The sequence below is a fragment of the Castor canadensis genome, chromosome 8 (assembly GCF_047511655.1).
Source record: "Castor canadensis chromosome 8, mCasCan1.hap1v2, whole genome shotgun sequence".
NCBI classification, from domain to species: domain Eukaryota; kingdom Metazoa; phylum Chordata; class Mammalia; order Rodentia; family Castoridae; genus Castor; species Castor canadensis.
In genome coordinates, this window is record NC_133393.1 from 133,309,369 (window position 1) to 133,597,726 (window position 288,358).

At 40.2% G+C, this 288,358-nt stretch overlaps 5 protein-coding genes, 2 non-coding genes and 1 pseudogene across 9 annotated transcripts; 3 read left to right on the forward strand and 5 right to left on the reverse strand.

The window, feature by feature from the left end:
* Positions 1–15,449: 15,449 nt before the first annotated feature.
* Trnav-aac (transfer RNA valine (anticodon AAC)) lies at positions 15,450–15,522 on the reverse strand. Its single transcript has one exon. It is a non-coding gene; the product is annotated as a tRNA-Val (tRNA).
* A 20,213-nt stretch (positions 15,523–35,735) lies between these two features.
* Positions 35,736–42,024, forward strand: Snrpf (small nuclear ribonucleoprotein polypeptide F). Its single transcript, XM_020163994.2, has 4 exons — positions 35,736–35,879; positions 37,757–37,882; positions 41,146–41,210; positions 41,775–42,024. Exons 1-4 carry the CDS (start codon positions 35,877–35,879, stop codon positions 41,839–41,841), a joined length of 261 nt encoding a protein of 86 aa, XP_020019583.1. The 5' UTR covers positions 35,736–35,876; the 3' UTR covers positions 41,842–42,024.
* A 63-nt stretch (positions 42,025–42,087) lies between these two features.
* Ccdc38 (coiled-coil domain containing 38) lies at positions 42,088–102,685 on the reverse strand. The gene is made up of 16 exons (XM_074084165.1): positions 102,336–102,685; positions 96,040–96,092; positions 93,233–93,333; positions 91,974–92,142; positions 88,864–88,928; positions 77,065–77,228; positions 76,871–76,951; positions 74,819–74,970; positions 72,922–73,017; positions 70,428–70,485; positions 62,238–62,304; positions 60,267–60,418; positions 59,530–59,665; positions 54,176–54,381; positions 45,016–45,109; positions 42,088–43,070 (listed from the first exon to the last, which is right to left on the reverse strand). The coding sequence occupies exons 2-16, from the start codon at positions 96,050–96,052 to the stop codon at positions 42,957–42,959; spliced, it is 1,668 nt and encodes a 555-aa protein (XP_073940266.1). The 5' UTR covers positions 96,053–96,092; positions 102,336–102,685; the 3' UTR covers positions 42,088–42,956.
* A 573-nt stretch (positions 102,686–103,258) lies between these two features.
* Amdhd1 (amidohydrolase domain containing 1) lies at positions 103,259–124,146 on the forward strand. Its single transcript, XM_020186705.2, has 9 exons — positions 103,259–103,471; positions 109,343–109,449; positions 110,804–110,868; positions 112,620–112,897; positions 114,810–115,035; positions 117,123–117,247; positions 121,510–121,603; positions 122,269–122,429; positions 123,293–124,146. Exons 1-9 carry the CDS (start codon positions 103,335–103,337, stop codon positions 123,378–123,380), a joined length of 1,281 nt encoding a protein of 426 aa, XP_020042294.1. The 5' UTR covers positions 103,259–103,334; the 3' UTR covers positions 123,381–124,146.
* A 5,376-nt stretch (positions 124,147–129,522) lies between these two features.
* Hal (histidine ammonia-lyase) lies at positions 129,523–160,863 on the reverse strand. Of its 2 annotated transcripts, XM_074084163.1 has the most exons (21): positions 160,464–160,863; positions 160,225–160,301; positions 159,502–159,562; positions 159,386–159,413; positions 158,988–159,062; positions 158,823–158,895; positions 158,661–158,727; positions 158,384–158,421; positions 157,613–157,738; positions 149,015–149,154; positions 147,727–147,774; positions 146,820–146,967; positions 146,038–146,133; positions 145,890–145,948; positions 144,141–144,221; positions 141,114–141,179; positions 140,874–141,039; positions 138,109–138,243; positions 133,482–133,590; positions 133,314–133,383; positions 129,523–131,316 (listed from the first exon to the last, which is right to left on the reverse strand). In XM_074084163.1, exons 1-21 carry the CDS (start codon positions 160,469–160,471, stop codon positions 131,176–131,178), a joined length of 1,812 nt encoding a protein of 603 aa, XP_073940264.1. In that variant the 5' UTR covers positions 160,472–160,863; the 3' UTR covers positions 129,523–131,175. The 2 variants fall into 2 exon arrangements, with proteins under 2 accessions (XP_073940264.1, XP_020042292.1); XM_020186703.2 differs by having other exon boundaries at positions 160,225–160,863.
* A 3,520-nt stretch (positions 160,864–164,383) lies between these two features.
* Lta4h (leukotriene A4 hydrolase) lies at positions 164,384–196,937 on the reverse strand. 2 transcript variants are annotated; one of them, XM_020186704.2, is made up of 19 exons: positions 196,679–196,937; positions 190,552–190,682; positions 189,240–189,360; positions 187,750–187,818; positions 186,009–186,113; positions 184,913–184,965; positions 182,061–182,133; positions 181,654–181,794; positions 180,420–180,443; positions 179,905–179,975; positions 179,194–179,305; positions 178,432–178,576; positions 177,073–177,176; positions 176,412–176,482; positions 172,306–172,360; positions 169,353–169,448; positions 167,051–167,133; positions 166,254–166,358; positions 164,384–164,702 (listed from the first exon to the last, which is right to left on the reverse strand). In XM_020186704.2, the coding sequence occupies exons 1-19, from the start codon at positions 196,835–196,837 to the stop codon at positions 164,585–164,587; spliced, it is 1,836 nt and encodes a 611-aa protein (XP_020042293.2). In that variant the 5' UTR covers positions 196,838–196,937; the 3' UTR covers positions 164,384–164,584. The 2 variants fall into 2 exon arrangements, with proteins under 2 accessions (XP_020042293.2, XP_073940267.1); XM_074084166.1 differs by lacking the exon at positions 167,051–167,133.
* A 378-nt stretch (positions 196,938–197,315) lies between these two features.
* Positions 197,316–197,387, forward strand: Trnad-guc (transfer RNA aspartic acid (anticodon GUC)). Its single transcript has one exon. It is a non-coding gene; the product is annotated as a tRNA-Asp (tRNA).
* An 83,898-nt stretch (positions 197,388–281,285) lies between these two features.
* On the reverse strand, positions 281,286–281,981 carry LOC109701234 (dnaJ homolog subfamily B member 6-like; annotated as a pseudogene).
* Positions 281,982–288,358: the final 6,377 nt, after the last annotated feature.

A 288,358-nucleotide genomic window follows, 5' to 3' on the forward strand; every position in this document is an offset into this window, starting at 1 on the left:
CTATTATAACCAGACATTCTAATTGCTTCAACAAAAGTGGATTTACAAGGTCATTGATCCTGTGGCCCAAGCAGAATGCCCTGACTTTAGGTTGGAATCCCACTCAATAACACAGTGACTTTGAGCCAATTATCTACCTCCTGTTTCCTTATCTATAAACTGAGATAGTAATGGTATCTACCTCATAGATTATGAGGATTAAATTTACCTGGAAAGTTCCAGGAATAGTACCTTGCATATGATATGCACTTATGTGAGCTATTTGCTTTACACTTTTTTCCATTTTGAAAAAAATACTTGTCAATTGACTTTTACACATTTGTTACTAGAATGTTCCTAGAGAAAAATTTGAATTTCCCCACTCTAAAAGCTCAAAATATATTTGATACATAGTTGAAATTCAAGCTTTTCTAGCCATCTGTCTAATTTTAATATATTGTAATTATTGCTTTAATTCTATTTTAATCCTCAGATACTTTAGTTATCTTTTCATTGTCCCAGGCTAATCCTTTTCCCAAAATCCAGGCAAAGGTTTAAATGACAATGTTTATATAATTTAGTAGCATATCCACTGACTAACAAAGTAAACTATTAGGCTATAACAAGTGTGATTCATTCTTAGAATATCTTTTTATACAGACACTGCTAACCATCATAAATCACAGGGCTTAAAGATTTTAAAAAGTACATGTATGTGTTTTTAATCTTTATGCTTAACTACTGTTTATGAAGTATTGAAATTAATAACAGGCTCAAATCAAGCAGTGAAATATGCCAGTGACTCATCACATTGTAATGCCGCTTAATTTGTGGACTTCCTGTGTGAATTAGCTAAGTGATACAGCAATTTAAAGATAATGACTAAAACCTTCTCTATTTCCTGCTTGAATTTTCTTTTAAAGAGTAGTGTTTTTAAAAAATGTTACTCAGACACACTTTTTGTAAAAAAACTAGGGAATTAGAATGCTCTTTAGCAAGCCTCTCTCCTGGAGCTAAGGATTTCCTCTAAAGGGACAAGTGACTTGAATGAAAGCACTGTTAGAACTAAAGAAGGATGGGTTCCCCTTTTGGCTAGAGTCACTATTTTCCAGTAATTTTCCAAAGTGATGTACATAAAAGAATGCGCTATATGTTCTCTAGGTCTTTTAGAAAATATGGAGTCATTCTTTTGGCCATATAACATGTGAATCTACAGGAACTATGATATTGTAGACCTCAAGGGAATGGTGCTGTTCAAAAAGAAATACCACACCAGTGTTACCATGGCAAAGCAGGAAGAGTCTACAGTGTTACCCAGCATGCAGTTGGCATTGTCATAAACAAGCAAGTTAAGGGCAAAGATCTTGCCAAGAGAATTAATGTGCGTGTTGAGCATATGGAGCATTCTAAAAGCCAAGACAGCTTCCTGGAATGCATGAAGGAAAAATGATCAGTAAAAAGAAGGAAGCCAAAAAGAAAGGTACCTAAGTTCAATTAAGACACCGCCGTGCTCTTTCCAGAGAAGCACACTTTGTGAGAAGCAATGGGAAGGAAGCCTGCGCTGCTGGAACTTACTTCCTATGACTCCAGAGTGTAATGGGTGTAAAATAAATAAGTGAATAAATAACTTCTGGATTGTAAAAAAAAAAAAAAAAAATTTAAAAAGCAAAAAGAAAAGAAAGGATATGCCTATGTAGATTTACCTAGGAAAAACAAAATTTAATCAAATATTGTCTGTGTTGAGAGATAATAATATTGTGTTGACTCTTCCAATCTTATACCAACGTCTGGCACCAAACACATACCTGCACACCAGGTGTAGGTGGCATCAGGACTACACATAATGATAACACCACATTAGGAAATACAATAAAGGATGTTTGCCATTTGGGTCACTTCCAGGAAAATTTCAGAGGCGTAATAGAAAAAAAAAGAACTAAAAACTTCAAAGGCATTAAAAAAAAAAAAAAGATTAGCTTATTAAAAAAAAAAGCCAAAGCGCCCAGTGTTTTGATGCATTCCTGTAATCCCAGTGCTCAGGTGGTGGAAGCAGAAAGATCACAAGTTCATGGCCAGCCTGGACTATATAGGGAGACCCTGTCTCAAAAACAAAACAAACAAACAAACAAACAAAAACAAAAATGAAGTCAAAATGGTCAGCTTTCTTATTTACACTTATGGAAAACATTAAACTCACATTATTAAGGATGTAGATAAGACTTTCTTTGACGTCAACTATGTCTTCTCAGCAAACTGAGTGCTTTCTAATTTTTATGCAAAATTTTAAAGCGCTACTTGTTTAAAAGCAACTGACCATCCAAAAATGTGTCCATTCTGTGATTTATAAAGAATTAGCTTTAGGACTGTTTTTAGCACTGTCTTCTCAGCAAACTGAATCTTTTCTAATTTTTCACATGAAAATTGTAAGCTCCACTTGTTTAAAATCAACTGACTATCCAAAAATGTGTCCTGCTCAGTTTCCATGCTGTGATTTATAAGGAATTAGCTTTTAGCACTGTTTTTAGAGTGTAAGTTGAAAAAAGCATTTTACTTTCTATCTCAGAGTAATTTTTAAACCACATCAATTATTTTTCATGTGCAGCTGGTTTTTATCCATAAATTATTGCTTGAGGCATTTTTGCTTTAGCACACATTTCAGGAGAGAAGGAATGAAGGGGAACCAGCTAATCTACAAATGTTTCTCCAACAATAGATCAGACCAATAAAAAGGGAGGCTATAACCCAAAACGTCTTTAGAAATAGGGACTGCTTCATAACAGTGTAAAAACATGGACTATGTAGTCTACTTTAGTTGCATTTATTACCACTGAAGAGTTGATTCCCAATTTAATTTTCCCTATACCATTTATTTATTCAAAATAATACTTACTTACATGATGGGAAACATATGAAGCATAAAGCTGTTCTCAAAAGGCTGACTACTTAGGCATATAATAATTTGCACAGAAATGGGGTGTGGTGCCTGTAATCCCAGCACTCAGGAGGCTCAGGTAGGAGGATTAGAGATTGAGGCCAGACTAAACTACATAGTAAGGCTGTCTCAAAATAATAATAATAATAATTTGTACATAAAACAATGAGAGAATACTACAAAGTGTTAAAACACACCACAGACTGAGATGCCCAGAAAAACCCAAGAAGTTGGATGGACCAGGATGAGATTTGGACAGGTTTAAGAGTGGTAAGAAAGCTTTTCTATAAAGACACGTGAAGGCTGAAAGAAAAAGGAATTTTTAGGACACATTAAGTAGCTCTGTCTTTATTAGAACAAGGTGGAACGACAGACTTTAGCACTGCAAAGTAGCTTAAAGTTCTTCTAGGCCAATCTTTCTGAACATACAAAAACTTTATAACTGGACAATTGCTATTTAACATCTATCATCATTTGGTTTTTGTTGTTTTGTTTAGCTTTACACTATGTTGCAGGTACTGAGCTAAAGACTTAAAAATAACCCAGGAAGTCTCGTAACAAGCCTGTGGAACAAATATTATCATTGTCCCCACTGTGCAGGTATGGAAATTAAACAAGGATAAGCTAGTAATTTGCCTCAGGTCACAGAGCTGGTACGTGGCTGAGCCAGGAGCCTCATGCAGATAGTCTGGTGGTTAAGCCCACGCTCTGTCCAGGTGTTTACCCCTTCCCTGGGTAGATGGCTTTGCCACTGTTTGCCAGATCAAATGATTAGATATGAAATGGAAAAGCTTCTAAAATTTTTTTTTACTTTTCAGCATCACTTGTGATGTAGATTTGCCTTCTACAAGTTCAGATTTCAAGCAAAGAATGAGGTGGAACTTTAATGATTTGGGTATAAGAAAGTTAAAATGGTCACAAGCTGCAGTTACTTAGTACTTGCTTAATACAAAAACCTGCGATGCCTGGCTCTTAAAAATTCAGTACGTCTGCCTAACAAGTGTGAGGTACTAAGTTCAAACCACAGTACCGCCAAAAATAAAATTGTTTTAAAGCCAGGTATGGTGGAATATATCTGTAGTTCCAGCTAAGGCAGGAGGATAGCAAGTTTGAGGTCAGTCTGGACTATATAGTGAGACGCTGTCTCAAGACAAAAGCAAAAATGAAAACAAACAGATTCTCTTAAAATATATAAAGTGAATCAATTTGACAAATTTGGTGATTCTGTATGTAAAAACAAATAAACTCAATCTATTCATTTCTGAAAGTCTTTAAACATCACGGTGGTTAAGATTAGTATAAAATATATGTAGACCGGGGGTTACTTTAGAGACCAAATTTTCTCCATAAATTTTAAGAATGTTTGTAATTAAGCGTCCCTCTTGGTGTTCTTTAAAAATCATGATGCTTCTTTTTTATTATAAATTTTTATTAGGATATATTCATTATACGGAGGGCATTTGTAGTAACAATTCTGATTAGACTTATATTGTATATTATTTACATTGCCCCCATCGTCTCTCCTCCTCAGTCCCCTCCCTACCATGATGCTTCTTGGGCAGTGAAGACTGCAAGGTGTGCAATAAACTTTTTATCCCAAAACCAAGTTCACAGATTCCCAAATATTGGATTTGCTCATTCATTCACTTAGTAAATATTGACCAAACATCTCCCATTGCACCTCGGAGACATCATTTCAGACTGTTGCCTAGTAAGTATTAGGTCCTGAATTCTAACCCCAGTACTGCCAAAAAAAAAAAAAAAAAAAATCCTACAGACATTGTCATTTTCAAACGAAGTTGGGTCAGTATTCAGCTTTTTTCCTCAAGGAAACATAATTCTGAATTTTTTTCAATTACCTACACAAAACTGTGGCTTGAAGTTCTTTATACCTCCTTATGTTCTTCTCTATCTATTAGAAAGGGTTGTTTTCGGTGGTTGAATTGTTGACCCTGAGTTAGAGCTGTCCTCTGAAAGCAAGATTCATTGGACCTCACAATGGGTGCTATGACCAGCTAGGCCTATAAGTGGTCACTGTACAAAGTCTGGACTCTAAGACACAGTTGGTTTACTTTGTCATGGCCTAACACATAGAGCAACATTGCAAAACGGAGAAAAATAAGCCCTGGTTATACAATTCTCGTGGTGTTAACATGATGTCTACTGAGTAAAATAACACTTTAAACAAACTGGCTCAATTTATCTGTTGTAACTATGGCTTGAGTAGTGTAAATAAAACAGTAGTTATGAAAAGAAGAATCCTAGTTGGCCTTCAACATCCAATTTTGGTCAAATGATAATGTGGCTAACAGAACTGTCAGATCTCTGTCAGAGATAGAGAAGGTCTTTTTAATAAAGAATCTAGAGCAAAGACATTTTAAGTTCATTTTATTTCTGGTATCTTTTCACTAGGTAGTGAAATTTCATTGATTTTTGTTCATAAAATCAACCAGGTCCACCTAAGGATTACTTTTGTAATTTTTACAGTGCAAGAAAACCTGTAATAAAATTATAGAGTACAGTGGCTCACACCTGTAATCCTAGCTACTTGGGAGGCTGAGATCAGGAGGATCATGGTTTGAAGCCAGCCTGGGCAAATAGTTCTCGAGAGGCCATCTCCAAAATAATCAGAGAAAAATGGAATGAAGTTGTGGCTCAAATGGTAGAGAGCCTGCTTTGCAAGCAAAAGTGCAAACCCCAGGTCAGTCCCCCCCAAAAAAGTTATAAAAAGTTCTTTCCAGTTAGGAGATGTAAAATGAAAACACTTGGACAAATACTCAGGCACTAGGAAATACTTTTAATTTGTGGAGCAATTTCTGGGACTTAGTTTGCTCCTTACACATGAACAAGATTCCAAATAAATATTTTTACAAATAAATATATTCTAATTTTTTCTTTTCTTAAGTATTCTGATAGAAAAAATATACATAAACACTTTGGTATTTATAAGTCAAATATTTCCAAAATATGTACTGCTCAGGTTTGATTAGTACCTCAATTTACAGAGTTATTTTCTATACTATTCCTGTTCAAGACCCTGTTGTTTATGTTGTCCTCATTTTCTTTTCTTGAGTCAGGGTTTCATTTTATAGTCCAGGCTGGCTTGGAATTCACTATGTAGCCCAGTCTGGCTTGAATTTTTTTTTTTTTTTGCAGTACTGGGGTTTGAACTCAGAGCCTCATATTTGCTAGGCTGGTGCTCTACCGCTTGAGCCATTCCAGCAGCCAGTCCTCATGACATTTGTCAGGGCCTTAGCTGAAATTCTATTGTCAGAGTGAAAGCAGAGCTGAACGAGGGGTGGGGGCGAAGCTCATTGGCAGAGCGTTTGCTTAGCATGCTCAAGACTCTGGATCAGATCACCAGTGCTGAGGAGGCAAACAAAGAAGAAGGCTCAGGAAGGACACCTGGCCATGCTTTTATCCATTACAGGAGGGAACCCTAATGTGTGAGTTTAAGAAGGTCTGCAAATCTGCAGAATATACATGTAACAATTTTCATGTATTTATATAGAAATTTCCACAGTCCACAGTTTTTGTGATTATCAAAGGCACTTATCTCCCTAAAAAAGTTAGAATTGTTGACTTAAGGAGTCTTTACTTGTCAAAGATCCAATGTTCAATAAATTGAGACACAATTTGGGGTTACAAGATCTGAAACTGCATCTCTTCTCCATTGACTACAGGTTAGAGCCATGCCTGCTTTTGTGGGGTCTACTTCAAACACCTACCTGCCATTGGGAAGAAAACTGTTCCAATGAAAGTTTAAACATTTTGAAACTATCAAGCATGTCTCTTGTTAAAGTCTCTTGTATCCTTTGTCTGCTCAGTTTCTAACGTTTTTGCAACCCTATTATAAGTGGTAGATATTGATGACAAAAGGATGAACCCAATAGACTGTCCCTCATCTTTCTGGAGGGACTCTCAGTCTTCTTCATTTCTGTATCTAGTGGAGAACAAAATTAATAAAACATACTTCAACTCATCTCATCTCAGCCAGAAAAATCTCATATTAGATTTAATGCATGAAGTAGTGAACATCTAGTGTTGATTAAGTGCCTGAGAACTCTGAAGCATTTCTCTTTTATTTTCTTCTAAAATATTTAAAATTTTCCTTCCTTATTTAGGCTTCTAAGTTGTTAATTTTTGTGTCCTGTGCAAGGTAGAAGATTCATTTTCTTTTATCAATAATAATTTTCCTAGCCTTATCCATTGAAGAGACCATTCCTTTCTTGAGTCATTTCAGTTCGATCAAGGAATTTAAGAAACAGATTGTGTAAAAATTTCTCATTTAGCACTAGCTGCCTCCTTAATGACTCTTCAGGTAAGTCAGGTGTGCCCACTGACCTCCACCTCTAGGCTTAACCCTACTCACTCCTGACCCTGTTTTGCCATTTGATCAGGAAATCCCTGCCTGAAAAATATTGGTCAATATCAGGACCATTCTACCTGATGTTCCATATTCTTGTTATTTACATTCCATTTTGGGTTCTGAGCTACAGTGACCAACTATCCCTGTTCACCTGTGACTGTGGGGTTTCCACAGATGATTTTGTAAGACTAATTCCCCAAACTGACAGCCATGGTTGGTCACATTTTGTCCTCCAGTTTCAGCTGCCTCCAGTGTTGCCTCTTGACTTTTTATTTTGATGCTTTGTGCTCACCAATCATATTTACACTGGTTTGTTTTGTTGAGTACCTATGATATGTCAGAGGCTGTGCGAAGTATTTTCACAAACAGTATCTTGATGAATAGTTACAACAGTTTTCCTTGCCCAGTGTTCCTTTCACAGATACGAGAAATTTACTTAATTGGCCAGGACCATAAAATTAGTGGCACAAAAGAATTAAACCTAAGTCAGGTATGGTGGTGTATACCTGCAATCCCAGCTACCAGGAGGATCATGGTTTGAGACCAGCCTGGACAAATCATAAGCTGGGTGTGGTGGAATGCACCTGTCATTACAGATACATGGGAGGCCATAGGTAGGAGGATCACAGTCTGAGGCTGGCCCCAGGCAAAAATGTGACACCATACCTGAAAAATAACTAAAGCAAAAAAAAGGGAGGGGGGAGTTGGGGGAGTGGCTGGTAGATACAGTACAAACTCGAGGTCCTGAGTTCAAACCCTAGCACCACACACACACTCACACACACACACACACACACACACACACACACACACACACACATACACCCATAGAATTGAACCCAAGCCTCCTAACTACAAATATTTTAATTTTTATGAAACTTGTGATCCTACCACAGCTGTAATTGCATACATGGGGCCTATGCTCTGTACTAACTGAACTTCTGAGCCCCATTGTGTCTGGCCTCTCACTGTCCTTCAAGCATTTTTGTCCCAGTATAATTCCTGCAATATGCCACAGTATACAATGTCAAATTCATATGACTTAAAGCACAACTCATAATTCACTATGAACATATCGGATATCTCATTAGGATAAAAATGAGTAAGAAAGCTATGCATGAATAGTACAGCATGGCACGTCACACTTCCACATCAGAGAACCTCCCCGTACTCAGTATTTCACTGCATGGTCAGGAGGGCTTTGAAATACATCCATTTCATCAATCTGGCCTTGTTTGTAGCTTATTAAAGAAATCCCTATTGAGGGGGTGGGGGGGAGAGGGAGGGGGTGGAGTGGCTGGTAAGGGAGGGGTTGGGAGCAGGGGGGAGAAATGACCCAAACCTTGTACGCACATATGAACAATAAAACAATTTAAAAAAAAATCCTTTATTTAGTTGTCCTCCTTTATTTTCTCCAAAACCCAAATGTTATTTGTCTATTATGCATATAAAATATTATTCATAGAGTAATAGTTCCCTAAATATTGACAGGAAGTAAGTGTGGGGAGAAAAGGGGAAGAATGGTCCTATTAGTTTGGTATATAAATTCCTTTGTTATGGAATGTCTCAATCTCTATTTTGCCTCTTTGCATTATGACTTTCTTGCACAGACATAATGTGTAGCATTTCTTAGATGTTACGGATTTTCCAAATGACCATGAAACCTTTTTTTGTTTGGTTTATTGCCTTCTCACATACCTCAGAATATACAGCACAGTTCCCGCCAGAGGGCAGCAGATGCCCTTGGTCTCTGGCCAATCACTTGTTCCTTGAACAGACTGATGAGGTCTTGCAGCATGTTCCATTATTATTTCTTTAGAGATATAAACTTTCTGGTTCTTGTGGCAGAGATAGGCATTAAAATTTAACATAACAATGATAATAAAACAAATGTCTAGTGCTGATATGTAATACTAAAAATAAAGAAATCGAGCTCTGATTGAATTTGTGAGACAGGCAAAATGACCCAATATTCCCAAGAGTATTTGTCTATGAATAAAGCATTGTTAAATACTGCTAAAGACTGTTAAAGATAGACCTTTTAATGTTTATTTTTCACTAAAATAAGCTCGGACCCTGGGGACCTGGACAATTGGACTCCCTAACTGACAGTCATTAGCTCTTTACCTGGTGCCCACCTGTCTGAAGTGGAGGACTGAGACTCAAGATGCCCTCTTTAGCAGCTGGCTGGACTGGCTTCATGGCAGCCCAGTTGCTCCGAACACTCCCTGACGCCTTAAGAAAGCTACACTGTGATCACAGCTACCAAAGCACAATAGTGCTCCAGAATGTGCTGCCCAGATTACACTGGTATTTTTTGCCATCATAAGCCTCATTTTCACCCAGGTCAGAGGGCAAGCACTTATTCTGGTGGTCCAGCAGAAAACCTGTGATTGGTGCAGATCACAATCCTTCATTTGCATGAACTATGCCTTGATTGGTGCAACTAGCCTTGTCCTAACCCTCCTTTCTGGCTGTATCAGCAGGTTGTTCAGCTCACTTTTGAATTAGCCTGGAGACACCTGCCTGTACTGCCCCCTGGTGTTGCAACATTAAGCCCACTTAAAAGGCTTCTCTTTTCTTGCCTACTTTTCACCTTTCTTATTAGTAGAGGACTCTGAGCTGGTAACATGAAGTGGAGATGGTGGAAGTGTTAACAGAGTAGTAGCAGCAGCAAAAGTGACAGTAATGATAGTGGCAGTTGAAGAGTTCCAGAGGTCAGCAGGGGACAGAATTGATGGGGAGAAAGGCAACAGAAACACTGAGGAACAGTGGAGTATAAAAAAGGCAAGAGAGGGCAGAAAACCAAGGTTGAAGAATGACAGAAAACTGTAAAGAGCTAGAACTGAGAAACTCCAGGTCCTGGTCACCAGAAGAGTTCTAGGGAGCTGTCAAGCCTTAAGGGCCAAAGGTCCTGACACCCTAGGCCCAAGAGTTATAACACTAGCCACTGCAGGAGCTGAGGGTTCCAACACCAAGATCCACCCTAGAGCTGTAACACTAGCAGGTGCTATCTGCTGCTGCCCGTTGCTGCTGGAAGCCCAATATTGCAATAACTGTCAAGTGTCAAGATCGATAAGCAATAAGCTTCCAACCTGAGTACCTAGAACCATAGGTCACTGACTTCTAAAGCCAGGAGCAATAAGCCCCTGGCTCTCAGGACTTGGAGTTATAAGTTTTTGTGTCTGTCAGTCCAGCATCCGGGCCTTGGGCACTCAAGGGTCTGGGATTGTCAATGCTGGAAAAGCTTCTCCTTACCTACTCATGATTTCTGTCCAAGTAGAGCAAAAGGATGCCAGCCAGCTGACAGGTAATAATTTAGTGTACTATATTGTATTGTGAAGTCCAGATCATGTCTTCTAGCTTTCTTCTGATTATCAAACAAAAATATTAATCACTAGTCCCTAAGAAATAAAATGAAGCATTAGAATAAGGTCCTTTCCCAAGGAGCTTACTAAGAGATTGGGGAACTATTTAGATAAGACAACACATCAGCTCATTTCATTCACTTCAGGTTTCAAACTAGACTCCCCTGAGGGAGTTTTTAAACACTAATAATACTCAAGTCTCACTTGAGAACAGTAAACTTGATTTTTTTTTTAAAATTTGGTCTACTCATGGCATGTTTTAAAGATTGTTTTCAGGTGATTTTAAGGAACATCCATGGTTTAGATCACTGTATTAAGATGATCAAATAGTGTTTTCAGTAAGTGGTTTCTGACCTTTTCAATGAGGAGGAGGAATTTAGACTTCTTTTCCTAGGTGAAATGTTTTCAGTGTGGAAGAGTACAAAAAAGAAAACAGTTATGCTTACACTCTCTGTCCAAATGTAACCTTTTATTAACATCTTTGTTCTTTAGCCTTCAGGGTTGCATATAACAAAATCAAACAAAACAAAACTCATATCTTAGGATTCTTAAACCACTTGAGAAAACATTTTGTGGACTTAGAGCAAAAGAAATTTCTTTCTTTTTGCCTCTTGTATTTCATTCTACATATAGTCTATTCTAAATAGATCCATTGGGCCCACAGGCCTAATCTGACAAAAAATGAATTCTGCCTGCTACAAGAATAGAGCTAATTAACCCAAACACTGTATGTACACATGAATAAAAGAAAAAAAAAAAGAATAGAGCTAAGAGGCTTCTTTGTGCATTTCCTAACTGATTAGGTGGAAGAAGAGAGAGCAAGAGGGCAAGAAAATATTAATGAGAATTTCTCCTCCAATTGCAAGGAGATATGAAACAAGCACCTGCCTAGGAGGTTGGAATGAGAAGTACAGGCTAACGCTATGGATTGTGGGTTTTCCTTCTGCAAATGTAACTGGGTTATAGTGGGAAGTGAATGAGTGGAAATGTGTGTCTCCTTAACATTGTGTTGTATCTCTGAGCTCAGCAAGTGTCAATATGATGATAAGATGGCTGTTTTTAGGACGTCCTAGGGCTGAAGACTTCCATATGTGTCTCTGGATTAAAAAACAGACTTTGAAAACAAAATACCAGCAAAAGTATGTGTTATTTATCTAAATAGCTCCTCAGTCTCTTGGCTGTTCTCTGACAGCTGATTTTTTTTTGTCTCTTTTTTTCAGTGCTAGGGATCAAACCCAAGGCCTTGTACATGCTAAGCAAGTACTCTGCTACTGAATACTTGCTATCTAGCATCAGCTAGACATTTTAAACAATTGATATCACCCACTGTTTCCAACACTGTAGAAACTGAACTAAAAATACATAGTTAGTTCTAATGAAGCACCCCTTAAATGATCCAGATGAAGATACTACTATCATCCCCACCTTATAGATGAGATATCTACAGCAGAGAAATTAAGTAATTTCTCCATGGATACAAGTTACTTGGTAGCAGACTGGATTTGAAACAGGCAAACTGACTCTCGCTCTGTGTGCCCAACCACTCCATTGCACTGCCTCGGAACTTGTAGAAGAAAAATTCATGTTGTAATACTGAAAACCTATGTGTTCACATGTTACATATGTTACTTATTCTAAGGCACACATCTTAATGCCTTGAAATTTGAGATATTACTAACACCCAATGGTGTCTACAATCAACATATAATTGCCCATAAAATAATGGTGCTTTTTTTGAAATAGAGAAAAATGAATCTCATAGGCATTTGCAATTGAAAGAACAATTGGAATTGTTCTCTTAGGAAAATGTTTGTAAACTCAGAAATCCTTTTTTCTTCCCTAAAAAAAGTGATAAAACAAATACAAATTTCTACAAATTAAATTTCATTCATTTGGTCAACCGACAAACATTATTTGAGTCTGGAGATCAATGTAATAAAGAGACCAAACTCTGGAGTCACACAGACTTGGGTCAAATTCTGGCCAAACCATTTTCAAGCTACGTGTCCTTGAATAAATTCCATAATCTCTCCAAAACCCAAGGAAGTAGAGATGTTAACAGTATCTATAGGGTTATTGTGATTATTAAATGTGAATATTCATATAAAGGATAGCTCAGTGTTTGGCATGCTATTATCATATAGTTAATTTAAAAACCTAATAAACACCTCTATTTTGTCATATAGTGTGCTATGACTTACTAATGACTTTAGAAAATGAAATAAGGAAAATACTTTGTTCTCATAAAGCTTTTATCCTAGCAGGAGGAGATAAAATTATTATTACATTTACATATTAATATTACAGGCAAATCCCTTTGAGTTTAAAGATGAATAAGATACCTTACCCATCCTTGAGTGACATATAGTGTGGGATACCAGTTATCTAATAGCTAGCATCGAACTGTAGACGGTCCTTTTGAAAGTAGCTTTATGTTCTTAACCAGGCAAGTAAAGCATTCCTACCCGTAGTCTAGTAAAAGATTTAAAGTAGGTACTCCAAAAAGATTTGTTGAATCAAATTGGATTGCATATGTCTTCTTTCTAAATTGGCTGAGGGTTTAGAGCCCCCAAGGAGACTTCTAGGTTGTTTTGTTTTTTTTAAATAGTTTTTGGGGTAGGGAGTGTAGCTCAGTGAGAGAATACCTGCCTAGCATGTGTAAGACCCTAGGTTTGATCCCCAATATCACACAATGTTTTTTCCTTTTTGAAGTTTATCATAGAATCACAGGAAATTTAAAAGTATCAAGTATAGAGCTCCCACCTTCCAATTGCACATTCAGATATTTCACTCATTGCTATCTGTATTATCCTCACATTGGTTAATGTGGTGCTCTTTCTCTAAGATGAGAGCCAGAGGAAGTGAAGCGTGTAGAGGTTCAGTTTCTTTCTATCAGATGAGAACCTGGGGAATCATGGTGGTTTCTTGGCCCTGACCTCACAGCTTAAAACTGGTTGAGCCAGTACAGGTTTTCTGGTTCTAATCTAAGGCCATAATCTACACATGAAATGATCCTGACTTTAACTTCCTTATTTAAAAATAAAGACACAAAAAGATTTTTTCAAGTATATTTTGTGAATACATACATAATATAGTCTGATTTCTGAACACTTGGAATATATAAAAAATATAAAAATAAAATAGCCCATAATTTTAGCCCTGAAAGAGAGCCACATTTTGACATATTTCCCTCTAGAAAGAAGAAAACAGAAAAAGCAGAAAAATGCATATATATATCCAAATTAGGGATGTGATATAACCAGGTGCACAGATGAAAGCAGCAAATGGGAGATATTTATTACTTTGCAAAAATAAATCAAGATTAGATGTACATGATTTTGAGGAAAATACAAATTATCACAATCAGCTCAAGAATAAACAGGAGAAACCTTGAACAGCTTTGTAATTATAAAAAAAAAAAAAAACCTAAATGGAGACATTTACAAAAACCTACTTCCATGAGCTCTCATTTTCCAGAATGAAGAAATTTAAACTGATACACAACAAGCAATTGGCAGAGCTGGGACTTGTCAATAATTTCTGTGACAGTAACCACCATACTCTAAGGAGGTCTGGTCCCCAGCAAGAACAATCTCATACAGTGACAGAGACATCACTTCACAAGCAGCAACCCAGCACATGCTCTGAGCTTGGCGCTGTCCTGGGTGAGAGAATGTGACCATGAATAAGGTAAGGTCCTTGTGTTCAAGGAGCCTCTAGCTGAGTCAAGACTGAGCAATAATTACACAAACTCTACTGCAACATGCTCACTGTTCTAGCAGAGTAGAAGAAAGTGTTGTTGGAGCCCAGAGGAAGAAGCGATGCCTGGGAAGACAAAGCAAGATGTGTACTAGATGTACCATTTGGGTCAGCTCTGTAAAGGCAGGTAGAGAAGGGAGAGGGTGGCATATTCTATACAGAAGAACAGCATTGCAAAAGCTCTGTGCTGTGGGTAATCTGTACATCGGTGTCTTCGCAAAGTTCCTTTATGACAGTGCAGAGATGTTATGCTACTTTTGACAGAAAGCTACAGGTGTCAGCAGCATCCTTTCCTTCGTCACAACAGAAACTGCTATTAAGTCATGCTAAAAGGCAGTGATATCTGGCAGAAACCTACTGTATCCTTCCTTAATGAGTTATCAGAGGTTCTGCCTTTCCATTTGTCTTCTGAACAAGTTTTTATGAAAGCTGTCAGTAAAGAGCAAAGATGGGGATAAGCAGTATATTCACGAGTCAGCAGGAGGCTAAGAATCTGTTCATTCAGAGTCAGCAGGGGACCGTGGGAAAAAGTCTGTTCTTGAGGCATGCCAGTGAAGGATTCTCATTCAAAGGAGGGGGCAGGTTTGTCAAAAGCTAAGAAAGTCTTGCTCTAATTTAACTCCAAGGAGCTTCTGTGTGCCCTCTGTCTTCTTATGGAGAATGAAATAAAGCATAGCAGACATTCTAACTTGAATGATCTTAATTTTGACCAATCACCAAACCAAATTCAAATATGGACAAATGGATGTGACACTTTGCAGAAGATCGTGTGTACTCAATTAAGTCAACAGCTATGAATCTCAAAATAATTCCCACTCGGGAGGCCACATAGGAATGCCATTGTCTTAATGAGACTATAAACATGTAAGATTAAGGACTAAGGTGTTTGTTGGTGTTATTTTTAAACTCAAGTCCTTACAGTTTGAGTTAAAGGATCTAAGGAACAAAGTTTGGAGGCAGACAGATCCTGGTTCTGTAGCTTATTTCTTGTGGGACATTGAGCAAGTTACTCAGCAATTTTATTCTTTTTTTTTTTTTTTTTTGGTAGAACTGGGGCTTGAACTCAGGACCTCAAGCTTGTTAAGCAGGCGCTCTACCGCTTGAGCCACTCTGCCAGCCTAGTAATTTTAGCTAATAACACCTACTTCACAGAATTTCTCTAAGGATGAAATGAGACAGTGTGTTAAAGTGTTAGCATGGGAGTGCTCAATAAAGTATAACCATAGTGATGCGTGTGGTGAATATCATTATTACACTGCAGTCTAGACTTTCCCCAAATAGAATACAGGGAGATGAAAACTTTCACAAAATCTAAACAATTATGAATAAATGAATTGTACATAAAAACCTTTATACCAATACTTTATCTTTTGTACTGACAACAATACAACTAGCTTGTTTTTTATCATTAGATGTTTATTGCATTACCAGTTATTAAACTATATTAACGAGACGTGTTATCATGACTGCAAAAATCTTATTTTACAGTGCATGGTTTAGAAAATTATATTTAACTAACTAACCTCCTTAACTATACATGGAAAACTAAAAATTTTACCTATAAAAAAACCTTGTTATTTAAAGTAAAAAACTAAAAACTAGCTTGTCCTTTATTTTAGGACTATTTGTATAAACTATTTGGGTAACTAAAAGCATATGTTCTGTATTTTAATCTTCATTTTTTGAAGTTATTAAACTATCAGAAAATAATATTATATTAAAGCCAGAAAGATTATCTGCTTCAGTCCTTTCATTTCATTAAGACAAAACTAAGGCCTGGAAGGGCTGACAGAGTGGCTCAAGTGGTAGAGCACCTGCTGAGCAAATGTGAGCCTTGAGTTCAAACCCCAGTACCCAATCAAAGGATTTAATCAAACAGCAATGTTACCAATCTTAATATTAAAAATTTCTCTTCTCAGAATTCAGTAACTATAAATAACATAGTCTGATAATTATTAAAAATGAATAACAGAATTAAAATTTTGTGTGAGATAATACTGAATTTTTCTATCTTAATTGTTCCTCCATACCAAAGGACAGTATCGGCTATTTGGAATTATGAATAATGTTAAATGCCTCATTTCTATAGTTCCTTAAGTCAGGGTCCACATCATGTCTATAACACATGGAAAACTGTTCTCTTGTGCCTTAAAAGTTAAAGTAGTACACAAGGTCCCTCACTTTATGCATCATTTAGAATTAGATGCAGAATTGCATCTGGCTTAGGGAAGGTTCACATTTCCTGGAATACAGTTAATATAGTCCTCAGACATTTGTATATTGTCTTATTCACTGTTATACAGTATATGTAGGTCAAGGTGAGATACAATTATAATTCTTGACAGAAGATTCTCTTTCTGTATGACAATAATGCAGAATCACTACTTTCCTGCAAATCAGTTGATGTCACTTGATATAGACATGTAGTGATTATGATAAAGTGAAATAAGTAAGTTTCCTAAAATCTTACACTTCAACAATTTTTCAGTGGTATACATTCAGTCATGCATGTAAGGCTGACATTTCCTAGCTAGACTCTTTCTAATTAGTCAGTATTCTGACACAATGCCCATCAGAGTAATTATGTTATCACTATTCTGGCAATTACATGTTTATTACTGAAAGCACAATTGATCTGATACACAGTCAAGTTACAAAGAGTTCTGAGTCTAATATTAGTGATTGTTCATAATGCATTATTTCTAATTTATTTCTTCAAAGTTAAAAAAAACTTCAATGAAAATTTTGATCAATTGAGCAATTTGTTTCTCAGATGTACTCAGTCAAAGAACCTGTTTCAGGATATTTGTAATAAAACTTACTAAAACAAAAGTCACAGGAAATTTTCTGATACATGCAGTAAAAGGAAACCTCATATTAGTTAATAGGAAATTATTCTGATATATGACATAAAAGGGAATTTAAGTAATTACTGACAAATTGACCAAACTAAAACCAAAAGTCAAAGCATCATATTAGTTAACAGTTTCAGGGAAATATTAGATTTTGTGAAAAAATTCCTTTTAGAGAGAGACCCATGACAATTGCCACTGTGTTGGACACATTTCAATGAATAGCCATCTTTGCATTTGCATCGTGCCACCTACCATAAGGGCTGGTGACCTGAGCAACATTCAAGAGCCACAGAAGTCTGTGGGCTGGAGGTGTGACTTGAGTGGTAGAGTACCTCCCTAGCAAGTATGAAGCCCTAAATTCAAATCCCCATAATGCCAAACAAATAAACAAACAAACAAAAAAGCCAATGGCTGGTAGGTTTGCTGTGTTGAAAATAATAGGCAACAGCGTATCTTAAAATAAATGTCTCTCCATTGGGAGAAGTGAATTTTCTCAAAATCAAACCATTGTACAAATAAAATTTAGATTTAACCCATAGGCACAAATTATTCCACTAATCTGAAACTCTTCCCTTTTAAATCAGTGATTCCCAAATAATTCCCAAATAGGGGTGACTTCATTTCCCAGAGGACATTTTGCAACATTTAGAGACATTTTTAATGCTCAGGACTGATGAAAGCCGGGAGGGATGCTATCAGGTTCTAATGGCAGTGGCATGGATGCTACTGAATATCCTACAGTGCCCAGGACAGAGACACAATCACCCTAGCAAAGAATTATCCAATCCAAAATGTCAACAGTTAAGACGTTCTAGAGGGATTGTGGCGAGGGTTGCAAAATACTGTGAATCTACTTAATGCCATTGAGCTACACACTTAAAATGGTTAAAATGATAAATGTTATGATATGTATATTTTACTATAATAAAAAAGAATCAATAGGGCTGAGATCATGAATTTTAAATCATTGCGAGTCCTTCTGTAAGCAAGGTGCTTTGGTACTGTTAGCAAGACCAAAAGTTACTCTGTACCTTGCAAAATGACATTTAAACAAAACAGACAACTTTACTTATAAACCATATTTAATTCTCTCTTGACTTGCTTCCAAATTTCTTTCGGCCACTACTGAATGATCCTGAACAATAGTTTCCCCACCTGCATGTATACTGCTGTCATAAAGATGGAGACAAAGATAGAACTGGGTTTGGGGCTCAAACTAGTTTAACTTGTCTCCATTACGTGCAATCAAAAATCTGGATGAATAGAAGAGGCAGCAAAGAAGTTTGGATAAACACAGAAGGTAAGAAAACTTAGTCATGTGGGTTGCAAAACAGTAAGAAGCAATGTGCTCCCAACACTTAAGATAGTTGTAAAGGTTTATTTATTTTTTTTAGTATTAGTCACAAAGAAAGGGTACTATAGATATTCACTCAGCAGTGCTCCACCAAGCAAATTTTCAAGTGTGGCCTTGGCAGAGATTTCTTCAGCTACACAATCTCACTACTTTTATAAACCTGAGTTCAGAGTTGGACCCAGGAATATTAATTCACTTTGATACAATTTAACTTCCAAAAGACTATTTGTTTTTTTGAGATAGGGTCTCTCTCTGTCACCCAAGCTGGCCTCAGACTTGAGATTCTTCTGTCTCTGCCTCTGAGTGCTGGAATTATAGAGTACACCACCATGCATGGCTCCAAAGTATTTTACCAGTAGCACTTCCTCCCCACGTTAGTCAATGGTATTTAAAATATTTCTACTGGAATAATACGTATTATTAATAGCTCTTCCTGAAGTGGAACTAGAGAGATCAGCAAAGCCACAGCATTTTGATATTAATGCAAATGAAGCCACGGCATTAGAACACAATGACTAGAGTCAAAAGTTCATTCTCACTGATACCATAGCCATATCATAAAGATGAGTAGCCCTATTTGATTACTCTCTCGGTTCTATTGTAACAAATTGGAAAAAATCATAACACTAAGAACTTCAATCCACAGAAGAGGAGAGAAGGATATTTAGGAAAATACTCAAATGACATCAGGTGAAGAAAAAATTCCAAGGAAACACTAAAGAAAAATGTTAACGCATCAGAAACACTAAAATTAAGTTTTTCTGTATGTCAGAGACACTAAGCAAAATCAAAGGTCAAGCTATAGTCTGGGAGAGTGTTTCTCAGAAGCATACTGGCAGCACCAGCGAGCTTTAAACAGTACTGATTCCTAGGTCCTTATTTGATTACACATGTGCTCTGATTAGATAATCTTATTTTTAAGACTTTAGCCTAAGTAAACAATCAGAGAAGTACATACAAAAAGCATGTATAATACACAGTATTGTTACTATTATAAAATGAAAAAGTCATGACCAACCCCAATGTCCAATAATAGGTAAGTTATGGTAAAATACAGAATGGAATTTTGTGGTGCAGCTATTAAAAGTCTTGGAGTAGCATAATGTATATTGGCATATGAAAATGTCATAATATATTACAGAGAAGTTTAGGTTAATATCTATGTTAACCATATGTATATATGTGTGTGTGTATGTGCTTGAAGGACAATCATTCAATATATTAAGTTATTATCTTTAAGCTTCGATTTGGGGTAGGGTTTTTTTCCTGTGTGATTTATTTATTTTTTTTATTTTCTAAATTCTTTGAATTAACTGTGTACTGTTTTTATGGATAAAAAGAAAGCCATAAAAACAAGTTTCATGTTTTACAAATGAAATAATAAAAACTTGGCCTAATAGAGTGTTGCTCTAGGAATAGAAAAGAGTGGTAATGGTAAGTTTTATCAGTTGACGTAACTAGAACTTGTGGGCCTTATTGTACCTTTTGGTGATATCAGGTTGACATTTAAAACTTAGGGAATCATCTTTGTAACCTGCTGTATCCTTGTTTACACAACTAACTTTCTTAGCAAGTTTTTCTTTTCAGAGAACAATGATAAATTCAGCTCCAATGGAATTCTCATAAATTCCAAATTAGTCACATTAAATTAATGTGGATTTATTATAACCCAGGACAAATGAATTAGAACACTGTACTCCCTTTTCCCCACAAATACATGAAATCTTCTTATAAAGAAATTATCTTCTTTGATCTCACATAAATTCCTATTATTTGTCATGGATTAAGGCCTCAATATTTGCTCATATGTTAAAATTTAAGTCAGTTACTCAAAAGACAAGAGTGTGACTGTGCCCGCTTATATATCATCCATATTCATATATTTGAGCGTATCCTTATTTTTTGCCTGGAGATGGCAGATACTGCCTTGGGCCCTGTTAATCTAAGCAGCAAACAGGCTTTGAACCGGGAAACAACCTTTAATTCTTCCCATGAGACTACTTCAGTGTCATGTCCAAGGAAGAAGATCCTTATTACCTTCTTCATTCCATTTAATAAGGGAAGGATGGATATCCGTCCTGTTCCCATAAATTGGGTAGGTGAAGCACATACATTTCCTCTTCCCATCTCCTCTCACTTCCACCTTCTTACACAGCAGAAGAGAATTAACTCAGCAAGGAATGTGGGTAAAGTGGAAGCGTTTGCAGATACAGAGGAGAGAGACTGTGACTCAAGATGTTATTATAACGTTCAGAAAGCAGGCAATTTGTCAGCTTGAGTTAGTGCCAGTTCCCTTGTTTACTGTCCAAGTCTTTTTAAGTCTGAGTATATGTATATGCAACTCATGTGTGAGTGTAAATGAGAAGGAGAGAAAGAGAGAGAGAGATGGGCTGAGAAGGAGACTACATCCCATATGTGGTGAATTTTTACAATGTTCTGAAGTTCTGATCAATGATTTTGACTTTAGCAAAATGACTAATATTAATTATTTAGATAGCCCAAGATATTACTTGAATTATAATTGTTCTAATACTACCAATGCTAACTTTAAGAAGGAATACATTTCTACAACCTCTCATTGGAGGGTCCCAGTGGTTAAGCTCCTTGATGGACACATTCTTGGGTTTAAGTTTGGTGTATATGCAAATGAATTAAGAGTCACAGTGGTCATATTCCCCTGTAAATCCTTGTATGGAATATAATTTCGAAAAAAATAGTATGGGCATGAACATCAATAAATGTTAAAAAAAAAAAAGCTTTTAAAACTGAGTTAAAAAAAACCCCTATTATTAATGCATCACTTTCTAATGGTGAAATTTTTATGAAGGAAAAACTAAGGAAATAATAAAGAAGAAAATTTAATGCATCCTTAATCCCATAACCTAAAGATAAAAACTGATAACATTTTGATTTTTTTTATACTTAAGTTTCTTTTTTTATTGTTGTACTGGGGGTACATTATGGCATTTACAAAAGTTCTTAAAATATATCATAGTTGAATTCACTCCCTCCATCATTCTCCTTTATCCCCCTCCCCCTCCATCCTGGAATAGTTTCAACAGGTCTTATTTGTCATTTGGTGTTTCTTTTCAATATTTTTTCCTAAACACATATGTACAAGTATCCATATTTTATCTAATATAAATAAGATCTATTAACATATTTTGGTGTTATATTTTTTCATATTACTAGAATTATTTGTGCTGGGTGCTGGTGGCTCACTCCTGTAATCCTAGCTACTCAGGAGGCAGAGATCAGGAGGATTGAGGTTTGAAGCCAGCCTGGGCAAATAGTTTTTGAGACCCTATCTCGAAAAAAATACCCATCACAAAACGGGCTGGTGGAGTGGCTCGAGGTGAAGGCCCTAAGTTCAAGCTTCGGTATCAAAAAAAAGAAGAAAAAAGAATTATTTGTAAATACTATTTTAAAGTGTTGTATTATATTTTGTCATATAAAAGCACTATTTCTGGGGTTGGAGTGTGGTTCAGTGGCAAGAACACACTTCACATGCACATGGTCCCAGGTTTGAGCTGGGAAAAAGAAAGTATTATTTCATACATAAGTATTATTTAGTCACTTCACTACTCTTGACCATGAACATCTTCTTACACATGTAGTTTGAAAATAGAAGAAACTAAGATACAGGAGGGTTAAGTACCTCCCACAAGCAGTAAAGTGTAATTTTGGGGGCCTTTTACTAATACAGTCATGTGTTGTAAAATGACTTTTAGGTAAACAATGGACCACATATATGACAGTGGTCCTGTAAGATTCTAATGGAACCAAAAATTACCATAGTTTAGCACTTTTACTGTGTCTTTTCTACATTTACATATGCAAATACTCACCATTGTGCTACAATTGTCAGCAGTATTTAGTAGCATGTAGCAAATTGAGGAGCAATAGACCATACCAGATAACCTAGGTGGGGAGTAAACTCTACCATCTAGGTTTGTGTAAGGAAACTCTATATTTGCACAATGCAAAGATACTTGGGGATGCATTTCCCATAACATATCCCATTATTGAACAATGCATGACTGTATGTAAAATAACAGATGCTAACGATGAAAGAGATCACCAGGTTCAACCTTTGCATTTTTTCATCTGAGGAAACAAGACCCAATGTGGTAAAGGTAACCTGTTGAAGGACTCAAAGAGTTTGGCAACCAAATCAAAACTAGAACTTCAGTCTCTTGGGTGCTATTACACTTATTTTATATTACATACCTGACATTATTTTAATTATTCACTTACTTCCACCTCCGACTTCCTACTGTCTTGCACCAGAGTTTTCCATACTTAGCCTCTTCACTTCTCTCTCCATGCTGTCTTAAATGCACACAGGTCAAGTTTTCAACCCCACAGTCTCACTGGAATTACCAATGACTTTCTCATTGGCAAATCCAATGGATAGGATGAGTCTTCATCTGTCTTGATTTAACAGTAGCATCTCATATAGCTAATCACTTTTTCTTCTTGAGGAACTGTCATTGTTTGGTTCCCAGAAAACCACTCTTTCAGTTTCCTCATACCTGGTGGATCATCCTCATATACTCAACCCCTTCACATTGAAGTATCTCTGGGTTCAGTCCTTGGCCATTTACCCTTTTTAAATTAGTGATTCTTGGTACTATCAGACCTAATGCCTACTTTCTATTGCAAATATTTTTTCATGCTGCCTTTACTAGGACTGTCTAGTGCAGGTGGCAGGCGGAGGTTACATTCTAGGTGCACAATGCTAGCCTAGTCATATTCTCTAAAGAAGGATTACCTTTTCCTAATTCTTCCACTTGGAGGGGACACCCTTTTCCTTTTTGTACTGAGGCAGCTTACATGCTAGTAACAGTCCTGCCCTTTAATGACATAAAGTGAAATTCATACGTAACATAGCCTACCTATACATATAATTTTAAAATAAATCTGATGCCTAAACTGTAATGTGTAATGCAATAAGTAGAAAATAATTTATAATGAAAGTCACATGATTTTGATAGACAAATGTTCATATTTTTCTATACTATAATGCATCATGAAATAGTCAACTGCTAAACCTGCATGCAAACAGGTTCTTTATGGACGTTGCACCAACCATTCTTATTCTGGTACAACTTGCAGTGTTGTCATTAGTTTCCAAAGCACTGAAAATGTCAGCAAAGTTCCAAACAAGTACAGTTTTCTCTGAATTTACATGATAATTGTATTTTTGGAAAATTAGAGTTAACAGCAAAACGTATTTTTCTGTACAAAAGTATAGGATAATTATAAACAGTTTCACTTGAAATCCCTAGAATATATCACGTGAATATTTGCTATTATTATCTTATTTAATCCTGTGAAATATTTAACCCATTTTATGATAAGGAAATAGACAATACCTAGTAAACTCTCAAATGACAGAGATTCCTGATTGTTGTCCCAAATATTTGACCTGTGCTAACACCCCTTATTCTTAGCTGGGCACAGGGCTTCCTGGACTGTAGGAATCTTTTTTCCAACCTCCCTTGCTGCTGGAGTGGCCATGTGACTAGGTTCTAGTTAACGTGCTGTAAGCAGAGGAACTGTGCAGCAGCTATCAGGAAATTTCTTTTAAAGACAGTGGTGCTTACTCTTCTGCCACCACTTCCTTCCTGCATTTGTCTTTGGAATATGTATGTTGTTGTTAGAGCTCCATTTTAAATGATGAAGATGAGGGCCAAGGCCTGCAGAATGGCAGGTCAAAAGTTGGAAACAGCCAGGGCCTCTGAAGATTCCACTGACACCAGTGCTGGACTAATTCTTTTTATAGAAGAGATTAGTAAAGCTCCACCTGGTTTAAGTCATCCTTAATTTGGTTCTTTGTTAATCAGAGTTAAACCTAATCCCAACCTAATTATCATCTATAAATTATAACTCCTTTCCTCCATTCTAACTAATTCTCCTTCTACAAGTAACAGTTCTCTCCCTCACTCTCTATCTTCTTGTTTTAATTTGCAATAAAAATCTATCTGCCTATCCTTTTCACTTTTTTTCATTAAGATTTTAATATTCTGACAAATACAGGCTGAGCATCCCTAATCTGAACATGGAAAATCCAAAATGCTCCAAAACCCAAAATATTTTTAGTGTTGACATGATGCCTGGAAACTTATTTGACAGGCTGCAGGTGAAATGTAGCCACAGTTAAAATGTATAAAGGCCTATAAGGTGAATATATGAAATATAAGTGAATTTTGTGTCTATACTGGGTCCCACTCCCAAGATATCCCATCATGTATATGCACATATTCCAAAATCAATAATAATAATAATAAATCCAAATTCTGAAACACTTGTGGTTCCAAGCGTTTTGGACAAGGGATACTCAACCAGTTATAAGTTCTTTCCTAAAAGTTAATAAACATGAACTTCTAACTCATATTTATGAACTTCTAACTCTTAAAACATCTAATGCATAAATGTTTTCTTAAGGCAGGGCCTCAAACTTGCAATCTTCCTGCCTCAGCCTTCAAAGTACTGGACTACAGGCATGCACCACCATGCCTAGCTTCATAATTTTTTTGGTAAGAAATTTTTACTTTGAGACAAGCATTCTTACTTGACTTTTCTGATGTTTTCTATCTTGTTAGATCAATTTGTGATATCATCTCTTTGCTCTCTTTTCAGTCACCCATGAAATAGAAAAGATAGAATAGAAACTGAAAAAGAATAGAAATAGGTCATCCTCCCAATTTTCACATTAATAGAATTACAGAAGCAATATTTTACTTACTTGAAATGTACTGAAACAATTGGATGTCTAGAAAAAAATTAAAATTCTTTCCCTGCACATTAGCTCTTAGTATAATGTCAATGAAAAAGAAACTTATAGTTTGCTTCCATTCATCCTTCCTTTCAGAATATATCCATCTAAAGTCACTGGGTAGGGGGTGAGCAAAGTAGGAATGAGAGGCCAAGAGGATTTAAGGAAGTGAAGGCCCAGCATTCACTGCTGGTGTTCAGCAGGTAAGAATATCATCCACATAGGGAGGGATGAGGGATGGGTGTAGTGGTTACATGGAAGGGACTGATCAAATAAGTAAATATATTGAGGGTGAAGGCAAACAGTTTTCTCATTGTGGGAGAAGGGCATACAAATGGAAAGTTAAAAAGTCAAGTTAGCTCTGTGGTATTGGAATGTAATTTTCAATAGGGATATTGAAATGAATATATTATGTATATATGTGCATATATTCTCTAGTTTATCCAGAACACCTCAATTAAGGCTCAGAGTTAGTATCCAGATCAACCTTGGTTTCAAAATGCCATTCTTCACTACAAGGAACCAGGACTCCTTAGAGAAATCAACTGATTTCAGGGCTGGGGCAGGAAATGACTTACTAGATCCCCCCCTTCCACGAAATAAGGAATGATAGTTACATAACAAAAGAACACGGAAGAGAGAACAAAAAGAGGGCTCCCCTGTCCAAGTATGGAACATCTAAAGTTCAAAAACAAATAGTAACAGATTATATAGCCATGTACTGAAATAGGGATCCATGAGTGTTTAAAATAAAAAATAAGCATCAGAATAAATATTCATAACATTATAACCCACTAAATAAAAGATGATCTATGAGTCCATATCTAGTAAAAAAAAATGAATAGATATATGGGAAAGGAGGGAGATTTTCTTTACAGTAGAATATCAACTGATGAATGTACAGGGAATGATAGAGCTAGAAATGGTGATCGTTTAGCAACCATTGTTGTAACTGATTCAGTCAAGAAATTTAGTGGATGCCCCAGGTCACAGTGGCTCACATCTGTAATCCTAGTCGTTGAGGAGGCAGCGATTAGGAGGATTTCAATTCCAGGCCAGCCCAGGCAAAAAGTGAGACTCTGAAAAATACTCAACACACACACACACACACAAAAGAGCTGGTGGTGTGGATCAAGTAGTAGAGTGCTTACCTAGCAAGCATGAGACCCTGAGTTCAAACCCCAGTACTGCAAAAAAAAAAAAACCCCACTGAATGTTAATTATAGTGGGTCAAAGTCTGATAAGGAATAAGCTATCTACATAGCTTCAAAATGTCTTCACAAAATATTTATTGATAATAACAGGAAAAAAGAATAGCTGTAATGAAGAAATCTGGCATAATTTCCTAATCGAGAGGTCAAGTTTAGCATCATGAGTAATGGTTCAAATAAAAATATATGCCACATATGTGGAAAGGACACAATGATAAGAACACAGCACTGTTTCAATGATGTTTCTGACAAAAATGTATAACCTAAATCCAATATTAAGGAAACATAAAATAAACCAAACTAAGTGATGTTCAATAACACAACAAGCCTGTTATCTTCCAAAGTGCCAAAGTCATGGAAGTAAAGGAAATATCAAGGAGTTTTTCCTCATTGAATGAAACTAAACAGACAAAGTAACTAGATAGAGTGAGTGATCCTGGATTGGATGTTTTTGCTATGAAGGCTATTGATGGTATCATGTAGAACTTGAATGAGCATTATGGATTAAATGGTAACAATTTGTCATCGCTCATTTTCCTGATTTTGATTTTGTATAGTGCTTATGTAGCAAATGCCCTTGTTTGTAGGGAACATATACTCAAGTATTTTGGCATGATAAGGCATCATGTTGGCAGCTTACCCTTAAGTAGTTCAGGAAAAATAAAGTTGTTTTGTACTGTGCTTGCAATATTTCTGTAAGTTCGAAATTATTTCAAGTAAAAATAACATCCCTTCCATGAAAGTAATTAACCCATTTGTTTTTAAAGGCTAGAAAAGGCATGTGCATTTCATTTATTATAGGTAGAGGCAAAAGAAAAACAGGTTACCATTCTCTGAGAGCATAGTTGGTATCTAACTTGAGATTAGAAAGAGCAACAATAGTTTATGTATTTAACAAAGGTAGCAACTATACTTATACTTAATCTCCTGATTTGAAAGAAGAGAAACTAGCACTAAGACAGCAGTTTCAAGCTCTTATTGCTTTCCTCACCTATAATTCTATTCTGTATCATGCCTGTAGAATATTCTAGATCAGACCTCATCATTTTCTTTAATTTGTTGACTCATCCACTCCATATTGGGAAGGTTATGCTACCCAACTGAATGAAGAGGTACACAGAGCAGCAGTGGCATCCCCATCCTTGTGAGAAGAGCCTCATGAGTGAAGGTAAAACAGTCTGCACTTGGGTGCCAGCTGCTCAGGAGAATCACATTCCAGTGCTGGGAAAGCCAGCTGCCCAGAACTGCTAGCAGTTCTTGCCAAGGGCAAGAAGGGGCCACCAAGCCCAGCCAAGACACCCAGAGAGAGCCATAGGGGTCATCCAGCAGAAATCTTGCTCATCTCACCACACTCAGTCCACATTCATTAGTAGCAATGAGTGAAACTTTTTGCATCTTACTCTTGAGGAATGAAGAGTGATGTCAAGTACATGGAAGGTGATTTGTAAAAGTAATACATGAATGGTCTGAATATTACTAATAAAGAAATCTTTCATGTCTTCCCATGCTTTTGGTCTCAGATTAAACATTCTTTCCTTTGAAAAGTCCTCCCCTGACTTTCAGAAGGAGGTCAATTCACTAAACACACATTTGCTGAATTATGGAATTCCTTAGAACTTTCAATGTATTTCTTACTAGGAAACCCAACACTCTTTGTGGGTGGATTTTCCATTATAAACAATTCATTATCTTCTCTATTTTTACAATTGGGAGTTTTCCCCTCTACCCTTGCTATTGACAGTGAAACTATCCTAGTGAACATCCCCAAATCTGCTTTAGGTGTTTGGCAGATTTTGGTATATTTGTCATTTGGAAAATTGATCTTTAGGCAAATTTTGGTAAATCAGACCTCCTTGACATAGGTTTTGATCTCTGTCCCAAGGGTCTCAATATATAGACCTTACTATGTAGCCCACGCTGGCCTCAAATTCGTGATCTTCCTGTCTCATCCTCCCTAGTTGGAATTACAGGTGTGTATCACCACGCCTGCCTACTCCTGTGCACCCCACCCCACCATTTATCAACCTTCCTTGTTTACTTAATTACAGCATATAGTAGATGAAATTATTTGTTTTTTGGTAAGTTTTTTACTACTGGATCATCTCTTCCTTTTGGAACTTTTATATCCACAGCCCCTAGAACAGTGAACAGTACACAGTGACACGGGTAAATATTTGTTGAATAAATGAAAGAAAATTTCAAGAAGGAGATGTCTTTTAGTGCCTTAAGTATATTAAATGATTTAATCCTCCCAGACTTGGAAGCTAGAGAGTATTGCTGGCCCTGCTTTACAATCAAGGAATTCAATCAGAAAGCCATGGCCACTTAGCTAGGGGAACCGAAAGAGTTCAGAGTTCATACACTTAAACACCACATTAACCACTTCTAATAAAACAGAGACTACACAAGGACTCAGACAGAGATGTATAGACAAATAGGAAAGAAATATCCACACATAGGATATTCCTAGACTGATATTCAAAACAGCAACAAGTCAAGTCACAAATGTCTATTACTTAGGGATAATATCTAAGTATATGGAAGATATTATATAACTATTAAAATATTACTTCCAAAGCTGGGCATGGTGACTCATGCCTATTATCCTAGCGACTTGTGAGGCAGAGGTCAGAAGGATCTCAGTTCAAAGCCAGCCTGGGCAAATAGTTCGTGAGACCCCCCCATCTCCAAAATAATTAGAGTGAAGGGGACTGAAGATGTGGCTCAAGTGATAAAGCCCTGAGTTCAAACCTCAGTCCCACATACACACACAAAAACAAGGTTACTATGACAACATTTCTAAGAATGAGCAAATGATATGCTACAATGTGAAGTAAACAATAGGATGCAAAATTTACATATTATTCCAATTATACTAGAATAGATACAAACTATGCACAGAATAAAGAAATGATAACAAAATGTAACAGTGGTTATTTCAGCATTTGAATTATAGTTGATAAATTAATTTAGATAAAGAAGTGATTAAAGCGCTTGATAACAAAGTAAGTATATAGCAGAAAACAAAGTGGTGAAATTAGCACATAAGAAAGAAAGTAAAATTATAAGAAAGTTACCTGATTATTAGAGTAGTTTTTCCAAGTATGGCAGAGACCACTGTTCATGTTTTTTTTCTCTCCTGGGCCGGACGACATCACATTTCCCAGCTGCTGTTGGAGTTAGATGAGGTCATGTGACTGTTCCAGCCAAAGAATGGCAAAATGATGTGTGCTGTGTGAGGCCTGGCCCATTGACACTCCCCCTTTACCCCCCATGGGTGATTCTACGTGCTCTTTTCCCTCCTGACTAGATGCTGATGAGCAAGGTGAAGAAGGAAATAGTCTCCAGCTGACAACTTGAAGAGTCACATACTGAATAGGTACGCCTCTTTCAGACTTCACATAAAGAAAAAATGTCTATTTGTGAAGTTATAGTGGTTTTAATTAGTATGTTGTGTCCTGGTCTCTAATGGAATGTGAAAGTGAGAGAAATAAGTAAACAATAAATATGCAAGACAACAAGCTAGATGACTACAGAAATACAAAAACATCTAAACATGCTCACTGCTCTCCAATATCTTCCAGTGACATTTGAGGACCGTTATATGCACAAATGAAGAAACAGTTTCCAAATTCCAGACAGTAAGTGCTAAATCAATGATGCAGACGATAAATGCTTCTTTTTCTCTTTTCTTTTAATAAAGTGCTAGAAATGGAACCCAGGGCCTTGCACATGCCAGGCAAGCACTCTACCACTGAGCTATATTCCCAGCCCAATAAATAATCTTAAGCAAGCAAGATCCCCTTGCTATAAGAAAAAAAATTACACAGAAGGGGGCTGATTCATTAACACAGGGTTAGCTAGAACAGGTAAAACTGAATTGTCAGTTTCATTTCAAACTGCTATTTGAATATAACTGATTAGATCTAGTATTAGTTTCAAAAACACATTAACAGAATACAAAGCATTTAGAAAATTTAGTAATAAAGTTATAAAAACTGCTATACCACCCCAAATAGTTCTGTTTTCAATACTCTGATTTTTAGTTTATCCTGTTCTTCTGAGTCAGTAGGGTGGACACTCTGCTTCCCTTTATTTTTGGTTTCACCATATATACATGCGAATTGGTATAATATTTTAAAGTCCAAGCCTATCAATTCCCTTACTTATTTATAGAAAATTAAAACTGATCATGGTGGTGCATGTCTATAATCCCAGCACTCAGGTGGCTGAAGCAGGAAGCTCACAAGTTTAAGATCAGCCTGAGCTACATACCAAGTTCTAGACCAGCTCTCTCAAAAAAATTTATTTTTGCTTGTATGTGTTAGGAGTTCTATTATGTGCTAGGCAATGACTACTAGTAGTAACAAAAGAGCAAATTTTCTCTAAAATAGAGCATAGTGTTAAAACAGGATAGATGGTGTAGTGTCCATGTCATGTTCAACTCAACAGAAAATGCTCATTTGGGGGGCCAGGTGTGGTGGATCATGGCTGTAATCCCAGCTACTTGGGAGGCAGAGCTTGGGAGGACAGCATTTGGAGGCAAGCTCAGACAAAAAGTTAGCAAGACCCTATCTCAATCAATAAGCTGGTGTGGTGGCCTGCACCTGAAATTCCAGCTACAGGGGAAGCATAGGTAGGAGGACACAGTTCAAAATCAGTCCTATCCAAAAATAAAGAAAAAAGGACTGGGTGCATGGCTCAAGTGGTAGAGTGCCTCCCTAACAAGTATAAAACCCAAATTCAAAACACCATACTACACACACACAAAAACAAAAAAAGAAAGAAAGGAAGAAAGAAAAAGAAAGCACTCATTTGAGAAGGACCATAGAGGTAAGATGAGGAATATTCCAGGCAAAGCAAACAGCAGGAGAAATTTCTAGATGAAGATAATAGCTGGTGTAAGTACGTGGGTTTGTGAAAAGAGCACAGCAAATGGACAGTAGCTTATGGTCACTGGGGCAGAATAGAAGTTGAAGGAGTTTATTTTAGGCCTCTGGTAATGGGAAACCACCAAAGGTTGATGAGCAACTGGTAAGATGTTCAGATCTTCATTTTGTTTTTCAGGAGGGGAGGTTTCTGGCAACTGGGTAACAGGAAGTAGAACAAAAGAGCTTTGTTTTTTAAAACTGGATTCAGCAGAGACATTTGAGGGATGAGAGAAGTTTCGGGAGAGATTGTGAGGTACAGGAGCCTGCGGGAGAAATTCCACGGGGTTTGGTTTGTGTTGGGTTCTGTTTTGAGGCCAGCAAAGTCCTCAGCTGTGCTGATTAACTTCCAAGTGCATGTGTCAGTCTGAAATTTTACTAAAACCTCACCACCGCCATCCTGTGGAAACCTGGTAAAGAACAGAACTGGGTTTAAAGTCAGCAGTTAATGCTGGTCATCTTAGCTGAGTGGCTCCCAATCTTTTTATCTGAAATCTGTAATTTAAAAAAGTAGAAACAATTAATTGACAATTTGGTCTCTCATTTTTATAACTTACATTTATAAATAAATGCTAATCAGGGTTTGTGATCAGGTCCACGATAATCAAGCAGTATTTGTATTGGGAGGTGATTTCACATTAATAAAGCAAAGAAGCATGAGGTTTCAATCAGTCCATACAGTCTCTGTTAAAATAAATGTACAATTGCAGTTGATTTGGCTTTTTATTAATGAAAATAGCTTACACAGCATCAGTACTACCTGGAAAGTGATCCAGGAACAGAGGCTTTGGTTGCAAAGCTTCTCAACCAGTGGGGACTTTTGATTGTCACAACTTAGGAGAAAAGGAATTCCTTCCTGCACCTGTGGGTAAAGGCCAGGGTTGCTGGTAAACATACGACAGTGCACAGCACTCCCAAAATGTCAAGATTAAGGAGGTTGAAAAGTCCTGTTTAGTCCAATCCCTTCACTGCATAAGTGAAGAAAATGGGGAGGATATAAGGAAAGGATGTAGGAGGTGAATATGGTGAAAATATTATGCACTCATGCATTAAAATGGGAAAATGAGACCTGTTGAAACTCTTCCAGGAATGGGGAAGAAGGCGGATAAAAGAGAAGGATGGAGGGGGTGAATTCAACTATGATATATTGTAAGAACTTTTGTAAACATCACAATGTACCCCCAGTACAACAATAATAAAATGGGAAAAGGTAATTTAAAAAATGAAGAAAATGGGACCCAGAGAAGTAAAATGGCTTTTCCTTTTATTTAAAAAAAAATTTTAGTTGGGCAATATATCAAAGTTTCCAAAAACAGAACATACAAAAAGGTACACACAACTTGAACGGACATTTTTCCCAAAGAAAATGCAGTTCAAATGGCCAAAAGCATTAATACTGATTAGAGCCATGCTGGTGGGTGTGAGGTCACAGCCTGATCCTTAATGACTACACTTAATGATGTTAAGTATTTTTTCATGTGCTTGTTGGCGCATATACACACACACTTACCTATTTTTCCTACATCAATATGTCTTATTCTAACACATCATATCATTTTTTCCAGTTTTCTCCCTTTCTGATATTCAGAATCCTGGTTCCAAATGTCTTTGGTATGTTGATTCCTTTGATTAATGTCCCTGTAACAAATCTCCCATTTTGTGTGCCTTTCTTACCCCATCGTTTCTGATGTAGGTTATTCTTCTGCAAGGACATCCTCTTTGCTTCACTTAGGCTCTGACACTCCACAGAATGGCCACCCCTTTGAACCTACTCAAGTCTCAACCCTCCATATTGGGCCATCCCCTAAGGGATGCATCAGCCTATTTGGGATCCAGTGCCCAGCACTGGGCTGTCCCTTGACCTGTATGGTCACAAACACCAACCACCGTCTCACACACCAGCTGCCCATGCTGGACCATCCTGCCATGTGAGTGCCCCTCCTCCCAAGCTCTGGCACCCCACACTGGGCTGCTACCTCATGTGGAAGCCCTGCTTACCCCACTTGAACCACTGAAGCCACTCCTACCTCCAGCATGAATGCCTACCTTGCTTGGACGTGATGATTTAAACAAGATAAACTGCACAAAATATCCCAGCATAACATGGCAGGCACTGAGTCTGTACTGGGTCCCTTCTTTTCAAAAAGGTTTTAAGTTTCATAAGGGCAGGCATCACATGTCCATTTTATTAACCTCAGTACATATTTCATGTTCAATTGACAAATTCATTTTTAGGTGTTTGTGTAGGACTAGAATTTGGGCATTTTATGCTAAATAGTGGTGGAACTCAGTTCTTACCACAAGCGCTCATCTTAATATCTAAGGACTGTTTTTTCAGAATGTGCTCAAAATGTATTTTACCTTATCTTCAAAAATATGAACAATTTTCTCTCACATTAGAACCAGTTTTTTTTTTTTTTTTTTTTTTTTGTGGGACTGGGGTTTGTACTCAGAGCTTCATGCTTGCAAAGCAGGCACTCTACTGCTTGAGCCATGCCTCTAGTCCATTTTTCCTGTTATTTTGGAGATGGGGATCTTGAAAACTATTTTCCTGGGCTGACCTCAAACCTCAATTCTCCCAATCTCAGCCTCCTAAAGTAGGTAGGATTACAGGCGTGAGCCGTCGGTGCCCAGATTGGAACGAATTACTCTGATGAATATATGTCTTTAAATACTTTAAAATAATAGTGCCCTTTAATCCAGAAATTCTATTTCTAAGGATTTATGGTGAAGAATCAGAGATACACTCAAAGATAGATGTGTAAATATGCTCAACGCATGTTATTTAAAACGGGGCGGGGGAATGGAAACAAAAGAACGATTAATAATGGTATTTGCATTACAGTATAACGGAGACACTAAGCCACAGTTTGGAGGAATACCTAATTACATGAGAATCTGTGAAGAAAATAAGTTACAAACTTATTTTCAAAAAGTTATGTAGATAGCTTGCCTAAAAAATATGCCTATGTTACAACAAACAGTACACCAAAAACAAGTAAACAGGTGTTTTCTTTGGTGGGATTACTCGCCACTTTAGTTTTGTTTCTTAGAATTTTATTTTTCAGCCAGGCACGGAGGCTCACGCCTACACTCCTGGCCTCTTGGAAGGCAGAGACAGGAAAGAGTGTGGTTAGAAGCCACCCAAGTCAAAAAGTTTGCAAGACCCCATCTCCACAGAAAAAAAGCTGGGCTATGCAGAAAGTGTAACTAGAATAACGGTCCTAGCTGGGACACAATTACCTTCACATAAATTCCTCAAGTATTTTGTTTCTCTGCACTGAGAAAAGAGCTAACCGCTTTTACATGAATTACTGAATTCTTTCAAAGTCAAGTGACAGCTGAGGGGACAAAGCCTTAGGAAGTGAGGACACCACCTGTCCAACACATGATGGGTGCTGAGTCTGAGATGAGGCCTCACATTTAATGCTCAATTCTAAGTCCACCTCTTTAAAGCGGCACAAACCCGGTCCTCCCCCAAGTGAGCATTCTGCACAACCTGGTTTAGCATTTCAGGTCGAGTGTACCATTATCCCGAACTCCGGGATTCTGGAGGAATCAAATGAGATTCTGATGGATTCCTTTATACCAGACGGATTAACGCGGAATAACATAAATAATCCCCAGATCCTTCACCCAGTGCACGTTTTTAAAAACAAAACAAAAAACGGCGATGCAAAAGAACCGGAAGGGAGCCCACCGCCCGACTTCCAGACTCAACTTGTCCTCGTCTGAAATAAATTCTGTTCCCGACTCTCTGTTTAGTCTCGCTCCTCCCGTTTCCATTCAAAATGGTGAAATGTCCCTTGCAGACTAGAGAACGCTTAGGAAGAAGGGGGCCGTGGCAGAGGCGCTTCCCCATCCGCCTACCCCCCGAAAGCCCCGCGGATTCTATAGGAGAATGAGGAACTCAGTAGCCCCGGTCTCGTAGTTGTACAAAGCCAAATAAACCCCCATCAGCCAAGCTGGCGAGAAATCAGATCGGCTCTATCCCGTACACTGTCTCCCGGCGTCCCCCCGAGCCCGGCCTCCGCAACGTGGCAGCGCGGCTCAGAACCCAGACCCGCGCAGAACCGCTTTCCACTGCCCTGGCGCAGGGGGCGGGGCACAAACACTCGTCTTGCGGCTAGTTGCTAGGAGATGCTGCCACCTCCTCCAATCAGCACAGCTCTCTTTGCGCCCAATCACGGGAGCGAGAGGGCTGTGGTGCGAGGTGAAAGGTCACGGTGCAGTTTGGCGGCCATTTCTCTTGAGGCTCAGCGCTTTGGTCTTGCAGTAGCTGCTCCTGTCACGAGGGACCGGCGGCGGCGGGTAGTTTGCAGCATTCGCCCATATTCGCGATGGTGAGGAGAAAGAAGTTTCTGAGAAGGAAAAAGGGAGAGGCGGAGGGAGGGCGGCAGCCTCGCCCGGCCCGGAGATTGTTTCGCGCGTTTCCCATTCATCGGCGTGAGGCGCCGCGCACTGGTCGCCGCCCCTTTTCTGCCTGCTCTGGGGTTCTAAGGCGCGCCTTCTTTCTGATGCCCTTCCCAGGGGAACCCCCCTTCCCCCTCTTCTTCGTTATTTGGACCCGAACCTGAAGTGTTGCTGTTGGCGGGGGGGGGGAAGAGGCACGGGGTAGGGGTAAAAACCGAGGCGGGTTTTCACTTTCCACCCGCCACCTTCCGAAATCTCGAGGTTGGGAATCCTAGCCCGTGGTCGTCTAGAACACAAAAGCCCAGGCTTTTGAGCATGCATTTATTCCCCAGATAGCGCATACTACCTGCCAGGTATTCCTAGGCGCTAGCTATGTGGAGGTGCAAGGGCCCATGCGGACTCTGCTCTACATTAACTCAGTAGGATGCGGGAGGGAGACCCTGGTGAAGTGGTAACGGAAACACGCAGTCGCAAGTAGTGGTAAGTGCTAAGGAGGAAGCAGACAGGATGCTGGGAGGGAACGCTTTGGTATAGTCATAGGTGGCTTCCCGAGGTAAGGTGGAATTTTGACCTGACACCTAAGTGACAGGCAGAGCAGCAAGAAGAGAGCACCCTAGCAAGCATGGGGAACAGCAGCCTAAGCCTCAGGGCTGGAAAGGAATCCACCGAAAAGTACAGCTGTTTGCTCTAATCGGAGTTATGAGATAGGGTCAGGACCTCTTGGACCATATTAAGAGGTTTGATTCCACCCCAAGAGCAATTGGAAACCTTTGAACAATAATAGTTGCTTCATGGTTAATAAATGGGAGACAGTGGAAATTGGAGACCCACTAGGTTATGCAGTAGCTGTGTCCTCCGGGATCACTCTGAATATGCTGATCTTGGTTCTTGCCCTGTTTTAGGGATGATGAGAGGAGGGGAAGAAAGTTTGAGTTCACAGGGAATATTAAATAAACTTTAAGTAATTGAATTAAAAGACATTGCCTGTGATTAAAAAAGTCTAATAAGAACTAGCTCCCAGAATTAAAGTGAAAGACTGTCAAGTATGATCTGACCTGTTTCTTTCTCTAGTCTAGTATTTGGAACTCTCACTGACATTACTAAATTGTTTCTGTGTTCTCTGAGATTACCTTGGTTCATGTCTTACCTACTTTTACATAGGTAAGCTCCCTTGCCTGCCTCAGCCCTTTGGAAATAATCTCTCATCCTTTAAAAACTGAGGCATTCCTTATTTCATGCAACCTTTCTGTTTTCCCAGGATTGGTTTGATAGCCTTATGTATAGCATAATCTTCTCTTAGTACCTTGCAATATACAGTATAATTTGTTGTTTATATGCCCCTCCAAGAGAACAGGACTCTTTGATAACATTTTTGTTGTTTGTGCCTTTGTTTCATTAGACCTTGGATGTATGTATTCAGTGTTTTCTTAAGTGTAATGAATATTTGTCTTGATAAGTTGAAGATGAAACTGGCTAACTGGATATTTAAATTTTCTTGATGTTCTTCAACAAATAAAAGTGAAAATTACGTAGTAAAGTGATAGGGGATAAAGAGTTTGCTTCATTTGAGCTGCGAGGTGTGGTGTTGCTTGCCTATAATTCTAGCACTCTGGAAACCCGAGGCAGGAGAATCAAGAGTTCCACACCAGCTTGGGCTGCAGAGGGAGCTCCTGTCTCAAAATAACTAGAACAAAAACAAAAACTGCTTCATTTGCATACCTTTAAATATTGATCAATAATTTGGTAGAGAAGAGTGTAGGCTAAGCTAAGCAAAAAAAATCAACTGAATACTTTTTTCTTTCCACAGAGTTTACCCCTCAATCCCAAACCTTTCCTCAATGGATTAACAGGAAAGCCAGTGATGGTAAAACTTAAGTGGGGAATGGAGTATAAAGGCTACCTGGTATCAGTAGATGGCTATATGAACATGCAGGTAAGCTGAGGAGTTGATAAAGCTCATAAAAATTTGTATTTATTTTGCTGCTTATTCTTCAGAGGTTAAGTGTGACTAATTAGCATACATACAGTTAAATTGACCAAGCAAAATTTAGGAATGAAATCTAGGCCAAGACATGGGTTAAATTAAAATTCAGTCACAGATTTTACTCTTAGTGGTTAAAGTAAGAAGAACTTTGACATTTGACTCATAATATCATTAGGAAAACTGTCCACTAGTTTATTGGACAGAGCAAAACTTCCCAGCACTTAGCTCTGAAAGACATTTTTCAACTGAAATTAACTCTTTTAATGGATGTTAAAAGCACAGCACCAAATTCAGTAAAGGCAATTCTTGGGGAGAGTTAGGTCAGTCAAAGGAATTGAACTTGCATGTCTGTTAATTTCTATAAATGATTGAACCAGGGTTTTTTCTTTGTAATTAATTTTTTATTGTAGTAGCATATGCATTAAAAACTTGTCACTTTAACCATTTTCAAGTGTGTAATTAAGTAGCATTAACTTAATTAATTATTGTGCACCCAACACTGTACTCCATTTCCAGAACTTTTTAAATCACAAGTGAAGCTCTGTACCCATTTAAAAAATAGCTCCTTATTCCCTCTCTTCCACTCAGCTCTTGATAAACACTATTCTTTCTGTCTCTATTATCAATCTTATATAAGTGGAATTATAAAATATTGTCAGCCTTCTGTGTCTGGGGTCTACATCAGGGGATTCAGCCAACTTTAAGTTGAAAATATTTGGGGGACAATTGTATCTGTACTGAATATGTACAGGCTTTTTTTTCTTTTTCTTGTCAGTCTAAACAATGCAGCATAACAACTATCTATATAAAATTTATCCATGTCTTCATCAACACTTTTTACTTTTTTTCTTTTTACATACATAATAGCTATCGTAACAGGTGTGAAGTAGTATCTTCATAGTGGTTTTGATTTGTATTTCCCTAATGATGTTGAGTACTTTTTCATGTGTTTACTGATCATTTGTTTTATCTTTGGAGAAATGCCTATTTATGTTCTTTACCCATTTTTAAATTAGGTTGTTTTTGTTGTTATTGTTTAGTTGTAATAGAATTCTAGCCAGACTTTTAAAGATTACTTAGGTAGGTGGTCAATCCAACCGACTCCAGGGATTCTATACTTGTAAACAGAGTACCAACAGGAGTACTTAGGTAAGTAGAACTAAGATTTTCCCTAAGTGTTTGCCAACCAAACAGGTGACAATGCTAAGATAGTCATAGCTCTTATAAAGCATGGCTTTACTTTAAAACAGGAATCATTTACCAAGGCTATAGAAAAAATCTGAAAAGTACACCCACTGTGATGAAAATGTTCTGAAATTAGTGGTGATAGTTGCACAACTTTGTGAATATACTGAAAACCACAGAATTGTACAATTTAAAGTGAGTTTTATGTTATGGAAATTATACAAAAAATAAGGAGTAATATCTGCTTAATATTTGTTCTTCAAATTAATTTAGCTTAGAGTTACAAAATGTATCTCTGAGTCACCACGCATATTATCAGCTTTTGAATTTGTTCACTCAGCAAAAAATTATTGGGTGCCAATTATTTGGTACTGTTCAGTATACATTGACCAGAACAAAGCCCTTAACCTCAAGAGTTTGTTTCGGTGATGGGAGATAATATAATGTGATATCAGGTATATAATGTGATATCGGGTATTACTATGAAGACAAAGAAGGTGACAACGTATGCAATATTAGGATAGCCTCTCTGAGGAGGTAAATTTAAGCTGAGACTAGAATTAAATGAGCATCTTTTGAATAACTAGGGAAAGAGCATCTTGGTTGGATGGACGAGCAAGAAAGCCAGAACACCAGGAGGCTGTCAAGTTCAAGGCCAGCCCAGGCAAAATTGAGACCTATCTCAAAAACAAAAGGGCTAAGAGCATAGTTCCAGCCCTTGCCTAGCCATTGTGAGGCCTTGGGTTCAATCCCCTTTACTGTGTGGTGGTAGCAGAGGTGGTGAAGGCCAGAGCAGAATGATTTAGAGGAAGGACAACAGAAAGTTAGGTTTGCAGTGATAAAGAGTTTTTAATTTAATACATGATAGAAAGCCTTTGGAGTGTTGCTGTATAATTTAGAAACCAGTTAAATGTTGGAGAACATGCCCAAAGTAATGACTTTTTAAAAATGAGTTGCTCTTAATGCTTTATTTTTGATAGCATTAGCACAGAAAATGTAGTATCTCAACAACCCTATGTTTCAGACTAACCCAGATTATTCCTGGGTATAAGAGGCTACTTTTTGTTTGCTAGTGGAAAAGGAATAATACCTACTAACAGTATTAATTGATGAACATGTGTTAAATGCCTCACATCACATCCTCTTAAAGCCCTATATTTCTTTACCTTCTCCTTTTGCCTACTTATGAAGGAAACTTCCTTCTCTCCCTTTTTTCCTGTTGATTCCTTCTGTGAATTACAGGTGGCACTGGCAGTGATTTTTAAAAATTACAATGGAGTTTATTATCTGTATGTAGAAGGAAAACTAAACATTTTGATTGATTTAAAATCAGAAATAATAGTTTCCTGAAGTAATTACAAAGGTCAGTCTTAACTGTTTAAAATTCCCCCTCCCCTTGCATTTTTTTAGATAGGGCCCCGCTAAAAGGCTGGCCTAAACTTGTGATCTTGCTGCCTCCACCTCCCAAGTGCTGGGATTATATGGACATACCATCACACCTGGCCAACTAAACTCTTAAGAATTCATTTTTCCTTGTTTATTAGTATGTAAAAATTTTAAACCTTACCAGCTCATTGGTGTTGACTAATATAGTTTAGCCATAGCTTTTGGGTGTGTCAATATGATTTATAATGTTTTACTCTGAGAAAAGTTAATGTCTGGTTTTTAAAACTAAATTTTTAGGAAACTTTTTAATTGCAATTTACTCACAAATTAGAGATTTCCTTTCTTAATACATTGTTTTGATGTCTAATAGAACTATTACACATCCTGGGAGGCTTAGCAACTTATGTTGAAAACAAATTTTATTATATATTCTACATTATTCATGTATCCAATGTTATTTTGTACCGAATGCTTATATGAAACCAAAAAGTACAATAGAGATACAAAGCTAGTTTCTAATTTGACTTGTTGATTAACTGGAAAGGTCTCGGTTAATAAGTTTTCTCCCCAGTATTAGGTTTGTTGTACTGTTCTTCTCCTGTGTGATTATACTAATTTTTTTTTTTTTTTTTAATTTAAAGCTCGCAAACACAGAAGAATACATAGATGGGGCATTGTCTGGACATCTGGGTGAAGTTTTAATAAGGTACCAGATAGCACTAATATACATAAAGCTTGCTGATGAGCATTAGAAATAGCTACTGAAATAAATTAGTGCCTCAATTTGGGAATTACTTTTTTAAAAACACTTAATTTAATATAATATTCTACAACAAGACTTTAAAAGTCCTTGTTAAATTTGTCAAAGGTAAGATTTAAATACGTGGAGCTATTTATCCTTAAGATTTTCCTAGGGTTAATGTTACGTTTTCTGGCTCTTAGCAGTATAGTTTTTCAGTGGTGTTCGATGCAGGAACTTAGTTTTGAATTTTATTTGTGGCTGCTAAGCATTTATGCTGTACATATTTTCTAGTACTAGCAAGACTCCAAATTCTAGTTAGTATTTCCTTTGAAGTCATTAAGATGTCATGACAGCCACTTGCCATATGCTTTTTAACAAATCTATATAAAACTTTCCTTTTACAAAAAAAGAACCAGATATTAAAATCCAGCATTCAATATTTTCAAAATGAGAAAAATCTAGGACTAGTAATTCAGACCATATGGTTTCTGGTTGAAACAACAAAATGGACTGTTTTTCTACTTACAGGTGTAATAATGTCCTTTATATCAGAGGTGTTGAAGAAGAGGAAGAAGATGGGGAAATGAGAGAATAGCACCGTCGGGGGTCTTTATATATATATATATATATTTCTAGACAATAAAGATTTGGTTTTGAACTTGAATTGTGGAAGAGGCATCAGCAAAGATGAAGATGTTGGGAAAATAAAAATAGCTTCTTTTGTGCAGAATTTTTTTAATGTATATTTCTAGACAATAAAGATTTGTTTGTTTTTCAACCTGACTTGTAAACTATTTAATGCAAATAATCACATGCAAAGCTCAAATGCTGAGACAATTGAAAGATGAGTCATTCAACTAATGTTTTAAAAGCCACCCAATTTCATTGTAAGTCAATACTGTTTTATTCCTATGAGATAATTATATGCTTTAGAAGTTTTTATGAAGGTGAATTTCAGCACTTATATATTAACAGACCTTTTAAGAGCAATTGTTTAAAGTTTTTGAGCCACTTTTAACATGAATAAAGATAAACATTTTCTTAGGATTAATATATGCTGTAGCTCATAAATTACATGTTTATTCTACATGAATATAGGCTAAATAATGTACATTGTATAGATAAAGTCAGAACATCTGGAAATAAAAATGATTGTGAAGATAGGGCACAACAGAAATGGTGGCCTGATATTTAGGCTATAGGCATGGTTTGTTTACTTGAAACTTTTCTGAACAGAACAATGAAATACTAGTTTCATGATTATATTCTGAGACCACAATTAGTAGTTTTTATGTAAGTTTTGAGCCCATCAAAAACCCTTTAGACATTTTAGGGTTGTACATTGTTAAAATGTACATTGTCCACTGCTAACAGTGTGCTTTGAACTTCTTTATAGACTGGTTGAAAAAATATGTAAATTCTCATATTGTCAGAGAAAAGTTATTAAACATCTTATTGTTATTTTCCCGTATAGCTATATCCCCAACTGGGGCAACTCAAAATATAGATGTAAATGTTTAGCTATATGGAATAATACTTCTGGATGAAAGAAAGCTTCAACAAAAGGAAGTAACTTCTAATCCTATAACCTTTGGAATAAGGGCCTGTCTTCCTCGAATTGGTTAGGACAGTATATGAACAGAACACTGCCGTTACTGAAAGCCAAAATCTATAAAATATTTTGATAACAAGATGTCTTACTGTTCCTATTCAACTAAAAAAATACTCATCCTCCTGTGATTTTGTTCTTGTGTCATTGACTAAAAGTACTGCATGTTTATTATCAGATGGAGGCTTTGAACGGTAAACAAGTCGTCTTCCCAACTGGAAGGAAAGAAAAACAAAATACTTAGTATTTAGCATAACCATTTTCTGTTGAGGTATGTAAATTGTCAATTTTAATTTTTTACATTAACTAGATTTTACAATAAAAGCAAAATGCTAAGTCATAGTTATGAGGGGATTGATAATCTAATGGAGGTCCAACGTACTAGGCAAAGTTAAGTGGCAAATTGAGCATGCATAGTATGTGGAATTCAGCAGTTAGGTTTTTGCAGAAGTGAGGAGATGTAGATAAAACTTTTCACATAGCACATGGTTCAAATATGGCCAGCCTGGAAAAGCAACATGTTGAAAACCATCATTTGATTTCTCAGCAAGTGTCACGGTGAGATTTTCCTCAGTGGTTGGAAGAGATTTCTTTCTTGCACAGCACTTAGAAATCTTGTTACGCAGAAACCAGAAAACCATGTATTACCTTCTTAAACTCCAGGGATACTGTTGGTTCTTGGAGGTATTCCCATCAGGAGAGTTTTGGGAAACCCCCAGTGCTTATCTATTCCTTTTCTCTGGAGTGTATATATTTAAGTATATCACTTATGATCCTCTCCCTCTTGCTTTCGCTTAGCTTTTATAGGTAAATTTATATAAATTAACTGTGGATGAGGAAATTACCATATTCTGTTGGACATGAGATTTGATACAATATTTCCACTATGTTTGTCAGAAGGGGTGCTGTCAACATTTTAGGCTGGATGATGCTCACATGATGCATTGTAGAATGCTTAACTTTCCTGGCCTAGAGAACCTAATAACTTCCCCATCATTATACCAACAAAAATGTCCTTCAGAGACTGGAATCCCTGAAGTCTTTTTCTAATGTCAGATTTTTAAAAAAAAAACTGTAGGTGATCTTTGGTCATCTTTGTCATTAATACTGTAAGAAAATTGTCAATGATGCATTCTGAGTAAACTCAGGTCTTTGTATGTTGATGTTTTTATTTAGGTTATCATTTAAAAATTTTTTTTTCCAGGTTTAGTTTTCACTGCATTTTATTTTCTATATGCCAGGTAGTGGGGATACAAAGGTCTTAAAGTCTTGGACTAGTCATGGATATATTTTAAAAATTTCTGTTTGGTGTGTTTACTGAATAATAGGTACATATGGCAGGGTGGTAAGCACTTCCTACGTATTAGCTATTACTAGGCTAAGAATATCTATGTTAGCTTTGTAGATAACCGTGAAATTGTCTTCCTGTGTTATATTTTAGACCCTATCCCAGAGGAGGCAGAGAGAGGCACATAGAAACAAAAAGCTCTTTTCACCAAGTGTGGAAGTCATGGACCACGTTCAGTGAGTGATTGCCTAATTCCAGACCTCTGATTGGGTGTAATATAAAGAAATTTGCTTCCGATCCCAATTGTGCTAAATCTGAAGTGCGTGTGCAGATTATTTTAACTTCAACTATCCTATTTCCTTTATGACACAGAGATTCGAAGATCCTTTCAGTTGCATGTAATTCCCTGGGTTCACTATTTCCCAAGCATATTGAGTGAAAAAAGCAAGATTCATAGCTACTGTTTACAAGGATAGGAATGTGTACTGCACTACATTGATTTCATAAGGATGTGGAAGAAACTGCATCCTAGAGGGGAAATGGGGAAAACAATACTTTCGTGTCTTGTGGTTTGAGCCATATGCTTGCATGACTTATTTTAATTTTTTTTTAAATCGGGTTTCATGAACCCAGGGCTAAAAGAAAAGGGAAGAGATTTCTTTTAAGTAAAAAGTATGTTAATGGGGAACTGTAGACCTAGTGATTTGAATTACTCCAAAAGTAACAAATAAGAGTGAGACCAATTGAAGCTAACTGTAAAGATCATTTCAGTGAAGTTGAACCTGGGTATGTTAGAAGGATAAAAGTGTTCTGGTTTTGCGCCACAGAGGCACTTACTGATATGGCTGGACCCACTAATAGCAAACACAAACCTTTTTCTTTGGTTGTGCTACTGCTCTTTCCAGAGCAGCTTTTAGCCTTTCCTCCTGGTGTTTTTGTTTTTCTTTGACTTTCTCTTCACGCAACCTGTCATAGAAGGGAAAGAACATTTTTGTATAAATTCTGTAATTCAGGGAGGATTCCAAGATGGCAGCTAGAGGTAGGAAGCAGAAAGCGACCCTCCTATAGTGAAATCTTGGAGAGACGCTGGAGACATACTTTGCAGGCATAATCACTGAGAAAAGGCATAACTTTGACTCCTCCACATCTCCAGCCGGCGCAGAGAATCTCCACTTCACGTTAAACGGAGAACGAGGAGGGCCCCCGGGGCCGCCAGTGGCCAGCGCCCATACGGCGTGGGAAGACGCGGACCAGGTGAGCTTCGCGGTACCGCGGTAGCCCCACAGACAAGCCTGGGCCAGAGCAGCATAGCCCCCTGGACAGACTGACCTCCACCCGGGGAAAAAAAGAGAAACTGAGTAATAAGCAATAAGAACAGTTAAGACACGCTGGAAAGAGGGTGGGGCGCCCTGAGCACTGAAGATTGGGGGAAGGGAATCCTTCCCGGGACTGTAAATAAACAAGCCGGGCAGGCCAGAGAGGCTCTGGCAGGAGCGGGGCGCATGCCCAGCAACCAGGAGCAGGGAAGCTTGTGAGAGGAGGGAAGACCCACTTCCCACGTGAACTGGAAACAAACATGGCGGCAGGCAGGAGCAGCAGCACCACCCAGTAAGCAGGAGCAGGAAAGCTGCTGAAAGTGGCAGTGGGAGGAAGACTTCAGAGGAGAGGGGGGAAGACCCACCGCCCACATGAACTGTAAATAAACACGCAGGCCTGACAACGCGGGGCAGTGTCACCTTTCCCAGTGCTTGGAAAGGGGAAAGCCTGTAGCAGAGGCTCCCGCACAGGAGAACTCTGAGCAAACAAAGCCTGTGGGACCAGGTGAGCGCTAGCTTACCCCAGAGATCTGCATAAATAACGCCGCCAGCTACAGGCTGAGAGCAGCAGGCAGGCAAGCCACAGTTGCAGATACCACTCTCAGAACTGTCTCCAGACGCTTTTTTTTCTTTTTCTCCCTACCTTTGATGAGAGAACAACTGAATTACACCTGCAAGCCGAAAAACTTACTGAAACTGTATTGCATTTGAACTGGGGACACTTGGTGGGGCTTTTTGTGTGTGTGTGTGTGTGTGTGTGTGTGTGTGTGTGTGTGTGTGTGTGTGAGAGTGTGTAGTTTTGTTCTACTTTATGCATACCCTTTGATGAGACAACTACAGAACAACATCTGAGGCACCAACTCCAGGACTGGAGATTGAGACGGACACCCAAATTATTAAGACTGAAACTGCATTGCATATAAACTTGGAAGGTTTTGGGTTTTTTTTTTTTAATTTTCTATTTTCCATTTTATTTTAATTCATTTTTATATATAGATATTACTTTCATTTACTTATTTTTTATTTTTTTTATCTTTGATTTTCAATCCTCTCTCTGTCTCTCTAATGTCTGTTCAGCTTACTGTCGATTAGTACACTAACATTCCCTGTTTATACCTTTGAAACTCTCTTGTCTGATACCTTGTTCTGCTTTCTCCCTCTTGTCTGTATATTTGTTTTCACCTTTTCTTTAACTTCTTGCTTTCCATCTCAGCTCACTCTTCCATTCTCAATATTACCATTGTTATTATTACAAGCTAGAAAATACTTAATTACACACAGTACAAGGACAGCAACAACACCAAGGACAATGACAGGAAGACAGAAAAAACAGGGAAACCAGTTTCCCCACAGCAAAAAATTAGTACAGGAACCAGAGGGGAATGAAGAGAACAGAAACTCAGATCCAGACTCCAACAAAATGAAGATAAACTATGCCAAAGGACCCAATGAAGCCCACAAGAATAATTTAAAAGAAGACATACTACAAGTACTCAATGAGAATTTTATAGAGATGATACTGGATAGGGTCAACCAAAATGTACAGGAGACACTCAAGAAATTCCAAGACAATAAAAATAGAGAATTTGAAAAAGCAAAAGAAGAAATAAAGGAAACCATAGAAGCACTGTATAAACACCAAAGTGAAAGAACACAATGAATAAATGGATAAATGAACTCAGGGCAAAAATAGACAACAATAAAGAAGAAAACTGCCAGGATATGGAAAACCTCAGAAAAAAGAACGAAACAGAACTGCAAAACAAAACAGAAGGCCAATCCAGCAGAATAGAACAAACAGAAGACAGAATCTCAGAACTTGAAGATGAAATGGTAATTAAAGGAAAAACAGAAGAACTATTAATTAAACAACTCAAGACCTGTGAAAAGAAAATGCAAGAACTCACTGACTCCATCAAAAGACCAAACTTGAGAATCATGGGCATCGAAGAAGGAAAAGAGGTGCAAGCGAAAGGAATGCGTAATATATTCAACAAAATAATAACGGAAAATTTCCCAAATCTAGAGAAAGATATTCCCATACAAATGCAAGAGGCCTCCAGGACACCAAACAGACCAGATCAAAATAGAACTACTCCACGACATATCATCATTAAAACAACAAGTTCAGAAACTAAGGAAAGAATATTGAAGGCTGTAAGAGAGAAAAAACAAGTAACATACAAAGGTAAACCCATCAAAATCACAGCAGACTTCTCAACAGAAACATTAAAAGCAAGAAGAGCGTGGGGTGAGATCTTCCGGGCACTGAATGAAAATAACTTCAACCCCAGGATACTCTACCCAGCAAAGCTATCATTCAAAATAGATGGAGCAATAAAAGTCTTCCATGATAAGCAGAAACTAAAACAATATGTGACCACAAAGCCACCATTACAAAAGATTCTGCAAGGGATCCTGCACACAGAAAGTGACACCCAACTTAACCATGAAAAGGCAGGCAGCACCAAACCACAGGATAAGAAAAAGCAAGACAGTAGAGAGTAACATCAAGTTAGGTACACACAATCAAACCTTCAAATAATGAAGACAACTAAGTGGCAGGAATCACCACATACCTATCAGTACTAACACTTAATGTTAATGGACTTAATTCACCCATCAAAAGACACCGTTTGACAAAATAGATTAAAAAAGAAGATCCAACAATTTGTTGCTTACAGGAGACTCATCTCACCGACAGAAATAAGCATATGCTTAGGATGAAAGGCTGGAAGAAGATTTACCAAGCCAATGGCCCCCGAAAACAAGCAGGAGTAGCAATACTTATCTCAGACAAAGTAGACTTCAAACCTACATTGATCAAATGAGATAAAGAAGGACATTCCATACTAATAAAAGGGGAAATAGACCAAAAGGAAATAATAATCATCAATCTGTATGCACCCAATGTCAATGCACCCAATTTCATCAAACATACCCTGAAAGACCTAAAAGCATATATAAACGCCAACACAGTGGTTGTGGGAGACTTTAACACTCCATTATCATCAATAGATAGGTCATCCAAACAAAAACTCAGTAAAGAAATCCAAGATCTAAAATATGCAATAGATCAAGTGGACCTAGTAGATGTCTACAGAACATTTCATCCAACCTCTACACAATATACATTCTTCTCAGCAGCCCATGGAACCTTCTCCAAAATAGATCATATCCTAGGGCACAAAGCAAGCCTCAGCAAATATAAGAAAATAGAAATAATACCGTGCATACTATCTGACCACAATGCAGTAAAAGTAGAACTCAACAACAAAAGTAAAGACAAAACACATGCAAACAGCTGGAAACTGAATAACTCATTACTTAATGAACAATGGGTCATTGATGAAATAAAAGAGGAAATTAAAAAGTTCCTGGAAGTCAATGAAAATGAAAACACAACCTACCGGAACCTATGGGACACAGCTAAGGCAGTCTTGAGAGGAAAGTTTATAGCCATGAGTGCACATATTAAAAAGATTGAAAGATCCCAAATCAATGACCTAATGATACATCTCAAACTCCTAGAAAAACAAGAACAAGCAAATCCCAAAACAAATAGAAGGAGAGAAATAATAAAAATAAGAGCTGAAATCAACGAAATAGAAACCAAAAAAACCATACAAAGAATTAATGAAACAAAAAGTTGGTTCTTTGAAAAAATAAACAAGATCGATAGACCCCTGGCAAACCTGACTAAAATGAGGAGAGAAAAAACCCAAATTAGTAGAATTAGGAATGCAAAAGGGGAGATAACAAACACCATGGAAGTCCAGGAAATCATCAGAGACTACTTTGAGAACCTATATTCAAATAAATTTGAAAATCTTAAAGAAATGGACAGATTTCTAGATACATATGATCATCCAAAACTGAACCAAGAGGAAATTAATCACCTGAATAGACCTATAACACAAAATGAAATTGAAGCAGCAATCAAGAGTCTCCCCAAAAAGAAAAGTCCAGGACCTGATGGATTCTCTGCTGAATTCTATCAGACCTTTAAAGAAGAACTGATACCAACCTTCCTTAAACTGTTCCACAAAATAGAAAGGGAAGGAAAACTGCCAAACACATTTTATGAAGCCAGTATTACACTTATCCCAACACCAGGCAAAGACACCTCCAAAAAGGAGAACTATAGGCCAATCTCCTTAATGAACATTGATGCAAAAATCCTCAACAAAATAATGGCAAACCACATCAAAAAGATTATTCACCACGACCAGGTAGGCTTCATCCCAGGGATGCAGGGGTGGTTCAACATACGAAAATCAATAAACGTAATAAACCACATTAACAGAAGCAAAGACAAAAACCACTTGATCATCTCAATAGATGCAGAAAAAGCCTTTGATAAGATCCAACATCATTTCATGATAAAAGCTCTAAGAAAACTAGGAATAGAAGGAAAGTTCCTCAACATTATAAAAGCTATATATGACAAACCTACAGCCAGCATTATACTTAATGGAGAAAAATTAAAACCATTCCCTCTAAAATCAGGAACCAGACAAGGATGCCCACTATCTCCACTCCTATTCAACATAGTACTGGAATTCCTAGCCAGAGCAATTAGGCAAGAAGAAGGAATAAAAGGAATACAAATAGGTAAAGAAACTGTCAAAATATCCCTATTTGCAGACGACATGATCCTATACCTTAAAGACCCAAAAAACTCTACTCAGAAGCTTCTAGACATCATCAATAGCTATAGCAAGGTACCAGGATATAAAATCAACATAGAAAAATCATTAGCATTTCTATACACTAACAATGAGCAAACTGAAAAAGAATGTATGAAAACAATTCCATTTACAATAGCCTCAAAAAAAGTCAAATACCTAGGTGTAAACCTAACAAAAGATGTGAAAGACCTCTACAAAACTATACACTTCTGAAGAAAGAGATTGAGGAAGACTATAGAAAGTGGAGAGATCTCCCATGCTCATGGATTGGTAGAATCAACATAGTAAAAATGTCAATACTCCCCAAAGTAATCTACATGTTTAATGCAATTCCCATCAAAATTCCAATGACATTCATTAAAGAGATTGAAAAATCTACTGTTAAATTTATATGGAAACACAAGAGGCCACGAATAGCCAAGGCAATACTCAGTCAAAAGAACAATGCTGGAGGTATCACAATACCTGACTTCAAACTATATTACAAAGCAATAACAATAAAAACAGCATGGTACTGGCACAAAAACAGACATGAAGACCAGTGGAACAGAATAGAAGATCCAGATATGAAGCCACACAACTATAAGCAACTTATCTTTGACAAAGGAGCTAAAAATATACGATGGAGAAATAGCAGCCTCTTCAACAAAAACTGCTGGGAAAACTGGTTAGCAGTCTGCAAAAAACTGAAACTAGATCCATGTATATCACCCTATACCAATATTAACTCAAAATGGATCAAGGATCTTAATATCAGACCCCAAACTCTTAAGTTGATACAAGAAAGAGTAGGAAATACTCTGGAGTTAGTAGGTATAGGTAAGAACTTTCTCAATGAAACTCCAGCAGCACAGCAATTAAGAGACAGCATAGATAAATGGGACTTCATAAAACTAAAAAGCTTCTGTTCATCAAAAGAAATGGTCTCTAAACTGAAGAGAACACCCACAGAGTGGGAGAAAATATTTGCCAACTATACATCAGACAAAGGACTGATAACCAGAATATACAGGGAACTCAAAAAACTAAATTCTCCCAAAACTAATGAACCAATAAAGAAATGGGCATGTGAACTAAATAGAACTTTCTCAAAAGAAGAAATTCAAATGGCCAGAAAACACATGAAAAAATGCTCACCATCTCTAGCAATAAAGGAAATGCAAATTAAAACCACGCTAAGATTCCACCTCACCCCTGTTAGAATAGCCATCATCAGCAACACCAACAACAACAGGTGTTGGCGAGGATGCGGGGAAAAAGGAACCCTCTTACACTGTTGGTGGGAATGTAGACTAGTACAACCACTCTGGAAAAAAATCTGGAGGCTACTTAAAAAGCTAGGCATTGATCTACCATTTGATCCAGCAATACCACTCTTGGGGATATACCCAAAAGACTGTTACTCCAGAGGCACCTGCACATCCATGTTTATTGCGGCACTATTCATAATAGCCAAGTTATGGAAACAGCCAAGATGTCCCACCACTGACGAATGGATTAAGAAAATGTGGTATCTATACACAATGGAATTTTATGCAGCCATGAAGAAGAACGAAATGTTATCATTCGCTGGTAAATGGATGGAATTGGAGAACATCATTCTGAGTGAGGTTAGCCTGGCTCAAAAGACCAAAAATCGTATGTTCTCCCTCATATGTGGACATTAGATCAAGGGCAAACACAACAAGGGGATTGGACTTTGAGCACATGATAAAAGAGAGCACACAAGGGAGGGATAAGGATAGGTAAGACACCTAAAAAACTAGCTAGCATTTGTTGCCCTTAACGCAGAGAAACTAAAGCAGACACCTTAAAGCAACTGAGGCCAATAGGAAAAGGGGAACAGGTACTAGAGAAAAGGTTAGATCAAAAAGAATTAACCTAGAAGGTAACACCCACGCACAGGAAATCAATGTGAGTCAATGCCCTGTATAGCTATCCTTATCTCAACCAGCAAAAACCCTTGTTCCTTCCTATTATTGCTTATACTCTCTCTACAACAAAATTAGAAATAAGGGCAAAATAGTTTCTGCTGGGTATTGGGGGGGGAGAGGGAGGGGGCAGAGTGGGTGGTAAGGGAGGGGGTGGGAACAGTGGGGAGAAATGAACCAATCCTTGTATGCACATATGAATAATAAAAGAAAAATGAAAAAAAAATAAATTCTGTAATTCACAGAAAGGAATAAAAGTTCTACATCATTACTATTTGGTGGTAATGAATTAACTAAATATAAGACCTCCTATAACAATGACTTGAATTTTCAACAAATCCTACTTTGAAGTGGAACTAAATTTTATTTACTATTTTGGAAGAAGTAAAATCCATCCAGATCTTGATTAAAAATGACCAAACTTCCTCACTCCATCTATATTCCAGTACTTTAAGCTGCATAAGTTAACTCTCAGCTATTTTCCCCCACTCCTGCCTTTAAAATCTAAGTATAACCTACAAAAAAGGACACAGATCACAAGTGGATAGCTCAAAAGTATATACCACAGAAGTGTCTAGCACACAAGTACATTTTCCAGTTAGCCCTCAAGACCAATGAATTCTGTTTTTTTAGGATTGCTGTCTAGATTAAGGCTTGGTGCAGAATAGGAACTTGATACATGATAGCCCTTTTATGGACCTGTATAATTTTGTCCTGAGTATAAGGTTATAAGGGGGTGGAAATAACATTCACTGAGCAAAATTAGGTGCTATGCAGGGTGGCTCGAAACCATGAAGAAAATAGAGTTTTCTTTTAAGTAAGATTGAAATTGGTTTCATCTATCACTGTTGAAAATAAGTTGTAATTACATTCTGAAGAGAATACATTTGTTGCAGTAAAAAACATGAAAGTTCTGTAAATCAGTCATAGGCCATTTTATGGAAGGAGCAATCCTCCATTTAGATTTTCTTTTTTTAAATAAAATCTCATCAGGATGACCTTAGTGTATTCTAGACTTCGTTGTTATGTAGGAGAAACAATATTCCCTCATGTACCAGTAATGTCGTAAGCAATCATAAGATATCTAATATTAATGGCTAATATTTGAGCGCTTTCATGTTCAGTGTGCTTTTACATTTTTTTTTAAAATTTAATCTTCACATCAACCCTCTGAGGTAAGTATGATTATCACTGCCATTTTATAGATGAACAGACTGGACAGGTTATGCTGCTTGCCTAAGGTCACAAAAGTAAATAGTTGAACCTGAGTTAAGCCCAGCAGACAGGTTTCATGCCCACTTGTAGCCATAATTCTAGTCTGCCTCCCAACATTTTTTTGCTACAGCACAAACATTATCTCACTTATAAACGTTCCCTGAGTGCCACATTTACTAGCAATCATGTTACATTTATAATAATCATTGTCCCAAACATAGTATGTACATAAAAATCCTTATATAATTCTTAATAGAAATTTGTAAGTGCATTCTCCTGAAAGGCCTCAGTGGGATTGGGGGTGAGAATTTCAGGGATGATAGTCCTCACAAGGTTGGTCTTGAGGAATAAATGAGTCAATGAGTAAGTGCTGAGTAAGTGTTGCCAGTTCTGCACTGAGGAAAACCCCCATTGTGTGGCTCTGAATTCCAAGCAACTGCTTCATAGATTGAGTTCCCCTGTGGTTTCCCAAAGAAGGCACTTTCTGTGCCTTGGGACCTTCACCATAAGTGCAATTCTTCCACAGGATAGCTCTTCACAAGTGAACACTTAACAACTGTGTTTGCCTTGAAGATTGATGTGTTCAGGCTAAAGGCTCTTGCCCATCCCAAACTAGGTCAGTTGCCTTATGAACTTTGTTCACCCAGCTCTTTTCCTTCAGTGCTCATTACCAGTGGTAATAATAACTTTTATTTCCTAAGAATATTTGATGGAAATGTCTCTCACAGTAAATGCAGCCCTATGAGGAGGCCAGGGCTTGGTTTGACTCCACTGTGTCCCTGTATGGCAGTCCTTGCCATAGAAATAGTAGAATCTAGGCAACAGTATCTACTCATTCAGTCAATTCATTATACTTACATCCTAAGACAGTGACAGTACCTTTGCTGCCGCTCCTTCTGTTTCATCCTCTCAATTGCATCCACATTTTCTTTGGGAATGGACTCGATGAGGTCACTCAGTTCCACCAGGCGAGACTCTACTTTGACCAGCTTTTGAACTGGGGTTAGGCTGCCAACCTCAGCATCTCCGATGCAGACTCTGTACACTTGATTAATTTTTTTACTAAGTGATTCTATCAGTTTTTCCTGAAATTGCAAAGAAATGAAAGAGCAGAAAACATCACATGACTACGTGGTCACTAATTCAAAAAATTTAAAATTCCATTTTACTGAGTTACAACATGAAGTCCTTTGTGTACCATTATGTGTTTCTTTTTTTCTTCTTTTTTCTTTTGCTGTTGGGAATTGAACCCAGCCTCATGGCATGCTAAGCATGTGCTCTACCACTAAGCTCCATCCTGAACACCCTAAATGTTTCCTTTTTTAAGAGAAAAACTAAGAGCAGTGAGAAAATGCAGCAGGGTATTTCTATCATAATTTATAGTCAGATAATTTTTATAGTAACACTTTGAATTTTTTCTCAAAATATATTTAAGTGTAGATATAAAAAGTAGTTGTAATAAGACAGAATATCTTCTTGCTTGAATGGTTTTGTGTATCTGATTCCCTAAACATTCAAGTATAGGCAACATATAGTATAAATCCTTTTGTACCAATCATGGCACAATATGTGAGCTCTTCCCCTTCTGTGTTTATTATTCTATTGTAATCGCTAAAGCTATGATAACTCTGTATGAGGGCACACATGCCTTATCTCCCCTTCTAGACTAAGCACCTGGAGGGCAGGAGCTACTTCTTAAGCTTACAGTCATATGTAAAACAGTGCTTTGCATACAACTATACACTAGATAAATGTTTGCTGAATAAATTCACACATTCTATTAGAGGAAAATGGATTCCTGGGCTTCCCTACCAAAGCCTTTTTAGTAGTTTAATTTTCACAGCTCCTCAATGGGAAGCCATTGCTATATTCTAGTCTAAACAGACACTCAGGCCAAACCTTGCTGATCCCTGTACCTCGACACCACGCTGTTTTAACTTTCATGGAGACTCTTGAGCTTGGTGGTAACGCTTCTCAGGACCATAAGAAAATTCATATTCTTTTTCTCCACTGTCAACCAGGTATTCACCACTAAGAGGTGCTCAATAAACAGCTGGGCAAAGTGAATCATTTTCCAGGTAGCATTCTGCCCCATTTCCTGCTTCTGCTCAAGAAGATGAGAGTCACCATAAAGCCGAGAACAAGTAACACACCCAAGACCTATGTGACGCCCACCACTGGGGCAGCCCCTCCTGGAGCCACACTCTCTGCAGAGCCACCAGCATTGATTAAAGCCAAGACCTGATGCCAAGAGTGGACTTCCAGCAGCTTGTCTTTCCCCTCCTACTTTAACAAGCATTCTGATGCTCTGCTTACAGAAAGCTCCTTCTCTCTCTAAACACTTGCTGTGTTTCCTATTTATATTAAATCACAACTCTTTTAGAAAGCTTGGAGAAATACAAAACAATGTAAAAGAAGCATAATAAGTCCTATTTGCCATAAGGCTCCTCCCCCTCCTAAAATAACTCATGTTCTCTCTTTTATAGCAACACATTTCTTATAGAAACCTTGAAGACATACAGAAAAATATAAAAGGGGGGAAAAAAAAGTAAAAGTAGCCCATAGGGCTGAAATACATTGCATATGAAAAAATAATCTTGCTGCAACATAAATCATTAAAGCAGAAAAAATACTTGGTACTTTAAATATATATTAAATATTCATTTTGAGAAAAAGCAACAGTGATATGAGATGGTTAACATTGATAGAAATTTCCTATCAAAAACTTAAGAGCTTTGGAGATGGGCAGACTGACTTTTCAGGATGTCTTTTTCTCTTCTTCCCTTTTTTTCTCTCATCAAACGGGAGAGGAAAAGACAAGAATAGGTATTTTCTTCAAATAACAAAGTAAGAACAGTATTAAGAAGCAAGAGAGGGGAATGACAGTAAGGAAGATAACTTAGATATGAAAAGCTGATCTGTGGTCCTGATGCACAATGCAGAAGCCAATGAACAAGGGCAGGGATGTGAGCTGGATCCCTGGACCTGCCACCAGATGGCAGTGGGAGGAAGAGCTGCCCAAGGAGGCTGCTGGAAGCCAGAGGTGATCTGCATCTTCAGGAGGGACAGTGGCTGGGCCGTGGAAGATAGCACCAGGATACGCACTTAAGGTACTTGCCAACAGTGAACTGGGAGGTGAACTGACCAGGGTTATGTCTTAGGAAGAACCACTGTGTCAAAATGGAGAGGAGAGGGAGAACTCTCTGGATGTCATCACAAGTTCTTTCCAACCCAAGGATTCTGTAAGTATAATCCATGTCACTTTCTGCTGTGGACTCACTGCACACACTCTTCCAGCTGAACTTTATCAGCTACTCTTACAAAAGAATAAAACAAGACATGAAACATTCTGCAAATCCAACAAAATGACAGCTTCTGTTCCATTTCATATTCAATGAAAACAACTGCTACACAAAGTAACGTGATGGAACTCACAAACATAATGGTGAAAGACACAAGGCAGGTATATTGCACAATTCCCTGTCCATGAAGTTCAAAACCAGGAAAACTAATTTGTGGTGAGAGAAGCCAGGACAGTGGTCACTTTTGGGGTATGGCAAAGACTGGAAGGGGGACTGAGGAGGGTTTCTAGGGGCCACTGATGACAGTCTATATCTGTGAGTTGTTCGTGGATGTGTTCACTCTGAGAAGATTCCTTGAGAGGTATGCTTATGATTTATGCATTTTTTTGATGGTACTGAGGTTTGAACTCAAGGAGTTGTGCATGCTGGGCAGGTGCCCCACCACTTGAGTCACACAACCAGTCCTTTTTTCACTTTAGTTAGTTTTCAGATAGGTTTTTGTTTTTTTCCCCCTGGCTGGCCTGGACACAATACTCCTACTTACACTTCCCACATAGCTTGGGTTACAAATACACACCACCACTCCTGGCTTGTTTGTTAAGATGAGGGGGAGGTGTTCTTAATAACTTTTTGCCTGGGCTGGCCTTGAACCACAATCCTCCCAATCTCTGCCTCCTTAGTAGTTGGGATTAGAGGCATGAGCCATCTCATCCAGTCTAAAATTTTATTTTAAAAATAAAATACTGAATCAAGGAAAAAAATTTAAGAGATTAAGTACAGTTCAGGTATGTGACCTCTTTGAAAGATTAAAAAACTTTTTTTATCATTCTAGCTCCAAAACAACTGATAGTTGATGAATATCAAAATTAGGTACGTCACTTACATCAATAAAGCTGGAGAACTTTTTAAACAATAGGTGCAACTGTGTTTATTTACTCATGAAGGATTATGTATTTTGCCCCTTAAGAGCTGAAAGAATTGGGTTGGGAAAGCAGAATTCTAAGCAAAGAACACTTTTCCCTCCCACTTTTTCTGCTCTACCTTCACTTCCCCACCCAATCCTTCATATCTCAGGAGATGATGAATTATTAGCCTCTTTCTCCAGCGTGTACATACAAAGTTGACATTTAGGCCAAACACTACCAAATTTGGCCCAAATGCCAAATTTACACTGTCACCAAAATTTCACAGAGAGTAAACAATTTTCAGATCAGTCCTCCCTTCTTTATGGAGGGATCTGGTTGGTTGCTTCAATGTTTAAGAGTATTGAAAATGCGTTTTTTTCAAAGTTTCCCTAAACTTGGATGGAAGGGGCTTGGTTGGGGTGGGTATCACAGGTATTTATCATGTTTTGCATGTCAGTCAGTTTCAGAATTAAGACAGAGTTGAAGGAAGGAAATGGCTCAAGTGTTCATCAATAGATGAATGAGTAAACAAAATGGTAGACTGAATGAAATATTATTTAACCTTAAAAGGAAATGCAGTTCTGATAGATGCTACAACATGGATGAACCTTGAAAACATCATGCTATGTAAAATAACTGAAGACACCAAAGGACAAATACTGTACGAGTCCACTCAGGTTCTAGGTACCTAGTACAGTCAAATGCATAGGGACAAAAGGTAGAATGGTGGTTGCCAGGCTCTAGGGGAGGGAGGAATGGTAATTAGTGAGACTGTTTAATAAGTATGGAGTTTCTCTCTTCCTTTTATTTGGTGGTACTGGGATTTGAACTTAGGGCCAGGAGCTTGGTAGGCAAGTGCTCTACCATTACCCTAGTCCGAGAGTTTCACTTTTGCAAGACAAAAGAGTTTTGGAGATTGGTTGTAAAACATTGTAAATGTAAATATTACTGAACTATACACATTTGAAAATGGGTAAGACGTTAGATTTTATGTTGAAATGATGATAAAAATGTTCTTGAAATAGGTAACGGTCGGTGATGGTTACATAACATGGCAAATGTAGTTAGTGCCAATGAATGACACACTTGCAATGGTTAAGTGGTAAATTTTATGTGTATTTTGGGATGGTACCAAAATGGTTAATAAAAAATAACACTAAAGAACTGAAAAGGGGCCATCATCATACTTCTTGATGCAGCCATGCTTGTCCCTAGCCCTTGCTAACTCAGGGCTATCCTAGGACATGTGTGTGCAAAGGAGCCATAAACAGTTTTTGCTTTTGTAACCCTATCCACCTGTGGGCAGAAGAAGACAGTCACCTTTTTCTGATGTAGGCCCCCAAATCTACCTATTTGAAAAATCAAGTTCATAATCATAAATGTGATATTAGCCCCACATATTAGCTTTGATTTTTTATTTCACCTGAGGTTTTTTTTTTAACAAGGGAACCAATATTCCATGGAATTTGTTGTAGTTCTAAATACCTAACCATTCATTCGACAAACATTTATTGAACACTGACTTTATGGGGACACTAAGCTGAGCAAACTAACAATAATATAACAATCCCTGTGCTCAAGAGGCTTGCAGCCAGCTGGGAGAGATGAAATTGTCAATAATAAGGACACTAGTGTGTGTCACAGGTGTGGTGAAAATGAACCTCTATTCATGCTCAAAGAGGCTGACAGATATTACAGGCTCAGTGTTGGGCAAATTTCCCATTCACTGTTGATTCATTGTTCATTGTACGAATTCACTGCTTCCTCATTAATTACTTGGCTCCTTGAATTGCCACCAAAATGATCAAAGCCTATAATAATTAAGCCAAGAGCTTAAGTGAGCTCTAATGCCAATTTGAATGATTCTTGTATAGTAAATTGACTATTTCATGCTGGCAAGATAATTTCAAGCTGGTTTTCTGCCTGAAGAATTAGAATTCGTTTTAACTCCCCCATTCAAATGGGGGAAGACAGCTTATTATTATCTTGAGTCAAAATAAAAGTGCCATGAGCAACGAACGATTACCTGAGCATCTGAATTAAATTCTCCAAAACTAAAGAGCCTGGATCTCAATTCCAGTTCTGCTGCTTTTTCCTCTTCTCTCACACAGTTGGCCTTAAGCATTTCCTTGTGCTCCAGCAGGAATTCTATGTTGGCATTTCTATTGCAAAAGAAGAAGGGCATCCTTGTCTGTAACTCTGATTTAGTGAAATAATCGTCAATCAGGAGCTCCAGCCCTCTTCTGGATCATGTGTCAGTACCCTGTGTCTAGCAACCAGAGTGGAGTCTGTGCTTGAAGATAATGCTGAGGAGCATGCAGCTTTTCCAGTTACAATGAGGGAAGGAAATGCTCAAATGTTGCTTTTTAATTTCCATCAGAAGGCATATTCTATTTTTTTCTTTTCCTAATTTTATGCACTTATTAGCATCCAAAGCATGCTTTGATTAAGGAAATGACAGGTGATAGGATAAAATCTACACTTGACAAAAATTAAGGCAGTGAGTACCATTTTAATTCTTTTTTTAGTTTCCAAAACTATCTTTTATTATTATTTTGACTATGAAAGGTTGTAGGGACAAAACTAAATGAAAGTCAGTCTATTCTGTGTAAGTATAACTTCTACCTTTTATATCCACAATGTAAATTATTATTAATAAAAAAAGCCCACCCTAAATCCACAGAAATCATGAGGAAAATTCATCATAAATGAGCTGGACATGGACCCTTAATAGAATAATTCCGCTTGTTTTTAATGACTTACATCTTATCCTGTATAATTTTTTCTCTTTTGTTTACATCTTCAAGATTTTCATCTACATCCTGGGAATACTGGACCAACGTAAGATTCTGCTCTTCCAGCTCTGTGAGGACTTCAAGCAACTCTTCTGGTTCCTTGAAATAAATCTCTGGCTCCTGACCAATAATGGAGAATGCAAGGCTCTTATAAATATGCACATGTGACTTGCCTAGAAGATACAGTGGAGTAAAGGAATACTGTTGTGCTAGCCAGTTTCCATCGCTGTAACAAAGTACCAGAGGTAATCAACTTATATGGAAGAAAGGTTTAGTTTCAGAAGTTTTAGTCCACAGTCATTTGGCCTGGTGTCGTATAGAGGGAGAGAGAGAGGAAAAGGGAGGAGGAGAGGCAGAGAAGAGAGGCCCAAGTCACAATATCCTCTTCAAAAGCATGCCCACGATGACTTAACTTCCTTCCAGTAGGCCTCACCTCCCTTGAATATAGGGTTTGTCACTACCTCCCAATAGTAACACATGCTGGGACCATGGGCCTTTGCGGGGACATTCAAGATCCAAATTCTAGCAACTGTTCTGATTGTGAGAGAGACAGGTGGAAAGTTACACAAGAGCCTCATATAGTTCCAAGTGAGAGCTGGTTGTTAGGAAGAGGACATTTTGGGTTATTGGGGGTGGGGTGAAGAGGAGACACATTAGAGAGGGGAAGAGGAAGGAAGAAAGGAAGAACGTCAGGAAAAGAGAAAGAAGAAAGGAGATACTAAGAGGAAGAAGCAAGGGCAGGAAAAAGGGAACGGGAATAGCAAGAGAAGGAATAGAAGAAAGAAGACAGGAGGCTAAGTCAAGGTATTTTCTCTGTGCCTTTTAATTGTAGTTTCCAAAATGTAAAGAATAAGTTTGTATTACTTTAAGTAAACAATTTTTACAAAGAATACTTGGGTATCAGCATACCTGAGGTAGAAGCAACTTAAATGCCATGGATGGATGAATGGATACAGAAAATGTGACGTGTGTGTGTGTGATATGTACATATATATGTATATATCTACATATATATATAATGGAATATCATTCAGGCTTAAAAAAAGAAAATCTTGTTTTATGCTTGAACATGGAGGACCTTATGCTATGTGAAACAGGCCAATTACAAAAAGACAAATACTATACGGTTCCATTTATATGCAGTATCTAAAGTAGCCAAACTCTTTGAAACAAAAAGTAGACTTATGGTTGCCAGGGGCTGGGGAAGTGGGGAAAGGGAGGTGGTCAGTGAGTACAGAGTTTCAGTTTTGCAAAGTGAAATCATTCTAGAGATCTTGTACACAAAAATGTGTGAATAGTTAACACTATTGTACTGTATACTTAAAATGGCTAAGACAGTAAATTTTATTTTTTTAATTAAAAAAAAATTTTTTTCAGTACTGGGGATTGAGCTCAGGGCCTTGTACTTGCTAGGCTGGAGCTCTACCACTTGAGCCATTCTGCCAGCCCAAGATGTTAAATTTTATGTTATAGATTTTTAGACACTTTTTTTAAAAAAAGGATGACTTGGTAAGGTGTATTATATGTGATAATGGATGTCTTAAAACTTCCTTTTGTATTTCTCTGGTTGGATTTAGGGTGAAGTAAACTCAAAATTAATTTTGCAGAAATAGAAGAGAATTTTGTTTTATGGCTCAGCTACCCAATATATCTCAAACACCAATAAAATGAAGAGCAATCAGAAAGTGGCTATTTTCATTGGAAGACCACAGATGATAAATCTCCCCCAAATTACTGTCTTCTTACAGACATTCATTTTTCATAGATGGTCTGATGACAGGGATGGACTACATAAAGAATTGGAAAACAGTGTCAAAATTTTATTTCCTTCTGGAAAACTTGTGGAATGTTAGGGACAGAAGATTTTAATTTCAAAAGAAGAAATGGACTACTACTTTGACCAGACACAATACTGAAATCAAGAACTACATCTGGTTACCAGAGCAAAGTCGTAGTCATCTTCTAAGAATTCCAAACTGTCTTCTGAGCTGATGCTCTCAGGGCAGCTATAAAAGAAAAAGAGAAAAATGTCTGATTTCTGAGCCATTTGCTGCCAACACATTTCCTTTCCTTTCTAAATTGTCATTTGGGTCCCAATTGTAATACAGTTCCTTTCAATAGCCTGTTTGGTAGCCTCTTATGGAACCGTTCATTGCAGAAACCGGTGGATTCCATGAGAATGCGAAAGAAAATCGGATTTGGTCCCAAACGAGGCTTACCTACGCAGTGAAACCATATGGAAGAATCAACCCATATGGTACTAATTATTTGAGATACATCTCTGCAATAACTTTTTTTTTTTTAAGCAACATATGCCACCTGTTTTGTCAATATCAAACAAGATCAACATATGACTTTGAAATATGATTTTGAAATTTGTGCTCAAAACAACACTTGTACCACAGTCTTCTGAAGCTTTGAGTACAAAACAATATTTGTCTTTTTAAGAGTAGATTTTACTTTTGCAAATAACTTCTGGTCAGCCTGAGAAGATACTGCTAGGCAGATGAGCAATGAGCTATATTCTTAAAGAATAATGAAATGTCTCAGAAGGTGGCTCTGAAAAAAATCCCTCAAGGAAGAGAAATTGAAAGTGACCAGAGTATTACAGCAGCAGGGAGTGGGGAGGGGTGTGAATAAGATGGCTTTTGGTTGATCTAGGTAATTAACACTTTGGTAGAGAGCTGTGAGGTTAGGAAATGTGAGTGAATGAGTGGGGCAAGGGGAGGGAGAAGAATCTAAGATACATGGGGAAAAAGTCATGGGAATCAAGAAGAGAAAGAGCCATTGGGGCAGAGAGAAGAGACAAAGATGACCCACCATTCCTAGTCTGGGAGCCTGAAAGGGAGGTAGTCTTTATAGGAAGGAAAATGGCATGAGAATGGGATGAGAAACAGGCTAATAATAATTTACTTTGCTTGTATTGAGTGCTGCGACAGATTTCCTTCCGGAAGCAGTCCTTTGAGTGATTGGGGATAAGGTACGAGAAAACAGAGGAGGACCATGGTCATGAATGAATTTTTGGGAAACATTGCTTGGGCAGCTTTTTTTTTTTTTTTTTTAATGTAGCTTAGGCTGAGCTGGAATTCACTCTCTCTCTATATATATATATAGCACAGGTTGGCCTTGAACTTGCCTTGGGCTCCCAAGTGCTAATATTACAGATGTGCACCACCATGCCTGGCTTGGACAGCATTTGATACCACTGTCCACCCCTCTTTTCACTTAGATTCAGAGATACTGTTTTCTAATCAATATCTTCCCACTTCTCCGAGACTCATGGATCTTTTGGGGATCCCCTTTTACATAAATGCCTGTTGTCTCTCTCAGCTCTCTGCCTCTCTCAGTGGGCCCATTCTTTTGGGGTGACCTTGTCCTCCCACATGGATACAACCACTGCTGACATACCAATGTCTTCCATGTCACAATTTCTCTTTTTTTCAGTGTCCATTCTCCAAATGGACATCAATATTCACCTGGCTGTCCCATAGTGAGCTAAAACTAACACATCCCAAACCCCAGTCTTCTATTCCTCTTCCTCTTCAGGCCTACTCTTCTCACTATGCTTCCAGCATCCTTGAACGAAGGGCATATGCCTAGTTGCTACTGGAAGGCTGGCGTTACCATTCTCTTTTCCAGATGCCTTCCTCAGTCTTCACGTCAGCCTTTGGAAGTTCTGCCACTGCCACTTCCCTGATGTCTTCCACAGCCTTTCCTTCTTCATTCCCACAGCTGCCATCTGGCTTAGTTCATTCTTCTCATTTGAATTGTGACAATAGACCTCTCTACCTCTCTACTTTTGTCCCCCACCATTTGATTCTCTAAAATACTGCTACATTCATCTTTCTAAGATGTAAATTGATGGGATCTCTGCCATATGCTTAAAATCCTCAGTGGCTTTCTGGGGCTCTTGGGACAAAGCACAGAATCCTTAGGATGGCATCCTCACTCACCTGCTTGAAATGCAGTACCCACTCACCTCTTGAGCCTCTTCACCTTTCATCCTGTGCCCCAGCCATTCTGAAGAGTCAGGTTCTGTCACCTCTGTGTCACAAAGCCCTCTCTCCCAGAGCTTGTCCTCATTTACATCCCCTCCAGCTTAGAACCACCTGTTCTGGAGAGCACTCGTGGTCCTGCCCTGACCCCAACCCCTTTCCTCTCTTCTGAGTTAAGGGCCTTACCTTGGCAGCCTGTGGTCCTCTGAGCTTATGCTTCCAATACCATTACCACATCTGTTGTGACTGATAACTTCCTGCCTGTCTTCCTCCCCAGACAGTAAGCCCCTTGAAGGCAAAGATTTGTCTTCTATTTATTGTTGGGGCCTGAGGACACTCAATACTATTTGTTGAATGAATAAAAAAGACTCAGAGTAGTGAGAGGGGGAAAGAGACTTTTGAGAAAGGGAATGTGGGGGTCTGCTTGCTATTGTGTGCGTCTAAATACAGAAAGGCATTTGACAAAATTCAACACTTAGATGAAAACTCTCAGAAAAAACTGGAATAGAGGGGAATTTTCTCAACTCAATGGAATAGATCCATCTACAGAAATCCTACAGCTAACATTACAATTAATGATAAAGTACTGGTGTCTGTTCCCTCTACTCTTACTCAACATAGGAAGTTCTACCCACTGCAATAAGGTAAGAAAAGGCATACAGATCAGAAGGAAAAAGTAAAACTGTCCCTATTTGCAGATGACCTGGTGGTCTACATACAAAGTCCAAAGGACAATCTTTATTTATTTTTTTATAATTTTTATTTTTTTATTATTCATATGTGCATACAATGCTTGGGTCATTTCTCCCCTCTGCCCCCAACCCCTCCCTTACCACCCACACCGCCCCCTCCCTCTGCCCCCTTATCCCCTCGATACCCTGCAGAAACTATTTTGCCCTTATCTCTAATTTTGTTGAAGAGAGAGTATAAGCAATAATAGGAAGGAACAAGGGTTTTTGCTGGTTGAGATAAGGATAGCTATACAGGGAGTTGACTTGCATTAATTTCCTGTGCGTGTGTGTTACCTTCTAGGTTAATTCTTTTTGATCTAACCTTTTCTCTAGTTCCTGGTCCCCTTCTCCTATTGGCCTCAGTTGCTTTTAAGGTATCTGCTTTAGTGTCTCTGCGTTGAGGGCAACAAATGCTAGCTAATTTTTAAGGTGTCTTACCTATCCTTATATCTCCCTTGTGTGCTCTTGCTTTTATCTTGTGATCAAATTCAATCCCCTCGTTGTGTTTGCCCTTGATCTAATGTCTGCATATGAGAGAGAACATACGATTTTTCGTCTTTTGGACCAGGCTAACCTCACTCAGAATGATGTTCTCCAATTCCATCCATTTACCAGCGAATGATAACATTTCATTCTTCTTCATGGCTGCATAAAATTCCATTGTGTATAGATACCACATTTTCTTGATCCATTCGTCAGTAGTGGGGCATCTTGGCTATTTCCTTAACATGGCTTTTGTGAATAGTGCTGCAATAAACATGGGTGTGCAGGTGCCTCTGGAGTAACCTGTGTCACAGTCTTTTGGGTATATCCCCAAAGAGTGGTATTGCTGGATCAAATGGTAGATCAATGTTTAGCTTTTTAAGTAGCCTCCAAATTTTTTTCCAGAGTGGTTGTACTAGTTTACATTCCCACCAACAGTGTAAGAGCGCCCCTTTCTCCCTGCATCCTCGCCAACACCTGTTGTTGGTGGTGTTGCTAATAATGGCTATTCTAACAGGGGTGAGGTGGAATCTTAGCGTGGTTTTAATTTGCATTTCCTTTATTGCTAGAGATGGTGAGCATTTTTTCATGTTTTTCGGCCATTTGAATTTCTTCTTTTGAGAAAGTTCTGCTTAGTTCACTTGAACATTTCTTTATTGGTTCATTAGTTTTGGGAGAATTTAGTTTTTTAAGTTCTCTATATATTCTGGTTATCAGTCCTTTGTCTGATGTATAGCTGGTAAATATTTTCTCCCACTCTGTGGGTGTTCTCTTCAGTTTAGAGACCATTTCTTTTGATGAGCAGAAGCTTTTTAGTTTTATGAAGTCCCATTTCTACTTAGTTGTTCTGCTGCTAGGGTTCCATTGAGAAAGTTCTTACCTGTACCTACTAACTCCAGAGTATTTCCTACTCTTTCCTGTATCAACTTTAGAGTTTGGGGTCTGATATTAAGATCCTTGATCCATTTTGAGTTAATATTGGTATAGGGTGATATACATGGATCTAGTTTCAGTTTTTTGCAGACTGCTAACCAGTTTTCCCAGCAGTTTTTGTTGAAAAGGCTGCTTTTTCTCCATCATATATTTTTAGCGCCTTTGTCAAAGACAAGTTGGTTATAGTTGTGTGGCTTCATATCTGGGTCCTCTATTCTGTTCCACTGGTCTTCATGTCTGTTTTTGTGCCAGTACCATGCTGTTTTTATTGTTATTGCTTTGTAATATAGTTTGAAGTCAAGTATTGTGATACCTCCAGCATTGTTCTTTTGACTGAGTATTGCCTTGGCTGTTCGTGGCCTCTTGTGTTTCCATATAAATTTGATGGTAGATTTTTCAATCTCTTTAATGAATGTCATTGGAATTTTGATGGGAATTGCATTAAACATGTAGATTACTTTTGGGAGTATAGACATTTTTTACTATGTTGATTCTACCAATCCATGAGCATGGGAGATCTCTCCACTTTCTATAGTCTTCCTCAATCTCTTTCTTCAGAAGTTTATAGTTTTCCTTGTAGAGGTCATTCACATCTTTTGTTAGGTTTACACCTAGGTATTTGATTTTTTTTGAGGCTATTGTAAATGGAATTGTTTTCATATATTCTTTTTCAGTTTGTTCATTATTAGTGTATAGAAATGCTAATGATTTTTCTATGTTGATTTTATATCCTGCTACCTTGCTGTAGCTATTGATGGTGTCTAGGAGCTTCTGAGTAGAGTTTTTTGGGTCTTGAAAGTATAGGATCATGTCATTTGCAAATAGGGATATTTTGACAGTTTCTTTACCTATTTGTATTCCTTTTATTCCTTCTTCTTGCCTAATTTCTCTGGCTAGGAATTCCAGTACTATGTTGAATAGAAGTGGAGATAGTGGGCATCCTTGTCTGGTTCCTGATTTTAGAGGGAATGTTTTCAGTTTTTCTCTGTTAAGTATAATGCTGGCTGTAGGTTTGCAAAGGACAATCTTTAAACACAAAACACAACCCTGGAACTAGTAAGTTCAGCATGATCAGAGAACACAAGATAAAAATAAATCAATCCCACTGGGAATGGTGGCAATCCCAGAACTTGGAGAGCGGAGGTAGGAGAACCATGCGTTTAAGACCAGCCTAGGCTACAGAGAGTTTGAGGCCAGAATGGGCTACATAAAGAGATGCTGTCTCAAAAATCAAAACAGATCAAAACAAATAAACATCCATTGCATTTGTATATATTAGCTTTGACTCCCAGGGCATCAAATTAAAAATACAATACTGTTCACAATTGCTGAAAAAGAAAAATACAGAAAAACATTCTAGTGTAAATCTAACAAAACATGTAGAAGACTTGCATAGTAAAAACTACAAAAAACTGAAGAAAAGACACACAGTGTTCATGGAACAGAAGAGACAACATTATAAAGATGTCAATTCTCCCCAAATTAGTACAGATTTTTGATAGTCTAGGGCTCTAACAAAGTACCACAAATAGGGTGGCTTAAAACAAGAGAAATTTATCCACTCACAGTTCTGGAGGCCAGAAGTCCAAACTCAGAGTTTCAGCTGGGCCAGGGGAAGAATCTGCCGAAGCTTCTCTTAGCTTCTTGTGTTGCTGACATTCTTGGACACAGGCTTGTAGATACTTCACTCGTCTCTGCTTCTGTGTTCACATGCCATTCTCCCTTGTCTGTGACTCTCCTCTTCTTATGAGGAAGCCAGTCACATTGTATTAAGGGTCCTCATCTTGATTTACATGTGCAATGATCTTTTTTCCCAAGAAGGTTACATTTGCAGTTGCCATGGGTTAGGAGTTCAATACATATTTCAACCCATAATGAGGTTAAACATGATTTTGATCATAATTCCAGAAAGATGTTTCATAGATATACATAATATTTTAAAATTTATAAGGAAAGCCAAAGAAACTAGAGTAGCTACCACAGTTTGGAAAAAGAATATGATGTGAGAAGAAGCAGTCTACCTGATTTCAAGACTAACAGTTACAGTAATCAAGATCACGAGGAGGGACAGACTAACAGATCAGAACAGAAAAATCCAGAAATAGGTCCAAACAAATGCGCTTAACTGATTTTTGACAAAGGTACAAAGGCAATTCAATGGAAGAATCCACTTCCAAATGCTGCAAGAACAATTGACGTCTACAGGTAAAAAGCAAACCCCAGACCTCACACTGTATACAAAAATAGAAATGGGTCAACTTTTAGGGGTTAAACTTTTAGGGAAGAAATGCAGAACAAAAGAATCATGGCCAAAGAATTTTAGAATTGACATCAAAAGTATGATCCATTTTTTGTAAAGTGATAAATTGGATTTCATAAAAATCAAAACTTTCAGAAGTTTTACAAAAGACTGTTAAGATTGATGAAAGGGCTATCTATAGATTAGGAAAAAAATATTCTCAATCCACACATCCTCAAAGGACTAGTATCTAATATATAAAGAATTCTCAAGTTTTTAACAGTAAAACCAAATGAACCAAAATGATGTGGTTAGAAAATGAGTGAAAGACATGAACATTTCACCAGAGGCTACAAAGATGCAACCAGCACCTAAAAAAGATGCTCAAGACCTTTTTGCTGCTAGCGAAATGCAAATTAAAAAGCACAGTAAGATATCACTACACACCTGCCAGAATAGTTCAAATAAAAAATACTGAGACCATCAAATGCTGATGAGAATTTGGAGCAATCAGATCACTCACAGACTTGTGCTGGGAATGGAAAATGGTACAAGCCACTCTGGGAAACAATTTGTTGCTTTCTTTAAAAAGTTAAGCATGTATCTACCATCCAGCCTGGTTTTGCACTCTACACATTTATCCCAGAGAAATGAAAGCTATGTTCCCACAGAAAGTTCATATGTAATAAACTTATAGCAACTTTACCCTTATAGCCCCAAACTGGAAACATCTAGATGTTCTTCTTCAATGGGTGAATAATTTAAAGTGTAGTGTGTCTATAAGATACAATATACTACTCAGTAATAAAAAGAACCAATTATTCACAGACCCAACAACTTGGATGGCTCTCCAGAGAATTATGCTTCATAAAAGACCCAGAAGCTTACATATTCGAATAATTCTATTTATATGACATTCTTGAAAAGATAAAACCATAGATATGGAGAACAGATTAGTAGTTGGCAGGGGAAGAAAGAAGGTGGTGTGGCTATCCAAGGGGAATATGAAGAATCCTATGGTGACATTTTGGATTTGATTGTGTCCATGTCATTGTCCTGGCTGTTGCTTTGGACTGCATTTTTGCAAGACATGACCATTGAGGGAAACTGGGTCAAGGATACATGGGATCTGTCTGCATTATTTCTTAGAACTGCATGAAAGTCTAATTTAAAAAATAGTGATGGCTAAATGCCACAGAAGTAGAGCAACCCGAAGGCACCTAAGTTGAGAGCCAAGTGTCCTGTGGCTCAGAGTGATTGTTGTAGACACCTTGGTGCTGGCTCAGAGCCCTTCTCAGGGATAGTCCACAAGGCCCAGGTGCTGATATATTTTCTTAAAATTCTCTTGGGGTAGCCAGAGTTGAGGGTGAGCAATTTATGAAATGAGTACAAATGAATTACCAATTAAGTAAGGGAAGAAGCAAACAAAAATAAAAATGCTGTATTGCCCCATGGCAGCAATTTTGAATGATGTGGTGAAATTGCAAACATACAAGTTAGCAGAGTAGTTTAACGAGCCACATAACAGTGGATTCTGAGAGAGGAAGATCCCAGATGCAGGGAGCTGGCAGTTTCTTTGACAAGCCTGCCCTTGTCAAAGAATGCCAGAGAGCCTGGTCACCTCAGCAGCCCATAGAAACAGCACCACTGATGCCAGTGTCTGTTACAACAGGTGTGGAGACACAGCCTCCATGTTGGTTTTCTAAAAACCACAGTTTCCAAGAGAGTGGATTAAGTATGCACTGTACCTGAACAGGGATGATTTTGTAGGTTCTACATTCAGGGTGATCTTCTTGTGTGTCTTTCCTATTCAAAATGTCCATGTGAGGTCCATACCATTGATGATAGTAGAAGGAAAAGAAAAATGTGTAATTAAAAATGAGTCCCAGGCCAGGCACTGGTGGCTCACACCTGTAATCCTACTACTCAGGAGGCAGAGATCAGGAGGATCACAGTTTGAGGCCAGCCCAGGCAAAATGAAAGCAAGACCCTATCTCAAAAATACCCAACACAGCTGGCAGAGTGGCTCAAGTGGTAGAATGCCTGCTTAGCAAGAGTGAGGCCCTGAGTTCAAACCCCAGTCCTGATCTGCCCCCCCTGAAAAATGAACCCAACACACACACACACACAAAAGAACTGGAGTCGTTACTCAAATGGTAGAGTGCCTGCCTAGCAAAAGCATGAAGCCCTGAGTGCAAATCCCAGTACTGAAAAAAAAGAGTCCTGGTAAGTAAGTAGAGGTATCCATTTTTCTGCACAGATACGACCATTACTTTTTTAAAATATAATTTTATTACCAGAATGATAATCACAGGGAAAGCAGAGCTCTTTTATTCTACTAAAACTGGGCTCCAAGCATAAGTATAAAACCAAAAGCACAGTGGCTAGGATGGAGGGGGCATGAATTGTCAGAAGTAGGATGCAACTACTGAAAATCATAAATCATGGACAAAAATTAGAAAATACGTGTCATGGTTCTATTTTTGCCTGATATATATATCTATCTGCATCTCTGTGTAATATGTAAGTGTATATGTACGTATATATCTATATAAATACATACAGACAAACACATTTCTAATCACAGGTTTAAAAAAAAATCAAGGGAGAAATTAAAAATGGCATGTACTTCCACCATGACCCCTTGGGAAGAGACCTATCATTACCATGTAACAAGGCACCTGTGACCTTGCTTCCCTCATACCATGTGTACTTCTTCCTCCATATCAAGGTTTGGGCCCAGCTCTAAAAAATGGTCAAAATTGGCTTTGAATCTCTTCATCCACTGGCCTCCAGGGTCCCCCCTGCCCCAGGTCATGCTAGCCCCTTTATGGTTCCCAATCAGTATTCCTGCCATTCTGTCTTGTCGTCACAGTGTGCCTCATTCTTCCCACCTATCAAGCTCATACTCATTCTTCAACACCTAGCTGCAACGTGGCCTTGCCTATAAAGACACCTAGATGTGTCAGCAGAGATACAGATTAAGCTTTTGTTCCCAGAGCCCTCACTGCCTATCCCTGTCTGTCACTTGCTCCATTGTCACATACAGCTCTGGGGTACAGAGCAGTGTTCAATTCATCTTTGTGTACTTTAGTTCTTAAGAAGTGCCCAAAATACTGAGTGAGTGAAAAATGGAAAAAGAAAAAAAATGGATGAAGGACCCTATACTATTATAATACCGTTTTAGCTTTTAAGGTGATACCTGCACACATATTACTAGAAATACTCTTAATACTCTTAAATTGAGTTACACCTGTACTCAAGATTTTAAAGGGAAAAGAACATTGCTGTCACCACCCACTCCCTTTACCCTCCCTCCCACCCCACACTCCAGATTCCCCAATAGGCAAAGTAATATGTCATGTAATTGTCAGTTGACCTCCTGAGTTAAAAAGATACCCACTTTTCAATCAACTGGTGTAATGCACAAGGTATCAGCTCCTTCCACTGTCATTTCTGTGCAGCAAACTATACCATGGAGCTTTACCCTGATGACTAAATATACCTGCTGCTTAAATAGGAAAAAGATTCCCAAGATGCTGCCTGTATTGAGAGGTGGGGACATATCATAAACTCAGATGACTTACAGGATGGGGCAAGCACAGAGGGGACAGTGTCTGGCAGGGACGAAGGCCGCCCAACAGGGCGGACTCCTCTCCCAGGGAGAAGGTTCCTGGCTTGGGCCTAGGCTTCAGGTCTTAAGAGATTTTGAGGGAAGATAGAAATCCAGCTGTTTTTCTGACATCTGCTGATTTTTAAGTGTTGGCTATCCAGTCCAACAATGTTAAAACACTGGAGCCAAATCCCTGGCCTGCAGCTCTGACGGAGTGTGGAGCAAGGAGGCTGTTCTACTTGAAGGGGATGGTAGTGTTGAAGGAACTCTCAGAGTTGCCTGTTTTTCCCAAGAGTGACTTTCCTGAGTTACTTGGGAATGGCAGTCACTTGGACCAGGCCTGTCATTAGCAGAAGGAAGGCCTGAATCAGAGGAAAGAAGGGTCAAGCTAGGCAGGACCCAAGGCCATCTGGTGTTTATTCAGGGGATGATTCTTGCTGATTTGGACACTTCTCTGAGTTTTGTGATAACACAAGAAGACAATGGAACTACTGACTACCCAGGATTAGGGGGGGTGTAATATGGCACCGCCTATTTTGCAGGTGAGCTTGTAGGTCGTCCTCTACCTTGAGGTAGACACATTCTCTGGTTTTCCTTTGGGGAGTGAAGTCACACATCTCTGCTTTTACCTTGGCTCCCTCTTCCGGTAGAATAGTCATCTGAAACTGACGTCTTCTCGGACTCGTCAGCAATGCTGCCTTTTTTACTTGAACCTAATAAGCTTTCTACAAATGGAAAATAAAGAGATGGGATAGAGTGGGGGGTGGCATTTCTGAGAATGAGAGCTTTGTCTCATAGCAAGACAAGTTATTGTCAAAACTTCCAGGGACAGATGGAGACTTGGTAACCAGCAAACTTGTTCTGCAAATGGCAAGGGTTGGTTTCTGGCATAGGGAGAATGGACTTCTGAGAACCCAAGAGGTTTCCATTTCTGACATCAGTCTGTCATAACCCCCGAAATCCCAATCATAGCTATTGATACTTCTCATCTAAGAGACCTACTATATCCCTAGCATCCTCTATTTAGATGAGAAGTCTAGGAGAATGAAGTCTTAATTGTTTGCAAATTCTTCTGTATTTTCCTTCCCATTTTTCCCTCTCTTGTTCAACACATTATTTTTTTTAGCAGTACTGGGGATTGAACTCGGGGCATCATGCTTCTAGTTAAGTGCTCTACCACTTGAGCCCCTTCCCCAGTGCTTTTGCTTTTTGTTGTGTTTCTCAGATAGGTTCTCACACTTTTGCCTGGGGCCAGCATCAGACCATGATTCTCCTACCTCCACCTCCTGAGTAGCTGGGACCACAGGCAGTACACCACCACACCCAGTCCTATTTATTCAATGCCTTATAGTGAGCTTTAACCAAGTGTCATTGCTCTGATCAATACTTTATAAGACATGCTATAACTGACACTTGGAGTAGCAAAAGACAGAGCAAAATGAGTAGTGTGCTGGGAAGTGGTTAACAACCAGCCAATTCCTTACCAATTTCTGTGGTGCAAATGCTCATTTCTCAGCTGGGATCCACCCGGAGTCCCTGTCTTTTCATGGCTCCTGGACACTCTCTCCAGGCAGTAAGCTGAGACCATCAGAGTGCTCACCTCATTGGTTTCCCCTCTCTGTGCTTCATGTCCAATGTCTGAAAACTCTTATTTCTTATGTTTATCCAGTTTTTCAGAATTTTTTTCAGGCATGAGGTAAGTCTGGTCCTCAATGTTGCTGAAGATGCAAGTCTTCCACTTTGATTTGTGGTTCCACTTTGATCATTTATGAAATTGCTTCTATGATGTGATCTATTTCTGATCCATTGAGTTGACCCCTCATGCTAGTACCATACTATTCTGATTACTGAAATGGTGTGACAATACTTTATATAACATGTTAAAGGATCAGTAACTCTTCCCATTAACCTTCTTAATTTAGACCTATTTATCTTTCTAGATAAGCCTCAGAATCATTGTGCAAAGTTCTCTGCACTCCAACATGATTCCCACACATTCATTTCAGGGAAATTGGTAACTTTACAATATCAATCTTCCTATCTGAAAGCATGACCTACTTTTCTATTTATCAGACTTCCAGATCACACACATTACGGTTATTGTTGTTTTCCTGGGTTCAATTTTTCTTAAGTATTTTTGTTACTAAGTTAGTTATTTGAGGACAATATCTTGGGTTAATAAAGTACAATTGACTTTGTATCCATTGATTTTATAGATGCCTTTAATAATATTAAATCATTTTTGAGATTTTTTTAGGGAGGATTTCTATACTATCATATCATCTCCAAATAACATAGTTCTCTTTCTTCTACATTTATATGTATAGCTTTCTACATATATATAGCTTTATAGCTGAAATTTACCTGAACTTCCAAATTAATAGTATATAATAACAAGTAGTGGAAATCTTTGTTCAGGTTTTGTTTTTTAAAATTTTGACTATTTAAATAAATAACAAACATTGAGGCAGAATATTTTAGAATTGGGGATATTTACTTAACTGAAATTAAGAATATTTGACTTACTTGGTAATATTTTTGGGAGACTGGGATTATTTTTTGATGCCTGTGCTCTTTTTTGTGTTTGCTGGATTTGCCATTGTTTTGGAGACAATTTCATCAGAAAAATTCCATATTGCATGTACTCCTTAAGAAGGAATTCTGTTTTTGCTATTTCACTTCAAAAGAAACAAGTATATGGTTAGGGGTGTCTGTGTGAAAGCATATTCACTAAAATACTTTACTAAACTAATTCTCTTGTTTATGTATTTGAGTAACAATGAACTTATAAAATTGTAAGTATGACCATAAAATATAGGCTTCAATAAAATATGAGAAGAAAGAAATCCATAGGAATGTTATCTGAATAAACCATGCCCAATGATATGTACACATAGATAGGCTGGTAATAGTTTTACTCTGCTTACTTATTTCTGTGAGAAATATAATATTTTATTAAGTTTTAGACACAAGGAAAAATTAGTAGTAAAGGATAGTACTTATGAAAGCGGAAGTGAAGATACTAATCCTTCATGAAGACCTACTATGTGTGAGGTAATTTACAAACTGCACTACAGGCATGATTTCATCCACAACACAGCACTTACAGGTAGGTATTCTTATTCCCATCTTTTAGAAGTAGAAATGGATGACTTACAAAGTCTTCTCTCTAGTACATGGCAGAGCCAAGTGTTCAAACCTGCATTTGACTGACTCTGATGCCCCAATTCTTGCTGACAATACCTGGAGACTTGGTTGAGTTTAACTCAACCATGCTACAAAATGGACCCACAAGGAATGTCCAAAATATGGCAGGGGAGCTCATCTTTCTGAGTCTTCCTTTAACAGATCTTCACCCATACTCTTCTTGCTATCAAATCGTATCAACATGCTTAGCCTTCAGTCCTTTATCTGTTGGAACCTTCCTTCAGCCCTGGTGTGAGAGGGGCGTTCAAGGGTCAGCAAACAGCTGCCTCATGCTTCAGTAGCTGGAAATGATGGAAGGCCCTCTTGCTACTACTGCTTTAGTTTTTTATCGGATTCCTCTCAGATGTGCCACAATGAACGTGGGATGGCATGACTTCCATGCAAAGGCTTCTGAAGAAGGTCTCTTTCCCGTTGTAAACAGGTATCTTCCTTGAGCCATCTAACCTATAAAGGGGATGAGGACCTGCTTCTCAGGCTCTGACACAAACTTGTGTCCCACTAGCTTTTGCAACTTTCTAAGATGCTGTAACACATAAGCAACAAGCAAGTTCTCTGCCAAGACTATTTGGTTAGGTGTTACCAGGTGGCCACTGTGCAGAACTTTAAATAGACACAGAGTCCACTGCTCTGGTTCTGCAAATACTCTTTAAATGGATAGAAACTTCTAGTTACAGGATGAGGGAGGGAAGGGAATTCTCTGTCTTGGAGGACCTTCAATTTCAGGCTTCTAAAATAGAGGAGGTCACGGTAGCCAGGATCAATTTGAAACATATTATTTTGGGTCATGTAATTATTGTCCCAAGATGGTGACAGAAGCTTTTTAGATATTTAAAATTGGTTTAAGTAAGTTTCCTAGACCACAGATGAAGGGAATATACAGGTTTGAAAAAGAGTGGCAGATGGTACAATAATGTAAATTCCACTTCCTACTCCTGTAATTTTTCTCATTATAGAGCTTAATAGCAATGTGAGATTCTACGAAGTAGAAGTATAATTATAAAAAACACTGTCAATAATAATTGTAAAGTGAATCCCAATTTCAGAGATTAAAATGTGGGGCAAAATGTATCTTAAGTAAAACGGGACACTGTAAAATTAATTTATTGTTCACTCCTAAAATTGGTTTGATTCTTTTCAACTAATTTCTTTGCTTCTGTAGCTACAAGACAAACAACCTTTCCACACCAAAGCCATGTACTGATACTCAGGCAGGAACAATCCTCGATTAACAGGTTGCTTATTTTAAAATCTATTCATACTTATAAAATCATCAGCTAATAAAGATTATTCCCATTTAGGTCTTGCAGGGCATGAACAGGTCTTTGTGGGATATGGAACTTGGCTGATGAAAAAATGGCGCCCTACCCTCACCTTTTCACTGCTTGCACCTCCATGCTGGCTTTCTTTAGTTCTGCTGTCACTTGGAGTTTGTTGATAGTCTCTTGTGCTGCACTGAAAAGTTAACAGAGACTTATTAGTTTTTCTTTTGTGTTGTGTTGTGCTGTGTTTTGAAAAACTGAAACAAAGAGTGAGGAAAGGGATTTGGCCAGAATGAAGACACTGACATTTTAAGGGCATCTACAGATCTCTGGTCATTTTCTCGAAGGAACTCTTCAAAGGCCATTGCATCGTCTTGGAGCTTTTTTTCTGCTTTTCTAAGTTGACTTTCCTTTGTCACTATGCAGTTTTCAAGCTTTTTAATCATGTTTTTTTTGGTTGACAGAGCATACTAGGAATATTGAAAATAAAAGTGCAACAAGAATATTATTACATTTCTAGTACATTCCAACAAAATAAGAGCAAAATAAGTTGCTCCAGGTACTTACTTTCTTTTGGGCTAGAAGTAATAGTATGCACAAATCGTGGGGCAATGGCCCAGCCTTTATTTCATGAAGGAATGTTACTTTGAGGGATAGGTAGAAAGGAGGTGAAGTTCTTTCTCTTTTATGAGGGGACTCTATTATTCCAAAATGTCTGTGCCCCCAGGCATCAAAAATAGCTACATAGCTCTTCAAAGAGCATGGCTGTCTGTTATCAGCAGTGTATTACTTTCCACTTCTTTCTGGGCATGAGGCACCTGGGCTGTCTTCAGTCAGGAAATCTACTAGCTTCTCCTCCAGTAAGAAAGGCCAACAGAGAAGGCAGTTTCTACTCCACCCTTTACAAGAGCTGTTTACAAGAGGCCTGTTTTGATCCCCAAGTACAAATTTAATTGTCCACCTATATTTTTTAGTACAGAATATAAGAATCCACTTGGGTTTTTAATGACACGTGTGAAAAATAACGCCACATACATTATAATGTGCATGAATTTAAAATACAGAAGTGAAACCCAGGTGTGGTGGTACACACTTATAATCCCAGCACTCAGGAGGCAGAGGCAGGAGGATCACAAGTTTGAGGCCAGCATAGGCTACACAGTGAGACCCTTCTAAATAAATAAAATAAAATAATAAATAAAATACAGAAATGAGATAATTTTAGGAAATTATAACCAATAATTGGACCCTCCTAGATTATAACAAAAATATTTTATCTATTATTCTTTGTCAAGTATTTATTGAGTGCCTGTTTTAAGTGGTGTGAATAGGGTGGTGAACAACATAAACATGATTGCTTTTATGGAGTGTCCACTCCAGTAGGGGAAGAGTTGATAAAAAGGGAATAGGTTATCAGTGGGCAAGGGCAGAGGATTGTTATTATGAGTAGAACAGCCAATGAAAATCTTTCTAATATGGCAAGGGGCACACATGGCTGTGAGTAATAATTTATTAATTATTCATTTCTGACCCAGAAATCTGATGTCTTCTACTAAAACGATGAAACCATAGAAGACTAGTTTCTTAACTTGCAAGTTCAGTAGTGTTTCAGATCCTTCACAGTTCCTGAGCTCTTTTGGTTTTTTTCCCCAGCAGTACCGGGGTCTAAACTCAGGGCTCTACCAGTTGAGCCATACCTCGAGCCCTCTTTCACAGTTCTTGACATTAAGTCTTTTGCATTTCCATATAAAACTTCTAACCAACCTGACAATTTCTACAAGGCAGATTGCTGGTATTTGTGTTGTGACTGTATTAAATCCTAGACCAATCTGAAACTAAGTGACATTTAACAATATTGAGTCTTCAGATCAATGAACATGACACATTTCTCCATTTCTTTAGATCTTTAATTTTTCTGAGCAGTTCTGTAAGTTTTAGGGTACATCTGTTTTGCATATTTTGTAATATTATCCCCCAATATTTTATGCCTTTGATGCTTTTGTAAGCAGTTTTGCTTTTAAAATTTCTTATTTTTCATTGCCAAGTATATAAAAATACAATTTATTTTAATAAATTGACTTTGCATCTAGTGTTTTTGCTAAACGTATTGGTTCTAATAGCTTTCCAATAACTTTCTCCAGATATTAGGGTTTTCTACAGAGAAAGATCATATTTTTTATAAATTAATACACTTTTAAATCTTTCTTTCCAATCTGGATGTCACTCATTTCTTTTTCTTGTCTTATCACACAGACTAGGACCTTAAGAAAAATGGTGAATAGAAGTGGTGGAATAAAGAAAAGAATTCTGTCTTTGCCCATTAAATATATGATGTTAGTCATAAGTTTTTGCAGATGCCCTTTGATCAAATTAAGGAAGTTCCCTCCTTCTGCTTTGCTGAGTTTCTATTAAGAATGAATTTGGATATAGGCAAATTCTTTTTTTATATCAATTGAGATTATCACATCTTTCCATTTTTAATCTTTTGATGTGTATTTTATTGATTCATTTAAAAATGTTAAATTACTTTTATATAATAGGATAATCCCCAATTGGTCACAATGTATTATCATTTATGTGTATTATTTGATTTGATTTGTTAAATTTTGTTCGGCATGCTTGAATTTGTGTCCATGAGGGAACTTTTCTTCTACTGCCTTAACTGGTTTTTTTATTTACTTTTTTCTTTGTAGTACTGGGGTTTGAACTCAGGGCCTTGTGCTTGCTAGTCAGGCACTCTGCCACTTGAGCCACTCTGCCAGCCATCCTTAACTAGTTTTGATACCAGAGTTATATTGGTCTCATAGTATGAGTTGGAAGCATTTCCTTTTCTGATTCAATTTTCTTTAATGATGTATATAAAGTTAGAATGATTTCTTCTTTAACTGTTTAGTAAATTTTTTTTGCAGTTATATATATATATTTTATTTTATCATTCATATGTGCATACAATGCTTGGGTCATTTCTCCGCCCCCCCACCCCCTCCCTTACCACACACCCTGACCCTTCCCCTCCCCCCCACCCCTCAATACCCGGCAGAAACTATTTTGCCCTTATTTCTAATTTTGTTGAAGAGAGAGTATAAGCAGTAATAGGAGGGAACAAGAGTTTTTGCTGGTTGAGATAAGGATAGCTATACAGTGAGTTGACTCACATTAATTTCCTGTGCATATGTGTTATATTCTAGGTTAATTCTTCTTTATCTAACCTTTTCTCTAGTTCCTGGTCCCCTTCTCCTATTGGCCTTAGTTGCTTTTAAGGTATCTGCTTTAGTTTCTCTGCATTGAGGGCAACAAATGCTAGCTAATTTTTAAGGTGTCTTACCTATCCTCATATCTCCTTTGTGTGCTCTCACTTTTATCTTGTGATCAAAGTCCAATCCCCTTGTTGTGCTTGCCCTTGATCTAATGTCCATATGAGGGAAAACATACGATTTATGGTCTTTTGGGCCAGGCTAACCTCACTCAGAATGATGTTCTCCATTCCATCCATTTACCAGCAAATTATAACATTTCGTTCTTCTTCATGGCTGCATAAAATTCCATTGTGTATAGATACCACATTTTCTTAATCCATTCGTCAGTAGTGGGGCATCTTGGTTGTTTCCTTAACGTGGCTATTGTGAATAGTGCTGCAATAAACATGGGTGTGCAGGTGCCTCTGGAGTAACCTGTGTCACAGTCTTTTGGGTATATCCCCAAGAGTGGTATTGCTGGATCAATGTTTAGCTTTTTAAGTAGCCTCCAAATTTTTTTCCAGAGTGGTTGTACAAGTTTACATTCCCACCAACAGTGTAAGAGGGTTCCTTTTGCCCCACATCCTTGCCAACACCTATTGTTGGTGGTGTTGCTAATGATGGCTATTCTAACAGGGGTGAGGTGGAATCTTAGTGTGGTTTTAATTTGCATTTCCTCTACTGCTAGAGATGGTGAGCATTTTTTCATGTGTCTTTTGGCCATTTGATTTTTTTCTTTTGAAAAAGTTCTGTTTAGTTCACTTGCCCATTTCTTTATTGGTTCATTAGTTTTAGGAGAATTTAGTTTTTTAAGTTCCCTACATATTCTGGTTATCAGTCCTTTGTCTGATGTATAGCTGGCAAATATTTTCTCCCACTCTGTAGGTGTTCTCTTCAGTTTAGAGATCATTTCTTTTGTTGAGCAGAAGCTTTTTAGTTTTATGAGGTCCCATTTATCTATGCTATCTCTTAGTTGCTGTGCTGCTAGGGTTCCATTGAGAAAGTTCTTACCTATACCTACTAATTCCAGAGTATTTCCTACTCTTTCCTGTATCAACTTTAGAGTTTGGGGTCTGATATTAAGATCCTTGATCCATTTTGAGTTAATGTTGGTATAGGGTGATATAGTTTTTTGCAGACTGCTAACCAGTTTTCCCAGCAGTTTTTGTTGAAGAGGTTGTCTTTTCTCCATCGTATATTTTTAGCACCTTTGTCAAAGACAAGTTGGTTATAGTTATGGGCTTCATATCTGGGTCCTCTATTCTGTTCCACTGGTCTTCATGTCTGTTTTTGGCCAGTACCATGCTATTTTTATTATTATTGGTTTGTAATATAGTTTGAAGTCAGGTATTGTGATACCTCCAGCATTGTTCTTTTGACTGAGTATTGCTTTGGCTGTTTGTGGCCTCTTGTGTTTCCATATAAATTTAACGATAGCTTTTTCAATCTCTTTAATGAATGTCATTGGAATTTTGATGGGAATTGCATTAAATGTGTAGATTACTTTTGGGAGTATAGACATTTTTACTATGTTGATTCTACCAATCCATGAGCATGGGAGATCTCTCCACTTTCTAGTCTTCCTCAGTCTTTCTTCAGAAGTTTATAGTTTTCCTTGTAGAGTTCGTTCACATCCTTTGTTAGGTTTACACCTAGGTATTTGATTTTTTTGAGGCTGTTGTAAATGGAATTGTTTTCATATATTCTTTTTCAGGGTATTCATTATTAGTGTATAGAAATGCTAATGATTTTTCCACGTTGATTTTGTATCCTGCTACCTTGCTATAGCTATTGATGGTGTCTAGGAGCTTCTGAGTAGAGTTTTTTGAGTTTTTAAAGTACAGGATCATGTCATCTGCAAATAGGGATAGTTTGACAGTTTCTTTACCTATTTGTATTCCTTTTATTCCTTCTTATTGCCTAATTGCTCTGGCTAGGAATTCCAGTACTATGTTGAATAGGAGTGGAGATAGTGGGCATCCTTGTCTGGTTCCTGATTTTAGAGGGAATGGTTTCAGTTTTTCTCCGTTAAGTATAATGCTGACTGTAGGTTTGTCATACATAGCTTTTATAATGTTGAGGTACTTTCCTTCTATTCCTAGTTTTCTTAGAGCTTTTATCATGAAATGGTATTGGATCTTATCAATGGCTTTTTCTGCATCTATTGAGATGATCAAGTGGTTTTTGTCTTTGCTTCTGTTAATGTGGTTTATTACATTTATTGATTTTCGTATGTTGACCCACCCCTGCATTCTTGGGATGAAGCCTTCTTGGTCGTGGTGAATAATCTTTTTGATGTTTTGTTGAATTTGGTTTGCCATTATTTTGTTGAGGATTTTTGCATCAATGTTCATTAAGGAGATTGGCCTATAGTTCTCCTTTTTGGAGGTGTCTTTGCCTGGTGTTGGGATAAGTGTAATACTGGCTTCGTAAAATGTGTTTGGCAGTTTTCCTTCCCTTTCTATTTTGTGGAACAGTTTAAGGAAGGTTGGTATCAGTTCTTCTTTCAAGGTCTTATAGAATTCAGCAGAGAATCCATCAGGTCCTGGACTTTTCTTTTTGGGGAGACTCTTGATTGCTGCTTCAATTTCATTTTGTGTTATAGATCTATTCAGGTGATTAATTTCCTCTTGGTTCAGTTTTGGATGGTCATATGTATCTAGAAATCTGTCCATTTCTTTAAGATTTTCAAATTTACTTGAATATAGGTTCTTGAGTAGTCTCTGATGATTTCCTGGACTTCCATGGTGTTTACTGTTATTGCCCCTTTTGCATTCCTGATTCTACTAATTTGGGTTTTTTCTCTCCTCATTTTAGTCAGGTTTGCCAGGGGTCTGTCAATCTTGTTTATTTTTTCAAAGAACCAACTTTTTTTAAAATTAATTCTTTGTATGGTTTTTTTGGTTTCTATTTCGTTGATTTCAGCTCTTATTTTTATTATTTCTCTCCTATTTGTTTTGGGATTTCCTTGTTCTTGTTTTTCTAGGAGTTTGAGATGTATCATTAGGTCATTGATTTGGGATCTTTCAGTCTTTTTAATATATGCACTCCTGGCTATAAACTTTCCTCTCAGGACTGCCTTTGCTTTGTCCCATAGGTTCCGGTAGGTTGTGTTTTCATTTTCATTGACTTTCAGGAAAGTTTTAGTTTCCTCTTTTATTTCATCAATGACCCATTGTTCATTAAGTAATGAGTTATTCAGTTTCCAGCTGTTTGCATGTGTTTTGTCTTTACTTTTGTTGTTGAGCTCTAGTTTTATTGCATTGTGATCAGATACTATGCACGGTATAATTTCTATTTTGTTATATTTGCTGAGGCTTGCTTTGTGCCCTAGGGTATGATCTCTTTTGGAGAAGGTTCCATGGGCTGCTGAGAAGAATGTATATTGTGTAGAAGTTGGATGAAATGTTCTGTAGACATCAAGTAGGTCCATTTGATCTATTGTATATTTTAGATCTTGGATTTCTTTATTGATTTTTTGTTTGGATGACCTATCTATTGATGATAATGGAGTGTTAAAGTCTCCCACAACCACTGTATTGGAGTTAATATATGCTTTTAGGTCTTTCAGAGTATGTCTGATGAAATTGGGTGTGTTGACATTGGGTGCATATAGGTTGATAATTGTTATTCCCTTTTGGTCTATTTCCCCTTTTATTAGTATGGAATGTCCTTCTTTATCTCGTTTGATCATTGAAGGTTTGAAGTCTAGTTTGTCAGAGATAAGCATTGCTACTCCTGCCTGTTTTCAGGGGCCATTGGCTTGTAAATCTTCTTCCAGCCTTTCATCCTAAGCCTATGCTTATTTCTGTCGGTGAGATGGGTCTCCTGTATGCAACAAATTGTTGGATCTTCCCTTTTAATCAATTTCGTCAAGCGGTGCCCTTTGATGGGTGAATTAAGTCCTTAACATTAAGTGTTAGTACTGATAGGTATGTGGTGATTCCTGTCATTTAGTTGTCTTAGTTGTTTGAAGGTTTGATTGTGTGTACCTAAGTTGAGATTATTCTCTACTTTCTTGCTTTTTCTTTTCCTGTGGTTTGGTACTGCCTGCCCTTTCATGGTTATGTTGGGTTTCACTTTCTGTGTGCAGAATCCCTTGAAGAATCTTTTGTAGTGGTGGCTTTGTGGTCATATATTGTTTCTGCTTATCATGGAAGACTTTTATTGCTCCATCTATTTTGAATGATAGTTTTGCTGGGTAGAGTATCCTGGGGTTGAAGTTACTTTCTTTAGTGCCTGGAGAATCTCTCCCCAAGCTCTTCTTGCTTTTAATATTTCTGTTGAGAAGTCTGCTGTGATTTTGATGGGTTTACCTTTGTATGTTACTTGTTTTTTCTCTCTTACAGCCTTCAATATTCTTTCCCTAGTTTCTGAACTTGTTGTTTTAATGATGATATGTTGTGGGGTAGTTCTATTTTGATCTGGTCTGTTTGGTGTTCTGGAGGCCTCTTGCATCTGTATGGGAATATCTTTCTCTAGATTTGGGAAATTTTCCATTATCATTTTGTTGAATATATTACTTATTCCCTTTGCTTGTACCTCTTCTCCTTCTTCGATGCCCATGATTCTCAGGTTTGGTGTTTTGATGGAGTCGGTGAGTTTTTGCATTTTCTTTTCACAGAGCTTGAGTTGTTTAACTAATAGTTCTTTGGTTTTTCCTTTAATTACGATTTCATCTTTGAGTTCTGAGATTCTGTCTTCTGTTTGTTTTATCCTGCTGGATTGGCTTTCTGTTTTGTTTTGCAATTATATTTCATTCTTTTTTCTGAGGTTTTCCATATCCTGAGTGGTTTCCTCTTTAATGTTGTCTATTTTTGTCCTGAGTTCATTTATCACCTTATTAATCATGTTCTTTGTTTCACTTTGGTGTTTATACAGTGCTTCTATGGTTTCCTTTATTTCTTCTTTTGCTTTTTCAAATTCTCTATTTTTGTTGTTTTGGTATTTCTTGAGTGTCTCCTGTACATTTTGGTTGACCCTATCCAGTATCATCTCTATAAAATTCTCATTGATTACTTGCAGAATTTCTTCTTTTAGATTATTCTTGTGGGCTTCATTGGGCTCTTTGGCAAAGTTTATCTTCATTTTGTTGGAGTCTGGATCTGAGTACCTGTTTTCTTCATTTCCCTCTGGTTCCTGTATGAATTTTTTGCTGTGGGGAAACTGGTTTCCCTGTTTTTTCTGTCTTCCCATCATTGTCCTTGGTGTTGTTACTGTCCCTGTACTGTGTGCAATTAAGTATTTTCTAGCTTGTAATAATAGCACTGGTGATATTTAGAATGGAAGGGTGAAAGGCGATGGAAAGCAAAGAAGTTAAAGGAAAAGGGAAAAACAAATAAACAAGTAGAAAAAACAGAACAAAGAAATAAACACAAAAAGCTTCAAAGATATAAACAGGGAGAGACAGCAAACTAATCAACTGTAAGCTGAAAAGGCATTAGCGAGACAGAGAGAGGATTGAAAATAAAAAATAAAAATAAATAAATAAATAAAATAAAAATTAAAAATAAATAAATACATGAAAAAATATATAAAAAATCTTCAAGTTCAAATGCAATAAAGTTTCAGTCTTAATAATTTTGGTGTTCGTTCTCAGCTTCCAATCCTGGAGATGGTGCCTCAGAAGTAGTTCTGTGGTTGTCTCATCAAAGGTAGGGAGAGAGAAAAAAAAAAAAAGAGTCTGGAGACAGTTCTGTAAATGGTATCTGAGGCTGTGGCTTGCCTGCCCACTGCTGTCAGCCTGCTGTAGCTGGCGGCGTTATTTATGCAGATCTCTGGGGTGAGCTTAGCACTGACCTGGCCCTGCAGGCTTTGTTTGCTCAAAGTTCTCCTGTGCGGGAGCCTCTGCTACAAGCTTTCCCCTTTCCAAGCACACTGGGGAAGTTAACACTTCATCTGCTTTCTCAGGCCTGCGTGTTTATTTACAGTTCATGTGGGAGGTGGGTCTTCTCCCCTCTTCTATGGAGTTTTCCTCCCACAGCCCCTTTTACAAGCTTTCCCGCTTCTGATTGCTGGGCGTGTGCTGCTGCTCCTGCCTTCTCCTGCCCAGCTTGTTTGTTTATAGCTCACGTGGGAAGTGGGTCTTCCTCCCTCTCCTGTGGAGTTTTCTTCCCACTGCCGCTTTTACAAGATTTCCCACTCCTGGCTGCTGGGCAGTTGCGCCATTCCTGCCTTCTCTGGCTGGCTTGTTTATTTACAGCTCCATGAGGGATTCCCCTCCCCCCCCTTTGGCACTCAGGGCACCCCACCCTCTTGCTACATATCTTTTTTTTGTTGTTATTGCTTATTACTCAGTTTCTCTTTTTTTCCCTGGGTGGGGGTTGGTCTGTCCAGGGGGCTATGCTGATCTGGCCCACGGTTGTCTGTGGGAGTGCTACATACCGCTTAGCTCACCTTGTGGTTCACATATTTCCAAGCCGTCTGGGCGGCCTGGGGGCCCTCCTGGTTTCTCCGTTTAATGTGAAGTGGAGATGCTCTGCACAGGGTGGAGGTGTGGAGGGGTCAAAGTTTTGCCTCTTCTGGGTGGTTTTTCCTGTAAGGTGTGTCTCCAGTGTCTCTCCAAGATTTCACTATAGGAGGCATGCTTTCTGCTTTCTCCCTCTAGCTGCCATCTTGGAATCCAAAAAACTGTTTAGTAAAATTGACCAGTGAATCTGGATTTTTCTTTGTGAGGCTTCTATTTACAAGTTCAAATTTTCAACAAACATAAAGCTATCCAATTTATCTGTGTTCTTCTTAAATAAGCTTGGTAGTTTGCATCTTTCAAGGAATCTGTCCATTTCATCCAGGTTGTCAAATTTATTGGCAGATAAATTCATATGTTAACATTTAGTTTTTAAAATGGGTATTTCAGACCCTGTCATAAACCAAAGAAAAGGAAGAGGGTAGAGAAGAAATAGAGAGAGAGAGAGAGAGAGAGAGAGAGAGAGAGAGAGAGAGAGAGAGAGAAGGAAGGAAAGAAAGAAAGAAGGAAGGAAGGAAGGAAGGAAAGAAGGAAGGAAAAAGAAGCTGGTTGCAGGTGGTTTGTGCCTGTAATCCTAGCAACTTGGGAGGATTGTGGTTCAAGGCCAGTTTGGGCAAATAGTTCTCAAGACCCCATCTCCAAAATAACCAGAATAAAATGGACTGGAGGTAAGGCTCCAGCAGCAGAGTACCTGCTTTGCAAGTGTGAAGCCCTGATTTCAAACCCTAGTCCCACAAGTTTCCATGAAGCCAATTGAGTTTTTGAAAATTACTATAACTTACTCAAGCTGCAAAATTTGAGGGCATTGTCTTCAAAATGCTTTCACCTTTGATACCAACTTCAAGTTCAAGGAACTCTTCAAAATGGCCTCAGTTTTTGTAATTGTTTAGAAAGGCTCACAAAACTCATGGGTAAATTTATTTCAAGGAAAGGATGTAGATTAAATCAGTCAAAGGAAGAGACAGGCAGGGTCTGGGAAGGTTTCAAGTGTAAAAATTAGTGTTACCCTCCTGCATCAATATATGACAAAGCACAGAGTATTGTCAACCAGGGAGGCTTAACTGAGCTTCAGTGTCCAGAGTTTTCAATGGGGCTTCATTAGGTAGATATGATTAATTGATTGACCATGAAAAGTATCTTCAGTTCTCAGATACTTTGAGTATGACCCAAAAGCCATCACCCTACATCACATTGTGGGTGGCATGGCCACTCTAAGACTGTCAGATGTGGCCAGCCTCACCTTAAAGACAGACATTCTTATAAGGTATGACATAGATCATCTTCCAGAAGTCAAGGACAAAGCCAGACTTTCTTTGGGCAAGGTCAAATATTTTAATACATACAAGTCCTTTTGATAAATGGACTCCTTTAAGTCATTTTGGGATGCTTCACCAAACTGCGTGGGGGTGGGAAGGAGATGACCGAGGAGAGGAATGAGGTACATTTAATACAAATGTTCTAAAATCCTAGAAACCTGTTAAGCACCACCTTAAACTCTCCAAGGACATCAGTTATATCATCAGGACCTTATAATGAAGACCAAAATCTTACCCAGCAAGAAATATTTTGCAAAGGCATGAGGTCCGCTTACTGGTAAGCATTTTGTCGATTGCAGTTGGAAGCCTATGAAAATATTAACTTAGACTTATGTTCCAAAATATGTGAGATGAAATTAAGAAAAATCAAGCACATTTTCATATACTCATTAGCATCAAATACTTTAACAGAGATTATCTTTAGATTCTTGATAACAGAGGTGTAAACAACATTCAATGAATTCCTTTTGTAATTATTCTCCCATTGTTAAGTGTTTGGTGTCTCTGCTTTATCCATGGTAAATAAAAATGTGCATAAACACATTAAATAATAATGCTTTTAGAAATATGGCTGGGTTTCTAGTGAAAGGGACTTGATGACAGGATAAAAAGCTCTATTACTTATATAAAAGACTCCATAGGGACCTGGCACTTTCTTTGAGTAGGTATAGGGGAAGCTGGAAGGATTCCAGAATTCTCCAGATTTCCAGAGTACTTTGAGTCCCATCAGATTTGCCCAAAGTTTCAGGACAACATAAATTAAATTGGACTTCTCAAGTGCTATGGTAGTTGTGGGGAAGAGATTTGAGGAAAGGGAGAGCCTGGGACCAGACATCATTGTAGTGATTTACCTAATAGGTCACTGGAATACAAGCTGTCTGAAGGGAGAGTCTTTGTTTCATTCACTGCTTGGCACACAGTAAGCACCCAATAAATACTTTTCAAATAAATGAACATAGGAATAAACCATTCTGTCTCAGACTTCAGACATGTAGTGGAAAGATTACAGTGTCAAGGTAAATATCTGGCAATGCTATTCAAGAAGTCTTCTATTTGGCCAATGGCAGAAAGAAGTTGTTTCTATTACCTCAAGTAGAAACCTGTCTCTCTGGTCACTAATAAATTCACAGAGAGTCCTTTTTGCATCTGCACCTGTAAAGAACATTGAAATAGACTTAGTTTTAGTTCATTGTCTCTCAAAGATGTTGGGTGGGATAAAAAGTTAGTGTAAGTTATTACATAAAGTATGTACCTGCATTTAAAAAAATGTATTTTTCAATATATTTTTTCCTAGCCACTCAGAAACTATTCCTGGAATGGGGGGAGGGAGGATAAAGGATAATGACAGAGGGGGTGAATTTAACTATGACATATATAAGAACTTTTGTAAATGTCACAATGCATCCCAGTACAACAATAATAAGAAAAATAAAAAAGTAAATACTACCAATTTGTGTCCAATCATATTCTAGGAACTTTATTAGGTTAGATAGTTAAACTATATCATTTAACAAACTGAATAGGGAATTTTATCCAATTGTTTGTTTTCGGCGGTACTGGGGTTTGAACTCAGGACCTGTACTTTCTAGGCAGGCATTCTACCATTTGAACCACGCCTCCAGCCCTTTTTGCCTTCGGTTTTTATATGAATAGGGTTTCTTGTCTATGCCCAGGGCCGGGACCATGATCCTTCTATTTACACTTTCTGAGTAGTTGGAATGACAGGTGCACCCACCTTTTATTGGTTGAGATGGGGTCTCATGAATTTTTTCCCCAGGGCCTTGAACTGAGTGTGATCCTCCCAATCTCTGTTTCCTAAGTAGCTAGGATTACAGGAGTGAGACACTGTGCCTGGCCTTGAATTTATTTATTACTATCCCATCCTGTCTGGGTTCTGAAGCTTAAAGATGCCAAAATTCTTGTCCAAGACCCCACAGTGAATAAGTGGCAGAGACGGGGCTGTGTCTCCCAGTTGTGCTTCACTGAGTAAGACTGAACTGTTTTACATCATAATGCTTGGTCAATATAGACACAATCCTGGAGTCCTTGGGCAAAATGTTTTGGCGGTCCACCAGCCAAACTTACAGCAGGAAAGGAAAAGATGACAACTAGCTTTACAATGCAGAAAAACTAAATGGAAATACCAAAAATTTACTTTCAAGATTTCTTCATTTTGGAAAATTATGCATATGCTGCATTTCAATAATGTTTGCTTTGTGAAAAACCAACAGAATGTGGTACTGAATAAAGCCCCTTAGTAACAACATAAACAGAAGTAGAAGTGAAATAATATTTCCTAATGAGCACAGCAAGTCTGTGCTCACTAGGAAACCCAAGTCTTCCTGGGGTCGCATTTGGTCTCCACCTCTAACTGGCGGGGTAACCATGAATAATGTATTTACCCTTGTTATGGCTCAGATTTCCTCATCTGAACAATGAGGATATTAATTGTGGGAGTTTATATTATCATTCCCAAATATCTGCTGCCCCTCTCTGTGAGAGCATGTCTCCCCCACTCCTCTTCCACTGATTCAGGCTTGGCCACTGACTTGATTTAGCCATGGAACAGGCCTGGACGTGATCCATCTCATTTCTAAGCAGAAGCGTTAAGAATCACTGCCCATCTCTCTCTTTCTCCTTTTGCTATAATCCCAGCAATGTCCCAGATAGGGACTGTTTGTTCAGCGGAAAAGCACCAGATTTGCAAATTGAACAATCCTTTGGGATTGGAAGCCACTATCTTTGGAGTCAGATAAACCTTGAACTTGAATTCTTAATATACTTCAAGATTTTGGGCAACTCAACCTCACTAAACCATTTTCATCACAGAGAAAGAGAAGGTAAACTATCTAAAAGCATTTTGTTGAGGATTAAAATACAAATCAAAGTAATTGGTGCTTAGCACACAGTTATCTTTTAATGTTTCTTCTAAGTTTTATATAACGGGAATCACCAACATCTAATGACCCCCCATGGTCTTGCCACCTACTTCAACATTATTAGCAATTTGCCAGTCTTATTCATTGCCACCTCTCCTCACTGTTTTCCCTCACTAGAATATTTTAGAGAAAATCAAAACCCTTGGGTCATTTCATCCCTAAGTACTGTAGTATGTAACTCTACTAGACAAAACAGTTTCAAAACAAACCACACTACCATTCTCATACCTAACAAAACTAACAGTGCCTTAGTGTGATCTCATAGCCAGCCAAGGTTAAATTTTCCCTGGTGTCTTAAAAATAGTTACTTTAAAAATTAAAACCTAAGATCAATGTAATTAGTATGGCTCCAAAAATTTCCTTTTTATCTTTAAGTCATCCTTCACCCCCTACAGTATCTTTTTTCCTGTACCATTGAATTCAAAGTCCTTCCTAAGTGATTTAGTATTAGTCGCTTTAACTCCATTAACCTCAATCTACTTTCAATCTCATTTAGAGGTCCTTTTTGATCTTGTAAGTGGGAAATGCTCGTGACATTTTTTTTTCCGGTACTGGGGCTTGAACTCAGCACGTACACCTCAATCCACTCCACCAGCCCTTTGTGTGTGTGTGTGTGTGTGTGTGTGTGTGTGAGATGGGGTTTTTCGAGATAGGATCTCACGAACTATTTGCTTGGAATAGCTTTGAACTGCAATCCTCCTGATCTCTGCCTCCTGAGTAACTAGGATTACAGGTGTGAGCCACTGGCTCCCGGCCTCATCACATTGTTGATAAGCAGATTACTCTCTTCCATAGAGTGATTATTATTCTCTTGTAATATTTTAAGATGTTGCCTTCAAAGGTCATTAAAACCAGACGTTTTAATTGCAACAACAGACAAGCTTGTCTAGTTCCATTAGCTTCCTGATTCTGGATGTATGAGTCCTGTGGCATCCTTAGAAAGACTCTGTATTTCTACATCTAAAACTAAGAATGGATGGCCAGAACCATCACCCTCATATTATCCACCCTTGCCAACATTAATATCATATATTGGACAGTAAGTTCCTTCCTAAAAATCATGAAAATGTGTAGCAGTCTTCTTGGAAAAGTATGTTTCTTATTTAAAATTAGATTTTCTCTGAACTCCCAACCCCCTTTCCCACCACTACAAGACAGCATGCCTTCTGCTTTCTCACCTCCAGAAAATGCTCCAAACTTGACAGCGATAGTATTATTCAACACAATGTTCTTAGACAAAGAACAAGTTTTGATTTACCTTCTGTCAATCTGAGAATAAGAGTTGGATCTAGCCCCAAACTGTCAAATGAACCACCACCACCTGGGTCAGCGTAAAGCGCTAGCTGGCCCAGGTGTGAACGACTCTTCATTCGGGATGAGAACGTGGTCTTTTGGTAGACTTTCATGCTTCGGTTCAACATTTTTTCCTGCCCAAGTGGAAAATTTAAGAGAACTTTTAATATAACAAAGTAATTTTGTACTCAAGGAGTGATCATTTATAAAAATATCATTCACAACACGTGATAGTAACATTAAACAGGCAGCCCCAGGTTCTTATCTCTGAAGGAATATGTGCAGAGTTTTCATTTCCTTCCAACATAAAGCTGAGCAGCAATGTAAAAAAACTGAACCTTTATTAAACTATACCTCCCAGATATGAGACTGGAAATGGCTTTCTTTTCACAATTCTGTCTTACCCAAAATGCAGGTAAATTTGGGAAACTCCAAGGGTTGTTCTATGCAATTGAAAACTTGAGAGAAAACAGAACTCTGCAGTGGAGGTTATCTATCTATCCAGTCATCCATCTCTCTATCTATCCATCCACCACCTATCTATCTATTTTTCTGGGTTCATTAATCTTTTCTCAATTTAATTTTGGGTTAAATTCAACAAATCTATCCAGCACACGCAGAGAAACCATCACACACAGATCACTTGTTGAACATTTTTAGCTATTTTCTTCATTCTAATTAGGGCTAAGAAAGTTCTTTAATCAAACTTTACCTCTGGAAGGAAAGAAAGTAAATCTCCTGAAATGTGAACCAGGCCATGTAAATAAGCTATGACCATTCAAGTCGTGACTCAACTCTGGAAGGCACCATGGGATGGCTGGCCGCACGGCAGGATCACCTTTATACCAGGTAATTCTAAAATGACACTGCTTCCTCTGCTTTATTCCTTTCTTGCTTCCCCACGCCCTCACTAACACACACAGACATTGTCTTTTCCTTACTGATCAGCTTGGCTAAGTTTCATCTTATCCTTGAAGACTCATTTCCTGTTATTTCAGTGAAGTCTTTACACGTGCGTGCGTGCACACCACCCCATGGCCACAACCCTGCCATGCCACCACCACCACCCTATCCTCTGTCTCCACAGAACAGTGTCTCCCACACTTGACACCAAGTGTGTCAATGTCCAACTCCATGTCTTCATCCATAAAAGTTCACAAGAACAACGGATAAGAGCAAATGATTCTAACATCAGTTGGGTTTGCAATTTTAATAAAGCCATACCTTTCTCCTTGCTGCCATTTCATTTTCTTTGAAAAGAAAGAGATCTTTGAAAAAGACCTTATAAGGCTTATCTTGTTTGGATGAGTCATCCTTTATGTTATCTGAAAGAAAGAATAATTTGTTATTCTTCCTGTTGACCAGAAGGGTAAGGGCTGTTGCCAACAGGAGCAGAATAAGTAGGATACTGGGCTATGTGAGAGGTGGGATGCAGAGAGACCTTGCCTCCCAACTGGAACTGTAGATACTGACCCTGGAACTCACGGGCAAGAGCCATTGTTCCTCTGTTTCCCACTAAACTCTGTGCTTAGTGTCTCACGAGCCATGAGTCAATAAAATGAAGAGCTCTTTAGCAGAATAGAACATCACATTTTGAATCTGGCTGGGATTGCTGAAACCCAACACACATTTCTTTTTGTAAGTCACAGGCTAGAGAAAGAGAGAGAAAATTGCAGTAGAAGTGACAAGAAGGTGAGGTGTCCCCAGGTACCCAGGAGGATGCAATCAACTTGTTTGAGTAACTTTGTGGGCTGGCAAGGAAGTAAAACCCATTAGGTTGAAGATCAAGTAGACTGCAGCTGGTCCAGTTCAGCTGATGGTGGTGGTGGTCGTGGGGGGGTGTAACCATTGGCGTGGACTTTTTCCCATTAGGTGGGGCCATATCTGGCAGGGGGAAGGGAACTTATGGTTAGGTCTTTGGGGTCTTGTGAGGCTCGAGGACATCAAGAAAGCAAATGACATTTTAGGCCTGATAACACAGGAAGTAAGGACAGTTGAGGGTGGGTCCAGGCAGCTAGGCTTGAGGACAGTAGGAGTAGGAAAGAGCACAACCAACAAGCTGGAGTCCAGTCAGGGTGACAGAGGTTGAGTTACTGGAGAAACCTGGAGCTGGATGGCTATGATGATTAATTTTATATGTTAACTTGACTGGGCCAAAGGGTGCCCAAATTACACATTATTTCTGGGTGTATCTGTGATGGTGTTTCCAGATGAGATTAGCATGCTGATGGGTAGACTTATTCCAATTGAGGAGACTGCCCTCCCCAGTGTGAGTGGGCATCACCCAGTCCACTGAGGGCCTGAGTAGAACAAAAAGCTGAGGAAGGAAGAATTTGTCCCTTCTTTTCTGCTTCACTATTTGAACTGGGACATTTCATCTCATCTCATCTTTGTCTGTGCCCAAACTGGGACCGACACCATCAACTACCCTTGTTCTCAAGCCTTTGCATTTAGGCTGAACTATACCACCAACTCTTCTGGGTCCCCAACTTACCCTCCATAACCACATAAGTCAATTTCTCATAATAAATCTCCTTCCTATTGGTCCTATTTTTCTGGAGAACCCTGCCTAAAATGGTGTCATTGTCAGAGTCCCTCTATCACTGCCCTCAGATCAGTCATAGCATGGGGCCATTGGTGACCTCCAAAGGTGAGTCATTGGCAGACTCCCAAGAGAAGCCCTACAAACTTAGACTGTACCCCAACCCAGATGTCTTAACATCTTTAATACCTGAGTTAAAATCTTCACTAGCCAAGTTTAAGTGTCTTAGAACTGAGAAAATGATATTTTTCTCTCCTCAACGCCTAATCCAAGTTCGCTTCAGTTATAGAGGAATAGAAAAACATTAAACTTCTGAACACCAAGCATATTAGTTTCCTGTGGCTGCTGAAATAAATTATCATGAAACTACTGTCTTTGTCAGTTAATTTTTCTGTTACTATAAGAAAGTACTTACAGATGGATAATCTTATAAAGAAGAGAAGTTTATTTAGCTCATTCACAGTTCTGGAGGTTCATTGGTATGGTACTGGTATTAGCTCAGTTCTCGTGAGGACCTCAGAGTGGATGGCATCACAGTGGTGGAAGTGTGTGAGAGAGGGAGAGATAGCATTTGAGACAGAAAGCTAGATGGTGATTCAGAGGACAGGCTCAGGCTTTTAAAACAACTCACTCAGGGTTTCATGAGAACTTCCTCAATCCTTTCTGAGGGCAGCATCACTAGTGGCCTGCCACAAGGCTTTGCCTCTTGAAAAGCCTAACATCTCTTAATATCACTACACTGAGGACCAAGCTTCTGACACATGAACCCTTGGAGGAGAAACCACAGGAAGCTAAAAACAACAGAAATTTATTCTCTCACTTCTAGAGGTCAGAAGTCTTCACATGGACTTCTTTCCTTTCTTTCATAAAGACACTTGTCATTGGATGTAGAACTCACCCTAAATCTTGCAAGGCAAGATCCTTATTTTTATTTTATGTGCAAAGACCCTTTTACCAAACCATGCCACACTCACAGGTGCATGGGGTTAGGGCAGTTGGGGGGAGGTTGGTCACTGTTCACTTACTATATCAAGTTAGAGTACTCATTTCTCCTTCCTTCCTGTCTGTTACCTAGAACTGTTGGTATTTTCCAATTGTTAAATCTTTGTCAAATGTGTAACAAAACCCAAATTATTATATACCAATAATTTCTAATTTCCTGTGTATTTATAAAGAAACAGGAGGATAAGGAGAGGAGAGTGGTAAAAGAAAAAGAGGATAGATTCTGATAGTTTTCATTACTCATGTCCTTTATGATGACAAATTTTTGAGTTAATTCTTTTATACTAACAATCTAACTCAACATGACAATTTAATGTACTACTGACTTGAAGTTTTTTTTAAATGGAAAGGTATCACAGGATCTTCTCATCGGATCATTCATAAACTCTTTATGTCTTAGGCTTGCTGTGTAACATTCTCTTAATACACTATGGAATTTAGTAGCAGTAGGCACAAAACAAGAACTCATCGAATGATTTATTTTTACCTCCAAAATCCATTGTTGTCGGCAAAAAATGTGATTACATTTGTCTTCTGGTCCTGTCCAAAGAAAAGGAAATACATTTTTAAAAATTCTGTAGACATTTCATAAAGAGGCTAAATTCAACTACCCATAATTCCCAGACAGCTGTTCTGGGTTTTAAAGGCAACATTCACAAAAATTCTTGGACCTGGTGATTTCATACACACAGGCAAAAGAGTATGTGCAATAATGCTCTTTCATTGTCATTTAATAAATGGGGAGTTGTTTGAATAACTATGGTATACTCATAAAATAAATGGTCATGTGGTCTTTTACTTGTAAGTAAAAAGCAAACTATTTCAAAAAGAGTAGGAATGATGTGGATGTAAAAAGAGCATGGAAAAACCCAAGAGGTGTTTGAAAAGCTGTTCACCAAACATGAAGACTGATTTGGGACAATCTCTTCTTTACCATCTAATCCACCACAACCAGATTTAGAATTAGGATTAGGTGACTGAGGTGCTCTCCTTAGTTGTAAAATTTAGAGAATTTCCACAGCCCAAGAAAACCATCGAAAGATAAACACTCAAGAAAACGATTCAGTTATCAATATAAAAAACATACTAATGTAATATTTAATTACAAGTTCATGCAAGAAAAAGCTATGATGAATGTTCTAGTTTTGATCTTGAGTGTTCCTCAAAGGCCCTGTGTTAAAGGCTTGGTCCCCAGCCTAGTGCTAATGAGAGGTGGAACCTAGTGGGAGGTCTTTAGGTTATTGCTGGCATGTCTTTGAAGGGGATTGTAAGATCCCAGTTTCTTCTTCTTTCTCCCTTTGCTGCTTATTGGCCATAAGGTGAGTGGTTTTGCTCCACTATGTATTCATGCCATACTGTTCTATCTCACTATAGGCCCAAAGCAAGGGACCAACTGATCATGGACTTTCAAAACTGTGGTCCAAAATAAACCTTTACTCTTCATAAGTTGATTGCCTTTGAAATTTTGTTGTTAGTGATGGGAAGCTAATATAATGAACAAAATATCAAATTTTTAAATGCAGATAGGATCTAACTCTATGCTTGTATGACTCTGAGAGCCTTAATTGTCTCACCCTGAACACAGCTCATAGATCTTGCCTTGTGTAAAAAATTTGATATTTTGGTTATGGAGTTTTTACATTAATTTTTATTTTTCAGATAGTGAATTAAACTATTGCTTATGTTTGACTACTGAGGTTTTACTATCCCCTTAACTGATGCAACTGCCTCCCTTGCTTCATCTTAATCATTGTCCTGGTTTCTATACTTTTTGGGTATCATTGAAATGAACTTGTGTAGCTTTGGCAATGAGAAAAATTATAAAGATATATTCCTTTAGGGGGAGATGGATATTTGAGGTCTCTATAAAAAGGTGTGCCCATGACAGGAGCAATGGGATAGCATTGGGCTGTTGATTTAAATTTGTACCTCAGTGATCTAAGAGAGCCATGTTTAAGAGCCAAATGTCCCAGAAGCACAGAAGCAAGTGATTAAGAATGCAGACTTTGGAGTGGACAAGCATGATTTTGAATCTTTGGTTTGCACTCACAGTTGTCTGAGTAAGTTCCTTTAGCATCCAAAATAATTGAGTACCTACTATGTGCCAGGCACTATTCTAGTTATGGGGGACAGACCAATGTGAAAAAAGACAAAAAAGAAGGACAAAAACCATTGTGTTCATGGAGCCTACATTTTAACTACTTCAAATCTCTGAGCTTCAGATTTCTACACCATAAAATGGGGATCATAGTTCCAACTCCTATGGCTTTCTTGAGGAATCAGTGAAGCAATGGGTTGAAACAACCTAGCAGGATGTCCAGCATTCAGACCACTTAGTGAGTGGGAGCTATCACTTACTAACATTTACTAATTAGCATGCGATTTTACTTCCAATGGTTACAAAAACAAACATGGGAAAAAGGAAATTATCTGAAAGTTTATAAAGGAAAAAAATTCCTAAACAACTATGGGATTGATATTAGACTTTTTTCACAGGTCTTATGCTTATTCTAACAGTAGAAAGGAAGGTTGGCAGAAAGTGTTGACAACCTATTGGTTTAACAAGTATTTGGAATTTGGGTAGCTAAACTAAAATTTGTGGAAGGTTGTTTAAAATTCTATACTCGGTGTTCATTCTCACCCTTAAAATTCTGCTCATGTTTTTCTCACCACAGTTTTTCTCCTTTGTTTCTTCTGTTTATCTAAATCTATTCCCTTCCCCACTTCCATTCCCCTGATCCAAAAAGTCCATCTGCAGTGAGCATGTTTATCCAGGGTTCTGGCATTTACTCACAGAAAAACTGCAAGTTTGCATTCCTTTAACTGCTAACAACAGATTTCTGCTCTGATTCCATCTCCCTAGTAATTCATAGGGCGTATGAATAAAATCAACAATTTCTGGAAGTTGTGATACTTCTATACTTCAATCTGCTTTTATCGCCCTATTAATGAGTGAAGGGTTAGTGAAGAATAGAAGAGAAAGAGAAGGGAACCAGTTCATAGGAAGCAATGATAAAGTTCCCTTTAGGAAAGTTCCAACCAGGAAAAGTCAATGTCTTTGTTATGCACAAATATTTTCTTGTGCTATTTTGCATGATGGATAAAAAAAGAAAAAAAAAACACTCAGCACAACCCCCCAGAAAAAAAGAAAGGAAAAATGTAATTGGATTGTGTATCAAATGCTTGAAATTTCACATCTTAAACACACATCTGAATCCAATTTCCAATGGATGAAAGAGACAAAGAGCTCAGAAATGTCAGGGATTTAAAATGGTGGAGTGATTGCAAACCATAGTTTTTAGAGGTGACACAGACTAAAACGAGTAAGAGCACAGAGCTCCTATATCCTTGAATCTTCACATTCAATTTCCCCATCTTTCAAAAAGGATACAAAGAGTGGATATCTAGTGGTATTCACAGGTGAGTTAGCATGCCCAGCCTTTGGAAAAGTCAGATGCGTGGCAAAAGCCACGAAAGTGAAAGCACACAGAAAAGAGTGTTCTAAGGAGGAAGACTCTTGGCATGTTTAAAGAACAGAACTTAAGCACAGTGAACAAAGGGAACAGTGATAGATGAGGCCACAGGGAGAACACATTCTAGTGTGTGAGAACTTGATAGGTCATTTATGACTTAGTGAAATGAAGAATCAGTCCATGAATCACTCGGACTGCTAAGTTGAGAAGAGACTATAGAAGGGGATAAGGGCTGCACAGGGAGAATGGCTAGTAGGTTGCAGCCATTGGGAAGCAAGAGTCCTTTATGATAATAGTAGAGATGGGCAGAAATAGTCCAGTTCTAGACATATTTTGAAGTAAGCCTACAGGATTTATGTAGATGTGGCATATAACATAAAAAGCCAATATTGATGGAGTTGCCATCAATAGAGACAGAAAAGACTGTGGGGAAGGGGATGGTTGAGAATATTAGAGCCTCAGTTTTGATCATGGTAAATTGGGATATCTACTGTACATCCAAAGGGACAGGGAGTACAACATGTCTTCCAAATGAACTGAGTTATGCTGGCTGAGTTAAACAATTCTTGCATTCCTCTGACATTTATGCAATTACATTTGGTCACTGAGTTGGGTCCTTCGATGAATAGCGTCACAGGGGTGCAGAAGGGCACTAGGAAAGACCTTGGCCTTTGGGGGGTGGGCACGTTTGGCTCCTGTCTCCCATTCTTATCAGCCCTTTCTCCCAGGCCAGGGATTTACACTCAGTGCACAAAGCCTATATCATGATGCCCTTCTCATGGGCTTGTTGTCATTTTCAAACAGATAATTCATGCAAAGTACATGGTCACATTAAGCTGGGGGAAATGACTGTTTATACTTTTTTCAACCTAGATACTGCCTAGATTCATCCTCTATCCGGTGAATTGCCACCAGTATTTGAGAAGAATAGAGGATGTACGAAACAACTAGCTTTTGGGAGACACCCTGAAGTAAAATTCTGGAAGCCTGGTCATTGAGAGGAATCTATTGCAAAATCAATGCAAATTTGGGGGGCCTGAACCACCTGAGTGCAGACTCAGGGAAGAAAATTGAGGTTTTATAAAGTCCAATCCTAAAGTTCTAGACTAACTCTAAATTAAAAACTGGCAGCAACCCTGTCTACAGATACTATCAGAAACAGTTTGTATTTGGTTTTTACAACAACCCAGTGAAAGTGGATTTCTGGATTCTCTTAACATGTGACAAAAAGCTGTGTGTATCACCCACAATCATCTAAGGATCTAAAAAGATTTTCTCAGAACCAATACCTTTCGATTTTTCTCTCCACCTCCTCCCCACCCACCTTGGACAAAGACTAGGAGGAAGGGCTGTGAACTGTGTCCTTGGATGGTGTGGAGATACCAGAGCTGGAAGTCCTTTTGTTTACCTGAAAGCCAGAGGCCACCAGGTCCTTGGCCTTCTCCATGACCACCTCTTTCGATTAGGTCAGAAGCAGAGCACAGAATGAGGAAATTACTTTCAGTCTGACCTCTATGGCCTTGCTGGCGTCAAGCTGAGTGATTTGTGTGGACTTTTGATGTTTTGGAATGCTCCTTTGGCACACTGAAAAATATAACTAGAAGTCAAGTGGAAGGAAGAACAGGGGGAGTCCACAAATGTGAGTCAGGTGGCAGGAAAAGTGCTTTGCAAACTAATAGGTGCTACAGAGATGCTGGTTACTACTAAGGAAAAATTTATTATCCTTACCCATCTGTAACTATCCAACAGTAACCAAAGAGAGAGAGAGAGAGAAAGAGAGAGAGAGAGAGAGAGAGAGAGAGACAGAGACAGAGACAGAGACATTCTTAATCTTTCCTGCTCTGCCAACCTCTTGTTTATAGATGCTTCGCAGGTAATGTTGTCTACCTGGACTGTTAAGCAGATGCATTGACTTTACCCACAGACATCAATGCTCATGAAATAGAAGTATGACTTCTTTAGGCTTGCCAAAACCTTGTCAGCTTTAAGTACAGTACATGGTACATTCTGTGAAGTCTGGAGATGAACTAGTACTGTTGGCTAAAATCTAATCCTTAACGTAATTGACCAGCAAGAAAATTGCAGGATGAAAATAACCTAATTATGTATTACTTGTTGAGTGGTGAGCATTGAGCTAGGTAATTTACATTTTATTTCATTTAAAGCTCAAACAAGGCCATAAAGTAGAAAAAATTATTCCTATGAAAAGGATAAGAAACTGAGGTTCAGAGAAATTTTATGCAAATTGCCCAAGGTCAAATAGATAATAAATATCAGAAGCAGGAATGAGACCAAGTTTACTGAGTTCCAAAGTCTTCCATTTTCTATAATTTTTAACCCATCTTTTATATGTGTACTTGAATAAATTTGCAAAAAAAAGTGCCTACAGTTAGGAAATGTAACAGATTAAAGTCTTCAGTAGAAATTTTATAGTATAAAATTTTATGAATTGGTTACAGTATATGCTTCTATTCCCCACAAGTTCTACTCTCTTTTTTAAAATGTATAGACATACACACACACACACACACACACACACACACACACAACTGTTTGTGATTGTGTGTCTGAGCTGTGAGTAATCTTTGGATTTTTTTTTTTTTTCTCCTTCAAGGGCCTCTTTCACTCACACTGTCTATTGAATTCTTTTCCAATTTTTCCCTTTCTCTTTCCTATCTGATCTCTCTCTCTTTTATAAGCCATAGTAATGTATACTCTTTTTTTTTAAAAAAAATGTTCATCTAAAGGAGTTTTTGCAATGTGTTCTTAGGGTTTTTGTTGTTGTTGTTGTTGTTTGTTTGTTTTTGTGCTGCTGGGGATAGAACTCAGGCCCTCTACATGTTAAGCAAGTATTCCACCACTGAGTCACATCCCAGCCCCTGTTCTTACTTTTAAAGTGGTTTTAAAATGACACTAAATTAACTTGCTTTTATATTTAACTATAGGTTGATCTTTTGCAGGGTTAGCCTACTTTATGATTTATTATTTGTGTGTACATCTGTCTTCTTTTTTATTGTAAAGTCTTTGCTGAGCAGGGAAAGTGCCTTTCCTGTCTTGTATGCTCCACAAGACCTAACACAGACCTTCTAATAAAAGTGTACTGTATGAAACAAAGTAATTAAGAATCAAAACAAAATCTGGTGCCTGCCAGTGTTTCCGTAGCAATTGATAGGCAGGAAGAGACGGGGTGAGAATCACAGACCATCTTTCAACAAAATTGATTCTGTCTTCCAAGCTTGATCGCACGGTGCATGCGGACCTTCCCATGCTGGAGCGGGAGGGGCGAACGCTGAGCGCAGACCTCTCTTACCTCCTTGGGCTTGGATCCAGGAGCTGCTCCGACCTCTCCTTCAGGAAGACGCTGGGGACTCTGTCTGGGGTCTATCCTCCCTTACCCGGGTTCCCCTTCATCTTGGGGACCGTCTGGAAGCAGATCCTAGAGCGGAGCTGGCCAACCGAAAAGTGCGCTGCACCCGCCACCACCCCGCTTCGCGGCCGCGCGGACCCCAGATCGGCTGCAGCACTTCACCCCCTCCTCCCTTCTCCGGGTTCGGTCCGCGGGGAGCCCCGACACAGTCCCCTCCTCCCCCCACCCTGGGGCTGGGGCACTTTGTCCCCTCCTGGGGCTCCATCGCCAGGTTCCAGTCTCAGATCCCTACACACAGCGCCTCCCCCTCCCCCCTCCCACACATTGTCCCCTTCCAGGGTCTACCCCACCCCCTCTCCCCCGTGCCCGCACCTGCTCCGGGACAGAGGTGGCCGGCCACACACACGTTCTGCCATCTGCTGGGCTCTAGTCCCTGCCCCCGCCTCTAGGTAGAAGTCCCTTCTTCCCCTCTCCTCCCTCCCGAGCCACATCTCCGGGCTCTTCTTCCCACCCCCAATACAGAGGTCTCCCCCATTCCCGTACCCCTCGCCCACCCTCTTCGCGTGGCCACGTGATCGATACAGCCCGTCTTGATTTCTTCGGGTCATCAAGCTTCAATTCGCTTATCTGAAAAGTAGGGACTTAATCTCTACCCATGTCCCCAAAACGCGAAAAGGCAACCTAAGAAGGGAGTCCCAGACGATTAGTTTTTTGTTTTTTTTTTTTAACTAATTGTCATTCTTGGTGGCACAGTAATTGTCCTTCCGGCCGACTTTTCATCCACTGCGTCCAAGTGCATCGGCCCAGAGCGCCGCCCCGCCCCGCCCCGCCCCGCCCCAGCCTCGCCGACCGGGAGCCGCAGCCGGCGACCCGCGCCTCCTCCGCCGTCCCGCCCGCGACCCGAGTCCGGCGGCCTCCAGGAGACCCGCAACGCGCGGCGACATGGCCGGCGGCCACCGCCTCCTGCTGGAGAACGCGCGGCAAGTGGTGCTGGTGTGCGCCCGCGGCGAGCGCTTCCTGGCCGGGGACGCGCTGCGCGGCCTGGCGGTGCTGGAGAGCGCCAGCCTGGTGGTCGGCGCGTAAGTGGCGCGGGGACGGGGGGGAGGGGAGGATCCCGGCGTGGGTGGAGAGGTGGCGCCCCTTTCTCTAACTGGTGCGCTGGCGACGTGGTAAAAGCTTTCCCGACGTGTCAAGCTTATCACTTAGGCACCTGTTGCCAACACGCTGAACTGTGTCGTTGGTGGGGAAAAAAAGGCGGGGGTGGGGTGGTGAGCAAAATGCCCACCCATTAGGACGCATCCGGATCCTGCCTGTGCTTGTAAAATATCAGAAGGGACTGCGGTCCTTGCCAATGCTTCCGGAGGTGTGGCCAGGGGACCACCTGTGTTAGGATGTCCTGTGGGTCTTTCTTTTATTAATACTGATTTCTGACGCTGGTCTTTCCCCGCCTCCCCCCCACCCCATCCTCATGTCTTTTCAATCAGCATCTCTGGGGAGGGAGCTCTGAGACCTGAATTTTTGTAAAGCATCTCTCCCATATTTGGTGGTCTGTACATCAAAGCCTCAGAACTGGAAATCAGTTAGATGGCAGTGGGCTTTAGGTGATAGGAAATCAGGATCGGGACTGATTAAGAGAGTGTTATGACCAGGCAAGGTGGCTGCGTTTGTAATCCCAGCTACTCTGGAGGTAGAAATAGGAGGATCTTGGTTGGAGGTGGCTCCAGGACCTGAAAAATAACTAAAAAAGCAAAAAAGGGATTGGGGGGCATGGCTCAAGTGGTAGAGTTCCTGCCTAGGAAGCATAAGGCCTAGTACCACCAAAAAAGAAGGTGTTATTTCCCGTTATTGTCTCTTAACCTTCTAAACTTCCTGCCAGAAGTAAATAAGAGGACAAAATTTGGTGGGCAACCTGCAGTAGGTGTGGGGACTGGATGAGATTTGCATCCCAGGGACCCATGGCACTCTGATTGCCTCAGATATGGCAAACAGACCACCTCTTATCCAGGGGTATTTAGTGTTGCACAAGAGCCCAGCTTTTAGGAACTGGGGGTTGTTCTAGTTATAACATAGGGCCAAAAACATTTCCAGTGTTAAAAGCAGTTAGAATAGCACACTTGCTTAGGAAGTTGAGAAGTATCTACCTAGGCTGGGAAACAGAATGTCTGTAGGGATTACTACCAATATGAAGTCTTAGATTCCAAAGTGTGTTCTGTGTGCTCATGTTCACATCAAGATCACATGAAAGAGGGAAGAAGGAGGGAGCTGACTTGTGGTCTGGAAGGTCATTTGTTGTTTGTTTTCTGGGGTTTTTTTTTTTGTTTTCTTTCTTTTTTGGCAGAACTGGGTTTTGAACTCAGGGCCTTGTGCTTGGGCGCTCTACCTCTTGAGTCACACCCTTAATCCTTTTGGTTTTGGTTATTTTTCATATAGGGTCTCGCATTTATGTGTAAGCAGACCTGGACCATGATCCACTTCCGGTGGGGCTGGGATGACAGGCATGCCACAGCACCCAGCTATTGGTTGAGATGAGGTCTCAAGAACTATTTGCCCAGGACTAGCCTCAAATCTCAGCCTCCCAGTAGCTGACTACTGTAAAAATAACATTTTTGAGAGAACAGTTTTAGTTCCTTCAATAACTGTTCCTGGACAGAAAGAAGCCATTGTTCAAACATGACATACAAAGGCATCTGCCAGTGAATGAGAGACTTGCGTTCTTTCAAGGTAGATATTCACATGGTTAGTGTGACCAGGGAGAGGACCCAGTGCAACTAAAATCCTCCTTCCACACAGATGGAGGTTTGTTAGGGATTTAATTGTTAGGGTTGACCTCATTAAAACACAGGTTACCCCTGCTGTCACAGTGACAGTCATTAGCTCATTGTATAGATTAACTGATGGCTTGCCCCATGGCTCCTGGTTAACACATTTTCATGCCAAGAAGAACATGCTTCTGACAGAAGAGAAGAAAAAAAAGCAAGAGACTTTTCTTTGACCTTGCCCACTCATTCCAGCAGTTTCTTTTACTGCTCCTTTCCACCACCAGATTCTCTGCTTAGGAGGTAGATTATTGAATTGGGTCAGTGATAGAGCTGTACTAATCCAAATACAAAGCTAAATCTCAAAATTTAATTTCTATTCTATCCATAAACTTGTCTTTTTTTTTTTTTAACCTCACAACCTTGAGTCACTTGAGCCATACTCCCAGCCCTTTTGACTTAATTTGTTTCAGATAAGGTGTCATGCTTTTTCTTGGGGCTAACTCATACCTCAATCCTGCTACCTTAGCCTCCCAAGTACCTGGGACCACAGGCCAATGCACTGACGCTCAGCTTATTTTTGATATAGGGTCTCACTAACTTTTTGCCTGGGCTTGCCTCAACCTGTGATCCTTCAATTTCTTCCCAGAGTAGTTAGGATCACAGGCATGCACCACCGTGCCCAGCCCCCTAAATCCGTCCTCTTCATAACCTCACAATACTACTTTTTCCTTTCATAATATCTATCCTCTTTATCTAGTTTTGGCTCCTCTACTCTTACATTCTCTTCAGTTACCACTTCAGTCCCATTTCACAATCCTTACTCTTCTCTGTTTTTCATAGCACTTTCCCGGTTTTAGGATTATAGCTCTGAATCTTGATTTTGAAAAATGAATTTGTAGTGAGGAGCAAAGACCCAAATGAAAAAATCCAGAAGGTGGATACAAGGCTAGCTGATGGTGGCACTCCATGGAGTTGTCAAAATCCGGGCCTCCACTATCTCCACTCCTATTCAACATAGTACTGGAATTCCTAGCCAGAGCAATTAGGCAAGAAGAAGGAATAAAAGGAATACAAATAGGTAAAGAAACTGTCAAAATATCCCTATTTGCAGACGACATGATCCTATACCTTAAAGACCCAAAAAACTCTACTCAGAAGCTTCTAGACATCATCAATAGCTATAGCAAGGTAGCAGGATATAAAATCAACATAGAAAAATCATTAGCATTTCTATACACTAACAATGAGCAAACGGAAAAAGAATGTATGAAAACAATTCCATTTACAATAGCCTCAAAAAAAATCAAATACCTAGGTGTAAACCTAACAAAAGATGTGAAAGACCTCTACAAGGAAAACTATACACTTCTGAAGAAAGAGATTGAGGAAGACTATAGAAAGTGGAGAGATCTCCCATGCTCATGGATTGGTAGAATCAACATAGTAAAAATGTCGATACTCCCCAAAGTAATCTACATGTTTAATGCAATTCCCATCAAAATTCCAATGACATTCATTAAAGAGATTGAAAAATCTACTGTGAAATTTATATGGAAACACAAGAGGCCACGAATAGCCAAGGCAATACTCAGTCAAAAGAACAATGCAGGAGGTATCACGATACCTGACTTCAAACTATATTACAAAGCAATAACAATAAAAACAGCATGGTACTGGCACAAAAACAGACGTGAAGACCAGTGGAACAGAATAGAAGATCCAGATATGAAGCCACACAACTATGAGCAACTTATCTTTGACAAAGGAGCTAAAAATATACGATGGAGAAATAGCAGCCTCTTCAACAAAAACTGCTGGGAAAACTGGTTAGCAATCTGCAAAAAACTGAAACTAGATCCATGTATATCACCCTATACCAAGATTAACTCAAAATGGATCAAGGATCTTAATATCAGACCCCAAACTCTAAAGTTGATACAGGAAAGAGTAGGAAATACTCTGGAGTTAGTAGGTATAGGTAAGAACTTTCTCAATGAAACCCCAGCAGCACAGCAACTAAGAGATAGCATAGATAAATGGGACCTCATAAAACTAAAAAGCTTCTGTTCATCAAAAGAAATGGTCTCTAAACTGAAGAGAACACCCACAGAGTGGGAGAAAATATTTGCCAATTATACATCAGACAAAGGACTGATAACCAGAATATACAGGGAACTTAAAAAACTAAATTCTCCCAAAACTAATGAACCAATAAAGAAATGGGCATGTGAACTAAACAGAACTTTCTCAAAAGAAGAAATTCAAATGGCCAGAAAACACATGAAAAAATGCTCACCATCTCTAGCAATAAAGGAAATGCAAATTAAAACCACACTAAGATTCCACCTCACCCCTGTTAGAATAGCCATCATCAGCAACACCACCAACAACAGGTGTTGGCGAGGATGCGGGGAAAAAGGAACCCTCTTACACTGTTGGTGGGAATGTAGACTAGTACAACCACTCTGGAAAAAAATTTGGAGGCTACTTAAAAAGCTGGACATCGATCTACCATTTGATCCAGCAATACCACTCTTGGGGATATACCCAAAAGCCTGTTACTCCAGAGGCACCTGCACATCCATGTTTATTGCGGCACTATTCACAATAGCCAAGTTATGGAAACAGCCAAGATGCCCCACCACTGACGAATGGATTAAGAAAATGTGGTATCTATACACAATGGAATTTTATGCAGCCATGAAGAAGAACGAAATGTTATCATTCGCTGGTAAATGGATGGAATTGGAGAACATCATTCTGAGTGAGGTTAGCCTGGCTCAAAAGACCAAAAATCGTATGTTCTCCCTCATATGTGGACATTAGATCAAGGGCAAACACAACAAGGGGATTGGACTTTGAGCACATGATAAAAGCGAGAGCACACAAGGGAGGGGTGAGGATAGGTAAGACACCTAAAAAACTAGCTAGCATTTGTTGCCCTTAACGCAGAGAAACTAAAGCAGATACCTTAAAGCAACTGAGGCCAATAGGAAAAGGGGACCAGGAACTAGAGAAAAGGTGAGATAAAAAAGAATTAACCTAGAAGGTAACACCCACACACAGGAAATCAATGTGAGTCAATGCCCTGTATAGCTATCCTTATCTCAACCAGCAAAACCCCTTGTTCCTTCCTATTATTGCTTATACTCTCTCTACAACAAAATTAGAGATAAGAGCAAAATAGTTTCTGCGGGGTATTGAGGGGGGGAGCGGGAGGGGGTGGAGTGGGTGGTAAGGGAGGGGGTGGGGGCAAGGGGGAGAAATGAACCAAGCCTTGTATGCACATATGAATAATAAAAGAAAAATGAAAAAAAAAAAAAAAAAACAAAATCCGGGCCTCCCTTATCTTGCTCTGCTGTGCATAGCCACTCTCTAACAGTCACTCCATGATCCAAGATGGCCACTCCATATCTAGTTATGGTGTTTACTTTCCAGCCAATGAGACTAGGGAGTGGAAATCCTATTGGCTAGAACTTAGTCACATGGCTACATGTGGCTGATGGGAGATTTTGGAAATGTAGTCTTTTTTACCCTATCTGGTCATGTGTCCACCAAAAACTTAGGGCTCTAGTACTTCGGGAAAAGGGAACACGGATCTTGAGAACAACCAGCAATCTCAGCTATACATGGTTTGACTTTTTTTGTCTTTACTGTAGCTCCAGTCACTTTCCCAAAGACTCAAGGTCAAGAGGAAATCACAATAAATGTTGACTGATTGACTGTAAGGCATCTGAAAACATTTTAAATCATTATAGTTCTCACAAGACATTATGGTTTGAGTAAAAAACATCCCCCCACAGGTTCATGTAGTAAAGCTGGATTGTCAGCTGATGGGCTTTGGGGAAGTGATTAGATCCTGATCAAGGTATGATTAATAATAGGATGACATTATTGAGAGGCACTGGAAAGTCGGAGGTAGGGTGTAGTTAGTAGCGTATCCTTGAGAGCTATATATTGCCCTGGCCACTTCCCCAGTTCTTTGCTTCTGGTCACTGTGATGTGAGCTGCTCTGCTCCACCATGCCCTCCCCACCACGATGGACTACCTGGACCATTTTAAGGCATGAGCAAAATAAGTAATTCCCACCTGTAAGTTCTTCTGTCAGGTAATTTGCTCACACAGCAAACATAAAAGTAATACACAGGATTTTCTCCAAACTTAGTAACTATTTCTTGAATTTTTCTGCAGCGATGGGTTTATAAAAGCTATCGGTCCTGCTGATGTTATCCAAAGGCAATTTTCTGAAGAAACTTTTGAAGAAAGAATTGATTGCTCTGGGAAATGTATCCTACCAGGTACTTACTCCTTTCTAACACAGCTCTGAAAGTAGTTTTAACAGCTACTCTAGGAACAGAAGGAGGAAGAACAGCAGCTTGTTTTCAATAGGGTCTTACAATAGCATTAAAATATTAGTGGCTCCATGTATTGAATTTCTACTGTTGCGTGTCTAGCTGCTTTGCATACATGCTTTCGTGTTGAATCTGCCTATCTGCTGTGCAAGGTAGGTGTCATGATCTACATGTTACACAGTGGGGAACTGGAGGTTGGGGCAAAATACCTTTCTCAAATTTGCTAAACAGGTTGAGAGAGTTAGGGCTCAAACCCACTCATTCACTTCACTTCTCCCCATTCAGATCCCAAGGAGAAACCCCCTGTGTTGTGTTTAGCTTCCAGAACAGTTGAAAGAACTTTATTAATCCATCTCATAGGGGTGACAGCACATCAGCTACCGTCTCCCATACCAGAAATTTTCTAAATTTATAGAGGATATGAAACAAAGGACCCAGCTGTAGAAGGAAAAAGAAACACACACACACACACACATTTCATTGCTGTTCACTTGTGTCTTGAGTGATTGACAACATAGTTTATTACTTATCATTTACACGGTCTGTGCTGTATGGCCTCAGGCAATCATCTGAAACAAGATTCAGGTTTTGAGTTCTACACAAACATGGGTTTTTATATGTATTTTGATATTTTATATAAACCATACTAAAACTTAAATATGACATATGAAAATTTTATATTCTAAAATGTTCACTGTGTACATCTAGCAGAACCTCTACCTTCAGGCTTTTGGTGGTCAAGAGACAGTCAGGGTGAAATGTCATAAGAAAGAATGTGATAGAAGCAATCTTAATAGGTACTTTTGATTTAGCCCACTGAGAATCATTTATGGGTCATTAAAAATATTTAGTAAAGATGCACTTTACTGAATTGGACCTGGGTAAACAAAAGTTCTAAGTGATTGCTTTATAGTTTCTCTTTAAACTATTTCTTTCTTGAAGGCAGATTGAGCTTTCTTAGTTTTCCTTCTCAAAGTTGAGGGTTTAATTGCTGTTCCTTGGTGATATAGCCATTGATTTTGCTCAACTAATGGTTTTGACAGCCTGGTTAAAATCATGTTTGGTGATCATGGACTTAACTGAGCAAAGGAGCTATATTTCTCTAAGGGCTATTTGCACCATGTTGGGTTGTCCTCCTCTATTAGAACCTTCTAGATCAGCCAGACAGAAAGAACTTCTAGAGTTTGGCATTCCTATTCTCCTCCAAGTTGGATGGCCACCACCATGCTTTCCGAGGAGCAGCATGGTTCAGTCTGCCTGCCTCTAAGTGCCTTCTGTTTCTTAATTTTGTCGATTACAGGTCTGGTGGATGCACACACACATCCGGTCTGGGCTGGTGAAAGAGTTCATGAGTTTGCAATGAAGGTAACTGCAATGAATAATGGACAACCAAAATAGAACACAAATATAAAGTCTTTCCTGAAAAGTTTATAGGCTATCAACCTTTCCACATATGTCTACATGTCTTTTGTGTGTGTGTGTGGTGGTGGTTGTGTTGGGGTTTGAATTCAGGGCCTTATGCTTGCTGGGCAGGAACGCTACCACTTGAGTCATGCCCCCCCAGTCCCTTTTGCTTTAGTTATTTTTCAGATAGGGTCTCCCATTTTTTGCCCAGGCAGGCCTGGACTTCAGTCCTCCTACTTATGCCTCCCTTGTAAATGGGATTACAGATAAGACCACCACCTAGCTTTTTTGTTGAGATGGGGTTTGTCTGAGCTAGTGTCAGACCAAGATCTTCCTGTCTCGCTTCCAGAGCAGCTGTGATTACAGTCATGAGCCACCGTGCCAGGCCTACATGTCTATAATGGGTAGTTTTACTTGCCTGACTATGGAAAACAAGAGACAGCAGAACTAACTTACTTATCCTGCCCCAAGTTTTTATATGATGCACAGGGCTTCCAAATATTTTAAGTGGAATTATGTTTGAAAACTTTTAGTTGCAGAACCCTTTTAGAGCAAACCTGGGTGACTTGCCAACTGGTTTTTCCTTTCTTCTTCCTGCCCCCACCCCAATGCCAAATCACCACGTGTAGTAGCCTTTGAAAGAGTTCCAAGGAACAATTTGAAAATCACCATTCATTGGGGTTGAACTTGGAAAAACATATTACTAATCATAAAAGCAAAATGGCTTATATTCTCTTTTTTCAGAAAAATGGGACTTACGAAGAATCATAAAATGTGGGCTAGAGGCATGGTTCAAATAGTAGAGTGCTTGTCTAGCAAACATGAGGCCCTGAGTTCAAACCCAAGTACTGCCAGAAAAAAAAAATCATAGAATGTAATCTGTATTAGTCATTGATTAGCCATAGCCAATTCCTAAATCCTTGGTCAGAGACATTTTCACATTGTTAAGGAAATCAAAAACAAAAGACATGTACTCTAACAGTGCAATTGGATTATTTCAGGAAAAAAATCCTTTTCCTCAGATATTATATACTTTCCTCAACAAATCAGAGCTGTTTTTTAAGACTATTTTATTCCATCATAGAATTTCAGAGTCGGAAGCACTGTTAAAGATTTCATTCCAGTGTTGTCCTTCTACTGGTGCAGAAAGTCAGTTCCAGGGAAGGGAGCGTGGTAGGGAGCTGAGGACCTCAGGGCTTGATGAAAACTCTGGCCACCAGACCCAGGCTGCATACTTTGTTTGCACCAGACTCCCTTCTGTCCAGAGTAATGGGAGCCCACTGCACCCCAGAGAGACTTTATTTGCTTGTGTGACAAAGTTCAGGCTCCAAACTCTGGTGCCCAGATATCTAGACCTGGAACCTACCCTGGGGCTCTTTACCAGAAATTTGAATGGTTGCTGTGAAGTTCCCTGAACCCCTAGCTTTGTGTACTCAAACATGTGGAGGAAATGTAGGAAGGGCTGAGACTTAGCTCACTGGGGACCAGCTGCGTGTTTACGATATGGAAACACTCCTGTTGCAGAGCTTCGAGGTTCCCAGCATCCCTAATCCATCTCCTGTCTCTGCTGTCCTGTGCCTTCCTGGGATGACTTTCCCAACCATCTAGTGTCTGGAACAGCAGGGACGTCCAGAAATGTCTCATCCTTTCTGATCTGGCCAGGTCGGTCTGCAGACCTGTCTGCAAATTCCCTGAGTGGGACTCATATTCAGTTGGCAGGTGCCACGTACATGGAGATCCACCAGGCTGGAGGAGGGATCAACTTCACGGTGGAGCGCACCCGCCAGGCCTCCGAGGAGGAGCTGTTCTGCAGCTTCCGACAGCGGCTGGAGTGCATGATGAGGGCGGGCACCACGTTGGTGGAGTGCAAGAGCGGATACGGCCTTGACCTGGACACCGAGCTCAAGATGCTGCGCGTGCTGGAGCGCGCCCGGCGGGAGCTGCACGTGGACATCTCGGTCACCTACTGTGGGGCCCACTCAGTGCCCAAGTAATCTCGGCGGGGGGCAAGGTGGGGGGCATTGGCTGGGGCCACTGCGGGCTCCATGGGGAGGGAGGCGCATCAGCCTTCAGCTCCTGTAAGTGACAGGTAGAAAGAAGAAGGCTTTGGAAGGATGCTGTAGTTCCAATGGCCAATCATGGCAAGAAGGAGCCCCATCGGCCCCCACCAACTTCTCTAGTCCTTTAATGATGTCCTTTTGGTTAGCAAAGAGAAATGAGCCCCTTGTAGATCCTTTAAAATTACAGATGCTAACTTCAGTAATTTTCTGTGCTAATAATTAGCATAAAGCCCTGAGAGATTAATAACACACTATAGAAGATAGATCATGCCTTGTAGTCTAGGTGCCTCAGAAGGGATTTGGTTTTTGTTCATCTGTTTATTTACGTAACAGCAAACATTTTTGTTTTATTGTTGTATTTTTTTTTTAAAGCTTTTCCCTTTATCTAAAAAGTTTCTCTGCAGGGCTTAACTGTAAAGAACACTGTCTCTCTACATCTGAAGCTTATCTGCCCCAAGTCCTTTTGTTCCCAGATCTCTAGACAGGAGGGACCATGGTTCCAGACCTGAAAGATCTAAAAGTTATCGACAGGGTGGTATCTCCAAAGTTTTACTGTCCTCTTCAGCTTTGAGAATGGAGATGCATATGTGCTATAGGCTTGAAAATGTAATCATTTAAACTTCTTTTACAGTTCCTTATTTTTGGGAACTTTAAAATGTAAATTATTTATTTGAGGAATAAAAATTGTGTACCTGTGTACAACATGGTTTTTGAAATATATATTGTGAAATGGCTAAATTGCATTAAATAACAGATGTATTATCTCACTTTATCACTTTTTGTGGTGAGAATATTCAAAACATATGATTTATTTATATACAATATATTTATTTATTTATTATATATTTATTTGCATAGTAGTTTTCAATAATACAGTATGCTGTTTGTTATTAATTATAGTCACTATAAAAATTTGGGACAGTTGCCTAGAACAGAAATATAAATTTTTAATGTTAATATTCACTTGCCATCAGCAGAGGAAGTAAAAAATTAACATTACTACTCAAAACTCACAAAGTACTTGTATAGAAAATAAATATAAATATTCAGTATTTCTAAAATCTTTGTTGTAAGTTTTTAGCATTTAGAATCTGAAGTTATTAAAGCTTAAAACTGCACTGAGACTTTTGAAAAAGCTCATCTTTAGACAACTGTAAATCAGAGCCAAATGGCGTGTCCAAATTGATGGAGCCAGCAAGAGGTAGAGCTCTGTCTGACTTAAAAAACCCATTCCTTTCTAATATATATAACAGGAAAATTTTACAGAGCATTTCAAGGCCCTCTGCTATTCACCCTCCTTCCCCCATGGTGAGACAGGCAGCCTTAGGCAGATGCTTCAGGAAACATTGAGGAGGAAGAGAAAGAAAAGGCAGGGCAATAGCTGGGTAAGGGGACTGCAGTGGATATTCAGAAGCATCCAGGATGTCCTGTAAGTGTCCTTAATGCAGGGATTCAGCTTTATAGCCCAGCCAGGTGGCCTTGTTGACAACCCAAAAGGCAACTCCTGTGTACTAGCATGACTGAGCAATTTACATCTCTGTGGATAACATCAGTGCAAGTGGAAATCTTATTGATACTGCTGCATGACCCAGTTGTCAAGAATCCTGAGTCTTAGCTTTGATTCTTTTTTCTACTTTTCTGAGGCTTGAAGTCATTTACCTATATACTGTTTCTCAGGTTCTCTCTCTCTCTCTCTCTCTCTCTCTCTCTCTCTATATATATATATATATATATATATATATATATATATAAATGTGTGTATATATGTGTGTATGTATGGATTTGTACATATATATGTATATTACTAAATAAATATATAGTAATCTCATTTTCTTTCATCAGAGGAAAAACTGCCACTGAAGCAGCGGATGACATCATCACTAACCACCTCCCAAAGCTGAAGGAACTTGGCAGACAGGGGGAACTACACGTTGACAATATAGACGTGTTCTGTGAGAAGGGGGTCTTTGATCTGGATTCCACCAGAAGGATTCTTCAAAGTGGAAAGGAGATGGGACTGCAGATTAACTTCCATGGGGATGAGCTCCACCCAATGAAGGCTGCCGAGGTAGGGCTGACCTTGGCTCCCTTGTCAATACGTACTTGCACGTTCATGCTGTGGAAAACTCAATTCATTTGTTCAAGGCAAGGCATAGCCTTCTGAAACACAGAACCTTTGAACAATGTGCAAATTGGCTGCTTGAGCCTGGGAAACCCTGACCTCTCTTAGAAACTTCCTTTGTTTTGGGGGGAGGGTTTTTGGTGCTGGGGGTTGATCCAGGGTCTTGCTCTTGCTGAGCACACACTCTACTTCTGAGCTACACCCCCAGCCTGATCATTTACTTTTCTTACCACCTTCTGGTGATGTTACTAGAAAAGCAGGTACGTCTGTGATCTCGGTTCCTACATTCACGACATATTTCAGTTGGCACACAAAGCCGCCCTAGCAAAGAATAGTAATTTCACAGGGAGCTTCTGGGATCTTCTTGTGACAGAACCCCAATCAGTGTTGATGGGGCACATCGTTAATAACCACAGGATGCTTTTCACGTCTGTATGTCTTGCCCAAATTCACTTATTCGTCTTATCAATAAATATTTGAGAGTCTACTGGGCACCAGGCACCGTCCAGCAGTGAATAAGGCAGAGTCTCTGCAAGCATGAGTCTGGACATCCCTCCTGTAAGCTTTAGAGTTTACTAAAACAACTGTCTGAAAGGGGCTGGGTATGTAGCTCGGTGGGTAGAGCACTCACCCAGTGTACCCAAGGCCTTGGTTCGATCCCCAGCACACCATAAAAAATTCAAAAAATGAAATCTAGCAATCGGCCTTGGGGCTTATGCTCAAGCGTATATTTAACTTGATGTCTTTTTATTTTTTATTTTTCTTTTTTTTAGTGGTACTGGGGTTTGATCTCAGGGCCTGCTTGATAGGCAGGTAGAGTTACCACTTGAGTCACTCCACCAGCCCTTTTTGTGTTGGGCATTTTCAAAATAGGATTTTGTGAACTATTTGCCTGGCTGGCCTTGAACCATGATCTTCCTGATCTCTGCCTCCAAAGTAGCTAGGATTTCAGGCACCTGGCTCGACTTGATGGCTTTTTTTTTTTTTTTTTTTTTCTGGTACTGGAGCTTGAACTTAGGGCCTTCACCTTGAGCCACTCCACCAGTCTTTTTTATGAAGGGTTTTTTTTGAGATAGGGTCTCATGAAATATTTTCCTGGGCTGGCTTCAAATCACAATCCTTCTGATCTCTGCCTCCTGAGTAGCTAGGATGACATGTGAGCCACTGGTGCTGGCTTCAACTTGATGTCTTAATATCACTTCCAAATCTTGTCCTGTTCCCTGTCCCAGTGAATATCATGCTCTGTCTGTCTGTTGCTCAGTCAAACACACCTGGACATCCTTTTTGACTCCTTCCTCTTCACCTACTGTATTTCAACCAAGTCCCTGTCTCTCAGCTCACTGCCTGGTTTCCACTACCATCATGTCACCTTGGACTCCTGCAGTAACCCCTCTCTCTGTCCCTCTGATCTTGCCTTCATTTTAATCCCTTCCTTTAACCCATTCCCTCTGTATAGTTTATCACGTTTCTTTTCTTTCTTTCTTTCTTTTTTGTCCTTGAAAATGGGTCTTACTATGTTGCCCAAGATGGCCTCAACCTCCCTATCCTCCCACCTCAGCCTTCCGAGTGCTGGGATTATTCAGGATCATGTTGAGACCAGCTTGGGCAAAAGGTTAGTGAGATCCCACCTTAACCAATAAGCCAGGTGTGGTGGCAAGCTCCTGTAATTACAGCTACTCAGGAACATAGGCAGGAGGATCATGGTCTGAGGCCAGCCCTGGGCAAAAAAGTGAGCTCCTACCTGAAAAATAACTAAAGCAAAAAAGGGCTGGAGGCATGGCTCACGTGATAGAGTACCAGCCTGTAAGTGTAAGGCTCTGTGTTCAAACCTTAGTGCTGCCAAAAAAAAAAAAAGATTAGTTTTAAAACAGCACACTATCTATCTATTACAAGCCCTTTTTCTATTCTGGGGCTTTCCTAGAGGCAGTTGACATGAAAAATTAATAATAAAGAGTTGTTTCTTTTTGGAGGAAACAGTGTCATGCACTTTATTCGTTATTTGTTAAGCCTTTCCCTCTCTGCCATCCTGCCAGCTTGGGGCAGAACTAGGAGCCCGGGCAATTAGCCATCTGGAGGAAGTGAGTGATGAGGGCATTGCTGCCATGGCAACAGCTGGGTGCTCCGCCATCCTTCTGCCCACCACAGCCTACATGCTGAGGTAAGGTTGTGACACAGGCTGCAAGGACAGGCTGTGAGGACACAGGTTTTGATGGTATCTCAAGACTATCCCAATCAAAAAGAATTAACCTAGAAGGTAACACACACGCACAGGAAATCAATGTGAGTCAACTCCCTGTATAGCTCTCCTTATCTCAACCAGCAAAAACCCTTGTTCCTTCCTATTATTGCTTATACTCTCTCTACAACAAAATTAGAAATAAGGGCAAAATAGTTTCTGCTGGGTATTGAGGGGGTGGAGGGGAGAGGGAGGGGGCGGAGTGGGTGGTAAGGGAGGGGGTGGGGGCAGGGGGGAGAAATGACCCAAGCCTTGTATGCACATATGAATAATAAAAGAAAAAAAAAAAAAGACTATCCCACTGCCCTTACAAATCGCTGAAAACTGCAGACGACAGAAGCTCCTGCGTCATAAATTCACAAGTGTGTTACCCTGAGGAAGGCGCCTAGACCCAATTGCCTCTGAGTGGTGGGATTATGGAGGACATTGGTGCTCCTTTTTCCTCCCTAGATTTTGGAATTTTCCAACTTAAAAAAAAATCAGTATGCATTACTTTTAGAGTTGGCAAATAACTAAATTGGCTGTGCACTTTTGCAAACACACCTAAGATGCTGGGGTATTCAGCAACACTCAGAATCTGGATGAGCTGTTTTCTAAAAGGATATTATTGGAACCATAAGGAATGCCCGAATCCTCACACACTCTGGGGGTGGGAGAATTTAGGAGACAGAGAAAGCTTATTTTGTCCAGTCTCCTTCAGGACTTTGTTGTAGGCCCTCTATGAATTGAATATACCTTGCCTATCTTTAATAACTGTTATTGCTCTAGAATTCTGCTAACTATGAGGTCTTCTGACCCTTTCCATTATAACACTTCCTTGGCAGCTGTGAAGTCAGCACTCAAGAGACAGTTGATTTTTCTCTTAGGATTTGGTGTGGGTCCAATACATGGTCTTCTGGGGGACGATTAGGACAGTGGTTCTCACTCCAAAGTGATTTTTGTCTCCCAGGGGACATTTGAGAATGTTAGGAAGCATTTTTGGTTGTCACAGCTAGGGGGCACACCTGGCATCTAGTGGGTAGAGGCCACAGGGGCTGCTAAATGCCTCTCAATTTATAGAACGGCACCCCCCAATAAAGAATTATCCAGCCCAAGACATGGACTGTGCTGAGGGTGAGAAAGGCTGGGATTTGAGTAACTTTTAGAAGGGAAAAGAAAAAATATTTCGGTGCTTTTCTCTAATTTATTATGATTTCATACGCATATGTATATCATACATTTTATTGGTATTAATATTGTCCTTATTTTTCCATTTTTATTAATATTCTCTTAATGTAAAGACTAGACAGTGCAGGCTAAAATCATGAACTATTAATAACTTCTTGGTATAACCATGCACTTTTCTTAAACAGTCTTAGTAGTTACCAATCTAGATTCTCAATCAATATTTAATTTGGTTGATTTTCTCCACTCAGGAGCATGTCTTTTATACCCACCCAAAATGACTTTCTTTTACTTGCCTCAAGTCTCTTAACATGGAGCAAAAACTTTGAAAGACTTTGTGGTACCTCCGGGGAGTTCAGCCTTCAGAATCTGACCTCTATTCCTATGCTCTTGGCAGGCACCAGCTGCCATTGTCACAGGGAGGTTTACATCCTTTCTGGACAATAAGGGCAATCAGACAGAGGCCCATTCTTGTCTCTGGCTTCTTTGGTCCTGTACTTTTCTTATTTCTCCATCAAGAGAGACCTACAGGCCCCTGCTGTACCTTGAACTCTTGGACTGTCATTTTTAGGATAACCTGAGCCCTATGGCTCTTAAGGGCTGCCTTTAACCACATATTGGATGAATATTTGCATGTCACATTTACTCAGGAAATATTCATCTTCCTTTTTATGGATCTCCCTTATTATTTTTACAGCCTCACTTTTTCCCCCACCTGAGTAGTTCTGAAGGGAACAGGAGGCCATCAGAATAATGTGCAGGACAGTGTGAAGCTATCACAGTCCCTCTTTTTCCTCAGTTTTGCCTTTTGAAGATTCACTTACCTGTGGTCAACTGCGGTTTGAAAATATTAAATGGAAGGTGCCAGGAATAAATAGTTCCTAAATTTTAAATAACTTTGCCTTCGGCATATCATTTTAACTGTTCCATTTTATTCTTACATAGTGTTATTAATCTCTTACCATGCCAATTGTATAAATTAAACTTTATCACAGGTATGAATGTATAGGAAAAGCATAGCACACATAGGGTTTGGTATTATCCGAGGCTTTAGGTGTCCACTGAGGGGTCTTAGGATGCATTCCCTGTGGATAAGGGAGGGGTGCTACCTTTCCTTGTTCTACCTCTTCTTCACTTATCTCCTCTTTTCCGTTGTCACAGTTGGGAAGCATAATTTTAAGTGGTCCTACAAATGACCAGTCCATACTAGAAATGCTTTAAGGACAAGAATCATCTCTGTACTCCTGATAGTTTATTAAATCCCATGCCAACATGTAAGCCAAAGTCTACTAGTTGCCAGGTGCTGTTCTAGGTACTGGGGATGCAGCAACAATTGAGACAGTGCGAAACTGAGAAAGCTCAATGCTTCCAGGAGAACTGATTACTCATTCCATCCAAAACCTGTTGATAGGCAGATTGGCCACTGACACCTTCTTAGAGCAATTGCTTTTAAAATTTTGCAATTCTAAGTCCTTTCTTTTCCTTTTTGAGATGTAAATCTTCTCCCATCCAAAGGTGTTTTCTCAAGGACCTGAGAGTCAACTCTTTGAAAAACAAATATTCAAAGAGAAAATTTTACTCAGCCAGGAGGGCCCCTTGCTCTAACTTGCACCCAGCCTCAGGCCATAAACCCGCAAGTTCTTTTCTCCTTTAGCTAAGTGCCAATTAACAACCCCAGATCTCACTGGCAAGGCCTCTCTTGTTTTATAAATTCCTGCTTTCCTGACAGCTTGAACACCCGGTGCTTTTCTTTCTACTTCTTCATTATCCCTTCAAAATGCCCAGTTACCTCTGCACAAGTTGACACTGAGTTCAGTGTATGCTGTACTCTTTTCCTGTTGTAATTGTTTTTCCTAAATTAAATCTGTCCTCATCACTTCAACTAGTGCCTGCATTTGTTTATCTTTGACACAACTTACATGTTATATCCTAAAGAACATACAGTGTGTGGCCAGGAGATGCCTAATCCAGGAAGAAGCACATTTTATACATTAAATTGTTGGGCCTTTTTTAAAGAACCTACAAAAAAAAATTTGAAACCTAAAAATAAAACAAAAAAAGGGAAGCTGTTTGGAAATTAATACAAATAGCATTAATTTAACCTTTTTAGTTGTTTAAGTCATGTAAGTGACATTTTATTAGAAAAGTTTATTACTTTATTGAAAGTCATTGGTAAATTATATTTTCCTCCCTCAGCAAGAATATATATATATATATATATATAGAGAGAGAGAGAGAGAGAGAGAGAGAGAGAGAGAGTTGTATATATAGAGAGAGATATAGGTGTTAGGGTGAACAAAAAGAAGCCATGTTAGGATCAGACCCCCCCATCCTTGCAGGCAGCTTACTGACACGCCACCTACCACCTACTGGAAGGACCACATCTAGCCTCAAGGAAATGACAAGCCACTACCTTGCCAGGGGGTCTGGAGCTGAGCAACTTATCTACCTAGTTCCTCTAGCTTCCCCCTAGTGATGTTTGACTCTACTGTGGAAGAATTTTCCCATCCAGTGGGGTTTCCCCTCCATACCACTCCCTTATATCTACATCAAGTCTGTAAGTGGCTGGGGGCTCCAGCTCTCTTGCTGGGGTTCCCCTCCACCAGGCTTCTTCCTGGACAATAAACCCTGTGCTGGTTTTTGAGCTGTCTCTCTGCTTCTTCCATGTCTCCTTCATTTCTAACAATAGGTATAATTTATAATATGCAACTATAATACATCTATAACATGTATTTATATGTGTGTGTATATATATATATATGTATATAAAAGATTGCTGAGATAAATGGTCACAAATTAAATAATAGCCAAGTAATTCCCAAAGCACAATGATGAAAATCAAGAGTTCTCCAGACCCTAAATAGGGTTCTACCTAATTGTACCACTAATTACTTAACCTTTAGTTTTCTTCTTCTTCTAGAGCATGAAGGCATTGGGTGTCTCAATTTCTCTTCCATTCTGGTCATCTGTTCTGCAAAACTTCCAGCTCTAGAGACTGACATCTTTTCTTCCTCCTCTAGACTGAAGCAGCCTCGAGCCAGGAAGATGCTAGATGAAGGTGTGATTGTTGCCCTGGGCAGTGATTTCAACCCCAATGCATATTGCCTTTCAATGGTAATTATTATTTCAGGTGTTTTTCTGAAGAGTATTAATTGAGCATATAAGTAATTTAAAAATATTTCGCCAGCTGTTAAAATGTGTAAAAGATCTAAAAATACTTCCCTGTGAAACAAGACAAGCAGGTAAAGACAGTAATATAATTGCACCACACGGATGCCTGCAGGCCTGAAGAGAGGAGAGCAGCTTGTATTTGCATCATTTTCCAATTTAGCCTTGGGCATTGTGGTTTTGTAGTAACTCATTTTCCTTCACCAGAGCATAGCAGGAACTCAATGACGTTTTAATAAGTAAGGGAGGAGGTAAGTTTCATTTAACACAGTAAAAGTCTTGAAAAGTTGTAAATAAATATTAAATACATTATTGAGTATAAGTTATACCCAATAATGAAGGAATTTTCCCAAAAACATAAGAACCTTTATGTATCAAGTTAGATTTTTCTCCCATAGCAATTTAGCAAGTCCACCTATACATCCTTTTGGGGGTGCTGGGATTGAACCCAGGGCCTTGTGCATGCTAAGTGTGAGCTCTACGACTAAGCTACCTCCTGAGCCCTCCAACTGCATTTAACTGCCTTTATGAGTTGTGCTGTGTGGAGAACGTCCTAAGCAGCAGCTGCTGGTCTGTCACTTTCCTCCAGTGCTTTTCTCTTCCTGCCTTAGCCAATGGTCATGCATCTGGCCTGTGTGAACATGAGGATGTGCATGGCTGAGGCCTTGGCGGCTGCCACCATCAATGCGGCCTATGCGCTGGGAAAATCTCACACCCACGGGTCTTTGGAAGTTGGCAAGCAGGGCGATCTCATTATCATCAGTGCATCCAGGTGAGTGTTCTCCCAACTTAGCTGTTTTATTTTATGCTCACTGTCATATATGTAAACAAAGTTTAAACTCTCTTTTCACTAGTTATTAGTATGGCTTTGTCTAGATTCAGACACTACCCAGTCCCCCTCTGTCTTCACCACTTTCCAACCAGAAAGTCTACCTCCCGGGTCCTAAACTACAAAGTCGACCAAGTTGCTGGGTCTCTTCATCTGCCTTACATCATTCAAAGATTTCCAGGTTCCTGCTCTGTTTACCTGGACTTTGGATGTGGGTGTTTGATTTTCTGTTTGGCTCCTGACCTTCTGCTTATTCCCACCTCCAGCTTGTCACCCTGGTTCTGCTTCATTCCTTCTCTGACTTCTGATGGCAGTTGGATCCCAAAACCCTTCACTCGGTTCTCCTGTTTCTTGTTTTTTATTTCTCACATTCAGTCTGCTACCAGCTGAGCCTCCAGTGTCACAATTGGATGTTATTGTTGTAAATCTAAGAGTTGTAAATACTATGCCTATTTGACCCATGTGAGCTAATTACAGCCCTTGGACCCCAAATTCAGCAGGGAGCAGCCCTATAATTCTGACTTCATGGTCACAATTCACTCCCTTCACTGTACTGTTCATGTTAGCATTCATGTGTCATGTAATGAAGCAAATATTTAAGATCAAGTACTTAAATACTATTTTTAAACACCACTAGATTTATCACAGATCAGTTAGTTATATACTCAATAACAGTATAAAAAGCTCAAATAGCAATGACCTAGTATAAATCAGCTTTTAGAAAATTCATTTTAAAATTAGCATTCGTTGACATAGTGATAATTTTGACTTCCATGTATTGAAAAAAATGTTTGATTTCTTTCTAGATGGGAGCATTTGATTTATCAATTTGGAGGCCATCATGAATTAATTGAATATGTCATAGCTAAAGGAAAAGTCATCTATAAAAAGTGATAGATCTGGAAGGAGAGAGAAGACAATAAGTCAATACTATTATGTTAAAAGTTGAAATGTTTTAGTGGTTTACCAGAATGATGTCATTTGAACCTAAATATATTTCAATGTCATCTTAACCTGCTTGAAAAACCCATGGGATTGATTTATTTGTATTGAATATGTGCACCTGGACATATAAACAGGTAAACCTTTTGTGATGATTATCTCAAATCATTAAATTGTTTCACAAAGATTGGTTACAAATATTCTGAAGATTAATGTGATGGGGTGTCTTAAAAATGCCTTTGTGGGAAAAGTAGATGACTTGAAATTTTCATTGTGTTTCTGCATCTCAAGTTTCAGTTTTTAAATTATATTTAGTGAGCATTTGGGGAAGAGGAGAAATTCAAATGATATGCTCCAAATTAAGCTAAAATGTTCCCTTTATCTTAAGCAAATGGTATTTTCTTTCTCCACATGGCTTGTCTTTCTAGATGCTCTTCAAATGTATTCATGTCCCTGGGATAGGACATCCTTCCATTTTTTGTGTCTTTTCAACTCTAGCAACTCAGCTTCCAATAATGCAGGTTTAATCTTTTTCAATTAATTTTTTGAAGCTTTGCATCACAAATTTATAAAAACAAATTTATAACTCTGTTATTACTATTGTTGTTTCCTTTCATCCCTGGAAGTTGATAAGCAGCATTGCTTATTGGAGTTTTTTGAACAAAGTTTAAGAAATAAAATTACAAAATTATGTGAAAAGTGAATAATTTTGTCATAAGTTGGTGTTTCTAAAGCCCGGTCAGTTTACTTGAAAAAAACTTGAATGTTTTAATTATCTTTATAATCATATCCATATTGTCAAACTTGTTCCTATTTACAAAAAAGTGATTTTTTTGACAAGTAAACATCAATTATCAAATTATCACCAAGTTCAGGCTAGTAAGCTTGAATTAATAAGGCTTTACTATATTCAATATAAATCAAACCAAGATTTGTATATTAGTTTTTTGTTACTATAGTGAAATACCTGAGACAGACTACTTATGAAGAAAAGAGGTCTACTTAGCTCACAGTTGTGACTGCTAAAATTTCCTAACAGCAAGGCACATGTTCTTGTGAGGATGTTCCCCTGAATGTGGCAATTCATGGCAGATGGCAGTGGTGTGTGTGGGGCAAGGGGAGAGGGGAAGCAATCATAGCTCTGTACATGAAGCCTGAGAGAGACTGGGTGGGGCCAGGTTCAGGCTTTTGTAACAATGATCTTGCAAGAACTAGCCCAGTCCCAGGAAAAAAGCCTTAATCCCTTTTGAGGACACTGCCTGCTGGTTGATCTACAGACCTCCCACTAGACTCCAGCTCCCAGAGGAGTCCCACTTCCTGACATCACCATCTTGAGGACCAACCTTCCAACACACACCCATGGGGAAGAAGCCCCATCCAAATCATGGGGTCTGCAATCATGCGATTGGTGAGGGAGTCTCAGGGGACTGTGAGGGGAGCATGGTTGATGTGAAGGCAGAAGATGAACACAAAGCCCCAAATTCAATATTAAGTCTGCCCTGGGACCCACGCCACCCAGGACTGTATCCTAAACACTGATGAGTGAGAATGCCTTCTAGGAAGTCTTCATGAACACATAGCGTTCATGTCTTTTTGAATGAAAGCAGAAGAGGTACTGTCTGAACCACCTAGTCCTCCCCGGCCAGTGTGCAGTTAGCCTTTGCAACTCTTGGGAGCTTGCTAGAGGTATAGAACCTTGACCTCCCTCTAGACCTGCTGAATCAGAATGCGTAGTTGCAAGCCTGCAGGTGGCTCACATGCTCGTGACAAGACTGGGGTCTAGGCTTACTCACAGAACCCTCATCCTTCCTCCAACATCATTTGAGTCAGTTGCCCTGGGCCTGGCAGCTCTGTTCCCTCTTCCGGGGGTGCCGTAGCCATTGTCCACAGAGAATATGGTCCAAGACCCCCCAGTGGATGCCTGAAACCACCAATGGTGCCAAAGCCCTGTAGCTACAAGTACTATTTTTTTCCCAATACATATATACCTGGAACAAGCTTAATTTATAAGGCAGGTAGACTGAGAGATTACCAACAATAACCGATTGCAAAACAGAAAAATGAGCAACGCACTGTAATAAGATATTTCTCTAGAAATATCTTACTATAGCTCACCTTTTTTACATAAAGGACGTGCTTTGTGGCTTCTCTTTGGCACATCTGAGTTGCCAACTTACTACATTGGCACTTTGGGGCCATTAGGAGGTAAAATAGGGGTTCCTTGAACACAAACTCAGTGGTACCTTGGCAGTTGGTCTGATAATCAAGATGACTCCCTAGATACTAATGAGTGGTAGCGTATTCAGTGTGGAGATGCTGGGCAAACAGCGATTCATGTTCCAGCTGGGGCAGAGCGAAACCCTTGAGATTTCATTATACTCTTTAGAATGGCTCACAATTTAAAACTTAGAAATTGTTTATTTCCAAAATTTTCTATTTAAAAATTCTGGACCATGGTTGAACACAGGCAACTGAAACCATGAAAAGTGAAACCACGGATAAGGGTTAATTACCGTATTTTTCCTCTGTTCCCTGTGTGGGCAAATGGGGCTGGTTGCCCCTCCCTGTGTTCCCACACCTCTACGAGAGCCTTTACAGCATCACAATTTGATCCTCTTTCCCATTTAATTATGAGGTAGTAGGGAGCAGAGCCCTTGTCGAATCCCCAGAATGAAGTGTGGTGGCTGGTTCATAGCAGATCATCAGGATTAATGAATGACTGAAAGAGAACAGCCTGGGATATATAGCGAGACCCACTCAAACAAAACAAATAAAACAAAATGCAAAGCAAAGCAAAACAACATTGCTAAGCAGGCCAAATATTTACTCTGGAGTGGAAAAAGCATATGAATTTCTTGATATAAGGCCAGAGGATGATGCACATGGGAGAGTAAAACCTAAGAGTAAAATGACATAAAGAAACAATTGTCAGCTGGGCTTGGTAGTGCATGTCTATAATCCCAGTTACTCAGGAGATGGAGATTGTGAGGCTCATGGTTGGAGGCCAGTCTGAGCAAAATGTTGAGACACCCCCATCTCAGCCAACAAGCCAGGAGTGGTGGGTGCATGCCTGTAATACCAGCTACACAGGAGGGGAGACATAGGTAGGAGGATTTCGGTCTGAGGCTGACCCTGGGCAAAATGTTTGAGATCCTATCTAAAAAACAACTAAAACAATAAAAGGGTTGGGGGTGTGGCTCAAGTGGTAGAATGCATGCCTAACAAGTGCAAGACCCTGAGTTCAAATCCAGTACCACACAAAAAGAGAGAAACAATTGTATAGTGGAGGTAGAAAGGGGTTGCCATTCTCAGCTCTGGAGGCTGGGAGGTCTTTTGACAAAGGAACCTCATGTCATGAAGACTTCACAGGTACAGGATGAGCCCCCTAGAGTAGAGGACGCTGAGACTATAAAACTCAGTCAGTTCAGGTGTCACAGGGTTTCCAACATCATGCTCACCAGTTTGAACTTCATTCTTAAGGCCAGGGGAAGCCACTGAAAAGACAGGACCAGGACGAGAGTGTTGCTGAAGGATGGATCTGGCTTCAGTGTGCATAGTAGGCCCTTAAATACTTACTATATGAATGGACTCTGGCAAGACGCCTACAGAGCTAACCAGGTCATTTGGTGGGGAAAGTAGGAGGCACTAGAAGTCCAGGAGGAAAACAATGGCTCAGGAAGATGTGAAAATCCCTTCTGTGTGCCCCACTGAACAAGATCATTTCTTTTCTCAACCTTTAAAAATCAGCGGCTACCACAGGAGAAATCTTCCTTCCTCCTAAGAAAGAAGATTTTGTCAGGTAGGGTCAAGCTTGGAAGGACCACAAACCATTACAGCATGTAAATTGTTTTTGCCTACCAAGAACCAATTTTCATCCTTTTGGAGCAGTGTCATACTGAGATGAGGACGCATTAATTAGAGAGGCAGGCAAGCTAATATCATATGCTAAAGAAATGTGTGGATTTCATCTGAACTTTTATCTACTGGAAAATATGGAGGTTGGAGTCCTTTCAGCTCTGAAATTCCAGTACTAAGCTGCACATTGCTTACAGGGCATTCACAATCCAATTAGGGCAGTAAGGTAGACATTAAAGAGTAGTCCTTGTCAGATGGTATTAAGAGCTTGAGCTCTTAAAAGAATAACACTGTAATCAAACACACTAATTTCATTATTTAAATTAGTTTTGCTAGATTTCCACCCCTTGCCGCAAGTGTGAGCCTCTTGGTCTTTGTAATAGTAAGCAGTTGAAGGAGAAAACCCAACGCCTACCTATTGGAGAGATCTTTTTCTGATAGAAAGTTATTCCAAAATATAAAACCACACATTTTCCAAGCGTTGCTATGGACACAATTGTGGTCCTGATGTACCTGATACCCAGATGGTGGAAACTACTCTTGAGCCACAGTGATCTTGTCCCTCCAGGTCAAGGTGTAGGGTTTTTTGTCCCTCACTGGCCCTTTAGCATGTGTTTTGCACTTCTATGATCTGGTTCCTGACGACTTACCTGCTTTGCCTTAGTATTTCCACCCACTGCTATTGTTTGTTTTCTCATCTGGTCCACTGCTTAGGCTATAAACTGTGAGGGCAAGGACCAATGTCATCGTGGTTACCATTTATTTAATAATAGAAATTGACCAAACACAGAAATGGTTTTAGACACAAATATCCTCTGACATTGACATTTAGCTTGCAATTCTCCTTTCTCTCTGACTCCCATCCTGCAAAGCCCAGCTCAGTCGGTTCTTTCAAGGCCTCCCCAATGACCTAGCACTGCATTTGTTCTGCCTTCCTCTAGGATACACATGTGGCCCAACAATTGCCTTAGTTTGCCCCCAAGTACATGGGAAGTTCTTGAACACAGGAGTGCATGGGATCATTGATAAACCCCTGGTACAGCCTCTCACACAGAGGCTGTTGTAGGTAGGATGCTAATAGCAGCCAGACATCAAAAACCTGACTCAAATTGGCATCTTGGCTCACCACTTGAAAATCCAGAGGCAGAACAGGCTTCCAGATTGGTTTATTCAGGAGCTCATTGATGAGGAAGAGCCAGGTTCCTGCCCTCTTCTGCTCTGCCAAGCAGTGATGCCCTGGGTCTGACTCACTGTCAACAGGCAGAGCTCTCTGTCTTCTCATTTAGGTCCAGCGGTTGGGGAGACAGATGGTTTTCTGTGCTTCTCAGGAGAGAACACACTTTCTCAGGCGCCTCCAATGAATCCCTTCTCTGTCTCATTGGGCCAAACTGCAGTCCCAGGGAGCAAAAGGGACAGGACCATCTTTAGACTAATCGAGCCTATCCTGGGAGATGACTGAACATTCTTCAACTTTTCTTTTTTTGGGGGGGGAGCAGGGACGAGGGGATTCAATGTTTGCATTTAATAAATTAGTATCTTTAACAAAAGTAACCAAAAAGGCAAAATGATCATAGTGATGATAGTATAATGTCTAATAAAGATATTGATACAGTGACCAAAATGACCAGACTATCTTGAGAAGACATTAGTACAGTGATCAGACCCAGAAATAAGACACGAGTTTAAAGTAGTATGAAAACTAGCTCTTTTTGAATATTTATCTATTGACTTGATATATGTGGCCGATTGTTGGGTAACGGCCATGAATTATGACAAATCACACCTCCATGCCCTTGACTACCATTCTCCCAAATTGACTCTGGGCTTGGCATGTGGCTTGCTTTGGCCACTAGGACATTAGCGCATGTGACAGAAAAAGCTTGACGAGCAATTGCACTTGGGGTTCCCCCTCCCAGCTGCCCATAATAGCTCTCCAGGGTAAGGGATCCTGATACCAGCAACTCTTTTGCTCCTACTCGAGGGGAAAGAGCAAGACAGTGCACAAGGTCCATCACATTTTCTAAAATATGGTATCAGTTGGTGACTGAATCGTTCACAAACTTGATCAGTTACACTTTAGAATAGGCTTTCTCTCAATAGTGACTAAACTTTGCTTAAGTTAGGTGTGGTGGTGCATTTCTGTAATCCCAGCACTCAGGAGGCAAAGGCAGGAGGATCTTGAGTTCAAGGCAAGTCTGGGCTGGAAAGTAAGACTCTGTCTCAAAAAAACAAACAAACAAAAACTCTAAAACTTTATTAAGAAAAGAAATCTAACAGGGACTTGGGGGTGTAGCTCAGGGATAGAGCATATGTTCAGCAGGCACAAACCCTGGGTTCAATCCCCAGTATTCCCTCTCAAAAAAGCCCCCAAGAATAGCGTAATAAGACCATTGATACAATTTATCCTGTATTTACCTTGAAATTCTCTTGAAGATGGGTGACTTGAGTTCCTAACAGAGCTATATAGAAACTTAACAAAGTGTCATTATGCCCCCGAGGACTACAAGTGGGCGGGAATTCAGCATTTCCCAAGCTGGAATGAGGAGTAACCACTTGCTGGGGCTCAGTAGTCCAACTGCAACTTGGGTGAGAGAATGAACAAGCTTCACTTGTGTGTTCATGCTTAGCAAAGAGTAGCACCAAGAACAACCTTTAGGTAAACAAGATTTTCAGCGCATTTTCGCTCCTTGATTTGCTGTCCCCAGCGGTTTTCACTTGAGTTCCCACCTTTCCTGTGGACACGGTACACTCTAAAGGGTGAAGATCCCATTGTGAAATCTACTGTTCTGCCCATTGCAGGCTGTGCTCAGCTAGGCAAGCTGGCAAGTGTGCCTGCTGTCTTTAGAGCCCTGGTTTCAGACTCCTGCATGTGAAATGCTTTGCACACGTTCATACAGATGGGTGCAGAGTCACAGGTTTTAGCCTTGAGAAGCCAAAAGGTCAGCTGACCCATTCTTCTCCTGAACAACTACACTCAAATCTGCACATAAGGTCCTTTATCTTCTTAGGGGAAAAACACAAATGGGGTAAGCCATCCTCGGGCCACAGCTGACCTGTGTCAGTAGGGCTCATTTTAATGATTACCGTTACGGGGAGGATAATGGTAATCACCCACAGATTCCTCACCTGTGCAATGAGGCGGCTGCTGAGTACTGTCACTATAAACCTGTGACTAGATAACTAACACACAGAAGTGATAATACTAACTTCCAGCTCCAACTTGAGCATGTCATTAAGCATGGAGGAGATATATGTAGTGAGATTAATAAATATGAAAGACACAATTCAACAAGGACTACCCAAATATTCTTCATGTTCATCCTCTAACTCCTTTCCATAGAAAACTTCTGTTGGGTGTTATATACTTCTGTATTTAATAGCTTAAGGCCTACTCACTATTCTTTACTATGATTCAATTAGAAGAAAGAGTGGCTTAAGGACAAATTATGACTTAAAATGGTCATTTATGAAGGCATATATAGGAATAGTTGTCATATCATGACATAGTACAACCAGCCAAAGAAAGTCAATAAGTGGAGAACTTGTCAAAACAAATTAACAAAAAATAAGGTTCACAAAATCCAATTTTTTTTTAAAAGAAGAATGCTATTAGTCTGTTTCCAAATTGAAGTTGACTAATGCTAAGAGTGAAAAACAGACCTATGCAAGCAAGGCTATTTATAAGAGTAAGTGGTCTGTTGATAATGGTAAGAAAGAAAGAATAGTCCTATAACCCAATGACACCTGTACATCTCAGACCAGGGCAATAAGAACCCGGTACTTCCAGCCTAACCAAAGTAAATTTTAGAGGAGCTGTATTGCATAGTGGATGGTCCCCAGGGCTCTCCTTCAGCTTAATGACATTTGATCTGCTAATCCATGACAAAGCCCATTAAAGATCTTCAGACTCTGGGATTTTGATAGAATTCTTGCGTAGAGATTCTAGTGAAAAGGCTGTTGGAGAAACAGGTCTTGATTCTGGAATATGCTCTATCCTGTATTTTTCAATGTATGGTACAGCTACTTCCCAAACCTGAGAAGCAAGGACAGAGTTGAAATAGCGACAGCATTGTTTCCATGTACTATTAAACATCGACTTCACCCCAAGTCAAAACATCCTCTCTACTGATTAAACACATAGTGGCTGTTTGCTTGTTTTTAAGTTATTTGACATGTGATCTGTGTCAATTAACTGCTGGATGCATTAAAGACTTTGAAAATACAAAGTCCATGTAGAGGACTTGCCTAGTATGTGAAAGGCAAAAAAAAAGAAAAAAGAAAAAAGAAAGAACAATCATATTTAATCTGGGTGGTGGCACATGCATGTCATCCCAGATATTGGGGGTCTGAGGAAGAGGATTACTACAACTTTGAGGCAAGCCTGGGCAACTTAGTGAGATCCTATTGCAAAATAAAAATAATAAAGGGTTAAAAAAAAAAAAGGACTGGGGATTTAGCTCAGTAGTAGAGCACTTTGACGTAACTAAAGACCTGGGTTTAATCCCCAGTACTGCAAAAAAAGAAAAAGAAAAAGAAAAAAAGTCCAAAACTATTCTAAAGTTTTGAAGGTTTTTAAACTGCTTCCTTTTCCAAAGCAAAAACAAGCAAGCACAGAACCTAGAAAATTTGGTGTGGACAGAGACAGAGTCAAGGATGTTTTCTGAAATAAGCCTTGAGTATTAAAAGGCAGCTTATTGGATTTCCTATGGCTCTATCTCCATGCTCCCTACCTTTGACCCTTGCTACTCAAGTGTGGCCTGTGTCCCAACCCCACAAGTACCACCTGGGACAAGTCAGAATCTCAGTTCACCCCCAACCCTATGCCTTACACCCCAGACCTCTGACTCCGAAGCTGCATTTTCCCAAATACACAGGAGGTTCACATGCACGCCAAAGTTTGAGGAGGGCTGCCTCCAATCTCCTCCACCCACCAACCTATTCTCTTTTAAGCATAACACAATTTCCCATTAAGGTTCTGCTCTTGGTTTGTAGCTACTTTTTCTCTGATTGCCACAGACAACCAAGGAGACTTTTCCTACTCTATGACCTTAGAAAATGTATGTTTCCACAAGCTAGCACATCTTTCTACCTGCACCAGAGTTGGCAGCAGGTAAGTGACTGCCCCTCAAAGGATATACGATGCACTTAGAAATGATGTGTGCAGGCTGGAGGCCTGGTTTAAATGGTACAGTACCTGCCTAGCAAGTGCAAGGACCTGAGTTCAACCCTCAGTACCCCCCCCCCAAAAAAAGACAGTTTTGAAGATCCCAGGAAAAACTGTTCCCCCAAAGCAGAGTGACTGTTCTGGGGGAAATCAAGTGATTCTAGAGAATGTGATGTAAATTGTTCAAAACGTTTAAAGCACTTTAATATATATTTATCTTTTTATATTATGTATTTCTATATTATATATAATATATAATTTTATATATTATATATAACATATAATTTTATATATTATATATAACATATAATTTTATATTTTATATATATAATTATACATTCACGCACACTGGGCATCTGGTCTATAACTAGTGGGATAAGTAAGCAAAACTCGTATCACCCAGACAGATGGGGCACGGCCACAGCAAAGCACTAGGTAGGCTCAAAGCCCTTTGGAATAAAACCCTGGGATTTCCTTCCCCTCACCCATCAGGTCTATGCAGCAGTGCACCTGGTGGTGGTAGTTGTAGTAACATTACCAGATGGAGAAAGTACTTTTGAGCGACAGAGGGGGGTGGTCTATGAACTTTTCATCTCATTTCTCCCCAAGAATCCTTGTTTCCAAACTCCACTTAAAATTCATTTCAGCTTCTAATCCTCGGATAGTCAATGCTTGGATGTAACAGGGGGCCCTAAGGGATTATGGAATGGCTTCTTAGTGGCCTTGCAAGTTGCTTCTGTATATTTGTGTTCACTTCCATGGAACAGCCAGGAAACTATAGACTAAGACAATGTTTATCCTCCCGACTTCCACTTTGCTTTCCCATAACCATCAAAAACTAAAAAATAAGCAAGTAGCCAGCTTGCCTTCTGCTCAAGGAGCAGTCTGTGCGCCGCTTCGATGTCCGGGGCCATAAAGCGATCTTTTATCCAGGGCCTACAAAGAAAGCATATCAACCCATCAGCCGAACACTGAGCTCTGCCAAGGTTCACAGTTCTGAAATGGTGTGACTTCCAGGGACCTGTTGACTTTACCTTACAACAGAGCGCACCAGGTCATAGACCTTCTCCAGTGGAGTGGTTGTTTTCAGGGGCCGTAGAAACTCTATGCCCTGGCAGGCTGCAAGAAGCTCGATGGCTAGCACTGAAACAAAAAATGCCAAGGTAATGCTGATGAAAGTCTGATTTTATGCTTGAGGAATAAAAATCACTTGGAGCTACAGCTGTCACTAGCCAACCAACAGACAACTGGTTTTCTATGGGGAGAATGAAGGTAGCTTGATAGTAGTGATCATTTTCAACCCCCTTGTATCTATCTTTAGTGGTAAGAAAGGGAAAATTGAGACATTTACCTGGATAGATTTGTCAGGCTCCCTAACCTACCTAGGGAGTTGTCCCCAAGGCTACAACAGCAAATCTGCCATGTCCCAAGGTTTGTAGGCCAGGTTTTTGTCATGTGGGTAGAGAAGGAATTCAGAATGAATACCCAACCATGACATGGAGTCCAGCCTATTAACTAAGATGCTTTACTTCTCAGTTTCCAACTCCGTGTGTATGAAGTGAGGCATCGGACTAGAACACGTGACTTTCTTCCGGGTCCACAATGGATTCTTCATCCCCTCCCACTGTGACCTTTCTGTACTCGCCAGAATTCTTCACATGCTTCTTATACGGAAAGACAAGAAGTCCGGTGTTTTTAACTCTCAATTTGAGTTAACCCCTTAAATGGTCTGATTGACCTTAAGCTTCCAAACTATTTTCTTGTCAAATAATGCAATCTAGAATTGTTTGATCTTGTATTTCTATAAAAATTCTTTATAATTTAGTATCAAATATAGAGAAATGTAGATTTCAACAAAGTGTATTGCAAGGTATGGTACATTTAATAAGAGTTTTTTTAGCTAAGAAACACTGTACACAGATTATTTTATGGAGAAACTTAAAGTTGGCAAGATATGCACTTGTACAATTTCAGTTTTAGTGGACTTGGGAGCCTTTAAATTTGAAGACTTGAAATAGACATTATAGAATTAGTTCCAAGACAGCCACTTGGTCACCTACTGGCTCCTCCAAACCTTTGATGAGAGGCCATGTACCAGGTATCTCAAATCAAAGGGAATGTAAGACTAAAAATGTGAAATGTACATAAAACTGGAAATAGGAAACGGTTATCATTCATCTTGATCCAAGAAGTGGGAGTTGATGGGTAAGAAAGAGATTTTTTTCATCTAAAGCCAACAAACTAAAAACCTGCCAAATTAACTACCTCATTGCTCAACTTCCAACTTTACAAGTATTACAAAGATATGATTCAAATCACACACTCTCGAGTTACAGAAATTCATTCTGGGACAATTTTCACAGAAGCCTGTATGGAACATCCTTTAAATGGAGATCTGATGAGGCACGAGGATGCCAGTTCATTATTTGTATCAGTAGCTAGGACGATGGACTTGAACCAACCACCTGGAATTATATACCAGCACTGGTATTAAAGCTGTCTAACTTTGGACATATTACTTAACCTCTCCTTCGAGTTCCTGATCTACAAAATGGGACAAAAGTACACACTTTCTAGGGTTATGTTGCAGATTAATGAGTTACAAGGCTGAAAATATTCCATACATGTTAGCGATATGATGTTACCACAAAAGAAGGGCAATCTGATAGATGTCAAAGTCAAAGAAAAACTGGGGAGTAAATATTTGCAAGAGAAACATGAAACACGAAACACTTCTGCAACATTTTGCTATCCATAACTAACAGTTCTCCCTAAACTTACTAAACTTACCAACTGAGACTTAAAAAGCCACACACCTCATTTTATGAATTCAAGGGGTTTAGCTGATGCTTTTTTTTATAGCTCTCATTTTGAAATAAGCTGATATCCTATAATCTAATACACTTCAAAGATATTTTTAACACACTGAAAATATCTAAAGAAACACAGAAACACCTTCTAGTTTTAAATGATTATTTTTTTCATCTTAACAGTGTAATTCACTAAGTGAAAACTATCCTAAGCAAATAAATAACATTCCTACTTAGAGATGTTGCAAATATATGTTATACTTAGCTACATTGCAAATATGTTCTCAGAGTTTTAAAATTTGAACTCTGTTCAAGGCTAATTTATACTTGTGTTCCTGTCACTAAGAAAAGACTGCTTCCCTTGACCTTGCATCTCCTTCCTTCCCTCCAGATCTCTGCCACCCTGAGCCCTTGAGGATGGTCTCTTGCAAAGGTTTCCCACCTTGCTATATCTGGCCGTTGTATTCTAGGTCCTCTTCCTCCCCAGTGCAACTGTCCCTCAAGGCTCTGCTACTGCTGTTCTTCTCTTCAACAGCCTTCAACTACTTCCATGCAGAGAGTGCTGACTTTCATCCTCAATCCCAGCTCTTGCCTGAGCTTTGGCACTTGCACTTGGATGTCTTGTGTCTCCACCTCAATGCATCCCAAAGCAATGTATTTTGTGCACACCCCTCCTTTCTTTCCCCTGTAAAATTTGTTCTGCATGTGCACACACACACACACACACACACATATACACACACAACTAGTTGGCCATATGTGTTGTTCAGGTTTTGATCTTTGATAATCCTCTGGATATGCCTTTTCTGGTCCCTCCAGACTAGATCAGGTTCAATTACATTCTCCTCCCTTCTGTTCTTTAGTAAGAATTTTGTTAAGTGCTATAGAATTGCCAAATTGTCCAATGTCTGCTTCTCTGTATAGACTTGTTTCCAGGAGGACAGAAGCCAGGTACATCTCATTTACTGTTCAATCCACTGTGCTCAGCAAGTAGATGCCTTTTCACCCCAACCAGGTGAAACTAGTCTCTTCCCCATACTCATTACCTGTACAAAGACTAATCACTAGGTGCTGTGATACACAGGTTCTTATCTTATATTTTATAACTCACACCACTGGATTCCAAGACTTACAGATATTTATTAAACATCTGTAATCAAAACAGACTTGAGTAATAAACATGCTTGTAATATAAGCTGCTGGTTCAATTTTGTTTGTTGCCAATTGCACTTTCTTGATATAAATAGAGAGAGCAATGCTGGATGAGCCAGATCTACCATTTGGACTGATAGTGCCAACTTTATTGTCATGTAAATATTTGAGTGATAAATCTGTGCCAGCCTCTGTCGTAGGTATTCCAGGCCTATCAAGAGATGATCAATAGCAGGCACACTCGATATAGAGCTAGTGATATTGTTGCTATGTAACCACCCAAGGACAACTAGTTATGGAACTAATAACTGAGCTTGCATGTTCAATAGATATAATAACTTGACTGGATGCCACTTTTGTCTGTATGTGTATAAAAACCACTGCACAGAGTGGCTTGGGAATTCTGGCTGGATGATGATGGATAATGCTGGCTGGATGATGATGGCTCCTATTTATACTTCAGACTGCACAAATCACTGGACCCATCTACTTGGAGCAGATCATTCAATACACACTATTGCATAAACTTAGAAACTTAGAGGACAATGTTCCAAGGATAGTGATTTTTTTCTTAAAAACAACAACAAAACAAAGGCTGGATGTAGTGGTGCATGCCTATAATTCTAGGTATGTGGGAGGTGGAAGTAGAAGGATCATGGTTTGAGGATTTCCAGGCAAACGTGTGAGACCCTATCTGAAAAAGAAAAGAGGTTGGGGGCTGGGGAAGTGGCTCAAGTGATTTAACAACTATCTGGCAAGCACAAGGCCCTGAGTCCAATCCTCAATACCACCAAAAACAAAAACAAAACAAAACAAAACAAAACAAAAAGAACATACAAACAAGCAATCAAAAGCCTTCAATAAAGAAGGCAGAGACAGCTCTTCCTGTGAGGTGTCTTTGTCAAACAGATTGAACCTAAATCTTAGCAAGTATTTAGGACCAAGTGCAATGCATAGGAAACAACTGGGACAAGGAACAAATTAAAAGTGACACAAAGAAAATAACAGGTAACTATGGAGCCTCAGTCTCCCTACAGAAAAACTAACCTGGTTTTTCAACTAGTCAAAGGCATGAAGGAAAGAAAAGAAGGATGAAGTACTGTTCTAGAGAAAAAGAAGCTTAAAGTCATGAAAACCAAAAAGTGTGGCTCTCAAGTCCTGGTTTGGACAGCACTGAAATATGATAACTGGGAAATTTTGAATGTATATTTGGTGATGATACAAATTTTGTTGGATGCTATGATGGCATCCTGGAAGACAAGAAAGCAGTCATATTTAAGAAGTATGAAAGAATAAAATGATAAGATATTGGGAATGTACTTGAAAACAATGGAGTAAACGTGAACTACGGTGATGTGTGCGAGGGTTCCTGGTGCACTTGTCTCTACTTTTCATTATTCTTTGACAGTGTCATTAAAAGAAAAAAAAAAAAAGCCAGCCCAGGAGCCAGGTTATTTCTAAGTAGTTCTTAATTTTTAATCCTCATTGGAATCTTCCAGGAGACTCTTGAAACACAGCTTGTTTCCTTGTCCCCCTAGAGTTTCTGGTTCGGCAGAAAACCAGAGGAGGAGGCCTAAGAACCTGCATTTTTAATGAGGTCCCAGCTGATGAGGATGTTGCCAGTGGAGACCCCATTTTGAGAATCACTAGCACAGTAGTGCATCAGTGAGGCCTGTCATCCCGGATTTGCTAGTCTTACCTTGTTCCACATGCTCGATGACCCTGAGGGCTTTCCTGGCTGCCCAGCCTCCCATGGAGACATGGTCCTCTGTGGCAGCACTGGTGGAGAGAGAGTCTACAGACGAGGGATGGCACAGAGCCTTGTTCTCAGAAACTGCAAGAGACCAATGTGAGTGAGGAAGTGCTCTTGGATAACTACCAACATGGCCAGTGGCTTCCCCAAAAGCGCCACAGCACGGAAGAGCCTCTTTAGGAGCTCTTGACTGTGGTCCAAGCACCAACTGGTACAAAGTTACTTTGGGGAAAGGGAGAAAGTCGATTTCTTCCCACGTGATAAGGACTCTAAAGCTCTAGTGAGCTGTGAGATAAGATGGAGCTGAAGATTTGGAAGCCCTCATGTTACAAGGTCAACTGAGAACACTGGGAGCATTTATCATGCCAGGGAGACTTGGCGGGGGAAAAAGAGCACCATGGCTAAGTTCAGGTAATCAGGTACAATTTGATTATATTAGCAGACAGGTTGGATTAGAATTCAGGTGTGGCATTTCAGGACTGAGGCTGGACCTACAGATCTTGGGTAAGATTTAGCAGTTCAGGCTGTTCAACATGACACAAGGAGGTCATCTGGTTTTAAGCAAAGACATGATGATGACCAGAGATATCTCTGGGATGCAAGGGGAATCCTACACTGGGACCTCTCAAACCTGACTGTGCACACTAATGTCCCAGGGATCTTGTTATAATGCAGATACTGAGTTTGGGGTGGGGCCTGAGATTCTACCATTCTAACAGGCTCCCGGATGACACCACATTGTTGATCCAAGTTCTATGGGTTTTATACTTTACGTAGCAAGGACCTAGATTCCCAAGTTCCTTGTCCCCAGGTTCAGAAGCCAGAAAAGTACAAATTCAGTTTTTTCTCCTCTTCCAGTGACCTTGAGGACAGCTTTGGTTCTTTTCTATGCTATAAGGGATCCTAACCTGCAAGGGAGCCAGATTTAAACTAGGGTGACCAGAAATCCTGGTTAATCCAGGACTTTCCAGGTTTTGGCACCCTAAACTGAGGGCCTACATTGACCAGCACCCTGCGGTGAGGCTTTTTCAGAAAGACAACTTATAAGTGGCCAAAAAATATAGATAAATAAATAAGTAAATAATAAAAATATAATATTTTCATTAAGAAAGCAAGCTGTACAACTTCAACTGGCAGCTTGGGAAGCTAAATGCTTTCAAACCAGTCTTCCTAATATCCATAATATTATCTTGAAATCAGCTGCTGTTCCCTCTACTACTGTGTTACAGAGAGAAGTCTCTGTGTTAAAGGGTGTTCTAATAAGCAAGTAAGGGGGACAGAGGATACTGGGTTAGAGAAGAAGGTGAATCCAATGGCTCTTGTTGGTTATTTGTGTTAGGTTTTAGTGAGAAGCTTGGATAAGGAAGGGCTTAAGAATGTTATTATTAATAGTAACTAATATTCATTTAGTGCTCATGGTGTACCAAGCACAGTTCTAGGCTTTATATGTATCTGTTCATTTAATCCTCAAAACAGCCTCATTAGGCAAATTTATCATCTTCATTTTAAGCAGGGGTAAACTGAGGATTATAGAATTAAGAGATTTGATATAGAAATGTCATAATGAAACCCCTTCCTTTGTACATTTAATATACACTAACCAAAAAAGAGGGATGGCGGAGTGGCTCTGGTTGAATGCCTGCTTAGCAAGCATGAGGCCCAGAGTTCAAGCCCTAGTACCACCAAAAAAAAGAGGGACAGACTTGGCATGACAATGACACTGTTAGTAAGTGGCAGAGCTGGGATTCAGATCCAGCTTTGGTGAGTTTAATTAACTACCATGTCCTATCTTTTGAGGTGGAATTGTTAAATATAGGACCCCAGGTTAAGTTTGGATTTCTGATAGAAAAAAAAAGTAATCTTTTTTAGTACAAATATGCTCCAAATAATTCAAATCTAACTGGGCATCCTACATTTTTGTTTGCTAAATTTGGCAACTCAATTTTAGGACTCAATATTGATTAGAATGAGATCCTCATTCATTGAAGTAAGAACACAGATTTGGAAGCCAAAATGTCTAGCTTAGAATACTGCTCTACATCTGACTGACAGATGTCAGTGCAATGGTGGGCAAGTCACTTCTCTTCTCAGGTGTTCCAGTATTTACCCGTGAAATGGCGATAGTAATAGCGTGATATTGTTGTCATGACTAAGTGAGCAGACATAAGCAAGGTCCTGAGCACTCACTTTGTGACAGGCACTGTTCTGATGTATTACTTATCAGTCCCTTGCAACCTCAAGTCAGAAATCAGCTATATTAAAGCACAATATCTGGAGGGCATGTTGCCCTTTTTTTTTTTTTTTTTGATGGTATCTAAGTTTGAACTCATGGCCTCACACTTGCTAGGCAAGTGCTCTACCATTTGAGCCACACCCCCAGCCTTTTTTCCTTTAGTTATTTTTTGGATTTGGAAATAAAGCTTTCAAGATGAAGTTCAAATGTAATGTCGAATTGCTTTCCATAGAGCAATTTATCTATTTACAACCTCATTATCGTATTGTTATATTTTAATATTGCATTGTTTAGTTTTTATTTTTTCTAAAAAGTGTTAATAGTCAACCTGCTCCAGTAAGTACTAGAGAGGTAAGGTACAAATAAAAGTAGTGAAAGGTGAGATCTCATTCAAAGGCAAAATTGGATGCTTTCAGGTAAAATGGACAAGCCCTTTGATGGACAGTCTTCTGTTATAGGAACAGGGAAGGGTCCTTACCAAGGGCTGCAGCTGTGCAGTGGGCTATCATGAAGCCAGAGTTCAGACCACCTTCTGACACCAGGAAGGCAGGCAGCTCACTGAGGGAGGGATTACAAAGCCTTTCAATTCTTCTTTCACTAATCGCAGCAAGCTCATGAACACCAATGGCCAAATAGTCCAGGGCCTGAAAGGATGCCTCAATCAGTTGGCTTCTACTGGAATACACTTTTGGGGTTGGGAGCAATTTTTAAAGCTTACTTTGGCGGGGTATTCACCATGGAAGTTTCCTCCAGAAATTGTCTCTCCCCTGCTGGCAAAGACCATCTTTCAAAACAGGTTAAGGCTTGAGAACAACACTTGCTGATCACTTCCAGAGTAACTCTGGCCCCTACCTGCTTATTTTTCACACTGAAGTGGCAGTCTTTGTACAAATGTGAGATCAAGGGAAAGAGAAGGGTCTTTTCTTAAGCAGTTGTTGACATAAAAGAGCACAAAAGCAAAACAAAAAAAACAACATTAAAGACAAATTAGGTACACCTAATTAGGAGCCAAAGAAGCATGGAACATGAAATGGTATTTTCTCTTAAGATCAGAGATTCTCAAGTCTCTTAACTGTACTAATCTGGTGATTGATACTTGCATTCAAAAAGTTTCTAGACTGAAATTAAGAATAAAGACCACCAGGAGACCTGTTTGAAAGCCAATTCTATTTTTTCAATGGGCACTGTGAGCTTGTGCTCCATAGGAAAACCTGTTGAATGGAAGACTCTGCTGATGTATAGCCACCAAAATGTCTAGAACAATCAGTGCTGGGAACATTTGCAACTCTATACTCAACGGTAGTGTACCAGCAATCTACAACAGATGGCAGCCATAGGTTCTCAAAAATCCATTTAAGTAGGAGGCAGCTTTAGACTTATTGAATATCACTCTCAGAGGTCATTCTGATCTCTATGATACACTTTACTTAATCCAGAAGGCACCCAAGCAAAGGCAGTAACAGATCTTCCTTCCTGGGTCTAAAAGATAATTTTCACCTACTGGGCTAAAGTCCAGCCCTTCATATCCACAGTTTCTGCATCTATGAGTTCACCAATCTGATATTGAAAATATTCAGGAAAAAATTGTGTCTGTACTGAACATGTATAGACTTTTTTCTTGTTATTATTCCCTAAGTAATAGAGTGTAACAACTATTTATATGGCACTTATGTTGTGTTAGGTGTCATAAGTAGTCTTGCAATGATTTAAACTATACAGAAGGATATGCACAAGTTATCTGTAGACACTATGCTGCTTCATATGAAGTACGTGAAATACAAAGATTTGGGAATCTGTAAGGGGAGGGTCTGGAATCCCCCACAGACACTGACGGAAAACTGTATTCACTACCTATTATAACTGAGAAATTCACTGTGTGTGAGAAAGTTTCTACATCTGAGATGCACATGTTACATTAACTTAGTCAAGTTTGGAGTGACTTTCTGTGCATGTAACCATGGACCTATTAGGCCTCACTCCTGTTCTTCTCCATGAACCTGCCCCACCCACCTTGGTCTTCTTTCTGTCCTCAGAATCCAAAACAGGTTCTGTCAGGGGAGTTGATACCAGTGGGAGGAGGGAAGACCTAGGGAACGGGTATAGGAAAGTGAATATGGTGGGAATACTATGTACTCATGTTATGAAAATGGAAAGATGAAACCTGTTGAAACTATTCTATGAATGGGGAAGAAGGGATAAAGGAGAATGATGGAGGGGTGAATTCAACTGAGATATATTGTAAGCACTTTTGTAAAGGTCACAGTGTATACCTGGTATAACAAAAATATGATTTCTCAAAAAAGAATCCCTGTAGCAAATGATCTCTGTACCAGTTTTGAACTTAAATATGTTCTGTTGTCCTCTAATTGTTTATTGGCTATTGGATTACAGTAATTAGACTTTAACTCCTATAACACCCAGCTTTATGTAATAGGTGTACTACTTGCAATAGAAAACTGAGAAACATGTTCTTCAGGTAAGATCAGTATTGTAAGAGAACTCCCAAATGTTAGTCCATTGAAGACTTATCCATAATTAAGACTCTTTCATTGAGATAATAAAGGAGTTTTGGCTGAAATTCATGCTGGGGTAAATAGTAGAAGGAACATTTAGTAGGGAATAACCTCCCCTCCCCTATATCCAATAATTCAATGGTGATTTTTAAATAAACTATATAAGATGGCCTTTAAGATCTAAATTTAAGGTCTGTTCTATGGTGCAAGAATGGATTCATAAGGTAAGACTACCTCATGAAAGCCACTATTCTGTTTGGAGAGTTGGGTGGCATTGGTGAGTTGGGAGATCTGCAATCCTGAGGATTATTTAGCATGGTTTGAATTAGCTATGAAGCAGTCTGAGAGAATGTAAAACATACATCTGAAAATAGGTTGTCAGAAAAGATACACTAAAAACGTGTTGTGAGAAAGCTGGCATAGCTCCTGGGTAGTCATCTGCTAATCCAGGCTGTGAGCTGCTTCCAGGGCTGCTATCTTAGCACTTCTTTCAGTGCTTAGAATGAAGGTAGGGACAGAGGGGGAAGAACAGATTCCCAAAGGGCTTGGTGGTCTTCAAAGACAGTGTTGTCTCTGTGAAGACTGCAGCCCTGGCTGATCACCTCAAAGTGGTCATAAACATTCCATAGCAAAAACCAGATGGCTCTGCGACAAGCCACCCCATTAAGGAAAAAAGAGTTCCCTCCTCGAGAAATGGAATCATTCTTATTCTTTGCACAAATATGGAAGCACTGACTTCAGGAAAGTCCACATCAGAAATAAAACTGGGGATGGGGAAACCATAACTTTCTGATAATGCTTTGGTAAGTCTTCTGTTTAATGCTTTCTCCCTCCCTCCAGAACCAGTGAGGCTGCACAAATGAAGGCCAATCTACCAGTCTCTGTGCAATTATGTTTGTGACATGGGTCTTCATCCCTCCACCACCAACTTCAGTGGTGGGTTTTAGGACCAATGTAGTCATGAAACAGCTCAGCCAGTGCTGGACATGCCTTCTTTAATCTCTCAAGCACCACATGTTAAATTCAGAACCTGACAGCTGATTCACAGGCCTGATTCTGCCACTTACCATTTTGGCATGGAGAAATCCACTAACTTCTGAGCTTCAGGGACTGTTTATTTATCTATGGAATGGAGTAACAGAGCTGAAATGCTCAAACAGAGGATTGTTAGGCAGAGCCTAAAATTACCAGCTGGAGTTCTGTTATTGCAAATTAGTAGATTCAAAAGATACAGGATTGTCTGTTGCACTGTTCAATTCTGTGGTAATGATGTTCTTTACAAATGCTATTGTGTCATTCACCACACCGTGGACCTAAAACACAGTCAAAATAAGATACATGACTAATAGAGTCTAGTAAGGATGCCAATATCCTTATAAGATAGCATCTTCAGTTTTCATCCAGAAACTTCCTTGCAGTTATAACCATGAAAAATATACTTGGTGCTTAGAATACAAAAACAACTTTGATAGATTTGGGTTCTTATTGAAACAAATTAGAATAAATTCATTGCAATATGGATTTACATTAGATTGGTTTACAAAACAGCATTGTATAGGAGAAAGGATGTCATCTCTAGACACAGGGTGCTTCACTTATGGTAGTGGTAGGTCATGGCCAAGTCACTTAATGTTTAGAGTAGAAAAAGAAATGGACTTAGAAGCAGACAACGAATGTTACCTTATAGCTTGTGATAAGTAAATAACATAATGCAGGAAAGTCTCAAACATGATTCACAGAGATCATTCAGATGATAGCTATTACCCAAACAAAAGGTATCAAAATATAAGAAGATGAGACGATACCCACCGTAAGGCAGACACTACCAAGGGACAGCCACAGGGCTTTACAGCCTTGCCTACCTTCTGGCTTCTCCCAGAAGTTAAGGAAATAAAGATCTAGCTGTGTGATCTTAGGTAAAGTTCTTAATTCTGTTCACCAGTTTCCAACTGCAAAGTGGGAGAAACTACCTATCCTATAGTTGGGAAAATTAAGAAAATTTAATGAATATGGAAGACATTGCTAATTGTACCTGTCTCATACAGTTGGCTATTATCCTTATTGTATCAGGGAGGTATTAAGCCAGGATTTATTCTTACAGTACAATTAATTTGGCATATGTTTTGAGCTATTGTTGTTTGTTTGGTTGATTTTTTGAGATAGGGTCTCACTATGTAACCCAGGCTGACCTTGAACTCTCCATCCAAGTGCTGGGATTCAACTATTGTTTAATTAGCTAGTTAGAATAGGACTTGTTGAGAAAAAGGAAATGAGGATATTTACTCTAGGGAGGATTCTGTATTATACTCTAGACTAGACCTTGGCACAAGCTGACATTTTATTTCTAGAGATACCTTTTAATCTTTCAATCAGTTAAGTAAATGACTTAGATGTAATACAGGATGCCTAATGCCAATCCAGCTCATCTGCACTTTTATTTAAAGTTAAGCTTTCCAGACCGATAGTAATTTATATCTGATTATTAAAATGCAGATAAGGTATATTCATGAATAGACACCTGAATTTTGAAAGACACAAGAAGACTTCCCTGGGAATATCCTTGACTTGCTGGTTCCAGTTTTGTCTAACAGGGAGAACCAGTAAGACTCTTGTAACTCCATTTATTTGTTGCACTAAATCAGGATAACAAATTTTCTGTTGGGCTCTGATAGGACACAGATGTGGCTCAAGTAGTAGGGTTCTTGCCTAGCAAACACAAGTCCCTGATTTCAAACCCTAGTACTGCAAAACAAACAAACAAAAAACCCAACAAACCCCAAATAATTTAGCACATAGAATAAAATAAAAGTTTATAATAATTGGAGAAATGGAGATAAAATGTACATAATTTTAATAAAGGCAGTAAATAAATTTGAATTATGCTTGGTCACATCATAATTTTCTAACACTTTCCTCTTTTTCTATTTTTCTCCCTGAAACTTGGGAAAAGAAAAGAACTTTTGCTGGTTTTCTGTTTTTACCTGTGGACAGCAGCGCAAGGTGTATGCATCCTGCACACGGTCGCAGAACCTGTGACTTTCTGTGGAGGAGGTGGGAGAAGGAACAAATTACTGATCTCCTCACAGAACAAAGAATCAAACAAACTCATTTATATAAACATGCCCACACCTGCAATTTCTGACGGATGGTGATCTGAGTCCAAGAGTGACTGAAACCTAAAAGCAACTTCAATTTGTCCACGATGAGGGCGAACAGTGTGTATGTCTAGAATTGAGGCAGACAAAAAGGTTTACGTTTGAGAGAGCAGGAGCATTCAGGTGCTAGCATGGGCCTCAACAGTCCCAGGGGCCCTTAGCCACCACTCACAATTGAAGCTTAATTCCAAAGGCAAACCATGTGTCTGGCACACTAGGACTTGAACTTAAGATACTAGGCTACCTTTAAATGAACTCCCTGATGATCACAGGGAGCTGGAATAGTGGCCTCATTTAACTCAGTCATTTTTGGAAAGCTTTCTGCCCTCTTTGTTAATATAGTAGGGAATCTTTGAAATTCACTACTTTTAGATAAACTTCTATAGCTTTTCTCTCCTAATTTTCTAACTAGAACAATCCTAATCCTAGTCTAGTTTTAAAGTGCTGCAAACAGACTCCTAAAACAACACCTAATTTGACAGATATTTTGGGTGATCCAGACCACTGAGTGACCTGGAGCAGGTCACTTAACTCTCGAGGTCAGTGTCTGTCTGTAAAATGTGTTTGTTGCAAGGATCAAGTGTGGCAGAACTTTGATGAAGTGGTAGCAGTACTGGGAAACTACTGCCATCTGGATTTACTCTTTGTTCTCTACCACTCACCGCCCCCCTCCCCACTTCTGTACCTAAAGACCTCAACCAACTTGCCCCACTAGCTCTGGCTAAATAATCAACCGAAAGGAAGAATCATGCTGACCGGTATCGAAAGCTTTGGTGGTGCCCTTCAGCACCTCAAGCGTCAGAGCTGCCACGATGTCAGCCTGCCGGGCAATAGCACTGGCTCTCTCCACAGCTTCACAGCCTAGGGAGGTGATCATCTGTGTCCCATTGATGAGCGCCAGGCCCTTTGGGAAGGGAGAGAAAAGTTTCCCACCGTATTTATTATAACAAACGTATAGCCAAGTGGGCTTCATATCTTTTGCTTCTGTAAAAGAAAAATTAGCGTCAGCTGAACTATTTGCATACAAGTTTTCTAAAGTGTGGGCTGTCATGCTTATTTAAAGCACTTGACAAATAATTGCCATCCTAAGGGGATGGCAGAGTGGCTCAAATGGTAGAGCATCTGCCTAGCAAGCATGAGGCTCTGAGTTCAAACCCCAGTACTGCAAACTACTGCTACTAATAATAATTGCATCATAGGTGAATTTGCTAGTACAAATCTGGCAAGCTGAATACCTGTTGACTGCCCCCATTCTCAAGGCAGTCATGTAGCTCTGGTGTATAGATTGCACAAGCAATCTTTACTTCTTTATTATGCTTCGTTTCTTCTTTAATTTTTCACCATTGTAGACAAGGTATCCTCAAATAATTGTGGTCCAAGCCTTTTGGCTTAGAACATCTTAAGAGACCTTGACTGAGAATATCTCATAGGAAAACTTAGAGAACTGGATTTGAAGTTTAAGTTCCTAAAAGAACCCTTAAGCATTTGTAGTGTAAAGACTCTTTGAACTGCTCGTGGACAGACCCTTTCTTCAGTGAGCAACTTTCAGCAAACACATAAGTTACATATGTCTTAATGAACCAGTGAGAGTGATATGAAGACCGAAAACAGTCCATGCATAAAGACTTCGTGATATGAACAATTTTTCCTTGTATCTCATTACCTCTTTTGGTTTCAAAACAACTGGTTTCAACCCGTGGGCTTCCAGGACCTGTGGAATGATTAAAAGCATGAAAGTGGTATCAAATAAAGTACTAGCCTGTTTCTGATTTCATATGGAATCCAGTAAAAGATTTTTAGGGCCAAAGGTCCAGCTTATAAAAGATTAGATCCACATGAATTGATTCTGATCATGTTCTTTAGTCTGGTCTCTAGTTCTCTTCTGTCTGAAAGCAGACTTATTTTTCAAGTAACTTTTGGACTTAAACCTGGGCTCTATTGTCTACAGGATCAATTTTAGTTTCTACATCCTTTGGATTCAGTTTCCTCCTTTGTGACTCACATTTTTTTCTTTCCGGTGTCTGTCATACCTTTTTTATTGCTGGTTCCTGCCGTACATGCACTGGGCTAAGGCTGTGCTCTTGGCTGTCTGTCTATATGCTTCTGCCTCTAGAGTTGACCTAAAAAGTCCTCCATCCTCCCTTCTGCTTTCTCTATCCTTGGCAGAATCTCAGAGCAGCGCTTGGGTGACAAGTGTGTGTACTGCAACGAAAAGGAATCCCCTCTACTGGGTGGAGACAGAATGCTGAGAGGAAAGAGGAAGAATAGTCTTCCCCTGAAATAAAAGGAAGGAGTCACCAAGTTAGGGCTCCTTTAGTGAAGAGGGAAAGGGAGTTAAAGGAGGAGGAAGGCAGAGCCAGTACCACTTATCTTTGTCCATTTCACAAGAAGACTTAAGTACCTATCACCTGCCAGATTCTACTTGGGATATTGGGCTTGGGCTGAGGGCAGGAAATATGGAGACAGACAAGCTCAGGGGCAGGTAGAGCAATCTTATGTTGTAGATTATAAGATTACAAAGAGTAATCTTGTGGAAGAAGGGTGCAAAGGAAAAATAATCATATAGGCTGCATGAAGAAGGGGCATGTCCTTACTGGAGGATATAGGACAGAGAGTGGCCTTCCACATGGTCACTGGCAGTTTTGTGGATAAAAAATACATTCTGAGAATAAAATAAATTTATTTCCAGAATAAATTCTATAGATTAACACTAATAGCTATACCTTTCCACCATGGCGATCCCCAAACCCTGGAGGTTGACATTCAAGTATGGAAGGTAATGACCTTGCCTAGTTTGACTTCCAAGTTTGGTTGTCTCATCTGTCACATAAGGATAGCAGTGGCTCCCTCACTGGGCTGTTGTAAACATCCAGTGACATAAAGTATGCAAGAATCCCCAGGGTCCAGCCTAGGGAAATCACTGTCAATGGAAGTTGTTATAGAAGTCTTACATATTTAGCATCAGCCCATCCACTCTTTGGAGACCACATCTTCCCTTCTCCAATTAGCCCAAGAGCAAGATGAGAGAGAGGTGCAAGGTCTCCACTGGCACCAACGGTTCCTTTTTCTGGAACGTAAGGCAGGCAGGAGGCTGTGAGAGAATAGGTACTAGTTACCTCAAGAGTACTTACATTATTGTGGTTATCCTTGCTTTGTCAGTAATGCCCACCCCTCTCCCCCAACAGCCTAGTATCACTTTATGGCATAAACACCTGGGGAAACACAATTTCTTAAACACAACTCATGTTTTAGAGACCCAGCTGAGTTGCTATGGGAAAAAAAAGAGGGGTAGAGATGGAGAAAGAAAAAGAAAAAGGAATGAAGGAAGGAAAGAGGGAGGAGCAGTCAGAATGAAGGGTTACCACTCCACACCCCAGTAGCAAAGCCTTCAAAATGCTCATGATCTAATACTTTCACTTCTAGAAATTATGGTAATGTATTTCAAAGACATAATCAGGAACTAGCCATTGTTCATTACAGCCTTGTTTAGAAGAACAAAAGTTAGAATTTATCTAAATAAGGAATTAGAAGATGGCGGCTAGAGGGAGGAAGCAGAAAGCATGCCTCCTATAGTAAAATCTTGGAGAGACACTGGAGACGCAACTTGCAGGTAAAACCACTGAGAAGAAGAAAAACTTTGACCCCTCCACACCTCCAGCCAGCACAGAGAACCTCCACTTCACGTTAAACGGAGAAACCAGGAGGGCCCCCGGGCTGCCAGTCGCCCGTGCCCAGACGGCTTGGGAAGACGAGGACAGTAGTCGATTAGTACAGTAACGCTCCCTGTTTATATCTTTGAAACTTTTTTGGTTGATTCTTTGTTTTATTTTTTCCTACTTGTCTGTTTATTTGTTTTTCCCTTTTTTAAACTTCTTTGCTTTCCATCTCCTCTCACCCTTCCATTCTAAATATCACCATTGTTATTATTACAAGCTAGAAAATACTTAATTGCACACAGTACAGGGACAGTAACAACACCAAAGACAATGACGGGAAAACAAAAAAAACAGGGAAACCAGTTTCCCCACAGCAAAAAATTAGTACAGGAACCAGAGGGGAATGAAGAAAACAGATACTCAGATCCAGACTCCAACAAAATGAAGATAAACTATGCCAAAGAACTCAATGAAGCCCACAAGAGTAATTTAAAAGAAAACATACTACAGGTACTCAATGAGAATTTTATAGAGATGATACTGAATATGGTCAACCAAAATGTACAGGAGACACTCAAGAAATTCCAAGACAACAAAAATAGAGAATTTGAAAAAGCAAAAGAAGAAATAAAGGAAACCATAGAAGCACTGTATAAACACCAAAGTGAAACAGAGAACATGATTAATAAACAGATAAATGAACTGAGGACAAAAATAGACAACGTTAAAGAGGAAATGACCCAGGATATGGAAAAACCTCAGAAAAAAGAATGAAACACAACTGCAAAACAAATGGAAGGCCAATCCAGCAGAATAGAACAAACAGAAGACAGAATCTCAAAACTTGAAGATGAAATGGTAATTAAAGGAAAAACCAAAGAACTATTAATTAAACAACTCAAGACCTGTGCAAAGAAAATGCAAGAACTCACCGACTCCATCAAAAGACCAAACTTGAGAATCATGGGCATCAATGAAGGAGAAGAGGTGCAAGTGAAGGGAATGCATAATATATTCAACAAAATAATAACAGAAAATTTCCCAAATCTAGAGAAAGATATTCCCATACAGATGCAAGAGGCCTCCAGGACACCAAACAGACCAGATCAAAATAGAACTACCCCACGACATAGCATCATTAAAACAACAAGTTCAGAAACTAGGGAAAGAATATTGAAGGCTGTAAGAGAGAAAAAACAAATAACATACAAAGGTAAACCCATCAAAATCACAGCAGACTTCTCAACAGAAACATTAAAAGCAAGAAGAGCGTGGGGTGAGATCTTCTGGGCACTGAATGAAAATAACTTCAACCCCAGGATACGCTACCCAGCAAAATTATTATTCAAAATAGATGGAGCAATAAAAGTCTTCCATGATAAGCAGAAACTAAAACAATATGTGACCACAAAGCCACCAAAAAAAAAAGATTCTTCAAGGGATTCTGCACACAGAAACTGAAACCCAACTTAACCATGAAAAGACAGGCAGCACCAAACCACAGGAAAAGAAAAAGCAAGAAAGTAGAGAATAACCTCAACTTAGGTACACACAATCAAACCTTCAAACAACTAAGACACTAAATGACAGGAATCACCACATACCTATCAGTACTAATGCTTAATGTTAACGGACTTAATTCACCCATCAAAAGACACTGCTTGACAAAATGAATTAAAAAGGAAGATCCAGCAATTTGTTGCTTACAGGAGACCCATCTCACCGACAGAAATAAGCATAGGCTTAGGATGAAAGGCTGGAAGAAGATTTACCAAGCCAATGGCCCCCGAACACAGGCAGGAGTAGCAGCTTATCTCTGCCAAAGTAGACTTCAAACCTACATTGACCAAACGAGATAAAGAAGGACATTCCATACTAATAAAAGGGGAAATAGACCAAAAGGAAATAATAATCATCAACCTGTATGCATCCAATGTCAACGCACCCAATTTCATCAAACATACCCTGAAAGACCTAAAAGCATATATAAACGCCAACACAGTGGTTGTGGGAGACTTTAACACCCCATTATCATCAATAGATAGGTCATCCAAACAAAAAATCAATAAAGAAATCCAAGATCTAAAATATACAATAGATCAAATGGACCTAATTGATGTCTACAGAACATTTCATCCAACTTCTACACAATATACATTCTTCTCAGCAGCCCATGGAACCTTCTCCAAAATAGATCATATCCTAGGGCACAAAGCAAGCCTCAGCAAATATAAGAAAATAGAAATTATACCGTGCATAGTATCTGACCACAATGCAGTAAAAGTAGAACTCAACAACAAAAGTAAAGACAAAACACATGCAAACAGCTGGAAACTGAATAACTCATTACTTAATGAACAATGGGTCATTGATGAAATAAAAGAGGAAACTAAAAAGTTCCTGAAAGTCAATGAAAATGAAAACACAACCTACCGGAACCTATGGGACACAGCAAAGGCAGTCCTGAGAGGAAAGTTTATAGCCATGAGTGCACATATTAAAAAGATTGAAAGATCCCAAATCAATGACCTAATGATACATCTCAAACTCCTAGAAAAATAAGAACAAGCAAATCCCAAAACAAATAGAAGGAGAGAAATAATAAAAATAGGAGCTAAAATCAATGAAATAGAAACCAAAAAAAACATACAAAGGATTAATGAAAAAAAAAGTTGGTTCTTTGAAAAAATAAACAAGATCAACAGACCCCTGGCAAACCTAACTAAAATGAGGAGAGAAAAAACCCAAATTAGTAGAATCAGGAATGCAAAAGGGGAGATAACAACAAACACCATGGAAGTCCAGGAAATCATCAGAGATTACTTTGAGAAACTATATGCAAATAAATTTGAAAATCTTAAAGAAATGGACAGATTTCTAGATACATATGATCATCCAAAACTGAACCAAGAGGAAATTAATCACCTGAATAGATCTATAACACAAAATGAAATTGAAGCAGCAATCAAGAGTCTCCCCAAAAAGAAAAGTCCAGGGCCTGATGGATTCTCTGCTGAATTCTATAAGACCTTGAAAGAAGAACTGATACCAACCTTCCTTAAACTGTTCCACGAAATAGAAAGGGAAGGAAACTGCCTAACACATTTTATGAAGCCAGTATTACATTTATCCCAAAACCAGGCAAAGACACTTCCAAAAAGGAGAACTATAGACCAATCTCCTTAATGAACATTGATGCAAAAATCCTCAACAAAATAATGACAAACCAAATTCAACAACACATCAAAAAGATTATTCACCACGACCAAGTAGGCTTCATCCCAGGAATGCAGGGGTGGTTCAACATATGAAAATCAATAAACGTAATAAACCACATTAACAGAAGCAAAGACAAAAACCACTTGATCATCTCAATAGATGCAGAAAAAGCTGTTGATAAGATCCAACACCATTTCATGATAAAAGCTCTAAGAAAACTAGGAATGGAAGGAAAGTACCTCAACATTATAAAAGCTATATATGACAAACCTACAGCCAGCATTATACTTAATGGAGAAAAACTGAAACCATTCCCTCTAAAATCAGGAACCAGACAAGGATGCCCACTATCTCCACTCCTATTCAACATAGTACTGGAATTCCTAGCCAGAGCAATTAGGCAAGAAGAAGGAATAAAAGGAATACAAATAGGTAAATAAACTGTCAAAATATCCTTATTTGCAGACGACATGATGCTATACCTTAAAAACCAAAAAAACTCTACTCAGAAGCTTCTAGACATCATCAATAGCTACAGCAAGGTAGCAGGATATAAAGTCAACATAGAAAAATCATCAGCATTTCTATACACTAATAATGAGCAAACTGAAAAAGAATGTATGAAAACAATTCCATTTACAATAGCCTCATAAAAAATCAAATACCTAGGTGTAAACCTAACAAAAGATGTGAATGACCTCTACAAGGAAAACTATACACTTCTGAAGAAAGAGATTGAGGAAGACTATAGAAAGTGGAGAGATCTCCCATGCTCATGGATTGGTAGAATCAGCATAGTAAAAATGTAATCTACATGTTTAATGCAATTCCCATCAAAATTCCAATGACATTCATTAAAGAGATTGAAAAATCTACTGTGAAATTTATATGGAAACACAAGAGGCCATGAATAGCCAAGGCAATACTCAGTCAAAAGAACAATGCTGGAGGTATCACAATACCTGACTTCAAACTATATTACAAAGCAATAACAATAAAAACAGCATGGTGCTGGCACAAAAACAGACATGAAGACCAGTGGAACAGAATAGAGGACCCAGATATGAAGCCACACAACCATAACCAACTTGTCTTTGACAAAGGAGCTAAAAATATATTATGGAGAAATAGCAGCCTCGTCAACAAAAACTGCTGGGAAAACTGGTTAGCAGTCTGCAAAAAACTGAAACTAGATCCATGTATGTCACCCTATACCAACATTAACTCAAAATGGATCAAGGATCTTAATATCAGACCACAAACTCTAAAGTTGATACAGGAAAGAGAAGGAAATACTCTGGAGTTAGTAGGTGTAGGTAAGAACTTTCTCAACGAAACCCCAGCAGCGCAGCAACTAAGAGATAGCATAGATAAATGGGACCTCATAAAACTAAAAAGCTTCTGTTCATCAAAAGAAATGGTCTCTAAATGGTCTGAAGAGAACACCCACAGAGTGGGAGAAAATATTTGCCAGCTACACATCAGACAAAGGACTGATAACCAGAATGTAAAGGGAACTTAAAAAACTAAATTCTCCCAAAACTAATGAACCAATAAAGAAATGGGCAAGTGAACTAAACAGAACTTTCTCAAAAGAAGAAATTCAAATGGCCAAGAAACACATGAAAGAATGCTCACCATCTCTAGCAATAAAGGAAATGCAAATTAAAACCACACTAAGATTCCACCTTACCCCTGTTAGAATAGCCATCATTAGCAACAACAGGTGTTGGCGAGGATGTGGGGAAAAAGGAACCCTCTTACACTGTTGGTGGGAATGTAAACCAGTACAACCACTCTGGAAAAAATTTTGGAGGCTACTTAAAAACTAGACATTGATCTACCATTTGATCCAGCAATACCACTCTTGGGGATATACCCAAAAGACTGTGACACAGGTTACTCCAGAGGCACCTGCACACCCATGTTTATTGCAGCACTATTCACAGTAGCCAAGTTATGGAAACAGCCAAGATGCCCCACTACTGATGAATGGATCAAGAAAATGTGGTATCTATATACAATGGAATTTTATGCAGCCATGAAGAAGAATGAAATGTTATCATTTGCTGGAAAATGGATAGAATTGGAGAACATCATTCTGAGTGAGGTTAGCCTGGCCCAAAAGACCAAAAATCATATGTTCTCCCTCATATGTGGACATTCGATCAAGGGCAAACACAACAAGGGGATTGGACTTTGAGCACATGATAAAAGCGAGAGCACACAAGGGAGGGGTGAGAATAGGTAAGACACCTAAAAAATTAGCTAGCATTTGTTGCCCTCAACGCAGAGAAACTAAAGCAGATACCTTAAAAGCAACTGAGGCCAATAGGAAAAGGGGACCAGGAACTAGAGAAAAGGTTAGATCAAGAAGAATTAACCTAGAAGGTAACACACACGCATGGGAAATTAACGTGAGTCAACTCCCTGTATAGCTATCCTTATCTCAACCAGCAAAAACCCTTGTTCCTTCCTATTACTGCTTATACTCTCTCTACAACAAAATTAGAGATAAGGGCAAAATAGTTTCTGCCAGGTATTGAGGGAGTGGGGGTGGGGAGGGGGGGTGGCTGGTAAGGGAGGGGGTGGGGGTTTGGGGGAGAAATGACCCAAGCATTTTATGTATGCACATATGAATAATAAAACAATTAAATAAATAAATAAATATGGAATGAAGGGACAGTCGTGTGACCAAATGGTATGCAACCATTGGAGAATGTTTAGAGACATGTAAATGTTTACCTTTAAAAAGTAATACACGTGCTGGGGGTGTGGCTCAAAGGTAGATCACCTGCCTACCAAGCATGAGGCCCTGACTTCAAACCCCAATACTGACACACACACACACACACACACACACACACATACACAAAGTAATACAAGGGCTGGTGGTTTGGTTCAAGTGGTAGAACATTTGCCTTAGCAAGTGCAAGGCTCCGAATTCAAACCCAAGTATCACAAAAGGAAAAAAAAAAGTAATATGAAATGGTTTGAGAAGGACACCAAAGTGTTAATAGGATTCACTGGGGTGACAAGGTCATAGGCAACTGAGCCTCTTTTTTTTTTGCCTGTCATTCAGTCAGCAACCTTATCATCCCTTATAAACGAATATGTCCTGTTTTGTAGAAATTCCCCAAAAAAGTTACCAAAACAGGAAGCTTCAGTTTTCTAAAATAAAACCAGACTCCCTGATATTGGTGTTTTTCCCAGCTGTCAAATGGTGTCAGTAGACTGGGTGTGGTGGCACACAACTGTAATCCTAGCACTCAGGAGGTGGAAGCAAGAGAATCTCAAGTGAGGCCAGCCAGGGGTACATGGAGAGACCCTGTTTCAGATTATGATGATGATGACGATGACAATGTCAGTAGGAGAAGGCAGTGCCATTCATGGGCCAGCTCCCAGATCATAATTCACCGTGGGGAATTCTCAGTACCCTAGGCACTCAGAGGTGCCTTGGACTCACCCATCAAAGCACAGGTGGGTTCAAGGCTGGAGCTGTACTGTGTGGGATTTGGGGGCAGTCTAGTTTGGAGCAGATAGGCGTTAGGATCACTACAGTATAGCAGAGCTTTTTAGCCTGCAGATGGCTACACTGCTTGTCACTGCTTGGCATTTATGAGTCACTTCCTACAGCAAAGCAACTGGAACACATGGTCTACTCTATGCTGCTTCGAGGCCCACTCCTTTCCCCATGGCGTTCCTGAGCTCTTGCTGACCTAAAAGTTTTCTCTTTCTTTGTGAGAAGGGACAATGCTTCCAAAGCCTTGTAAATCTCCCTCTTAAGAAGGCAGCTTCACAGGGTTGAGTTGTATCATGTCCTGTATGATAGTGGCTTCATGATTATGCAAGTCATTAATCTCTTTACATTTCTGTCCTATTTCTGCAGGAAGCTGAGTTTCAGTGTGCAAATCTAGCTGGTCTATCACCTGAGGAGTGCTAAGATTTCAGATTCCCAGGTGCTAGCTAGAACTACTAAACTGGGCTTTGGATGGACATCATCCAGGAAATCAGTGTGTTCCTTGGATGAGTTGGGGCACCTTCTCTAATCACATGTGGATACCACTGAATTGAAAATTCTGTCTAGGATTGAATTTAAGAGTAGATTTAAGAAAGGCTCTTTCTATCTTGGGGAGGCAGCACTGAGATTTGAGCACAGGGCCTCAGGCTTGTTAGGCAGGTGCTCTACCACTTAAGCCATGCCTCCAGCTCTTTTTGCTTTAGTTATTTTTCAGATAGGGTCTTGCATTTTTCCCCCACTCCAGGCTGGCCTGGACTGTCATCCTCCTGTGTAGCTAGGATCACAGGTGTGCACCACCATGCCTGGCTTTTTTGGTGAAATAAGGGTCTTGCTAACTTGTTGCTCAGACTGGCCTTGAACTGCAATTCTTCTAATCTCTGTCTCCTGAATAGCTGGAATTATAGGCAGGAACCACCATATCCAACTCATTCTAGATGCCAAGTGCAAAGTGAAGGATGGGTTAAAGGTCACAGGAATAACTGTCTCTGCCCCTCTTGTTCCTCATCTAGCTCTCCTTCTTTTCAAGCCCATTTTCTACTCATCTCAATTATTTTGTCTTATCTCAGGAGATTCCTCCACATCCAGTCAATCAAGTCTACTTGTGGGATGTGCCCAGCCTCATGAAAGGCCAGTCTGCGGATTCATTGCCTTACCATTAAATACTTCAATAACTTGCTTGAGGGTCTCCAAGGAAATGCCACTGTATCCTTTGGCTAAGACGTTGATCCTTAAAGCCAAGAGCATCCGACACCTCTCAGGACTAAGTGGTTTCCCAACACCTACAGAACAGAATTGACATTTTCTCCAGGAAAACCAAACCTTCTCCCACCTCCCAGCTGCCTCCATTCATCCCTCAAACCTTTCCCCACTTCAGTACAGTCTCCTATGTACTTTCTGCAGCTGTTTGGACAGCTGTCCCTGCTGCCTGTCTTGCTTAAAGCATTGGCCAGACAAAGGTTAAGCCCTAGGCTTGCCTTCTCTGTCCCCTATCCTGGAACAATTCAGTGAACCCTGTACTCCAAAATACCTTTAGAATAGAGTCGAGGCTCATTGGCACAAGCTCCTTCATGGTTTGATGACACTGAGCCCTGGTAGACTTTCCCATCTTACCTCACCAGTCATAACTCATTCACTGAGTTCCTGCCTGTGTTTCCTCCCCTGAATGCACCACTCTCTCCACAGGCTTGGACACATGCACCCATCCCAACCCCATCCCTTCACCTGGCCCATTATTTTTTCTGATATGCAGGAGAAAAGCCATCTAGTCTGATGTCATCTACTTCCCTTTTAACCTTTGTACCCAGTCCCTGGATGCTCTTGGAATATACTAACTGCTGTGGCTACAGGATGACTCACACTGTGCTATGCTTTTCTCAGCTAATGAAACAAGATCCAGGAGGCACCCAACACATTGAATGATTTACCTGAAGAATGGGAACGAACTAAGTTGACCTGAAGCTCCCTGGAGGAGAAAAGTAAAAACTCTCTTAGAAGTCCCTGGAGAAAAATGTTTTCTCAGCTGGGAAGAGGAGAATAATTACATCCTTGGGCAACCAGCTAGCCTGTGTTTTCACTACCAATTTGGATTTCCATTCTCCCCCTACCCATCTGGAAACTGGGGCACACATCAATGATTTCCCTTGTTGAACAAAATCGCAAAGAGAGGGGAAGGTGGGATGTGAATGTGTGTTTCAAACTTACTGTAACTTACTAACAGGAATTACAGTTCTGGCAAATTTCCCAAAACCTGTAGTAATACCGTAAACAACTGGAATTAAAAAAAAAAAAGACATTATGTGATTAGATGCAGGAGATTTTATTTGTCTATAAAATAAATTTGATAACACAAAAAGAAGAAGATACCTGTTTTTTCTTTTATTATGCTGTCTATGACTTCCCTGGATTTTTGTACCCTCTTCTCAGCAATTGAAGTGAGCTGTGAAAGCATGGGTCAGAAGGAAGCAAGCACATTGAAGACTTCCATGTCCAGCAAAAATGGCCAAAGGATGTCCTTCTCTCCCCCCATACCTTTATTTTGTAATGTCCCTTTCCCAAGTTGACCAGGTCCTCTGTGCTCAGACTGTCCCCATCCAAGGCAATGTACTACACAGGAGGAGGGTATTTCAGTGAATATGAACAGGTTAATTGCTCTAACAAGATACCTCCAGCATAATCAAACTCGACATAAGGGATTTTATTACTGTTGTGAAACATTAATGTGCTAACTAAAATGACAGCTTGCTCAAATTAAGAAAAGTAAGAAATGCAGAAGTAATGCCTTGCCAAGCTCTCTGTCCTTACTATCTAGAGCTATCTAGAGGTCCTATCCTAGTAGATAGCGTTTAATTCAAATGTTTCTGGCTTTCTTCCTCCTGAAATTGGAGAGGATCATTTTCTCCACAAAAAGAAAGTGGTTTGCATCTTACCTTTTCAGGCTCCCGGTATTTGCTGTATCTAAAGTCAGGTTAAGGAAAATTCTGGTAGTATGGAAAAGCCCCAGACCCACCATAGTAAATGTAGCTTCCAGAGATGGAAAGGATACAGGTAAACTCCTTCTGGTTGAGAGGGAATAAAATCAGGGGACATGGCATCGCCTTCTATGACTGAAACAAGAAGGCAGGAGAGAGCCCTTACAGATCACAACATAAAGCCACATTTGGTTTGTCCTGTTAGACCAGGAAAGTGCCCATCTATCGAATGCTAGTGGATTCTATAGAAATGACTGTTTTACAATGAGCTCTAAAGCTGTCACATGGTCTTAGCATCTTTACACAGGATACCAAGTTACAGACACAGGGGTTTAACTGGAAGTTCAAGATCTAGCCCCCTTCTCCAGCTCCACTCCCACTGTGTTGTCTTTTAAATCTGAACTTCTGAGGCCTCTGGGCTGCCGGCCTAATATCTGATGAGATCTGTCCATGGGCAAAAGAACTTTCAAAATGATTGCGCAAAGGGATTTGGACCTGCAGTCTTGGGTTTAAGTCTAGACTTTGTCACTTAATAGCTGCCTGACTCTAGGGAAGTCACCTCCTGAGTCTTGCCTGGCTGGCTGTCAAAGGCAGGTGGATGAAAAGCCTATGTATCTCACAGAGTTGTGCGAATTTGGTATCTGAGGCTTGGCCCAGAGCAAGCACTCAACAAGTGGTTCCACTATTCTCATGATTTTTCCTGAAATGGGGGTGACAGTAGAGCCTCCCTCCATGCCTGAAGGGACAAATCCAGGCCATGCCTTACTGGTTCATCCCCCTTTCCTGAAGCCACTCACCCACTTCGACGAACTCATTGTCCTCCAGAGCCACCTCCAGCAGGTCCTCGTTGTCCAGCAGGCCCAAGCCCTTGCACCTACGCACAAGGAAGTGCACGACGTCCACGGAGGGGAAGCCCCCATTGTCAGGCTTGTTCTTCATGTAGCGACGCACCGCCTCGCGGCCCAGCCAGCCCACCGTGAGCTGCCCGTCCCTGCAGGGCACTGCCAGCCACTCCCCACGCACATGCACAGTGTACCTGGGCATGATTCTGCTGTTGCCACCTGCCCAGATGAGGCCAGCACAACCAGGTGCCTGCTCTTCCCTTCACAGTCCTGGGAGGAGGGAGAGTTTTTATCCAGGAGTGACAGCTTAGGTGTGGTCAGTTGGGAGGTTGGGATGGACTTTCAAAACACACCCCTTCCCTTGCCTTTACTCATTCATATGTTGGCCAAATATTTACGGAGGCCCCTAATGTTCCTTTGGCTTTTTGCAGCTCAGCTTGGGGCAGAAGAGGGGGATGCAGGCAGATGACTGCCTATCCACCTGCAATCCAGCCCCTGCTTGGGGTCTCCCACCTGGGGGCTCAGCCCTTGATAGCAAGGTCCCCTCTGGCCAGGGTCACCAATTTTTCCCTCTTTCCTGTTTGTCTGCCCGTGTTTTCCTCTGTCGAGGGCAGTTTTATCAACATCTTGTTCCTGACTTTATCAGGAATTACTCAACTGTAAAAAGCACCCTGCTGGCCAATTGTGACACTCAGGAGTGTGGCAATCTTCATTCATTTATTTATTTCACAAATGCATTGAGCAACTACTTCCTGCCAGCCATAAGTCCTTCTGAATCTCTTGTTCTACAAAAGAGTGAGGAGGCCAGAGATCATTTTCACAACTAAAGGTCATGACCTGGACAAATGAACAACCATGGCTTAAAGGTCCATGACTTACTGCCCTTGAGTTATTAGCCTGTTTCCTCATCCAAAGGCAAAGGGGCTCACTATTCACTGCAGTATTTTGCAGAAGTTCCCTGGGAGCGAATCCTGGCTTTACAATTTACTAGCTGTTTGACTGTTGGGAAAGTTACCTGACTTTTCTGGGCCTCAGTTTTCTCATCTGTGAAATGGAGATAATAATAGTACCTATTTCAAAGGGCTGCTGGGAGGACAATGTGAATTCATATGAAAGCACTTGCAAATTGGAAATGCTGAAGAAGTGTTTGTGATTGCCATCACTTTAATTCTCCCCATCACCTCTGTTGTTTGGTGAATGTTCTTTCAGCATGGCACTCACTTATCAGTGAAGTTTCTTCACCCCAGATAACTGCTTCCTGCACCCAGTTCATTACTAGTAGTATTAAGGAATTATGATTAGCATGAAAAAGGATTCAAATGCAGGCGCTCTGTTTACTAAGCAGCACTGTTGCTGATAAGCCATTTTGTAGAAATTTGACTATTGTAGTAGAAAATCCTGAAAAGTCTGTTTCCACTACCACAGACTTCACTGGAAACTGAGACACAGCTGTTCCCAACAGCCACCCATACCCACAGCCAGAGGCTTTCCCTCTGACAGTTCCCTGCAATCTCAATGAAATTTGCTCTTCAGCCGCTAATGCCCTGGACCTGGAATTTGTCCTCACCTGAAGATACTTTGAATTCCAATACCCCACCTTCTGACCACAACCTTCTTGTCCTCCACCATTCCCCTGACTTCAATCTTCCCTGCCCTTGAACCTGCCCTCCTGCTTCCTTCCACTCCCCACCACTTTCAAGGTCCTTTCCAATCCTAAATTTATGCCTATACATGGAGTGAAACCTAAGTTGCCATCTCTTTTCCCCAGGAGGAAGACTGCTGAGGGAAGTCCTGTGATCCTGCAGACTTGGGGTAGCACTTACTGCCCTTTGATTCACTCCTCCCCCTCAGTGAATTTCCCAAATCTTCAGCCCTCCTTAACTTGCACCTCATCTACTTCTTAGAGGCAAGCTTCATCTTAGAGGCAAGCTTACATCTCTGGGAAAACTGAGGCCCTCAGGATGTGAGCCACGCTCTCTCTGCCCTCCTCCATTCGCTCATTCACTCAACAAATCTTTCTTGAGCAACTGTTATGTATTGAGCTCTATGCAAATGATGGGGATGTAATAAGATCCCTTCTCTGCCTTCATAGCACTTCACTGTCTGATGATGGATACAGACTTAGGAAGTCTAAGATGTCCGCCTACCCCCAGGCTGGAAGGAAACCCAAACTACTCAAAGCTGACAGTCTTAGGTGAGCCCAGCTTTTGAATCATTCTGAGATAATGCTAGCTGTTAAATCACCCCCAGCTGTTTGAGGACTCTAAACTCAGGCCTTAGACATTGTGGAGCAGGCTTAGTCACATTATGCTCTCACCAACCCACTTTCCAACTTTCTTTGTGTGGCTAGATAATTCTTACTCCTGAAAACTCAGTTCAGGCTTTCTCTTCTCTAGGCAACATTCCCTAAACCCTTCAGTTGGGTCAGCTAACTCTGCCAGGCTACTTTAGCACATTCCCTTCTTTAGCATTATCTAGAAATTGCTTATCTTTGTTCATCCAGTAATCATGTGTGTACCCAGCCCAGCAGATACTCAACATACGCTTATTAGCTGAATAGTCAGTATGAACTCCCACAATGGCCCTAGTAAACTGTACCTAGTAAGCTTGTCTTTAGCGCCCTCTACCTTTTCGTAGCATCCTTCCACACTATCCTTCAAGCATCTCTTGCTTCAATTCACTTTCAGTATCACTCATTAACTGACCATTGAAAAATGGCTTTAGCTTATACTTTGTCTTGTAAGCTCATAGGGCCTTAAGAAGTCTTAAAAAGCATTATTTGGGTGCATGGAGTTGCTCAAGTTTAATCCCTTACATGATTCTATAGCAGGGATTTGAGCTAAGCTCTCTCTGTATTCCTGGCAAAGGAAGCCAAGGCGAGCTGAGCCTTAAGAAAAAATCACATTGCAGCACAGGTAAATGTTCCAAAGAATGGAACTGCTAGGGAGAGTGGGAGCAAGGGAGAAGTCTCAGGATTCTTGTCCCTTCGATACCTGTCCCATCTCTGGGTGTTTACTTCTATCTATCTAAGACATTAGTCGCTGCATTAGCACTTTTTTTGGGGGAGGATATTTGATGATGACACACTCCCACTCAGACCTATAATCCAAGACAACACTGCTCTTGGCTGGAGTTTACTTGGCCAGCAGTGGACCCACCCTGGGTCAGTCTCGCCTCTGGGGATTTAGAATTGAGATGATCTCTCCATGTAGTAGGGCTCATTCGCCAGAGTAGAGTTGGAGTGTGTAGGCTGTACACATGGACTAGAGACTCACAGATGAGACAGAAGGGCTGATGGCTTTACAGCCCTCTCTGTCTGTTCACTGGTTCTGATACCCCCTCCCTGACCTTGGATCCTTAAATAATTTTCTTCTTCCTTTGCTGACTTCCAGGCATTTGGGTTGCTTTACTGAAAAATAAAAAGAATTTTAACTAATACAGCTGTGGTTCTCAAACTGTGTGGCAAGGTGCCCTGGGGCAGTACATTACATTTACAGGGGTGCTCTGTGATACTTGTCTTTTATTTGGTTCAAAGTGACTTATTTTCAATAAGTGTTTCTATACACTCTATGCTCTATGTGGGTGAAGAACAGGCAATGAGGCAGGCTGACAGACTCAACACTGTTGGGAAGCTCGCTGAGGGACTGATGGGAGGTACTGATGCTCAGGGTGGCCATCTGACCCATGAAGAACAGGAGAACGAGTTCACTGGGTCAAGAGGACAGATCCAGGGCTGGGGAGCAGAGGGCTCCCATGAGGGTTCACAAGCTTTGGAGAAGAAGTTCATCCTATGACCACCAACTAAGTATTCACGTTTAGCATTTCTTAAAAAGGAAAACCCTAATGATGCTGAATTTTTGGTTTGCAGCAGATTCAAATTAACTTCAATAAAACATAAGGTAAATAATATGTCGACACAGTTTGCGATTATTGTGAGAGAAAATTAATAGGATGTTAATTTAAAATTTTAAAACTTGTGCTAGGTGTGATGGTCATATCTGTGATCCCAGCACACAGGAGGGTGAGGCAGGAGGATTGCAAATTCAAGTCCAGTCTGGCATACATAGTGAGCTCCTGTCTCAAAAAAATAATTTTAGACATGTAAAGCAAGAGATTAAAGTTCACTGAAGTTTACTTTACAAAGAATATATCACCATTTAAAAACAAGGTAGCAAAATTTAGCAAAATCACTGGCAAAATAATAAAAAGCTAAAACTAAAGGTATTTTTAATTACAATGTAAGCTGAAGTTTTACATTTCTTCACGAATTCAACTTAAAAAACAAAGCTTTCTGAAATCAGCAGCAGGTAGGTCCTTAATCCACTTTTAAATCTCTCCCCACCAGCATCGCAGTCACAGGGTGCATATTGGCTTTGTGCTCTTGGTAGGTGCGGACAGTTAGATCATGGGATTTGTCAAAGGCAGCAAGATCCCTGCCAAAAAAAAAGGGAGGGGGGAGGAAAGAGGGAGCAAAAGAGAGAGAGGAGAGAGAGAAAGAGAAAGCAAGAGGGGGAGAGAGAGGGAGAGAGAGAGGGAGAGAGAGAGAGAGAGAGAGAGAAGAGGAAGAGGAGAAGGGAAGGGAAGGGAAGGGAAAGGAAGAGAAGAAAGAGAGAGAGAGAGAGAGAGAGAGAAAAGACAACAAGAACGTGAATCAATATCTGATATCAAAGATGACGACGGCAGGGATGATAGCTAAATTATCACCCAAATAATAAGATGGCCCTGTACCAATCTCTGTATCAGAGGCTGACTCATAAATAGGCAGATCCCAGATATTTTGGGGAAAGTTTCAGGGAAGGCCAGCATAGTTGGGATCATGGCTATTTACTGCGCAGCATGGAAGTATTTTATCATTTGAACTGTTTCCTCTCACCTACTGGCTCAATGGCCTAGTGTGAAAGAATGTGCTTCAAAGACTATCTTTTTTTTTAATTGCTTTTTAAAAAGCATATAAGTTTAGTTTTTAATCAAGATTTTAAGAGTATAAAAATTCTAAATTTATAAAGACTTTCTGAAGAGTTTAAACAAATTGAGAGTAAAAATACTAACCAGAGTAAAATAATAATGGTAAATAAATTGGGGTGACCATACAAAATGTAGGTTTACTTATTTTAAATATGTCTACAAGTTATAAATCATAAGACAAAAATATTCACTGTTTCCTCAAAAGTATATTCTTGCTTAAAACTTCCTTAAGTTATACTTTACTCAATTCAAAGCTAGATGGATTTTAAATACAGAAAGCATATAAAGTATACTTTAAAATACTTTACTTAATATTTAATTTTGTGGCCACATTTTAAAAAATGGTCAATAAGTTATGTTATCAAATTTTATTATGTTTGTAAATATATATACAAATATATTATGTTTGTAAAAATTTACTTATGAATATTTATGTCATGATTATATTTTTTCAGAATATGGACCAAATATATACTCAAAGAAATTCATGAAAATATTCTTAAATTACATTTTGTTCCAAAATACAACTTTCCCCTTTTTACAAGGCATTCTTTTATAATATTTCAGCAACCCACTTTTCCCACCTTTTAGCAACATGTGGATCAAAAAGATTTTGCTTTATCTGCTTACTTTCCTTGCATTTGGTTTTCAGCTCTTTTTCTTATCTGTACTGACTCACCAATATTCTCTACTTTTAAAAATCCTGTGTATATCAGACTGTCTTTGATTTATTTCCTTTACATTAGTATCTAACCCTGTTTGACCTATAATAGGTAGTTCATATACAATGTTTTAAAAACAGTTGATGAAATTATGTCAAATTTTAAATAGTCACAAGAGTAGAATCCTATTCTAAAATTGTAATAATATTCTAAGTTTATTGTGATAAACTTGAACACATTAAAAAAATCCGTTTAAAGATTGTATTTTGCAAAGTATTTTAACAGCAAAAAGTTTTGTTTATGATTTATCTTTCCATTCCTTGTCTAAGTATGAAGTATAGTTTGATTTGGTCTTACTTGAATAAGGGTCGGGTGAACTTCATTCTTCCTTGTTCAGTTGCCATTTTGAGAGCCAAAGGAATTGCTTCCTCCCACTTCGATTGAATGCAGAGCCGTAACCATCTGAAAGAAGGATTTTTAGGAATGTGGGAGAAAATAAGGAGGAAAGAAATGACAGGTGTATCTGGATATTACTGCCACAAAGATGAATAATTCCACTATTCCACTATAGACATATCATACACCACTTTATGTCTTTACTCTGAGAATCTCCAATCCATATGTGTGTGTGTGTGTGTGTGTGTGTGTGTGTGTGTGTGTGTGTGTATGTGTATACACACACAATTTAATGATTGGAGAAGAGAAGGAAGAGGAGCTGGCTTTTGAAAAAGATCCTATAAAGTTTCAAAGGTTTGAATTATGGAGGTGCTCATGTACCTTATAAAAAATTTCTGAAGGAATCAAACTTAGATTTAAATCTCACACTATAAATCTGAATTAAGAGTTTAACATTACAGAATCAAAGGTTTTCCTAACTCTTCCCATTTCAAAGTTGATTTGGCTGATTTTGAAAGAAAGCCTATTTACCATTGAATCCTTCATTCTATTTTTTTTCTTAAAGCAAAAGAAGCTTAGGGTAAAGTCTGACAAAAAGATTAATATTATCATCTTACAGACATTGCAACTATTCACTAAATCCATGATAATGACTTATGTAGACTAGACTCGTGATGTCTAGCACTCTGCTTTCCCTTTCTCCACCTTTTAAGCTAGCGTTCTGCTTTCTTCCACAGAGACAAGTTAAAATGATGTACCTGAATCGTATTTCAGAATTGTTAATGGCATTGAAGTTGTACACCTCTTGCATTCGCTTTATGTGCCCCAATGGAAGAGGTGCCTAAGAGCAAAATAAAGAAGTATAACGTATCATTTCAACAGGATTCCTTGGAAGAAAGGAGCTGGAGAGAAATTCTTAGCCAGATTAAAATCCTAAATATTTTATAATATAGAAATAAGTTAGATAAAGATAAAAGAAACAAATGTACACTAAAGTAAATCTTATGCAAACTTATTCTGGGTAAGGATGTTTTACTGGGAACTCAGTAGAGGTAGTTAAGAAAATTAATGAGAATTACTTTCCTTGTACATTTTAGTCTAAACATGATCTTCTAGATCCTTTCCAGAGTCTTCCAATTCTTCCCTACATTGTATATAGCTTAAATTTATTCCATCTCCAGATTAAATCACAAGTTTCTTAATTTTTCATCACTGATTGCCCCTGGCTTTATCTTTGTATATTTCCTCTGAACTGTTTTATAAATTATCTATATCCTTACAAAATGGCAATTCTTGAATTTTTCTACTGGAGACCCCTTTGAGAATGTGATGAATATTCTGGACTCTTTTTTCCTAGTGGGGAAAATGCATTTCCCATATAAGTACAAACTTCTATGTTCAATTCAGGGTGCTTATGATCCTCTTGTGCTCATGTTAGCTCACCCTAAAAGGGGAAACAAGCTTGGATGAAGGAAGGAAAGGAGATGAGTTCAGTTTGGACAGGTAGAGAATATGAGGTGCCTGTGGAGGTTCGACTAGGGAGAGAGATGGTAGCTCTCCTCTCCAGCCAGACCTCCTTACTTCACAGACTCACTCCCACACACTACCCATCCCATCTCTGCTCTCACTAGCTGCAAGGCTCCCGTTTGGAAAAAATCCACCCTGGAGGCCAACTGGTCAAGGTTACCTCAAGGCTCCCTCACTTTTCCCAGGTTTTGTCAAGCCCATTCCCTAGTCATCCCAGCAGATTTTCTTTCTCCTTTGTATGGCCACAAAGCAGTGTTATAGAGATCATGAAACCACAACAACTGATTCTCTCTTACTGCTATGAGATCCCTGTTGCCTCACAATCTTATGCTTCAGTTTTGCATTAATTCCAAAGGAAATTTTGTTCCAAATCTCCATTTTCCTGGAGGTCCTAAGACTGAAGAGTTCCCTTTAATGTAATACTTAAAAACCTGTCATTATTTCCCTCTCGAAATGCACCTCTTTTCTGTTGATGTATTCTTTTCGTTGCTGTGTTAGAACTTAAAATCTGCTTAGACTTTTTCCTGTTAACCCCCAAATCTAGTCAGTCACAAAACCCTGCACTTTCATCCTGTGCAATCTTTCTCATCAGGCCTGGTCTCTCCTCCTCACAACCATGTAACCTCACCACACTGTGGCCTCAGATCACTGTAGATTAGTTTTCATGACCCATAATTTCATCAAGCAACTCTTGAGCTAAAAGTTCGTTTTATTTTTTGGTGGGACTGGGGTTTAAACTCGGCTTCATGCTTGCAAAACAGGCACTCTACTGCTTGAGCCACACCTCTAGTCCATTTTGCTCTTTTTATTCTGGAGATGAGGTTTCAAGAACTATTTGCCTGGGCTGGTCTTAAACCAGGATTTTCTAGATCTCACCTCTCAAGTAGCTAGGATTACAGGTGTGAGGGCACCTAGACGGGTTATTTTAAATCCCTTTCCACTGACCATAATAAGACCTAAACTTCTTGGCTTAGCATTTAAGATTCATCAAATCTAATGCCACCAGCCATTCTAATATTGGCTTAAGTTCCTCACCTAGCCCTGCTGCTCACTCAACACTAAGCAAATACTATGCACCATCTAACCCGAACATCTACCTCCCTGCTAACACCAAATCAAGTTTCACTCCTCTAAAGCCATTTTCTTAATGACTCCAGTTGGGAGGAAGTCCTTCACTAATTTCTTCCACATGATACCTACAACATATTTTCTTTTATTTATTAATTTCACATATGTTCCCCTTCCTAGTAGTTTATGGGCTTTTTGAAAACAAGGTGTATTCTTTCTTATCTATTTTTATATTCAGCACAATTCTAAACATAGTAGGCTGACTATGGTTTTGACCAAACGTTGACAAAATGCTTTTTGAAAATAAAAGAATGAATCGTTAAGTTATTTTTTCTATAAGAATGAATTGTAAATATTACTTTTTCTATGCGTTTCCACACTAATGTTTTTCCCAGGTTGAGTACAACACAAATGCTGTGGTCTCTACATCTGTTTTAATTTCCAATGTTTTCACCTAGTACTTACTTTCTGGAGCATCTGTGCTAAAAACTCGTTCAACTGATGAGAAGAGAGATCTTTCAAGTCTGTGGCATTGAATGAATTTAAATCTTCTTCTTTGGCCTGAAATAAATGTTACCTGGTTATTTCTGTTCATGGACAATTTAATAATATCATGAGCTTATCTCACATAAAAGTAAAAATTTGGGCTTAAGTGGTAAGAGCGCCTGCCTAGCAAGCATGAGGCCCTGGGTTCAAACCCCAGAGCTGCCAAAAAAAAAGTAAAAATGAAGAAACAGACAGAAATACATGAATGAATGTCACGAAAATAAGTTTAAACCTGAGCTGTTTATGTAATCCTGAGACTAAGTTAGTGTAACCTAAAAAGCTTATGGTTCCTAAAAATCTATGTTACTTAAGAAAAAGTAGACTATTAATAGTAAGAATGCAAGAATAGATACTTTTTTTCTATTCCATTTGAGGTATACAGATTTCCATAGCAAGGAAACATTACAAAAAACATGCCAACTAATTTATAAGCTAACTCAAAACCACAGGAGGCCAAACAAAAAAACTACTGAAGAAAAATAATTGAGGAAGAGACAAGTGCACTAGTGAGTACCAGGTCCTCACTGTTCCAACACTGCCTGCTTCAACACTGAACTATTTATAATCATCCACTTTAGTCGCTGGGTCAAAGGAAGATATGAGAAGAAATGGGAAGCAGTTTAAGCTAATACCAGGCAAGCTGGAATTTTTTTAAAAAATTAAAACATAAGGTTCTAATAGATTTTACTGCCCACACACATCTCTCATACTTTTCTCATGACACACTTGTGAACCACACAGATAATGCTCAAGATGTAGGTAGAAAAGCAAGGTATTATCTGTGGCAAGATGTTTTACAGATTTTTCTCCTTGGATAGAAATAATATTAAGCCTTCCTAAGTTATTTAGAAATAAAACATAAACAATCCACTTCTGCAATCAGAATTCACCACCACTCCAGGCAAAGTATCCACAATCAAGGTACATATGTGCACAACCCACCAATCCTCAGAAAGGTGGGTGCTTAGAAGATCTTATTACTGTTACTTCCTTCTAAAAAAAAAAAAAACCACAAACAAAAACCAAACAATGACCTTAGATCTAAATAGTAATCCTCTACTTCTGCTATGATGATATGAGTCTCTAAAAAGATGTTTACGTTTTACAGTATTTTAAGTTAGGGAATATTTTCCCTTAGTTTCTGGTTCCATTTTCTTAATTTGCCTTACTCTTGATTTGGTTTTTCTCTCTTCTTCTAGCTCTAAGTGTTTTTATCTCAATACCTGAAGCTTTCTACTCCTATTCTTTTGTTCCACATCTAAGCCATTTCAAATTCTTTTCTTTGGGTCACAAGGGAGGGAGGGAGGTAGGGATCCTGTTGGGTACTGAACTCAGCCTCATGCATGCTAAGCATGTACTCTACCACTAAGCAACAGCCCATTCAAGTTTTTACATAGTTATAAAACTAAACCTCAAAAATCTCTTTATTAATATTTCCTCCTGCATTGCTATAAACTTGAACCCCTCAGATTATCTTAGCTGAATTACTGATACCCTCCTGTCTGCATTCTTACTATAGCTAACTTTTCCATCTTAATTGATCCTATCTACTACATGGCCAGATTAATGGTCCTAATACATAACCGTGGTTACTTCACTTACAATTCAAAACTTTTAAAGAATCTTGCCTAAAGATTGTTTTAAATTCCTTAGGCTGATAAGCTTATCCATCTTCCCAAACTTGTTTCCCTCTATTACTTCATATATTCATCTAACACTGAATAAATACGGATGGCCCCAGGGATACAGAGAGGAATAAAAAGAATTCCTGCTCTTGAGAAACTTACAGTCTGGTAGAAGAAACTAAAAAGTAAACAAATACAGTAAAAACTTTCCTAAATAAGCTGCATTTAAAACAGACCCATGTGATTAACCGATACTTCCTGCCACCTCTGTAAAATGAACTGATCAACGTCCAGTACACGCAGAACACTCAGAGTGGGCAGGCAACCCCCGGTAGCTCTGTTCTCTGCTCCCACCTGTCCATGCATGTGCTATGCCAGCTGTATATGTTCTGGCATGTTTATGTCACTGTGTCTGTATTAAACTCATTGAATAACAGGTAAACTGATGAAAAAGGAGTGGTAAAAGAAAAGGAAATTTCTATCAACAGTACCATTTTGTTGCAGCTTTTTTAATAAAAGTCTTCATTTTAAACTGTCCCTCCCACCAAGAATGTCCTCTACTACCTCCAACAGTATTTGGATCCAGCTGGAATATCCTCCTTGGGGCTGGGGACAATTCCAGTTTTCTTCATGTGAGGTGGGAGGTATGTGTGTTGTAGGGGGAGCCTCCCTGTTGACCTCTCACCTCATCTGCACCTTCCTCAACACTTACTACTCAGCATTACAGTTATTTATGTATGAACCTAATTTCTTTAATTAAACTATAGACACTCCAAAGGCAAGACCATCTCTGCACCCTTCATAGTGCATGGCACAGCATTTTATATGCAGAAGATTGCCAAGAACTATTGGGTGAATAAACCTTCAACACAAATTTCAAACAGCAACATCAAAATTTGCTCCAATAATTGGAATAAAATCACTGTTAATTTTTTTTCTTATTTCCCATTAAAGAATTATCCAGGGCATATCCTCAGGCTGGTTTCCCTAAGGGTTGTGTTTAAAAGTATACCCATTAAGAAACTCCTCTTTAGGAAGTTTTGTAGACATGAACAAAGCTAGCAACAAGCACGGCCCTCAATTCTTCCCATCTCTAACAAGTGGCATTAGCACTTACCCAAGATCATCACAGATTTACCTGGTTTTAATAATTACAACTATTTATGATATAAAGTCCCCCTCCCATATGAGTAGAGACATATTAATGCAGTTCAAAAAGGAGCCACAAATCATATGTTACTACTCACAGTAATCCATCTTTGGCTTAAGGCAAGACAAGCATTTGTCAGAGTCATATCATAACTGCAAAGATGAAAAAATATCAAAAATTAAATTTTATAAGCATGCACATACTTTTGCAAAAATACACTGTTAAAGCTATAGAACACACTTAAATTTCAAAATTTCTTTTAAACAAAGATAAAGAACTCCAAAGTGAAAGAAACAGAGAATCTTTCATCTGACTTAAGTATTGCTGGGCTCATCTAAAAACTCACAAATCCAAATGGCTACAGTGTGAGTGAAACTCCTGACCATTTTTCAGAGTGTGTCAAAGCATCTCAGCCAAAGATGGTCACAGGCACCAGGAGCTGAGGATGAAGCAGCCACAGACAGAGGAGCTGCTCAGTGTTGACATCTGGCAGGAACAGCTCTGGTGCTCGACAACAAGCAACATGAAGTCCTTGCTCTCATGGATGTTACTTTTCATTGTTTCAACCTTCACATGCTCCCGCAAATCTGCAAGTACCTGGTAGGTTACAGGTACTGTTCTAGATGCTAGACCTCGAGTCCCAAATCATTGTGTGGCAACTTTATTCCTCTCTTTTCAGAAGAAAGTGGAATTAACTTACTGTAATCATTATTATACCAACACGTGTGTATTCTCAACTTGAATGTGTAATGTGCACAAAATTCTTACAAAATATCCCTCTTTGTCCAAAAATCAGGCTTGCTCACTGTGAAATGTTTGTATTAGAGACCAGAGAGGCACCTGCTACTTAGGGCCGGAATAAGTTTTGAATTAATAAGGAGAGTTGTGGCTGGCCTCCCTGGTCATTCCTTAGGACAGAGAATAAAAGGGCTGATATAGTTTGAATCTGAAATGCCCCTGGAAGGTTCATGTGTTGAAAGCTTGGTCCCTAGCTGGTGGTGCTACTGAGGAGTGACTGGATCATGAGGACGCTTACCTGAATTCAAAGCTGAATGGGCTTTTTGGAGATAGGGGTGGGTTGGAGAAAGCAAGTTACTGGGGGCATGTCTTTGAAGGATATATCTTGTTTCTCTCTCTCTCTCTTTCTCTTTCTCTGTCTCTGTCAGCTTTGCAGCTACAATGAGGTGAGCAACCTCCTTCAACACACCTGCTCCTGCCACTATGATGTGCCTCATCACAGGCCCAAGAGTGAAGCAACTATGGACTGAAACTGTGAGCCAAAACAAATCTTTCCTCCCTTAAGTTGTTTACTCAGGTATTTTGTCACAGCGAAGAAAGGCTAGCTAACACAGAGCTGATGCAATACCCTTCTCTGAAACTGCAGCCAGTTTATCTTCATAAGGTAGTCAGGTTGTGAATGCAGGCATGCCATTGCATTTGTCCTCAAGAACAAGTGGGATCAGATGTCTTTCACTGCTCAGGCAGTAAATCACCTTCAACTAGAACATTACTCAGCACTGATTTCCCTCTTTCCCTCCCTTCCTCCTTATTTATTTATTTATCTATCTTTCAACGGGGTATTACTATGTAGCCCAGGCTGGCCTGGAATGCATGATTCTCCTGCCTCTGCCTCCCCTGGGCTGGGAATACAGGCCTGGACCACCATGCCCAGCAACAGCACTGATTTCTCAAATAGCACTAAGGCATGGGAAATATTTTCCTGGTGTGTTTCTTAGTGTTTTGAAACTTCCTTCTCATTGTAAGTAAAAGAACCAAGCTAAGGATTAGCTGAGGGAAAGAAAGATATCCCTACCCACAGTAAAGTCCTAAGAAAAGAAATGTGCAAGCCCAGATTTGAGCCTTGCTCTCATGGTGCTTACATCTTAGTGAAGAGAGTCACACAAACAAATGTAAAGTTACAACGGAAGGAATGATACCCAGCACCAAGAAAATCTCAAGAGATTTAACATGGTCAGAAGTAGCACTTGAGCAGAAACTGGAAGCCTCTGGGCACAGAACCCAGGTGGAGGGAACAGCATGTTTAGGTACCATATTTGAGGAAGTGTGGATAGCCAAAACACTGCTAGTCTGACTGAAACAAAGGCAGAATGTTAGGCACTTTGAAGTCCCTGTTACAGGACTTGGTCTTAGCCCAAGAGCAATGGAACACCAGCGAAGATTGCTGAGCAAGACGGATGGATGGCATGACACAGTTGTATTTTTAAAGGTTACTTTAGCTTTGTGTGGGGGAAGGGAGGGGAACCAGAACAGATACAAATGTACAACTTGGAGGCAGAGCAGTCTTCCAGGGTGAAGTGGAGATGTAAGAATAAACTTCACTGGAAATGTTGTGGAAATGGAAGGAAGTGGATGGACCTGAGAGACACACAGATAGATATAAATGAAAGCACCATAAAAATCAAAGGGCCAGAAGCCAACATTCTATGCTACAGTGGATTGAAGACTTCTCTGTGGTTTGGGGTTTTCCAAGACTCTCTTTACAGAATTCCTGAGCATATAAATAATTCCAGGGGTCCTCCAGTACTTTGGTATTGCTAGGAAACAACCTTAAGAGTCTAGAACTAACCAAGGCCCCCAAAGAATTCCTTAGCAGCAGTGATATCAAAGAAACACCTCTTAAGAACTCTTTTTTAGAGGGTCAGGCACATTCTTGTAACCCCAGGAAGGCAAAAGTAGGATTGTGGTCTAAGGGCAGCCTGGGCAAAAGTGTGAGACCCTATATTAAAAAAAAAAAAAAGAACTAAAAGTAAAAGGGCTGGTGGTGTTGCTCAAGTGGTAGAGCAGTTGCCTAGAAAGCACCAGTTCCTGAGTTCAATCTCCAGTACTTCAAAGAACAAAACAAAACTCTTGATTTTTCACCCATCTTTCTTTAATTTCAAATCAATGGCAAAAGGCCAGTCACTTTCTACAACTATCTTTTGCCCTAATTAGGCCACTGAAAAAAGAGTCTTAGAAAAGACTTCTAACTTTAAATTCTATGCTTTTTCCCTCCTACTCCTTCCCTCATAACTAACTGTGCAGTGCACACACTGTTGGCTACTCCACTTCTTGCTGCTGCTTCCTTAACAAAGAACTTACCTTTGAAAGCTCCTTTTGATTTTTAGCTTATTTTGCTGGCAGCTTTCCTCTGTCCTAGCTCTCAAATGGGGATCCACTAAGGTTTTAAACTTTACTTCTTATACTCCTCTTTGTAATTCATCTCTGGGCTCATGTCCAAATCCACATCCATTTCAACTAATAACTTCCTCACTTGTAGTACTTAATAGATTATTTAAAAAAACACTTCCATTGCATTATAATTACTTGATACATCTGTATTAGCTCTGTACATTCCATGATCTTTGTTCACTGCCTGCTACTGAATAAATGTGCACTGGGATGGACTGAATCTTTAACTACAACGTCGTGTCTCAGTCATTCTTAATTTCTTCTTCACTCACCATGATCAATCACTTGCCAATGATTCCACCCCAAAAACATCTCTCCTCTCAGTTATTCCTTTCTTTTCCCACTGCCTCTGAGTTTTTCAGATCCTCATTATCTCTGTTCTTGTAAGAATTAATGAGATAATTTATGTAGTGGTACTTAAACTATGAAGTGCTAGGAAAAACATAAAACATATTTTTGATGATTATTTTAGATACTAAAAGAGCTTATTGATAATTTGTGTCATCTGCCTGTTTCCAAAACTTCAAGCAATGCTATTAAAATCACCCCTCCTCAGTTTCTGAGCTCCTGTTTTCCACCATAGTCAATGGTACCCAGGACTGCCTGGTTAATGAGATCTGATCACATGTCTTCCATCCCAAAACTCCCAATATCATCCCAAACACATCTCAGCCTGGCCATTCAAGGGGTTTATAAACAAGCATGACTGTGACATCATCTTTTCTACCTCATCTTCTGCTGCTCCTATACCTCAATTAAACTGAGCTGTTTAGTGTAAGAGTTGCTGATAACCAATCCAGTGATCCAAAGAAAAGCCAGCCAAGGGCCGGAACAGGCAGCATCCTCACATGACTCAACTTGTGGAAGCCCAAGGTTCAGGTCACTGATTTGAGGAGGGTGCTCTTATCACTAGCTAGCAACAGCTTAAGGAAGGCATAAAATCTTTGCAGATATTTCTGAGGAGGTGAGGATTTAGGAGAATGAGAGGGGATGCACTGGCAGGGAAGAACTTACTTGGGTTTGACAGGAGGCAGACCAGGAGAATAGAACCAGGCACTCCAATCAACTTGATTGAGAACATCAACCTGAGAAAAGTAAGAACACCATTGGTGACAGAATGACCTTTTCTGTAGGAAAAGGGAAAAAAAAAAACTAAAACAAACTAGTAAATCCTCAAACCTACAATTTAGTCTACTATCATGTCAAGATGATTTCTAATACTCTTTTTTTTATCAGATTATTTTTTAATTGAGAGAAAATCATCATGTATGTTTATGGAGTTCAAGGTGATGTTTTGACACCTGTATACAAAGTGGAATGATTAAATCTAGCTAATTAACATATATCACCTCATCTAAGTCTACTTTCTAAAATATATTTATATTTATTACTAATTTTCTGGCAGAAAATTATTTAAGTAAATATTAGTTTAAATTATTTAATTTAAAATTATAATGTAAATTATTTAATTATTAATTTAAATTAATTATTAAATAATTAAACTTAACTATTAACTAAATATTTAAGTTAAATTATTTAATTTAAATAATTAAAATGGGAAAATTAGTTGAGTCTTAAAACAAACCTGAACCATACTATTAAGTAATTAAAGTTAGCCTAATAGTCAACAAATATATATTGAGCATGAAAAATAAGAAAACTTTAAAAACCCAACCTTATCTTTAAAGTGGACATATAGGAAATTCTTCCAGTCATCAGTGGTTATGCTCTTGTAGGAAAATTTCTCAACATAAGCCTTTAAGAATCCTAGGAAAACCTCTAGGAGTAAAAAGAAAGAAGAAAAAGAAATTCATAGAAAGGTAATTATTTGACCTTTTTTTGTGGCAAGCATGGTTGTTAACCACAGAGAATAAAAAACACTAAAAGAACAGGGAACTAAGGAGGGATTTGAGAGTGAACGCATGTTCAAGAAAAGAGGTAAGCCGTAAGCCAGGCTCAGTCTTAAGTGTACTGAAGAATATATGTAATTTGGTAGAAAGGAGAAGAGAAAGGGTATGACACAATGAAGAAACGGAACAGGAACACACAACACAAATCTCAAAAGCAACAACCCTCCTATGGCTAGAAATGAGGAAAATAAGATCAGATGGGCAGAATGAACCCTGGGGAAGGAGGGCCTTCAGTCAATCCATAAAGGAGAATACCTCTGTGGCCATCAGTGAGGGAAGGTCACATCAACTCAGCACATCCACATAATGAGGTATCATGATAGCATTAAAAAGTTATGAGATAGATTGTATACTGATATAGAAAGACATGAAATACTCAATAAAGCAAAGCAAATGAAACAGATGCAGAGAAAATATGTCATACAGTAGCATCCTGTTATCCATGGGGAATATGTCCGAAGACTCCCAGGGAATGCCTGAAATGCAGACAGTACCAAACCCTAGGTGCACTGGGTTTTTTCCTACATATGCATGCTGATTACACAGTTTAATTTATATCAAATTCGGCTCAGCAAGAGATTAACAACAGCTAATAATAAAATAGAACAATTATAACAACATTCTATCATAAAAGTTATATGAATATGGTATTTCTATGTCTCAAAATATCTCAGTAGCCACATTGATTATGAGATCAACTGATATGGAGCCATACACACCAAACTGCTAATAGTATTTACCCCCAGGGATTGGACGGAGAGGAGGTTGTTGGACTCCAACTTGTTACTTTTATGAATTTCTGTGACATAGAAATATTTTCAATGAGTACATACTATAATCTGAATTCTTAAAATCCTGATGAGATTTTATGTTTTTAAAAGTCAAGCAGCATTAATAGAATGCAGAGGTTATTCAAAGTTTTAAGTACAGAAGTAACATTAAAAAATGAAACAGATTTCTCAAGTAGAATGAGTTGGAAGTACAAAAATGAAGCAAAACAACAGTTCACAATTCTTTATACTTCACATTACCCTCAAAAATTAAAAAAAAATCATAAAATTCTTTATACTTCACATTATCCTCAAAAGGAAAAAAAAAAAAATCAGAGAATGGCAACTACTTACCTGGTCCTCCAAGAAGTTGTTCAAGGTAAAAGAGCAAAGCAAAGCCTTTCTCGTAGGGAACTGAAGAATAGACCACATCAGGATCCACATCCGTCAGATCAACTACAAGCTTAGTGAAAGGATGTGTCTCTCCAAAAGTTTTTATCTAAAAGACACAAACCAAAGTTATCATATGAAGATGGGTGTTACCATGCCAACAAGGTAGGAAGGATTGTTTCACTCAGGCATAACTTTAGGGGAATCTAGAACTTCATGTCATGAAGTCTAATGAAGAGAATGGCTACTATGTAGCCCTGACATTTCTCAGCCAGTAATTGGCTTTATTCATATTTTATCAGCTTTCAGAAGAAAGCACTTTCACACTCATAAATATACTAAATAAAATTCAACCAAACAACCAGATATATTAGTAACAAAGACTCAAGGAGGTCCCACAGTGCCTAATTTGGACCAGCTCCAGAATGACAGGAATCAACAGAGTATTATACAGCATCTGCTTTGTTTTCCACACCTGGAAAATGACTTTCTTGTGGCTAGTTAGTAAAGATAACCTTACAAACTCAATTCTGTAACAACTATACAACTTTGGATGAATGCTTTTAAATCCCCATTTATGCTGAGTATGGCGGTACATGCCTGTAATTCCAGCATTTGGGAGGCTGAGGCAAGGAAATTCAGCCAGGCTGAGTTATAGTGCAAGACTTTGCCTCAAAAAACCAAAAATAAATAGGATAAAATAAAATAAAACCCCAATTTATTTACTGAATTCTGTAGTTCTCCCCATCCTCCAAGAGCATGAAAATGTCTGAACTTTTCACCAAACAATCGTCCACAAATGTGGCGCTCCAAATACACAGTATGTCCTTCATTTAACCTGAAAAAAATTAAAATAACAACTTAAAGCACTGTCACAATGAGAGGACAAGGCATTTCAATCAACCAGGTATTTTCCTTTTGGCTTTCCAATGGAGGACAGCAATTGTAAGCCTGTCTACTGCAGTCTCAGCCTTTGTGGCTTCCACACAATCTCTCAGCGACGTGAAGCCCAGCCCAGCCCAGCAGATGGCAGCAGGGAAAACTAAGCCAGAGTTCCAGTTTTACATGTATGACTATGAAGCCAGGTACGATGGTGCACCTGTGTAATCCCAGCATTTGGGAGGCTGAAGCAGGAGGGTCACTAGTTCTTGACCAGCCTGGGATACATAGTGAGACCCTGTCTTGATAAAATAAAATGTGACTGTGTTAGGAACAAAGTAACAAGCATCCACTGAACACCTAGACTGCATCCCATGCTGTGACAAGTGTCATCCCATGCTGTGACAAGTGTTACAGAGTTAACACACCCTCTTGTCTACCAAAGTGACTACAACAAAGACAAAGAAGATACACAAAGAAAACAATTCAGAGTGGTGGGGGGCAGGGAGGAGCTCCATCATCAACAACCAGTAAAGAAGTCATTTTAGAAAAGCATACCAAAAGTGGTCCCAAGTTTTGTTGGTCACTAGATTTCCTGTCCAACTATGAGATATTTCGTGGGCGATAACCTAAAAGAAAGATGTAAGTGATTAGTGGTGAAATTGATTACCTTAACCTAAAACAAGCTGTTATTTGCTTATGTACTTGCTTTCTTTTAACTGCATGCTACTCGATTTTTTTAAAAAAACATACTTAGTTCAGGGGGAAAAAAAAGCAACCAAGACCAAAAAAAGTTCAGCATAGTTAAAAGAATTACAAACAAAAAACCTAGAAAATATTAAGTTAAATTGATACATCACTCCATTAAAAATATTTCATGAGCATATGATGAGATCAAACCATAAAAATGTCTTGTCTGTAAAATCTAATTATTGACATAATGATATCTCATGGAAAGAATCACCAAGTTCTCTTTTATCCTATACCTTCAACATTAAAATACAGCGGATATTCTAAAATCATTTACTTGACACTTATTGAGGGTAAGGCCATAACAAGATATTTTAACTTACATTGGATAGTGACTTGTCACCTGCCTAAAAAAAGAGAGAAAAACTCTTAGCATTTTTGTAGTCAAATGAGAGGCTGCAGCTATGAGACTGCCTTCCCCCTGCTCCCCACATCTATGATTCTCCTATGGCACTTCAAAGATTTCAAAACAGGGATGCTAGAATGTCTCAAGCAGTAAGAGCCCTGCCTAGCAAGAATGAGGCCCTGAGTTCAAACCCCCGTACTGTAAAGACTTTAAAAGAAACATGTACTGAGAAAACAAAACAAAGAAACAAAAACCCAAGACTGAAAAACAGCATTACTCTTTTCTTTTCTTTTTTTGGTGGTACTGGGGTTTTGAACTCAGGGCCTCGTGAGCCATGCTCCCACTCCTTTTTTGTTTTTTTTTTAGGTATGGTCTCACATTTTTGCCTGAGATCCTCCTACCTACACCTCCTATGCACTAGGTGAGATTATAGACTTGTACCATCACATCCTGTTTATCTGGTTGAGATTAACATTTTGTCCCGGTTGGCCTCAAACTGCAATCTTCCTAATCTCTGCCTCCCAAGTAGCTGAGATTACAGGCATGAACACTGTGCTGGGGCCAACATTATTCTTTCTTTCCCCAATCCTAGGCCAATTTTCTAATACCAAGAGGGACAATATACTCATCTCTAATTAACTTCCAGAAAATATTTCCCCCAAATTCCATTTTGTATATCTGTTCTTACCACTTTCTTTCTCCCCTTACTACCCCATAGTATATTTAAAAAAAGTTTATAGTGTTCAATGTGTCCTATGGTGCATTTCATTTATTGACTTAGTTGTTAATACATTACTTGCTTGATTCTAGGAAGGATTCAAAGTAGCTTACAAGACATATAAAATAGAGCATATACCGTGAGCCTAATCCTTTTCTACCCATAGTGCACTGAGTTTTTGTTTGTTTGACCAGTACCTGTATGTCAAGTATAAATGGTGCTGTTTTTTTGTGTGGATAAATAATTCATCAATGAATTGTTGTTACAGGGTGATCCCACCCTCAACATTCCAAAATATTCTCTTTCCCCAAGGGACCACATAATTTTCCTTTGAAAAATGAAATGTTAAAATAACACAACCAACACTATAATGAGAAACAAGGGTTATATAAGCAGGAAAATATTTTTAAAAGATTACTAGAAGTCTAAGATTCTTTCCACTTAGGCCTATTTTTGAGATACGCATTTCAAATGAAGAAATATTTATACATACCAATAGAGTAGGAGTTACAAAAGTAAGGCAAGGATTCTCCATGCCACCATAAGGGAAGGATGGGGGCAGGACCAATAAGTCATATTGCCCCCACACATATGGTCCTCCCAGATCTTCTGCAATTTTAAGCATAGATTCAGTCTGAAAAATAAGGACATATATACTTGTATGTCTTAATTACTACCACAGTAATTTCTTAAAAGAGTATATATGAAAGTTATAAGGATGCTTATTTTTTAAACGACGCTTATCTTAAATGAAAATGGTAAAAAGAAGTATATAGTAACTGCAAATTCACAGACATGCTTGATTTTTTTCCATATTACTCAACACCATCACATGTTACTTTCAAAATCTTAAACCTACTGTCCACAATAATTATTAAAAAGGATAACTATATAACCAACCTCAGAAAATTCATACGCAGACTTCTCCACCTGCTCTTTCTCAGACCAAACCAAAGTTCTTGGGCCAATTTGCCTGCAAAATTGAAAAGCTGAATGTAAATGAACTTCAAAGGTAAATTACTCATCTGGTTCTAGGATGGACTTAATGTCTTCCACACAAACTCTTACAAAGTGGGATTGGATTTACCATGTGCTCACAGGAAAGGGATGAGGGTAAATAGTCTGGGATGCAAACCTGATGTTGTACCTGATGTAAGATAAGAGAGATACAGCTCTGGAAGGAGGCATAGTCTGGATTAAAGGAAAATTCAGACATGAAGCACCCCAAAAGTTAGCTTATTGGCTCTGGCAAGATCTCTGGAGCCACAGGTTCCTCGCTCAATCTCACAATTGTAGAAACCCAGTTGTAGCTCAAAAGAAATTATCCCAGAACCGAGATAAATAAACATTATATATGCACTTAAAAGTTGGATGCTCTTATAGATAAGAAACAAATAGAAAAGGAAGATGAACTTGTGGACAAAATGTGAAATGAAATAAGCCAGTCACCAAAGACAAATACTATATGATTCTACTTATATGTGGTACCTAACGTAGTCAAATTCATAGGAACAGAAAGTAGAACAGTGGTTACCAAGGGCTGGGAAGAGGAGCTATTTAATGGATATAGAATTTCAGTTTTGCAAGATGAAGAAGTTCCACAGATCTGTTTCATATCAATGTGTATATATTTAAGATCATTGTACTGCACACTTAAAAATAGTTAAAAGAGTCAATTTTGTGTGTTTTTCACCATAATTTTTAAAAGATACAGGACAAGAAACAAACGTAACTATGTATCGCTCATAAAATGTTAGAACTCAAAAACATCTTTTTTGGTCTCAATGGTAGAGCAGCCTAGGAAGCACAGGCTCTGGATTTAAAAGAAAAACAACAACAAAAAAAAACATCTATTTCATTTAAATTTCACCTCAAAAAATTTCACCTCCAAACCCCAAACAAGATTTTGCCTTGGGATTCTATTCCAGAGGTAGTGGTCTCCAGAACAGTCCTTTTTAAACTCCATTGAGTATATAAAGTATCAGAGAGCACATAACAATATAAATTCTGATTTATATGGGTTTGGGATAGGGCCCAAGAATTTGCATTTCTAACAAATTCCCAGGTTATGCCAAAGCTACTGGTCTGCAGACCCGTGTGTAGCAATGGTAAACAGTATCCAACATAAACTTAACAAGAGCCACAAATACAATAAAAAATTTATTTGTTTATTTTTATTTTTTAATTTTTTGGTGGGACTGGGGTTTGAACTTGCAAAGCAGATGCTTTACCACTTAAGACATACCTTTGGTCCATTTTTGCTCTGGTTATTTTGCAGATGGGGGTCTCACAAACTATTTGCCTGGGCTGGCCTCAAACCACAATCCTCCCAATCTTGGCCTCCCAAATAGTTAGGATTACAGGCATGAGCCATTGGCACCCGACATATGTATGTAATTTTAAATTTGTTCAATAGCCACATTTTTTAAAAACCAAAAGAAATGAATGACTAATAGATCCAAAATATTATTTTAACATGCAATCAATATAAAATAATTAAAGAAATACTTCACATTTTTCATACAATCGTTAGAAATCCAGCTGTGTTTTACACACACAGTGCATCTCAATGTGGGTGAGCAGCCTCATGTAACCAGTTAGTATAACTGCTTACTGGACACCACAAGTCTATGCTACATGACTCAAAGGTAACAAGACCTGGGTTTAAGTCCTGGCTTTGACATTTCCAAGCTGTGTGACTGAGCAAGTTACTAAGACTTACTGAGCATCTGTTTCTTCTTGGTAAAACAAGAACAAATACTCATACTTACTCCACAGAACTGAGGATTCCATGAGATAAATGCACTAGAATTAGCACTAATAAAATCTTCTAGCTGCCAGCTGCCATGACAATCACTGTAATTATCACTCACTGAGTGCCTCCTATAGGCCAGGGACTTTACCCATGTTAGGTTTGTTAATTCTCAGAAAAATCTTTTGAAGTATGTATGATTTCTGTTTTCCAGGGAAAGAAAAATGCAACTCAAACAGGCAGCAAGTTGCCTAGTGACGTGCTCAGTATTTACTGGAGCTGGAGCCTGACTCTGTTAGCCTGTCTTCTCTATCATGTCCACATTTTCAGTAATTTAAAGCATGTGATTATTATAAACATTCTTAATTCTCAGTTGCTTAGAAATAAGAACAAACAAAAACTTAAGAGAGAAGGGCACTCCAGCTATTGGAAATACTCAGACAAAACATCACATTTCTGTCCTACTGAGGCTTCCCAGTGCTTTACTATGTTTAATTTCGTTTGTTTCATAAAGCTACCCTATGAGGTAGGAAAGGCAGACGTTACAATGTCAAGGATGAGGAAAAGGAGATTATAAGAAGTGACATGTTTAAACTTACATTAGAATCCAGATCTCAAACTAAAGGTAAGAGCACACTCACGGGGCAGGGTGGAGAAATGACCCAAACAATGTATGCACATGTGAATAAATGAATAAAAATAAATAAACAAATAAATAAATAAATAAACAAATAAAATAAAATAGAGATTTTCCACCCTCCCAAAAAAGAGTACATTCACTCGACAATACTTGGGAAATCTAAGGGCAACTGGTAAAGATGTTTTAATTTAAAATAAATTTCTTGCCTACGTTTTATAATTAGATTTGAATTTTTCTACAGCTGTCAGTTTGAGATCTTGAGAAATACACAAATGATCCATCCACCAATCCTGAGAGAGTTTCAAAATGTCAAAGGTTTGATTTTTTTCCCCCAAACCTCAGATTTGTTCCAAAGCTCACCTGCTTTCTAAAGCTCCAACAACTAAAGCAATCAGGTAGCAGGGTATCGGAACCTAAAGAGGCAAACACACATACCACATGCTTGCGTTAGTGTTTAAAAACAGCACTGGGTCAGAAAATTCATTCTTAAAATTAAGCAAAGTCCCTTTCAGATCTCTAAACACTGGTATGGATCACTTTCCTTCTGTATTTCTTACATTGTTCTCATTTTTAAGAGGCCAAACGGTTCAAAATTTTGATTCAAAAACATTTCAAAACATCTATTTCCCTTTTATTCCACATAGAAGGAAAGATTCTAACAGGTAACAACCATGGTTGCATAATCTAAAAAGGTACATTTTAAAAAGTAACCTGTAAGAAGGCAGTCCTGTTTTAAGCTGGGCATGGTGGTATACTCCTGTAATCCCAGCACTTGGGAAGCTGAGGCAGGAGGACTGTTAGTGAGACCCTGTCTCGAATAAGAACAACAACAAAAAGAAGGCAACCATGCTTTTCCCTTTTTTTTGAAGGAGGTGTGTGGGTGTTTCTTCCCAACCTTCAAAACATTTATTTTCTAAATTCCTTTATGTTTTAAACTGGTAATAAATGGATGCTAAAGTTATGAGAGAAGCTGGAGTGGGAGAAAAATTGACCATTGTGAGGTCAACTAGTAAAATCGACACCCACATACATCCCCCCACACACAGACACATTCTGTTCCTTAAAGGTCAAAGATACAAGACCAATTACCAGCCACACAGGAATTTTACAGGACTGGTAACAACAGTACTCTTCTGCTCTATGGTCCATTTATAAACACTCTAACCACCACACCCCCACGTGGTAGTAGCCAGGCCAGTGAAAGTAATGACTTAAAAGAACAGAAAGTCTCCTACTGATGGGAATCAGGGAAATGCTTATCCAAAAACCTCTTTCTTCAAGACAGTACTCTCTGTAAGTGACACATGAAAGAAAAAGACATGAAGAGAACAAAAAAATAAAAAGCTGCTTTTTAAATTCTGCAATGTCTCAAGAGCTAGTCTGCTCCAGAGATGGGTATGAGTGCTTTGTCATTCACCATCAACTACAAAACAAAATCTAGACCCTATGATCTTACTTTCTGGCTAAATCTGTATATCTTCCTGCTTGGATCTCCTGGGTCAGGTGCTTCTCCATCGCGAATAGCACTCATAAGTGCCACCAGTTCTTTAGGGACAGACACCTAATCAGGAAAGAAAAGTAATTTCTAGTTATAAATGAAAGGGACTATGTATCTTAAACTACAACCATAAAATAATCTTTTCCCCACTTCTTGACTATCCATAATAAACAGACTATGAACTCAAAAAAATATGTACATATAAGTTTTATACATAGAATTACAATATGCTAAACTGGTTTCTTTAAAAGCATATGTGAAATAGCTACCCATTTATTCAGTCATATGTATTAAGAGCAGAGTTTTGGTAGAAACTAGATTAAAATTCCAGGTCTGTCACCTACTAACCATAGGGACTTGGGCAGATAACCTCCCTGAGCCTTGGTTTTCCCATTAAAAAAATGGGTAAAATGTCATAGGTTTGCTATGAGGAATAAATATTAAGAATGAAGAGCCCAGCACTGTACCTGGCAATGGTAGCCACCATGCTCCCAAAGAAAATTCAAAAGATATTACCCTCAGGATAGGACAGAGAATCAAGTTTTGAACAATTTCATATTTAAAATGTATACTTAGAGTTACAAACAGAATTTTTAAGGGTACTAACTGTAATAAACTAAAACTTACTACTCAAAACTGGGAAATAATTTTCCCTGGAAAAGATCCCTATGGAATAAACTTAAGTTTAATCACTTAAGTGTCACTTAAGTGTGAATCCTAACTCTGTAGTTCTGAAAGATCAGGGGATAGAGGATTACCCCTGAGTATTGCTGACGTAGTAAGCATACATTCTAGTATATGCTGGACCTCCATGTTTTGTGTGGCTCAGGCCTCCCAACTATCACTGAGGCAGGCACAGGATTTGGAGCTTTGAACCAAGGCTACTACACTCAGCCTTCAGAAAATAATTTGGCTCCGTCTCTTCCCTTCATCTGGCTAGTGAGTGATACGTTCATGAGACAAATGTGCTATGTACCATGATACTAAGATAAGTGTGTGAATAAACAACATATACAGGAGACAACTGAAGCTGTGAGGTTGCCCAACATTACACAGTTATGAAGAGGTGAAGCATCTAGAGTCACAGTGTTCTCTGCCTACAAGTGTAATATTCTATAGCAATGAACCAAGTGTGGTTTGGGTGTAGGATGATCTGCAATGAAGAAGCTCCTGTAAATACATGTTGGTCATCACTTGACTTGCTTGGTCTAAGTAGATCTACCCTCTGGGATGGTGTTTATTAATTAGAGTCACTTTTTCCCAGAAGGATTAGCAGTACCTATGACAGGAATAAGTTGGAAATGTACAGAGAGAAGTCTGCAGAATTGCTCATTAGGCTACCTAAGATAGATGTCTCATGGCTGCAGAATGTACTTATTGAAACTTTAGTACTACAAAGTCAGTTTTTAAAAGTTAAGGAAAATGGTTCTAAATTCATGTCTTTTGACCCAGAATTCTGAACTGCTTTTTAAAAATAAGAATCCCTTTCTTTCTTTTTTTTTTTTTTCCACACTTTTAATGTTTAAACTGCCTTTAAAGCAGGGATTCAGAATAAGGTCCCTAGCCTATTTTTTAACATATTTCAGGTAGAATTTCATTACATAAAACATTTCTAGCTCTAAAAATTCAATTATCATTTCTTCTTAGTTTCACCACATTTACTTCTCATTTAATTCAGTTAACAATTTGTGATGTTTACCTCTGCAGTATAGGTTAATTTCACAGAAGGAGTGTCCTGGCAAGGAAGAATTGCTCTGCAGTGGATGGCCTGGGAGGGGAAGAAAAAAAAAAAAAATCATAGTATTGTTCTTAGACATGGTCTTCTAAAAAATAGTTTTCTTATCTTTTGGGACCTCTTAAATAGATCTAAGGATAAAGAAAAAATCAGATTTTCCTTTTAATCTATGGTCGACCCTCACATTTAAGTTGAAGCATGAAGCAAACTGTTAAACGGTATTCTTAACTGTGCTCTCCCTAATAGTAGTAGGCAGTAGAAGCTCTTAAGAATCCTGAGGACAAAGAGCTCTGTAGTGAAATAAATCCGTGAACCACAGCATACTACGCTCCTGTCTTAGAGAGTCACTAGCCTCCTGAAGCTTCAAAAAGACCTACAATAAAAAAGCCTGTTTAATTCCTCATACTTATTTTAATGTGAAACTCATTTTTCTCTAGTTACTTAACGTCTAATGCCATGTCAATGTTCTGAGAAAACAGCTTGAGAAATGTCATGTTCTTGACTTCCAATCTTGCAGCGAACTTTGAAAGTAAAAACAAGGAAGCAGGGAAAGAGAATGACATCTCTCTCTGTACTCTCTCATATTCATTCTTGCATGATGTGAAATGCTTCTGCTCCCACATCAATCTGTCATAAACACTGGTTCCATCAAAAAGAATGGCCAGAGAACCTACAATTTCATAAGCTGGATTGTTTACAAATAAGCCTAAATCAATAGCTATCACACAGAAATATTAGGATGAGCAAATATGCAAAGTACCTAACACGAGGCCTGGAAGTATAGTAAACGTTTAATGTGCGACTTCCTTTAATCACAGTTATCTGATTATCACAGAACCCGGTCTTTTTTCTTTCAGAAGACAGTTTGCTACTTACTATTATCCTGTAACAGGCCCCTTCTTATCATATGGTTCTTTATCCTTAGTTTTAAGATTAGAAACAGAAGTAACTTAAATCCTATCAGTTTAAAAGGACATTTAATATATTTGTTTTATACACACACATATTTCTAAGTGCATAGGAAAAACTACACTTCAAACTCAGTGGTGATTACATGTTAGCAATGATGTCTACAGAGGGTTAGGAATTTTATCTTTACTTTTCCCTTTTTTACTGTTAGCATTTTCATAACCAGTACATTTAACTTTAGTTTTATTAATCTCCCCTTGCATTTTGTGACTATTTATTGAGTCCCCACTCTATGGCAAGTTGTACACTAGGTGCTCGGGATTTAAATATCAATAAGACCCCGATGCTCCAATTTAGGTAGACTGTTTCCAAGTTAAAGGAAGCTTTAAAAAAAAGACACATGAATGTATCAAAGGCAAAAAGAGATATACGTAAAATAAACATTGTTTTTTATAATATAAAATAAATTAAAACAGTATGTTACATAAGACCCACTGCATTGCTGGAGGTCTCTGTATAATAAGCTACTTGGGCATCCTTTTTACCTGGCACTGACTAAAGAGATATGGGTGTTCCTTCCCAGAAGTCTGTTCAGGAGTGAGCCATTGAAGAGCAGAAGATTTTGGAGATGTCTCAAAAGAAATTTCTATAACAACTTCTTGATTTCTGTATAAAACAAATAAATATATTAGTAGAGTATATATCATTTAAATGTCTTTTTCCCCCTCTGGCATTAGGGATTGAATCCAAGGCCTTGTGCTTTCTGGGCAAGTGCTCTAGCACTAGGCCCCTAGCCCTTTTGGTTTTATTTGTTGTTGAGATAGCATCTCACTAACTTTGCCTGGGCTGATCTTAAATTTGCAATCCTCCGACCTCTGCTTCCTGAACAGCAGCACCACAACCAGCTTTCATTTAGTCTTTTATGACCATGGGGAAGTGGAAGAAATAATTTTGGAACTTCTGTTATCATAGGAGTGGGTGCCAGGGCATGATACAGAACAGTAGTGATCTGCAAACTGTTACTGATCTGTGATAAGGCTGTTAAGAAATCAAGAGGAAGTATTTAGAAACTCGTAGTCATTTTCTGTTGAATCTAATAATAAAATAAATGTGGGCTTGTATTTAATCTCTTCTTCCTTAGTAATTCATACTTACTGCATTTTACAGAAATATCAGTCTATGACAAACTGCAGGAAACAAAACTGGTCATCCACCCCAGCTGGTTTCAGAAGCACTGGTAATGGGGAAATAGCAAAAACTTTGGAGACCAGCAACCTGGCCTGGGTTTGAATCCTGACTCTACCACTTACTGGTGCTATAAACTTGGGCAAATTGCTCGGCTTCCCTATGCCATTATTTCTTCACACATAGCATGAGGTGTTACATCTGGGTGTTTCTTTCCTTTTTCTTTTCTTTTTTACTTTCTTTTATTTTTTTCAAGACAGGAGCTCAATATGCAGCCCAAGCTGGCCTCAAACTAACAATCCCAGGATTGTACAGAGTTAACACTTCTACATTTGGCATTATGATTGTTATTCTATTAACACAGCAAATTGTGAATGCTTCCCGGGTCTCCTGAAATGTCTCCCATTGATGGAATGTTCCACCATCACTCCAGGTATCAGTAAAATAAAATGATGAGTAACTAAAGAAGTCATAGTCACCAAAAGCCCTATTCTTGAGTGTTTTATGCAAAATGTCTTTATAAGAACATATAGTTTTCACTGTAAATTTTAATCTAAACGATCAACAGGTGTGCCAATTACTACACATCCACAAAACAGGAGAAATGTCTAAATTATTTAAAAATATATTTCCCTCTTATTCAGCTATAAAAGAGAAGAATGGCATTCATACTTGCTCAGAGCGATAGGAAGAAAGATTTCCATCGGTGATCCTTTGTAACTTTGTCTTTCTCCAAGGGAATATTTGACTTCTTGTCCATTTATCACCACTTTTTCTATTGTAAGGTCTTTTGTATCCAAAATCTAAAATCAAATTAAATTTCAAATAATAAGAAGATAGTTTTATACATCAGAAAAAAATTAGTATCAGCTAGAGGTTAACCACAATGAATATAGAACTAGTTGCTTATGGAGAATAAAATATAGAGTGGAATGGTAGGAATTAAAAGAGTCAAAAAAGTCAGGTGCCGGTGGCTCACACCTATAATCCTAGCTACTCAGGAGGCAGAGATCAGGAGGATCTCGGATCAAAGCCAGCGAGGACAAACAGTTCATGAGACCCTATCTCAAAAAACTCTTCACAAAAAAGGGCTGGTGGAGTGGCTCAAGGTAAAGGCCCTGAGTTCAAGCCCCAGTACACAAAAAAATGAAAAATAAAATAAAATAAGTAAGGGAATCAAAAAGTAGCCAAGGACTCATCTCTCAGTAAGATGTGCATATATATTGTTAAATAATTCTGGGATAGTCACACAGTTATGCACTTTAAGTAAAAGTCAATCTAAATTAAAATGCCTTTAATTCTGCCTGCTAAACATGAACTTTTCTGTTATAAAAACTTCACCTGTAACTTAAATTTTTCTGGCTCTGACTCCTCAATGTGTCTCACCACATATTACTTCCTAGAATTTATATGCTCAACTCCTGTAAGTGTACTTTCAATACATATCATCTAGCATACTCCTCAAGTACACCTTCATATATCCAAAAATCAAGACAAACCTTGGAACTTGTTAGGCAAATAAACAGATTGTGTACTAATGTTGTATATCTAGAAAAAGATCAACCTTGTAAGGCAACTCTGACCAAAGGACTCAGTAGAAGACTGGGAGGCCAGATGTACCTGCCATCATCAATTCAGAACAATTGCTTTGGGCAGGTAGGAGTGGCACCAAATGTCTGAGTGTCCCAATAATCCTTTATTTGAGCCTTGGAAACCAGATCCTTTCTACCATCTCTCAGCTAATGTCTTGCTCTAGAATCTAACCTTCTTATGTCAACAAACTGTCTTAAAACAACTTTAGGCTCTCGTATTATTTATAAGATTCCACTTGATCTTTTTAGCCACTATTCTATTTTTCCCTCCCTCCTTTCTTAAATTCCAGGGGCAATATAATCTATGACTGCTATTTTCACTTCCTCATCAATCACCTTTCTTTTCCTCCTCTTCAAACTGCCTTCTAGCAGTTTCCCTGATCTGCAAGATCTTTTGTGCCCAATAACTTTGACCTCTGTCTACTCATAGCTTTTGCAGGCCATGCCACATGGCTAAATCCCCTTCTTTGGCTTCTCTACCTTTACACATAAATGGTTCTACTTCTACTTGTCTAATGCTTCTTCCTTCCCCTTCTTCTTAACTCTCAAATGTGGATACGCCTCAATATTCTAGCCTTGGTCCTTTTTCTTACCATACTCTTTACTCCCTAGCTCTTACTCATACCTACCAGTGTCTCTGCAGATGACTACCAGTCTATCTGTTTCTTTTTCTTTTTTTTTTTTTTTTGTCTTGTTTTGGAAACAGGGTCCTCTCTATAGCCCAGAGTGGCCTCCAAATCATGATCTGCTTGCCTTGGCCTCCAGAGTGCTGGGATTGCAGGAATGGTCTAGCTCTACCAGTCTATTTCTATAGTTGTATCCCCTGTCCACAGATGTTAGCAGGACATCTGTAACTGTCTGCTCAATATTTCCACGGGAAGTATCACTTCATATTCAATAGGCTTCTAAAACTGAAGCTATTATTATGCCTGTAAATCAACTCCCTCATCTGATTTCTCCATTATGCTAATAGAGCTGCTCGATGTACTAAGATTTGAAACACTGAAATAATCCACACTGGCCTCACTTTCCAACTCTACACAGCCAGTTAGGTTCTCCTTTATACTGTCTTCATACTTTCTCTTCAGTCCTTCTACCACTACTATAGGTTCTAACTCTGGACAGCTAAAAACTTCATTCTCCCACCTCACTACCTCTAGCATTCTTTTTTCCTTTCTCTAATATCTGGCCTGGAAAAGCATTGGGAGTCAGAATGCCTCACTTTTTTATTTAATTGCAGATGACAGGCTCAGAACAAGTCACGTTTCTTTACAGTCAACAGTTTTTATTTGGGAAGGAACTTCCATCCTGGTTTAATTTTTGTTTGTTCCTTCATTTTTCTTTTTAAGAGCAGCCACATTTGTTATGAGTACCAACTACTTACCTCCTCATGGTTATTTCTTTTAGGTTACTTTCTTTTGGGGGTACCTCAACTATTACTCTAACTACAACTGGCTAGGATTTATGGTCTATATCTTAAGAATAGTAGGCACTCCTTTGCCTTTCTTATTGTAGTACTTATTTCTGAATACCTAATTTGCTTAAAAAATACAATGTGAGTATCTATAACAATTTGGAGGGGTACTGGGGTTTGAACTCAGGGCTTCCACTTGCTAGGCAGGCACTCTGCCACTTGAGCCGTACCTCCAGCTAATGTAAATATGTATGTTTATAACAGCCCATGCTTATACAGACCCTAAAACCATAAAGACAAACTAGTCAGGTCATTTCCCAGTGGAACATATTCTATCTCAAATCTGTCCAGAATCAGAAGAGTCAGGTATTACGATGACTGTTTTTTGTGACACCTTTTCCATATTCTTTTTCTTAGAGTAGGTGGCCCTTCACTCTCCTATAGTACTTATTAAACTGTATTATAATGACTTATTTTCTCCATTAGACTGAGGATGGTTAAATAGACAGAGAATGTCACTTAAGTTTGCATTCCCAGGGTTTAGCACAGTGCCTGAAAAATACTAGATGTTAATTAATGCGTGAAGCAAGTTCTAGACCAAAAGAAAACAGAAAATGCAATTTTTAAGCTGTGTTATACCAAGTCCTAGGCTTCAACATTCATTTCCAAATTATATAAGAAATTCCCCTTCAAATTTCACTGATAAATATGATTAAACAATGGTCAAAACTGTAGTAAGAAAAACAAAGGAAACTAGATAGTTGAAAAGTTAGAATTAGTACTTTTCAACATTTGTTGAGCACTATGTATGAGGCCAACATACCTACATATGGTTATAAGAAACAGCCTTACTTATGGTAGGCAGTTATTAAGGATATAACTGACTACACCGCACAATATCCTCTGAACAATACACCAGGACGGGTTGTACTTCTAAGCAGCTCGTCAGTTGTCATCGAATGTACCAATGGTTTTCCTTTTTGTATAAGCTACTGGGAAGTTCCATATTAACTTTGTGTTGACTTCTTTTTATGTGTATAAAGGTTTATACCATGTTCTTGTTTCTCTGATCTTTATTCTCTCTTCCTCCAAATTCCTTAACTATTTTTTAGGATTACACTGTATATATTATTTTAAGCAGTCTCAAAGTCTTTCTGGAACAAAACAGGGCTTGAAAAAAGAAAGCCTTATGCCTCAGTACTATTTAGCTATAATTTCTACTTTGTTATCTACAGACAACTGTGATAAAAAAAAATGCAGGCATGTATGTCAAAATCAAACCAAAACCAAAACCCACACCTTGCTGTAGTTACCAGCTCAGCCACTTTACTTAGGTGAAGACCAAAGGCCTTACAATCAGGAAGACCTATGCTCAATGCCCAGCTCCACTACTTACTAGAGTGTGATCTTGGCCAAGACACTAAGCCCTCTTTGAGACACCAACTAAAAGAATAGCTAAACAAAACTGAAAATATCAAGAAAAGGAACAATGCTTGAGAGCTATCATAAAATCCACATATCAAATTTCACTGTAAGTAAAGCATAACTTGAAAAGGATTTTTGAAAGCTGGAAATTAGTCCTCTTGGAGATTCCTTCCAGTTTCCAGCAGCACAGACTCCAAGAATGGAGTGGAAAAGATGTCATCCTTTCACCCAGCACTGGTAAAGCATGATGCTATCACACCTTCGAGACAGAGTTAGCACTATTATCAGTGTAGCCCATATTAAGTTTAGAAAGCCTGGGTGTCTAACTGAATTCACCCATTAATCAAGCTGCTGAGTGTCCTATACTAGGAATTTGAGTATAAAGAGATATGAAACACAGTCCCTACCTTTCAGAGTCCCTAATTTAGGAGAGGAAAGAAACCACTTAACTCCAAATAAATACAAATAAGATCAAGTGCTTGGTCTCAGATTATGGGCATAAATAAATAAATAAATATAAGCAGATGTTACTTGGTATTATAAAAACACCTTCTCTGTATAAATTTTAACATGATAATCTTAGGAAATTTACTAAAAAGACATGACAACCAGAAATCATAATTTAAAATGTTTACTTTTCTCTCAAATTGGGGACTGTTGAAACAATGAGCAAGGTTTTAGATTCAGGCATTATTTTCAAAATTTAAACCTCCTGATTCTTCCTTTCTCCTGTTTTTGTTTTTGTTGTTGTTTTTACAAAAGAGAGGGCTGGGCTCTCGAAGAATGGCTCAAGTGATAGAGTACCTGCCTAATAAGCCTGAGTCCCTGAGTTCAAACTCCAGTACCACCAAAAACAAAAACAAACAAACAAAAAAAAAGAGGGTAGTGCAAGGTTACATTAAGCAGTGACAAGCTAGCAAAATGTTAATAGAAGGGGACACTGCAATGAAACAGGTCTTATCTTCAGCCCTGCTAAGGTAAAGTTGTCACTTCAGTAAAAGAAAGTACCATAGTTCAAGACCAAAGTGCAATGTATCAGGAAATAGTTGCCTTCTTCCTTATAATGCTTTTAGTTTTCTTTCTTATTGTAGTTTTGGTAATTACATATTAAAAAAAAAAGAGTAAGAGAGTTTAGTGTTTTAATAGTTCGTATTAATGAATTCACAATAGAGCTCTATTATACAGGTAAGAAAAAGAGGGATGAAAACCTGCCAAATTCTTATCTGTACTTGTAATTCTGCCCAGTTATTTGATACCACTAATTTTCTTCCACAAAACCTTATCAGACTGCTTATTGCTGTGCTTTAATAGATAACACCATCTAAACAGCAAAATACACTGTGTACCACTGCCCTGGATAGGAGGCTGAATGTGGCTGGTCTTTTCATGTTCCTCTTATTTCTAAAATGCTCTTCTATTAAGAGTGAAAATAGGATCCAAATGCCATTAGACAATATGAGTAAACACTGCAGGCATGTTATATGGAAGAGATAAAATAATTAAATAATATTCCAGGATTCTAGACAAATCTTTATTCAAATGGTTAGAGAGTTTTTAGAAGTACATACTTCTAAGAAGTGCAATAATTACTCTCATCTTGGAACCAACTATTAAAAAATTGTATTGTGTCTTGCCTAGAAAGCTTGAATGTCCCACTAGTCCTTCAATTAGAAGATAAGAGTGATAAGAAGCAAGGTAGGAAATACCCTGAAGAGAAATTGCTGCGCCTAGACTTAGCAGAGACTGGAGGCTTCAAAACAGGGCACAGAGAAAGGTCTGAGGGGCCTGGGAATCCTACAGGGCTTGAGGTTGAGGAACAGGGTAGGGTAATCGGTGGCATCCCGCAGACCTGGGGCTTGGAATAAGGTGCGTGGGAGGGAGAGTGGGGTTAAGTGGATCTGAGAGTCCTACGGGAGTTTGGATTGAGGACGGTGCACTGGGGGCTGGGAGAAGTCTGGGGCCCGAGGAGGGGGTTCTGGGCTGCGGCCAAGAAAATGGGGAATCGCGGGGTGTGGAGGTGGTTTGCGCAGGGGACTAGGATTATAGGAGGAGGGGGACTACTGCAAAGATGAAAGCTGAGGTCTGGTGAGCAGTGAGGAAGGGGCGCGAGGGTGGCCAGGATCGGGGAGGGGATCCGAGGGAGGGTGGAGGAGGCAATCGTACGTGGAGATGAGGGAAGGGAGGCAGAAGCAGAAGTGGGATTAAAGAGAGCGATGTGTAGTGAGCAGGGATGAGGAAGGGGGCGGTGAGAGGCGGGTGGGGGCTGAAAAGAAGATGAAGAACGGGAAGGGGGCGGGGGGCGGACGAGGGCCTGGGGCGAAAGAAGGTGTCCGGGGAGAAGTGGGCGCGAGGCAGGCGCCCCCCGTACCAGGCTGCGCAGATTGTCCTCCTGAGACTGGACGGTGAGCGCGGTGGTCCCGGTCAGCGCTCGGCGGGTAAAGTCCACGCTGCAGCGAAGGTGCAGGTGCTTGGTCTGGCAGACGGAAGCCGGAGAGGCCAGAGAACACGTATCCACCACCTCAGGCATGTCTCTGGGCGATCACTGAACGATAACCCGCACCCCAACACTCGGCAGCTAGACTCCCTCTGCAAGCTGTGGAGGGAAGGTAAAGAGGAGAGGATTCGCGGTGCACGCCGGGAAAGGGAGTCTCTCAGAGTCAGAGGAGCACTGGGGACAGCAGGAAGGAACTACCAATCCCGTGGTGCAGGGCGAGCAGGCGAGCGCTAGGCTACCTGGGAGTAGAGGGGGCGATGAGAGGGACAGGGGGGTAGGGAGGGGGATTCCAGGAGGGGAGATGAGGGGACAGTCAAAGGAAGGGTGGGTTGAGGGAACGTGCAAAGTGGAACCGCGAACTCAAACGCAATATTTCCATTTTAGTTCCATTTAACTGAGGAATAAGCTGCGAGCACAACAAACGAAGGCCTATTGGCTAATGTAAATAGAGCTGGGCAGGGTGGAGTAGAAAGGAATAAAGGGCCTGTCAGAAAAGCTGCTACTGTGTGACTCCTCGTTAGTATAGTGGTGAGTATCCCCGCCTGTCACGCGGGAGACCGGGGTTCGATTCCCCGACGGGGAGGCATAGAGATGCTTTTTTTTTTTTTTTTCTCCTGCTGGCTTCCCGTGTCGAGAACCGCTTAAAAGAAGCTAATTACTGTTCATTTTAGAGCTTATTATGTACATTTACAGGCCCGAATGATCCCACATAGAATAAGCCAACCTTTCCATCTCAGGAACTGTAATGAGGGTTTAATCCTGAATGCATAAACGGGGGCATTCAGGGGAGCACACGGGAGAATTTGAACCGTGGGAGTGACATGCATGGTCTATGTTACAGAGCGGGCACCCACAGTGTTCGGAAAACGAAAAGGAGGTTTCCACCAGACGAGAGTTAGGGAACTTCTGAAATGGTCCAGGCAGAAGAAGCTGGTCCCGCCCTAAAAAATCGGAAAGGATGGAGAGGTAGGCATGAATGAAACGAATTCCTGTGAGGTTATGGATTCACCAACTGAGAGGAGCATAAGGGTTTCCTTGTGATTCCACTTGTTTGCTTGCTTCAGTGATGGGGTAATAATTAACCAGACCTACTACACCTAGTGGACTATATGGAGAAGACAGATTGAAAGGGAAGATGTTGAGTTCCACTTTGGACGTATGGAGTTTGAAAAATCATGGAAGTCAAAGCAGAGATGACCATGAGTCACTTGGATATTTAAGTCCATAGCTCTGGGGAAGTGTAGAGAGAATGTCCCATAAGGTGGTAGGTGACATTTTATGACAGTGGGTAAAGTCAAGCCAAGGAGAGTATGTAATGGGAAGAGTAGTGAAAAGAAGTTGGAAGTTGGGAGAACACCAGAATTTAATTTTTTAAAAAAGGGCTACAGGAATATGCAGACATTAGATCAAGGGCAAACACAACAAGGGAATTGGACTTTGAGCACATGATAAAGCGAGAGCACACAAGGGAGGGGTGAGGATAGGTAAGACACCTAAAAAACTAGATAGCATTTGTTGCCCTCAACGCAGAGAAACTAAAGCAGACACTTTAAAGCAACAGAGGCCAATAGGAGAAGGGGACCAGGAACTAGAGAAAAGGTTAGATCTAGAAGAATTAATCTAGAAGGTAACACACACGCACAGGAAATTAATGTGAGTCAACTCCCTGTATAGCTATCCTTATCTCAACCAGCAAAAACCCTCGGTCCTTCCTATTATTGCTTATACTCTCTCTACAATGAGGGCAAAATAGTTTCTGCTGGGTATTGAGGGGGTGAGGGGAAGAGGGAAGGGGGGGCGGGGGAGGTTGGGAGAGGGGGGAGAAATGACCCAAGCATTGTATGCACATATGAATTAAAAAAAAGAAAAAAGGGCTACAGGAAGAGAAGGCTATGAAATAAAGCACAAAGAGCCAACCATGTCAACTGTAGAATGAAAATTCTTCTTTGGATTTGGCAGTGGGGTGAGGGTGGGGAAGGCCACCATTTTGAGGACTTCTGTGGTTTAGTTGAAGGTGGATTGAGCATTGAAAGAGAAGAGGGGAAGGAGAACATAAGCCCCTGTGTCAAAATGCTTGGCCGCCAGACATCTGGGTATCCTGTGTTGAGCCCTGTAAGCTGAAGGAAAACAAAAGCAGTGCAAACTGTGAGATCTAATACCTTACATTTGCATCAGCTCTGATTTCATAGGGCCCACCAATCTATATGACACGATCAACATTTGCAAACATTTTTTGAGGTAACCAGATCTAGGATGACAAGTACTATACAGTTGAATCAGTTTAATAAAGAAATACACAAAGTATCTTTCTTACCTAGAGTAGAGATTGCTTTAATGAAATGAATGTCAATTTGTTATTTTTCATTATTATTATTATTATTATTATTATTATTTCAGTACTGGGGACTGAACCCAGGACCTTGTGCTTGCCTAGCACTTGAGCTACACCCTCAGCCCTCATCTTCCGTTACTGATTTCCAGGAACCCACAGGGTTTATGCCACTCGTGTTCAAGAAAAGATATTCACAGACACCTACAGATGAATTCCTCTGTTGGTTAATAGGTTTATCAAAATATAGTTATACAATAGGAATTGTTTTCTAAGATACTACTGAACCCCAAATGCACAGTGTAAAAAAAATAGCAATTCACAAATAATAAGCATGTTTGTTATATATAGTTATATATAGTAGTGGACTGGAAATGATTTAAACAATGAGGGTTTCCCTTGCATCTATAAAATGAGAGTAATAGCAGGTCTCTCTATCAAAGGGAACTTTTTTTTAAGGATGAAAAATATGGTCTGTATGCAGTTTTCTGAAAACACATATTTATAATACAACTGTACACATATTTAGACATAATACACATATTTACAGCACCATATGAACAGTCTCGCTGTGCCCCTGGGAAAAGTTATTTAATCCCCATGTTCCCTTGGGATAATTGGGATACCAGTGCCTCACGGGGTGCCTTACGGGGTGGTTGAAAGATGAAATGATATCAACCAAATGCTTAGCACTGTGTATGGCACAGGGTAAGCATATGTTACATGTTAACTAGTATTAGTATTACTATTGCCTTTCCTTTTGTCTATTTGGATAATTTTAGTATTTTGTTTTCCTTATTTTGTTACCAAGAGGTTTTAGGAAGACCTGGAAATGAATTTTTTGTTCAGCAAAGTGGGTCACACCAAATTAGGCCTCTAAAATGGTCTGCAACTTTAGCAAAGATCATGTTTCGAAATGCATTTACAGGAAATTTCACTTAATGTAATAAATACTTCCTCAAAGGGTATAAAGACTTCTCATGGTTTCTCCCTCTTGCTTCACATGGACCTTTCTTTAAATGTTTGGTGTAGTTTGCAGTTATTAAGTGCATTCTGCTATACCATGCTGCCTAGACAAGAGGTGGGGAAGGCTCTGTCCTACCTATTGAATAATTTACACTCTAATTCTCAGCGATACCAATGACCTAAGACTACATGGGATTAAGATGAAAGTCAAGGACAATGAAACACTGTACATGAAGTTCTGTCCTCTAAGGAGGATCAAGAATGACTTCACAAATGAAATAGCATTTAAGATGGGGCCTGAAAGATGAGCAGGATTTTAGTAGGAAAAATGGGAGGATCGATCCTGGGGAATGGGGAGAGGAAATGAACATAACTGGAATCAAGGCGTGGGGCCAGATGCCCTTGACCTGCATGGGTATGCTGCATGAACCTGACTAAGAGCAGTGGGGAATGAGAAATAAGACACACACAGACATACAGACAGAAAACAGAAAACAGAAAGCTGGGATCAGGAGAGCTGCACGTTCTTGGTGGGAAATGTGAGCACCTACCTGAGCCAGAGTGTTTATTTTATTAGGTCAGTACAAGGAAAAGACTGAGGTAAAAATCAAGCTTTAACAATTCTTGATGCAAGATGAAAGGAATGAGGTTTGGTGGGCTAATTTTCCTAAAGCTAATGAAGCTTAATTACAACACATCTGTTCGGGAACCATCAAGGCACGTAGGACATCTTTTCTAAGGTATTGATTAATCTGGCATCAGCGAGTCTCCTAACAGTTCTGGTACTTTATCTAGTTTTGCATCAGGGGGCTGGTATGTGGACACAGCAGGTTGTATTCTTCAAGGAGATGTGAGAACAAAGGTCAAGACACCAGGTACTGGGAAAATTATGGTAGAAGAGGCTGTGCAAACTTCTACATGGAGAGGCTGTGCGAACTCCATTATATCCCAGTCCAGGGCTCATGCCTGGTCCCCAACAGCTCCCCCTACTCTATTTCTTAAAAGCTTCCAATGCATTTCTATGTTTAATCCAAGGAGTCGCCTTTTGATCTTTCAAGTTCTGACTGAAAGTAAGCAAAAACAACAAATCATTAATAATACAATGCCAATGAAATACCAAAAGGAATATTTCAGATTATTAAAAGGGTTAAATCCTTGCAATTCATCTAATACAGTTTTTGCTCGCTGCATGGCTAAAATTTGCTGTCTTACAGCTTGTAGGTTAAGGGAATCATTATTATTTTCCCAAGCTCCCATGACATGTGCTTCAACAAGTTTCCATGGGAAGTCTGTGGCATTGTAGGGTGCTGCAGTAATGCAAATATGTTGGAAGCCTGCACGGCACAGTAAATCTTGATGGAATTTTAGCATTTGAATTTCAACTCCCATAGCCAGCAAAGCAGCTTCTAGAGAATTTAAGCAGATATCAATTTTTTCAGCTACAGCAACTTGTGGTTGAAAGGCATAGCTGACATTTTGTGTCAAGGTATTAACGGAATGAGTATTTTGAATGCTTTGGGAGAGGGCTACTGCAGCAGTAGCCATGGTGGCAATAGCAGCGATGGCTGCCACAATGCCTGCTATCAAGAGCCCTACAAATCTTTTTTGTCTTACTAATAATGATTTTATTTCTTTGACAACCTGTCGTCCTCTATCATGATATCATGGTCCCATGAAATTTGTAGGTACCAAGCTATTGGGGCTTTGTTTTACTATTTACTATAAGCAGGCTGCCATTTATGTAATTGTCCACACATGAGGTTAAATTGCAATTAGAACAAGAAATATCAAAAATAGTTTCATTTCTAGAAATGTTAATTGATCCAGCCAATAAAGCAAAAGAATGTTGAACACAAGCTTGCAAGCCTTTAATAACAGAGCTGCCTGAATGGCTAGTAGCAGTAGCAGCTCCAAGCTGCCATATATCTGATCGAATGGTTCCTCCGTCTGGTCCCACCAGAGGGGTGGTCCAATACCCCATAATATTAGTTTCAGAAGTGCCATTATGAGACCAATACACAAGCTTGTAGTCTGTAACATTAATGCCATTGGAGAAGCAAATAGACATTGTTCCCATGAGGCTCCCTTATGGGGGCGCCAGGGATTGCGTTTGTCATGACAGCAGGGAGTGTAAGGCCAATGTGTAGTATTATATGGCTCAGTGGCATTAAAGCCGAAAAATTCTAGTTTTTTTAATCAAGAAACTGAGTACCATTCCATAACAGAGCACTTTTCCAAATAGGCGTGAGAGGGAGACATAAGGCAAATTCCCCAGACATATGGGTAAAGCAACAGCTTGTCCTGTAAAATTATAATTAGTGAAAGTAGGAACCAGGTGTCCACTGGAGTGACCTCCTAGTAGCTCAGAGTCATTAGCAAAAACTGATATAGGTGGACTTTTCCAGGTAACCGCATGAAGCAGAGGTGGACAAGGCACAAAAGCCCAATGTACTAAGTTTGGGCTTCTGCAGCATTTACCTACTGATTAATGATGGTAATCACAGCTAGCAGAAGAACAGCAGGAGTTTCTTCCTGTCCCCCCCCCCACCCCAATGGCATTCTTGGCCATATCCACCAAGCATTTTATTTGACCTCACTTGAGGGAGTAGATCTCCAGGTTGTTTTACTGTGTTTGTCAAGGTGATGATGTTGCCTCTTGTAGGACTGGTAAGGGCGATTCCTTATCGCTTTCAGTGACAGGATCTCCATCGGTTTGGTTTTCGGTGGGTTTGGCCTCCTCTCCTCCTCCATCAGGTGGAGCTTCTGTATCTGATGGCTGATGGGTTCCATGCATCTTCACAAACTGTGAGGGTTCCCAAATTGGGCTTTCTGCACCTTCAGGAAAAACACAAGCATGGCCTCGGCCCCATAACAAGACCGGGCTAGAGCCTTGCCAGGCCCCAGTCATTACATCTTTCCACAATACCTGTGGCAAATGTTGTTTATTACGATGTTCCCAATATTTTTCAACTGGAGTCAAGCCAGATTCAGAGCAATTTTAAAAATTTAAAGTAAAAAGAGCTTTGTTAATTTGAGTGGCCAGGGAGCTGTCTCCCCCTTCTTGTCTTTGTAATTGAACTTTTAAAGTTTGGTGAGCCCGTTCTACTATAGCTTGGCCTTGTGGATTGTAGGTTATGCCTGTGGTATGAAGAATTGTGTAGGAAGAACAAAAAGCCTTGAAGGCAGTAGATGTATAGGCTGGGCCATTATCAGTTTTAATATGGAGCAGCTTGCCCATCACTGCAAAGGTGGCTAAACAGTGATCTATGACATGGCGTGTCGCTTCTCCTGATCTTGGAGAGGCAAAAACAAAAGCAGAGTAAGTATCAATGACAACATGGACATACGCTGTTGTCCAAAAGATGGAATGTGAGTAACAGCCATCTGCCATAGTGATAGAGGACGAAGACCATGAGGGTTAACTCCCTCACTGGGCACAGACAAATGAGGAGCACATTTTGAACATGACTTAACAATTTGATGAGCTTGTTTTCAGGTGATATGAAAATGTTCACAAAGAGCTCTGGAGTGCTGGCGGAACTGAGAATGACGTTGTATGGCCTGTTTTACTGGTGATGAGGTATCCACCTATAAAATTAATGGAGAAACCAAGGCATCAGCCTGGCAATTGCCCTCTGCCAATGGCCCAGGAAGGCCAGAGTGGGACTGGAGATGGCCCACAAAATAGGGATGTTGGTATTGTTATAATAAAGCCCTTAACTCACAGAAGAGATGGAAAAGCTGTTCATCATTAGCAGGCCCTATATAAGCAGTTTCAATAGTCTTAAGTACACCATAAATATGTACTATCTGTGTACAAACTAAAAGGAACATGAGCAAAGTCCTGACAAGCCAATATAGCTGCCTGAAGCTCAGCATGCTGAGCAGTGGAAAAACCTGTTTGTACAACCTTTTGTCCTTGAAAGGAAAAGTAAGCAGCATTTCCAGAACCTGAAGCATCAGTAAAAATCACAAGAGCCTGATGCATGGGATCCTCTTGGATATTGTGAGGAAATAAAAGCATGTTGAGAATCAAAATTAAGAAGTTTAGAGGAAGGCAAATGTTCTCCAAGCTGTCTTGTAAAGTTTGCCAATGCATTTTGCCACATGGTATCAGTACGCCATAACCAAACCTGTTTTTCCTTGGTAAATGGGACAATAATAAGGGATGGTTCTAGTCCTAGCAGTTGTACAGTGCGACAACATCCCATGGATATTAATTTTTATACCATATTATGGTAAGGAGTGATGACTCTAGCAGGGAAGTGAGGTAAATGTAGCCACTCTAGCACTCCCTGAGTCTGCCAAAGAACTCCTTGGGTAGACTTGTAGTAGGTAAAATAAGAAGTTGTATTGGTTGAGAAAAATCAACACGAGTTCTCTGAGAGTTATGAATAGTTTGTTCAACCTTAGCCAGGGCCATATGACCTTCTGGTGTGAGATATCTAGGAGATGATGGTTGAATGTCTCCCTGTAAAATTTTAAAGAGAGGAGACAGTTCATGGGTGGTAAGTTTTAAGGCAGGATGTAGCCAATTTATATCACCTAATAATTTTTGAAAATCATTTAAAGTGGATAGTCAGTCCCTCACTAAGCTGTCCCAAATATGAAAAGGGAGATTGCTTTTGTACCTTATCAGGAGCTACAATAAAGCCCCATTTTGGCAATTGTTCAAGCACATGAGACAATAGATTTTGAAGAATATCTAAATCAGGGTGGCTAAGTAAAATATCATCCATGTAATGAACAAAATAAGCCTAATTAAAGTTTTGTCTTAAAGGCTCTAAAGCTGAAGCAACAAACTCTTGACACACAGTAGGGCTGTTTGTCATGCCCTGAGGCAAAACCTTCCAATGATAAAGTTTACAAGGAGACTGATGATTAGGCATGGGTACAGAAAAGGCAGACTTTTCTCTATCTTCCTCATGCAATGCAATAGTAAAAAAGCAATCTTTTAAATCAATAATACAAAGATAATTTTGTAGGGGAATGGCGGTGGGTGGGGGAAGCCCAGGTTGTAAAGATCCCATTGGTTGCATAACTTTATTGATAGCTCTTAAATCCTGTAGCAAATGCCATTTGCTTGATTTTTTTCTTAATAACAAAAATAGGTGTATTCCATGGACTATGAGATATTTCTATATGTCCTGCTTGTTATTGCTCCTGAATTAAGGCCTGTGCTGCTGCTAATTTCTCCCCTGTTAGGGGCCACTAATCTACCCATATTGGCTCATTAGTGAGCCAAGTGATTTTAGCAGCTGTGTGGAGTGGGGGGGAGCTATTAATCAGGGTCCCTTCTAAAAATGTGTAGGAGACATCTTGTATCCCAATCCCATATAAGGAGGATGGGGCATAGAAGAGATGGGTTCTTATTCCCTGTTGACTCTTTTCTAGGCCTTTACAAGGATCAAAACCCTGTTGTAACACATATGTGAAACCTTAGCACTGGGGCTATATAAAATAGCTCCCATTTCCTGTAAAACATCTCTTTCCCATAAATTTACTGGCAAATCTCTTAGCACACATGGTAAAAAGGTGCCGGAATGTCCTTCCTCATCATGCCAAGAGATGGCACAAGCACTGTGTAAAGGAGCTGTGGCAGAGCCGACACCTTTTAAATCTGCTGCAGCCTGAACACAAGGCCATGTGGATGGCCAGTGTCCCTCTGCAATTACAGAAACATCTGCTCCAGTATCTAGCAATCCCATAAACCACTTGCCATTTAAAAATAGAGCCATCTCGGGGCGGTCAGAAGTGACTCGTTGTACCCAGTAAGCATGATCGGGGAATGACCAAACCCTTTTTCTCCCTGTGGGGTGTCCGTGAGCACTTTTCCTACCCTTACACTGGGAAAGATTATCAATTGTGCAATCTTACTTGTGGGAGCAATAGCCACAAAAGTCTGAGGAGCTTGAGCAAGAATTTTAAGTTCTCCCATACAATCTTGATCAATAACTCCAGGATGTATTTGCAGACCCTTTAATGTCAAACTACTTTTTCCTAAAGTTAATCCTATTATACCTGCTGGTAATGGCCCATAGACCTTTGTAGGGATTGTCTGAGTTCCCATCTCAGGAGTTAATGTGCTTTGGGTGGAGGGACTGAGATCAAGTCCTGCACTTCCACAGGTGGCACAAAGGAGGTCTGTAATGGTGATCCGATTGGTCCTTTCTGGAGGGTGGTGAGCACCTTTACTGTCTGATGGGGCTGGGGCTGGCCCCATGAGGAGTTTCCCTGCTGCCTTTGCAGTGGTCGCCCTTCTATATCAGATTGTGAGTGACACTCATAAGCCCAGTGACAGCCACGTTTGCAATGAGGACATATTCCTGCTTTTGTCCTTGACCAAAAGATCCAGCAGATGGTGAATTTGCCTTTGTGGCTTTGTGACATTCTTTGGCAAAATGACCTGGTTTTTTACAATTATAACAGACACCTCCTTTTGAAAGGCATAAGGTTTCCTTCAGGGCGGTGGCTAATGCCATTCCCTGAACATAGCCTTCCCCTACATCCGAACAAAGCCGAGTCATGTCTTGTAAGGAAGCCTTTTTCCTATAGGGTCTGCGAGCTTCCTTACAATGTTTGGTAGCATTTTCAAAGGCTAACTGTTGTCTAAGGAGAGTACCCAGTTCAGGGTCCCCAACAGTTCTACCCATATGGTGTAATAGGCAAGTCACAAAGTCTTGAAAAGTTTCTTCAGGACCCTGAATAATTATAGTAATTTCTTGGGTCTTATCTCCTTTAGAGGGTAGCACTTCCTACGCTCTGATGGCAGCGATACCCGTTTGGTCACATGTTAATGGGGGATAATTTAATGGATTTTGCAAGCCTGTATGGTCCCCTTGACCTAGGAGCAGATCTGTAGTAATTGGTATGCCATGAGCAGCATTGCGGGTGGCTTGTTCTTTACATAACTCAGTATAGCTAGTTTTCCATCGTAAATAATCCCCAGGGCCAAGACAAGCTTTAGCAATAGCCATCCAATCGTCAGGAGGGAAAGCAGAGCCATCAGGGATGCTATTTAACAGTTGCTGTGTAAGTGGAGCTGTAGCCCCGTACATGGTACAAGCTTCCTTGAGTTCTTTTAAGGTTTTAAATGGAATCGGTTCATAATGCCTCTGAGACTGCCCTGTAGCTGGATCGGTTTGTTCAAAGTCCTCCCCTGACTTTCCTGCCAGAGCCAACATATGTTATAATGGACTCTTTTTAGAGGATAGAGTTGAAAGTGATTTTTTGAGAGGTTGAGGCAGAGCATCCTGATAATATTCCTCATTATCACTGCCTTTTGACTCAGATCTGTTCTCAGAATCCATGTCAATGAGGAGTGGATTAAGTTTGGAAAAAGGCGGCAGGGGTTCCACCAGAGCCATAGGGGCTGAAGGCAGTGACAGCTGAACTGGTTAAAGCTGTGGTGCCTGCCATTTCCTGATTTTTTTATAGCCTCCTGGTTCGGATTCAGAGGGTCTAATTTTTATTTTATGAATTGGAGTTGGGTCTAAACCGCCCCGAATTTGACTCCACATACCAAAGGTAAAAACTAGCATGTCCTTAGGTCCTTCTGCCGTGTAGCGGTTTCTTAAACGCTCTCCTACCTTTTGCCAGGTTTCTAAATTAACTGTCCCTTCTCTAGGGAACCAGGGACAAGTATCCCAAACAAAATCTAAAACTGTACAAGTTGACGAGACTTAACTTCACTACCTCTAGTTTTAAGCATAGCTTTAAGCATCTGTACATAGGGATCTCTTTTCTTAGATCCAGTTGTCCCATATTTATTACTCCCAACTATATTCAGAATGACTCTCTCCCCTTACCTTATTTTCCTTGTGGACGCATCCTTCAGAGAGTGTTCCCTCGCCTTGTCCAATGAGTTCTCTTGTAGTCAGGCCCCAGGAATGGGCGCCACTTGCCCACAACCTGCGTGGGTATGCTGCATGAACCTGACTAAGAATGGCAGGGAATGAGAAATAAGACACACACAGACATACAGACAGAAAACAGAAAGCTGGGATCAGGAGGGCTGCATGTTCCTGATGGGAAACGTGAGTGCCTACCTAAGCCAGAGTGTTTATTTTATTAGGTCAGTACAAGGAAAAGACTGAGGTAAAAATCAAGCTTTAACAATTCTTTGATTTAAGGTGAAAGGAATGAGGTTTGGTGAGCTAATTTTCCTAAGGCTAGTGAAGCCTAACTATAACACATCTGTTCTGGAACCATCAAGGCACACAGGACACCTTATCTAAGGTTTTGGTTAATGTGGGATCAGGGAGTCTCCTAACAGTTCTGGTACTTTATCTAGTTTTGCATCAGGGGGCTGGTATGTGGACACAGCAGGTTGTATTCTTCAAGGAGATGTGAGAACAAAGGTCAAGACACCAGGTACTGGGAAAATTATGGTAGAAGAGGCTGTGCAAACTTCTACATGGAGAGGCTGTGCAAACTCCATTATATCCCAGTCCAGGGTTCATGCCTGGTTCCCAACAGCCAGAAGCATAGGTGTTTGAGAAAGAGCAATTCCAAAGGTATGAAGTCCTACTACTTAATCCAAAACCCTCCACACACTCTTAAGCAATGCATCTTTCTTTTTCCCTCTAAAGGTTATACCCCTGCTTTGACAGAGATCCTTAGTTGCCTTCCAGTAACTGTATTTCTTTTCATCCTTAGTAGTGAAGCCCTCCATGTTCAACTGGACATATGGCTGCCCACTTCCCATCATTCTTTGCATTTAGGCCGTGCAATTAAATTCTGACCAGTGGAATGTAAGCAGATTGTCAAATATGACTTCTAGGAAGTGTCATTAATGGGGACTTAAAGGAGAAAAAAAAGCTCTTTCTGTATTCTGTCATTCAGATTGTAGACTTGATGAATAGAGCACTAACTGCCTTGTTAGATCATGAGGTTGGAGCCCTGAGATGAGAGTGGTGAAACAGGAAGATAGGAGGAGCCCTGAGTGGAGACAGGACCCCTGAGCTTTGGGACCATGGAACCTGCATGTGGACTGCTCTGGATCTCTTTTATTTGACAGAGAAATAAACTCCTTTGTGACAATGCTGTTTTGTATTTTCTGTCACTTGTGGGGACACCTGGTCCCAGTTGAGTGAGTTTATCAGTTTTGTCCCTAGTACTTTCCATTGTCTGACAGTTTACCACCATTGTATTGTGGAAGGCTTCAGATATCTGAAGAGCGTTAGTTACCAAATAGGCCTTTCTCCTTTCTTGCCTTGTCTGCTAGGGCATGGCTTCTAATTTAATCATCTCACTGCCTTGCTTAACATCTGTCAAGTCTCACTAATGTCCACAGTAGATATGCTGTACCTTTTTTGATTTAAGGTCCATTCTCAAATACTAGAATTCCATATATATATGGACAGAGAGAGAAAGAAAAGAGAGAGAGAGGATTTTTTTTTTTTTTGCAGTGATAGGTTTCAAACCCAGGGCCTTGCCCTCATGCACTGTACCACTGAACTACATACTCAGCCCTAGTCTTTTGAGACAGGGTCTCACTATATAGCTTTGAACTCATGAGCCTCCTGCCTCCACCTCCAGAGTGCAGATTTTTATAAAAAGAAAGCTTTGTAATACTTTTTTTTTGTTTTTGGCAGTACTGGGCTTTGAACTCAGGGTCTTGTGTTTGCTAGGCAACTGCTCTATTACTTGAGCCACACTTCTAGCCATTTATGTTTTAGATTGTTTCTCAGATAGGATCTTGTCTTTTTACTAAGGCCAGTCTTGGACTTCTGTCCTCCTATCTATGTCTCTCCTATAGCTGGGATTACAAGTGTGTTTCATCCCCATCACACCCAGCTTATTTGTTGAGATGGGGTCTTGCTAACTTTTTGCCTGGGTTAACCTTGAGCTGACATTATCCAATCTTTGCCTCTGTTGTAGCTAGGATTACAGGTATGAGCCACTGTATCTGACCTAAATATTTTTAAATAACCTATCATTTACAGTATATCATAATATGTTTGTATGCTTTTCATGAATTTTTAAGCCTGAAAATGAAAGGTAAGTCTCATTTCTTGTTTAAATTCTCTGATGGTAGTGGTTATTTTTGGATTTGATGTTTATCAGAGTTGAAATTTGACATGGAAAACTATAGAAATTCATCTGGATCCCTCACTGTGTAGTCAAGATGGCATCACTATTGGAGCAGAATGATATTCTGCTTTACGTGGTCTGGTCATCCTTTGATGCTAGCTTCTCACAAACTTTGTCTTCTGCCTCTTTCTTGCAGAATTGCATATCCTTCTTTGCACCAAATTACATTATTCAGCTTAATATTCCATGTGACAGACCTCACCCAAGCAATAAACCTAACCTAATTTTGCGTGTTGGTCAATAGCTGTGTTTATGATCACAGAATGACAGAAACACAAGAGTCTTTTCACAGCCATTAGGCCCCTCCTAAAACTTGAGACTAAGACTGCTCTGAAATAAAAGAGTTTACAGATGCTAGCAAGAAAAACAATTTGTTGGGTCCTGTGACAAGTTCCACAGCTCCCACAAGCAAGATTGGCCAGCAGTTGGAAATGTGTCCAATAGATTCCAGGGCCAGAGTATTTTTATAATGAAAGTTTGGGGAAAGAAAGCACACATTGATACACTGAACTTATACTGGCTATAGGTAACGGGAAAATTTTGGGATGGGATACACACTGCTGTATCAGGCCTTTCTGGATGGACCATGATTAAGAGTCTGGAAAAATTACAAGCAAACAGGAGGCAATGTTACCTAGGGCTCAGATCCAGAGATTTTAAGTCAAGGTTGTGGAACAGTCTTTCATTGGTTTAGGACAGTAGGTATTAATTGATTAACTTCCCTTATCTTCCTCCTCCCCCTTCAACCTTGAATTAAATATAGAGCATCTCAGAATTTTTCTCCTATTTCCTTTTAGGAAGATGTCTCTCTGGCAGCATAGAAGACAGATTAAAGGGGGAAGATATATGTAGGGAGATGTTGATAAGAAGAAAGAAAATAAAATTTCAAGTTTGCCTCTCCTACTCCCCTCTTTTCCTTATTGCTTTAGAAGACAAACATAAATATTTTCAGTTTTTAGAGTTGTTCTGATAGTGGTTATAGAAAAATAGAGTAGGAGGAAGGAACAATTCTGAGGTGTGAGATGATGGTGGCTTGGACCAATGGCCAACAGTGACATTCATTGGTAAGATGAAGCAGAGTTGCTAGGGTTTCTGGGCAGATTAGATATGGAGTATGGGAGAAAGAAAGACATCAAAGAGGATGCCAAGACTTTGGATCTGAAAAACAAGAAGAATGTATCTGATTAATCAAGATGGGGGGATTATGAGAGGAGACTGGGCAAGGAATGGTAAACTCAGGAATTTATTCTTTCCCACAGTATATTTGAGGTGCCTATCCATCATGTGAGAGATGTTAAGTAAGAGGTTCAGTTATATTTATGAATATTGTGAAAAGAAGGTCACTGAAGCCACATCTGCATTCAAAATCTTGCAGGGCTGGGGTGAGGATCAGTGGTAGAGCCCTTGTCTAGCATGATGAGGGCATAATGACTGCTATATCAAACCAGTCATAGGTTAAGGTCTCAATTTCTTGCCACCTAATAATCCCATCCTATTGGATAATAAAACCCTAAGCTCTGGCAGCTTTGATGCTGTCAGTCAGCCCTTATCTTACTGTCTACCTCACACCTTGACATATGCTTTTGTTTCCTAAGTAAGTATTCCTTACTGTCTTTCCACTCTTTGTAGCTGTTCTGCTGTATCTTAATCTTAGATCCACCCAAAGAACTGAGGAACATTTGGAACATGCCCTATTGGTAATGCTTGCTCTTCTGATTTCTTCAATTTTCTCCATGAGAAAAGTCATCAGTGGAGAATGAGGTCAGGGAAGAATGAGGTATTGGAGATTCCAGGGAGCAGAGAAGGTATAAAGTAGTTGTTATGGAGAAAGAGAGACTGGATGGATTAGTTTGGTTGCTGGGCACCTCTAAGGGCTCACAGAAGAGTCTTGGCCAGGAATTTAAAAGGAGCCAGGTCAGGTGAGTTTTCTCTCATCAGGTGTGGCTACCTAAGGGTGGTTTGGCCAAAAGCGTATGCAAGCTAGGGAAGGAAGGGACACCAGGGATATATGAGTCACAGTGAAGAGGCAGAGTCAATAGATGAGATCAACAGATGGTTTGAGCTAGGGTTAATAATCTTGGGGAAAAAAAAAAGAGAGAGAAAGCTATGTGGTCAGAGAGTGTGACAAAATGCTGATTATGAATGACTTGCTCTTTTGTATAAAAAGCAGGAGAATATATTTAAAAATTTACCCATACCTACATAAAATATTTCTGGAGGACTCTTAAGAAACTGACAGTGTCAGACAGGCATGGTGGCACATGCTATGAACCCAGCTACATGGGAGGTGAAGGTAAGAGGATCATGGTCCAAGATTGGCCTTAGGCAAAAGCGTGAAACCCTATCAAAACCAAACTAAATCCGAAAGGGCTGGAGGCGAGGCTCAAGAGGTAGAGGGCTTAGCACAAGGCCCTGAGTTCAAACCCCAGTGCTGCCATAAAACAAAACTTTGCCAGCAATTTATTGGTAAAAAATTAATATCCAGAATATTCAAAATCTCAAAAAACTAAACACCAAAAAACCCCTACATAATTCAATTACTAAATGGACACAGTTCATGTGTTAAGCACAGTTCTCATAAGAAGTACAAATGACTGAGAAATACACAAAGAAATGTTCAATGTCCTTAGTCATAAAGGAAATGCAAATCAAAACTACACTGAGACTCCCTCTCACCCAAGTCAAAATGGCTGTCACCAAGAAAACAAGCGAATGCTGGTGAGCATTCAGGGTATAGTGGGGAGTAGGAGGAGGGAATCCCCCATACACTGTTGGTGGGAATGTAAATTAGTGCAGCTACTATGGAAATCAGTATGGAGGTTCCTCAAAAAGCTAAAAATAGACCTACCTTATGACCACGCATACCACTCTTGGGCATATATCCAAAGGTGTGTAAATGAACATATAAGAGAGATAACTTGCATACCCATGTTTATTGCAGCTCTGTTCACAATAACCAAAATGGAATCAGCTGAGGTGTCCAATTACCAATGAATGGATAAAGAAAATGTGGTATATAAACACCATGAAGTATTATTCAGGCATGAAGGAAAGTGAAATTATGTCATTTATAGGAAAATGGATGGAACTGGAGATCACCATACTGAGCAAAATAAGTCAAGTTGGAAAAGTTAAATTTTTCATATTTTCACTTATATACTGAATGTAGGTCTAAAATGATAATAATAAATATAATAATGGGACATGAATGTAAAAGAGGGAGGGGCATCAGTGAGGGGGGAATGAGAGGGTGCTGAGGGGTAGAGAGGAACAAAGAACTTTACAAATATATATATGTATATATATATATATATATATATATATATTTATATATGAATATAGCATAATGAAACCCACCAAACACTGCTTGCAAAAGGGAGGAGGAGGGAGATGACAGGAATATAATAGAGGGGAAGAACTTGTTCAATGTACACTATAGGCATCTATGGAATTTTCACAATAGAATCTCTTTGTATTATTAATGTAGCCTAATAAAAATTTTAGAAAAAGAAACAGTGTCATTTGCCTGTAAGAAAGAGAAGTAGGGTGGCTAAAGAACCGAGGCAAGAAGTAGATATTTCAACAGAATAACTTTCTATGCCTTTTGAATTTAGTTATAAGTGAATATACTTCCTACTCAAAAAAGTTATTTTTTGGCATGAGAAAAATAAGGTCACTAGAACCAAAAACCACGAAGGCAAACAAGAACAGCCCTCTGTGGCTTCCTGTTTACTGAACTCAGGTTGCTCTTCTTAAGCCTGGACACCTCTATGCCCCCACTGTCTGTCCCCCCAACCTCCTTCCCCTCAGGCCTGCCTCTCTCCAGTCTGGGCTGGAGTCTACCATAATCTCCTTCCCTAAGGGAACAAGGTGTAGGTGACTCCTTTACTTCCTCCAGTGGGTGAGAAAGTAGACATTACTTTGGTGACTTTTATTGTGTTTCACTTAAAAAGCAGTTGAGGCAACCCTGACCCATTTATCCAATTCTGTTAGTCCATTTTTGCTTGTGTTACCTTGTGCAAGAATTCTGTATTTACATTCACATCTCAGTCTATTCTTCATGTCAAAAGAAGGTTCAGGCAACTGAAGAGGCCCAAAATGAAGTAAGCATGAGACAATGTTCTGCTAATTTTGTGAAATGGCCTCCTCAGTCACGTGATCACTCCCACACAGGTCTGCCTTTTGTTTCCCTACTTGTGCCCTAAAGAAGGACTGTCCTAAACAAAACTGATTACTCTTCTCTCCCTATACAAAGTGTGCTTGAGGGCAAGTAGCCTCAGCACCTTCTAGAAGCCTCGTCAGAAATACAGATTCAGAAAATTGGAATCTGCATTTTAATAAGATCCCAAGTGACTCGTATATAAGTTAAATCAGTTCTTTAGGGACCCAAATATTACTGGTGAGATTGGAGGAAACTTAGTTCAAGAGTCAACCAACTATGTCAGGATCCCTTCTTTTGGAGTCTGCTGTTCTTGTTAATGGCAACAGTGGTCTCTGGTCAGAAGACTTCCAAATTCTTTGTGTCCCACAGAGAAGAATTCATGGCAGGACACACGGGTGTAATGGAGTTTATTAAAAGTTAGGGAAGGGAACTACAAAGGGAGCATGATGGATGCAGGTGGAATCTGCAAGCAGAGAGAATGCATCTCTTGTTACAGGTGTATTTAGAGCTTATGCTAACCAATGGGAAGGGAGGAACCAGGTGATTCCCATCCAATAATCAAATGAGTGCACAGGGGCATGGGTGGTCCCTGGGCCAGGTGAGTGAGGTCTGGGCCATCCCTGAGTCAGTGTGTGGTCAATCTGAAATGTAATATTATGTCATATATTTTCTATGAGTCCCAAACTTTCCCTACTCCAGCCTGCCTCAACTTCCCCCTGAAAAAAAATCTATTTGAGGTTGCTGAGGGACTGGAATTCTCTTCCTTCTGAATCTGCTTTGAGCTGACAAGAGACAACAGATCCTACCTACAAGGGGAAATTGTCTCTCCTACTTCTTTCCCTTGGGGCTCATTTGAACACAAGGTGTCTGAACTATTGTCCATTACAATTAAGGTTCCTCATGGAGATTTGGGTTGCTCGTGGAGATCTTGTTCAGCCATTCACCCATGCTTTGGGTCCTAAAAGTTTTTATCCTGGAAGAGATAAATCTGGTTTAGAAGGCATAACCCAAACATTACCAATGATAGGAGCATCAGAAGGGGCCCAGCCAAGTGTAGCAGGAAGGGTAAGGAATCTAACCTTTCATTTTGAAAAGTGACAGTCTTATGGTTACTTTTTTGTAGATCTCTACACCTGAAGCAATTCCTAACCCTTAGAGGGCCCTCTGTTTGGAACGCCACTGTGGTGGGCGGTTAAGGACTAATTTTGGGGGACAACTTAAGCCCATGTGTATAAGCTCAAAAAGAGTAAAAATTCAGTGCCACAAGTACATTGGTAGAAGACTAAGACATACAGAGAAAGCACACAATGACACACAAAACAATCACATTAATTCAGAGTGCACTCTAGTCATTTTTTGTTAGTCATTATTTTTAGTAGGCTAGTCAGCTAGATCCTTCAGTAGCTTATAACAGATCTTTAACACAAATACGCTATTCTTTCTCCAATTCTTAACAGATTAATGCATTAAAATTATATTAATTTAGAGAATTTTAATCACAAGGTAGTTGTAATTTTCCTGGGAGATGACAAGATGACATCCTATCCCTCGGGAGTGGCAAGATGGCGCTGAATACGATACAGGTTCAAAATAGCAGTGTGTTAGAGGAACAAAGGACACCGCCCCCTGAAAGACAAGTGTTACTGTGCATATGAGTTAGTATTGTGGGGATTAAGTCACTTTAGTTCATCTTTTTTTTTTTTTTTTAGATTAGCAGAATCAAAGTGCTGCCACTATTTAAGGATGCTACCAAGTGGTGATATGTTGGCTTCCCCTATGCTGGTTGGTAGACAGAGCACGAAAGAGAAGGGTGAATTTGCCCTTTGAGAGAGAGAACCATTTTCCTAAGTGCCGCCCCTCCATCCCTACATGAGGGTGCCTAAATGGAATTCCCTATGCTGGCTGGTGGAGAGAGAGAGGGGAAAGGGTAGGGCAATCTGCCCTAAGGAGAGAGTGAGAGCGTCCATTCTAAGATATCAAGGAAGTCTTCACGCACAAGAATTGCAGGGTACCCTGTCTTCAGTCAACAGTCTCCAAAAGGGCTGTTACTACACCCCTATGGAAGATTCCTGAATGGAATGCTGATTCTGAATGTTAACCCACTTATTATCCAAATGAAGAGACCAAATAATCAAAGCAAACTAAGGTGGGATTTCAACTCATGGCCTCATACTTGTTAGGCACGTGTTCTATCTCTTGAGCCACTCTGCCAGTCCTTGTTAGCTTCTCTAAGGAACGGAGACTTAGAGACTATCTTTAGAATCTGGTATCTAACTCCATTATTCCCATCAATGAAGGGTGCCAGCCATTTACTGGTGGGCCCTGGTCATTTGTCCCTGGGACAGATGAATGAGACCTTGAGGTGAGCATTTCTGTGACCCCTGCAGGCCATGGGGACAGGGAGAGCACGGGCGACAGTCGGGACCAGGTGCCCAGGGCAAACAGAAGTATAGCAGGTAGACAGGCAAGGGAGTGGGATGGGGCTGGGTGGAGGGAGACGGAGAAGGAGGTGGAGGAGGAGGAGGAAGAAGAGGAGGAGGAGGAGGAGGAAGAAAAAGAAGAAGAAGAAGAAGAAGAAGAAGAAGAAGAAGAAGAAGAAGAAGAAGAAGAAGAAGAAGAAGAAGGGTGTGAACATATGGCAGCTGCAAAAAAGAAGGGTCCAGACTTTGGCCTGAGGCAATGGCTGCCATGACTGGCAATGCCCAGGGCCCTGGGTTGGTCCTGATCGCCCTCCCCAGGCCGCATTGCTGCCTGGGCCTGGTGGTCAGAGGTCAAGAGGTCACCTGCACAGTGGCATTTTGGAAAAGATGCTGATGGTCTGTGAGCCTATTGCCCAAAAAAAGGTGGAGGGAGGAGGGAGAAGGGGGACGGACATCAGGGTTTTAAGGCAGATGGGCATATGTCCCTGGGACACAAACTCACATGCAGCATAGGGATGATCCTGGACTAGGGTGTGGCACAGACGCTGCACATTGGTGGACGGACACTGCTGGGTCCCACTGGGACCTGTGATCCTGGTGCCTCCCAGCTGCATTTCCCAAGGGCGGCACTCAGTCCAGTCCCTTGGCTGTGGTTTTAGAGAGACCAAGTCTAGGGAACAGAATAAAAGAGAGTAGAAATTACCTTTTAAAATACAGGGTCTGGGGGCTCACCCTTTCTCCTGGCTGGCTTTGCCACACTCTGAACCCTTGTACGAACACTCCCTACCATACTGATGTTACTCCCAACAAAGCAGTCTCTCCTACTAAATAAAGTGTCTTACATACTTTCCCTCTGTGGACATGTTTATTGGATGAGTGAACACATTTGTAAGTGAATGAATGAATGAGATTTCATATGAAGTTCTAGGCATCCTTTTATTAAATGCCTTACTCAGTGTTGACCCCAGGGCAAAGGGAAAGCCTCCCCCTGAGCCCTTCCTTATTTTCCGATGTCACTAGGCAATGAGTTTGTCGGCAGCACTTTACAACAGTATCATTGAAGCAGACTATCTGTCTTGGTCTAGTTTCTGTTATTATAAACAAAATACCCAAGACCAGGTAATTTATAAAGAACAGACGTTTACTTGGTTCCAGGTTCTGGAAGCTTGCAAGTCTAAAAGCCTGGTACTAGCGTATTGTAAGAAGGCCCTTTTGCTGCATCAAAACATGGCAGAGGATGTCACATGGCAAGATAGATCAAGCATGCAAACTTGAGAGTCTCTTCCCACTTAGCGCTGGGGTTTAACTCAGGGTCTCACACCTGCTAAGCAGGCACTCTAACACTTGTGCCGCTCCTCCAGTCTTCTTCCTCTTCTTATAAAGCCACTCATTCATGCCATTATGGGAGTTCCACATTTACAACCTCATCAAATCCTAATCAATTCCCAAAGACCCCACCTCCAAATAACATGAATTTGAGGGTTAAGTTTCCAACACATTCACTTTTGGGGGATACATTAAACTATAACACTATCAACTTGTAAAAGTGTACATATCATTAGTGTGTGAAGCTTTCTGAACTTCAATTTGAGCATGCCATTTGAGATTAGCACCCAGATTTGAAAGAGAACATTACCATCACTGCATTTGATGCTCCCCTAAAGTTCCCTTCCAGGCTATAAATCCCACTCCCTACAGTGACCCACAGCCTGTGGTTTGCATATTACTTTGTGACCTGTTTTGCTCTTTATATTTCCTTTATGTAAATGGAAACACACAGTATGTACTCTCGTGTTTGGCTCCTTTGCCTCCATATTATGTTTTGTTTGTTTCATTTGTCAACAATTATGTTTGAAGAATTCTTCCATATTGCTGTGTGTCATTCCAGGCTGTGCATTATCACTGGTGTGTAGTATTCCGTGTGTGGGTATTCCACAATTTCTTTATCCATTCCAAAGTGGATGGACATTGAGTAATTTCTGGTCTGGGTTATTACGAATAGTGCTGCTATAGACGTTGTAATACACGTCTTTTGATGAATACATGGTAGCCAGATTTTGACCTGCTGCTTTGAATGTTGGACAACCTAAGCCAGGAAGTTGCCTTTGGGACTGTTGCAACAACACGAAATCATTCATTGCAGCAACTTGGTTTTGCAGTTGTAGTTTTGCTGCAAATCCAAGAACCGCCTTGCTTAGGTAGAGAAAAAGGTGGATGAAGCAGGGTGGGAAGCTGCTTTCATTTACAAGGAAAAGCCTTTGCAGTGGTTGGTCTAAATCCAACTTGATTTTTCTCTCAGTGACTTCCGTTTCTTTTCTAGGTGTGCCTGGTTGCAGACTCAGCTCTACCATTTTGCTTTGTTTTGTTTCTGACTCAGAGATTCCAGCTCTGTTTTATGTTTTTCCTACTAAATAGCTCGTGCTATTTCATCACAGCAGAAATGTGTATCTTTTGCTGCAGGGACCTAAACCATGACTGGGTTTGACAAATGTCTGCAGGATTTCATTTTCAGAGGCCATCTTTCTGTCTCATTGGTTGGCTTCAAGCCCAATCTCTCTCATTTTACCAACAGAGCAGGTTCTTTCTCTTGCTCATGAAATATGCTTCCATGAGTGAAAACCAACCTAAGGGCTTTCCTTCTAAATGTTCTTCTCATCTACACATCCGTGTTTGAAGAACTACTGTTTGGTCATTTCTTACAAAAGGCCTCTCTTACTTGGAATTCATAGTTAAGCAAACTGGTGATTCACAGAGCTGGCTTCCTCTTCACCTTTTCCCATACATGTGTTTTGTGCTTTTTTCTCCTTCCTTCCTTCCTTCCTTCATTTCTTTCTCTCTCTATCTCTTCTTTCTCTTATAGATAGACAAATTATAGCTGTACATAATTATGGGGTACAAAGTACTATGGGTTTTTTTTGTTTTGTTTGTTTGTTTGTTTTGTGGTACTGGGCTTTGAACTCAAACCTTGAGCACTTCACCAGCCCTTTTCTGGTGATTTTTTTTTTTTTTTGAGCTATTTGCCCAGGGGCTGGCTTCGAACCATGATTCTCCTGATCTCTGCCTCTGAATAGCTGAGATTACAGATGTGAGCTACTGGCACCGAGCCTATGATTTTTTAATACAATAAAGAATGACCAATTCAAGCCAACCTACCAATCTGTCACATCAAACATTTGACATTTTCTGTAATGAAAGCATTTGAGAGCTACCCTCCCAGTGACAAGGAAATGTGTAGCATTCAGGTATTAGCTGTATTCTAAACTGGTAATAGATCAGAGAGGGAGAGGAAGAGAAGGAGGAGGAGGATGAGGGATGAATTCTTCCTACCTAACTGAAGCATTTTACCCTGTATTGCGGAGTGGACTTGCCCAGACCTCCTAGGCCTACTCTACCTTCTTTCTAAGCTACTTTCCCTTGTCCCCCAGAGTAACTCCTCCTCCAGCCAGACTCTACTTCCTATCTACTTCAGACTCCACTACCTTGCTTAGCTCTCCTCACCCAAGAGATAGCCCTGGAAGATCCTCCATGCTCACTTCTCTCACTCTGTTGCCTGTCCTCTCTCGCCATAAGCATTTCCCCAATATATTTCTTTTCTCTTTTGGTCCTTAATTCTTCACACTATGAACTTTGTATCCATACACATATGTAGTAGAACCTCATTAATTATTTGCAGATTTGCCTACTTGCTAAAACTTACATGTTATCCTTAAATCAATACTCACAAAGCTTCCATGGCCATTCATAGACACTCAGAGCTTAAAAAATATGAGTTGTCAGAGGCACAGGATCTCAACCAAGGCCAAATGAGGTAACACTCAACCTTGTTGCTTCTGCTCTGTGAACAAGTGATGACTTTTATGCAGGCTAGTACCGTGTTTTTCCATATTTTTGTGCTTTTTTTGGTGAGTTCACTGTTTAAAATGCCTTCCCCTCAAGTGAGGACTGGTTTTCCTAAGTGCAAGAAGGCTGTGATGTGGTTCAGGGAGAACACGTGTGTTACAAAAACAGTGTTCAAGCATGAGTTATAGTGTGTTGTCTGTGAGTTCAGTGTTAAAGAATCAGTTATATATTACATAGAATGTCTTTTAAAAGAAACACATATAAAAACAAGGTTATGTATTGGTTGGTTGATGAAAATCTTGTGACTGGATCCTATTGTATTTCCCTGGGAGAAATGGATCAGAGTTATATGTACTACAACTCTGTAGACTATAACTTCTGTGAATAATGACAATGGACTGTACATAATTCTTGTCCTTCCAGTTCACCTGTATTCATTTCTTTATTCTTCTCTCTGTGTTCCTAAGGAGTTAAGATGGCAAGTTTCTGATAGGCATAACTTAAAAGATTCTTTCATTCTCTTTTGACATACAACTCTGTATAAACAACACAGTAGACCCTCAATCGATAAGAAAGGAATAAAGGAAAGCAAGAATGGAAGGAAGGAACAGAGGAAGGGAGGATGGCAAAAAAAGAAGACCCACCCTGAAAGTCAAGGTTGTGTTTTTTGGGAAAAAAAAGAAAACAAAACTTAGTGTCCTAGAATTTCTCGATCTTTCACTTCTTAGATATTCTCTCTTTATATTTGAGTGAAATCACTGGACCGGGAAAAATACAAAATAATCAATTAAATGATATTTTGTGGTTGATTTGGCTTTTATTTCTGCTTTTTAAGGAATGCAACAGAACAAACCTTCCAGAGGCTTTTGAGGTTTTCAACTCTTCTCTCTCTCCCTCCCTCTTCATCCCTATGTCTTCACTTGGAGAGGAGTAACTCTAGAACTCCCAACTTCAGAAAAAAGAAGTGAACACTCATGGCAGGCATGAGTACTGTTTGGGATGTTGTCACACACCTTCAGTGAACGCCACTGTCTCTGGGAAGTTCATAAGCTTCCTGGCATATGGGGACCATAAAGTGAAACAACTGAAGATCAGAGTGAGAATTTGAGGATTAGAGGTTGGGTGATCCTTGACTTAAAATGGGGTTATGTCTCCCAATAACTCCATTATAAGTTGAAAATATTGCAAGTCAAAATGCATCAAATACCCAACCTGCCAACTTTCAGGCTTGCCACATGGTGCACTGTAGAGTATAAATTGTTTATCACTGTAATTGTGTGGCTGACCAGAAGCTGTGACTCACTGCAACTGCCCAGCACCACAAGAGCATATGATAGTGCTTATTGTTAGCCCAGGAAAAAATTAAAATTTAAACATTTATTTTGGTAGTCCAGGCTGGCCTTACACTCACTGTCCTTCTGCCCCTTGAGTCCTGGGATTACAAGCATGTGCCACCACACCTGGCTTTAAAATTCGAATTCTGAAGTGCAGTTTCTACTGAATGCATATCACTTTTGCAACATTGTAAAGTTGGAAAATTGTATAAATTGCACTGTTGTAAGTCAAGGATCATGGGTATCCACCTGAACAAGTGTAGAATTTCAATGGAGAGATGAATGAACACTTGTCAGAAATAGTGAGCCTTGCGTGGAAATGTAAAATAAGAATCTATAGGATTTTTTGTTTGGTTGGTTTGGGGGTTTTTTGGCTGGATTGGATTTGAATTCAGTGTCTTGTACTTGCTAAGCAAGTGTTCTATCACTTGAGCCAAATCCCCAAGCTAGGATCTCTAATATCATAAAAATTGGGACATACCCAAATGAATATTTGTTTGCAAATTCTTTTTTTTTTTAATTTTTAAATTTTTTTTGAGCAAAAAAGCAGAGATTTACTAAGCAGAGAAGAAAAGCCCATACAGGAGGAGCCTCAGAAAGGCTGAGCTTCTCTTTATTTTTATTTTATTTTACCTTATTTTTCTTTTGTGTGAAACAGTTTCACTATGTATCCCCAGCTGGCCTCAAACTCTCCATTCCCCTGCCTCAGCCTCTTGAGTGCTGGGATCATAGGTAAGAATCACCAGGCCTGGCCAAAGAGTCTTTATATGTGCTAATATAATTAATTAATATCACAAGGCATAAATACATGGAAGACAAGTTTCACTGACAATGATAATGACTATAAATCCTTACTCTACATAGCCATCTTAGGCTGGGGCTGTAGCTCAGTGATAGAGCACAAGGTACTGAGCTTGATCTCCAGAACTGCTATTAAATAGCATGCGTAAAAATTATGATTTGCATGGGAGTGGCTGCCTTCTTGTCAGATTTTATTTATTATCACTGTTTTGTTTGTTAAAATACTCACCTTATCTTGGAGTAGGAGAATTACTATTCCTACCATTTGCTTGTTGCTGACTATTACTTGTTATGGCAGCTTAAATTGATTAAAACAGAAACTTATAGCAGAAGACGTGCTGCTATAACAAATACATAAATGTGTTGAGGCAATTTTGAAACTAGGTGGAAGGGTTTTGAGCTACATGCTAACAAAAGCCAATATTGCTATAAACAGACTGCTCAATATGATTCTGATAAGGGCTTGGGAAGAAAAAAGGAGAACTGAAGAGAAAATCCCCCTCCATCTTCTTAGAGAACACATAGACAGTCATGAGCAGAAAGCTGGCAGAAAGAGACCATACAGGCCATCCCGATGAGGTCTCAGGTGGAAATGAGGAACTTGTTCTCAGACAATGAAGAAAAGCCTTGTTCTAAAGTGGAAAAGAACTTGCTGAATTGTACACAAGTTCTAGTAGTTTGTGGGAGATAGGACTTGCTAGTCATGAAATTGAATAGTTACTGAAGAAGTTTCTAAGCACAGTGTTGACTCGGTTCCTCCTGGCTACTAACAGTAAAACACGAGAAGAGGAAATGAGCTAAAGAAGAAATTGTTAAGCAAGAGGGAAACAGAGCTCAAAGGTTTGGAAAATTCTCATCTATATTACAAAAACTGAGCAAGCACGTTCAGAAGAGACCAGAGGGTATGGGTGATTTGCCATTTGATAAGGAGATTAACATCAGTATGAACACACATATCCCTGGCTAGCTCAACAAACGCCAAGAATGGAGATGGAGTGATTCCAAAAGAAACGGTGCAAGCTGAGACTAAAGGGAGCAGAAAAAGTAAGGCAGCATGAGGTAAGGTTGTGAGTATGAGTTATCATTCAAGAAAAGGGCAGAAGGATCCAGAAAGCAATTCAGAGATCATTAAGGCAGCTACCCCTGCCCCGTTCCCTGGCTCACAGTAGATGCAAACCTGGGAACAGGGCTGCCTCCACCTCAATTTCAAAGGAAGGACTTTTACCTAGCAGAATCATGTAGGAGGAGTGTGTGGGTAGTGCTCCAAAAAGCTGATGGGGCAGGGCCATCCCACTGAATGATGGAGGTTATACCACCACCCCAGTGAATCTGAAAGGAGAGACCCCTGCCCTGGAGCAGGGGTCTAATGGAGTTTGCCTTGCCTTGTGTGGGACTCATCACTCCTTTCTTCCTTTCAATTTCTCCCCCTTGGAATAAAAGTATCTACCCATGCCTTTTCTTCCATTGTATTTGGGAAGCTCATAATTTCTCTGGCTGCACAGGTTCTCAACTGGAGAGGGATTTTTGCCTCAGAGAAATCTGAGCCTCGCACATATTTGATTTAGATCACATTTAGGCGAGACTTCAGAGTTGAGAGAGTTCAGGCTTTTGAGACTCTTGAGATGGACTGAATGTATCTTGCATATAAGAAAGACAGGGATTTGGGGATAAGGGTAGAACATTATGGACCAAATGTGTCCCCCTCCCTGTCCATTCTGTATGTTGAAGCTCTAACTCCCAAGACGATGGTATAAAAAGGTGAGACCTTTGGGAGGTAATTGAGTGCAGATGAGGTCATAAGGGTGGAGCTCCTATGATTAATTCCCTTATAAGAAAAGGAAGAGAGACCAGAACTTCCTTTCTCCACCTTTTAAAGATATAGCAGAAGGCAGCCAACTAATAGCCAGGAAAAGGGCCCTCACCAGACATCAAATTTGCTGGCACTCTGAACTTGGACCTCCCAGTCTTAGGCACAGTGAAAAAAAAGATATCTGTGTTTAAGCCACTCAGTCTACGGTATTTTGTTATGGCAGCCTGAGTTGACTAATATACTCACTTAACTTCTTATCCTAACTTCTGATTTGGGGCTGCAATTTGTGAAGCATGACCACAGAACTTTGAATTATCCAAGTGATCAGAAACTCATGAGCCTGCAGCAGTTTTACAAGGGCAGAGGGAACACTAGCTCACTGAGAAAAGTTAAAGGAGTAGTAGGACAAAATATAGCTAGTTGTGATTACATCTCATAAGTCATGTCTGTGAAACAGAATAGTTACATAAGCAAAATTAGAGAGTAAACATTTTCTCTCTGCACGCAAGTGTTTGCTGCATGCGTGTGTCCGTCATGCTTTGGAACCCTTCCTGAGTGAATGTATAAAGTTTCAGTGGGTCATCAAGAGGGAAAATGCTTTCAGTGAGGATCATGGTAAAGAGCAAAGTGAGAAATAAAAAGCAAATTCAGGAAAGTTACTCACACTTTACTGTTGCCTGAACATTTGTGTTCTCCCAAAATTTATACATTAAAATCCTAATCTCGAGGTTAGCTATTGACAGGTGGGGTCTTTGGGAAATCATTAGGTCAGCAGGGTGAAGCCTCATGAATGGAATTAATACCCTTACAAAAGAGGCCCCAGAAGATACCTTGCCCTCTACCATGTGAGGACACACTGAGAAGGCACCAGCTCTGAACAAGGAAATGGCCCTTCTTGAACACCAGATCTGCTGGTACTTTGAGTTTGGACTTCTCAGCCTCCAGAACTATGAGAGAAAAAAAAAATCTGTTGTTTCTAAGGCACCCAGACTATGGTATTTTGTTATAACAGCTCAAATGGAGTCATTCACACTTTTTGAACCTCCACACACATTTCCAGTGGAGAATGCATCTATCTTATTTTACCCAAGATGCCTGTGTGCACTGGAGCTGTCTACTTCACCCTGGCATGGAGATCAGGACAAGGAGTCATTGAGATTTCCTCCATTTCCTCCATTTCCTCCATTCCATTCCAGCCTTAGCTAACAATATTGAGCCTTGACTTGACACACCACCACCTCTGCTGTATCCCATATTTCACACACAGCAGCTCAGATTTAATAAGAGGGGACCACTCAAAGCCACAAGCACCAGGAGGTGGTAATCCCTGGAGGCTTTCTTGAGGGCTGGCTTTTACCACGAGGTAGGTATTATTGTCACCCTTATTTTAGACAAAAGAAAAATGAGGCTCTAATAAATAAATAAATAACTTGCTCAAGTCACTCAGCTTGGGATAAGCAGAGCTAGGGTTCAAACCCAGACAACGTCCAGACCACATCCTATTGTATAGCCCTATACCCCAGCCTCACCACAGGTCACTTTTCCTAACGTCCTCTCTCTCCCCATTGCACGAAACATTGCAAATGAGATCTATTTCCTTTTGCTTAGATCATTTCAAAAGTCATTGTTACTTAAGGGTAGAGGTTGGAAGGTTTCCAAAGAATGAAATATACTGAGCACATCTGGCTGTGGTCCCTCACATATACACAATTAATACACACAAACCAGGAATAGCAGGACCATTGATCCAATTTCAGAGCCTGACATTTACAAAATGAACACAAGGCAGAGCAGGTCCTGTGCACATTCTGTAAAATTCAACTCTTGCCTGATGGTTTGAGTTAGGCTGTTGTCTCATGAGACCTGGAGGGCCAAATTGAGCAAGGTTTTGTTAAAAATAAGTCTGCAAGATTAGGCCTTAGGAAACAAAAGCCGGAAAGAGAAATTACACTTTCTATAGAATGTGGAACTTTCTGTAGAATGTGGAACAGTTTGACAAAAGTATGACCGGAGAGAGAACAATTTTATATAAAAGAAGGAACTAGAACATGTATGATACATGATGTTATCTATACAAATCATCGTTAGAAGGTGAATTTTTGTTGTTCTTTTGTTCTGATCTTTTAAACCAAATTTGTAGCACATGGCAGCAAATAATTGGAGGCTGTTGTTTTAAACCAGGTTACAGCATGGCATCAATTAGTAACCATATTTATTTTACATTTTGTACTTATTTAATAATATGCTTTAGCACTTTCTATGTTCCAGGCCTATTCTGAGTGTTTAAATACATTAACACATTTCAGTTAAGCCTGGTAAGAACCTCTGGGAGCTAGGTACTATTACTATTCCTTTTTTTCTTCTATGTAACCCGGGCTCCTATTTGACTCACAATTTAACTCAGCCTTCTGAGTGCTGGGATTATGGAGGGCACCACTGTGCCCAGTTTACTATTCCATTTCATAGATGGGGAAACGGAGACACAGAGTGGGTAAATAACCAGCCAAGATTACACAGTAAATTTCAGAGTTGAGATGCAGTTCAAACCAGTTACTTGGGCTCCAGAGCCCAGCTTTTAATGAGGTTTTTTGCCTGGTGTAAAAAGATGGATACATGCTTTATTCTCTGTTGTAATTCTGCATAGGCCATTCTCCCTGGGAATCACCTTCCTCCCTTTTTCACCCGTTTCCCTCTCTGCCTGCCCCACAAGCTCCTGCTTCTTTCTCAAGAGTCAACTCAGATTTACCTTCTCAGGTTTGCCTGTGTGTTGTGTTCTCAATATTTTGCTCATATTGTAGAGATATTTGCTATTTTTTTCTTTCCCTATTATTAGAGAAAATAATCGGGAAACCATTGGCCTGAAGCTGCCACTGTATTCTTGTTTGTTCCTACATAACGAACAGGAACCTAATGGTAAGTAAACAAACCGAAACCTAATTAGGAATATTTTTGTAGCAAGTAACTAAGTTTCAGCCAATCACAGGCAGCCAATTGAGCAGACCACGCCCAGATAAGGCAGCTGCTTCTTCCACATTCCGCCTATGAAAGCTTTTGCTAGCACTGACGAGTGGAGCTCTCTGAACCTCTTACGGTCTGAATGCTGCCCAATTCATGAATCATTCTTTTCTCAGATAAACTCTGTTAAACTCAATTTGTCTAAAATTTCTCTTTTTAACATGACCTTCCAGTCTCCTTCTTTGGCAGCAGTACTGTGACCCACCTCTCCACACTGAACATGATTCAAGTCAAGCTAATCAGGACACCAAGGAGACACTGTTCAGAAATGATCATGTGACCCATGTCTGTCTAATTATGGCCAATTCTGAGAATGAGTGGGAGGTGTTGAGAAGAAACCTGAGTTTCCACTGTAAGCCTGGAGCTGCCAGCAGACTTGTCTTCACCTGCTGCCTGAGAATGAAGCCAGAATAAACAGAGCCAGAAGGAAAGAGTGGGAAAGAATCTGTTAGTAACACTGCTCCTCTGGATTGTGTGTTACCTAAATTCAAGATATATTCTTACATCTTATTCACTAACAAACTCCTTTTTTTTTCTTTTTGGCTTAAGCCAGTTTAAGTTTTCTATCATTTGCAATCAAAAGGAATATTAGATAGATGTCATTATCTATAGACATACATATATGTTTACATATCTGTATCTATTTCATTCTACCAATTGGACTCTCCACTAGACCACACTTCTTTGAGGGCATCAGATGTTCAATAAGTATTTAACTGGAAGACATTTTGCAGGGCATTGAGTCTAGAGGAAGGACATCATTAGGGAGACTAATAAACTTAGTGGATTCAAGACACGATCAGAGTACTCAGGTTGAAGGGTAGGCTTGAAAGAGAAAGGACAGATGCCAAAAAAGAAAGATTTAACAAGGCAGTGACAGAGAATGGATGGAATAATAGTTAGATAAAAGTTTCGGTGTTGCTCCATGCTGCATGTTTGTGTCTGTGTGTGTTTTAGTAAGTTTCTTTTCAGAATCCAGCCAAAATCAAAACTTTATTGTACTAGCTGGTTATTACCTGTCTAAATAACAAGTGGGAAAATTAAAGTTAGGCAATCAGAGGCTTAGGTAGGAGCTAATAAGCAAGATAATCACAAAAAGAGTTTTGTTAACCAATACCTTCAGATCCTCACAGGATGAGCTGGGAGTTTAGAGACCCAAGTAAGTCAGTTCACAAAGCCTAGCAAACATCAACTACAGCAAAGGCCCCGAGCAAAATAGAATTTGGGAGATGAAGTTGTGTTTGCCTTTTCTAGCCACTAGCCTAGAGGACGCCCCTACGGAGACCCTTGAGCAGCAACACCCAATGACCAGCTCCAGGACTCAGTGGAAGGAATGACCAATGACCTCCTTCATTTCCCTTCATCTCCCATGAAAAAGTAGCTAAATTATATTCGAGCCCAACATCTCCACTTTCAGCCCATCTCTGAGACAGTTCAGGGGGTGCCATTGACTTTGTTCTATGATCATAGCACTTCTGCTCTCTGACTGACACTGACCTGCAGACTCCCAGTGCGGGTGTCTAAGTGAGTAGGTCTGCCCTGGCAATGGGGAAAACCTCCTTCTCCAGGATAGGGGATCTGTAATGGTGCTGTCAAAGAGCTTTCTGTGATGATGGAAATGATTTCTATTTACCCAGTCCTCTGTGGTAGCACTAGCCACAGGTGGCCATTGAGCACTGGATTTATGGCTAGTGCAACTGAGGAACTGGTTTCTTTTTTTTTTATTTTTTTATTTTTTTTTCTTTTATTATTCATATGTGCATACAAGGCTTGGTTCATTTCTCCCTCCTGCCCCTACCCCCTCCCTTACCACCCACTCCGCCCCCTCCCTCTCCCCCCCACCCCCTCAATACCCAGCAGAAACTATTTTGCCCTTATTTCTAATTTTGTTGTAGAGAGAGTATAAGCAATAACAGGAAGGGACAAGGGTTTTTGCTGGTTGAGATAAGGATAGCTATACAGGGTATTGACTCACATTGATTTCCTGTGCGTGGGTGTTACCTTCTAGGTTAATTCTTCTTGATCTAACCTTTTCTCTAGTACCTGTTCCCCTTTTCCTATTGGCCTCAGTTGCATTTAAGGTATCTGCTTTAGTTTCTCTGCGTTAAGGGCAATAAATGCTAGCTAATTTTTTAGGTGTCTTACCTAGAGGAACTGGTTTCTAATTTAATTGAATTTAACCACTTAATGGCTACCATATTGAATAGCATAGCTTTATAATTTCCTTTTCTCTCTCTTCTCTCTCCCTGCTCTGCCTACTATTTATTTCTCCTTTATCCCTTGGTCTTACAAAACTACAGTGGAATGTATTCCAGACTCTCTGTCTGGCCAGTGCTCTAACCCAGTAGATGCACAGGGAGTCAGCTGAACGTGGTCTCCTTTAGCCAAAAGGAAAGATTCTTGATGGAGAATGAAAGAATCCTCAAGGAATAAAATGATATGCTGTCATGTTACATTACAATTCCTTTAAACTGATTACCTCTTAATAAAAAGAAACTGTATGACCCTCAAGGGCAAAGGACGTGCTTGTAAAGAGTTCTGGAGCTAGGCTTCCTGGTTTGAGATCTGATGCTCCCACTTACTGGCTGTATGCCAATTGGTTTGTTGTTAACTTCTCTGTATCTCAAACTTCTCTGTAAAATAGAAGTAATACTTATCCCAGAGGGTTATAATAAAGATCATTTCTCTTTGAAAACCATGTAGGATGAAGCTCAACAACAATAAGGGTCAACTGATCTCACCAATATTGGTTTCTTTACTTAGCACAATACCTTGCACGCAGCAGACAATAGATGTTTCTGAATGAATGAACGAGTGAATGAATGATTGGATTAAGTGTGTGACCACCAGATGGCAGCAGAACATTACTTCTTAAGACTGAACCAAAACTGGACTCTGGTAGTCACAATGTGAAGATAATCGAACTTCTCCCTGGCCTCTCTCTCCTTTCTCTTGCCCTCTCTTTACTGTGATAAACATTTTCCCTTTCCCCACTGTATATGCATTGCTCAGCTTGGGCTGCTATGATAAAACACCACAAACCAGGCTATTTAAACAGCAGACATTGTGCGTTCTCACAACTCTGCAGGCTGGAAGTCCATGGTTGAAGTGCCATTAGATTTTAGTGAGGCATCTCTGCCCGGCTGGTAGATATGTGTCCTCACAAGCCTCTTCTCCGCACTGCTCACAGGGAGGAAGATCCCATCTCTAGTGTGTTTCTTCCTCTTCCTGTAGGAGCATCAGTCCTGTGGGAATAGGCCCCACCCTGTGACTCCACCTTCAATCAGGTTGAGGCTTAAGGCCTCAACACATGAATCTGGAGAGGACAGTCAGTTCATAAAACCCACTTTTATTTCTAAACCCTAATTTCTAATAATGGAGTTTTTCTTAGGTATTCTCTATTAGCCTCATTCTGTCAACCCTCAACCTTGGAGACCCATGGAACTCGCCATCTTCCTGCCTCATCCTCCTTCAACCTTTGTGTGACTTTTCTTGGACTTGTTCTGTTGGTCATCAACTCTCCAACTGCAGGGGGCACAATTTACACCAAAGCCAGCATAGATTCATATGGATTATGACAATGCTGAGGTAAATGGCAGTAGCATGTCTTGAGGAAGGAGAAACTTTTTCTAATTTATACATGATCTTGGCCCCCCTTCATTTTCCCCCTGTCTTCCTGTCTTCCTCCCTGTTACTCTCATCCTTCAGCTATTCTCCTTCTGTATTCTCCTCTTCAGGCTGAAACTGCTCTGTGACTATAAAGACATTATTTAATCCAGCACATAATACATTTTTTCAGTACCTTAGGTGGGCCTACCCTATCTTTTACCCTATAATTTCACCTTTAAAATAACCAGTCCACCCACTCCCAACAGAAGGAGCTTCCAAAATCCTTGGTCTACATTCATGATCTGCATTTCCCCATTTGGGAACCAAACTAATATTTACCAAACACTTATTGCTGTACACAGTTCTATCCATCCCTCTGTACTATCTAATCATGGAAACAACCATCCCATTTCCTAGATGAGAAAGTTAAGCTGCAAAGAATGTGGCACAGGCTCCTAATTGTTCCCCAATTTCCATTTTATTTCTTTTCTTCTTCTTCTTCTTCTTCTTCTTCTTCTTCTTCTTCTTCTTCTTCTTCTTCTTCTTCTTCTTCTTCTTCTTCTTCTTCTTCCTCTTCTTCTTCTTCTTCTTCTTCTTCTTCTTAGCAGTACTGGGTTCAAAATCAGTGGTTGCTAGGCAAGCACTCTACCACTTGAGCTATGTCCCAGTTCTTTTAGCTTTCAGTTTATTTTGATGAGGTCTCTTGCTTTTGCCCAGGGTGAGCCTCAGACGGTGATCTTCCTACTTCTACTTTCCATGTAACTGGGATGATGAGTGTGTGCCACCACACCCAGTTTATTTTTTGAGATAGGGTCTCCCAGGGCCTCCTATAACTGCCTTTCAAGTAGCTGGAGTTACAGCCCTGAGCCACAGTGCCTGGTCCTCTTCTTTTCTTTAAGTAACAGAAGCCCATGAATTTTAGCTTGGCACATGGCTGCCTGAGAATAGTCTACATTTCTCAGCCTCCTTTGCAGTGCCATGTGGCCTTATAACTCAATTTTGCACAATTGGAAAAGACTAGAAATGATGCCTGCAAGTTTAAGGTTCTATCCTTAGGAAGCTGCTTGCCATGTCTTCTTTTCCTTGTCCTCATGCTTTGGCCATAAAGTGAGACCCACAAGCTGAGAAACAGCAGAACAACAACACAGAAGGAAACTGGATGAGCTTATGGGCAAAGGATGTGCCTACCCTAAATCTATCCTTAGCTTATTATGTGAATAAGAAATATGCTTCTATCTTCTCTGAATCACTGCATCTTAAACTCTATTCTAACAAATATGGAGAAGTTAAGTAAAATGCCCTAAAGCATACTTCTAATAAATAGTAGCAAAAGGAGTTAAGGCCAGGCATAATTTGAATCCAGAGTCCAAGCTCCTTAACCACTAACTGTATAATAGCAATGTCTTATTTCTCAAAAACTTCATAATCTCCTGATAAGGAAATGCCATGAACTGGACATTGAAAGATAGTTTGGTGGGCTTCAAAACATCTATCCTAGTTTCTTCACTGAGATCTAAAAGCCCTAGTTTTACTCTCTGCTTTGGGGCATTAAGGATCTGGTTTTAAAAAGCCATGTATGAGGGGGGAGGGGTGACCCAAACAATGTATACACATATGAATAAATGTATAATACATACATTATATATAAACAATAAGTAAATAAATAAAAAGCCATGTATGGTAGTAGACACCTGTAATCCCAGCCCTTGGGAGATTGAGGCAGGAGGATCACAAGTTTGGGGCCAGCCTTATATAAAATGGTACATAGTATTTGCATATAACCTATGTACATTCTTCTATATATTTTAAACCTTCTCTAGATTATTTATAATACCCAATACAATGTAAACGCTATGGAAACAATTTCCATACTGGATTGTTTAGGGAATGATGACAAGAAAAAAAGTCTGTACATGTTCAGTACAGATGTACATTTTTTCCTGAATATTCTTTGGTCCGTGGGTTGGCTGAATACCCAATGTAGATGGATGAGTATGTCAACATTTGACTTGATGATGAAGGAACTCAACTATAACTACTTGCTTGTGAGGCTGTGTGCCTTGTTTTAGCTCTTACTTAGTTTCAAATGTTTAAAAATGCCTCCAGTGATTATGACTTACACTTTTTATTTCCACAGCTCTTTTTAATGGAGACAAACACATATAATTGGATCATCAGTTATAAACAGAAATGTGGCTGTCCATGCATGCAAAAGGCTAGCTAATTGGCAAAAGCTCCAAGCTGAGCTCTACAATCACCATGGGGCAGCGATCCACATTTCAGGCAAAGTAGCATAGTGAGAATTAAAGTTCCGCCAGTTTCAATGTAGCAGTGGTTACCTTAATCCCACATTCAGGATCATTTGGGAGGATTTACAAAGGGAAGGGGGGACTTTGATCTCACAGTTTTCATCTTGGTAAATCAATTTATATTTTCAAGCTAAATCTCATCACAAAATTTCCTGCCAACTTTAATTCTATGTAAAGTTTACCTTTGCTTTTTTCATCTCTGCCCTCAGGCATTCAACAAACACATTACTTTTTGTTTTTCCAGATTCAAGTGAAACATTTTATAGAAATGAGGCCTGTGATAACACTCCCTGAAGGCTTCCTTACAGCATGGCATTAATTTGGGCCTCTGTTTTCTCTCTAACTTTTCAATTATCCCTTGATCTATATTAAATACATTTACATTTGCATTTTAGAGGTTATCTAAGTGGAAACATCTCGATTCTCTAAGAAAATAAAGAAAAGGAATAGAACAATTGCAAATAAATTGGAAGAAAAGTCGATTTTGTCCATGTCAATAATTTTTAGAACTTTTTAAATTGTCATTTGTTATTACTTCCCATTTCCACTGTTTCAGCCAAAATAAGTTCTAAAAAAATCAAATCTATGTTTATAGATGGAGTTAATGAACTTAACATGATAACTTAAAAATACTCTAAACCCAAATTCATTTGAGTTTCACCCCTATTTGCCATGGTTTGGATATCAGTTGGTTTAAAGTTTATTTTTCTAGTCAATGATAGGAAAATAATGTAGATTCTCTGTTTAAAAAGTCAAATGTCTTCCAAGCACTTGAAAAATCTTTAATATTGTCAACTTACCGGAAAGTCAACTACTTTGATAATGATAGATGTTTCTCAATGTTCTTGAAGATAACAAAGTATTTTTTTCTTTGTTGTTGTGCTGGGTGGGCACTTGCAAAGGTTCTTACAATGCATCAAATATACCATATTTTTGTGTGTCAGAATTTTTGTTCTCACTATATACAAGCATTTATTCATTTCTCCATTTAGCAAACAAGAGTGTCATTGATCCAGGTTCTAAACTACAGGCTTACACCAGGACCTCTACCCAGGTTACAGTCTTCTTCCCATCCCATCCCCACCCCACTCGGTATTGATACTGAATTGAAGGGTTCTGTAAGGACAGAGTATATGTCTTGCTTATCTGATTCTCTAGGATGCCCAATGTCTAGAAATAAGCTTTACATAACAAATGTTTGTTGAATGAAAAACTTCTGACTTTAAATCCAAGGCTCTTTTGCTATAGCATTTAGTTCAAGATAGTTACGTGTTGGGTGCAGGGCTGAGGACTACATCTCATGCAATCCCCAGAATAACCCTAAAGGGTGGTAATAATATGATCTTCACTTCATAGAAAAGGAAAATGAAACTCAGAGAGTTAAAAGTAACTTTCCCAGGATCATGTAGCTAATACAGGAAGAAGAATTGGGGCCTACGGGTATTTAACACCGATGCTTCCTCTACTGCCCTATGCTTCTCTGTAGCTGACTTTCAGTGGTTAGATTACTGCAAGAACCACAAAGGCAAAAGATTTTATACTTTGTTTTATTATTATTATGTTTCCAGAGTCTAGAACATTTTGGTACCAGGCACATTCTTAATACATACATGTTGAATACATAGCAGAGTTTCAGATTAGAGATGTTCTGGCAAGACCTTTGTTTGATAATGTGTTATTCCATGTTTGCTCTATTCTTGTGTGTAGCTGACACCATGCCTGTCCTGACACCACTGCCAACTGCTCCAACAACTCTGAGGTTATGTGGATATTTTTCAAATATTGACTCAAGGAAGGAGCATCCCCTTCCTGTTACAGAGTAAGATCCTGGTTGGTCCAAAGCTATAAAATTCTTAATAGAAGGACTGGCAGTATCTGGAGAAATTTGTGGTTGTCACAGAAGAAGGAGGGTTGTGTTACTGGTAGATAGAGGTCAACAATACTGCTAAGCATTCTATAATGTACAGGCCATCTTCCTGCAACAGAGTTGTTTGGTCCAAAATGTTAATGATGCTGAGGTTGAGAGCCATGGTCTAAGTGAACCATAGTGGTGTCACTGCCCATGCAGTTAGTGGTTCCCTTGTGGTCATATTAAGTTATTCTGACCAGTGAGACACGAGCAGAAATCTTCAAGGGGAATGTGGCATAAAACATCTACTATTGCCTCCCTGAATCATTCTCCCCTTTCTTGCAGTAGAAGTGTGCCTCCAGGATTGGTATGGCACATGCCCAATGACAGAAGGCAATGCCCAGCCTCTCTAGCTTCAGGGTGTGTTACCAAGTTTCAGCCAATGGGATGTGAGAAAAAAATGAGGGGTCTAATTTCCAGATCTCTTTTTAATAGGAAGAACTAAACTTTCTCATTATTCCCTTTTTTGTGAACTTGGAGATAGTATTGGTAATCCAACTTCAAACAAGCACACTACAACTCCAGGGAAAGGCAGAGCAACAAGACAGGAAAATTTCCATAGATGGGGTACAAGTGAAGACAATGAACTTGAACCATCAGTTTTTAGTCTTTTTGTTTTAGCAGTTAAATTGTACTCTAACTGGGTTGCTTTTGGGAAAACACTTCCTCTGTGATAAAATACACACACGCACACACACACACACACACAGAGAGAGACAGATAGAGAGACAGAGAGACACAAAGACACAGAGAATCCAAAGGATGTCTGGAACAATGACCATGGGGGGTCAAAGTTGACCTATAAAATGAGGATGTTATGGGAAGTTTATATAGAATCCAATTAACTTACTTTTTGGGTGTGTGTGGCAATGGGGTTTGAATTCTGGGCTTCATGCTTGCTAGGCAGGTGCTGTACCACATGAGCCACTATGCCAGCCCTGTGTTGTGATGGGTTTTTTTGAGATAGGGTCTCTCGAACTATTTGCCCAAGCTGACTTCAAACTGTGATCCTCCTGATCTCTGATTCCCATGTAGCTAGGATCACAGGCTGAGCCACCTGAATTGACTTACCTTGCATCTACCCTATTTCAGGGCTTTTTATTAAGTAAGATAGTAAATTTTCCATATCATTTAAACTATTTTGAAGGCTTTTTTTTTTTAAACCCCAGTGATAGTTTTGTCCTGACAGGTTTCTCATATGCACTGAAGCATAAGGTATGTTTAGACTCTCCATTAACTCATATTGCTTTTCTCCCTTCCCATCCCCACCAAGTTAATGTGCATCTTACAGGTTTCACTCTATGTTCATTGACATGTTTAGGAATTTCTACACATGACGTATTGCTGGGTATTGCCTCTTTGCAGGAATGGGAGTGTACTGCCCCACGACTGTAAAGCTTCCTGTTTGGAGACTAGAAGGATCACATTGAGCAGGTGCAATGAAGCTGAATCAGAGGCTCAGCTTCCAAGAAATCAAGAGTCATCGGGGCTGTGTGGGTTGTGATCTGCAGGACTGGTGGGAGGGTGGCCTCCAGGGAGTTCCGTCTACATGGCGATGGTGCCCCCTAGTGTTCCGTATGCAAGCCCTGCATAAGCACACGAGATCAGTCACCCTAGATCAGAGGCACCCGCATTCAGTCTTAAGCCAATTTCTTCCATTGCCATTACTTTCCAAAGCCTCACCCTTAGCCCTACCCAGGTATGCAGCCCGGACACTCCTTGAAGTCACTAAGTTCACATTAACAGGTTTGTGAGGTGGGCATTCCTTGGATGTTCTGGGAATGAAAGCAGGGCCACTCCTTGGAAGAAATGGCAGCTCCCCTTTGTTCCCCTCTCCAAGATAAAGGCCTAAGCTCCCTTCAGTTTCTCTCATCTGTGCACCCACTGCCCAAGGGCCAGGAGAAGGTGCATCTCCATTGACTTTTGCCAGCATCTGACTCCCACTTGTGGGTTCATCTTGAATTGTTTGCCAGACCAGCCAATTAGTCTCCTCACTTCTGGAAGCGTCTCAGGGAAACAATACTGTAACCAGCAACCCCTTATTATAGCCCACTTTGAAGCTCGGTGACTCTAAATGCCCACCAGGGGCCAGAAGCTCACTTGCACATGGCCCTTAACCTCCCTTTGAAGATTTTAATTCATCTCTCTCTCTCTTTCTCTCTCTCTCTCACACACACATCCCATCTACATTCTACAGCATTCAAAAAACAGATTTAAAAGTGAAACATACTTTCAGATAACATTTCTACTTGAGTAGTTGAAGTGTTGAAAGGAAAACACTATTTTTCTGACTCCTTCTCTCCCCCCCCATATAGACACTAAAAAGACTTTTCCCTCATTTGTGGATTTAATATGAAAGGAATCTTATAAAAGTATAAAATAAAGTTGTACTAATTTATCCATTTAACAAAGTGTCTTGATGACAAAGAAGAAAGAAGTGTCGAGATCCTCCCTTCCCTAGACCCAGGATAAATGGTTACTTTCCAGGCGAGGTCACAGAGATTTTTCCTGCTCTATCCTTGTAAACACCAACTGGGACCTTGTGCACTTTCATGAAGGTTTCTCACCTTTAGCCATTCCCGCTTGATGCCCAGTTAAGGCATATTTATTCATGACATCCACTTGAATGTTAAATCTTCACTGATCCATGAGCAGAGTGACCATAAGGCTGGATAGAGTGGACAGTTCTTTAACCACCTGGGACATGGGAGTGGTAAAGAGATGTATGGCAGTTAAAGGTATTTGTGGTGTGCGCAGTTTGTTGTTACTGAAAGAGGCACAGAATAAATGGATGGGAGATGGCTCAAACTCCAGCACAGGGTTTATTGGGGAAGAAACCCTGTGGAGGGGATCTCCAGCAAGGGAGCTGGAGCCCACAGCCGCTTACCGACTAGAGGAAGATATAGGAGGTGGGTGGAGAAGTCCCAGGAAGATCACTGGGCAGGAAAACCTCAATGGCCCTCCAACCCTCCTGAGATAATGGCTTAAGGGCGGGTCATTTCTTCTTGGCCAGGTGGGGAGTTTCTAGTAAATGGCTAAAGGTGGATGTTTATTTTTCTTTAGGACCGAGCGAAGTTTCCAGTAAGCCACCTTCAAGGGGGAAGGGGTCCAGGTCTAACATAGCTATCCTTTTGTTCACCCTAACATTTGTGTTTCTCTACCTCTCTGCTCTTGTTACTACAACTTCTTTGTGTCCTGTGATGGTGGCATGTGGGGGAGGTTAAGGGGTAGAGGGTTCGGTTCCTCTTGATGGTGAGTTGGAAACAGGATAGACTCCATTGGGGACAACCCCCACCCTGGGCAGGTGATGGGGAGAGCTCACTTTCCCATAGATAATCAGGGTTGGTATACTTCGATGAGTTCTTGTAAGTGAAGCCATGAGAACAGTGTCTGGCACATAGGACAGTCAGTCCTTACCACTTCTGTCTCCCTCTCCAGGGCCTATGCCAGCATGCACTTGATACACATCTGCTCAGCAGAAGAGCCTCAAACTCTGTGCCACCCTGGCAGCCCAAAGGTCTCAAGCAGATCTTCCCCTTGGTTTCTTCTTTTCCATGCATCCTTTGCAAAAGCGGGGAGTAGCTCAACAGCTGACTCCTAAATCTTGAGCCAAGGGAATTACCCCTCCAAGCGTGCACCCAGCTGAGAAGCTTCCAGCTTTGGGGTGAGCTGGTCCCCTGGTGGCAGCAAAAAGAATGCAGGAAGTTGGAACTATTTGGGGATAATAAAGACACTTGTTGCAAGCCAGTTGCTGCAGGAAGTAGCTGCAGTCTTCAAAAATGTGGTCGCTCCAGATTTTATATATAAAAGAGGAGAGACTCAAGGGTACCCTTGAGAAGGAACTAACTCCTTCTGTAAGGCAGGAAATGGCCGAGGAGAGAGGCAAGCACCTCCCTGAAGTGACTGAGTTGCTCCCTCAAGCCAGAAGCTCACGGCCAACTGGCATGCACATTTTGGGTGTTCTGTACTCCCCAGAATGTATTCTGTGAGCAGGATGGCACCCCTCACACGAGCCCCTCTTAGGCTCTGGTGACTCCTGTCCCCATTGTGTTTACAGTTGGGCAGTTTCTGCTTTTGTTCCTGGCAAGCTCTTCCCCAAAGTGCACCTTCTTCTGAAGACTGGGGACTCAAGTCATGTGCACACCTGCCTTCCAGGAGCTTTTTAGTTGCGTGCCCAACCTTCAATTTTATAAATCAATGGAAGATGGGCATTGATTCCACCCACGAATTCCTCCATTCCCCTGGCCTCCCTCACTTCAGCTTCATGGGGCAAGACCCCACCTCTGAAGACACCAGTGCTACATTGCTGGGGACTGACTGTTTAACGGGTTCAGGGTTTTCTTTGGAGGTGATAAAAGTGTTACGGAACATAATAGAGGTGACAGCAGCACAAAACTGTGAATGTATGAAGTGCTACTAAATTGTTCATTTAAATATTCATTTTAAGGTATGTGAATTTTCCTTCAACGAAAAATGAAATTGCTTTTCCCACTGAATGTTGGCTCAGATGTCAGGCAAACAGGTTGAAGGCAATACTTTAAGTGGTGGAATGAGGAAACCCAGGGAGGGCTGGTGAGCTTTGCCTTCTCCCTGGCCCTGATGCAAACACTAGGAGGGTAACAAGGAAGGACGCACTGCCACTGGCAAATTCTCCTGAATGGTGGAGACAGTGTGGGTTGAGGGGATGACACCAAGCTCAAATCACCTGAAGGCTTCTCTATTGTAGAACAATAACACTTCTCTTTGTGTCAAGAGTCCCTTGAGCTGGGCTGGTGACAACTGGCACTCAGGTTCCCTGCTTGAAGTGTGTTGCTCACCCCATAAGCAAACAACGCTGAAGTCTGACAAGCAGCCCCTAGAAGAGGTGGAAAACTAATTACAAATGAAGAAGCCAGAGTTTGCCAAGGGTTTCCTTTCACTTCTGCCTTCTGTAGAAGCTTCTGGAGGCATCTGCACTTGGGGTAGGATTGTCAGAGAAAATACAAGATGCCCTGTTAAATTTTAATTTCAGATTAAAAACAAATACTTTTTTATAAGTTTTTGTATTCCTTTGTTTGTTTTTGACACAGAATCTCACTGTGTAGCCCAGGCTGGCTTCAAACTCATGATCCTCCAGCCTCAGCCTCTGCACTTGGTTTGATCTATTTGGTAAATTGACAAAAAAAAAAAAAGGCATACAATGATATTTGGAATAAGTTCACATGTGAAATGGCTAAATCAAGCTAATTAACAAATGTATCACCTCACATAGTTTTCTAAAATTTCTTATGTGGTGAAAACACTTAAAATCTACTCTCTAATTTTCTAGTATACTATTGTGATTGACTAGAGTACCATGTTCTGCAACAGATCTCTTAAACTTATTGCTCCTAACTGAAATTTGTATCCTTTGCACAATATCTCCCCCCATCAGCCCCTGGTACCAAAGTTCTCTCTGCTCTGATGAGTTTGACTTTTGATTCCACATGTAAGGGAGATCAAGCAGTCTTTGTCCTGTTACTGGCATATTTTACTTAACATAATTTCCTCTATGTATCCATCTGTCACAAGTGACAGGATTTCCTTCTTTTTTTAATACTGAATAAAATTCCATCATATATATATATATATATATATATATAGAGAGAGAGAGAGAGAGAGAGAGAGAGATCTATATATATAATATAGATATATATCACATTTTCTTTAGCCAGTCATCTGATGTTTCCATTTCTTGGCTATTATGAATAATGGTGCAATGAACATACAGATGTCTCTTTTACATACTGCTTCATTTCCTTTGGATATGTACCCAGCAGTGGGATTGCAACTTAGTCCATTTGTGCTGCAATAACCTGAGACTGACACTGGGTAATTTATAAAGGACAGACACTTATTTACTTACAATTCTGAAGGCTGCAAGTCCACGGTCAAGGTGCTGGAATTCAGTCTCTGGTGAAGGCTGCTGTCTGCTTCCAAGATGGCACCTTGTTGTGTCTTCATGTAGTAAAATGAAGAAGAACAAAAAGAACACAAATGCTGGGTTCTCACAAGACAGGAAAGCAGAAAAGAGTTAACCCATGTGAGAAAGCAGTCCTTTCTACCAAAGCGTGTGGCCATTTAAATTACCTGCATTGGCTGTAGTTCTGGGTTCTTCTTTCGGATTCTTGCTAAGCCCCTTTGCCCATGAAAATTGCCCTCCATGCTGTGTATCTTAACCCATCCCCAGAGTTAGTGTAGAATTTCAGCCAATGGAAAAGATTGTGAACTTTTGATCTGGCCCAATCCAGGTCAAGAGGCAGGGTCAATCGTGTCAGGAATATAAGACTGCTTATATTGTGTGTGCTGTGCCCGCGAGCCTGTCCACCCTTCTGCAGAGTAAATGTTGCCTTGCTGAGACAATTCTCCATTTCTGTGTCTTCAGTTGTGAATCCAGTGGCCTTTGGGGTCTTATTTCTAACATGCATCCCCTCAAACCTTTTATCAGGGCTCTAATTCCATCCATGAGGGCAGAGCCCTTATAAATTAATTACTTCCCCAAAGATCCCTCCTCTTAGTACCACCACAACAGGAATTGAGTTTTTTTTTTTTTTTTTTTTTAGGAATTGAGTTTTAACATGAATTTGTGAGGGAACAAATTCAAACCACAGTAATATGGTAATTATATTTTTAATTTGGGGGGGGTGTACTAGTGTTTGAACTCAGGGCCTTGCACTTGCTAGGCAACTGCTCTATTACTTGATCTATACACCAAGATCAAGTGTATAGACCAAGCCTTTTTTTTTAGTTTGTTTTAAAATAATCTCCTGCTTTATCCCCCTGGCTGGCCTCAGATTTCAATCCTTCTACCTCTACCTCCTAAACAGCTGAGATTGTAAGCATGCACAACCACATCCAGCTATTTTAATTTTTGAAAACTTTATATTTTCCATAATGGCTATACTAATTTGCATTCTCACCAACAGCGTGCAAGGAAGAGCAAATACTTTTTTTTTTCATTTTTCTTTTATTATTCATATGTGCATACAAGGATTGGTTCATTTCTCCCCCCTGCCCCCACCCCCTCCCTTACCACCCACTCCACCCCCTCCCGCTCCCCCCCCCAATACCCAGCAGAAACTATTTTGCCCTTATCTCTAATTTGAACAAATACTTTTTAAACATAATTTCATCCTGTGTAATATTTGGGACATGGTTATACTAAAAAGTGTTCAACCTTTATTTGAAATTCCAATTTAATGGAACATCCTGAGTTTTTATTTGCAAAGTCTGGCATTCTTACAGAGGAATCTAAAATTCCAACTGTTGGGCTTTCAGATTTTGCCAAGGCTGTGAGGCAGGAGAATGGTTGGTTTCTTCTGGGACACACACTGCCCCATCAGCCCTGCTCTCTGTGGACTTCTCAGCCTCACAAATGATTGTGCAACTTCAAATACCACAAGCCTCAAATTTGTAACAAATGGCCTTGGGCCTGGTTTTGTTTGTTGATACCCTGCTGGTGGCAGTAGTAGTTTCTACAATTTACACAAGGTGGGAACTTATACAGCCTGATGCATAGAACCTTCCAAATGGAACAAAATTGCCTGTGCTGTGAAAGAGGCTCAGCTCAGTACACTCCTGGCAACTTGGTTTCTTAAGAAGACTTCTTGCTGGAGGAACCTGAGTCCACTGGAAAACTTTCCCAGAGGTGCTCAGACGCTGACCATCCGGGATTTGGGCATTTTCTTCTGCCTTTGTTCTGGGTTTTCTGAGGCCAGTGACAGATACATCAGGAAGAAGTCATACCTCGGAGAGTCTCTTATAAATAGCTAGGAAATCAACACAGCTAGATTATGTTCTCTTGGCTGTAAATTGAGCAACCATTATTAATGCACACTTGCCTTAGTAAAGACCTAAATTCAGGAACTAGATGATGGAAAGAAAATAACTTGTTAGCTGAGGCAGCTAGGTAGATATAAGCAGGAATGAAGCACGAGAGTCCATTCTAAAACCCCAGATAAAGGCCTTATGTCCTCCTCTGGAGCACAGGTCCCATGTTAAGGTCATGCATGTGCCTTGAGGGATGTAATGACCACTGTATGACATTCCACTGGCCTGCTAGACCAGGAGAGGCAATGGGGATCAAATGCCCTCATCTTCTCAAAAGCACAATGACTTCCCATACCTTGGCAACCACTGTGCAGTTGGCAAACCATTTGGGGAAGGGTCACAAGAGGAGAGCCTTAATTTCTCACCACCTAATAATTCCTCCCTATTGAATAGCTAGGATTACAGACTTGAGTCACTGCACCTGGACTTCTTCATGGTTTTTTCTGCATGTGGGACTTTGTCCCTCAAAGAACATTTGGAATACTCTGACCATAGGTAAGAAACACCATTGATTTCTAACCAAGGACATGACTGGCAAGAATGGTAACAAGGAGCGCTCTTCCATCAAGTCACCATTCAGTCTCTATGTTTCTTTTGCTTAAAGATGGGAAGGAGAAAACTAAAACCTTGACCTTCCCTGGTGATGAGAACCACACATGGCCCATCCACCATAGGGCTGGATGGTGGTCTTGTGCATGTCCCCCTTGGTGGAGGCAATCTGCCAGACCCCTGAAATACACAATACATTGGCTTCTGCTCAAAAAAGCCAACATTCATTGCTGACTATGTTCCCACCTACCACCTGTCCCTGACCACCCCTTCCTGGAAAATATGATAGAGAAGGATAGTTGGCCAATGCTAACACCACCTGGTCTTGGGAGCAGACCTGGATGCTGGCCCGGAAGCAGCCCTGGCTCCATCTACAGACAGTTCCTGGGGACGTGCATGGGGCGGCACATCCTTCTTCTCACAGCCTTAGCTTCCTGCAAGGCTGCGGAGTCACCTTTGTTGGCTTAGGTCTCTCTGACCTTGGATGACATGGAATGGAGGCGGGGCTATGATATGCCACTATCTGGCAAGGGGTGGGACACATGGTCCCTGGAAAGGGAGAGTCACTTCCCACCACACCCAGCCCCACAATTCAGCCTGTCCAGGGGCAATGAGCCACCTCCTCTCCCTGTCTGTTAAACATGTAGCCCTTGTATTGTGGCCCACTTGGTGCCGGAAGTAGTCTGAACTTGATGGAGGTGCTAACACTTATTTCTTTGTCTACTGCTTTGGGAACTCTTAAATCCCTTTAGAATAGCTGAGTTTTGGAGATGGGGGGAAGGAGGTGGATGCATATGAAAACACACTTTCAGAGGTTTGCTTACTCAACAGTTCATGCTGAAAACTCACAACAATCCAGTGTCTGCCAACTTTCAAAACCAATTTTTGCTAATCCAGAAACATTGTAGCCAGGTGTGGTGGTACAGGTCTTTAATCTCAGTACTCAGGAGTCTGAAGGCAGGAGAACTGTGAGTTTGAGGTCAATGTGAGCGACACAGTGAGACACTGTCTCAAAAACAAACAAGAAACCTTGTAAATGTAGCATGGTCTTCTCAAATATTTCAAACCGGAAGTGACTATCACATTTGCCCCATCAGACAGAACACCTGGTAGCCTCTTCCAGGTAACCCAAGAATGAGAATATAAATGAAATTTGGCTTCTTTCAACAAGGTCTTTGGAAAAACTAAACACATAAGAATTAGATAATAATAATTCACAGCCTTCCCTCTTTGATAGCTGAATTTTCTACTCACATACAACTGTTAGAGACATTCGGATTCCTGACGTGAGATGCTACTCCTCCAGTGTTCTCTAGCTGCCCTCTGTGGAGAGCTTTTTATGCGCCATTGTCAACTTTCTCCTCAGCCTGGAGCTCTAGTCCAGCAACGCTCAGGGCTGTCTCAGTCTTGCCTCCCCAGAGATTTGTCCCCCACTATCCCTTCAACCTTAGCTCCGTTTTTGTTGTAAAGTCTTACTGCTTTTGTTGCCATCACAGCACTTACTACAAACAGTATTCTCGCCTGGCCCAAAAGACCAAAAATTGTATGTTCTCCCTTATATGCGGACATTAGATCAAGGGCAAACACAACAAGGGGATTGGACTTTGATCACATGATAAAGCGAGAGCACAGGAGGAAGGTATAAGGATAGGTAAGACACCTAAAAAATTAGCTAGCATTTGTTGCTCTCAACGCAGAGAAACTAAAGCAGATACCTTAAAAGCAACTGAGGCCAATAGGAGAAGGGGACCAGGAACTAGAGAAAAGGTTAGATCAAAAAGAATTAACCTAGAAGGTAACACCCACGCACAGGAAATCAATGTGAGTCAATGCCCTGTATAGCTATCCTTATCTCAACCAGCAAAAACCCTTGTTCCTTCCTATTATTGCTTATACTCTCTCTACAACAAAATTAGAAATAAGGGCAAAATAGTTTCTGCCAGGTATTGAGGGGGTGGGGGGGAGAAGGAGGGGGTGGAGTGGGTGGTAAGGGAGGGAGCAGGGGGAAGCGGGGGAGAAATGACCCAAACATTGTATGCACATATGAATAAAAAAATTTAAAAAAAGTATTCTTATAAGAGCAGTTGCATTGTATCATCCCCATCCCCAAAAATATGTTAAAGTCCTAGCCCCTTGTGCCTCAGAACGTAACTTATTTGGACATAGGGCTGTCACAAATATAAATTAGTTAATATGAGTCCTACTGGAAAGAGTGGGCCCCTAATCCAAGAAGATGGCCAGGTGAAGACACACACACAGGCCTGTAGGGAGAATGGAGTTATGTAGCTCCAAGACAGGGAATACCACCAGATGGAGGAAGAGGCAAAGAGAGAGTCCCCTGCAGCTGTCAGCAGGCAGAGTGCTGCCATCACCTTCAGTTTACCCTTTCTAGCCTCTAGAACTGGGTGACAATAAAATTCTGTTGTAGTAAGCCACTCAGTTTGTGACACTGTCATGTGTCACTTAACGATGATACCTTCTGAGTAATGTGAGTTCCTTGCGTGAATGTGTGTTAGTGCAAGTGTAGATGGTAGAGGTCGGAAAATGAGATGATGAGGTGCAGACACAGTACACATGACATCATGAGCTCTTTCTTTTTTAGATTGAAGTAGCAGTAGACTATAAAATAATGGTAAGAAGTGCAGTATAGAGTTGGGCTCCATGACTCACACCTGTGATCCTAATGACTGCTAGCTAGTTGGGAGGGTGAGATCAGGAGGATGGCAGTTGAGGTCAACCCAGGCAGATAGTTAGCAAGACCTCATCTCAACCAGTAGCAGGATGCAGTGGTCCATGCCTATCATTCTAGCTATGTCACAGGCTGAGATGAGGAGGATTTGCCAGGCCAACCTAGGCAAAAAAGTTTGTGAGACCTCATCTTAACCAATAAAAAGCTAGGTACACTGTCACATGCCTGTCATCCCAGTAGTGGTGAAAAGCTTAAAATAGGAAGATGACTGTCCAGGCCAATGTGGGCAAAAAGTGAGATTCTATGCCCATAATTACAGCAAAAAGGACTGGAGGTGTGGCTCAAGAAGTAGAGTGTCTACCTCACAAGTGCAAAGTCCTGAGTTCAAACCCGAGTACTACCAAAAATAAAAAGGTACTGTATAGTAAATATATAAATCAGAGCCATACTCATTTATTATCAAGAATGATGTACTGTATAAAATTCTATGTGCTATACTTTTATAGAACTGACAGTGCAGTAAGGTTGCTCATACCAACATCACCACAGAACATGAACAATGCATTGTGTTATGACAATGGCTATTGTGTCCCCAGACAGTAGGATTTTTGTTTAGGGGGTAGCAGTACTGGGGTTTGAACTCAGGACCTCATGCTTGCTAAGCAGGCTCTCTACCACTTGAGCCACTCTGCCATCCCTAGGAACTGCTTTAGGTCCATTATGCTCTTACTGGATCACACTTCAGTTTGGATCTCACATGTCCCCCAAAGGCTTATGTGTTAAAAGCTTAGTTTCCAGCCTGCGCTTTAAAGGAGGGAAAGAGATGATTTTCTTTCCTCAGTTAAGTCTCATTGGTTTAGAATATGCTGTCATACCAAGCAAGTCCAGTGTCACTTACTTATAAAGGTTTATTTCTAATTTATGTCACTTATGTCCCAGTCTCATCTACGTGGACTTTGGGAGCAGTGGTGGCAGTGGTGGTGTGTGTAGTACCTCTGCCCCACGCATCCACTCCGGGACCCAGGATCCTTCTGCCCAGTGGTTCATCTTCTAGACGAATGCTACTCAAATTGTGGTCCACAGTGCTGGTTCACGAGTTCATGACAAAAGCATCATAGAACTGATGATATTTAGAAACTTTTATAAGCAATTTAACAGAATAATGTTAGCTCCATTGAATCTAATAACTAAAAATAGAACTGGGTTTTTATCTTGTCTTTGTTTTTTAATTGCAGTTTCCCAATAACTTATTATTATTATATTTTACGAAAGTATCAGGCAACAGAGGATCAGACGTTTTTAAAAATTCCTTAGGACAGAAGCATTCTTGGAGGCCTCAGCCTCAGAGGCCTGGGTCCTCCATCAGCAGAGAGTGGAGGAGAGGGTCCCTGGAGGGTTGTGTGGGAGGTGGGAAGCCTGGAAGCGACAGGCACCACATCTGCTTACATCTCATCGGTTTGAATCCCTCACCGAGCCCTACCTCACGCAAGGGAGGCTGGGAAATGTAGTCTTGCTGCTTGGCTTATAAAAAAGAGAAAATGGAATTCAGTGATACACAAGTATCCTTCGCCATACCCTAAGAGCCATCCTTGGTTCTTTCCCTTCCCTCATCTCCCTCACCCCCCAGCCCACTCCACAGGCTATCACAGTCACTTCTGTCTCATAATATACCCCCAACAGAGTCACATCTCTATTTTCTACTTCCACTGTTCTACTCCAAGCCACCTGACTGGCCTCCCTACCTCCACTCTGCCCCAAGGGTCCCTCCACCTCCATTCCCACTTCCCACAGTCTTCTCTACACAACATCAAGGGTAAAGTTTCTAGTCATGGTTGCAAGAATATGGAAAATGTCTGGGATTTGCTTAAACAATCCAGTGGGAGGGAAAAGTAAAAGGAATACAGACAAAACAAGGTGGGCCATGCACTTGTGATTAGTCAAGCTGGGTAAAAAGTCCACAGAGGTTCATTTTACTTTTTTCTACTATTTGTATTTGCTTGAAATTTCTATTGTGAAGAGTTTTAAAGAGCATAGATCAGATTATATCCAGGGCAACTGTTTCTACTTGTGTAATGTTCCCTGACCAAAGGTGCCAGGTAAGGGTGCAAGCAGAGGCTGAAATTGCAGGATATCATCTCCCAAAGGTGCCAGCGTTCTCACACAGGTTTCTCAACCTAATGTCCTTTTCTGTTTCAGAATCCCATTTCTGGGATGCTCATTACATTGGATTTTCATATCCACTTAGGCTTCTCTTGCCTCCAAGCATATTTTTGTTAAGAAGTTCAGGTCAGACATTTCATAAAATGTCCTTCAAGTGAGATTTGTCTGGTGTTTTTCTCATGATTGGACTGGAGTTATGGTTTTGGGGAGAAAGACCACATAGGCAAAGTGCCATTTCTATAACATCATACCAAGGATTTGGGATTTGGGATTTGATTTGATTTCTGACTGTCGATGCCGACCTTGGTCACCTGGGTGAGGTTGTGTTTGTTAAGTTCTACTACAAAATTTCTGTTTTCTTCATTTCAATACCATGTTCTTCAGAAGATTACTATTCTCTCTCTCTCTGTGAGAGAGAGAGAGAGAGAGAGAGAGAGAGAGAGAGAGAGAGACTTTTGGAGTTACCATATGTATTGGTTTGACTATATGTTCTGGGAGATACTATTCCTGGGTTAACCCACATCCATCCTTAGCCTCCTCCTTCCCTGTCACTTCCAACAACAGGTGCAACAATATCCAATGCTGCCTTTCCCAGTCTTCTGCCTGCCAGTAACATATAATCCCAATCTTTTCATTGAATAACGGTAATTTTAGTCTCAAAAAAACAGGAAGGATCTAATTTCAAATGAAGTTCAGACAGTCCCTCACTTACAATGGTCTGAGTTGTGATGTCTTTACTTTACAATGATGTGAAAGTGATAGACAACCAGGAGAAATCATACTTTGAATTTTGATCTTTTCTCAGGCTAGTGACATGCAGTATGATGCTCTCTCATTTTGCTGGGTAGCACAGCAAGCCACAGCTCATGGTAGCCACACAATCATAAGGGTAAATAAATGGTACTCTACAAATACTGTCTTGCTAAGCTATGATGTTTGGTAGTTTAGGTTTATTAAATGCATTTTCAACTCTCAATAGGTTTTATTGGGGCATCACTCCATCATAAGCACTTTATGTTGAATAAATTTAGAACTTAGCATCATAGCTAACTCATTATAGTGTTTTTAATAAAAGTACATGCAGGTGGTTTTAAGGTCAAACAATTTGAGCAAAGCTCTGTCTCTTACTTGCCAGGCAATCTTGAGCAAGTTTTTAAATCTGAATTTTGATATCCTCAACAGCAAAAGAGGAGAAAATAGAACATAATTTGTGAGGTTCTTATGGGGATTAAGTAAACTTAATCCTAATACCCAGAGATAACTAAATAACATTTTGGGGAACACCTTCCTGAATGTGGATATCATGGAGGATATAGATGTACAGATATAGAGCTAGAATCATGTACTCACACAAACACACAGAGCCACACATCCAAATTAGATGCTACTGCCTTTATTTTTTATATTCTGCATTCTTTTCCTCTTTATCACACACTTCTGTCTTAATTTAGATTGCAACAAAAAATGCCATCATGTGGATGGCTTAAACCATACACATTTATTTCTCACCATTCTGGAAGCTGGGAAGTCCAAGATGGAAGTACCAACTGATTCAGTTTCTGGTGAGGGTCCTCGGTAGACAGTCACGTTCTTGCCATATTTCACACATCGCAGAGAAAGCAATCATTTCTCTTTACAAGGACACTAATCCCATTTATGAGGGTTCCACCCTTATGAATTAATTACCTTCCATGGCTCTACATTCAAAAATCATCACCTTGGAGATTAGAACTTTAATACACAAATTTGGTGGGATGTAAGCATTTAGTCTATAGCATCCTGCCTCTGAGCCCCCCAAACTCATGGCCTTTTCACAGGCAAAATACATTCATTGTATCCTACAGCCACCAAATTCTTAACTCATTTATCAGCTCTAATGTTTGAGGTCCAAAGTCTCATCTAAATAGCCTCTCAATCAGATAGGGATGAGACTCAAGGTATGATTCATCTTGAGGCAAAAATTCCTCTCCAGCTGAACCCCTGAAATCTAACAAGTTGTGTCACATAATGGTGGGACAGACATAGGATTGACAGACTGACCATTCCAAAAGGGAATCCAAACTCTAACAAAGCAAACTGCAAGAGATCTTAAGGTCAAGCATAATCCTCTTTGGCTCTATGCTCTACCATCTGGACCCATTTAAGCAGACATCCCTCCTTCTGGATTCACTGAGGTAGAGGTCTTGCATTCCAGACACACTGGAGTCATGGTGGTTCTTCCCCTATAGGTTTCACACCCCATAGGGCTCTCCCCAGGTGTGAGTGACAGCCTTATATCTCTGAGTGGCTTTGGGTAGAGGCCAACTAGGTTGTTTAAACTGAAGTGATGGTTCCCTACTTTGAAGTTAGAGACATCCCTGTTCACTGGAATCACCTTTGGGGTCCCTTCCTTGTTTTGATGAATAGCACATATTTTCAGCTCACTACCAGTATGTAAAATCTAAAAGTCCAGTAACCTTCCTTCATTCCAACTTGCCTCTGTCCCCTTCAGTTCAAACTGGCACTGTTCCTGCTGAGAAGGCCGATCACGATTGTGGTTCACATTACTCTAAGCTCCTTACCAAATGGTCAGCCCACCACAGGCTGGTTAATCTTGATAAGCTTAAGAAATTCACAGGGGATTAGTAAAGCACACTTCTGGGTGTGTTATTGAGGCCATTTCCAGAGACAATTAGATCATGAGGGCGCTGAACTAATGAATTGATTAATCCCTGATAGATTTGTAATATGATGACATTATTCAAAGATAAGCAGAAGTAGGATGTGGGGCATAGTTGGAAAAACTGGGGGGGGGGGTATGTCCTTGGAATCTATCTCTTGCCCTGGCCTCTTGCTGTATTCTCTTTTTCTCTGCCTCTTGTCCATCATGAGGTGAGCAGCTCCTCAATCACACACTTCCAGTCACTGGAATTCGTGGAACCAAGCAACCATGGACTGAACTCTCTGAAACTGTGAGTCAAAATAGACCTTTCTACCTAAAGTTGTTCTCGCTGGAATATTTGTCACAGAGATGAAGAAAGTAACTAATACAGAAACTCGGTACTGGAGAAGTTGGGTTGTTGCCCAACTGACCATGTGCTCTTAAGCGTTTGGGACTGGTTTGCAGATGGAATTTGGAAAAATTCAGAGAACCAGACTAGTGAAACCCAAGAATGCTGGAAGAGTCCCTCACGAGCAGGACTTGAGTGTAGCAGTTTTGGAGAGAGATCCCAGAAAGCATGAGTAAGGAACTGAGGGAAGTTAGGGAACAGAAAAAGATAAAATCAGGTTGCTGTTGGAGACAATAGAGACTGAATCTCAGTAGGGACCTTCTGGTAACCAGGTGGAACATGCTTCAGAATTGTCCTTCTAGACACCACAGAGTTGGGGGCATTTTTCCAACATCTCCCATCTAGATTCATTCAAAAGCATGAAGTACCATCTCCACCATCTAAGGTTTATAAGTAGCCTTGCAAGCTTCTGTGACAGACACAGAAAGAAGACATATGCAAGTGCCTGGAACTTTCCACAGCTTCAGAAGAATCTGTGAAAGCTCAGGGGAACCTGCTGCAGATGGGAAGAGGTACAGGCAGTGAGAAGTAAGGACTTGGACACATCACACAGTTTCATAACCCACCTTTCTGATCTCACAGGTTATCTCTCTTATCTGCATGGTACTGAACTCTTCCTTCTTTGTGTATGAACAGATTAGTAGTAGGCATGGATTGAATACCCACTATGTGCCAGGAACTGTACTGAGAGCTTCACATAAAGTATCATATTTAATGTTTGTTATTCATCTACCACATAAGACACAAGAGATGAATGACTTACTCCATGCCCTTATGCAACCTAAATTTTGTGAGCATGCTAAGATTTTATATAGCAAAAGGATATGACAAAGACCATAAGAATTACAAATAATTATGAGATCCTAGAAGGATGAGAGTGACTTCTGGGTAGCCATTGAAATGGGGGAAGGTCACTTGAACCTACCCTCAAAGGATGGATAGGATTTTGACAGGCATGTTAGAAGAAGTACATTTGTGAACAAAGCTATGGAGTGTTTGGGAAAGTGGAGGAAAAGAAGATAGGGTAGAGAGCAGGAAAGAGGACAAGATTGGTATTGCAATATTGTCATACCTCGGTATCTGTAATCCAGATGTGAAGTCAAGGGTAGAGGAAGCTAAGTTAAGCATCAAACTGGGGGATAAAGAAAGTATCCAGGAGAAAACACCAGTATATAGGAGAAGACAAGTGTTGGCAGGAGAAGAGCAGAGGCAAGTGGTTTTGGAGTACAGATGGTCACTGACTGACTCGCAGTGGTTTGATTTACAATGTTTAAATTTTACAGTGGTGTAGAATCATATCCATGCAACCACTTTTTTTCACTTTTAGTTGAGTGTTCAGTAACTACATGAGAGATTCAGCATTTTATTATAAAATATACTTTGCGATGGATGATTTTGCCCAACTGAAGTCCAATGTCAGTGTTTGAGCATGTTTGAGGTAGGCTAGGCTAAGTTGTTATGTTCACCAGATTAGGTGTATTAAATACATTTTTTACTTACAATCTTTTCACCTGACAAGGGAGTTATCAGGACACAACCCCATTGTTAAGTCTAGGAGCACCTGTAATGCCATGACTGCTAGGTGTCTAGCAATTCATTCATCCAAGTACCCAACCCATATCTCTTGTTCACTATTTTCATTCACTCAACAAATATTTAATGAATAATTTTGTGTCAGGCACCCCTTTGCATAGTAGAGATACAGTACAGGACAAACAGGATAATCTGTAGCCTCAGGGAGCAGGCACGGACAAGATCATGTCAATAAAATACCTAGTGTGTAGTTAAGTGGGCCAGAGAAAGCTAAGCTGAAGGGCTGCAGGGAGTGCAGAGGTTGCCTTTATTAATTTGATTAACATGTACTAATTGTACATAACTTATGGGAAGGTTGAGAGGGGTGAGAGGGAGAGAGAGAGGTTGCTATTTTCAAAAGGGTGGTCAGGAACCAGGCCTCATGGAGAAAGGAACGTTTGAGCAAAACCCTGAATGAACAAGGGAGTAGGCCATGTGCCTCCGGAGAGAAGGCTGCCATTGCAGAGACCCGAGGGAGGGCTGTGTCAGGTCTGGAAACAGTGGGGAAACCAGGCATGGCTGGAGCAGGCTGGGTGTGAGTGAGGGACATGATGGTTTCTGTGGAGGTCAGAGAAGACAATTGTCCATAAGAAAAGGTCAGTGGTTTTCAGTGGGTGGTGTCTCTCATGGTGGGTGTTTCTGAGATTCATGGAGATGTTTTTTGTCTTCTAGTGTAATTGTGCCTGAGAGTTTACTTTTTCTTCCTCCCTCCCACACTTCCTTCCTTCCTTCCCTCCCTCCCTCCTCTCCTTGTTCTTCTTTCTCCTCCTTCTTCTTCCTTCTTGTACTTGTTCTTCTTTCTTCTTCTTCTTCCTCCTCCTCCTTCCTCCTCCTCCCCCACTTCCTCTTCCTCTTCCTCTTCTTCTTCTTTTCTCTCTCTCTCTCTCTCTCTCTCAATCAAACCCAGAACTTTGTATATGCTAAGCAGGAACTCTAACACTCAGCTACATCCCCCAGCCCCTGAATGTTTACATACTAAAGTATGCATTTTATTATTAATTTCTTTTTTATTTCTGCATATTTATATTTAGATCTGGCATTAATGATTCTTTCTTTCAAACATTGCATGAGGTCGGGCACCAGTGGCTCACGCCTGTAATCCTAGTTATTCAGAAGGCAGAGATCAGGAGGATTGAGGTTCAAAGCCAGTCCTGGCAAAATAGTACATGAAACGCTATCTTGAAAAACCCTTCACATAAAAGGGCTGGTGGAGTGGCTCAGGTATGGCCCTGAGTTCAAACCCCAGTACTGCAAAAAATAAATAAACAAATAAAATTGCATGTGAAAGGGAGCCATATTATCTATGAATTGCATTCTGGGATTATAAAGGAAACATTACATCATATTGCTACTGCCAGGGACCTTGAGTCTGATAGGGCTGAGTGCTATGGAGAGAGACCTCAAAGATCATTGCAAGGATAGTGAAATTGATCCCTTGAGCTGAGAGGGGTGCACAGAGTTGAGCAGAGAGGATTTAAGCAGATCTCTCTGGCCACTTTGGCTAGGGTCAGGGGAGAGGCTGGGAGATCAGTTAAGAGGTTACTGCACTATCATGGTGAAAGACAGATGTGAAATGGAACAGACTGCTAGTAGTGGAGGGAGTGAGAAATGGTGTGATCTGGACCAGAATTTGAAGTTGGAATTTCTAGGATTTTTCCAAAGGATTCATTGTAGGGTGTGAGAGAAAGAAAGGACTAGAGAATGACAGTTTTAACTTGAGTGGTGAAGGATATAGGTGCCATCCACTAAGATGAGAAAACTGCAGGCAGAATAGGTTTTGGGGAAAACACCAGAATTTCTTGGACACCAGGCACTATTTTAGGCACCAAGAACTTTCACAGGCCAGTTGTGGAACACTGTGTAAAGGAGTCCATCAGGCCAGAAGTCAAGGACAACAGGGCTAGGTTTGTTTGACATGTGGGATTCCAGCTAGACTGTGAGACCTTCAAGGTCAGTGAGTGTGATATGGGGTCTTCATCTTCTTTGTGATTCACCAAAGGTTTGGTAACTATGTGTTGAATAAATGATGATTGTCTCTCATTTCTTGGGTGAATGCAGTCAAAATGGAATGAAAATCCACCTTTACATGCAATCATAAAATTATTAAAAGTATATTGGTTTTATGCAAGAATTTCTTTCACACCATTGAAAATATTCTTCTAGGCCTGTCACAAGACAGTGTGCTTGGTCTTTGGTCTGCTGGGCCTAGCATATAGAAATTATTTGTTGAGGTCCTGGGGTTTGAACTCAGGGCCTCACACTTGCTAGGCATGTGCTCTACCACTTGAGCCACTCCGCCACCCTGAATCAATATTTGTAATATTTTACTTTTTTAGTGTAAAGTACATATCAAAGACCTTGACAAAACAAAACAGATTTTTTTATTAGATCTGTTTTATGATGTTGTAATCATAGTATGCATTTTGTTTGTTTCCTAATTTTTACTTACCATTTCATAATAATTATTTTTCTATATGTAGATTCTATATTAACTATCATCTCTACGGCTTTATAATAACCTACTGTGTATACATACTGTGTATGGAAAATTCCATGACTCACTTCCTCATTATGCAACACTTAAGATTTTTTCAATCTATCAAAATAATAAGTATCAATGAACAGTTTTCTTAATGTAGCCTTTTATGTACTTCCCAGCAGGGTGGTAAGATTCCCTGGGCAGGGACGGGAGCAGACATTATTAACTCCAATGTCCGTTTCTTTGAGCATGTAGAAAATTTCACTTCTCAGCTTCCTTGCCTTTGGGTAGAGTCATCTGACTTGTTCTGGATAATGAAGTGACATGTGAATTTCTTGGATGTGGTTGTGGAAAGCCTGTGCATAATTTGCAAGTCTCTCCTGTCCCCTGGCCAGGAAACCAATGACATTCTAGATGGAGGCTCTATCACCTTGAGCTTCTGAGTAACACAGAACAACCCTCCCTGGTCAATGTGAAGTAAGTGTCATCAAGTGAGCAAGACATGAACCTTTGTTAGGGCAAACTACTAAGATTCCAGGGTTACTGTGCTCCACAGCTAACCTAGTCTATCCTGATGAAAAAAAAGAGTTTGAACCTTGATGAGCTGTTTTACATGTTGGCAAATGGCATAACTGCTGACAAATAGTAGGTACCAAATAAATACCTGCTAAACGAATCACTGGGACCATGACCAATAATACATGAAACTATCGATTTCATTGCTTATCAGTAACAATGGATTTATTGATTCATTGTTCTTATCATTTTAATAGGCAAAAATGTAATCTTGGCCATATTTTCATTTGTATTTCTTTGCTTATGGGAAAGACTGGGCATTTTTTCATTGTTGTTAGCCTTTTTTCCCCCTATTTTAAGTATTTTTGGTTCTAAATCTTTTATTCATTCTTAACTACTTATTAAATGCTTTCTCAGTGTAAATTTCAGAGCTATAGTAGTAAATAGCCTTGCTGTCATGGAAGTTTATTCAGGAAGGGAAAAAAATATGGCCTGTAAGCAAATCCTTAAATATTTTAATGGTAAGGGATGTTAAAAACAAAGCAAGATAGCTTAAAGACTGGCAGGGTGTTTCCACAAACACTGGTCATGAAGAGTCACTTTTTTTGTTTTCTTTTATTTTGCCTTTTTTTGTGTGTGATTGAACTCAGGGTCTAACATTTTCAAGACTCTACTACTGGAGCCACGTCCCCAGTGTTTTTTGTTTTGTATTTTGCTTTTGAGATAGGGTCTCACTACCTTTGCCAGTCTGACCCTGAATTTGAGATCCTTTTGTCTTTTCCTCCTAAGTAGCTGGGATTACAGGTGACAATGACACTTTTGAATAGGGAGAATGAAACAAGCAGATGGGAGGAAGGTGTTCCAGGCCAAGGGAACAGCAGGGGCATGCTGGCTGAGGCAGATTGTGGGGACAGTAGTGGGAGGCAAAATTGAAGAGGTAACAGGCTGGAGCATGTAAGGTCTTGTCAGCCATTGCTATGTCTTTTGACTTTCCTTTGGTGTGATATGGGAGACACTGAGGGCTTTTGAGCTGAGGAGTGACATGGTATGACTTGCTATTTAAAAGAATTTCTCTGGCTTCCATGTAGATAAGAGACAGTAGGAGAGCAAGTTAGGAGATAAAGGGTTATTGCAATGTTCTGATAGGAGATATGCAAGGTTGGACCAGGACTGTGAGAAGGGATTAGGTACTAGATATATTGTGTGGTGGACTGAATAGGGTTTTTTGTTTGTTTGGTTTTTTTGCCATACTGGCTTTTGAATTCAGGGCCTCACACTTGCTAGGCAAGAGCTCTACCATTGGTGGCATGCCCCTGGCTCTGTTTTGTTTTTTTTTTATAGACAGAGTCTTGCTGTGTAGCCCAGGCTTACTTTGTACTCACCATGTAGGCCAGGCTGGTTTCAAGCTCAAGTTCCTCCTGCCATTATTTCCCTAGTGCTGGTATTACAGGTGCATACCATCACACCCAGCTCCAGTAAGTAAGTTTTGATAACAAATGGGCGATGGGGTGGAAGAAGAGAAATGTAGGAAAACTGATCTGAGGCTGGGGAGTGGTTCAAGTAGAAGAGTGCTTGCCTAGCATGTACAAGACCCTGGTTTCAATCCCTTGTTTGGGGTTTTTTATTGTTGTTGTTGGTGGTTTTTTTGTTGTTGTTTTTGGCAGTACTGGGGTTTGAACTCAGGGCCTGGTGCTTACTAAGCAGGAGCTCTCCCACCTTAGCCATGTCCCCAGCCCTTCTTGGTTTGGTCTTTCTTTTTGAGATAGAGTTTCAAGTTTATGCCTGGGCTGACCTGGACTGAGAGCCTCCTATTTATGCTTCCTGAGTATCTGGGATGACAGTAACACACCACCACACCCAACTTTTTATTGGTTGAGATGGGGTTTTGTCAGTCTTTCACCTGGGCTGGCCTTGAACCAAGGTCCTTCCAAACTACAGTTTCCAAATAGCTAGGATTACAGGGATGAGCCACTGTATCTGGCTAAATCCCCAGCTTTGGGGAAAAAAAAGAATGATCTCAAGATTTTGACTTGAGTGACTGGAAGAATGTAGTTCAATGCTTTATTGAACCATATCTGGAATTTTTAATGATTCCAGAAAAGTTCATGTTAGAAATTAAAGGAACAAGGTACTAGGGTGGACAAAGCACTTAATTTCCAGATTCAGGGGTAAGTCTTGACTGATTTAAACAAATTATTGCTGGTTCCTTGCCCACAGTGCAGTGATTGGTTCAGGAATGGGCATATGCTCTAAGGTGATCCAATCAGAAGATAGATACTCCTGCTTTTGCTGGAAATGAACAAGGTAGCATACTTCCTGAGGCTCCAACAGTCCTCCTGCTCCTCTGGGCAGAGTTAGCCTCAAGGTGAACTTGACATTATGGAAATCAGAGAAAAGAGATAAAAAGAAAGCCAGGTCTTTTGTGACATAGTTGAGTCATGACATCCATTCTCACCTGAAATCTATCCAGAGAGAGTTCAGTTACATGAGCCAAAATACTTGTCTTTATTACTTAAGCCAGTCTGGGCTGTGTTTCCTATTAATCGCCACCAAGCCATCCTGACTGATAAAAGCAGCTTTTGTACAAAGGCTATCCATAGTTCTCAGAGTGTTCTCCCCACCTGTGATCTCAGAGCACAGAAAAAAGTCACCCCAGAAAATCTGCAAACCATTTGAGACTGAGCACTGGAGGCTTATGTCATGCTCTGTGAGAGGACAGGCCACCTTCCAAGCATGTGCTTTCTAAAATCCCGAAGGAATGGATCCCAGGAACTGTCAAAGCAGCGCACATCACCTGGGGTCAGACCATCTCAGCTGTGTCCCCAGCACTGAGGGCTGGAGCTCTTCCTGAAGCTGAGGGGGTGGTTGGCAAGTTGCAGTGTCTATGAAAATACCAGTCTTCTAGGTCAGCATGTGGTATGGAAAATCCTTTACTAATGTGTGCTCCTTACTAGACTGTAAGATTTGGTGTGAGCAGCACAGGCTGTGGAAATCAGGCTGCCTTGATTTCCCTCCTGGCTCCACCAGAACTGGGACCTCAGGGTTGAAGGCAGCTGGCAGATACAGGTGCTGCGTCCCAGTGTCAATGATAGGTAGCCCCTTGAGACCATAGGGGACTCCTATGTATGGTGGTCTTTTTGGAACCCATTGTCCCTAATTGTCTTAGTGATCAAGAACACAAACAGTCTGCAGGTAGACTTCTAGGATTTGAGCCTTAGCTCCTCCACCTACAACCTCATGAGTTACTTAACTGTCCTGTGCTTCTGTTTCCCCTTCTATAAAATGGAGATGATATCTGTTTCCTAGAGCTGCTTGGGGAATAGGTGACTGACTATATGCAGTCTATAATGCCCAGCACTATCTTAGGCAGTTTGGGCTGCTGTAACAAAATACTACAGGCTGGGAAGTTTAAACAACAGAAAGTTATTTCTTACAGCTCTGACTGGAAAGTCCAAGATGAAGGCATCAGCAGATCGAGTGTCTGGTGAAGACAAGCTTCCCAGTGTGGATGGCTGTCTTTTCACGTGGTAGAAAGCAGACAGCTCTCTGGGATCGTTTCATGAGGGCACTAATCTCATGCATGTATGAGGGCTCCACCCTTCTGACCTAATCCCCTCCAAGGGCCCAACCCCAAATACCATCACCCTGAGAATTAAGTTGCAACTATGAATTTGGGGGAGCAGAACCACAGACATTCAATCCATAACAGGGACCTGGCAAGTGTTCCATGGAGATTAGCTACCTGGCTGCCTGTGACTTCTAATGAGCCATGTTACAGAAATGCCAGAGGCAGACAGAGTTGGGGGAAAGGAAGAGAAATGCATACACAGAGCCAATTTTGTTTAAGGCCTGACAGGAAAGGGGATGGTCCTGGACCTTTCAGTGAAGCTAGGTCTTCACTATCCAGCCAGGGTGGAGTCTCTGGGCCAGAATCAGAGACAGAAGAAGAAGTTCAGCCATCCCCTTCCTGTAGCCACCAGCCTTAGTGGCAGCAGCCCCTATGCATTTTTTTTTTCCTTCAATGTGGCACAATTCTCCTAACAATAATAAGCATTCCTCACCTTTTTTGGGGGAGTGGGTTTCCGGGGTTTGAACTCAGGGCCTCATGCTTGCTAGGCAGGCGCTCTACCACTTGAGCCACTCCTCCAGCCCCATTCCTCACTTTGTAATTTTACTTTATGTTTTCAAAGTCCTGTCATCTCTTTCTTCCCTTCCCCTGTCTGAGCCCCATGACCCGAAGGCGGGGCTTGGGCTTGCTATTCAGCTTAGATAAGATCTAAACATCCCAAGAGCAATGGTTTCTTTCCCTTACATTTTCTTATTCATAATTTTAAAATGTATGAGTAATACTCATACATTGAACATCAACACACATAGGCATTTTTAAGAACTTTATATGTATTAAGTCATTTACTTCTCACAACAACTCAACTAGATAGTTACTGTCATTGTCATTGTCCTCCTTCTACACACAGCACTGAGCCTAAGTAACCTTCCCGCATTAGGTAAAAACTCAGGTAGCTTGATTCCAGAACCAACCCAGTTACGCTATGGTTCTGGTAGAAACTTAAAAACATCAGCAAAACAAAAAGATGACAAACATTAAGATAATTATAACCCCAGAGCTCAGCCAGAACGTTTGGTTGGTATGGACAGTTGTTAATCAGGCAGGAATGGGGTGAAAGAAGGCGCATACATCAGAATTACCTGGGGAGCCTTTAAAATACGCACAGACTGAAGTATCTTACCCAACGAGGAAGAACAGGCACCAGGATTTGGGAAGGGGGGATTTAAGTGACACTAACACACAGCCTCTGTTTTTCCTTCCCTTCCCCAGCTGTCCCACTGCCACCCCAATGGAATGCCACTGTGTGTCTTTTCAGTCTTTCTTCAATGCATAGTTATCATGCATATGCATAAATACATACCTATAAATGACAAATCAATAACTTGGTATTAAATTGTGGTAAAAACAAATTACCAAGGCAAGCAGGCGCTGGCACGTAATACAATAATTTTACAGTCTGTGTCAGGGTGTTAGAAACCCCCCCACACCCCGTCTACATTATGCCCACTCAAGAACCCAGCAGGTACCAGACTGCAGGAGGGAGTGGGAGCCCTTGTCACAGAAGGGAGACCAGCACAGCACTTGTCACCCTGCTCCCAGTACCGACGCACCCTCCGGTCCCCTCGGGAGACTGTGTGTTCCTTCCCAGCACGCATCTGGTCTGGTTAGCTTGTCTTCCTTCCTTTTTGTGTCCTGATTGCCTGGAATGACCCTGGAACAGAAAGGGAACTCCCCACATTTCTGCCGAGGTGACTAACAGACATAACCCTAGTGGCCATGAGTGATGGGCCCTCTGTGCCTCAAAGGTGACAAATAAGACAGAAGTTTTCATCCTGACCTTCACAACAACCCCTCCAGAGAGAGTCTACAGCCTATTATTGCTCCCTTTGAGTAAACCTGGCAGGGACGTTGAGTAACTTGCCTGTGGTCCACGGGTTCTTAGCTGGCCACTACCATCATCAGGAAACTCAGTTCCAAAATTCAGATTCCTAATCCCTACTCCATGCTACCTTCCCCATACCCTCTCTCCATCTAATTCCTTTAAGTCAATGGCCATAGAGGCCACCTCAGGATTTCACTTTATTATGTCACTGTTCTGATCAGGAACAAGCAGCCCAGACTCCCCAGCATGGCATAAGAGGCTGTAGACAGCTGTCTCCAGCTCCTGTCAGTCACCGACCCACTACTTACAAGCTGTGGAGCCTTGTTCATGTCACTTAGTCTCTTTGTACTCAGGCTTCTCAACTGTCCAGCGAGGTAGTGATGGCACTGAACTCACACAGCACTCACAAAGACTTGATCATCGCCAGCCAGGGTACCTGCTTAGCACAGGCGGTAACAAACTCTCTATAAAGGGCCACAGGGTCAATATTTTTGGCTTTGTGGCCCATACAGTCTCTGTCACCACTAATCAATGCTGCCGCTTTAGTGTAAAAAGTAGTGCTAGGGTCTGAATGCTGGTGTCCACTCCCAAAATGTCGAACACCTCGACCCAAGGTGATGATCCAGGGTGGGAGGAGCCCTCATGAATGGGATTAATGCTCAGAGAGCCATCTGCTCCTTCCGTCACGTGAGGATGCAGTGACAAGGGCTGTCGATGAGCCCAAGAGCCCTCACCAGACACTTCATCTTCCAGTGCCTTGATCTTGAACCTATTAGCTTCCAGAGCCGGGAGAAGGGAAATTGTGTTATTTCTAAACCTCCCAGTTCATGGTGTTTTGTTACAGCCCTAACAGGACCAAGACAGGCAGCCAAAGACCGTATGAAGAATAAATGTAGCTGCATGCCGGTATGGTTTTATTTATGGGTACTAAAATTTGAATTTCAAATAATTTTCCTGTGTCGTGAAATAATCTCCTTTTAATCTTCCCAGCAACCATTTAAAAATGTAAAACCCTTTCTTAGCTCATGGATAGTACATAGAAAACAGATTTGGTTCACAGGCTGGAGTTTACTGATCTTGGTTTAGAACGCGGTCTGGTAGACAGGAAGAGCTTTTAATAAATCTGAGAGAAGCAGCATGGTGTAAGGAGACAGGGAGAGGCTTCTGAGGTGCAGAGGGCTTTGATTTGATTGGGATGTGTGAATGGGACAGATGTGTCACAGGTAAGAGGTCAGGCTTTAAGACCCAACATCTACTGAGCCCTGACTGCAGCCAGGAACACTTTTTATATATCCTCCCACTGGTTCTCATGCTGACGCTGCACCTTACACCTGTTTACAGAGATAAGTGAGGCTCAGAGAGGTTAGGCAATATGCCCAGTGCTGCACAGCTTTGAAGTGGCAGAGTCAGGATCTGAAGCCTTTTGCTATATGTTTTCTGGTATACCATCACTCACTGATCACAGATTTTACTGAAAACCCATGATGTGCAAGTGCTATGCCAGGTTTGGAAACACAATGGAATAAAAAACTTCACTTTCACGGGTATGTTGTTTAGCAGAAAGCCAGACACCAGAATGAGCAATTCTCACTCAGGGCGACAACTCCTACTGTAAGAAACCAGGTTGCCAGCTGGCTCTCTTACATCTCAGAAATCTGATTCTGTGACTTATTGCCTTCGATGGCCTGGTACCCTTTCCCAGGAGGCTCCCTGCATCTTTGGTCCTTAGTTTTCCTTTGTCTCCACCATCTTGCATCCTGAAGCACTATCATATTTTTGCCCCACAGCCCCCTAAAGACATATTTCATCCTCTTCTACATTTTCTGAATTCCTTACTCATGAACTGGGTTCCATGATTTGGGTAAACTTGACTTTGGTGGAGGGAGGGGGGTGTCCCAGGGAGGGGTCCTTTCTGGAGTGCTGGGTTTCCGCCCTTCCCTGGCCCCCACTTCCTCCCTAGAGCTGCAAACAAAATCCTCCCTTTGTCTAACTGGGAGCGTCCCTGCCTACTTCCGGCCATAAGGATCCTGGTTTCTCTCCTTGCATTTAGTAAAGTATTTTCTCAACAAAGATAGCACTACCGTCCTAAGAGGAGTTCTGACCAATAAAAAGTTCCCTTTGTATATCCATTGTTTCTTTTGACCCTCAAGCAAACCTTTGGGACAGCTGTCATTGCCCCCATTTAATGGGTGGGAAAACTGAGTCACTAACCCAGGCAATAGTGTCCTAAGCTAAGGCATGCCGGTCTGAATTCAAACCTCCTTGCTCAGTCCCTCACTATTCTTCTTTCTACCCTGACTGACTCTAGGGTGGTAGGGGTTGGGGGACAGCCTAGGAGGGAGATTGAGGAGGGACAATGTCCACAGCAGCTGGACAACAAAAGAATAGAACTTCATCAGGGTCACCAGTTCCCCCAGATGGCTTAAACCTCCAGTCTGAAATGTTTTTCTTTCTCTCTTTCTCTCTTCCTCTCTTCCTTCCTTCCTCTCTTTCCTTCCTTCTTCTCCTTCCTTCTTTCTTTCTTTCTTCTCTCTCTCTCCATCTCTCTCTTGAGACAGGGTCTTCCTATGTAGCTGAGGCTGGCCTCAAACTCACGATCCTTCTGCCTCAGCCTCCACAGTCCTGGGATTAAAAGTGTGGGATCACATCCTGCTATTATTGATTTTTTTTTCCTGGTGCTGGAAGGCCTTTCACATGTTAGGCAAGTGCTTTACCTCTGAGCTACATCCCCAGCCTTTCTGAGGGTCACTGTTTCTTACTCTTGTTCTCCCAGAGTGAGAGGATTGGACAAGACTGGTCCCTCACAAATAGGCAAGAATCCTTGATGAAAGGAGCCACCACAGTGGCCCTAATGGACCTTGTTTTGGGAAGGGACCTGAGACTTGACCAGGGTCTACCAGATCATGCAGGCCTGGAGCTCAGTTCACTGCTTGAGTGAGAACCTTCTGGAAAGCAGCACTGCAGTTCTTTGATAGTCAAGCAGACTCTAAGGAGACAAGGAGAAGAGGAAACAGGAAATGGAGAGAGAGAGAAAGAGGTATTCTGTATTTGAAACAGCCATGTTTGATTCGATGTGAATTTTGCTGCTGGGTTCAGAAGCTGAGAAGCTCATGCAGGCGAGGTCTTGGCCCAGGTCTTCAGAGAGCTTGCTTCTGAGTCAGGGAAATGGAGTCACTGTGAAGTCCAAATCTCAAACTATGAATCAAGGCCTCATTTTCACTCTAGAATTTGGGGACAGAGTAGCTCACATCTGACCCTCCTTCAGGTGTGGATATGTGATCGCCTTGGCTGACGTGCACTCAGAGGAAGGCAAAAGAACAGCAAAGAACAAGAACCCCGCCTTCAGGAAACCCTGAGTGGAGAGCAGCAAAATCTGCTTCCTCTTCCTCTCTCCAGCCCTGAAGGTCACTATGGGCTGACAAGCGCTCCCCCTACCCCTGAGACCAGAGCAGCTCAGCTCCCCTCACTCCATGCCCACCCTCCCTAGCCCCCAGCTGAGTCACGATGGCCCTTTACCCAACCTGTGCCCAGCCTTTGCACTTCTGCTGGTGAAGACTAAGAAGTCCAAAGCCAAGGTCACAGCCGCAGATGCTGGTTGGGCCCAGGAGGCCTGCTTCTGTTTCATGGGGCAGCAGTGGGCATCCCTGGAAAGAGGAAATCCTCTTTGGCTTCAAAGCAAAGACTGCATGGAAGAGTGTCCTCTGCAGTAACTGCTGGCCAGCTGTTAGCTCTGATTCTCCACAGTGAGCAGACGAACGAATGAGCTGGGGATGGATAAGGGCCTGAAAGCTTAGATATTTGAGAGACTGGATGAAGGGTGCTTAATGTACAAAGGACCAGGAAGAGCAGTTAGCCAGGTGTGCTTTGGAACTGTGACTGGACAAAGTGGAATAGGGTGAGACCTTCATGCAAGTAGTGGACTCAGATCTGTGGGGCGAGTTGTTCAGGGCCTCAGCTGCCAGGCTAGGTGTTGGTGAATTTTATCCTGCCGGCACTGGGGAATTGCATGACTCAATTTAATGAGTCTTGTAAATTAAGACTTGGTTCAGTTGAATTCTGACTTTGCATTTGGGCTCTCTGCTTTTTCTCTCTTTCTTCTCTCTATCCCTTTCTTCCTTCCCTCCTATTCTTCTTCAGTCTGTCTCTCTCTCTCTCTTTCCCCTTGCATTTTGCAAACTCTAAAATTCTGAGCATTTTATCTTTCATGTAGTTGGTAATTAATTACCATGTCCTGGGAATCTTCCCAGCAATTGGTAAGAAGTTTGTAAACACAAGTTCTTTGTTTTTAGTCAGCGAATTGTACACGCTATACAAAAGGCAAAGTGTCTAATTTCCCACCTCTGAGGTTGTCAGGCCCTACCCTGTTTTTCCAGGCACTTAATTTATCCTGTCATTGTTGCCATGGAAGATTCCATGAGCAGCTCTAATTTGAGTACCTGTAGGCCTGTTCTTCCCAATCCTAATAGTTTCTTGTTTAGGAGCAAATGTGCCCCTCAGGAGACACTTGGCAATGCCTGGAGATATTCCTGGCGATTACAATCGGGGTAGGAGGAAATGCTACTGGCTTCTAGTGGATAGAGACCAGAGATGCTGCTAGGCACCCCGCCACACTCAGAGCAGCTCCCCACAACAAGTTATCCAGCTCAAATGCCAATCATGCTGACTGGGAACTCCTAGACTAGACCCAAGCCAAGCACAGAAAGCGAAGTGAACTAAGTGGGCAACCGTGTGGGGAGGTCAGGAGTGGGCATGGATAACTGGAAGCTGCTCTTCTGAGAAGCAGTTGGTATCACAAGAAAACCTGAACTTTTATGAACAAGCATAGTTTGCCTATCTTTAATTAGCTCCCCTCTTGTAATATTAATGGCTCAGTGTTTTACCCTTAATGAGAACTTAGCTCAAAAACTGTCACCAGAAGCCCCCATTTGTCCAGTTTCTGATGAAACCCCTGAAAGTCACAGGTAGGAGGAACTGCAGCCAAGTCTGGCTTTGCACCCTGTTGGTTAAGAGCAGCAAAACTCCTGTGGCTTTGACTTTCAGTCTTGGAAGGAAACAGGCACCAGTTCACAAAAATAAGTTTATAATCAGTTATGGAGCATATAAAATAATTTTTAAGCAGTTACACTGTAAGTTTAACTTTTGAGACAGGATCTCACTATGTAGCCTAGATTGGTCTCGAACTTGCAATCCTCCTCTGCACTGAGCACTGTCCTCATCACCTGAGTGCTAGTGTTACAGATGTGTGCTCCCATGACCAGCTAATAAATTTAATTTTATTAGCTTTACAAGAAATAGTTTTACTGAAGTAGTCTGGATTTTTCTTTTTAGTTAGCTAATTTGTAGTCAGTTTATTCATGCAGAGGGTAACAGCCAAACCAAGACTTTGGGGCCCAACTTTATGGGTTCAAAATTAGTTCTGTTATTATTAGCTATACAACCTTGTGAGAATTACTCTTGGTACCTCAGTTTCCCTGTGCATGAAATGGGGATAATAACATGATTTCTCTACTGTGAGAATTTAAACATGTTGATACTGGAAATTGTTGAGGACAGGGTCTGAACATAGTAGGGGCTGTGTTAGTTGCCATTGAAAAAGCAAGTCAAATATATTAAATTAAATTATAAATGCAGTTAAAAATCTTGAAAGTTGTTTAAATCTGAGTAAAACGAACCCTTAAGCAAAGTCTCTCATAAAATAGGTCATTAAGATTTTCTCTGTAAATAGCTCAAGATTTGCAAAAGTGACTTAGAAGCTTCAAGGTAGAACTAGGATTCTAAATTTGTTGCTGCAATAAATCACATATTGCCTTTAAAAACAAGTGTTCCTGAAGCTATCTTTTTTGTATACCACAGTTGCCTCCTGGGAAATTAGAAAACTCACAAGGCCATATTAATTTCCAAAGGATCTGGTGTCTTCAAGTTTCTTGGGGCTTCTGTGAGGACTGTGGGTGTGAGGTAAGGGAGGTCACTGAAGGGGTATGGCCCTAAGCATATGTACCCTCTCCAGCCATCCCTGAAGCTTAGCCATTTCCTTTAGATCAGTTTTCTATATTGGGTTTCTACTGCATGTTACAGTTTCTGGGGGGGTGGGGCTTTAGTCCAATAAAGACTCAAAATATCTTCTTTTATTTGGATAATTTTCTTCAGGAGTTTGGAAACCTCTGAGGATCACAATATGCTTTTTTTGTTTTTGGTTTTTGAGACAGGATATGTAGCCCAGGCTGGCCTTGAACTCACAATCCTCCTGCCTCAGCCTCCTGAGTGCTAGGATTACAGCCACATATCAGAAAACCCAGCTACTAATTTGTCTCTTAAACAATATTCTCTGCATTGAACTGCTTATAGATAGCACAGGCATAAAAACATTAGCCTGTACATTCCCATATGAAGGCTTTGTGACCGACCCAAGTGCCAGACCAGGAAGGGATTCTGTCCTATCACACAAGTGATTGAGACAACACACTTCTCTGCAGTGATGGGAATCAGGTACAATTGCACTGAGCAGTACTGGCTAGCGTCAGGCCATAGAAGGAATTTGCTGATTTTGATTTGATTTGATGCTAAATCTCTCACCAATTCCTGAACTTTTCATTCTTAAGAGCAGGGTGGGCAAACATTTCCTGAAAAGGACCAGAGAGTAAATGCATCAGGCTTTGCAGGTCATATGATCTCTATTGCAACTACTCAATTCTGCCATCGTATCACACAAGCAGACATCTTTCAATAACTAGTCATGGTCATGTTCTGATAAAACTATATACAAAAAATAGTGGTGGGTCAGATTTGGCCTACAAGTAGTAGTTTGTCAACTTCTGCTTTAGAGCAGTTTCTCAAGCTCTTTGACTAGCAATGTTAGGTTATTGTCTAATAGATTATTATTCTCTGCCTAATTGATGTTGACTTAGTCACGTGACTGACTGATGAAAGGGATTGTGGGAGTACAGTTCTCTGCACCTCGTTCTTCAGTGAACAGGACGCTCAGAGACATGAGACAAGAACAGGCTTCCATTGTGCACAGGGGTCAGGCTTGTCCTTCTGTGCTTTGAATTACAATGAGAAGAACCTCCCCTGGCAGTTACTGCCTTTTAGCATGGCCTCATACCAGACACATGTGGAATAGACCAGAGCTAGCACTTTTACAAGGAGAGGAAGAGAGACTCGAGCTACACCTTCTGCCATGTTAGGATGCCACAGAAGGCCCTCTAGACACAATCCCTCACCTTTGACTTCCTGGCCTTCGGAACCACAAGACAAATAAATTTGCATTGTTTCTAAGTTACCCAGCTGTGGTATTCCATTAGAATAGCAAAAACAGAATAGGACAGAGTTACTGTGTGAAAAACCAAAACTAAAAACCAAACTGTCACAACAAAGTTTTCATAGTTGGACTGTGTTGCTAGAATGTGTGTGCCATCGACATCTTCCCCACCTCTGGATTTTCTGCTCTGTACCTTGGTGGCGAGGAACACACTAGACAGGTAGCACAGACATTCCATCTCTCCCACTCACCCTCTGCAGAATCCGCAAGAGTGACTGTCACCAGCATTTCAAGGAAAGGGAATGACTGCTTCACAGTGGTCTTGAGTCAGGAAGGAAGAGAATAGAATGCTCTTGAGTTTTTGCCTCATGAAGAAGAGATTAGGTCTAAAGCAGAAAGAGTGTAGTTTGGTCCAAGAGCAGGTCCTCCCGGGTGTCAGAGGAAGAACCTCTGATGATTTTAGAGCTCAGTGGAAACAGAAGCTTGACTTGTGGCACTGCACATTTGAACTGTGAGTGGGACAGTTATGCGCCTCAATCCACTGTAAGGAATGTGTAAGGAGTCAGCCTGGGGCAACAGAAGAGCTTCTTGATGCCGCACTGCCCTGGAATTCACCCACTTAGTTCTCATTCTCATCACAGGCCCAGCTCTCCATCATTCCCCACTCACCCCCTCCCCCCCCCCAGGGAACAGACGCCACTCAGTTCTATGAATCCTTTCTTTCTAAATTGAGCATGTACTTCCAAGACCTGGGCTGCCTTGATTTGAAAATCTACCCACTTAAAGGATAAGTGGGGACTGCTTTAGTCACTCTGTTAAGGGCTGGTCTCTCTGAGTTGAGGCCTGAGAAGGAGCCTGCCAATGACAACTGGAGAAGGAGGGTAAAGAAAACTCCTGGGCAAAGGCCCTGAGGCAGGAATCAGCTTGTTTCTCGGAAGAATAAAAAGCAGCATGGGTAAAGACTAGGAGACCAAGGGGAGAAAGATGGCCCATTCAATGAATGGACCTGAAACAACTTGACAGGTGCATGCTAAGACAATGAAGTTGGGCACTTACTTCAGACCATACTGAAGAATTAAGTGAAGGCCAGGTGTGGTGCCTCATATCTATAAGCTACTGAGAGGCGAAGATTAGGAGGATCATGGCTTGAAGCAGCTCATGCAAAAATTGGTGGACATGGTGGCACACATTTGTCATCCCAGCTACACAAGAAGTATAAATAGGAGGATCATGTTCCAGACCAGCCAGGGAAAAAAATGCAAGACCCTATCCCCAAAATCACTAAAGCAAGAAGGGCTGGGGGCTCAAGCGGTAGAGTGGCTGCCTAGCGAGTGTGAGACCCTGAGTTCAAACCACAGTAACACACACACACAAAAGAATTAACTCAAAACAAATCATAGAGCTACATGTAAAGAATTAAAATTATAAAACTCTTGGAAGAAAATATGGGAGTAAATTTCTGTGACCTTAGGCTAAGCAAAGCTTTCTTAGATATGACACCAAAAAGATAAGCGACAAAAGAAAAAAATAGATGAATTTCATAAAAATTAAAACCTTTTGTGTTTCAATGGACACCATCAAGGAAGTGAAAAGATGAATCACAGAATGGCAGAATATACTTGCAAATAAGGCCTCTGAAATATACAAAACCTCACAGAACTCAACAACATAGAGAAAAGCAACCTAATTTAAAAATGGACAAAGAATCTGAGTAGACATTTCTTAAAAAAAAAGAACAGTACAAATGTCCAAAAAGAACAAGAAAAAATGCATAACATCAGGGAAATTCAAATCAAAACCAGAATGAGATACCATTTCACACCCGGTAAGATGACCTTAATCAGAAACGTAACCAGTGTTGATGAGGATATGGAGAAATCAGACCATCATATACTGCTGGCGGGAATGTAAAATAGCGTAGCCATTTTGAAAAAGTCTGGCAGTCCTCAAAATGTTAAACATAGTTAGCATATGATCCAGCAATTCTACTCTAGGTATTTACAAAAGAAATGAAAGTATATGCCTACTCAAACATTTATATACATATGTTCCCAGTGATGTTATTCATAGTAACCAAAAAGAAACAATAATCCATTGTCCATCAATTGACGATTGGATAAATATCCATACAATGGAGTATTACTCCATAAAAGAAACAAAAAGGGACAAAGCACTGATACATGCTACAACATGAATGAACTATAAAATATTATGCTAAATAAAAGAACCCACACATAAAAGTCCAGGTACTGTATTATTCCATTCCTAAGGAATAACCAGAAAAGGCAAATCTATAAAGGAAGAACGAGGATTAGTGATTAACTAGGGATGGGGGTTCCAGAGGGTTGGGGTAAGTGGTAAGTGACTGTTAAATATTCTAAGATTGTGGCATTGATTGCACAGCTCCAAATATTCTAGAACCCATTTAATTGCACACTTCACACAGGTGACATATATGGTATCTTGATAAAGCTGTTACATAAAAAGATAGATGACAGAGAAAGAAAGAGGGAAGGAAGAAGGAAAGAAGGGAGGAAAGGAGGGAGGGCCAAAGTCCAGGAAGCCTTGGGGTCAGGGGTCACCAGAAGCAGAAGCAGTGGTCTGGTATGGAAAGCCTTGTTAGCCACAAATGTGGCTTTCATGTTTATTTCAGTTGGCAGCCATTGGAGGGCTTAGGCAGAAGGGAGAAGTGATCTGATTATTAAAAGCAACTGTGATTCTTGCATGGACACAAGCCTGGGCTGAAGACTAAGCCTGGACTGCCAAACCCAGGTTGCCACACAGGTTTCAGCAAGCTGTCCTCTGTGCTGTATGTGAGTGAATATTACACACCTCCATCAATAGCCAGCAGGCACCCCTCTCTCCCCTATCCCACGTGGTCTTTTCCACCTTCCCCAATTCTTTTCTAAGGGAAAGAGATCTGATAAAAATTAGCCAAGACCACAGCCAGACACAGCCTGTCCTCTTTGCATGGTTTAGAAATGGAGTCACTATTTCATTCATCACATCACTTTTATGGTACAAGACACCACAGGAAGGGCACTTTAGGAGAGGACTGTGACTTCCAGACAATAGTCACTGCTCTCAATGCAAGTAGAGTACGATCAGCTGAGGTTTAGAGGCCAGAAAGGCCAAAAGTGAAAGGTAACATTTTTTCTTGACTTTTTAGTCACAGTTAGACAGGAAGTAACTGCACGCTCCTAGTATCTGGACAGACAACTACAAGGGATGGAAAGGAAGCACACAGCTCAAGCTCACCACGCCTTGGAGCTAGACATAATATTCACACGGCACACTCCATCCAACCTGGGCATCGGCTGGCTCTTCCCTGGGCTGGGTTCCTCTTCTGGGAGCCGATTAATGACACTGCCCAGCAATTGCCACTCAACTTGGTCAATGCCAACAAAGAAGTGTTCTCCTCACCAAAGTGGGTGTCAACTCTTTTCCAGGTATTGTGGGTCCTGTGGCTTACCCAATCTTGGAGAGGACCTTTAAGGAAAAGAGTAAAAATTGCAAGGTTAGGTCTAAAATGCATATTTTACAAATTGAAAAAAGCTGACAAATACCATAAGCACCACAAAATCCATTAAAATAACACAATATTTTATTTGCTAATTAACTACCTAAAAGCCCTTGAGGATACTCTTTTTCTCTCCAGTTTTAAGTGTTAACTCTTTCACCTTTCCCTGTTACAGCAGTGTTGTAAAGTGGTTATTTATGAACGTTAGACAGGTAATACTGACTTTCCCCTTGTGTGGTTTTTATTTTTATTTTTTCTGTTAATGTTGATGGTTTAGAAAGTTTCTCTGTGCTTCCGAAGCCTTTAATTCTTTCTGCAGTGTCCACTACAATTTCTTACTCAGTGTCTTGACAGTAGCTGGTTCAACTTGGCCAGTTCCTTGCCACTCCCATGTTTCCACCAGTTGTAGGGTGGCCATTGGAGCCTTCTTCTTGGGATCAAAGATAGCACTGGATTGTTCCAGAAGGTTCACTAGCACAGGTGGGCAGTGGAGGCTGGGTGGATGCTAATGTGGCATGAACAGCCTGTCTACACTGTCCATAGCTCTGGGATTGGCTCCAAGTGGAACTCTTGGAGCTCCAGAAGGAGCTGATGTAAATAGAAGGCCCTGAAGGTTCAACCCTATTTATTTCTCAGCAAATCTACTTCTCAAATCCCCACTGCCATGAGCAGAGATGACTGTGGCCAACGGAGAGAAAGATAATTACAACCTTGTCCACAGCAAAGAGAACACGGCTCTGTGAGAGAGACAGAGGGCTGCAGTTTTTGTTCAAACTTGTTTTAGCAATCAGTTTATAGAAATACAATGATACAGTACTTCAGGTACTACCTGGTGGATGTACATAAACCAACATTAGGACTCATTAATGAGAGATTCCTGGCAAGTAGACAATCTTGTTCTGTTTTTTTTTTTTTTTTTTTTTTGCAAGATAGGGTTTGAACTCCAGGCTTTTGGTTTGCAAAGCAGGCACTCTACTTCTTAAGCCACAGGTCCAGTCCATTTTTGCTCTGGTTATTTAGGAGATGGGGTCTTGGGAACTATTTCCCTGGGGTGGCCTCGAACCTTGATCCTCCCAGTCTCAACTAGGATTACAAAGTAGACAATTTTGATTAGATGTCTTGAATAAGATCATGTGTGGAACATTCAAGCAGATCAAGAACTGTCTAGAATGATTCCAACAGTGACAGCTCTTCAGTATCACTGTCAGTTAGTGAAGAGGAACTGATAATAATAGCTAATATGGATTCAATGTTTGGTATATGGCTCTAGGCACCTTACCTGTATGATCTCAGGTAATCCTCACAACATCCCAATGAGGTGGGGGCAGTTTTTACCCTGGGACAATGGGGCACCCCAGAGACAGGGGTGCAGTTCACCACCTCACTAGAAGCTCATTGTCATTCATTTTGTTACTGAAAAAAATGGTCCAGAAAATTGCCTTGGTTCTTGTGTCCAGCAGAAGAAGAATTCAAGCAAAGATTTAGTAAAAGTAACAGTGAAGTTTATTAGGAAAGGAACAGGGGCAAGAGGTGGGGGGGGAGATAGAGAAGCATTTCCTGTCCCCCACTCAGGAAATGGGGGCAAAGGCTCAAAATGGTGGTTCCCAATTCCTAGTTTTATACTGGAGAGCTGGGGGAATACACGTGGTCAAAGGTAATGGGTGTGGGTGGCTGAGATGGCTGACAAAACAGGGATGGGTCACTCACCTAAATCATACCCAATCGCACCACATCCCACCCAAGTCACAGAGCTAATAGGTGGCTTTAAAACTTCCCTTTCATTGCTGTCTACCCATCCAAGGATCCTAGTAGCTTGTTAACATCTCAAAGAGGAAAGCAGAAGCAGGTAGCTTCTCTTCATCTCCCTATTCCTGTAACTTTAGCAGCTAAAAGATGGGAGGGAGCTAGCTGCTCTGGATCTCCTTGTTCCAAGGTCAGAGTCTGGCCCTTTAAATATTTATTAAAATAATATAATTTCCCTGTCTCCTCTTATGACCACCACTATGTCTAACTGCTACCTCTCAATTTTATCTACTTCAGTTCCTTACATATGAAAACATAAAGTGAGTTGTACACACTTCACATTACAGTGTTGGGGGGAGTTCTTTACAACCACATCCACAGTGATCTTCACTAAGTCCCTAGTTAATGAGTCTCTCAAGTGTCTGTGTGTCGTGTGTGCACTGTCCATCTATCTATCTGTCTATCTGAAACAACATTTCTACTGAATGAAAAGCACCTAAACTAAAGGTTCTGGTGTCCAAAGTTTAAGATCTCAGTTCGGATACCATTGTTACAAGGTGGAAACAACAGCAGCTTAAACAGATGGAAGTGTGTTTTTCTGTCCTGTAATAGTCAACAGTCCAAAGCTAAATGTCGTGGCAACACGACAATGAAAATCCAAGCTTTCTTCCATCTTGATTCTTCATCATCCTCAACCAGTGGTCTTCCACCTCATTATTGAAGATGGCTGCAAATATCCTGCCATCATATCTACATCTTACCATGCAGGAAGGGAAGAAGGAAGAGGTGGAAGATGTTCTCTTCAAAGTCATGGCCCAGAAGTAGCACAGATTGTTTCTGCCTGAGTTTCTTCAGTTTGCTTCCCATCGTCAAAACTTATTTCTTACCTCACCTCAGTGCAAGTGCAAGAAATATGAGGGAGCAGAGTGTTTGATTGGACAGTCTTGGATCTGGCTGAGACTCAGAGGTTGTATTATCAGAGCAAGACATAAAGAGTGGCTATTGGGGACAGGCAGCTACACTCCCTCAGGGACAAAACCAGTTGAAAGGACCTTGTATAGAATTCTGCCTGGACAAGGCTTATTGCCCTTTGAATGTGTACCATTTTGTAGTTGCACGAGTGATTATACTAATTTTATGTACCTTTTAAGAACTCCAGGGCACTAGTGGTTATTGGTGCTCATGCTGTGAGCATTTGTGGGGAGCATTTTTTAGCCAAGAAGTTAAACCCTCAACAGATGGTAAAGTCAATGCTCCCATGTAGGGTGTGAGTATAAAAGGGTGTGAAGGTCTATGCAACGAGTATACAGAGTACAGAAGCTTGATGCTTCCACGGCAGAAGGCATAACTTCCAATGGATTTAATCTTTCTCTGTCCACAACTCAATAAACTCACCTGAAAATGGAATGGATTTATTTCTATCCAATGCTAGAAAGAGCAGGATCACTTCCTTTTTCAACCCCTGTCTACCACATTCAAACTCAGCTGTCTGGCTTCAACATTAATATAATAACGCACACCCTTGGAGCAAATTGAAAGCTGGGGACCATTTCCTCACCTTGTTTACTCTGGTCTGAATGATTGGTTCAGATGACATCAGGTATAGGTTGGTATCAGCCAACTCATAAAACTGTGCTATTTAACCGTACAATCAATGCAAGACCTAACCAATGGCCCACAAGTATAATATAATTTATAGGTTCATGTCTGTGCTCAGTAGAGTAAAATTACATGCTATATCAACATGACCCTAAAACCACCAGTCAAATTAATAAACCAACAGAAGAAAATCCATCATGTGTAACCCATTAGTTATTTAGAAAACTAGCTTATATGGGCCATACTGCAAAACAACTACATTTTCCATTCATCCACTAACGAGTCAGGGTTTGCGAAGATACCAGCAAAAAGAATTATGAAATGGAAGGGCGAGAAGTCATGTCCAATCCCCTGTCTGTGGTCAGGTCAATACTTGGCACATTTTTAGTAAACTCCAGTAACAGAAATGGAACTGTCTTTCTCAAGTTGGTTCCAGGTTCCAATCAGGAGAAGCCTTCGAATTCCTAACCACCCTTACACTGCAGTCTCGACCATTTCCTGTAATTTGCTCCTCTGTGGAGATGGAAAACTGCTGGCTATTTTTCTCCTTGTGATAGTCTTTCTTATGTTCAAATACAGGCTTCTCATTTCCATGTTAAATAACCCAGTCTCCTTTGGACTGTTTTCAGAAGATATTTTTATTTTCCAGTTATTATTGTGGCTTTCCTATGGAGTTCTTCTTCTTCTTTTTTTTTTTTTTTGCAGTACTGGGGCTTGAACTCAGAGCCTTCACCTTGAGCCACTCCACCAGCACTTTTTTTGTGAAGGGTTTTTTCAAGATAGGGCCACACAAACTATTTGCCTGGGCTAGCTTTAAACTGTGATGCTCCTGATTTCTGCCTCCTGAGTAGCTAGGATTACAGGCATGAGCCACTGGTGCCCAGTTTCTTTATATCTTTTCAAAAATGCAAAGCCCCACAATGAATACTTTAAAATAAACTCAATCCCATCTCAATCCTCATATCTTTCAGTCTTTTCCACAGGCTATGCTTAAATGTTAGCCCTTTGCGGCCTCAGTTCATCTCTGTGACCCTTAAGTCTGACCAGGTTTCCCCCAATAAAAATTCCAGTATGCTTTTGGAAAACTACTTCTCTTGTTTACCCAGAGGGGCATAACACTATTTCCTTCTACTGTGTTACTATGTCCTCTAAGCTTGGGGTCTTCTGAGGCCAATAAACGTATTCTGGATGAACCAATTAATCCAGTATCAGATAAAGATTGCCAATAGCCCGGTTTAACATTCGAGTCACCAACTCACCTTTCTCTTCCCTGAGTGCTTCAGAACCTGAGCTACTCCACACAATGACATTGGGTTGGCTTGGCCTATTGACACATACTGTGGAAAGAATGCCTAGGACCCAGCTTTGGGTCACCTCAGGGTTCCTCAACTTTGGCACCATTGAAATTTAGAGCCTGATAATTCTTTACTGCAGGAGGCTGTCCTGTGCACTGTAGGATGACTAGCATTATCTGTGGTCTCTACCCCCCAAGTGCCAGTACCACCCACACACGCAACTGTGACAAATAAAAATGTCTCCAGACATTGTCAAATGTCCCCCTACCCCCTCCCTGCTGAAAACTACTTCTCCAGATATATGACTGCATTCTGGTCTTGACTTTCAGACAGAAATTACATTGGCTCAAAAAAAAACAAAAAGTGCTCCTCATAAAGCATTGTTCTTTCTTCACTACCAGCATCCCAGGAACTACTGGCTTGAGACTCATAAGGCAAAGGAGTTCTGTTTGGGGTTTTTTGGTTTTTTTTAATTCTATCCTTTGAGAGCGACATGATTACTGCCATTCTACAGATCTAGAGCAGCCTTGCTCTTCAAAGCTGCTCTGTGGGGCATAGCTGATCCCAGATGGGCCAGGATCCAAAGCCTGCACTCTCTCCCTCACCATACAAGATGGAAATTCTGTCTTGTAGGAACTCTGTAAACTTCATTCTTATCTAACTATCTATTTATTGTGGTGGTGGGAATTGAACCCAGGGCCTTGCAATTTCTCTGCTGCTGAGCCACATCTCCAGTCTTTGATTTTTTGAGACAGGGTTTCAATGTATATCTCAGGCTGGCCTTGAACTCACTATGTAGCCCAGGCTGGCCTGGAACTTGTGGCCGTCCTGCCTTAGTTCCCCAAGTGCTGGGATTACAGACATGAACCACTACACCTGGATAAGAACTCTATATCTTTAAATAAAATCTAATGTGGGTCAGCTGAGGCAGCTGATAGGGAAACCCCAGTGGAGAATCCCCACTGGGGCTGACCTTGAAAAATCTGGGCTTACATTATTCTTGCAGATGGCATTTCCCTCATGCCTCTTTAAAAAAACTGTTCCTTTTTTCCCTCCTGCCTTCGGAGTTTCGCTTCCCCTTGTATATTCTCTACTTGCATCACCCTTGTGCCCCCTGCTACCGTTTCTACTTTTAGCAACTTCAGACCTGGACCCCTTTGGACCTGTGCAGTGGAGCAGAGCAGCCGGCCACTCACTCACCACCCTCAGCAGCAATGGTTGAGTCATTTCCAAAGCACTTTCCCACATGCTGCCACATTTGAGTCCTGCCATATCTGCAAGGGAACCTGGAGATGGGTTATGGAGATGATGATAAGGGGAGGAGGGAGGCTCGAGGCTGCCCAGCTGCTGAGTGTCTGGGGAAGGCCTGTAAGTAGGGTTAAGCCTGCTGGTCTCACCTCCAGAGCCTTTTCACAGGGGACATCTGCTCTGTTCAGATGACGTGGAGTTCTTATAAAGGGCTGTGCTCTTGTGGTTGTTCACACTGTCCTTTTGTTTCAGTGTTTCTCTGAGAGGGCTGCTTCCCTGAATTCTCTTTTCATCTGACAGAGGACTGGTGTTTTCCTTTGTTATCACACAAGCATTTAGCTAATTGCATCATTTTCTTCTTCCAGTGGGCTTCATCCTTGAGATGAGAGCACTCCTGGCTCTGGAGAAATCTGTTTTTGCTGTGTTCTTTCCACGCAAATGCTCTCTTCTGTCAGGCAGCACTGTCTCTCCTTTCCACCCTGCTGGTGGTGGCCACTGGGAATCGCATTTCCCTTCTTTCTCGTCAAGTCCTACCTAGCATGGCATCGTCACTTCCAAGAGCCCCCAAAGCCCCTCATCACCCACCTAGTCTCACCCCTGCCCACCTCACTGGCCTGAAGTGAGAACTGGAAGCAACGCTGCATGTGAGCTCCACAGCCACGCACACAGGGCACATGAGGAACTCAGCATATGATGTGAAAGCTCATCCTGTTCGCTCAGACCCTTTGTCCCTCCCAGTTTGATCCCATTGGCATTTTCTTGCCAAGATCTTGAACTTGTGGGAATGTGCCTTCCTGCAGCTCATTTTCTTTATCTTGCTGATTTCTCCCCTTCCTTCCTAAGCACCCTGAATGTTATCACTCTGTGGTCATTTCTACCACAGTTCTTGGGCACTTTTCTTCCAAGATGGAAGAAACATGGTTATGTATAGGGACTGAGAAGCACTCAGGAGAGAGGACAAAGGTGAAGATGCAGGAGGCAGGAAAGATTACTGAAACAGCAAAGTCCTAGGAAAGACAACAAGAGATGGTTCCCAAGAAGAGGAGCAAGGACCATCTGAGGTATGAGGGACAGAAATAAGATGGGTGTGAGACAGACAGGTTGGGGATGGGGTAGAGGGAGCATTCTAAGTTCTCACCTGAATGCAGCACAAGGCTCAGTGAGGCTGGGTGTGGGTCAGGCACTGGGAGGTTCAGTAGCGCCTGGTGGTCCAGTGTTGGGAAGAGAGGCAGTTATTGGCTGTGTGAGGACTAGAGGTTTGGAGGGCTGGTGTTGGGAAGAAGCAGAGCACACAAGTTTCAACAGATGGCCCCGGAGAATTCAGGCTGGGCAGGATGGAAGTAAAGCAGGAAGATTAGGAGAGATGAATTGAGTCTTCACCAAGAAGTCAGAAAGACCAGACATTGTGGTCTGAAGTCTTAAGATTAGTTCAAGATTTCTGATTTTCACATAGAAAGGGTGAGCAAAAGCCCTTCTTACAAGCCCTATCCCAAGGAGGTCTTGGATGATGGACCCATACCTTGCTCCATCTCCCGTCTCCACTGGCCCTCCCCACCATTGACTTCTCCAGCTTCCCTGTGCTTTGCCTCCCTCTGCAGACATCTTGCATGCTTTTTTTCCACTTTCAAGTAAAGGCTTAGACTGTTCCCAACATGGATTCTATATTTCCAGCCTGGTCCGACAGGTAGACCCTTTCCCCAAGCACCTTGGTAAACTGTTTTTATCTAGCTGGCTTTGGCCTCAGGTAGGAAGTGGAGGAATCTTCATGGACGTGAAATTATCCAGAAGTGTCAGCCATCAGGGCCACTAGAAGGCAGGTCCTCAATGAATGTGAGTAGTTAATAGCATAGAATTTTCTTCCTCCACTTGGACAAAAATTCCTACGGAAACCATGCAGGTAAATAAACAAGTGATGTCACCCCAGGGCCATATTCTAGATACCAATGGAGCCCAAGGTCACCTAGAAATGCTTGTCCCATCTGCCTGAGCAAGAGATGCTTAGCTCCAAGGTCCCTACAGGGATGGGGGCTCAGTGCTATCAGAGTTTTTCCTACTCAGGAAAAGTCAGAAATCTACAAAGTCTCCTGATTTTCAAATGATGACAATTAATGCACCTTGTTGGCCAAACCATCTCTCATGGTTAGATTTTGCTAAAGTATTGCCAGATGGCCTGAATAATGGTGAGGACATGGCAGAGGGAAACTAGGAAAAAGCTTGCTTTCTAGCCTGGAAATGGCAGGAGGAAAGGGGACGGGATATGCCAGTGAAGGGACTTACGAGGAAGGGGTTTGCTTTCCCCTCTTTGAGTTTTAATTCTCTGTATTATTCACTATTATTTTTTCCACTAAAAAAAAGTAAATAACAAAGTAAATAACAAAAGTAAATAACAAAGACCCAGTTTACCAACTTTTTAAGATTAACATTACATATTTAAACAATTGTCAATACTTACTAAATTACCAGCATTCATGCACAACTAGAAACCATCCTTAATTTATATTAAACCAGAAATGTATTGCCATTAATACATTAATATCTTTCATTACTAAATACTGAAATTATTCTCTGCAATGTTAACTTCACAGCAGGCTGATGCTACTCACGTTTCAAACACAAAGGAAAACAGACCCATGCTAGTGTTAGAGTACAAGCTTGTTCTAGCTCTGCTCAAGCATCTTGGGATTCACCTTGGATTATGTTCAATAAAAAAACAAAGTGCATACAGAGATGACAACAATGTTAAAGACAAAAACAGGGTGCTATCATGTGGTTTTAACAATAAACTCCAAAACCTGACTAAATAGTGGCTCTGATGAGCTGTTCATAAATACTTTAGATTAGATACAATTTTACTGGAAGTCAAGTTCATGTAAAATCTTCAAAAAAAAAGTTCCCGTGAATCCTCAAGTGGTGCTTGTTATTGTCTAACATTTCTGTTAAATGTGAGTGTTGAATTACTTGTTATCAAGCTTAGCTGCTGCTCCTACTGTTTATGGTGATGCACCTTACCTAGTCGTCTTTCTCAATTTTTACTCTTTCTTGGCCATTCTCCACAATTCGTTCTCTAGTGATTTTCTTGCCATTCACTGTTTTAGTGGAAGTTGATGTAGATTTGAAGCTGCCCATCTTGCTGCCACCAAATGACATGGAAGAGGATGAAGCAAGGTCCCCGTGACCCAGGGACCCAAATGAAGTAAATCCTGTATCAAATGAAGGGAATACACTTCCAAAAATGGAAATCCACTGAAGGCAGAGAAAAACAAGCCCACACCTCAGTTTCTGGTTCTTTGAGGACCCCTTCAGTTCCCAAAAAAGTCATCAAATGGGGCTTCAAAGAAGTCAAATGAAAATGAGTCCTTTCCACCAAAAAAATTTCCTGAAGACATCATCTATCTTTGTCGAATTTGTTACAGAGGTGCCATTTTTTAGCATCTGATAACACCTCATGGGCCTCATATACTCTTTTGAATTTTTCTCTGCTTCTCCCTTATTCTCCGGGTTTTTATCTGAATGCCATGTTAGGGCCAGTTTCTGATAGCCTTCTTGATACCCTCGGGTGAAGCAGGTCTCTGCACGCCTAGAACTTCGTAGTAACCCACCATGTTTTAACCGATTGTTGGAACCACTCCAAGGTGGCCATAAGAAGGGAGGCAGGTGCCCTGGCCTGGCTGTGCCTGTGGCAACAGCAGCGGTGGCCTAATTCTCCTTATCTGTAAAAGTCTCTTAAGTGCATACAGTCTTGGTTGATGCTATTTTGGAAAATCAAGAGAGAAGCAGTAAAAGGAAGTACCACTTCCCTGACTGAGCCCTCCTTTGGGGGCAAGGCTATGTATGTAACTACACTGTGTTGGGTCATAGTCTAGAGGACCAGGAGGTGGGCAGCATGTGAGTACGTTGACACAGCTGGGAGAGAGAGAAGGAGCAGAAAATGAGAAACATTAGCTGAGCCCTGGTCCACCCTGCTGAGGCCCTCAGAGAGGATGACCATGTATTGCCAGATGAAAAGGCAGGCCATAAGAAAATAGTACAAATTGATCCCTTTTGTGAAAAATAAATGAATGTTTATATGACTTCACAGTACTTACTCCTCCCTCACATCCAGGGCTTTACTTTCTGCAGTTTAAGTCATTCCAACCAGCTATAGTCAAAAAGCATTAAATGGAAGATTACAGAAATAAATAAATCGTAACTTTTAATTGTCCACCATTCCAAGTGGTGTGATAAAATCTTGTGTCATCTCCATTGGTCCTGGCCAGGATACAAATTATGACACTGCATATGCTACCTGCCTCTTAGTCACTTAAAAGCAATATTAATGGAGGAAGTGAATTTAACTATGATATTTTGTAAGCACTTTTGCAAATGTCACTATATGCCCCCAGTACAACAATAATATAATTTTAAAAAAAGCTGTATCTGCTATCAGATCAAATGTTGCAGTGCTTGTGTTCACGGAACCCTTACGTGGCAGTCTAATGCTGTATCATCCATCGTGCCTAACTCAATAGCCTCCCTTCACCTCGTCATGTGAGCATCGTAGCACTTTGCTTCATCACAAGAAAAAGAAGGGCAAGTACCTGAGACAGGTACAGGTGGCTCACACCTGTAATTCTCACTATTTGGGAGGCAGAGATTGGGAGGATTGCAGTTTGAAGCCAGCTTGGGCAAAAAGTTCCCAAGACCCCATCTCAATCAATGCCTGGGTGCAGTGGTACACACCTACCATCCCAGCAACAAGAGAGACTGAGATAAGGAAGATGGGAGTTCCAGACCAGCCCCAGCAAAAAGTTTGGGAGACCCCATCTCAGTGGAAAAAACTTGGACATAGTGGTTCTCCCTGTCAATGTAGCTACAGTAGGATGTATAATAGGAATATCACTGTCTAGGCAAGCCAGGGCATAAAGAGAGACCCTATCTCAAAAACAACTAAAGCAAAAAGAGCTGGAGGTGTGGCTCATGCAGCAGAGCACCTGCTTAGCAAGCACAAAGCCCTAAGTTAAAACCCCCGTACTGCCAAGGAAGAAAGAAAAGATATTTTGAGAGAAAGATCACATTCACATAACTTTTATTACAGTATATTGTTATAACTGTTCTATTACATTACTAGTTACTGTCATTCTTGTACTGTGCCTAATTTATAAAGGTATGCATTATAGGGAAAACATTTTTATATAGATATAAAGGGTTCAGTTCTGCCTACAGTTTCAGCACCCACTGGGGCTCTTGGAATGTACTGCCCACAGACAAAGGCGGATTACTGTACATGCATGGAGAAAGATCAGAAGAATACACTAGGTAGGGAGTACAGGGAGTTTGCAGAATTTGGAAATATGCAGTCTGTAGGGATGGCTTTGTGGTATTGTAGAAAGGAAGCTAAAACAGCTGTATACATGTTAGTATTATTCAATTATGAATATATTCACTCTTAGGAAGTTGGTGTGATTATCATCCCTCATTTTGTTACTGATGAGGCAAAGATGTGAGGAATTTTAATAACCTGCCTTAGGTCACACAGTGAGTGGCACAGCCTTTTCTGGAATCATATTTGAAAATGTTACAATTGTTGCTTTGTAAAAATAAATTGTCCCCACATGTGAGCCTGTATTTGAAAATCCGTGATATATAGTGTCATGTATTGTTCAGGCATAGTTTGGGGCTCAAATATCTCTCACCCCAGTCCAACCTAACAAACCACATGCTTCCTTGGTAAAAGTAGCATGAAAGCTACTAACTTTCTTCTCTCTGACTGATGGTACAGCTCCTGTCCTTCATTTGCACTGCTTTCCCCTTCATCATTCAATACATTTTTATTATGCATATAAACGTGTTGACTGCTTTCCTTTCATTCTTTCTCTCTTTTACCTGTTTTAATATTTACTTCATTATTTAAAAAAAGAATAGGTAAGATTCAGCTCCTACTATGTATCAAGCATTAGATTAAGCACCTTTAGATCATATATCATTTAATTCTCACCACCACCTTACCACTCAGGTGTTCGGATCAGGCTTCAGATGAAACCCGTGAGGCATAGAGAGGATCAGTCACTTGCTCAATGTGACACAACAAGGAAGTGGTGGAGCCAGGTTTTGAACTCCAGTCTGTCTGACTTCAAACCTTGTGACCTTAAATATGACACTCTACTGCTAGCTGTACTCATTGGCCAACACATAAGGGAACAAACAAGGCTCCTTTGTCCTTGTTCTCAGAGTGAGCACTGACATCCGTGAGCCATAAGGCTGCCTCCTTTCCTCTCCTGGCTCTATTACTTTTGGCTAAACACCATGGCAACCTGGAATAACCCAGGCCCCTCCGGCCCACATTCTTGGCATGCTTGCCAGACCACTGTGTCTCACTTACGCTGATTACATCATTACCCTGGTCTTGAGGAGAGAAGTCAGAATGGCCCTCTCTTCACACTTATGTGTAAACCTTTTCAATCGGTCAGTCTGTCAACATGAGTTTTGCTTTTGCTGTCTTCCTCCTTCATTCCTTTCTGGCCCTGTTATAACTTTCCGTTTCTCTTCTGGAGCTTGGTTTCCTTTTGGGCTTAGAAAACTCAGAGCTGCCTTTGACCTGACCCCCTCCACTCACTTGGTCCTCCAGTCCCCACCTAAAGACACTTTTCCCTTTCTTTAAGACATAGTACCCTTTTTTCTGAGGTCACGTGTCTGTTGGGGAGTTGGAAATATTTTCCCTAATCCTTTACAGGGAAACCTGAAGAATATACCTACCTCTTCTTCCTTCTACTCAAAGATCTAAAGTTCTTCCTGGTGGACTGCTTAGTAACACATCATCAAACACGAACAGCAGGCAGTGCATATTCTGGATAAATACATGGTCAGGAGCTAGAGCTGGGCACTCAGTGAATAGCCCTCTTCCAGGCCCACTGAGTGATTAGATGGCCCATTTCCCCCTCAAAGCTTCCAGTCTTCTGTTCCTCTTCTTTGGTAGGAAAAAGCTTATGTTCTCAAAACAGCTCTTTTTAATGGAGGAACAGTCCTTAGCAAACTGCACGAGGTCCCCAAAATCCCCACATTTAAACCAAGAACAACTTGCAGTGTGTGGGGGCAGGGGGGATGATCAGTTGATCAAGGCTGCAAGCCTGGCTTTGCTGCTTACTGCTGTGTTTTGTGCAGTCACTGAAACCCTCTGAGCCTGAATTTCTTTTTATCTTAAATGTTAACGACAGCCCAGTGTTGCAAGGTAAAGTGATTTAGACACTATCAATGATGACTCATTATATTATTCCCTCAAGCTTCCAATCTTGAAGGCCCATGGGATAAAACCTTCCAAACTGTTACCTTGACTTCCAGAAGGGACATCGAAATGCTTAGGGCAGTTTGATTTCAGACTAGAAGCGATGATTATGAGGAAGGGGAGGAGGGTGTTGGGCTTGCCTCAGAACCTCCCCCATTTCATTTGGAGGACAGTGGTGTGCTGCTCAACCTTAAGAGCACAGTCACACACAGCTCAACTTAATTGCCACTTTTAACTCCCTTCTGTATAAAATGCTAAAATCACACCAGATCTATTACATTATATCATGAATATTTTTAAAGTTAAATAACAGACTAATAAATATGCGTGAAATATTTGGCTAATCGTAGTATTCCTTTACATTCATATGGACCACTTTATAACATGTAAATAATGAGTGTTTATCATGGAGCACAGTAGATCTGCTCTGTCATTGAACACTTAGTACTAAACAAGGAAAGCATCTCTAGTGTGCTAATGGCAAGGAGTAAGAGTTAGGATCACGAAGGAATTGCTCTTCAGAGTGCTCTCAGGTAGGAACACATTTGACTACAAGAAACAGTAAGCCCAACAAAGAGTAATCAAACCATATGGACACCTCCATTTTTATTTAAGGAATCCAGAATTGACTCCTATGCTTCAAAATGTCGTCAAGGACCCAGACATTCATATATTTCCACTCAATCACCTTCTGTATGGTGGCCTTTGTCCTTATATTTGTCACTTCCTATTTGCAAGGTGGTTGCACCTGCTCCAAATACCACATCCTCACATGCTGACAACCCCATTAAGAAGGAAAAAAGAAAGACAGAAAGGTACAAAAGCCCCTCTCCCATATGGCTCTTATCTAGGAGGAAAATCCTTCCAGAAGCCCTTAGTAGACTTTGCATTATTTTTCAGGGCCCAGAACTGGGTTACATGTTGACTCCAGACCAAACATAAGCAAAGGAGTAAGAGGTTTCCTTATGATTCATCCTCAGAACTAAGTGAACCACAGCCATGAGTGACTGTTGGGTAGAAACAACGAACAGTGCCAGTCACAACCAAGTAGTCCAAATGTGGGTTTACAAAACAAGGAATTTGGGTTGAGTGAAAACATACATTCTTCAAATGTAAAGTAGGCATGTATTTTATTCATGAGCTAGAAAATAAGAAACAAATGTATTAAAAGATATACTAGGATATGCTAGGCAGAGAGTACATAGATCATGCCTGAGGGCCCTGAACTCATCTGTCTCCTTTGAGCAGGTGAGACTTTTAAGTAGGTGGGAACCATGGAGATAAGAAACCTAAGCCCTAGTGGACCAGTTTTATGCTTTCAGACATGTGAACCTAGAGCAGAAACGTGGGGTCAAGCTAAGAGTTAAGTCATAGCATGACATTGCTAAAATGAAGAGTTAGAAGTTCTTCTGATCCCCCCTGTCTCCAGCATTTCTAGGACTTAAAGTTTCAGCTCTTCTTTTCTATTCATTCATTCATCCTACAAAGGTTTCTGAGCATGCTCTGTGAAGGCCCTGTCCTAAGTTCTGGAGAGAGAGCAATAAACAAGATCTTCCTGATCTCAGCCTTCCAAGTAGCTAGTATTACAGGTGTGAGCCACCAGTGCCCAGCCCAAACAATCTGTTAATAACTAATTTGATTTACCAAGAAAAAAGCTAGAGAATTTATTAGCATGCGTGGATCATTGATCTAGGAAAAAGGGTTTCTGGAGAGGAGATGGAAGTTTTCTTGCTACTGCCTTCTAATGAAAGAGTTTTCTGACTTGTCCACATCTGGGCATGAGTCACTTCTCCCAAGGCCTGATGTCATCCTTGGAAGAGATGATGGGTCCAGACAGAGAGCCAGGGCTCGTACTGGGGTAACACAACAAGGTATGATAGCCCATGACACCTTGTTCAGGGAGTCTGTGCATCTTATCTGTTATCTTTTAATGGTGGGGACTAATTCTGAGGTCATGCAAGACTCATGGTATTAATTAGCCAAACAAAGTCTGAAGAAGTGAGGTGGCCTAAGATGTTGGGCAGGGGTCACACAATTAGTTGGTATTTGGTACCTGTCTCAAGCTCAGATTGATAACACAGACAAAGCCTGGATCAAGAACCTGTGTATTTTCATTTGGGGGGCCCTGGTAATGAACCCCAGTTATTACAATCACAGAATAAAACATCTTAAGAAAAAGTATTCAGTACATTATGGCTAAGAACTTACATGTGGTGAGAGAAGGGGGGAGGAAAATGTTTGAGCCAAATGATGAAGGGTCCAGAATGACTTTTTTTTTTCCAATACTGGGGTTCAAACTCAGGGCTTTGCACTTGCTAGGCAGGTCTCTATGGCTTGAGGTAAGCCCATAGCCCTTTTTGATTGAGGCAGTACTGGGATCTAAACTCAGACTTTGTACTTGCTAAACAGGCACCTACAGCCTGAGCCACGCCTATGGCCTCCTTTTTGTTTTAATTATTTTTGAGATAATTTTAATCTTGCTTTTTGCCCAGGCCTGCTGGACCAGGATCCTCGTATTTACCACATAGCTGGGATGACAGGTACATGCTACCACGCCTAGCCTTTTATTGGTTTAACTGGGATCTCATGAACTTTTTGCCTGGGCTAGTCTTGAACCTTCATCCTCCTAAGTAAGTAGGATTACAGCTTGAGCCACCATGCCTGCCTCTGCAATGTCTTGCTATAGAACGTGGACTTGCCCTTACCAACTGGGAGCCCTTG

Excerpts from the sequence above, each read along its gene's own strand:
- Snrpf (XM_020163994.2), top strand. Across the intron at positions 37,883-41,145 it reads ATGGCTATATGAACATGCAG|CTCGCAAACACAGAAGAATA; the intron begins GTAAGCTGAGGA and ends TTTAATTTAAAG. Across the intron at positions 41,211-41,774 it reads CTGGGTGAAGTTTTAATAAG|GTGTAATAATGTCCTTTATA; the intron begins GTACCAGATAGC and ends TTCTACTTACAG.
- Lta4h (XM_020186704.2), bottom strand. The coding sequence starts at position 196,837 with ATGCCTGAGGTGGTGGATACGTGTTCTCTGGCCTCTCCGGCTTCCGTC. Across the intron at positions 190,683-196,678 it reads AGGACAATCTGCGCAGCCTG|ATTTTGGATACAAAAGACCT; the intron begins GTACGGGGGGCG and ends ATTTGATTTTAG. Across the intron at positions 166,359-167,050 it reads AATTCTGAAATACGATTCAG|ATGGTTACGGCTCTGCATTC; the intron begins GTACATCATTTT and ends TCCTTCTTTCAG.
- Amdhd1 (XM_020186705.2), top strand. The coding sequence starts at position 103,335 with ATGGCCGGCGGCCACCGCCTCCTGCTGGAGAACGCGCGGCAAGTGGTG. Across the intron at positions 115,036-117,122 it reads ACCCAATGAAGGCTGCCGAG|CTTGGGGCAGAACTAGGAGC; the intron begins GTAGGGCTGACC and ends CCATCCTGCCAG. Across the intron at positions 117,248-121,509 it reads ACCACAGCCTACATGCTGAG|ACTGAAGCAGCCTCGAGCCA; the intron begins GTAAGGTTGTGA and ends TTCCTCCTCTAG.
- Hal (XM_020186703.2), bottom strand. The coding sequence starts at position 160,471 with ATGCCCAGGTACACTGTGCATGTGCGTGGGGAGTGGCTGGCAGTGCCC. Across the intron at positions 159,563-160,224 it reads CAATGAGTTCGTCGAAGTGG|TCATAGAAGGCGATGCCATG; the intron begins GTGAGTGGCTTC and ends TTCTTGTTTCAG. Across the intron at positions 158,728-158,822 it reads CATAATAAAAGAAAAAACAG|TTGTTTACGGTATTACTACA; the intron begins GTATCTTCTTCT and ends TTTTAATTCCAG.
- Ccdc38 (XM_074084165.1), bottom strand. Across the intron at positions 45,110-54,175 it reads CAGAAGGAGCGGCAGCAAAG|GTTGCGTGAAGAGAAAGTCA; the intron begins GTACTGTCACTG and ends CTTCTATGACAG. Across the intron at positions 43,071-45,015 it reads TAGCACAACCAAAGAAAAAG|TTGGGAAGACGACTTGTTTA; the intron begins GTTTGTGTTTGC and ends CTTTCCTTCCAG.